General features: G+C 39.7%; 16 protein-coding genes across 38 annotated transcripts; 5 read left to right on the top strand and 11 right to left on the bottom strand.

Moving 5' to 3' along the window:
* Positions 1-4,281: 4,281 nt before the first annotated feature.
* slc16a6b (solute carrier family 16 member 6b) lies at positions 4,282-10,416 on the top strand. 3 transcript variants are annotated; one of them, XM_057014647.1, is made up of 7 exons: positions 4,283-4,566; positions 4,789-4,914; positions 5,521-5,771; positions 5,901-6,044; positions 6,808-6,936; positions 7,095-8,003; positions 8,226-10,416. In XM_057014647.1, the coding sequence occupies exons 3-7, from the start codon at positions 5,540-5,542 to the stop codon at positions 8,480-8,482; spliced, it is 1,671 nt and encodes a 556-aa protein (XP_056870627.1). In that variant the 5' UTR covers positions 4,283-4,566; positions 4,789-4,914; positions 5,521-5,539; the 3' UTR covers positions 8,483-10,416. The 3 variants fall into 3 exon arrangements, with proteins under 3 accessions (XP_056870626.1, XP_056870628.1, XP_056870627.1); XM_057014646.1 differs by having other exon boundaries at positions 4,282-4,914; XM_057014648.1 differs by lacking the exon at positions 4,789-4,914 and having other exon boundaries at positions 4,282-4,566.
* Positions 10,417-11,675: 1,259 nt separating this feature from the next.
* On the bottom strand, positions 11,676-23,379 carry gna13b (guanine nucleotide binding protein (G protein), alpha 13b). Its single transcript, XM_057014655.1, has 5 exons — positions 23,063-23,379; positions 19,029-19,258; positions 17,634-17,684; positions 16,437-16,637; positions 11,676-15,760 (listed from the first exon to the last, which is right to left on the bottom strand). The coding sequence occupies exons 1-5, from the start codon at positions 23,343-23,345 to the stop codon at positions 15,389-15,391; spliced, it is 1,137 nt and encodes a 378-aa protein (XP_056870635.1). The 5' UTR covers positions 23,346-23,379; the 3' UTR covers positions 11,676-15,388.
* A 455-nt stretch (positions 23,380-23,834) lies between these two features.
* On the top strand, positions 23,835-35,972 carry rgs9a (regulator of G protein signaling 9a). The gene is made up of 17 exons (XM_057014654.1): positions 23,835-24,640; positions 25,266-25,362; positions 27,862-27,912; positions 28,003-28,109; positions 28,670-28,721; positions 28,951-29,009; positions 30,556-30,632; positions 31,519-31,600; positions 31,683-31,745; positions 33,361-33,390; positions 33,503-33,564; positions 33,645-33,758; positions 33,950-34,065; positions 34,414-34,501; positions 34,798-34,936; positions 35,023-35,105; positions 35,320-35,972. Exons 1-17 carry the CDS (start codon positions 24,572-24,574, stop codon positions 35,474-35,476), a joined length of 1,446 nt encoding a protein of 481 aa, XP_056870634.1. The 5' UTR covers positions 23,835-24,571; the 3' UTR covers positions 35,477-35,972.
* Positions 35,973-36,200: 228 nt separating this feature from the next.
* Positions 36,201-47,040, bottom strand: cog1 (component of oligomeric golgi complex 1). Of its 3 annotated transcripts, none has more exons than XM_057014644.1 (16): positions 46,638-47,040; positions 45,858-46,105; positions 45,297-45,478; positions 45,030-45,206; positions 43,856-44,012; positions 43,190-43,400; positions 42,251-42,614; positions 41,146-41,594; positions 40,567-40,713; positions 40,331-40,492; positions 39,815-39,939; positions 39,287-39,395; positions 37,703-37,812; positions 37,386-37,461; positions 37,236-37,263; positions 36,201-36,422 (listed from the first exon to the last, which is right to left on the bottom strand). In XM_057014644.1, the coding sequence occupies exons 1-15, from the start codon at positions 46,950-46,952 to the stop codon at positions 37,255-37,257; spliced, it is 2,841 nt and encodes a 946-aa protein (XP_056870624.1). In that variant the 5' UTR covers positions 46,953-47,040; the 3' UTR covers positions 36,201-36,422; positions 37,236-37,254. The 3 variants fall into 3 exon arrangements, with proteins under 3 accessions (XP_056870624.1, XP_056870623.1, XP_056870625.1); XM_057014645.1 differs by having other exon boundaries at positions 36,316-36,422; positions 37,240-37,263; XM_057014643.1 differs by lacking the exon at positions 37,236-37,263.
* Positions 47,041-47,327: 287 nt separating this feature from the next.
* Positions 47,328-49,387, top strand: smim22 (small integral membrane protein 22). Its single transcript, XM_057014657.1, has 4 exons — positions 47,328-47,710; positions 48,135-48,272; positions 48,875-48,948; positions 49,207-49,387. Exons 1-4 carry the CDS (start codon positions 47,614-47,616, stop codon positions 49,252-49,254), a joined length of 357 nt encoding a protein of 118 aa, XP_056870637.1. The 5' UTR covers positions 47,328-47,613; the 3' UTR covers positions 49,255-49,387.
* A 563-nt stretch (positions 49,388-49,950) lies between these two features.
* Positions 49,951-55,980, bottom strand: rogdi (rogdi atypical leucine zipper). Its single transcript, XM_057014656.1, has 11 exons — positions 55,447-55,980; positions 54,709-54,780; positions 53,877-53,959; positions 53,598-53,652; positions 53,427-53,507; positions 52,916-53,011; positions 52,737-52,835; positions 52,229-52,342; positions 52,091-52,140; positions 51,850-51,976; positions 49,951-51,712 (listed from the first exon to the last, which is right to left on the bottom strand). The coding sequence occupies exons 1-11, from the start codon at positions 55,519-55,521 to the stop codon at positions 51,671-51,673; spliced, it is 894 nt and encodes a 297-aa protein (XP_056870636.1). The 5' UTR covers positions 55,522-55,980; the 3' UTR covers positions 49,951-51,670.
* Positions 55,981-56,350: 370 nt separating this feature from the next.
* Positions 56,351-66,044, bottom strand: glyr1 (glyoxylate reductase 1 homolog (Arabidopsis)). Of its 4 annotated transcripts, XM_057014649.1 has the most exons (16): positions 65,925-66,044; positions 65,051-65,087; positions 64,882-64,961; positions 64,656-64,794; positions 63,574-63,684; positions 62,710-62,793; positions 61,373-61,426; positions 61,054-61,104; positions 60,682-60,755; positions 60,388-60,487; positions 60,060-60,170; positions 59,875-59,976; positions 59,105-59,267; positions 58,807-58,986; positions 58,589-58,713; positions 56,351-58,158 (listed from the first exon to the last, which is right to left on the bottom strand). In XM_057014649.1, exons 1-16 carry the CDS (start codon positions 65,960-65,962, stop codon positions 58,084-58,086), a joined length of 1,524 nt encoding a protein of 507 aa, XP_056870629.1. In that variant the 5' UTR covers positions 65,963-66,044; the 3' UTR covers positions 56,351-58,083. The 4 variants fall into 4 exon arrangements, with proteins under 4 accessions (XP_056870629.1, XP_056870631.1, XP_056870630.1 ...); XM_057014651.1 differs by lacking the exon at positions 62,710-62,793; XM_057014650.1 differs by lacking the exon at positions 61,373-61,426.
* Positions 66,045-67,003: 959 nt separating this feature from the next.
* ppl (periplakin) lies at positions 67,004-82,166 on the bottom strand. Its single transcript, XM_057014641.1, has 22 exons — positions 81,898-82,166; positions 78,908-79,016; positions 77,422-77,576; positions 76,859-76,979; positions 76,504-76,629; positions 76,272-76,313; positions 75,568-75,729; positions 75,364-75,471; positions 74,419-74,514; positions 74,211-74,333; positions 73,983-74,129; positions 73,227-73,378; positions 73,059-73,159; positions 72,634-72,791; positions 72,368-72,546; positions 72,135-72,273; positions 71,292-71,485; positions 70,998-71,148; positions 70,805-70,888; positions 70,432-70,548; positions 70,173-70,265; positions 67,004-70,086 (listed from the first exon to the last, which is right to left on the bottom strand). The coding sequence occupies exons 1-22, from the start codon at positions 81,936-81,938 to the stop codon at positions 67,417-67,419; spliced, it is 5,268 nt and encodes a 1,755-aa protein (XP_056870621.1). The 5' UTR covers positions 81,939-82,166; the 3' UTR covers positions 67,004-67,416.
* Positions 82,167-93,319: 11,153 nt separating this feature from the next.
* Positions 93,320-144,400, top strand: si:dkeyp-72e1.9 (syntaxin-binding protein 4). Of its 7 annotated transcripts, XM_057014551.1 has the most exons (22): positions 93,332-93,675; positions 94,631-94,712; positions 117,409-117,482; positions 121,361-121,456; positions 124,111-124,180; positions 124,274-124,348; positions 126,572-126,651; positions 127,864-127,987; positions 128,956-129,097; positions 131,707-131,813; positions 131,951-132,092; positions 132,573-132,645; positions 134,800-134,888; positions 137,239-137,335; positions 138,387-138,514; positions 138,632-138,724; positions 139,206-139,271; positions 139,346-139,543; positions 141,412-141,528; positions 142,173-142,222; positions 142,312-142,442; positions 143,655-144,400. In XM_057014551.1, the coding sequence occupies exons 2-22, from the start codon at positions 94,690-94,692 to the stop codon at positions 143,711-143,713; spliced, it is 2,034 nt and encodes a 677-aa protein (XP_056870531.1). In that variant the 5' UTR covers positions 93,332-93,675; positions 94,631-94,689; the 3' UTR covers positions 143,714-144,400. The 7 variants fall into 7 exon arrangements, with proteins under 7 accessions (XP_056870530.1, XP_056870527.1, XP_056870526.1 ...); XM_057014550.1 differs by lacking the exon at positions 94,631-94,712 and having other exon boundaries at positions 93,320-93,675; positions 138,632-138,688; XM_057014547.1 differs by lacking the exon at positions 94,631-94,712 and having other exon boundaries at positions 93,322-93,675; positions 143,658-144,400.
* A 1-nt stretch (position 144,401) lies between these two features.
* rrn3 (RRN3 homolog, RNA polymerase I transcription factor) lies at positions 144,402-153,087 on the bottom strand. Its single transcript, XM_057014553.1, has 17 exons — positions 152,733-153,087; positions 152,564-152,620; positions 152,382-152,471; positions 151,948-152,077; positions 151,750-151,815; positions 151,564-151,627; positions 151,360-151,429; positions 151,116-151,214; positions 150,934-151,029; positions 150,649-150,769; positions 148,947-149,077; positions 148,620-148,750; positions 148,329-148,516; positions 146,920-147,028; positions 146,508-146,660; positions 146,191-146,275; positions 144,402-145,583 (listed from the first exon to the last, which is right to left on the bottom strand). Exons 1-17 carry the CDS (start codon positions 152,826-152,828, stop codon positions 145,434-145,436), a joined length of 1,836 nt encoding a protein of 611 aa, XP_056870533.1. The 5' UTR covers positions 152,829-153,087; the 3' UTR covers positions 144,402-145,433.
* A 2,982-nt stretch (positions 153,088-156,069) lies between these two features.
* On the bottom strand, positions 156,070-157,434 carry si:dkeyp-72e1.6 (transmembrane protein 238-like). Its single transcript, XM_057014532.1, has 2 exons — positions 156,808-157,434; positions 156,070-156,336 (listed from the first exon to the last, which is right to left on the bottom strand). Exon 1 carries the CDS (start codon positions 157,304-157,306, stop codon positions 156,809-156,811), a length of 498 nt encoding a protein of 165 aa, XP_056870512.1. The 5' UTR covers positions 157,307-157,434; the 3' UTR covers positions 156,070-156,336; position 156,808.
* A 1,609-nt stretch (positions 157,435-159,043) lies between these two features.
* On the bottom strand, positions 159,044-170,486 carry gspt1l (G1 to S phase transition 1, like). 3 transcript variants are annotated; one of them, XM_057014527.1, is made up of 14 exons: positions 170,052-170,484; positions 169,129-169,173; positions 166,234-166,479; positions 165,942-165,975; positions 165,757-165,834; positions 165,474-165,654; positions 164,793-164,947; positions 164,384-164,524; positions 164,195-164,288; positions 163,707-163,787; positions 163,422-163,595; positions 161,670-161,759; positions 161,392-161,560; positions 159,044-159,713 (listed from the first exon to the last, which is right to left on the bottom strand). In XM_057014527.1, exons 1-14 carry the CDS (start codon positions 170,239-170,241, stop codon positions 159,661-159,663), a joined length of 1,731 nt encoding a protein of 576 aa, XP_056870507.1. In that variant the 5' UTR covers positions 170,242-170,484; the 3' UTR covers positions 159,044-159,660. The 3 variants fall into 3 exon arrangements, with proteins under 3 accessions (XP_056870507.1, XP_056870508.1, XP_056870511.1); XM_057014528.1 differs by lacking the exon at positions 169,129-169,173 and having other exon boundaries at positions 170,052-170,486; XM_057014531.1 differs by lacking the exon at positions 170,052-170,484 and having other exon boundaries at positions 169,013-169,159.
* A 2,481-nt stretch (positions 170,487-172,967) lies between these two features.
* Positions 172,968-187,135, bottom strand: pdxdc1 (pyridoxal-dependent decarboxylase domain containing 1). 6 transcript variants are annotated; one of them, XM_057014557.1, is made up of 25 exons: positions 186,942-187,135; positions 185,026-185,118; positions 184,668-184,733; positions 184,448-184,534; positions 184,046-184,192; positions 183,420-183,609; positions 183,258-183,326; positions 183,102-183,180; positions 182,901-182,985; positions 182,564-182,612; positions 182,034-182,135; positions 181,765-181,890; positions 181,576-181,626; positions 180,711-180,785; positions 180,510-180,539; positions 178,608-178,668; positions 177,710-177,780; positions 177,128-177,233; positions 176,758-176,932; positions 175,864-175,982; positions 175,664-175,788; positions 175,187-175,279; positions 174,943-175,039; positions 174,684-174,782; positions 172,968-173,997 (listed from the first exon to the last, which is right to left on the bottom strand). In XM_057014557.1, the coding sequence occupies exons 2-25, from the start codon at positions 185,100-185,102 to the stop codon at positions 173,741-173,743; spliced, it is 2,436 nt and encodes an 811-aa protein (XP_056870537.1). In that variant the 5' UTR covers positions 185,103-185,118; positions 186,942-187,135; the 3' UTR covers positions 172,968-173,740. The 6 variants fall into 6 exon arrangements, with proteins under 6 accessions (XP_056870537.1, XP_056870535.1, XP_056870538.1 ...); XM_057014555.1 differs by having other exon boundaries at positions 184,046-184,195; XM_057014558.1 differs by lacking the exon at positions 180,711-180,785 and adding an exon at positions 181,140-181,184 and having other exon boundaries at positions 184,046-184,195.
* Positions 187,136-188,419: 1,284 nt separating this feature from the next.
* On the bottom strand, positions 188,420-199,385 carry LOC130514870 (mitochondrial adenyl nucleotide antiporter SLC25A23-like). Of its 3 annotated transcripts, XM_057014708.1 has the most exons (12): positions 199,165-199,384; positions 198,678-198,871; positions 195,360-195,385; positions 195,013-195,136; positions 194,838-194,925; positions 194,271-194,382; positions 193,980-194,138; positions 193,105-193,257; positions 192,913-193,026; positions 191,115-191,282; positions 190,585-190,735; positions 188,420-190,498 (listed from the first exon to the last, which is right to left on the bottom strand). In XM_057014708.1, exons 4-12 carry the CDS (start codon positions 195,041-195,043, stop codon positions 190,317-190,319), a joined length of 1,158 nt encoding a protein of 385 aa, XP_056870688.1. In that variant the 5' UTR covers positions 195,044-195,136; positions 195,360-195,385; positions 198,678-198,871; positions 199,165-199,384; the 3' UTR covers positions 188,420-190,316. The 3 variants fall into 3 exon arrangements, with proteins under 3 accessions (XP_056870688.1, XP_056870687.1, XP_056870686.1); XM_057014707.1 differs by lacking the exon at positions 195,360-195,385; XM_057014706.1 differs by lacking the exon at positions 195,360-195,385 and having other exon boundaries at positions 198,678-199,385.
* A 5,130-nt stretch (positions 199,386-204,515) lies between these two features.
* gps1 (G protein pathway suppressor 1) lies at positions 204,516-215,077 on the top strand. The gene is made up of 14 exons (XM_057014630.1): positions 204,516-204,683; positions 206,316-206,408; positions 206,762-206,943; positions 208,424-208,588; positions 209,865-210,000; positions 210,122-210,199; positions 210,292-210,352; positions 210,440-210,525; positions 213,100-213,194; positions 213,271-213,376; positions 213,486-213,566; positions 213,957-214,094; positions 214,170-214,304; positions 214,501-215,077. The coding sequence occupies exons 1-14, from the start codon at positions 204,651-204,653 to the stop codon at positions 214,573-214,575; spliced, it is 1,464 nt and encodes a 487-aa protein (XP_056870610.1). The 5' UTR covers positions 204,516-204,650; the 3' UTR covers positions 214,576-215,077.
* A 16,024-nt stretch (positions 215,078-231,101) lies between these two features.
* Positions 231,102-237,690, bottom strand: LOC130514851 (monocarboxylate transporter 7-like). Its single transcript, XM_057014667.1, has 6 exons — positions 237,356-237,690; positions 235,942-236,192; positions 235,669-235,812; positions 234,774-234,902; positions 233,707-234,615; positions 231,102-233,481 (listed from the first exon to the last, which is right to left on the bottom strand). Exons 2-6 carry the CDS (start codon positions 236,171-236,173, stop codon positions 233,225-233,227), a joined length of 1,671 nt encoding a protein of 556 aa, XP_056870647.1. The 5' UTR covers positions 236,174-236,192; positions 237,356-237,690; the 3' UTR covers positions 231,102-233,224.
* Between the last annotated feature and the right edge of the window lie 11,126 nt (positions 237,691-248,816).

Consider the following 248,816-nt stretch of genomic DNA (forward strand, 5'->3'; position numbering starts at 1 on the left):
TCCAATTTTGCTGTATCAAACACAGGCACATGCACGTACATCCCCAAATCTACGGTGAACTATACCAAAAGACCTGAGACAAAAACTACATTTTAATTTTAGAAGGATGAAAGAATTGATAGAGTGTATGAGCAACATACAGTACATAGCTGCAGAAACCATCACCAGTAAACAACATAAAATGTTCCATCACAGTAGCAGCACAGTCAAATTAGCTTCTTTTTCCCTGCGAGAGGAAGGAGTTTTGAGTTTTTATCACATATAATGGAATGACCTTAAATACATGAAGCTATGACATCACCAAAGTTAGACTGTCAGTTCAGATGAGGCATTTTACTGCTCAGTTCACTTCAAAGCTGCTCTAGAGGAACAAAGACCTTTCATAGGTAGTAACAGGTAGATTCTGAAATAGTTTAAAGATAACAGGCAAGTTTAGAAACATCTGATTGAGCCTGTTGCTGCATATGAGCTTTTTACGCAGATCTAATCTGATTGTGGGGCTAAAGGGCTGAGGGAGCCTGGCCTGTTTCATAAGGATAAGGATAAGGATAAAAGACTTTATTGATCCCACATCGGGGAAAGTACTAAAAGAAAAAAGAAAAATAAAAGACTCTTATGTTATGTACAGTACATTGCTATGTACATTGTACAGTATATACAGAAATTATAAAAAATTATGTACAGGAGGAGTGTCAGACAGTGTGAAGACAAAAAAATAAGGTGCAAATAAGATGTGCAAATAAGACATACCAGAGGTAGGATGATTAATTAGTGCAAACATGCCAACCCTGGGTTATTGGTGCTACATTAAGTGTTGTGCATGTTGAACAGTCTGACGGCAGTTGGGATGAATGACCTGCGGTAAGGTTCCCTTTTACACCGTGGGTGTAACAGTCTGCTGCTAAAGGAGCTGCTTAAGGCCCCCACAGTCTTGTGTAGGGGGTGAGAGGGGGTGTCCATAATTGATGTCAGCTTGGCCAACATCCTCCTCTCGCCCACCTCATCAATGGAGTCCAGAGAACAGTCCAGGACTGAGCCAGCCCGTCTGACCAGCTTGTTGAGTCTCTTCCTGTCCCTCTCTGAGCTTCCACAGCTCCAGCAGACCACAGCGTAGATCACCGATGCCACCACAGAGTTATAAAAAGTCCTAAGCAGTGACCTGCACACTCCAAAGGACCTCAGTCTCCTCAACTGATGAAGACGACTTTGGCCCTTCTTGTACAGGGCGTCTGTGTTATGAGTCCAGTCCAGTTTATTGTTGAGGTGAACACCCAGGTATTTGTACTCCTCTACGATCTCAATGTCCAAACCCTGGATGTTCACGGGTGCAGTGTGAGAAGCCTTCCTACTGAAGTCGATCACCACCTCCTTTGTCTTGCTGGCGTTGATGCGCAGATGGTTCAGTTCACATCAGGCGCCAAAGTTGGTGATGACCTCCCTGTACTCCAGTTCGTTCCCCTCAGACACACGTCCAACGATGGCTGTATCGTTGGAGAACTTCTGGAGGTGGCAGCTGTCTGAGTTGTGGCTGAAGTCTGATGTGTAGAGAGTGAAGAGGAAGGGAGAGAGAACTGTACCCTGCGGTGCCCCCGTGCTGCAGACAACCACGTCGGACTCACAGTCCGGAGCCTCACGTACTGTAGTCTGTTGGTGAGGTAGTCGGTGGTCCAGGCAGCCAGGTGACAGTCGACTCCGGCTCCCTCCAGCTTCCCTCTCAGCAATGATGGCTGAATTGTGTTGAAGGCACTGGAGAAGTCAAAGAACATGACTCTCACAGTGCTCCCGGTGCTCTCTAGGTGTGAGAGTGACCGGTGCAGCAGGTAGATGACCACGTCATCCACACCAATGCCCGGTCGATATGCAAACTGTAGAGGGTCCATCTTGCTGTCCACCAGCTGTCGGAGGTGGGTGAGAACGATCCTCTCCATGGTCTTCATCAGATGAGAGGTTAAAGCCACTGGCCTGAAGTGGTTGGGCTCCCTGGCGTGCGCAGTCTTAGGAACCGGAACCACACATGATGTTTTCCACAGTAGTGGAACTCTCTCCAGACTGAGGCTCAGGTTAAAGATGTGCAGGAGTACTCCACAGAGCTGATCTGCACAGTCCTTGAGTAGTCTGGAGTTGATGCCATCAGGGCCAGTAGCTTTCCTTGTCTTGGTCCTCCTCAGCTCCTTCCTCACCTGATCAGCTGTAATGGAGAGGTGTGACTCCTGGTGGGTGAGGACGGGGGTCACTCCTCGCCTCTCCATTACAGCTGTTCAGGTCAACAGTGATGAAAAACACGTTCTGAACTGTCACCCTCTTTTGACGTCAACACTCATATTTTACAGCTGCATCATCATTTAGCAATAATATTCATCTTGTAACACCTGGGCTCACTTGTAGAATTTCCTGTTGAGAATTTAGAGTCAAATATTACCCCACCTAACCCAAAGTGTCCAGAGTCAAGAGTTCAGCCTCAATCAACGGTGGAAAAACCATTAATTACCCCTCCATGATAGCAGATAGTGGAAATCTTTTTTAAAAAAGGTTTTTTGTCAACACAAAATACGTTTTCTTCTTTTTATGTAACCTTCCTGTAACCTGGATTCGTGCATGTCCTACACAGCACATGCACGACTACTTGAACGGTGTTATTGTGATTACAGCTGAACTTTGATGAGCAACTTTGAATGACATGTTTGATTAATGAGCTCTTTAAAAAAAGAAATCAATATTCACTCAAGCTGCCAGTTTTTTTCTCTTACTGGGACAAGACAGCTGCCAAAGTTCAAGTCTAAGTGTACAATTTATCAATGCAATGACAGTAGATATGTTTTAAGATGCATGATAAGTGCTTTGAGCAGCTGTCTTCTGTGCTCCGCTATGGAGCAGATAAAATAGAGCCACGGTGTCTAAAAATGGTCCAATTCAAGTTCTTATTCTACAGGACAACCATGAGGAGGGGAAATGTGCACATAGTTTTCATGCAGGAATCTGCTCTTTTGTTGATTGGTAATATTGTGACTAGTGCTTTACTCACAATAACCATAAATTCTATAGTGTATTTCTGGACATCACAGAAATCGTGTTCATGAAAGAATCACAATTGTATTATTAGAAGAAAAAATAATGCAAAATTTGCTGCTACTTAACGAGGCTTTGGATGAATAGTAATGCAGGACTTAGAGAATATTCAGGCAACTAGCTTGGTTTTATATTCCTCACTAGAATTTTCCATGTTACTTTCAAAATAACTGACTGGAGATTTTCAATATCCGTTTGTAGTGACAGGTGTGTGTAGTGTGTGTACTCCACAAAGGTTTGGCAATCTTAGGAGTGTGTTCCTCAGGGGCTCCAGCACAGGAATCTGATCAGGAATAAGTGGTAGGAAGCAAATGGATTAACTGAGACAGTGCTAAAAATAAAAAATAAAAAATCTAAGTCTAAATCTACTTAGTCTCTAAGTCTCCAAAAAATTCTAAAATTCTGTTTTCACATTTTCATTCAGAGGTAGTAACAGCAGAAGAGTATGTGGATTTATTTTATTTAAATAAAGCTAAAATAAACTGGAAAAGTGAACAAACAACATTCCCGCTACAATATTAGCAGTCAATTTGGCTACAAAGTGCTCCATTCTCCTTCAGCCCTAAGAGATCAAATCTGGGGGTGATTTTGTGTCTTCTTTCCTGCACTGTGGAAATGCACTGATGTGAAGGGGCAGCATCGATCTCACCTGTACCTGCCCTGGCCAGCCCTTGGCCACGCCCCTACATTAAAATAACGCGCATTCCTTTAACATCCACCACAACCCAAAAGAGCTGCTGAAAATCAGGTAAGGTTATTTATAAAGCTTAGTATAACGTAAAACTACTTTCAATCCATGTTTAAGGTTGCTCGATGTGGTGCCACATTTAATAGACCTGAGAGATGAGCAGGTTGATGCGGAGATGATCAAAGGAACCATAAAAACCACCCAAACAAACATAAACCCCAGACTTTCGGTTCATTTTAGGGCGAAAGACGTGATTTGTGTTGACTCAGAGAGGTTTCTATTGATGGTGAATTATAGTTTTCACCTTTTTCAGTATAATTGCACTTGTCTGAACACATGAGTGTTGAACACTTCAATGGCAGAAGCCAGTATTTTATGTTTGAAGTGTTTCCTCTTGTCTTCGCGCGCGCACAAACACGCGCGCGCGCTCACACACACACACACACACACACACACACACACACACACACACACACACACACACACGCACACAACGCTCGTTGGGCGCGTTCATGGAGCAGTGTTGCGGGCACGCGCTTGGATACCGGCTCGAGCCGGTAAAGAGCAGCCAACGCGGACAGGAACTAACCCAGAGAAAAGATGCGGATGGTTGAGACGGAACAGAAACAAAAGACTGTTTTTACGGCTTAACAGGGGCGATTATATCAAAGTGTCCTGCGTAAATCGCAGCAAATCGCACTCTTTTGGGTGGACATTGTATTATCACTTGGAAAAAAGTCATGGTGCGGTGACAAAGACCTTTTTCCCCACCAGAATTCCAGCTTGTCTGGCCTGTTGTACCAACCGAGCCGGTAAGTGAACGTCGGGAGCCCATATGGCCCCGGCTGGAGGATGCTAATCTCGGGTTAGGGGCAGGGCTGGTTTTATAGGTCAAGTTTGCTGTTTTCTCTCGACCCTAGAGATGCGCTTAAAAACAGTGTGTTGTTGACACGTTGTTGGATTCATTGTCACGCACGGCAGACAAAAACACGTTTAATGTTCGCTTCGCCCGCCTGTCTGCCTCCCTCCGTTAGGGAAGCCCTGCGGCAGGCTGACATCACCCATCTGCACTGCGGCTATCCCTGTCTGCAACACAGGATCCCCTGGAAATCCAGCTCAAATTCGACATTTGTTGCGCTGATATTCCGAAATATACGCAGGTATTGTCCACTGATGTAATCGTTCCAGATAGCTGTTTATTTCACCAAGAAGTAATCTATTACACGCAGTTCCGTGAAACCTGTAATTGCCAGCCACATGCTCCGGGGGGCAGTGTTGTACCGGTTCTGTTTTATATTGGGTACTTAAATCCAAATCATAATAAATAGAAACAAACGTGTTGTGTTTTGAATTGTTTTTTTTACTAAAAAGGGGGCAAAATTCCACCACAATGCTGCCATTTTTGCCAAATGCTTAATTGAAGGTATGCAACATTTTTTCTGTGCCTTGACTTTTGATTGAAGATTACAGAATTAGTGAAGCTGACTTCAGTTTATCTATTACCTCATTCACAACTACTATGTGTTATGCTTATACTGTATTCATTTATTTGTTTTGTGCTTTTACTGTGAATTTCTTTATATATTATTTATTACTGTTGTAAGGTGACTTTCCCCTCTGGGGAATTAAAAAAAGATCTAGGACATAGCAAATGTATGATGTGTAGTGTTTTTGCTCTTTCTGAATCTAAATATTCACAATTTCTTGCTTATTAATGATGTTATCAGTTGATATTCTGATGGTGATGTGTCTGCTTCTCCCCACAGGGGACCAACCCCTGTAGCCATGAGGTCGCCCAGTTTCCAAAAGTGTTTGGGTCCAAATGTTTACCCAGAGGTGCCTGAAGGCGGCTGGGGTTGGACGGTGGCTGCAGCCTTCTTTGTGGTCGAGATCTGCACCTATGGGATTCTCAAGAGCCTGGGGGTCTTTCTCCAGGATCTCATGGAAGAGTTTGGGGAGAGCAACAATCGAGTGTCCTGGGTCATCTCCATATGTGCCTTCATCTTTACCGTCACAGGTAATTGAAAGACGTTAACAGTGGCTAACATGGCAATAAAAATTAAACATACTTAAAATAAGAGTACAATTACTTGCTCAACCTTCGTAAAGCATAAGTATGGTGTAATGCTTCATTGAACCCTTCCAGCTCCATTGTCCACGTTCTTGAGCAACCGTTTTGGCCATCGTCCAGTGGTGATGATGGGAGGCTTCCTGATCAGCCTCGGAACCATCACCTCCGCATTCAGCAACTCCATCAATGAGATGTACATCACCATCGGTCTTGTTTCAGGTACATGTCAAAGTCTCACAGTGGCATTTACGAGTTCATCCATTAAACAACTATCATTCATTTGAAAGTATGAGGGTTCTTTCCAAGGCTTCTCTGGTAGTCTGGCTTCATCATAAATTAGAATTTAATCCGTTTTTTTGTATATGCCACGTGAAAGTGAACAAGCAGCTTCCAGGTTCCACGCTGCTATCACTCATCTGAATTTAACATTGGCTGCAGCTTCCCACAGCTGTTTGATTGATATTAGATGAAATAACTGCTTGTTATGTTTGACAGCCTAACAGAAGTAAGGGACATCAAGATGTTCGACAACACAGTCAGGGCAACATCACTGTTCAATTCTCTAGTAATGAATGCTAGCACACAGCAGATGAACATGTTCCATAAAACATTAAATTCCTTTTCAGATGGGTTTAATGAAACTGGTGGCCAGGGAACAATGCAGAACAATTAACATCGAAGTTGGTGATTGCAGATTTGTACCAGAAATTGAATTGCTTTTTTCTAGCTTTCCCATCGTGATACACATTTCTGCATCTGAAACAGACCGGGGCTAACTTTATAATTCCTTCTCCCCTCTCTCCTTGTCTCTCTTTTTTGTCTTTACATGCTTTTTGTCTTTCAGCAGCTGTAGCAAAACTGAATCATACCACCTATGACAAAGGAGTCACCTGACACCTTGATCTTGAACCATCCCCCTAGTCACGCAGTGTTCCAACCTGCCGGCCAGTGGCTGTCATGTCCCCTTTTACCTCTTTTACAGGCCTTGGCTACTGCCTCTCCTTCCTCCCCACCGTCACACTCCTCGCTCAGTATTTCTCCAAACGGCGCGCTCTCGTCACCTCCATCGCTTCGTCGGGGGAATCCTTCGCCCTATTTGCTTTTGCACCTGGTGAGTGATGAGTTCAACAGGACGAAAATGTGTTCTTGAACAATAATAGTAGCCTTTCCTGAATATTGCAGGTTCACCGTAGGCTTCAGACTGTTTAGAAATGAAAATTCTTCAATACCCAGTCCCATTTTAGTGATCCTGCCTGTCTTTTCTCACAGCCCTCACTGCGCTGAAGGAACACATTGGCTGGCGCTATTGTCTCGTCCTCCTTGGCATCTTTCAGGCTTCGGTGATTGGTTGTGGACTTCTCCTTCGTCCAATTATTATAAAAGCAGATTCTGAAAAAGAAGCCAGCGAAACAGACAAAGAGCACGTTTCCCTGAAGCAGCTTGAGGCTGTTTACGAGCTGGAAAATGAACAAACCATAACCTCGGTCAGTTCAGGAGCATCAAAGGACTCAGAGGACTCAGGCATTACATCCCTTTATGCTTCCGATGTAGACCTGAGGGCTGCTGAAGAAGGAGCGATGATAAAGTTAGCTGTTGAGGACAAAGAAGGACAGGAGCCCTCCTTGTCCACAGTCTCAACTCCAGTCAAGGAGGGTGAACTTTTAGAGCTACAGGCAGGTTCTCTACAGCCCTCCGGGCCCAAACTCCTGGACTTCTCTGTGCTTAAAGATGGTGCCTTCATCTGGTATTCCTGTTTTGGCCTGTTTGCCACACTTGGCTTCTTTGCTCCACAGCTTTACATCATTGAACTCAGCAAAAGCCGGGGGATTGAGCCAAGCATGGCCTCCTACATGCTCTCTGTGATGGCGGTGGCTGAGATCTTCGGTCGCCTCTCTATCGGAGTGGTGCTGAACAAAGTGAGCTGCAGGAAAACCCTGGTGCTGCTGGCCTGCGTGGTTCTGCTGTCGCTAGTGCTGGTGGCCTTCACTATCGTGTGGGAGTTCTGGGGTCTAGTGGTCTGCTGCATCCTGTATGGCTACTTCCTGGGCACCGTGGCATCCACTCACATCCCCATGCTGGCTGAGGAGGATGTGGTGGGCGTCCAGAAGATGGCGTCGTGTGTGGGAGTGTATGTTTTCATCCAGAGCTTTGCTGGACTGGCAGGACCTCCCCTGGGAGGTAAAGCTATCTCCAATTTGATTATTAAATCTAAAAATAGTCTACTACTAATTCCTGTATTCAGATTTAAATGTTTGAAAGCTGTTGAAGTAAAAACAAAACTTGGTTGATGATAATTAATAGTGGGACAGATGAGGAGTCTGCAGTTTGGGCCAGTTAGTGGTGTTGTAAGTGCTTCTGAAGCTCCCTGGATCCCAACATCTGCCTAATCCTTCCTTCCAGGTGTGTTGGTGGATGTCACTCACAATTATGGAGCTGCCTTCTACTCCTGTGCAGCCGGAATGGGAGTCGGTGCCATCTGCCTGGCTATGGTTGGCCCAGCCAAGTCAGGCACGTGCCAAAGGCAAAGCAAAGAGAGGGAGGAAGAAGCAAAAATGTCTGAGGACAATGAGCAGTTGGACTTTCTGGAGGTGGACTTTACCCAGGGGAACAGTCCAGCCGGACAGATTGTGGATCCAGAAAAAGCCTCTGTAATATAAACCCAGCCTGTCTCATTCAAACACAGCGCCAGCATGTGAGGCTGCTGGACGGCCCCCCCAGCTGCTGCTGCTGCTGCTGCTGCTTCCACAACCTCAGGTTTCTTTCTCGCAAGCTTGAAATTCACTCCTTCACAGGGAGGAAGTGGTCTCTCTCCTGAAACCTAAGACACATTCACACCTATTGAAAGCACCAGTGCTGTCAGGGGTGAATTGGTGACGCATCTATCACGGACTTGAAAAATGTAAAATTTCAATCACTCTTCTATGTCTTATTTCAGTAAACTTCTGTGAAATGTCAGTTAATCACACCAGTACAACCCTACATGGATAAATCCCAAGAAAGGGACACAAACATCCAAAAGGTGATTAACATAAATAAATAGATCAATCAATCAGTCAATCTTTATTTATATAGCGTCTGTTACAATAAGAATTGTTTCAAGGCGCTTTCCAGAATCCCAGGGCCTGACCCCAGACAAGCAACAGTGGCAAGGAAAAACTCCCCTTTAACAGGAAGAAACCTTGAGCAGGACCAGGCTCATGTAGGGGGACCCTCCTGCTGATGGCCGGCTGGGTAGAGAGAGGAGAAGGGGGAGGACAGGTAGAGGATAGAATAGGTAGAGATCAGGCCAGCATACAGCTATGAAGGCGGCTAGACCTGTTGATGGATACGGGGAAAGAGGAGAGGAAGCCATGACCCAGTGGGGGGGTGACAGAGGCCTGTCAGGTGATCATGTTTCTGGACCCCGGCAGCCTTGGCCTATAGCAGCATAACTAAGATGTGACCTAATGATTAGACGACCCCCTAAGTATGATAATTTGTCCGTATGATAGTAGCTGGAACTACAGAATTAACAACAATAAGCTTTTTCAAAGAGGTAGGTTTTAAGCCTAATCTTAAAAGTAGCGATGAAGTCAGCCTCCAGTACCTGGACAGGGAGCTGGTTCCATAGCAGGGGGGCCTGGTAGCTAAATGCACGGCCCCCCATTCTACCCCTAGAGACTCTGGGAACCACAAGTAGACCAGCATTCTGAGAGCGGAGCGGTCTATTGGGCTGGTAAGGTGTCACTAGCTCCTCCAGGTAGGATGGAGCTAGGCCTCTGAGGACCTTGTAGGTCAAAAGAAGGGTTTTAAAAATTATTCTAAATTTAACAGGCAGCCAATGAAGCGACGCCAGTTCAGGAGTCATGTGATCTCTTTTGTCAATACCTGTCAGAACTCTGGCTGCAGCATTTTGGATCAGCTGGAGGCTTCTTAAAGAGTTGTTTGGACACCCTGATAATAAAGAATTACAATAGTCCAGCCTGGAAGTAACATGCTGGACAAACTCTCAGATCACAGAGGTTTCGTTATGTAGTGATGAAATAACTAAGTACTACCACTATAATTCCTACAGAGGGCCGTCACTGCCTGTTCAAAACACCACGGACCTTTGTGAGCGATTATGCACAGGAGTCTCTTCACTAATTTATGCCACCTGATTATGTGACACAACAAATATCAACCAATGTTTCCTGCAAAATCACCACCTAGAACCACAGAAGAAAATATTTTGAATTTCCCATATCACAATGTTTCTATTTGTTGTTTCTTAATTTTATATCTATTTTTAATTGCCCAATGGGAGATTAAAAAAAACTACCAAAAAGAGCAATAGAGATGATGATGAACTGATAAATCTGTATTTGGAGCCTTCCATCACCACCGTGATTTGTAATCTGCAATGTTTCATCCACTCCTGTTCCACACCAGCACCAATTCACCAGAATCTAACAGAATACACAGTTGACATGGCAACATGGGGGCTGAATGTCTGCATGCATGTTTAAATGCATGGCAAAGGATTGCAGCAACAAAACAGTGTTTGTCCCCGACCTCATATGCACATATAAGTAAAAACTCTGTAAAGCAATACAAGTGCAGTGCTCACTGACACCCGGCCGGCTCTGTGTACGTTTTTATTACTGGGGTTTTGCATGAGCCTCAGAAAAATGACATTAGAAACCATCTCAGTGGTTTTACAAGAAGTGGAACTGTTGAGTTGCCACAAGTGTCGGTTAGTTCATCGAATCCTGTATGCAAAATCCTGTATAAAACTGCAGAATGGATTTTTTTTTGTAAGACAACTTTTTCATTTTTTTATTTCGCTAGTTGTGTTACAGACTGGTCTGTGCTTGTATTTTGTCTTGCTTTAGGATTTTAAGAAATTAAAATCTAAAAATAAAAATAAAAAGCACAAGTACTTTTAATTACTGCTCATAAGATAGAAAGAGGTTCTACATAAAGTAAAGGACAACGCAATTTGTGACCCTCAATTTTGTGTGGGACAAGCATGAGTTGAAATTCATCGATACACAACACCTTGACCAACAACACCGTTCTTCTATTGTGGGCAAGCATGTGCTCAGGGCCGCTCGCTTCCATGCGGGTGGTGTCGTCTGCCTCCAGTGAAAATATCAAGAACGTTTTCACATCCATTTTTCCAGAGCGTGCCTGTATAAACATGAATGCAAATAATCTGACCTGTAATTTATGACCTAAAGAGATGGTTTCTGAACCATACTTGCTCTGGGATTACAAGTTCTATTCAGACCTGGAACAGATGCTATACCCTTTTGTCTGCAGAAATTTGATTTCAGCGTAAGAACTCAGTATTTCTATTGTCCTCACTGACGCAACAAGCACGAGTGTGTAGAAACTGACCCCTTTAAGACACAGATGTGATTGTGTTGGAGCAGAGAATGCACACAAACTGGGATGAAGTGATTACATGCCACAGTACTCTGGTTTATATCAAGGCCTTGCAGCCCAGAAACCAGAGCCTCAATGCAGATTGAGACACTAATCCACACATAAACACACGGGGTTCAGAGCAGACCGACGAGACAACTTGCTACCTGCGAAGTTCCATCTGCTACAGAACATGAAACCAAAATATTACAGCCAAATAAACCCCCTGGAAGACTTACAATCTTAATCTACAAACAAAAACAAATGCAGCTATTTTTATTCTGTAAAAATCTACAAATGAGTTTCATGATCAATTTTACAATCATTTGTGATGACAGCCTGTGAAAACCACATTTTACTTGAATGTTTGAGGTCTGTCTTTAAATTCAGTTTTCAGATCGTTTCATTCTTTACTACACCTCTAAATCTGCATCAAAATAAAACAGTGCGATTCATCAAAAGGAGACTTTTTGAACTGTAAGATTTATTTAGGACAGTAGAAAGTAGAAAGACAGCATAAGTTAAACTGTACATTGAAAGCTTCTCTATGTAAAATGCAAATTAAAAAAAAGGGGAAATGTTTGATTGTGACATTACGAAATTAGGTGGGATATTCCCACGTAAAAACACAGTAGAAAATCTTGGTTAACTTGTCGGGGTAAATGAGGTGGTGGAAGGAAGAGGCACTAAACGTTTGTGTATTTGGCAGAGCAGTTTGCTGACATTTCAAAAAGACACACTTGTGTTTAGACACTGACATTTAAGACACTCAGCAGTGTATCTCATGGTTTAACACAAAATAATGCAGTTATTGCAGCGTCATCATGGCCGTGCAGGAGTACTGTTGCATAGTCTGACTATGTAAGCATGAGCCTGACCTATAAAAGAAGAATACTGGTGTAATACATTATCTCATGTTATAGGATATCATTTTTCTTACTGAATGTTTCTTACATTTAGGATCATTTAGAAATTAAGACAAAACGACATGTCTAACATTTATCTTGATATAAAACCTCATTTGGGGATTTGTAGGCTTTGCAAATTAGCAATGTTCATTCCACCCTTAATATAAAGACAAAATGAAATAGTGATTAGGCTCAAAATCAAGGTAACACTTTTCCTCTCACAGGTACACAAATGCATTACTGAGTCACAAAAACAACAACTTCACAGGCAGGTTTCTTCCTCTTCACTTTTATACAGTAAAAAGCTCGACTTGAGTTTTAACACACACAGACCCCACACACAGTGAAAAGGGGGAAATGCCGATCAAGTGGCTTATTCAATACACCTAGAGTTTAAAATCCTAACAGAATTCAAAAAGACTGGTTTAAGTCTCCGTCTGCCCAACATTTTGATGAAATCCAAAATGGGAGAAAAGTGTTAACAAGTCTTTTTCAGTGGATAAAGCTGTTTTGGGGTCCAGACTAACAATGTTTTCTTGGCATAAGAAACTTGCACCACCCCCTGAAGCAATGGTGGGAAATTCCTATTTACATTCAACGGTCCAGATTGATGACAACCAGAATTCCAGGTCAGGTTTGTCCACACCATGCCCGAATGAGGGTGCATCTACCTACGTCTGAGTGTTGGCATGATTAAAAGCATGAAATACAATTGTGTGTTCTGAAACAGTGTCTGAGGTCCAGGGTACTTTTAGTGCACACCAAAGGGACAGAGTCCTACTGCCATTAAAAATGCTGAACTGTAGCATCAAAGACTCCACTGGAGTTGGGATTGTCCGACAGCATCAGGGTGCTGGGCAGACAAAGAAAGAGACTGTGTGGCCACTCACAAAGGCACAGTCATGCTAACTGGTGAAGTTTCAAGAACTAACACAGCCAATATTAGAACTTCCTTTTTAAGGTTTAAGCAGAACGATCTGTTGGAAATCAGTCTCAGTGGCTGAGACGTGTTGAGCTGAGGAGATTTTTGGGTTTGACCATCCCACACTTGCATTGTGAAATTAGTTTTAGAAAAAATCAAATCAAATCAATCAAAAATCCTTGATTCAATTTACGTGTTCCAGTGATTCGATTGGATCAAAAGTTTAACAATTTATTAGGAAATCAAAAAGCTACAAAATGGTGCAAATAATCTGTCAAATACTGACAAGCTTGTAAAAAAAAAAAGCTGTTGCACTAAGATCACGCAACATATCTTGTACATCTGTTCAGGAAATTTCCAAAGATTCAGCTGGGATGGATGAAATGGGATTAGAGGAAGGACCTGACACGTAAGTGGTTGAGCGAGGACCAGACTGCATCTGGGATGTCACTAAACACCTCCGTGAGCACCGTTAGCAGGAATCAGCAGAGCCGCCACCACAGGCTAAGAACCATGCATGCAGGCGGCTTTGGGAGGAACACCGGGAGGTTTCCCCCTTAAAAGCATGTTGTAATTGATTAGAGGTTGAGCATTAACAGGTACCTTTTATCAAAAAACATATCTTGCTGCTTATACAGAGGAACTGTTGTCTCATTGGAGGAGGCCAGTAATTCAGCCATGAAAGCACTGGCCGTGAACAGCAGCACAGCAGACGTTAGACTATCACTCTGAAAGGTTAAGGGTTCGATACTGAGCTGAGCACAGGACTGAAAACACAACAAACTGCAATGTGGCTTTAAAATCCTGGAGTTACAGATTTTAAGGATGTTTTTTGTTTTAGATTTATCTTGCTGCTACAAATAAAGTAAATCACTGTACTAGCTAACTACTATTTACCTGCCTGTTTTTGTTTTTATTCTGTCTTGCTGCATCAACAATGTAACTTTAGTGTTGTGTGAGGACAAAGTACGGAATTTAGAAGGTGGTGCGCAGGCATGCATTAAATTAAGCAGTGAAGCTGAACCTGCTGAAGCCAAACTCTGAATTCCTAACGACTGTATAAACCGCAGTTTACGACTGGCCAATAACTCGGTGATGAGCTGTGACCACAGCACCTTGCAGCAGGCAGGAATCCCAGCACCTGCTAAGCTAGCGACTGCCTTTTGTTGCCCATCAGAAGCAAAGCAACCAAATTCGTCTTATTAACACGTGATCTGTACTTGTGCGTGTTAACATCCAAAAAAAGTCAGTCCTTTTTGTGGAGCTTAAGATGCTTTAAATCCTGTAAAGTGATGGAATTTAACTGTTTCAGATGTGAGATCATAGGCAACATGTGGAAATGTTTCTTTCTAGATGCTATAATATGATCCTGTTTGCAGATGGGAAGAGAAGACTGGGGTTTTCAGTTACCACAAAGGTAAGACACTTCAAAACTGGTCATTTGACTTATGAAAGTCACAAGAAAGTGGTTTAAAATATGCCCTGAGAAAGAGTAAAATCATTCTTTTCACTATGTCTGCTCAAAGTAGCTGTGGAGCAGTGAGTTGTTATTGTCCACCCCCAATGTCCCATCCACTGAATTTTAATGTAACAGCAGTCACTGCGTAAAACCCCTTAAAATATAAGTTAATGAAAAATGTATAGGTGCATACTTTATATCCTTGTATTAGCAAAGGACTCAAAATGATTCGAAAATTAGAAGTCAGCCATAAGATGAATTCCTTTTGGTGCATCTTGGCCCTGTCCTTGCTGGTTCCACTGCTCTAAGAACACATTCCAGCCCTGCCCAGTGATGTCATCACCAAGCAACAGATTAGGGGAAAAAGACCACACAAAAGACGTTCTGAAAAGAAGCACCACCAACGAATGATGTTGCCAGTGCTCGTGAGCAGCTGTTTGGGCATCATGGTAACAAGTCTCCTCCCTGTCATAGCAAAAGTGGTCAGAGCTGCATGGGGAAATGAGTCTGAGTGTGAACTGCAACATGTAGTAAACAACTACTGTATCATACAATCAAACCTATTGGGGAGGGCGGGGGGAGCTAGAGACATTTACAGTGGTTTAACTGCTGCTTTGAGCCACACGCGACTATCGTAAGTCACAGGCTCAGTAAGGCAGAGAAGCGTGAGGGAAATGGTGGTAGTAGTGGTGGCTTTAATACACAGTTCAAATGTTCAAATGTAAGGAGGGACCAAATTCAATGAAGGATGCATGGGTGGAGGATGAAACAATCACTGTAGGGAATACAAAAAAAATGGTGTTGGGAAAGAGCTACGGAAAAAGGCACCTTGACACCAACTGCTTCCACCCATCAGTCCATCCTTCATCCCGCCTCCTCCTCCTCCTCACTGCAACATGAGCTGTTTGAGGTTATCGTGCAGAATGGTGTCCTTGACATCCCGGAACACCAACCGGATGTTCTCAGTGTTGATGGCTGTGGTGAAGTGGTGGTACAGTGGCTTGTGCTGCTGCTCGCGGCGCTTTTTGCGGAAGCACTCCACCAGGAAGCGTTGGACATCTGCCAGGCTGTTGGGGTCACCTGAAAACTCTGAGAAATAGTCTTTAATGGACACCTGCTTTACTTTCTCCTCAAGCAGGTCTGTTTTGTTCAGAAACAAAATAATGGAGACGTTGCTGAACACCCGGTTGTTGACGATGGTTTCAAAGATGTTGAGGGATTCACTGAGCCGGTTGGTTTGCCGGTCCTCCATCAGCACCTGAGACACCAGGACAAAAGGATGTGTCCATAATAAGTTGTTTCCAGCACAGTGTCTAAATAAAACACACTAATCATTTAGAGGAAGCAAGTGCGATGCGATGCGATACCAGCCTTCTGCTGAAAAACTTATTGCAGATTTATTCATTAGAATCTTGCTGTCTCTGCAAATGCTAACTAAGTTTTTATTGTATTTTACAGCTTTACATTTCTACTTTTTCTTTAAACCTCTGTTTATCCTGACTTTTTAGAGTTGAATGTTCATCTGATGATGCTAATGACCTGGCTACCCCCTGGATTTAGAATTTAACTTTAATGCCTCAATCATTTAAAAGTACACTAACACCAAACACTGACACAATACTGCAAATAGGTAAGATGGCAATACGTCTGGACTACAGCCTTATTTCAACTTTCTTGCTTGTAGAATTTCTTGAAACTAAACAGAAACAGTCAAATGAGGCCAAAATCTTCAAGCTATGAACAATGTCATGGTGGTGACATTTGTAGTATAGTTTTTATAGTCTTTGATAATCCAGAAATCTCTTGGCAGTGACATCTATTAGATGCCTTCATCTTTGTATTAAAATAATCAGTCTGTGAATCAAGTACAGACACGTAACAGAACGTAGCACCTGCATCACCCCGAAACAAAAAGTTGACCACAGGAGACCCACCTGGTCGTACTCGGAGGATGAGACGAGAAACAGAATAGATGTGACAGAGTCGAAGCATTCAAACCAGCGTCGCCTCTCAGAGCGCTGACCTCCCACATCCACCATCTTGAAAGGCACGTTCTTGATCTCAAAGTCATACTCATGGATCCCCTTAGTGGGCTTTCTGGCCAGGAGGATGTCCTGTTGGCTCGGGAGGTAGCCCTGTAAGTAAAGAGATCTTCCATGAATAGGCATGATTTTACAAAGTGGATCACTAAGGGTGTAGTCTGCCCTTCTTGTCTCATTCTCAACACTTTTTTCTTCTATGATATGGTCATACTATTGGGATTAATGGACCGTGAATAGCTATGATAGGGCAACTTGTCAGTGCAGAAAGGTTTGCACTCAAACTGCCCTGACTGTTATGACGAGTGCACTCATAGAACCCTAACAAAGAACAACACAGAAATAAAGGTTACGCATCAAAGAATAGAATTGATCCTAGTGTATGGTAACTATTTATTTAGTTCACACTGACAAATTTAATCCAGTGTTATCACAATCATCATTGCAACTGAAAAAAACAATAACATCTGCAGTGGCTGGTCAAGGTAAATGCACAATTTATTGGAAAACAACTAGAGCGAAGGTTAATAAGATAAAATAAATCAACAGTGAGTCAATGACTACCCAGCCCCCCCATCAGCAGGAGGGTCCCCCTACATGAGCCTGGTCCTGCTCAAGGTTTCTTCCTGTTAAAGGGGAGTTTTTCCTTGCCACTGTTGCTTGTCTGGGGTCAGGCCCTGGGATTCTGGAAAGCGCCTTGAAACAATTTTGATTGTAAAAGACGCTATATAAATAAAGATTGAGATTGAATGAAATTTTAATAACTCACTTTATAGGTCAGGGATTTAAGGCTGCAGTGGATGTGCAGTCGAAGGGAGATTTATATGAAAAGTTCACTGGAATTTTGATAATTTCGAAGCAACACAGTAAAGACTAGCATTTGACAGCAGTCACTATTACTTTATCACCATCCTCTCTGATGATAGTATGAGCAGGGAAACTAGCTTGTTTTTTTCCTGTTGAGAATGGGGAGACCAGTCTGAGGACAGGAACTCAGTAGTTTCACTTCTCTATATGTATCCACCAAAACTTTATCTACCAGTCAGTTGAGGGGGCGTCTACTGACTGAGGTTCTAAGTGGGAAGGACTTACCGGCTGCCCAAGTTTTTCCAAATTATCCAGGAAATACTTGACTGACTCCCCCTGAGAAAATGAAAGCAAAAGAGATGATATATCAATAGTTTGCACTCATTTTAAATTGGATTTGTTACAACCCAAACTCACAGCATGGAAGTGAGTTGTGGACCATGTGACACCAGCGCCCTCATGGTTATCCTGTTCAGTATGGCTGCTCTAAATATCACAAGAACTACTACGCTTGTGGCGGAAACTTCATATCTGGATAAGTATAACACGTGTGTCAGTGTCAAAAATAACTGGATCAGAAGCCATGCAGACTAGATGATGAGAGGCAACTTTTTATTTTTATTTTTTTACCAGCGACATGATTGATCGCTAAAATGAATTAAAGCAAATTAAATCTCTGATATCAATTTGATTGGATTTCATTCACTTGGCTCTACTTAACTGTTCACTATTTGGGATGTAACTGATGTAACTACATAACCTGAAACAGCTATTACACGTACACACACTGGATGACTGTATCAAAACCTAGACAGTATACTAATGGGCGGGGGTTTTTTTTTTTACACTTGGTACGTGGCTGCTTGTTTCTGTGGTAAGATGTGGTTTAACTGAAAGCATTGTGACAACATGCGTTCAGAGGATGAGTCACAATTGCAAGCATGTCCAATTAGAAACCCAATTTAAATTCCATTGCAGGTGGTAATAATGACTCAAACAGATGGACAGTAACATCACAGACTTTATCCATTCAGAGATGTAGGTTACCTACCAAAAACCATGTAAGTAACAATGTTACATAGATAGATTATATGTAAAAATCCATCTTGCCAATAACTTATTTGAGGCTACTTATGTGTTTGTTCTGACTTGGGTAACATAATTGGCTTTCTGCCAATCTGACCGGCAGTTTTTCATTACAGTAAATTAAGTCATTGCAAGTAATGTTTCTGTCTTAAGTTATTTTAGTTGGTCTTGATTGAACCCACATCTGGAGAGTTCTGAATTCTTATATTGTGATTTTTCTTTTGTTTACTTATTATTCCATCTTAACATTTTCATTTGTGACGGAACCTTCAATGGAGAATACTTTAAGAATACTTTATGATACTCAGAGAAACAGTACAGAGGTGTAAACAGGCACCCACAACCCAAGAAACAGACAGCAGAAAAACTATATGAAAATCTGACCGAGTGGCATCACATTATGTACCCCAGTGAGGGGAGATGAAGGGTGTGGAGACAGAGGGGAGCAGATGGTGGATAGAAAGCCAGCTTTCATTAGCTTTTCTGCATCTCTTTGTATGTTTCGCAGCACTGTGAGACAGAGCTTTATACGTTACCGTCAGTGCTCTTCTGTATACTCAGAGAATGCCAACGTTAGCTAATAATCTGACTCACCAGCTGGAACTCTCGACGTCTGTCATAGGCTGTCTGAATGCCCTCATCAGCCCACAAGGCACGAATGGATGGCAGATAGTGCTGGAAAACTTTATATTCCACCATGCCATGACCTTGGGCCATAGTTGACCTAGTGTCAAACGCCATCATGGTGTCTCCATGCTGCTGGTTGGATGGTTTACCCCATGGAATGTGCAGCTTTTCTCGAGCATCCACCAACACTCGAATACCTAAAGAGAAAAATAAGATAAGATAAAAATAAACTTACTTTACACTAACAATTTACAGACAAGATTAAAAGCAAATAATCACATTTATGCCTTAATATTAGTAAAATATCCACATCTGAGCACTTATTGCACATAGAATGTTGTAACACGTGAAAATTAGATGTGAGAATTAAAATGTGATTAAATAGCTCTTAACCAAACAATATTTTAATTCTGATTTAGGGTATTCTACTACGGTAATTCATTTTGTGAACAGAATGATGTTCTCTTATCTCTTTAATGAATGGTCATCACAGATTTCAGATTTGCTCTGGCAGATCCATTTTTTAATGAGAAAAATAATGTTCCTTCCATTATTGTGAAAGATTATTTATTGAAGAGTAGTCAGGGAGTTCATCTCTTAGTGGGGATGGAATTAAGACTTTTCAATATGGGGATGAGAGTTAAAACTGTCTATGATCTGTGATTGGTTCAATTGTGAGCCAAGGTTCACATCAGTTTCCTGCCACGCAAAACAAGATAAGAGGCTTAGGAAGTACATTGATAATAGATGTGCTCCTGCCATGTATCAGTTACATCTCCACAGTAAATGGTTTTTTAGATAAAAAAAAACTGCTCACGATTCACATATAGTTCACAATCTTGTTTTCTAAAATGCAAATATTCTTTTACTGGCATTTCACGAGCTTTATCACAAACAAATTCTCCTGTTTTCCTTTAAGTCGCCTCCTCTCCCCACCTGTGATAATGCTTCCTAAAATCACCTGCTAGGGTTAAGTGTTAGCAAGCGAAGCCTCAGCTGAGGTAACCAGTGTCAATTGGATGGTGGTGAACACCCAAGTGGCAGGTGCACGCCTGAACCCCCCAAAATCCCTTTGCATTAAGCCACACAGTGACGGGTGACAGTGACAGGTGAAGACGGCTGCTTCTCCAGTTATAAGCTCTTTTTAAACTCTTCGAACTTTCTTTACTCTTCGTGTGAAGACATTGTGTGTTTTTTTCTATCCTATGGATAGAATTCAGATCTAGATATACACTTACCTGGAGAGGGTTTATTGCAGCCTCATATAAAGCTAATCAATGTCTTCACTAGAGACCGTTGCAATAGGATACAGAATCAGGTACTAATGCCAATGTATTTAATTCCAGATCACAATTTTCCATTTCTAGATTTCAATTGTAGATCCCAACTCTAGAACACAATTCTAGATCTCAACTGTGGAATACAATCCTCAATCTCACCTCTGTCATACAATTCTAGATTTCCATTCTTGATAACAACTTTCCAATACAATCCAAGATCTCACCTCTGTCATACAATTCTAGATTTCAACTCTAGAACACACCTCTAGAATTAAATTCTAGGTTTCAACTCTTGAATTCAATTCTAGAAAGATCTGGTATTCATATCTGGAGTAGATACATGTATATACAGACATGCAGAGACACACCCGTACACACACCCGCACATTTGCGTGAAGGAAGAAGTTTGCTGCAGCAACAGTAATGATATTCATTCTAAAAGCAAACAGTTACCAAATTCAGGTACTGTGAAAAGGATGGATCTCTACTCTTTATTTGAGTAATGGGCCATTGACTTCACTTAAATCAGTATCACATCATAACAGGTACATTATATTCAGACGTCAGTACCTTATATATTTTTTTAACCCTACTGCTAATGAATCCACCGATTTCCTTGACGCTCTAAATTAATCTGTTTCAAATTCTACCTAGACAACTATTCATATTTTTCTTTTGAACGTTTTGTGGGTGTATTTTCCAGAATCGCGCAGCCCTAGTATCAGTTCCCAAAAATGTCCATTTATGTAGACCAATTACCCAGTAAAATGTTAAGAAATAAACACTTATCCAGTGTAGATGCCCAATGGTCTGACACTCACATGGATGAGATGAAGCACTTCCCACTGTGTCTAGGTCGTTACGGCAATGTCATTCATATATTTTTGTGTTGGTGTGGTAGCACACTTCCAGGGTGTGTCTTACCTTCTGATGAAGATCAAAAACTCATCACCTATTCATGCAATATGTATAGCAGATGTAGTTCTAGTGGCACTTGTCTCTGATGTCCATTTTACAAAACCTGAGTGAAGCATAGTCCTAGATCAAACAGATCCACACATTTGTGTTTCAGTCATTTTAATAAAACACTACCCACTTATTGAGCACCTTAATTCCAATCCTTAAAAAAAATTACAAGCCATAGTGAGAAACTACTGTGTGCTAATCTATGTAAAAAAAAATATGTCAAAGGATGTGGCCAACAGAGTGGAACACAACGCAAAACTGTAAGCGTTGAGGCTCTAGTAGAAGAAAATCTCAGACCAATTCCGTCCAGGCACATTTTTAGGTCTCAATAGGAGGACATTTTAGAGCAAAGTAGGACCCTAAACACTGTCACGATCACTTTAAACCTTCATTCATTTAATTGCAGACAGCTGCAGGACTGATAAATCCGGTTGGATTAGGAGCTGTTCAGTATCAGTGCCTAATAACTTGTTGATAATCCTGTGGCTAATGTTGGGACGAAAATTAACAGTAATTATTATGGGATGCTTTGACGAGAGAATCGCCCTGGCCCTAGAACACTCACAGAGCAAGAGCGTGCAACTGCACATAATAAGTAATCTGGCCTAGTGTCTTCCTGGGGTGAACATTGTCTTGTTCATGCTAATTTACAATTTCAAAGCCACACAAATTTACAACACATTGCAACAAACCATCCACTGACCCCACAGACCACGGCAGAAAAACCGGCGTGACGGCGATTAAAAACTGGCGTGATGGAATATTGGGTCTACATGGCGATATCATTACAAATGTTTTACCTAATGCTCTCATAGCTTTTTCATACTTTAACATTCTCAGCGAGCCATTTTGACTTCAACTGAGAGACATCGAGTTTCCGTCTGAGACGCGTGTCAAGTGTTACTTCCCCATGACCAAAGCTGAGCAAGCCTTTCCAGCCCAGCACATCACGTTGCTTTTTCTGCACTCATTCCGAGAGTTTGGTGTTACTCTCACAAAGAGAGCATGCACAGAGCTCTACTGACATCATTGACTTATAAATAGAAGTTCCTCTGTATCACCGCATGGATGAGAGCAAAACACATGATGCACGCTTCTGATTGTAACTTTAAAATCAGCTTTAAAGACAAAAGGAAAGATTAATAAAAGGCCACTGCTGGTCAACAGGCGGAAGTCAAAGGAACTGATTCATGGAAGTGTTTTACTAACTTGACCATAAAGTTCCCAACAATATGCAACTATGGTTGATGACAAATTGATGTATAGCATTTCCATATGGATGCTGGCTTCATCACAGCGGATCGCAGTCAGTTCTAGCGGTCGGAGCTAGAATATTATGGGAATATTATGCTGGATAATAGACATGTTTGCAGTAAACGGGAACAATTCTTATGCGATTACGGTCCCATGTTTTCCCCCAAACATAACAGCCATACTAGCAGCTGCCATGAGGGGGAAAAACACTTCGACAAAGTCAAGCTACTGTATATCGTATCGGTGATTTCTGAATAAAGAGAAGTGGAACGTATATACATGAAGAGTGAGCACAGACGAGGCACAACTAACAAAACTATCTCCTGCAGCTAACCGCACTAGCACTAGCTTTGTCCAACACATTACAGTGGGTCTCTAGGCAGCCCAGGAGCAACTAGCATGGTACCACATTTCCGACTCAGTACGTAACCATGGCCGCCATTTATAAGTAACGCAAGCTCATTTCAAACTATCATACAAAAATGGTCAGAGCAGTCTTACCTTTAATAACATTACTAAAAATCGTGGCTTTGAATTCTTCTTTGGCCCTCTGATCGAAGTCCTGCCCGTGGATAATGCGCATCTGCTTGAGGAAAGTAGACTTGCCGCTCTCCCCTGCTCCAAGCAATAAAATCTTTACTAGCCTTTTCACGTACGTCTTATCTCGATTAATACACTTATCGATCTCTTTAGACTTCCGCAACTGTTCTACCTCGCCGCTTGTGAGGAGACAGTTGGGGAAACATACAGATAAGAGCGAGCGGGACGGCAGGAAGTCCGCCATCTTTGAAACAGCTTCATCGATGCGGACAGCAAGAACGCGCGAGCTCGCCACAGCCTGCTGGTGCGCTCAGGTGCTGTAGGAATATTTAGTTGCACATTCCCCAAAACCTTTCACGGTGTTTTGCTATGAGCTCAGTTATAATTAATCAAATTATGAATTAAAGGTCAATTTTCAATTTCAAATTTATGATACGTATTTTGGTCTCAGTGTAATATTTGCCGAAGCTCACGTTTTCCAAAAAGTAATAAACGTATTTTTTATATTAAACTGCAATGACGCAATTTTGTACCACTGTAAAATCTCAAGGTTTACCAAAACAATAAGTGTAATTATTTGGCTTTCTTATATCATATATATGTTTAAAAGGAATGCCTTATTTTGAATTGTACAAAATTAAATTAGGGTTTATCGTATTCACTGTAACTCAGCACAAATCATAGGAAGACGCTCGCGGTAGATTCTGTGTGCGCGCTCACGCTTCGATGATTGGGCGGGTCGCGGACTTTCTTGCACAGTATTTACATTTCTGAGCATTATGTCTGTGTATATTCTCAATCATCCAGGTCATAGTTATTTCGCCTTCTAATGCCTCAAGAGAAGAAAAACAGTCCAGCTGACACGGAAAACTTACCGGTACTTTGTATTTCTGAGCATTTTGATTCATTTGGGTTATTTCAAAACCATGAAATCATTTCAAAGATATCTCAAAGTATTTTTAATGGAAATTCAATTAAGACATTAGGGACATTACAAGAACATAGTACTTTAATGTAAGCAGTCCAAGCGAAGTCCAAAATCACTTCAAATATTTGCAAAACCTTGAGACACTTCAGACATGAGCAGTAGTAATATCATCCTTTATAGAGAATAAACATGCTTACACATTGCTAATGTTGACTGATGGTCATTTAAATTAATTATTCTTTTTGTTAAAAACAAAAGAGAAATGCTTAACCCTTTCCGAATAATCCAGAGTTAAATTCAGGATCATCTGAGAATTTCCATTTACTCAAGTTAATTAAAGACCCATCTAGGCAGGATTTTCTCTGTAGGAGGATGAGCAAAAGCCGCCAACAGCTGATTGGTGGATAAACCTTGCCTCACAGTTCCATGTGACAATCCTTAGGACTTGCCCACAGTCGCTTCTCCATCGTCAAGTCACGATAATATAGCTGGAATATTTCAAACAAGGACTTCTACTTTTACTCAAATAAATACTTGCAAATATGACAATTAGAACAGCCCGTCCAGACAGGGTCCAGCAATTTCATTGTCGTATGCATTGCTTGAAAAAGGTAGGTGGATCATTCAGTCTTTTTAGTGTTATTTCTTTCTAATTAATTTATGTTACAGCAGGGATTCTAATTTGGAGCTGTAATGATGTGCCTTCTTTGGCCAGAGAAGAGCAACAAGTTATGCTGGATTTCAGCTTGTTTCTGTGTGTGTGTGTGTGTGTGTGTGTGTGTGTATGTGTGTGTGCGCGTGCGTGTGTGTGTGTGTGTGTGTTAAACAGCCAGGATAGGAAAAATTGAAGTGTTGTTCCTCAACAGGATAACTGCGGTTCAGGTATCAGGTCAGAAAGGTCAACTGAGCTAGCGTCCACAGTGATTTCATCACTATATTCAGTAAGGCAGGGAAAAAAGTCACTATATTTCACATTTACTGGACAATCAGTTTCACCATCAGTACATACAGTGAGCAAAAGGATGGACTCGTAATGAGGTTTCCGTTAGAGTAGCTGGGTCTGCCAGGTGAGCCAGGATAGACTCAGGACACTGATTAGTTTACAGGGTCAAATACCACAATTGACAGCTGAAAAATGTTTGCAATTATGATGAATGGATGAATAGATGGATGGATGGATGGATGGATGGATGATGGATGGATGGATGGATAAATTTTGCTTTCTGCCTGTTCCAGCTGGAGGCCATGATGGTGGAGATGCAAGACACAAAAAGTGGGATCAAGGGTTCAGAACAGAAACTTAACGTCACCACTATTCCACATGTTATCTCTGGTAAGACCAAGATACACCAAACAAGATACACCAAACAGAAACAATACATCCAGACACACTGAAGCACAGTTTATATATATATATATATATATATATATATATACACACATACAGTGTATATATGTGTATATATATATATATATACACATACAGTGTATATATATACACAGTATATATACACACACACACACACACTATATATATATACACATATATATATACACACACAATATACATATACTGTGTATATATATATATATATATATATATATATATACACACACACACACACATACATACACAGCAAACTGGGGGCGGATGTATGAATTTTGCCCAAGGACACTTCAAAAAACACCAATCCAACTTTCTAAACACAATAACTATAATGTACAACACAGCTAGCATTTTTGGGTTGATTGATAAGAAAATGCGAGATTTATAACAGTTTCCAGATTGAACTTTTTATGACATGCAGTGAGGAACATATTAATACAGAATTGGGAATTTCAGATTCACACCATGTTGTTGTCACCAAGCATTACTATATGGTTCGTAAATGCCTTAAAATAGTAAAAACAATTACAAAAAACAACCCAATGAATTTGTTACAAATCTGTTGTTGTTTTTATCAATGCGTGTATTTTGCCAGTTGAACATTTTTACAGTTCATTGGGTTTTAAACTTGCTTTGCTTTCACACTTGAATGCTGTCAATTTTTTTTGCCCTTTCAGCATATAAATGTTGCAATTAAAACAGTTTTCAACTTGTCCTGCAAAAACATTATTGCAATAAAGCATTACCAAGCAAAGCAGGGTAGCATTGTGGTGTCCAAGAGTGACGTTAGAGCATAATGTAATGTAAATGACATTGGTAATGTTCTCATACCTCAAAAAGTTATTCCTGAATATCCATGGATATATTTACAACCTCTCAAAGTCTCAATCTTTGAATTTACAATTTGATTGATCGATTCCAAATTGAAAGCACAAACAGTACTATCAACAGTCACTTCAGATGACTTAGTGTCTGCTCAGCTGTCTAAGCTGCTAACACAGGCTAAATAAGGCACCTCACAATTGGATGAGATCAGGACTATGCTTCAGAGGCTAAAGTGGCTTTTTCCAATCCAGGCCATGGTCAGAGGTCAACCTGCAGGGTTTACCCTGTTCCTTCACCATCTCCACAATTAGATTTAGATTTTATTTTATTTCAAATTAAAGCCTATATATTTGTTAACTGTATATCAAAAAAAGTGTATGGAGGACCAAATATGAGCCGTATAACTAAATAAATGGATCAATAAATACAGGCATAAATATATAAATACATACATTTTGTACAGTAAAAATACATGTACATTGATGTGCTAAAATGTGCTAAATATTACTCTAAAATTAAAAATGACATACTTTGATATATACATATATGTCACTGGGGCTGCCATTTATCCTGAAATTGCTGCAGACTATGCTCTCCTCTATCTGGCACCTCCTGAGGCCTCCTCCATCTGTGCACCAACACTGGTCTGTCAATGGGAAAACCAAACATTTAGGCCCATGATAACAATCAAATAGAGGCTTATTGGTCATGTTGCCCAGTTCATATAGCTCTCACATACATTTTATTGTAGTACAAAGTGCACTCTATATTTAAATGCACCTGCTATAAAGAGTAAACCTCAATCCCTGTAATCCCTCAACAACACATGTGATGCTTTGGCTGCTTTCTGGCTCACATATCTGCAAAGGACTGATTCAATTTAACACAATAAAGTTAGTGTCACTTGAATAATACATTTATTAGAAGGACATAGCTGCTGTGAAGTGAAGAGCTTTCAGGATTTAGATTCAGATTCTACTGAAGTGGTTGAGTGGAAATGGTAGCATGAACAACCTGAGTTTGTGGATTTCTCGGATGTCTGACCTGGTAGCAATCATTAGGACGGGTGATAAAGGTCAGCCGGTGACTTTGTGATGTCTGTTATAGTATGTTATAGCAATTCAAAACCGCCCCTTTGACTGAGTTATGCTGTTAAAAGACAATCTCTGAATTCATCTGCATTTTTCTGACTACCTGAAAATAGAAGACAGATAACAGGAGCCAAATTAAAATTCCATTTTTAGCGCTGCCAGTGCCCATTTAAAATGCACCTATTTAGAGCAGCCTTTGACAATCAAAAGCAGCCACAAAACAGATAGATTTTTACTATCTAAAATATTTAGAACCTATAATAATATATATAAAATATGCCTGTATTTATTTATTGATACTTAAGTATTTATACTTTACTGAGGTGGAATATAATAATATTGCAACTACATTTACTAGCTGTACCTCAATAAAATGAGAATCATTTTTTATTTATTGGCACACTCTATGTTTCATATTTACTGACTAACAGTTTTTAGAATAGAATAGAATAAAATAGAGGAACAGAATGACATAAATGTAGAAAAGTGAACAGCTTCAGTGTTTCTGCTGTTGTTTTTTTTTATCCAGGTAAGGATATCATTGCTTGGATAGCAAATAAACTGAAGATCACCCCAGAAGGTACACTACCTTTATAACAAAAATTTGAAGCTGCTCATGTGCTATTTTATGACATCTTCCAACTGTACACCATCCCTGCCTGCGTTTCAGAGGCCGAGGCTTTTGGCACTATGTTAGTTGCATATGGATACATCTACCCCCTTCAGAACCACAGGAAACTGGTCATGTGCAACGATGCCAGTCTCTATCGTTTCCAGGTATGACCAAATTACTGAACATACTTTTCACTGTATGAACTGTACGTCATTGTGCATTTGAAAGCCACATCAGGTGCAGTCACCAGTGGCTGTTGGATGCTTGCTAGTCTTTTCTTTGCTCAGTAGGTTGAACAGTTTTTGGGATTGGGGATATAAGACCTGAGATTTTTAGCTTTTCTATTCCTCAGTCAGTGGAACATTACATCTCACATATACCAGTATTAGTCTCCTGGATGACCCCTGACCTTCTTATCAATTTTGAAAATGTTGTATAAGATTATACATTTTAGGTGTTATGTGGATCATATATTATATATGATTTCAGCCAGTGATCTGAAACAGGAAAGAGCCGGCTTATTAAAACTCATTACGTGCATAATAGCAGCTAGTTCACATATTATGAGTTGTTTTGTTTTAGAGATGCAAAACTCAAAAGTCTGATGTACTGCCATTTAGCTAAAGTGTAGAATGTTGATGTATGACATATATTGGACTGTTATTGCTGTAGGAGATCTAAAGACAGTAATTATTCCCTTTGCATTTTCATCGTTTTTTCTCAGACCCCGTATTTCTGGCCTACACAGAACTGGGTTGCAGAGGACTCTGACTATGGTGAGTGTAGAATGTCACATAGTCTATGGATTAAACAAGATTGCTTATCTTTGTTGGGCTACAACTTGCAATGGCCTTCTTTCGGGTATAATTCTCCCCAAGACTGAAACATTGCATGTTGTTGTTGTCTACTGAGGTGTGTTTAGACCAGCTATGGTATGGTATGGTCACTTTAGCCAACCTTCTGCTGTTATTTTTATATTATGGGTTTGTTTTGCCTTGTCTGCAGCCATTTACTTGGCAAAGAGGAATATCCGCAAGAAAGGAGTGCTTGAACCTTATGAACAGGTAAGCTCACGTAGTGTGTGTGCTGCTTCCATTTAAGACCAAAATGCTTCTGTAAATAAATATTCCTGCTTCTGTTTACTAGAAATCCCAATAACTCTTAATTCACACTAATTATGATAACACTGACATTAATGCAAGTTTTTCTTTGAACCACATTGTATAAGCTATTAGCTCCTGATTTTGTGTCAACTTTTTGTACAAACAGGGGATCTTAAGTTATTCAAGTATTATGTTATAATACATTTCACTGTAATACAACATTGCAAATTTCCATTAATTTCATATTGTGATACCTGAGATGACATTTTATATGCAGAAATTACACTTACGTGAGCTTGTGTGAGTAAACTGAGTAAATGTTAACTGTAGGCAATTGTAAAAGCACAGCTTAAGCTACATTATCTATAATATTATCTATAATATACAGGGAGCACTCAATAAAATTACTCATTTGTTTCCGCTGACTGATATTTTGAAATAATTTGTCAGAAATATTAATTTGGGCAGAATTTCATTCTTAGGAGGATCTTAAGAGGATCATCTTTTTATAGGTAATCAATCAATCAATCAATCAATCAATCAATCAATCAATCAATCAATCAATCAATCAATCAATTTTTATTTATATAGAATCTTTTACAATCAAAATTGTTTCTAGGCGCTTTCCAGAATCCCAGGGCCTGACCCCAAACAAGCAACAGTGGCAGGAAAAACTCCCCTTTAACAGGAAGAAACCTTGAGCGGGACCAGGCTCATGTAGGGGGACCCTCCTGCTGATGGGAGGCTGGGTAGAGAGAGGAGAGGAGAGGAGAGGAGAGGAGAGGAGAGGAGAGGAGAGGAGAGGAGAGGAGAGGAGAGGAGAGGAGAGGAGAGGAGAGGAGAGAGAGGAGAGGAGAGGAGAATGTAGTGGGCTATAAATACATTATAGCCCATCCTTTGAAGGAGCAGAAGACACTTTCATGCTCCAGCTTGGCATTTACAGGCACTTTTTATTACCTGTGCCAAGGAGGTAACGTGACAGCCAGTGTTTGACTGTTAGCAAAATATCTTTTAATAAGATTTTGATGAAATCTTCAGGAACTTGATAATGGGTCATGGAAGAGCTGATTACGTTTTGGTGATGTTCTGGATTCCGGAGGAACTTTAAAATTTGATCAAGAGGCAAGCTACTATGTAATGTAAGCTTGACTCACTACTACTGTATATACTATACTTTCAGTGCGAATCACAATATGTGGGGAAATAACCTGCTTGGTGGAGGGTCTGTGATCTCCAAGTGCTTTTTTTCTAGTTTAATTTAATTTTTATTTGACTGCAGCATGCAGGTTATATGGTTATTTATTTGTGCCATATTTTAAAAAGAGAAACAGTCAATAGTTTCTAATCATTGCTGGTAGGGATCAGGGACGCCCTATGCAAAGTCCTCTCCATCATCCAAGATAATATGCTAGCTTATAGTTTCTGTTCTTGAATCTGTTCTTGAAATAGATTGGTGTGTACCACGAAAACTACTGCATCATGTTCTGTCTGTTGGTGTTTTAAACAGGCACATTACAACCACCTTCATAAATGGCTGAACCACAAGTGGGACTTTATTGTGATGCAGGCCACTGAGCAGTACAAGTAGGTGAAACCATTCAAACATATCAATCAAGTTCATTAGAACCATTACAAAAGAGACAGTGCATGTACAGCACATGTACAGTAGTTAGTTTGAATAGAAATTCAGATACCAAATACTGTTGTTCAGTTGTTCTGATGCATTTCCTCAACCTTTCAACCAATATTTTAACTTGAATTAGTTTGACATAAGTATTATTTATTGGGACAACACTACAGTCATTGATATTCAAGATTCAAGATGTACTTTATTCATCCCCGTAGGGAAATTGAATTGTAGTAGCAGCCTAAAGTGGATTAATATAACTGTAGTGTAGGTTTTGTATTTACAAAGTATAGAAATAGAATAAATAAATACAAATAAGATTAAACGTTATAAGCATATATTATACAGCATGTATGATAAGCATATACATATACATACGCACACACACACACACACACACACACACACACACACACACACACACACACACAATAAAATAGAAATAAAATTACAACATAAACATTAGACAATTATTGTTATTGACTGTGTTTGGATGAATTATAGAGTCATGAAGCTGCAACGATGAGCTGCAACGATGAGCACCACAATTCTTCATTTTATATTATCACCAACATCTTACTACATAACCATTAATGGTTGAAAGATCAGTGCAGAAAATATGAAAATAACAACAAATCCATTTCAGTTAGTTAAGTGTATGCAAGTGTATTATCTTAGCAACAACATAGACCCCTGACATTTGCATTATCTGAACAATCTTTAGAATATATTCCTAAGCTTGATTTATATTTATGTGGAACTCCTCTCGCTCCTTTTAACACTGATTTTATTACCTATTATCTTTCTGGTCTGTGTGTGTGTGTGCATTTATGTGTGTGCCAGGGCTGGTAAGGAGCGTAAGAAAGCTGATCGTGTGGTGTTTGACTGCCAGGAGAGAGCCTACTGGATAGTGAACAGACCGCCGGTAAGTTTATGTAACTGTTTAAATATGTATAGCCCAATAAATTTGTCTTGACCACATATACACACCATGAACCTCTGTCTAGCGTCGTACTCACAGTGCTATGGACCGTGGTCCGGATCGTCTTATGGATCCTAATGCAGATGAGGTAACAGGTGAGTAGACACACACATGCGCTCACACACACACACACACACACGCACACACACACACACACACACGCACATGCACATTTTTACAATGGTAAGCTGGTATTTAACACACAGCAGCTTTACGTGGAGGGTACTATGGTCATAAGGCTTTATCCTTTGTATCCAATTATCTGTGAAGAAACTAGCTGTGTCTTCCCTGTGGCCACAAGCTGACCTCCCTTTATTATCTGATATTTGCTTTAAGCTGAGAGATTAGAATAATGATTTATAAAGATTTGTGTCTTAATATCCCTCTAGGGTTTCACCATCCACTTCTGAAGTTGTTTATAAAGGTGGTGAATTTGTCCAAGGTGGGAATGAGGTGTGAAACATAATGGTTCCTTTAAACACTGAGGGTTCTGAGCTTGGCTGTGTGCTTGTTGTGTGTGGATGACATATCATAAACTCTCAAAATAACTCAACACGCTAAGAAACTCCACTTTACTATAAATCACTGCTTTACTTTATTATTTTTTACTGTATTTGACCTTGTCTTGTCTTTTACCAGCTGTCTGTGCACCGGAACTAAATAAGTACAACACAAGTCAGAGAGTCATAGTTTGGTGGTCTAGTGTTTGAACTACAGTCGTAGTCATTCATTGTGTATGTGTAGCCTTTAGACAGTCTCTCCAAGAAGTGTTTACTGTCATAAATCATGTTTCTTTTGATTGTCAGGGAATAGCAATTGTATTTTCAATTGAACTGACACTTTTTTAGTCACAACCCACAACTTCAGTATGAACAATTCTGAGCTTTTGCTTCCCTTGTACAAAATGTGCTTTAGAAAAGGGCTAAAGGTGATTAATCATTCTGTATTCTGGAGAGACTGGTTTCTCAATGTTTGTGTTTTACTATAAATAGAATGTGCAGCTTTCTGTACTGTGTGAAGCATCAAAATATGGGACATTTGCTTCATGTTTGGAATGTATTAAAAGCCCAAGACAGTCACTGAATTCTTCAGGATCTGACCTTAAAGCGATGTCTAATAAATTATCCTAGCATTTTTATTGCATTAATATATTTTATGTAGTTTCCGACTGAAACAATTCTACGGTGCAGACTAAATGATGTTGTTTTTACAAACTCACTGCTTGTTTTCTGTCATTGGGTGTGTACCTTTGTGCACAGTAGATGTCTGTGAAGTGAACACACACCTATTCAAGGAAAAGACTGAAAAAATTAAAATAAGCAGGCATAACCATGTTGTGTTTACATGCTGGTAGGTACAGGTGCAGGCATATTATTGAATATTTTAACATTTCTTTGCTTGTGCACACATGCCTGTGTGTAGGAGGTGGACAACTGGGAGGGGAGGGTTGTTTGTGAGAGATTGAGTGGGAGGGTTTTAGCTTCTACCTGCATATTAAAGTTTATCTCTGGACATTGTCATAACATAGTGAGACACTTGAAGGAAGTGCATGAAATACCTCATGAGTCCACATTTGTTGTTCTTTCCACACAATCACTTAAGATTTAAAAGTCCCACCATAGATGAATTCACCTGATAAAACTGTAGAATGTGCTGTCCAAAAATACTTTTCACGTGACTTACACTAATTTTGTTCCTTTCAGAAAATCACCTTTGATATGTACAGACGCATGGTGAGGCATGCCAGAGCTCATCAAATGCACCATGCACTAAATCATTGCACCAAACCAAACCTAATGTTTTGAAACATACAAACATTTTCTTTGCATTTTTCTCTTACAAAAGAACATGTTCTATCAACAAGCTATTATGAGGTCGAAAGTGAAGTCCAGTGTGTCTCTTGGGGCGTAAGTTCCTGTTTTCTGAACTAGTTATTTTGACAGTAATCAGCATTGATTTTGGGCTCATAATAATTGTGTTTCTGCAGTCTGGTCAAGTACACCACAACCTATAAAACCCATGACCCATTCCTAGCCCCCTGTACACCCAGCAACCCCTGGCAGACAGACAATGACACATATTGGACCCTAAATACCAGAAGGTGGGCCCCTGTTGTATATTATATGTGTATGTGTATATATATATGTGTGTGTGTGTGTGTGTGTGTGTGTGTGCGCGTGCGTGTGTGTGTGTGTGTGTGTGTATTCCCTAGATTCTTCATTTAATTCAAATATATGATATCTCAGTGATCAAAGTACTGTATTAAAGCCACAGCAATTTCATTGTGTGCAGCGTTCAAGTTCCAACCAAGATGCGAGTAGAGCGTTGGTCCTTCAGCTTCTTTGAGCTGCTGAATGACCTACGAGGTCGGGATGACTTCAAAATCTTCCTAAAAAAAGAGTTCAGTGGTACGTTCCTCCTACAGCAAATTTCAACATTTAGGCATTTGCTGATCTTAACCTGCGTAAACTTTCATTAATTTTAGAAGAGAAAAATGAGTAAAAGTCAGAGGTGCTTCCACTTCACAGCATTCAGACATCAGTTAAAAGGTTATTCCTATTTCTGAGGTGGATGTATTCAACAATATAGCAAACCCCAAGTATTGGGTATCTGATTTATTCATTTCAATCCCTCTGAACATTTGTTATATGGATGTGAGATCATAAATGAAAGCAAACTTGAAGTACATATGTCATGCTTGTGAAAAGGGTGCTATAAATATATATATATCTTATTTCAATGGCTGTTTTTGCCAGGGGAGAACTTGGCTTTTTGGGAAGCAGCTGAAGAGCTGAAGTGGGGCACTGCAGCCTCCATGTCAGCAAAAGCAGAGATCATCTTTAAGTAAGCCGAATATTTGGCTTGGACTATTTGTTCTGTGTTTCTTCTATTTATTCATTCTAAAAAAATCTTGCTTTTATATCGTCTGAGGTAAAATGTCATAATTGGCTATTGTCTTTTCCTGACACAATTTATATTAGGTGATTATTGAGGACTGCATTTTATCCTCAAAGTCCTGCCTAAATACCTTCCATTTCCCAGTATATTTATGATGATAGCATTATCAACTGCATTGATGCAGAAGTTAAAGCTGAACCCGTTAAGTTTCTCATTCTGAATGGGACGTTCTGTGTGTTTAGGACTTTTCTGGCTCCAGGCGCCCCCCGCTGGATCAACATTGATGGCAGGACGATGGGTTTGACAGTGAAAGGCTTAGAACATCCTCAGCGTTATGTGCTTGAAGCTGCCCAGACACATGTCTTCTTGCTCATGAAGAAGGTTTGTCTGTGTACTCCAATATTACACACACAGAAGTTATTTTATTGGGATTTAAAGCCATTCTCCCATGCTTGTTACTGTTATAGGACACTTTCTTTCGTTACCTCAAGTCACCAGTATACAAAGACATCCAGAAGAAGGCCCTGAACCCTGAGCCTCATAACTTCAGGTTGGTGACACATGTGAAACAACCATGACTGCACTGGACAGCTATCACACAGCAGTATTACACATAGAAAGTTGAGATTAAATGTTGATTGTTAATAAAACTGTATATAAAAAAACCCAAACCACAAAGTGTGTTTGATGTTTGCATTATTTACTCCCTCATACAACACTTGAATGAGATGCACCTTTTAATACATGTGCCCCCTTTCCCATAGCCCTGCCCAGCTGGAGCAAAATGCTCAGAACCGAAGCCCGGGCATCCATCCCATGATCATTTGGCAGCAGGAGGAGGAGGAAAAGGCCAAGGCGGCTGCAGCCTCGGCGCCTGTCGATGTCAAAGCCATGATGAGCAAAATCGACAGGAAAAAGTAGTTTCTGTGCTGCTGCATGTGTGCAGGTTGGTTATGATACCAGCACATTATTATCACATAATGATTGTATATATACTGTAAATAATGATCAGGATTACACCTCAGTGTCATCGGTTTCTATAAATTAAGGAACATATGCTGTTGAAAATACCAGTTAGTATGCTTCTGAATACTCCAGACTTGTTTTATGCAATAGGTCACATTAATGTCATTAAATACAGAACATTAAATGAATTAAATTATAATAAGTCATGTTATATACACAGCATTTTCTTGAAATGCACTATATTTTTAGCCAATTAGTTTGTAATTATTATTATCCTAAACACTAATGGGGAACAGGGTCACCTTGTATATCCAGGTTGAAGGCAACTATTAATTATATGGGCTGCAATCAGGCTATAGCCCACATACAAGTTATATAAGAATATTAGATGTTTGTGCTTTTGTATATTTACAACCCAATTCCCAATAAAGTTTGGACATAACATGAACAACATGAATCTTTTTAAGAACTCAAACAAATTCAAGTGGCTTGAGCATAATTCTGCAAATTAACAGAATTAGCTGATGCATTCACAAAATCATATTTGAAACTCTGTGCTGCAACAGCAGAAGACAACTTTTGGAGTTTGTTGAGTTCTGCTTGTTTGAGCAAGACAATACCAAAAACCATTGTGTGTATTGCAAAGTAAAAGAGATGAAAAACACACAACAGAGACAACTCAAATACAAAATCATCTTTACTGCACAGATCATTTTTACAAGGATTCTATGAAGGCAGCTATACAGTTTTGAGCAGTTAAAGGTTATTTGCTCATACCAGAGAGCCAACTGAGTTTGAATAAAGAAGGAGAGGCCGAGTCTTCATCTTGATCGGCCAGTTGTCTGAATAGGCTGCCTGGCTGGAAGCGGTCTGGATTATCTGCCTTTGTTGATGGAGGCGTCTGCGGGAGGATTGAGAAAACAACGATTATTAACGACCCCGTAAGAGATACAAACATTCACCAATTGCCTGCTGTCTCTGATGCCCTTAAAAAGAGTCAGAGTCTTGGATCCACAGTCACCACCACCACACAGCAATTCCCTATTCAGTCAGTGACATCATCCATCATTAGTATTGTTGGGATTTGCAACATCATGTCACTGCTGCTAGGAGGAATTCATATATAAAAAAGGAGAATATCGATTGGTGTTTTGGACAAATCCTGTCTTGAGCTATAGAGAAACATGCTTCTTCATTTTGATCATTTAAATCCAAATGTCAGTAAAAAAAAAAAAAAAATCTCAAGTTGGGATTTGTCCACTAAAGCACATAAAAATACGCCATGATCAGTGTGGCTGAAAATAATATTTAGTTATGGTCTGATGCTGAGGTTGCTTTGGTGCTTTAAGAATTTTTTGTTTAAAAATGAATTTGTACATTTTGACATAAACATGATCTAAAACATTGCCCCACTTTCATCATGTAAATTTAAATGGTAGAAAAAGAAATTTGTTAGTTTTGACCTTGCTTACTTACTAGGAAATAGGAATGCTTTAGATCATATTTACACAGAAAATTCAGAGGCTTTCATAAACTTTAAGCAACAATCTCCAAGAAGGGTATGAGAGATTAGTGCAAACACATCAGATCAATATTTATTTATTTTAATTTGAACCCGTCTCACTCAACAATCATCTATTACTGTCAAAACACTCACACTTTAAATGTACCAGCAACTCTAACATCACAGCCAAACACACACATGCACACAAACCTGCCTGGTGTTTTCAAGCTCAAAAAAGCTGGGAAGGCAACAGAAAACATTACCCCAAAATGGAACAAACAATGAACAAGTAAAATATGTGGTGGATGTGAGCACATAAATCAATAATAGTGAACACCAGATAGCAAAAGTGACACTCACCAGCTGATGCGAGGACGCTCTGGAGGACGACTTGGATTTGTGCAAGTTGGACATGCTGAGGGGCAAAAGACCAAACCTGCAGAAGACAGAACCATCATTTGAAGAATTGTCTCGGGGATATGGCAAAGGGCCCTTCTGGGTGATGATCACACCTGATGGTGAGCTTAAACCACAAATTACTGACTGACTGTTTGACTTTGCATCAGTAAAACAGGGGCAAAAAAAAGAATGAAGTAGTCACGTAACTGTCACTGAACTGGTTTCCAATGGTTATTTTGATAATTGTGTCTAGTTTTTCTGTTTGCTGTAATTCTGACCTGATCTGACTGCTTGCCAGCGGCAGGATGTTGTAGTTCTCCTGAGAGTGGATGCTGCTGCTGCGTGAGGAAAACTGCTTCTCGGAGCCTGTCAGCAGCCCCAGCAGCACCTGAAACACACATTCATCTCAGCACCATACGTGTTGTTCCGCATTTTATCACTTGACTTGTATCAACTGATGAAAAGCCAAAAATGGAAATTACTAAACACGTTATTAGTACGTCTTCATCTACATCAGAATGAAGAACCACACACGACACACCATCTCTGTTGGAACGCACAAGTCGCACAGAAACACATAAAACACATCTCATAGAAAGTCAACAATCTCCCTCATTTGTAAATTGCAGCAAATGTGAAATGCTTACTGATCATAAAGAACAATAATAATGTGTTATCAACTAACATATAGTTTAGTGTGTTTTGTTTGGATAAAGGTCATAAGCAATAGCAATAACTGCAAAGATATATCAGAGCAGATCAGAAGCATTCGCGGTGAAGCCGTCGTTTTGGTTTTTTGCACACGCACAACCACCAGTGGCTGCAGACCCCTGGTCATATACCCCACAACGATAGTCTTTGGGCTAGCCACTGCTTTGTGGTTTGCTATATCTTTTTTCCAGTGGAAACATGCCTTTTGTTTCAATATTGAAGGCGCTGCAATGAATAATCTCCTTGTTATTGTATTCCCCACCATTGGCTATGTGGATCCATTTTGGGGCTCTGTGAACACTTATACACTAATGGGTGGATGAGCTGAAAATCACTGAAGGTTTCTTCATACTCACAAAGCTTCCAGAGCTAAAGCAAGTGAAGTGGACAATAATGTTTAGGTACCATATGTTGGGTTCCAACTCATGGCTGATCCATTGCCACTGTCTCGTACTAAAGGCAAACAAACAGAAAGCTCTGGCTTTGTCCTGCCATATCCTTGACATATCCCACAGTCAATTGGTCTGTAGCAGAATAACAGGACAATCTTTATCCACTTCCAGAGCTTTGGTTAAGCCTGTCTGCGGAGTGTAATGGAGTTTCAACTGAATCTTCCATCTTTTTGTAGGAATCTCCACTGTGACAATAAGGACATAATTTCTATTGCAGATCTCTTCTGCATTTGCATCTTACAGGTATCCACAACTATTGAGCTCAATGGGTACAGGACACTTGAATATGACAACTCTGTCTTTACCAGAGTCTGAAAGAGTTTTTGCTTTCTTAAGGGACATTTTGCTCGATAGTAGTTGTATATCAACTAGAACAACGTCCGTTCTAATGATGCATTCCGTTTGTCCACTTTTGGCTGGGAGTTTTGCTTTTCTGTTGAATACACAACTTGATCATCTCCAAATCTACAGTCCCAATGCTAGTTACCTGCACTTCTCTTCATGTCCAGGGGTTATAAAGGCCAGCACATATACTGTCATACATCTTCATTGGGTTATATCTCTGCTTAAAGTCTATTATATAGTTTACCATGGAGAGGACACACACCCAGAACCACACCGACTCTCGTGATAGAACATACAAGTCTCACAGGCTCTTGCAATACAACATACACTTCATAGGAAGTTTATAAAACTTACAGAGGTTCTCTGGGAAAGACGATTCAGATTGGCGTTTAGTGGAGGTGTGAACACATCCAAGTCAAATGGGTCAATGAAACTCTCCAGCCATTCACAAACCTCATGGAATCTGGATTACAAAGAAACATATAATAAAATAATCAAAACCAGACTTAATAGTAAAAATAAGTGCCAAGGCAATAACTAGACATGAATATTATGCATGTGTTGTAATAAAGATAAAACAATATGCCAATAATGTAATAAATCACCTTGGACAAGCCACTTGCTAAACCAAGATGCAAAGAAAAACAACCGTTCACACACAAGGTCAGTTTAACTTCCTACGTTATCATAAAGCATGTATTCAGCTGTGGGAGGAATCCAGAGAGGAAGATTTAGAGAAACACGCAAACTCTTGGCTACCTGGTCTTCATTAAAAGTGTTTGGTGCCATTGTTGATTTTTCTGGTGTCTAGATGGTGAGAAATTAACCCTTGGCCAGGACGGTGAATTGGCAAAAGAGGCTACATGTTGTGGCTGAGGTTACCTGGGGTCTTGTTGGGACCTCGTGCTCTTGCCCTCCTCCAATCTGCTGCCCAAAGTGTTATAAAGGAAACGAAGGTCAAACAAGAGCTGCAAGGCTCTGTTCTGAGTCATGGGGAACACAGCATCCTACAGAGAACGCAAGGAGAACCTTTATACCATATTCTTCAATCCAGAATACTTTCAATTTGTGTGAATTTATACAATGTTTTTTTTATAGCAACATGAATAACCTTGATAATATTGGTTAAAATTGAGTCAAAAGGCATTTAAAGAAAGAGCATCTAGTATGAACCAGCAAAACAGACCACAATACACAAGTTTAAAAGTGACACAAAGTCTGTTCCCATTAGACGTGACTGCACAGGAGTCCATGTAAAGGAAATTCTGGGGCCCCTTTATAGATGGCATGTCTTTTTGATGCTTACAGAGCAGTTGGACATTAATGTAGAGCATGTTAATATACAGTATGGAGTTTTTTTGGTTTGTTTTTCTCATAAGGAGAAGCAAAAGGGTTTACCTTGTCTCTGGGCTGTTGTATAAGACTCTGGTACTTCTGGAGGGCCTGGTTTAGACAGGCCTGTAGCAGCTCCTGCAGGGTAGGCCGGGGCAAAGCGTGGGCCCCAACTTTGTTTACCTCCACACACAGCTGGAACAGCAGCGACTGCACAAACCAGGACGGCTGCAAGAAACAGTGGTTTCATTTCAAATTTTTTACTCATTATTGAATCTGAAATCACTTTGAGTGCTGCTGACCTGAACTGGGAGGTGGATTTTGGATGTGACATTGTTCCCTGACTCCGCTTCTTCTTGGATCTCCAGGTCCTCCCAGCTAGTAGCTGTTGTTAAAAACGCACCAGCAGACTCTGTATGCAGTGCTGTGCCAAATTTATCTAGTAGAATCTGTCACATCAACAAAATAATAAATTGTACTTATGTAACAAACATGATAATGTGGAACAATTCTATAGAGGAAAATATAGGGGGAAGGGAAGGTTTACCCACACAATCCTGTGGTTAAACCAGTTTGTATCGATATACCCACTTAGACCAAATTGATGTGCATTGCTAAATTAAGGTTAGCTGAACAAATTCTTCCCTTTTCATCCATATAGTTTAACTTAGGGTTTAAAGCACTCATCTGTGACATATTTCAAGAAATCTTTCCTAGTTACTCAACCTAATCAGCAGACTTGAGTCTCATTTAATTTTGAGATTTGTGGTGTTTTTTCAACTTTTACGTTTACAAGCCCTTTTTTACCAACTGAACCAAAGTAAAATCGTGATAATTCGCAGCAAATGTCACATAAAATACAGTGAACACCAGTTACTGACATTTGAAATGGTGGAGCTCCAGATACGGTATGCCTCCAAGCTGCAGCTAAGAAGGTTCTCTTTCAGGCCAATCCACTTAGCCTCAGCAGGGCTGACTTCTGTGACAGCACGACTTTTCCCCAGTTTCTTGCTCTGTCTTGGGGTGCCTTGCAACATGGCTTCAGATCCCCTTTGTTTTCCCAAGATGCAATGCTTTAAGTTAGGGCAGAGTTCACTCATGAACTGGCAGAGTCTGGCCATGAAGAGTACTGAATTTAATTGTTCAGAACTGGGGTTTGGTGATGCATTAACCAGCTCAGATCGAATGGATGACAGGATGTGGTGAATGCAGGTCAGGCAGCCTTCACGTAAAGCCTCCTCCACTGCTGGTGAGTCTGTAAAGCGGTTAAATGATGTTCCTAAGGAGCATTCAGCAGGACCAGAGGAGGTGGCAGAAGTTGAGATGGAGTCTGTAGAGTAACATACCATCATTACAAAATATAGTATGTCCTCTTATTTTCCTAATACAGTGCATTTTCTGCAAATAATTAATCAAAAAGTAAAAGTGAATGTATGTAGTATAGAATATACTCTGTGACTAAAAATGTTGAGAATGACGAGTATTGGTTTTGACAAAGTCAGCTGCTTTAGTGTTTTGGTTTATTTATTTATTTTAATTTTTTGTCAGATGCTAATATGGTGTACTGAAGTACTGTAATTACAAACAAGGAGTCAACATTTGGTGTCACATAAACCTTCTGACAAACATAATGTCAACTGGTCCTTTTTCTGGTTGGAATTTTGTGCAATTAATCTAATGTATCAATCTTTATTAAAGTCTGGAGTCTATGCAAACCGACAAACATTTGTGCCATTCTCAAAACTTTAGGCCAAGGCTAAAGAGACATGGTAAAAAAAATAAAATTACACATTAATTACACTTCAGTCTGTATACAGTACAGCACAAGGTCTGACACCAATTCATAGTGTCTTTATCATTTTTGCTTCACCATGTCACAAAGAGATTGAAAAATGTTGAAAAAGATCTTATTGGATAAATGATAGTCAGGATACAAAGATTTGCAATGTGACCACCAAATGAAGAGTGTTAAGTGTGTGTCTTTACCTGTGTCTTGGGAAGGAAGGTAGTACTGAAGGTCTTCCAGCCTTATGTGTAACTTGGCATCCATGGCAGAGCAGAAGTTTTGAATGCAGGGGGTCAGAGCCTGAGTTTTCATGGCTAGATTGCTCCTCTGCCGCTGCTGGCCCCTTTGGCTTACACTGACCCACCCAGCATCACTCGACAGGTCCCCCGGAGACTCTGACCACAGGTATGATCCCACATCTGTCTCATACTGGGCTACACAACTGGGACCTGAGTTGGTACCTAAGGATTGAAGGCTGGTCTGGCTCTCCAGATCTCGTATAGCTGACTTGAGGAGCTGAACAGAGCTCATTGAGATAGCTTCAGTTTCTTCTTTGGTGATGGCCTAAAAAAATAAATACTATTATAGGTATCACATTGCAGCTGGCCTGTCATAAATGTGACATTAACTATGACATGCTTGGAAACCCAAATCGGTAGGTGTGTTTCCATTGCAGATGTTCATGGTAAATACTGGGGGCAGGAAATTTACAGGAAACATTCCTCTCTCTTGGCCCCCATCGATGAGCACGTCTGGGTAGAACCGATCGAAAAAGAGGTTTGAGCACCGCGTAAACAAGACAAACGTAAACAGTGGCCACAGTCCTGGTTTATGTGTTCCTGTACATGGTGGTGAAAGCTATGAAAGAGAGGAGAGGCAGCTTCTGCTAATCTGTGCTCCTTTTCTTCTGGGTTCTGCATAACATCATGCTCTAGCTTTAGCCTTAAGAAGAGGGGTGATTACGAGAAGCCTTCTCAGTGTAGAGGAATGCCTTTAAAGGTTTTAGTGTTACTTGAACATTGCAGAAATTTCATTTTTAATAAACCTATACAAACTTGTTATTTTGAAAAATTACAGACAGTATATACAGCGGAAGAATGCTATAGCTCAATTAAATTTTAAAATAAATAAATCCTAACCTGCAAGCGCTGAAGAAAGAGTTGTTGTAAGAAGTCATCCCAAACAGCTAGGGGGCGCTCTAGCAATCGCTGGCACACTGTGTTCCAGTGCTGACTTATTGAGTCTGTGGACAGCAGGTCCCACACAGCATCTCTAATGGCTGCAAGACCCTTCAGGCTCTTCACATAGACAAGGAGGCTGCCAACTCCATGACAGATGTCCTCCTTACAGCTGAGAGCAAGCAACATACAGTATACTATATTAGCTATAGGTGGAAGAGTAATGATTAAAGACAGTAATTCAATAATTTCCTTCGCTTGCTGTCCTCAGTCCTCGAGGTTCCAATTAGAAAAGCAAGAATTCCATGTGCATCCCTAAATCATAGTATTAGTTGAACCTCTACCACTGGCAGGACATGAAGGTCTACAAGATGTTTACTAAAGTAAACATTTCTGTAGCTGACTTACTACCATGTTAGCATTAGTGGACATAAGTTATGTGTACATACCATCCACATCAACTGAGTAAAGTATAACCTCAGACCATTTTAAGATCAATTTTCTATATATTTTTTAGAAGATTATTCTAACTATTGTAAAATATGGATAATTATGTCACTATTGAAACGGGAAAAGAAAATGGTGAGTTATTCAAGAGGTAAAGTGTCTCGGACAGCCAGAACTTACGTATGGATCCACTGCTGAAGGGTGTCCCTTAGTTGTTCACTCTGGATGGGTTGAGCCAGTGTTCGAAGGGTAGGCTGGAACTCAGTGATGGAAGGAGGCACGTATTTGAACCATCCACCTGTACTTGTCTCTTCCTGCAACAACCTCCGGCCTTTAACTAAAGAGATAATAGTTGAATTTGTTTTTAATGAATACCGTAATTTCCGGACTATAAGCCGCTACTTTTTTTTCTACACTTTAAACACTGCGGCTTATTCTACGGTGCGGCTTATTTATGTTTTTTTTCATGGCGCACTATCACAACTATTGTGAATCAGTCATTTTTACTAACCCTCATCAACGTGGAAAATACTAGAAGAAAAGCATATGATGTGACATTTAAGTTAAAAGCGATCACTCTGGCGGTTGAAGAAGGAAATCGAGTTGGCGTGCGTAATCTTGGCATACATTACGGTAACCAATGGCGAGAAGGTAGAGACGCCTGCCTGAAGAACTGATCGAAAGCAAAAAGACGACAAAAGCTTTTAGACGTAAACATCGCAGGTGGCCCAAGCTTGAAAACGTTCTGGAAGACTGGGTCAACACACAGAGAGCAGGCGGCCGCGGTGTTTCCGCTGTACAAATCAGACTGAAGGCAAAAGCAATCGCCACCGCAATGAAAATAGAAGATTTTAGAGGTGAACCATCAGGGAGTTTTAGATTGTTCATTGTTTGAGTAAAAAAGCATAAACAACGTAATTTGTGTGGAGCTGATACAAACGTATATTTCAAGGTAGCTGCATTACAGACACCGCATTTACCGGTACAATATATTTATGTTGCTAAGCGGATTAAATTAAAAGAAAAGTTAAAAAATCCTGACGTGATAAAAATTGGATTTAAGGTCTCTGTATAAGCATAAGAGTGAAAAGAGTGGCTGTTGTCACTCGTCAGTGACTCGTCTCTTACGGTAATAAAAACATCGGTACTGAATGTTTTAAAATTACTACGTGGGATACCTGCGGCTTGTATAAGTACAAAATTGATTTTCTTTCTAAAATTAGATTATATGGCTTTTAATCAGGTGCGCTCTGTAGTCCAGAAATTACGGTAAGTGTGTATTAAGAAAGGAAATAATATTATTCTTGTCGATGGTTATAGTAAGGAAATCATTGAAGTCCCCCTGGCTTTTTACCTGCAGGTGTAGTAAAGGTGACATTCTCCAGGGTAGAAAAGAGCAACCCATAGCTTAAGCCACCTTCACCTGACCTGGGGCCTCCTTCCCGGGCCGAGTAGAAAACAGCATAGGCCTGGAAAAGAGTGGTGACCAGCAGCTCCACCACACTGCAAACCTGAGCCTTGATTCCAGCACCTGAACCACATACACAGGTTGAGGATCTAGTAGATAGTTACTGTGATGTCATAGCTTGCAGTACTTGGTTATCACATTTTGGCAAAATACCATGTTGTGGCTGATTAAGAAGTTGATGGATAGAAGCTTTCCGCGCCAATAGAAAGTCAGCCAGAGCTTGGCGTGGGGAACTGTCCTCCAACAACATGGTGGACACCAGGGCTTCAGCAATGGCCTGGTCTGACACTGCCCGGCCCCGCAAGAGAGATTTGCTATCCAAAAGAATGGTGGACCTGCAAGAACACAAGTAAGTAACATTTTCCACTGACTGGATCCTAAATGTCCAAGTCATTAAGACATTTAATGCCTATTGTGGGCTAAATCAGAGTAAAGTAAATCCTACCTGTCAAAAAGCATCTTAAAACTAGTTCATGAAAAAATAAATCCAAATTGCAAGTAAGTAGATTTAAGGCAATGTGAAGTCCGTCATAATTTATACTAGCATAGTGAAATCATTGATAATTACATTTTTAAATGCCTTACAGCATATATTCAAGTCAAGATTTTAGCTTATCTTCAGAAAATATATAATATGGGAATGATTTGAGGAAACATTTGGTGGTTAATAATATTTTGTGATATCAGATTTAACTTTTAGTATCTGTCACTAACCTGAAGTGTCCAGTTGTGGCAACCTGTCGAACTAGGATTGGAAAGCGGAGCAGAACAGGGCTGTAATGGCCACTGGTGGTGGTCTCCAGCTGAAGAAGATTGTGCAAGTGACAGCATAGAAGGTAAAGCTGAGTGGCTTCAAGGTACCGCGATGCCTCCATTGCACTCCAGATGCGTTCTGGGATATCCAAAAGGAGTTTGATCTGGGATGCCATGGTGTAGAACTTCTCCTGCAATTGCTGCTGATTCTGCACAGAATATGATGAGCAGAAAATTAATCTGTGGACCAGACTTTGCTTACTTTTTATACAAGGAAAAACAACTTGTTAACTTTCTTAGGTAAAAGTTAGTCCACAACACAATATTTGCCTGTAACTATTGTAATGCAGGCAAAAAGTAACAAAAAGTTGCAATTTTTTATAAAGTAATTGTGCAAATGTGCAACAGCACTCATTGCTTATCTGAAATAGGTTAATATAATTGAACAGTATTTATAGGAAAGCTCTACAAGTTGAGGTCCAACTAGTCGGAACACGTCTATTTGGTCCTTGTTCTTTAAAGAACCAGGTATAATCATGGTCCAGATGTTGCTGGATAAGATTCGTTTTATCTTAATACAACTGAACACACAAGCGACCAACAACATTTAGCCTTGATATAACATTAATATATTGCCACACTCGGGCTTTAATGTTGGTATTACGTTCATCCTCTGTTATTAAGCAAGGCATCTCTCTGTCCAAGTAATAAGATCACTCGGCAGCTATTTAGACCACTGACCTCCAGGCTGCTGCTGCTGCTGCTGCTGGGCAACCTTCTGCCTTGTTTCAGTGTTTGGCAGTACTGCTGCATATCCTGGACCGACTCGACCACACTCTCCGAACACTGCCTCATCTCCCGGATGGTGTCGGCGGCGTCGATCAGGTCCCGGTAGCGCTCTCCGACCATTTGTCGCAGCTCCTCCTTCTTCTGCTCGATTTCCCCGCGGACTTTGCGTTCAATTCTGCGAATCTGCTCGGTGTTGTAGCGCTCAAATAGAACAGCCGGATCCTTGATCTCCGACAGACGGAGGGGGAAAGCATTACCATCAGCCATTGCACTCCCACAACAAGCCCGAAACACAACCCGGATTCCGGGGGACGCGCACTTCCTACATCCACGTCAGCGAGCCCCTGACGCGGATGTAGGCAGCTTCAGTTATTGGTCACTTCCGCTGTCTGTCAAAAGGCATTTCCGTGTTTGTCGTGTTCCGCCTCCTCAAATGAATGCTGCGAGTCACACAAATGTAAAGGGTTTTTGTAATATAGAGTCTATAATGTGTAATACAATATAGTAAAATCTAATTCGCAGATTAGTGGTCATAAAATATATAATTCTTTACCAGGCATCCTACTGTCCTTGGTGGAAGCCTTTTCTCTCTGGTAGGACAGAAATCCCGGACAGATTCCAGTCCGCGGGGACTGGGTCCGGACAGGTTTAGACTTCCGTTACTATTACAACAATGATCACCATAAATCAAATTTACTATACTTTACACTTATTAAGTGGCTGTATATAAAAATGTTCTTTGAAGAATGACTTCAAAATTTTAAAGAAAATATAGAAATATTACTTTTACTGTTTTACGAAAATCTACATGGATGACTTTTTAAATCAAAGACCACTTTTAAAACAAACCTATAAGGCACTGAGTCTGACATTAGATTGAAAAGAGAATGACTTGTACATTAAAATAACTGACAGTCATAAAAGCTGCATGTGGAACAATCCACCTACTGCTCAGTGTCGCAACAGGTGCGACAGGGAGATCTTTGTACCCGGAAATAAAGCAACCACAACAAGCGACTCCGCAGGTAAGCAGTCTGCGTACAATGTTAAAATAGTTGAATTTAAACAAAGCGGTCATTAAACAAACTTTTATTGAATAGCAGGATGTTTTGTCAAATGTTTTGAAAGTTTTCAAATTTAAACGCAGAAAGTGTGGTTCCATCCATCCGCCAATGCCTTGAAATAAAAACTAAGCCTAATGCTGTTTTAATTTTCTGTTAAGTTTTAAATGACACAAGTGGCCCTTGTTAGAAAAATGGCTTTCTAAAAGCAGTTTACTGGGAATAACGACGGTTTAAAAGTGCATTTACATGGAATATATCTACATAAACAAATAATCTCGTTACTGTCTTTTCAGTTGATATTGAAACGTTTCAAACTTCACGACACCTTCAGTCAGGGTTGACTCTACTGTCCTGACAACATTTAACTGTTATTGTGTTTCTATAGAGACAGTTATGGACAACAGGGATTTGGCAGAAGATTTTCAGAACCAGTTCAACGATGTTGTGTCCAGATTTCAGTCGAAGGAGTTCTTCCAGTCTGATTGGGACATTGTCTCATTGTCTGTCTTGTTCATCTTCATCGGTGAGCAGATGACATTCACCCCCACCTCGACACAGAAATGACCTACTGAACTGCAGAACTGTCTCTTAGATGATCATCAGTCTCTATCTTTCATGTGGAGGTCAGGTTTTGCGTCCACACCTCAGTGCTCCATCTTTCTGCTTTGGCTGAAAATATGTAAATTTACTTTTTTAGCGCCAAAGTTTATGTATTCATACATAGATTTCAGATGTTGCACCTGGCACAAGTTTATATTTCTGCATCTGTAAAAGACAAGGTAAAAGGCAGTGCACCATAATCGGTGAATGCCTTTGTCAAAAATCCATTATGTTTCTGGCAGCCAAAATTCTATATACATACATTTTTGTGATTTCAAAATTAGTTCCCACTGCTGCTGTCACATGTGTAAATTACCCATGAAGCCACGTGCACTTCGGATTTTTCTTTCTTTTTTTTATTAACGAGTGTTCGAATCAAAATTTTGCTCATCAAACCAATGAACCAATTACTCATCCATTCTTAATTAAAGCTCATTACAACCAGATGCAGTTGTTTGACACCTGCCAGCCAATGCTAATCTATTAACTCTGTAGCATGTAATGATTTGCGGCGTGTGTTGTCAGGGGTGATTCTGATGCTATTCATCCTGGTTCTCATCCGATGTTGCTGTTCCTGCTGCTGCTCTGATGATGAGAAGGTAATCACACATGAATGGTGTCTGAGTTTACCTTGTGTTTGCTTGCTTAACAAACGCAAAAGTCTGTTCCATATATATCTGGCTCAAAGTCGAAATGAGGTCAAAAAAACAAACATTTTTATATTCATTTCAAATGATACTTGCAAAATAAAAAGGTGATGTTATTTATAATTTTTTTTAAATTTAAATAAGTTAGGATCTGTTTAAGGATGATCTAGTCTAAATGTACTAATGGTGTCTTTTATGATTCCCCAACAGCCTCAGAGGCGGAAGATTGGCATCGTCAACATGGGTCTGCAGCCATGACAACGTCACTGAACCAAGCACAATCAAGCAGCAATAACCTGTCTGCACATATAATCTTTGTTCATGAGCATCTCTAAAAATGGTGATTAATTTCACTTTTATTGCTTAATAAATGATTTTACACTTACATAGACATGAATTGCACTTTCATATTTCAGATTGATTTTTTTACTCAGCACTTTAATAAAGTTTTTTTTTTGTAAAAATAAAAGGCTCAATGTTGCTGTGTATCTGTTTATGTATATTTAACTGACTTATATAATGCTCATAGTACTACTAATAAATGGTGCTCTGCAGGATACTCAGGTCTGCTGTTGGGTAAGTTTGGGATTCTGAAAAAAATTCCTATCCACTCAAGATGAGGTAACAAGCCACACTCTTGGTCCATGACTGCCTAGTGGATAGCTTGGCAATATATTTTCTTTAGAATTAAAATGAATTCACTGCAGAAGGGAAGAATAGTGAAAAAATACATTTTGCAATTCACTGGTTTACAGCCTACATAGCATCCATTATTTACTAGCTTTTTATAGATTTGGAATTTGACCTGATACTCCTTCCTTTGGTTTGAGTGAATTATAACATGATCAAGGGGGCTTATTTTCCCTTTGGCTTGGGAGAAGATGTTTCTATAAATAGATCCAGTAAAACTGAAGAGTGGAACTTGTGCGAGGTAGTGATCGAGAAAGATCATCAGACAGTTCACATTTTTTATTGCACAAATTATTTTCACATCATCAATAGGCTGTTTTTCAAAAAAAAGATTACACTTACTGGAATGAAGTTATTTGTTCTTGAAAGGATTAGTGTTTGTTTCACAGGGAATAAGCACTGAACATGCAAAACAAAAAAACCTACACAGAGCAGACATACTTTGAAATCAAAGGTCACGTCAAGGTCTGTGATACGTAGCTTATTATGTGTACATACTGTATATTTTCAGTAACAGGGACTGACTTTTTTTTTAACAAATGGAACATTTAAAAAAATATGAATTGAAAACAAAGAACTGGCTCAAACCCATCTGCGTTAGGCCACATTCCAACTGGAGAACCTTCATTCTTACACTAGTAATTCTGCAGTCAAACATGCATTTGTTTATCCGTATCGCTATCCTATGATGTGACCATTGTGTAAGACATTAAATGAGTGAACAACATTGTATTCCTGTGGTAATTCAAATGATTACTTCCAAAAACACACAAATGAGTGTATGCGGCCTCCGGCCACATCGAGACAATCTGCAGTACTGATAAGGTTGAAGGCGTAGACAATCTCACTGGCCAGCTCTAATCGAGGTACAAGACTGTTACTCTGTTGCTATTGGAACATATATATTTTTAAGTTCTTCCTCTCAAGTAAGAACTCTTTCTCTTCTTATACCTGCAGTCAACTTATTTGAGTTTGATGCGACTGAACAATACATTTTTAATGATCACCCAGTAGAGCCTATGTAGGCGTGTCGTCATCAGGAGCCCATAAGGTAACTCTGATTAGGACGAGGATGTGGTATTTGTTCATATTGCTTGCACAAACGTGGGGATAAAATGTCCACATCATCACTCCTTCCATTCAGTGCGAATGTCATTTGGACTTTGTGGAGTTTGAATGTGGAACACTGTCTTAAAATGTTTCACCCCATTTTATGAGATCAAAGGAATAGACAACTGTAATAATAAATATGTGCAGTTGAATAATGCTAAAAATAGCTTTCTAGTCTATTTAAAGGGAAAGTAATAATCCCTCACTTAATTCATTTGTTGCATGAATGCTTCATTTCAAATTAAAGAGGAACTTTGTTGTAGTGATTGGAATAAAAATAATATAAACATTAAACTATGAACAATAGTGTGTAGTAAAGGATAAAATTTAAATACACTTATTACAAAACCATGCGCAGACATGCACTTCAATAGATTGATGCCTCTGAAGTAAAAGTAGTATTGTGTTTCTTGCTTTTGTTTCTCACTTAAAGTTAGAAAAGAGGAAAGTAAAATGAGGTTCTAATTAAAAGTGTTTCAAATTTCAAATGCCATAACTCAATGTTTGGTGCAGTTCCATCCATGCACAAAAATGTAGTGTGGAGTGCTGCTGAGTGTTCCGTCCCTCAGTGTGACCATCTGTGTTCCAACAGATGGGGCATTTCAACAGACTTTGGGATGAGAATGTAACAAGTTAATCATTCTAACTGTAAATCAGTAACAATCACATTCATTGACAAGTTCAAGACAGAGGGACACATACAGAAAAAAATGAAGTGTCTGTCACGTTTGCCTTATTTAGCTACTAAAATAACACTGTGGGATGGCAAAACATAAAAGTGACTAATGAAAAAGAATTCCCAGGATGTCCATTACACTGTTGTGGTGAGTTTGGTTGCCAGTGCTCTCTGAAGGATAAATAAACTGAAGGTGGACTAGAAAGGTCTGTAGCTCCAGAAACTAGAGAAGACTGAAATCTGCAGGAAGACAACATTAAATCAGCAGCCATTCTAATGGAGTGATGGAGAGTGAAGGCACTCCAGTTGACTTTTGATTATCCACCAAGGTGAAAGCACAGCTAGAAAATAGACATCTGAAGTACTTAAATACCAACCTTGTCCTTAAGCTGCTGACAGAGCTGCAGAGAGATGGTGAGGAATACCAGCGTATCATTGAGCCACGGCACGACACACTCGACCTTGTGAACATGGCTGACCTCAAATCGGTTGTTGTTGAGCTCACTGGAACAGGACATGTTCAGGAGATTCAGAAGATATTGTTGTTATTTATTCTCCTTCTGGAATCCGTGAACATTAACATGCTTTACCCCACATGTGAAATGCAGCAACACTTACAACATGGCTCCAGGATTGTGCAACACTGAGCTTCCGGCATGCTTGAAATTCTTGAGATACAAAATAACCCTTTCATCATTTGATGTACAGTGTATACATGCTCTACTTAAAGCATTGTACCCAATAACAAGTATAGACCTTAGTGGTGTTGGGAGGCAGCACATGAAGCTGGTACACCATCAGACACAGTTTGCTCAAGTTGATGTAAAAGTTGACCATCACATCTCCAGGCATGGGAGGAGAGAACATCTTCTGTTGGAGGAAAGGACATTTCAGTTGGATTCAATTAAACTATATTCATATAGTGCCTGTTACAAGCAGAATTGTCTATAGACACTTCACAGAAATGCAGAGCATGTATTAGATTTTTCCTTCACTTTTAAGTGTTTCAAATGTAACTTTTGTTGATAGAACTTTTTACCTCAGCATCTGCTTTAATATTGATGCTCAGTTTAAGACCTTCTCAACATTTTAAAAATCCATAGATGGATATTAAACAGTTTTATTTTAAAGCTTCACAAGTAAAAAGAGGTTGAAAACTGTTTTCAGTTGGAAACTGTACATCATCACTGTGTGGAGATGTTCACACAGAGCTGGAGTTGTCCAAGTAGTGTTTATGTTGTTTCTACTGGGTTATGTCCAGTACCATCAAACCACTGGTGGCCAGCTCAGGTAGAGTCAGGGAGGCAGGTGTGGTGAGACGATTTCGTGCTCGTGTCAGCTGGAGCATTACTGCATCCATGAGCTGAACCATTGAGAGAAACAACACCGAAGATCAGTTATATGGTAACAGAGTTAATCTATACAACTAGGCAAAACACTGACCTTATTAACCTCAGTACCCGTCTTGAAATGGTAGCTTTCATCATGGCTACTTAGAAGCTGGAGGGCCTGATTCACATGGTTCCTGGCATCCTGTATCTGATTGATTTAGACCAGAGAGATGTGAAGGCATGCTACAAATGTTTACAATGTTACTTCTCACACAGCACAGTTCTTGTTCTGGATATGGTGCTAGTTATACTTGTGTATGGCTTTAATAAAGGCAACTTGGTCAGTTTATTCATTAGTTGTATAGATGTCTAACTTGTTTCCAATTTGGGTATACAACAAATGTAGCAGTATCTGCATCTTCTGTCCTCTTCTCAGGAAAGGCTTTTCCACAAGTGACAGTGGTCATAGCAAAATGTGATAAAAGCAATGAACCAATGTAGATAGTAAATCCCCTTGAAACACAAGTATCTTCCACGTGACAGCAGACATAACTAACGTATTTAAACCACATATTGCGTAACGCTATCAAACATAATTAATTTCAGTTGCTAACAGATTGTACCTGCTGCAGTTTCCACTGTTTATCCTCCCTGAACTGAAAGTGCATCGTTTGGCTGCTCTTTGCAACCTTCAGGTTTATGTCCTGACAAGATGAGCAAAAAATTAACATGAGAGTCACTCAATAAGAATCAATCAATCATTCATTTTTGCATAAGCAGAACAAGACACTCACAGCCTGAGTCAGAGCCTCTCCTTGCAGAGTCAGCACCCCCTTCACTTGATCCATTCTGTAAATTCAACACAGCACTTTTCTATTTTTACTGTCACTGCAGCAGCAGCAGAAAAGAGGAAAGATAGTGTACACAAAGATTTCAACATGCCATCTATCACTGAACATATGACAACCACTTCCTCCAGAGCTCTCAACACAAACAAGGGCCCCTCCTATTCTACAAAAAACTACACTGGCTGTGTAAGACAACTATGCTATTTCAATAAAATAAGAGCTTACGATGAACTGCCAAGGATGAAATTCTCTTGCTTAAGTTGACTCTCCAGGCCTGGGGATGGTATAGAGAAACGTCTGGATGCCTCCTTTTAATGGTAGCAGAAGCAACAGTATAATTATTAAACCCATCATTGGTAGATTATCACATGTACAAACAATCATTTCCTATCCACATAACGTGTACCAAACATATATTAAGCAAGGCAAAATATACTTATTGACATTAAGGATAATGAAATTGCACTGTGTGTTCTTATCTTGAGCTACAATATCTCAAACATTCATTACAACTATGAAGAAACCTGAGACTTGACTGTTTACTTTGCTGACAGGGACCTTTCACCTCAATTTTTTCTCTAGCAAGTTATTCATTCTATTTTTCTCACTTTAGACGAATAGAAAAAAGAACATATCCAAACTAGATATCTAACCAAAAGTAAAATGAGTTGATATGAAATACTATAGCAGTTGTATGTACATTTCTACTATAACTGATTGTGTGTGACATAGCCCCTAATAACAGGCTAAGCATATGTTCTATTAGCTATCCCAAATAAAACAGCTGAGAGAATATGAAACTGGAATGTTTGACAAGAGCATTTCAAAGCAAAAATCAAGTCTTTCTTTTCAAACTCGATATTCAAATTTGACAAACATTCCACATCAGCAAATTAAACTAGCTAAACTAAATTCAAATGAGTGAAACACCCAAATAATTTTCTAAGGATCCCCCAGTGTGTGACAGAAGATGATCATAAACATACTAAATCTATCATGATTGATAACAGATATATATTTAAAAGCCTACTGATGTTGCCACCTCTATCAGGTTTACCTTGAGGACGTCCTGGAGCTGCTTTAACACGGCGTGGACCTCTTCTCTCAGCAACCAGTTGAATTCCTCTTCCTACCAAGAGGGAGAAATTATTATTTAAAAATTGATTCCAAAGAACAACAGGGGCAGCTGACCTATTCTAAGACATCTATGTTGTCCTCTCTAGACGAAAGTTAATAATTCTTTAGAAAGACACATTTGGTTTAATAAAGAAATACAGTACGCAAATTAAAAATATATTTTTAAAAAGTTATGTCAACACTTTTAGAAAAATATCTTTTTTTTGGCTCAATTTGACATATATTCACGCCATGTTTGATAATTTAAAAAAAAATACAGTATGTATGTTTGGTGAAATTTTGGCTCGGGTGTGGGACATGTCCTGTTCTCGCTTTTGTTACATATTTCAACATCGTGTAACGCATATTTGTGATCTGTCGTTGTGACCATAGTGTGAAATGCTCGTTTACACGGTGGCGGGTCGCCACAGTCAGGCCCGCTGATGTCATCGTCACGCTGTCCGAGCTGCACGAGCTCGGGCGACCGCGCCAGCTTTGTCGCGCGAGGTGCTCCTCTTCTAACAACACCATCTGTTTAGTTACTCTTATCTATGTCCACCCACTAGTATCTCTATTCTTTTACACTGCATGCGTCAAAGTATCCCGTATTAACCAGTGGCTGTCAGTAAATAGCTAACCCAGCAGCCATATAGTATTTCAAAACCTAAAGAGAACTTACCAACACTGCTCTCTCCACCTGACTTGCAGCTGACATCTTGGGAAGCTCAGACAGAGACCTCTGCGAGTTCAGCATTTTGATCAACAAACAGAAGACGACGATGGAAAACTCTGTCCTCTGGTCGTAATCACCGTGTCTTCTTGCCTCCTAGCTTAGCTGCAGATCTGTTGCCTTCCAGGACTGTCGGAAATAAAGAATCTCGGACTCGAACGACTCAATTCTGCGACGAATACAAATAAAATAAGATGTTGCATTTCGTAAGACTTGACCTTTAAACCAATAACATAAAAAAAACAGTTCTCACAACTGAATGCGGCATTTAAGGGGAAATGGTCATAAATGTCAAATGACGCATCCAGTTCCTCCCTTAGTCCAGGTTATTTTGAAATAAAAATGACGACCCTGCAAAAAATCCCCCGTACAACACATCAAAAACAATGCACATGTGTAAATGGTGCGGTTTATTAGTATTTATTGCCAAAATACAAAGATAATTTGACTGTTTTTAACCCTTACGAGTATCACATAAACGGAGCATCTGACAAGCCGCACGATCGCTATTACCTAAGCCCCACCCACCGGACCTTATTTGGGAACACGATTTCCGTCTAGCTCAGTACTGGACCACTGTATACTGCAGACCACGGTGCTTGAAAAGCATGTAAATGTATGTCATCTATAGTATGGCCATATGTACTATATATATATGTATCTATAGTATGTATCTACAATATTATCAAAATGTATATGGGTCAAAAATTGCCATAGTCAACCACAAATAGTGCAAGGGTTTAAATTTAATTTTGGTATATTTCCCAAATAGCATTTATTTGTGTTATAGTTTTTAATGTGTCAATTGTAGCTTCCACAGTCTTGATTTTAGTGAAAAATACAGGAAAACATGTAGACCAGTAATCAGGAGAGGATTTATTAAACAGCACAATGTCTGCACAAAATCATAAACATCCCACAAACTAAATAACACCCTCTTCCATTGATGGGATCCATCTGTCATTTTAAAGAGAAGCCAGATTATATAAGCCATATTAATAAAACTTTTATACTTGGAACAGCTGAAAGTACAGTATACTTCCAGTATAGACACAGATGTTAACAGTTGCGCTGTAGAATCAGAACATGTTTTCAATTAATCCCACTTATTGCATATATAAAAGGACCCCTAATTCAACCTTATGTGCTATTTACATGGGTCTTGTAAAAATGCTTTTTACAGTGTGAGGGGAACCAATTCAAACTCTTAACATAAATGAGTTTGGCAAAGGAAAAAAGGTGTCAGATGATGCCTTTTTTTGAAAAAAATAAGCTGAGCCTTAAATACAAGACCCTGGTCTTCTGCCTGAAGGTATCTGCAGTTTCTGCTTTATCATAAGTCTATCAGCTCTGACGGAAGGTGACAGCAGTGCTAGTTTATGAGTTGTTTTCCTATCTTGTCATTAAGTCAGGAAGATATAAAATTAGTCTTGAAAAAACATTCCGTCGTTTCCCGTGACTCCACTAGGGACTCAACATTAGTTGTCCGAAAGCTTAATGGAGCTATAAAAATGAGATAAGCAATATTTGAATAATATGTGTTACTTTAAACATCACATTTTCATTCATGCTCTAAGTCATCAATGAGATAAATTCTGTGGTGAACTATCTACTGATCAAAGTTTGTTAGCCAATTTATTGGTCAGGTTGCAGATCAAGTGATGAGACTGCCGGTTGTTTTCAACCTTGCTCAAACAATAAATATAAATAAATAAAAGAATGTTAATCTCTGCTCACTTTAGGCTAAAACTGAAAGTTTATGACTTTTCAAATACTACGATGATATATTTAATCATTGACAAATAAAATCAATTAATAGATTTGGGTTTTTATAAATCCTTTTGAACAAAGACGTAACTGACTTATGGGTTGATCAAGACCTGTAGGTTAAAATACAACTCAAAACCTAGCCAAGATTCAATTATTTTAAAACAGGATACATGAGAACTCTTGCAAACATAAGGAAAAAGAACAGAAACAGTTACTCAGGGGCAAAAAAATTACTGCATTTTTTTTTCATGACCACCAAAAAAGTTAATCCACATGAATCATCTAATGAAAATAATAATTAAAAAAAAAAACATGGTCAAACTGCACTCATAAAAAAGAAAATAAATATATCTATCACTGACTTAGGAGTTTACAGCTTAACATTAAGGCAATGCAGTGGCACCTTCAACGGCTTTCTCTTTCATGGAATTCTGGACACTTAAAGGGGATAATTGTCACTGAATTAAATAACCTTGTACAAACAAAATATATCTTAAAGTTTTCAAATACACCTTCTTTAACATCAGACTCCATATCCTTGTCACACAACCTACCCTCACAGCAAACGGCAGAAAGCTGTAGAACTACCTCATTTCTGCTCCGATTCCTCCAATACAGAGAGTGCAATGCTCAAGGCTGATTCTTTACCAAAAAAAAAATAAAAACCCTCCTGAGTTGTGGGCAGGTAAAAGAGGTGGTGCTGGGCCGAAATAAAACAAAGGAACAGAATTTCAAATAAAACATGGTAACTTTAGAGGAAGAAAAAAAAAAAAAAGGTTTCGCAACTGTGGTCCAGAGAAGAGGGCTCCTATCACTCTAGTGAATATAGGCTCTGTACACTGCAGAAATGTCGTTGTCCGATTGATCCAGTGCCTTAGCCCTCTTGTACACCTGCACAAACACAACCAGATTATCAGTTTTGTCAGGAGTTTGAGTTGGAGAATTTGACAAAAAAAAAAACAGCGAGTCTTAAGGAAATGGAGAGGCAAAAACTAGAAAATGTCAATGTTGCTTCTGCAGAGATTGGGGCTTCCATTTCTTCCTGTCAAGACCTATTTTATATGCCGTAACTGACAGTTATGTCACATATGCAGATTAAAAAAATATGTCTGAAATCGGAGCCCGGTGGATAGCAGAATCAAGACACACAAACCTGTTTCTGTTAGTCAGATTGGTATATTTGCAGTGCAGGATATGCAGAATAAGGTGAGGTAGGCTTTTACAAGTGATAACTATGCCATGTTATTGGACTACTTTCTTTGCTTCAGTAGGGGTAACACGCACCTGAAAAGGTACTAGTGGCAAAAAAACAATACTATACCTCATTGGCAGCTGCAGCCATTGGGGTTGGATGATTGGCCATGTCACCCATGGAAATAGCTAGCCTCAAATCCTTCTGAATATGCTTCAAATAATAATCTGGTTTAAAGTTGCCCTGTAGGATATCTGTAAAAAGCCAAAAAGATAATGTAAACTGAAAGACAAATAAGGACCCACCAAGAAAGAGAAGATCATGGAATCAGTACAATCAGGACTAACTTTGACATTTCTGGTCCACAAAGGTGCTTGCCATCTGGCCCTGGCACAGGATGTCTAGGAAGGTCTGCTGAGACTGACCAGTGGCTTGAGCCAGGGTTAGCCCTTCTGCAACAGTGGCCATAAAGCTGCCTTGCACCATGTTGAGAATCAACATCATCCTAGCTGCATTCCCTGGTTCACCTGAAAGTATAGAGACACAAGACTTAATATGTCAAACAAAAGTGAAAAATATTTCATGTTGTGCCAAATGGTGTAAAGTGTAACTAAGCAGACACAGTATCCAGGTTATGGTTTATACCCAAGAAGAAGGAAGTCTTGCCCATGGCCTGGAAGCAGCTGCTGCAGTCCTCATACACAGTTCTGTCACCAGCTGCCAGGATGACCAACATCCCATCATTGGAGAGTTGCTGGCTTCCGGCAACTGGAGCCTCCAGGAAACGACCACCCCGTGATGTAACCAGCTGACAACCCGCCACAGAAGAACAGTTGCATCAAGCAGATGGATACATTCCTGGGTATAAATTCATTGATTTTTTTCTTGACTGCTACTTTTCCCTTACTGTGCTGGAGTCTACACCAGCTGCATAAGGTCAAAAACAGGTCCCACCAACATCAACTTTTTCTCTAACAGGATTGCAATTTCTGGGCAGCGTGATAAAGTCGTATAAAAATAAGGACATCCTATTAAATATTCAGTTCTTCCCGTATAACTTTCTAACCTATTTTTTAATTTATTGCTGGAATAGAGAGTGACTTAAATGTAGATAAAGACCTTACCTTTGTTTACCTCTTAAACAAAAACTATAAAGCTATCCAATTCCAACTGTTGGACATGCAATCCCTTAATAGCGATGTCGTGGCTGGAATTCCAAGACACTCCCTTTCTTAGTTTTCAGCCAGTCTTTAATGTTACTACCAAAATCCCAATTTATGACATTATTGTCAGTACCGTTATTGATATCAAACATCCATACAATGTTTAAAAAGGATTTCATAGGTGTCCTCATTTTTCTAGGACTATCCTATTCACTGACATTTTTAAAAGTTCCTGGTGGTGCTGCTGTGTACCTGTGAGAGTTCTGCGATTGTCTCTGGGTCAACAGTAGACATTTCTACGTAGCATTTTCCTGGTCTAATTCCTTGCAGCACACCACTGGGTCCCAGCACCAACTAAAAAAACAAACAAACCCAGGACATTTCACCACAAAACTCAAGTAACTGGCGTTTCTACAGTTACTTGTGCTCTTACTTACATCCCTGGCTGCTTTTGGGTCTGACACACATGAAAAAGTGATATCACACATGGACACCACCTCAGCTGGAGTACGACCTAACCTAGCACCCTCCTGGATGAACAGGTCACACTGGGACACAATAGCAGATGAAATCATGTCAATCAAATTTAAATAACTTGTTTCTTATTATCAACTCAGACTAAATGCTAACATCTATATTTATTTATTTCTGTATCAAGTTTTGAAATGTACAGTAAGCAGTTATTTATTGGAAGTGAGCTGAAAAATTCTCAGTGGATGATGTAATTACATATTTCAGTCTTTGTTCAAGTGGTATTAAGGCTACCTTTTCTGCTGTGCGATTCCACACTGTGACAACATGGCCCATTTTTAGTAGGTTGGAAACTATGCCACTCCCCATTAGCCCCAGACCCAGGAACCCTATCCTGCAGGCAAAGCACACAAAGGACAAACAATTCAAATCGTGAGGGAAAAGAAGGAAAATAAATTAAAAATGGCACACATCACTTAGATTGATAATGAGATCACTGACAGAAATCTTGATATTAGTTATGGGATTTTTTTCCCAGATGTCACTTCAGTGTTGTTTTTAAAGGCTGCAGTGAAGATGTGTGATTACCTTTTATCTGTCGGTGTGATGCTGCCATTGATGGCTGTGCTGTCAGCAGCTTGGATAGAAGTTGATCCTGAGTCCTGCACAAACACACAATGTCAGTTTTACAGTGAAGACAAAATTGTCAATTACTAAGCTTTGTTTTATAATTTAAGAGACAAGTGAGGGGAAAATATTGTAAAAAATAAATGAATCCACAGAAATTATGGAAACATTATATAATTAGTATGTAGTTTAACTTGGGCCTCCATTATTGTCCTAAAGATCAAATTCAAATTGGGCTTCAAAAGACTGAAGACTTTTTCTTCTTAGACAAACACGCAAATGAAAAAGAGCAAAGACGTTAAACAGTACATGATTTGGAGTTTTTAACATTACCTCTTCAATTATCTTCAAGCGCTTGCTAATTGGTTCCAGTGATGAAGCTGGCTGCAGGCAGAGAAGTAAATGTTAAATGTTAGAGGGCAGCTAAACCGTGATATACTGAAAACACATTTTACACACCAATACTGACTTCTTTAGAAAAATAAAACCCTGTATACAGAATCATGTCTTAAAAAAAACCCAAAAGAACAATGGGGACTTCTCTATAAAACATTGTGGAGCAATTGTGTGTTGCATTGCTAAATGCAGTCACTTAGAGCTTTATATTTCTTGCAGGTTTCAAAAATACATGCTTTAATGCTCCATTCCCTACCTTTTCAGACTGACTGAGCAGGAAGTGATGGAAATGTGGGTCATCCTTCACAGGCTGCAAAAAGACAACCGTTTGAAGGTAGATAGACAAAGAGAGACTGAGCAACTTGTTTTATCAATACACAAACAAAGTGCAGCTCAGATTTTAAGCAGTTCAAGCTCAAATATTTATTTGATGGTCTGAAGGTTAGTGGGAATTGCAGAATTTAAGCACTACAAATTTTTCTATCAGATGCAGATTGGAAACATGTGCAGTTTGACTCCACCATGCATGTGACTTTGGATTTCACAAGCAGCATTACAGAAGTGAAGCTTCCGAGGCGATTCAAAATGCATATTTTGCTGTGGTTTTTAATGTTTCTTCCATTAATTAGAAGTCCAAGAATCTGTTTCTTTTCCTCTAATTTCAGAATCACAATTTTCACAATCCACAGTTCAACATATATTTAGGAATGTGCACGCTGTCTACACATAAGAATACACAGTCTCACAAGAGGACAGCGGTGAATGTGGTCATCAATCCTGGGCCTGAGAAGGAAGTTGGCTCATGTTACTTCTGAAATGCTCATAGGAAGGGGTTGAATAAAATGAACCAAGCTAGTGAACCTCTACATACAGAGTTGGTGACCATCTCAGCAACACACCAAACAGCTTCAAGAGCCAAAGGTGAAAACCAAACAGGGCAGAAGGGAAAGGTCTGCAGTTGGTGATAAATAAGAAAAAGGCCTGTTACACACCAAGCCTACCGTCGGCTGAACACTTGTAATAATCCAAGTGTCTGAGTTCTGGACAGCAGAAATTTGTTGGCTGGTACTGAGTCAGTTAGTGAAAAAAGCTGCTTAGATAGGCTGTTCAGCTTTAGCGAATCAAACCATGAGAGAAACGCAGATGCACATACACAAGGAAGAAAGCATAGAATTCAAATGGATAAACACACAAGACCATCTATAGAAATAAAAGCAGTCTGTCACATGCCTCTGCTCTGTTGAGAGGCATAACAACGTGGCTGTCCGGTGCGAAGAAGAAAAAAAATATCCAACAGCCCAAAGTCTCAAGTACTGACCATCTTGGTTGCCTTTTCTGATTCACTTTACAAATAGATACTGCCTCTCATGCATCCACAGAATGTGTTTGCTTCTAGATTGCCAGTATCAGTCTTGATAGTTTCTCTAGCCAGTCTAATGTGGACCTTGGTACACGATAACATCCAACATGAAAAGAAGCATTTGTCAATGTTAGCTGATAGATGCCATGTTGGTGTGTAAGAGGCTCAAAATCAGGTGGAAGAACAGCAAGGCAAGGCAGGTTTGGTGGGAAAGGCGGGAAGGGTTCACCTACACTGCTTTCCCATTTGAATGCTGTGCCAGGTCCAGACCCCAGCCTCTCAACAGTAGATGGCTCAGGGTCAGAATCAGTTAAGTCCTTGAGGAGAAGAGAGACACATGTTCACCTAAATCAAAGGTGTATTTATACAGGTCCATTTCTGTTGTAGAGGGAACTTGCATTGCCTTTATCCTAGAAGACTGTTTCAAGAACCAACATAATGGCCAGTGTAGAGGTGAGATGAGGACAGGTAATGTGGTTCGTGCTCCGCAAATCCATAATAAAAGTAATGAACCGATACTGAACCATATGAATGAAAGACATCAGAGACCGTCACAAATGGTTCATTTAAAGAACACGTACAGAGTACCGATTACATCGGATTTCTATAACCGTGTCACTAAGTATCTAAACATACTTGAGCACCTGAAGATATTAAATAAACGTTAAAAAAGACTGATATGACATATTGCATTAATAAAGGGTGCAATGATACACTTGATTGGAAACCATTAATATTACATTAGTCTAATGTATTCTAGTGGGGATTCACTATCAACTGTGATCATAACGATACCTTTCACAGATTTTGTGGTGCAAAAAAATGAAGCTCTATATTCCAACCTAGAGAAGCAAATAAAAATGCATCCAGATTGCAAATTTACTGGAGATAATTTGTTACACGTTAAAACAAGTTGATTTTAAAGGGATAAAAAAAATTTAGAAGACAAAAAGTAAGAATGCATCAAAATCATAGCACTTCAGAGTGTTGACTTCTTCATTCTGTTAGCCTTAATCTGCCATCAACTCAAGGTGACTTTTAATTTAATATGCTTGTTACTATATTTAAGATACTACAATTGTTAATGATATATTGACCTTCTCAGATGGGTCTTTCAGGGCACTTAGATCTTCATCATCCTCTTCCAAAATTTTCAGTGGCTTGAGGGGTCCTTTCTTCACTTTTGAGTCTCCTTTGCAATCAGAGTTCTGTTTAAACGATAAATTACCGTTGGGTAGAATCACCTCACTGGGAAATGTTCCACAGCAGGACAGGACATAAAACAAATGCCTGAGGGTAACGGGCAAATGCCCAAATACTGACTATTCTGGTGGACAGGTGGCCTCTGCAGAGAACTGGGACCTGATGTACAAAGTATGCATGCTTAAAAGCGTTCGGTACACACCTTTCCACGCTCAAGTTCAAACTGAAATTACTCTAGAAATGTGTGGCGTTCCATGCCAAATTTGTGGTTGTGTACGCACGTTTCTAGTGCTTGAGCTGTTGGTGACCTTCAGTGGTGATACTGGGAAACTATTAATAATGTCAAAAAGGGTATTTCTGAGAGTGATGTGTGCAAAGAAAGAAAGATGAACAATTAACACTTTACGTACACTGGCCTCTTAGGTTAGCTGAGGGCAATCCTCATGGAACTGCGTAATTGGGATGTGACATGGCCAGGAACCATGCCATACCTGCAGGTGCTGACTACACTGGGTTTCAGCGAGAGCTGACCGACCAGTCGGGACTGTACTAGTTGACACTGAGACAAGCTATGCCAGCAGTGTGAGATTTAATTATCCAAATATCAGTCAGGAATATCAAATTCACACATACCCAACAGTTAAAGAGACCAACATAAAATGGCAATCAGTAGCAAGAGTCTTTTTCCTAATGTAAATTGAGCTTTCGAATGTACACACAATGCTTTAAAAGGCCGCATGAAATAACAATTTTTTTAAAAAAACAAACATTTTTTTTAAAAAACAGGTCCTCCGCTTCAGACATAAAGTCATCCATTCAACCCTCTTACATCTGAATTACTTGGTGCATATGGATGTTCTGGATTTGAGTGTATGCCAGGTTTTAGTGTGAAATCCACACAAGCGTTTGTACATGAGGTCCCAGGTGTTTACTGTTCCATGTCTTAATTTTCTGTGTTATTGCATATCACAGTTACCTGGTCCTTCCCCTTGGCTTTCTTTAGGTAGTCTTCTACGGAGTCAACTGCCTGTTGGAAGCGCTTTCCTTTGTTTATCTTGATCATCTCCTCTTTGTGGGCATGATAAGGCTTCAGTTGCTCTACTTTAATCCAAGCACTACAGAGACATACAGAAACAAAGTGTAGGTAAATAGTGGTACACTGTGTACTGAAAATGCAAAAAATAAGTAAGGTAGTCACTTACTGGTCTTCGGTTCCAAAGAATTTAACAAAGTGACATTTTTTGCCCCTGGGCTTTTTCAGGTCCTTGGGAGGGCTTACTATCTAAAACAATGATAAACACAAGCAGCCCAATATTAGCATAAGACTGAAAGTGTTGCTTTGAACTAGCTGAAGCTGTTTTCACTGCTTACCTTTCCTGGCCACGGTGGATACCGACCAAGTTTCCCCCTGAAAGAAAACCACAACACTTAAACAGCTGGTACAAGATGATGGAAAACAAAAATCACAAAAAATAGACAGCTTAATCAAAGGTGATAAAGGATAATACAATGACAACAGACTATAATGTAAATCCAATGAGTGATCACATTGAGAAAGGATTTTAAATTAGTAACCCTTAAATTTAACTCAACTTAAATTCAACTGAATAAAGAAACTCTCATCAGACCTAACCCATTTTGCAATAGTTTATAAAATATAGCCAGCAAGCCCAACTCACACTTTGACCCCGATCGTGTAAGCAAACACTCAAATAACTTCAAATTGATGCAAATACATACGAAAACGGGAAACTTTCAAAATACGTACGGAGTACGGATCTAATGTATCGAGATATTGTTGGGGCAGGAAACACGAATGCTCAGAAATCGCTATGAAGCTATCCAGAGTAACATCCGTTTTAGTATCGGGTCGTCATCGCAACATTTATACGAGATTAAGAACTGAAACATAGAAAACTTTATACACCAACACGTGTGATCAACAAGTATGCTTGATCAAACGTTTTTGCCAACAGGAAATTTATGTTTAGTGAACCCATTCGTAGCATTAGCTTGTCCGCTAGCAAACCGCTAACTGAGCGACGACTGCTGCTAGACTCGGCTCACAAACCGATTTGTTTGGGTTGACCATCGAATACGAAGGCAGTTTGTGTATTCCTCTCAGCTCCAAGTTGTAGCCAGTGTGGATAAAAAAATAACGCCAGATCAGCACTCGCAGACGCTCATTCTGTTACACAGCAACATGTGTCAAAAAAGGGCTAATTAGGATTAATAGCTATCTCACCACACTAAGTCCCCGATTCTCAGATGCACCGTCGCCATCTTGCAACTTTAATATAAACGTCGCAGTGAATTACTGAGGAAGACAACACACACCCACGAATCACGTGATAAGGAACAGCTACGTCACATCCGCCAGTGTTTCTCACGCATTTAACTAAAGTTGGAAATGACAAAATATTATACTTGGACGTTTTCTTGATTACGTAATTTGAAAATAAATAAGCTTTCTGCTATCTATAACGCAGGCCACTTTATTGAAGGTGTGCTACAATTGCACTGCTTATGTACTTTCCTTGCCTCTACACATGGTAGGCTTATATACTGTTTGTTAATTTCCTCACAAAATTATATTAGCTTTTATGATACTTTGCAAATAATTATATTCAACATTTTCAATTCAGATTTTGTCTTCTCTGCACTTTCCACAATGTTCTTTTGGGTAAATCTGGGTTTTATGGCACCCGTGGACTTTAACCATGCATACTAAATTAAATTGAATGCAATGTGTAATTGTTTTAACTCAAACTTCCAGACCCTTCCCAAAAATCCTGGTCTTATTTATTTTGATGATTTTATTGGCAAGTACACTGTGCAGGAGAGGAGAAAAGTGATGACCTTTTTTGGGTTTTGGTTAGGTATGACACCTGTATTGTCAAAACCAACCATAAATGTTATAAAAATGCATTTTTATCGATAAAATTAAAATAATGTGAAGATTATTTAAAAAAAATAATAACCCACTACTTGTGATCCAACTTTCACTGACAGAATACTTTATTATCAGTGCATTTAATGAAATTAGCACATTACTATGCAGTAATTTACTGTAAGTAGTAAGAAAACAGGAGTTCTGTATGAGGATGACTGCTACCAATATGCAGACCTTGAAATTAAGATTTAACCTAAACCTTATCATGGATATAATTCATTAAATTATATAGGCATAGTAGCTGGGGAGAGGGAAGTCTGGGCTTCTCTCCTTAGGCTGCTGCCCCCGCGACCCGACCCCGGATAAGCGGTAGAGAATGGATGGATGGATATATAGGCATATTTGGAATGATACAATTTCATATACATACACTCCTTAAAGTCTGATTTTATTAAATCTTTCAGAGAATGCACATCTGACAAGCCCCAGACAGTTCCACAAATAAATGTAAATACTTGTACTCTTCAGAATTCCAACTGCAGAAAAACAATATTTCCCCATTTACCAAGTGTTAGAAATTAAAGCTCTTCTAATCAAACTTCAACTGCATAAAATATTGATTGTTGTAGCTGCAAAATGTGCAGTGTATCCACACATTCCTGCAGTACAGAAAATGCATAAGCAAATAAATACATAGTGCATTTAAAAATCAAGGTAAGGTACAAATAATACCAGATCACCACATTATTGAAGTCAAACCTGATTAATGTTGGACAAAATATGAGAATTTTTAGTCAGCAAAAAAGACAAAAAAAATGTTAATTCAAATATTCCACAAGCAAGTTTACTTATTCCTGCCAGACACCATGACACCAAACTCCTGAATGGAGATTTCTTTGTTTAAGTATTGCTGGAGCTGCTGATTTGTGATATATCCAAGACGCAATGCATCATCGATAGAGAATTTTTTCCCTGATTTCCTGTCATGAAGGATCGATGACTCTCCCTTGGGGCTTTTAACAGTGATCTCTTCCCAGTCACACTCCTGACTCTGTAGGTTGACAAACATCTTCCAGTCGATCAGCCCCAATTTGTAGGCCTCTTCAGGCCGCATTTCTTTTCCTGTCTCTGGGTCAATGACCACAATGGACCTACTGAGATGGCTTTCTCTCTGTTCCTTCTTCATTCTCACAGCATTCAGGTTCTTTTGAAGTCTCTCAATTTCATCATCCTTCTGCATAGTGATGCCTCTGAGGTCTGCCAACTCTCTATGCAAGGAATCAAGCCTGAACTCCAGATTTTTTCCGTCATCTTTCGGCTCTGTCTCAGTGATAATACGAGTCTCATTGCTTGTAATGTCAATCTCAGATCGAAGCCTGCGTATGTCATTTTGGAGCCTATGGTTTTCTTGCTGTATCCGGCTGCTTTCTTCACGGATGTGGTCCAGATCTTTGTTAGACTTCATGCTAGAAAACTCCACATCGGAGAACCTTGAAGTAAGCATGGCCAATTCATGCTCAAGTTCTCGTCTTCTCCTTTTCTCGTCTTCTAGTGTTACCTTGAGGTTGTTAATTTCAACCTCAGCCTCTGGATCTCTTTCAACTTGGACTTTCTCTGTGCGTACAACTCTTTCCTTGACCTCCATTTTCTCCAATGTGAGCTGCTGCTGAATGAGTGCATTCCACTCCTTCTCAAGTAGGCTACGTTTGTGCTTTTCTTCTTCAAGTTGTAGTTTAAGAATGGAGTGCTCTTTCTCCTGTTGAGGATCCTGCTGCAACACTACCTTCTGTTTAACAGTAACTTTTTCACGATTTTCTTTGTCTCGGAGCTCCAGTTCATTAAGCCTGACCTTAAGTCTTTGGATGTCCATTTCTGCTTCACGCCTTGACCTGCGTTCCCGTTCAAGTTCTTCTAGTTGCAGGTCGATGTCATTCTTTTGTTTCTGCAGTTGATACATCTCTGTTTTCAGGTTCTCCTTCTGCTTCTGTTCATTGCTGATGTTACGTGAGAAGGTGTCACACTCAGACCTGAGGAGAGGATCTTCCTCCATCTTGACCACTTCTTGTTGAACAATTCTCTCACGTACCTGAGAAAGATCTATTTTCTTTAGTCTGATTTTCTCTTCTTGCTCTGCCCTTTCCCGCTCGAGGTCTAGGCGTTTCTTCTGTTCATCCCCAAGCTTCTTTTTCAAGGTTTCAATTTCTTCTTTGGTCTTTGGATCTTCTCTGTACTGCAACACTTCATTGACAACCTCTTTTGTCTGAACTTGGGGTTTAGTGTCCTTCCACCTTTGAATTTCATTATTAAGTTGACGTATTTCCATTTCAAATTTCTCAGTCTGGTGGGTTTTATCTACAATTTCATTGCGAAGTCTCTCTAGTTCTCTTTCCGTCTCTGGATCAGATTTGTATTTGATGACTTCTTTGATAATCTCTTTGACCTCCACTTGAGGTCCTCTGTTTTTAAGCATGGTCAATTCATCTACCAGAGATTTCAGATGCAGTTCTGCATCTTTGCAGCGTCTCTGGTGCTCTACCACTTCAAGACGGAGATTTGCAACCTCATTTTCAGCCTTGGGGTCTGGGCGGACAATCTCGCGGACCTTCTCTTGAGTAATGACTTTTGATTTCTCCACCTCGAGACTGCTTATTTTCCTCTGGAGGTCAGCCTTTTCTCGTTGTGATGATCTTCGTTTAGACTTTTCATCTTCATATTGTCTCCTTAGGCTGTCAACCTCTCTTTCAAAGTTAAGATCCTTCTCAACCTTAACAACCTCTTTGATGGAAACTTTCTCTTCTGCTAATGCCTTATCTTTCTCCAATCTTTTGAGCTTATCCAGAAGAAAACTGAGTTCATCTTCCAGCTGCTTTCTGCTCTCTGTTTCTGTCGTCTTTCTGTTAAGGAGCACTTGATACTCTGCCTCAAGCTGGGGATCATTTTGAACTTTTATTACCTCTTCTTCAGTAATTACCTCCTGTTCCTTGTTCTTTTCCTCAGCCAGGAGTGTCACCTGCCTCTGGATCTCAATTATCTCATTATCTTTTATCATCTTCATTCTTCTCAGCTCCTCCAGTTCCTCCTTAAGCTTACGTACCTCCTCTTCTTGGTCGCGGTCTTTTTCAATACGTAGAACCTCCTTTACAATGTATTGCTGTGCTCCTTCTTTAATCTCTGTCTCAAGACCATGCAGCCTCAACTTTAGAACCTCTAAATCATTCTCAAAAACATGAGTGGCACGACGCTCCTCTGACAGTTTCTGCTGGACCTTGTGGATTTCCTCATCTAACTGAGGATCTGGCACCTTTTTGATAAGCTCCCTCTTGACAATTGTGTCCTGGGGCTTTTGTCCCTCCAGGACATAAATGTCAGTCTGTATTAGCTCAAGTTCTTTTTCCAACTGCTCTCTCCTTCTGATCTCATCATCCAGCTTTTTCTTGATTCTCCAAGGCTCATCTCCTGGTGGAGCAGACTGTACTGACTGAACATTTGTTTGCTGAATAGAGATCACAGGTTGCTGTGAAGAGGCAATTCTTCTTGTTATTATCATCTTTTGAAAGTAAGATCAATCATTTATTATTTTAATAACCATAAGATAATTACCTGGTTGAGGACACTCTGGGCATACTCTAAATTCTGGAGCTTTTGCTTGTTCATGGACTTTACTTCAGTAAATTTTGCCCCAATTGCAGCTTCCTGTGAATATTGTCATAGGAAAAAAGGAAGGAAGCTTTAATTTCTCTTAATTTCTATTTAAGAATTAAAATAATCAATATAGACACAGACAGATCAGTGAAAAGTTTGAAAGATATGGCTATACTGAGTTGTCCAAAGTCATAACCTTTTTGGAATTTTGCCCCACCTCTGCCTTAACAGTCATTGCTGGTGACTCCATCCTGCTTCTCTTGTATGTCTGAGTTGGAACTCCATCTTCAAGATCAAGGAAAGCTCTGAACTTCTCAGTTTCATTCTCATAGTCCTACCATGAGTAATAAGCAAAGCATTAAATGGCCATGTTGATACAGGTAAACAGAGTTTTATATTTAACCACTGAATCTTCCCTGCTATTCAAACAGCTAAAGCAAATAAAAATGACCTGATAAATCATTTACAAACATGTGTGGATATAAAAAAGGGCCAACCTTTGTGACCATCCTGAGTTTCAGATATCAGATACATTTTATTTTATATCTTTAAATTACTGTTAGTGGTGATACACATTGAATAATGCTCACTTTGATAGCATGCTGGTAAAGCTGGGAATGTTTTGAGATATTGTTTAAGTCAGCCTCCTTTTTCGAAATATCAGACAGCAAGTTCTGCAGAAAAAAGCAAACTGTAAGCTCCATTATGAAGCAACAAACATAGATACATAGTATTTATGTCTATGCAAGGAATACAGTTTAGATAAGTATGATTCATTCTTACTCTCTGATTCCTCAGTTTGGTTTCCACTTGTCTCGCATCATCAGTTTCACGTGGTTCATAATTTGGGACATGAGACAACCAGTTGTTCAGATTGTCATAGTCATTGTGATAATTCTTATAAGCCATTTTGGCTCTTTGCAAGCTCTGAGACCTGCAAAATAAAGCAAAAAAACAAACAAACCCAAAACAGATCAAGAGTTTTCAGCAGATCTGCACTTCTTTTGTGGTGTGTTGCTCAGTAGGATTACTGATAAATTTTATGAACCTTAACTGTTCAGGTCCCAAATTTCTCACCTGCTGTCTACTTGTTTCTGAACATTGTTGACACGCTTGTTAAGCTTTTGGACATCAGCTTCCTGCCTCTCAATATCAGGGCAGTGCTCTTGGAACTTGGTGGCCATGCTGTCACAGCTGATCTTGGCTGAACGCAGGTTCTGCTCTGTTTCAGCAATAGTTGACCTCTTGGACCTCAGGTCGGATGCCATATCCTGCAAATGGGAAGTAGATATTCACAGTAACTATTTTAGGAAGGCACGAGTGAAATTTTTAAAGGTGTGAAATACTTGCATTGTGTTGCAATAGTCAAATATATTTTGGAACAATTTCGGGGTGATTGTACATGAGAATATGTATTTCCCGCTATCTTACACCTCCACCTCAAGTGGTATACATTTGGAATTTCTATACAATATAATCAGCATTTGTAAACAAGAGTGGAATAGTTTGTTGTAATGTATTTATCGGTCTTCATCATATCCATAAACAGTACTGTAATTTAATGTACAATTTCAATTTTCAATCAGATCAAATTAAAATTATAGTTAGACGGCCATAGCATGGCGGTTGGCCATCAACTCTACCTACAACCTTATTATTGGTTCTGCTTTAGGTTTTTTGGTCATGAGGAGAACACACATTCTCACACATTAAATGTTCCTAGCCCCACATGGAGTTGGTCAAGAGAAGACCACCTTGTGGCATGTTTGTAACTTAAAGGGAAACTACAATCCCCCAGATAATTGAATGAGTCAAGCAAGGATGACACTGACAAGCATTATTTTTACTTTTAGGAAACAAACTACCTGTGCTAATATGAGCTAATATGAGCAATGTTAAAGAATGAAGGCATGTTCTTACTCCAAGCTCCCGCTGTGTTTTCTCCAGGGAGGAGATATCTGCTGGAGCCACCACCTCTCTAGCCAGTCTGTTTTCAAAGCCTGACAGTAAAGTTTTCCCATTTTGAAGAGACGTCTCCAGCTGGTTGGAATTCTTGAGTCTAAATGAAAGTGAAAGTGTGTGCAGTTGATAAAAAAAGTCAACATGTCTTTCATTACAATGAGTCAGAACTTGAAATCTGCTTTTATACATACTTCTCTTGGGAGCCCTGAAGAAGCTGCTCAACTTTGGTGTACTTCTTGTTGGCTTCATCCATCTTGTTGTGGAGTTGAGGAGCACTGGCACAATTTGGGTTTGAGACCAAGAAAGCCTTTGCTTCTTTAACTTTAGTTGCCTTCTCTGGTTCTATTTTACTGACAGCAGTAGCAATGTCCTAAGTGGAAGTCAATACGTTTGGGAATGGTTAGGCCATGTAAAGGGGCATTTAAAACCAACATAGTTGTGAATTAAAAATAATTACCCTCAGATCCTGCAGGCGATCAGCGCTATCCTGAACCGGCCTGGTCTGCTCCAGAGGTGGACGGACCCGAGTATATATAGCTTTTTCCTGCTTATCCAGATCACTGACCACCTTGTCCAAACCAGCCATCATTTGGCGGCACTGCTGCTCCTCCTTGTCTAAAACCAGAAATTCAGGCAAAATATCATGAGCTCATATTTAAATTAAATGACATTTTAATGGTAAATACCACTCATTTCACTCATTTTGAGTTGTTTAAGCTCAGTGCAGCAATAAAATATTCAAATCTACCTCAGTGGACATTTTGCCTTTGACATTGCAGAAACAAATGAACTATAAACACTTCTTGCTAATGGTCAAATCAATGAAAAAAGGCTTCTGTCTGATTTCACACGGATTGAAGGTACTTTTGATCTCAACTCTACCTGTTCCCATCCCACTCTTTTTCAGCTCATCGAAACGTTTCAGCAGAACATTCCTGCTGCTCCCCATCTTCTTTTTGATGCCAGTTTGCTGGCTGGCCAAGCTGCAAGTGCACAATATAATTAATGTTCAGTGCTGCATTTGAATAGTTGCTGGCATACCATACTCACTTATCAGTAATTGCCACCGCCTCAGGGTCAGTAGGAGGAATCATGAAGCAGACGGCTGGGGCAGTCAGCTTACGCCCTGCTGCATCCTTCACGTCCCATTTGGTACCATTATTTTGGAGTAAAGTGTACCTTTCCCCACGCACGATCTGCCCCTGTAAATATGCACAGTGTATGGTCTCATATACAATATAATATCTGAAGGAGTTCTCTGAGAACAAAATGAAGGTCCTTTTGAAAATTGAGTTATAAAAAGCTCCATCATTTGAATTAAATCTGGACATTTAATTAGTAATTGCTAAATGCGGTTTTGACTTGTCTCAAATATCCATTACTGAAGCAAAGGGAAAATCAGTGACAAAACATAGAATACATACATAGAATAAAGTTAAATAAAAAATACATAAAGCCCATAAAATCAAAAAAGGAAAACAAAAATAAAAAGCATAAAATACATCAACAAAATCCCAAAAATTCGATTACCTCGCAGTAACCCCGTAACCTTAAACGTCCTGCCCAGTTGTGAATAAAACATAAAAACCCATCAGTATTTAATGCATTCTGCCCCATCCAAGATCCTGCTAATCAGCCAAAATCAGATCACTTTCTCCAAGGACTCTAACAAGAATCATAGTCCATAATCTTCAGTTTAGTCTTACTCTCAATAGTTTTATTGGGTTTTCTCATTTTAAATAAGCAACACACCGCAGAAACAACAGTTGTTTGGGAATTCTTAACATTTAACAATACAAGATATACCTCATCTGTGTCATATTCACACAGAGCCTCCACAGGCAGCAGCCTTGGTGGGGTTTCTCGGCGGTAATGCAGAGGTAAAACCTGCAGACTCCGCTTCTGAAGAGCCTTGATGCGTTCGTCAATGTGCTCCATGGCCTTGGCTTGGTCCTAAACATACAAATAAGCCATTGGATTCAGTAAACCTGAATAGATTAATTGATGTATACTTTTAGATCTAGTAATACTCACATCTATCTCCATGATCAAACCCTCCATCTGATACATGTCTTTGAACTCTGGGTTGTACTTCTGGTCAAGCTCTTTTTCTAGACGCTTCAGCAAGTCCTGAGTGTCTCGTGCTTCTTTGTGAAACTGAGCAGACATTCACACATGAAGAGCTTTACCAAACTGCAGGTATTGTGTGTTTTTGTCAGTGTATTACAAGCCTTTTTCTCACCTTATGATACTCCTCCATGTGTTTCAGGTGGTTTTCCTCACAGATGAGGAGGTTCAGGTATTCCTTCCAGTCAGCGTGGACAGCCTCCATGTGAGCCTGTCAAATGAAAACAACAAACACAAACAAACATATTTACTTTTTTCTAAACATACTTTTGGGGAATTTACTTTAAACCCACTTGAAATCAAAAAACCTTCAAAACTTTATACTCAAAACTACACTGGGAAGCACCCAATTATGATACGGATACTTAAAACTGAATTATGTTGTTATCAATCCCACTCATAAAGCAGGACTAGGGTTACCCTTTTGACAAACAGAAATAATGTCTCGATGGATCTACTACTGAATTCTATAAAAACATTTTTAAAATGAACACCGGTTATTCTGAAAATGTTTAATTTGTTTGTTTAATTTGATTCATTATATACTGGGACCTTGACACAGACTCTAAATGAGGCATTCAGAACACTCACCGGTATACCGAAGCTGGGGAAGGACAGAACAGGACAAAGTATGGATCATATGGACCCATCTCATTTTTAAATAGTCATATTAATATTCTAGCTAAAGCATTTGTCTGGTATTTAGAATCTTTTGCAGAAGAGGCGATCTCCCCTGATCAAATAGGTTTTATGACTGGCAGTCACTTCTCTAGGGGAGATACAAAATAAGAAAAATAGCTTTTTTGTCAGAATAAACATTTGCAATTTTAAAATTTGCAATAAAAAGATAGATGAAAACAAAAGTTATATATTTTAACAGAGCTTTTTTTCAAGCTTAGTGATGTCAAAGGTAAATATGTTTAACATTAAAAAGGATGGTTACAGATACAGCTAAATATGTTTGTTAGCATTAGGTTTAGTCAATATATTTGCTAGAAGAACATCTTTGCATCATGTTCTTCCTCCGTTGCCCCACTAGAAAATGTGGCCAAAGGTTTACCTCAATAACATTTTTCCCTGGGTGCTCAGCAGCAATCAGCTTCTCTCCATCATCATTCAGTTTCGTGACGGTTGCCTCCTTAGGCTCGAGACATTTGCTAATAAAGTTCTGTCAGAGAGACACAGGGAGCAGCAGATCAGGTAAACTGTGATAGACTGATGCTGATTTGAGTTTTGCTTTTTGTGTATCCATCTTTTAAGCTACCTCATACTGCTTCTGGCGGGCAGAATAGTCCAGGTTGGTGTCGCTCCAATCATAGTTGATTCTCTCCTCTGCCTGTTGGTCCATCCAGTACAGCTCATTGGTGCAGTTCTGCATATAGTCCCGCAGGGTCATGAGGTTTTGCTGACGTGCGGTGGAATTGGCCTAACCCAGAAAGACACCGAAAATGTAAAAAGTTCTGATGTAAATAAAAAATACCTTTCCTCCACATTTAGAGGGCAATATATATAGATATGGACCTGGATAATGTACACTAGCATTTTAAGTAATACATTACTGCAGGAAATTATCTGCATCTGCCCTCACATTTCCTGCCACTTTATATTCACAGGTTACAGCCAAAATTAAAAGTGAACATTTGATTTCTGATTATACAGTCTAATTAAATGATGAAAAACCTGAATATCGTGGCCTGCAACACTTACACAGCACCAAAGGAATAGTATAGAGTTATTTTATTTTGAATAAGTAATATAAATGTGTGGCCTTCAGCTCAACGAGAGGCATATGTATACAACTGTATACAACTATCAAAAGAAACAAAAATGACCAAAATGATAAAAAACAAGGTTAATCATGAGAAAAGACCCTTCATGATGTTTGTTTGAATGGCACAAATAAGAACACATAGCAAAACACAGGCACACAATTACACAGTGGAGGTTTAAACATGTTTGGGTTTTTACCAGTAGTTTGTTGTACGTCATCTGGAGACCACTGTCGGTTCCCTGAAACAAGCATAGAAAAATAAAATCATGTTCCATATTGCACTGTTAAAATGACCATTTTTAAAATATATTTTAATAGCAGCATTTCAGAAATAGTTTCTGTGTTTTGAGCATTATTGGTTCGCAATGCTCACCTTCATGCTCAAAAGAATTAAGGGATTTTTGTTCAGGTCTTAGTGTTTTAATGTACCTTGTCTCCACTGGAAGAGACATGAGGAGCTAGAGCCTCCACCTCACTGTGGAAGATGTTGTGCTCCTCCACCTCATTTTCCACACTGGGTAAGTCCTGACCAAATCCTTTGTTGTTCAGGTTGTCCTGGGAAACAATAAAAAACAGTTCATTTATAAATAAATGCTTCTAGGCCTGCTGTGTTAGATACAGCTAGCAAGAGTTTTGGAGTGAAGGCAACATTGCTCATCTGTAAAATATACCAAGATTGTTTTCTGTAATTCAAACCAGACATGACTCATAACTATTTTATTTACAATAATCAGTACCGATGGCAGATTCACACAGGTACCAAAAATGCTTCAGACTTTCATACCAGTTTTTCATCTATCATGCTGCCCCAGTTGAAGCTGGGTTTTCCTTCAGTGCGAGTCAGGTTGTAGATCTGGTCATATTCCTCCCTCAGCTTCATCACTCGTTCACGCAGCTGTTTCATGCTAACCAAGCACAAAACACATACAAAAAGAGACAGCATATGAATGCTGGAATGCTGGATAACAGTGGCATAAAGTGGTAGATGATGATAGATCGATTATGCTGTATTGACATGAAAGAACTGAGCATTCCTGGATACTAGATCAATGCAATAGTAATAATGTTGATCATTTGCACGTCTTTATCTTTACTTCCAGTAAAATTGCATGGGAAGTGATTTTAATAGTGGCATGATGTAGAAACTGTGAAATACTTGTATAATATTGCATTCATTATTCATTCATTAGTCAGTAGTGCTCTAAAAACATGTACATTATTTTCGAATGAATTATGCTTTGTTCATGGCATCTTAGTATACTGCAATGGATTAAAAGATCATGTATGTATAAGGACATGATAGTGATGATACTCAGTCGTTATACATACATGCAATATGCTACTCACTCTTGTTGGATCATCTCAGCCTGTGGATGCTCGAGGCGCTTGGCATCAATGGCATCTTGGTCAAGGCCGTTGAGCAGTTCCAGTGAGTTGATGATTCTCTTATTGGTGTCGTCCTGATACAGTGGCTGCTTCCCCTCATTGATCTTACTCACATCCTAAACAGACGCACAAAGACCAGTACAAAATCAATAAAAGCGCAGTTCCCTCCTCTCCGAGTAGATCATTGATGATATTGTTTCTTTATAGTTTCTCAGTCCCCCCCCCTATATCCATCACCAGGTCTAGCCGCCTTTGTAGCTGTATGCTGGACTGCAGACCTCCGACCCTGCTGACCCACTCTACTCTTATACCAGCAGCTTCTTCTATTAATGTATTTCCCTGATCTCTGCCTATTTTCTCCTCTACCTGTCCTCCCCCTTCCCTCTCTCTCTACCCAGCCGGCCATCAGCAGGAGGGTCCCCCTACATGAGCCTGGTCCTGCTCAAGGTTTCTTCCTGTTAAAGGGGAGTTTTTCCTTGCCACTTGTCTGGGGTCATCAATCTACCCCTCAGTCTTTGTTCCTGCCCTCACCGATGGTCATGAGCAATGGGTCATTGATACAAGTGGCTGAAACAGGTTTTCTCCGCAGGGTGGCTGTGATATCCCGGCTTAGAGCTAGGAGACAAGCTCAGTCATTCAGGGGAGACTCAGAACAAAATAAGGCAGTTGTGGTGGCTTAGGCGCCTCCTTAGGGTAAATTTATTTATTATATTAGGAAAACCATCAGACCTGGTGTAGAACAAGTCTTATAATGAACAACTCCACCACATTATATTTAGAGTTGTAACATAGAGAAAGGGATTTTACGGCAGTGTCCTGGGGCTGCATATGATAAGTGTGACACCATGATTGATTAATTGATTGATAATATAATCTTGAGACAAAGAGGCACCAACAATTAAACAGTGTATAACCAGACATTTATGAATCTTACAGTAAGCAATCAGCAAGCTGTTACTCTCGTTCAGATAAAATTCCTACATGCTGCTTTGTAATGTCTGGTGTTGTATTCTTTAAACAAAGCTTAGATCATACATTATGTACAGGTTAATTACATCAAAATAAACCTTTTCATAGCACACATTTGCTTGCTGAGAAAATGTCTGGTGTCTAGTTGACTTTTGTGACAGTTGCAGAAAACCATAGAGAGTACTTGAGGCAGAAATGAAAACTTAATCAAAAGTGCTATATTTAAAACAGGCAGGCAACTATGAATACTGAATGTAACAGATTAGGACCATGAGTCTAAATAGATGGTGTCTGTTCTGTGATTGACTACAGGTCTTGTATGGACAGAATTTGTAGCACATCTAGACTATTTTATTCATCTCACAATCCTAAACTTCTAAAAACTTTAGGCCATGAGATATTTTTTTTTTAAGTCATAGATATTTTGTATAGAGGGAGATCACAGTTTTTAGAAAGAGTCTGTCTTGTTATACTGTACCTTGTTGAGGTTCTGTTCAATGTCATAGATGTTCTTCTGGACTTTGTCAGCATTCTTCTGCAACTTGTCAATCAGTAAACTTAGTTCCGAGGACGGGCCTACAGAAGAACTAAAACAAAGGCAACATAGAATGTGTTAATTCCACTTTTCGCTTCATTTGGCTGTTGATTTAATCTCCTTGTCAAAACATCACCTTCATAGCATTAAATATTAATACAGATTCACTCTTTTTTCCAATACTTTTGCAGTTTGAGTGATTTACTGCAGCTTCTGTGTAATAAAGCCAGTGAGTTTTTGTCCTGGCATGCAATACAGGGTTGTTATAATATTGTTGTTTATAAAATCACTGCACCCTATCTTACAGTGGTGTTATAATCGAACTATTTTATCCATAGCTATTACTATAATGCATTATATTGTATAATTAACATGTCTGGAAAGACAGGAAGTTATTTACCTGTGCCAGACTGCATAGGCTCAACATGAAACAACATAATGTACATAAAAGTAGCTTGGAATTTAGCGAGTAGAACTCGGTTAACTGGTTTATGCTTACTATCAAGATGGAGACACCCCTATTCTAATCAGCGAGGTTGTAAAGACGCTGTAATGTGTGCCAAAGGGCTAGCAGAAATGACTGTTATATATCACTCACAGTGTGTCTGCTGTGCAAAGTGTGAATGCATTCCAGTGTTGTTGTATTCCGCAAAAGTTATTCAGCATCACAGCCCCCAGAGGGAGCTAGTGAGGTACAATTTCCTGATTTAAATTTGGCAGAATGTACAAAGCGTTGTGTAGGCTAAGAAATCATAAACCTTAAACATATGTTTAAGGCTCTTGAACACTAGAAACTGCTTCCAAATTCACCCATAGATAATGAACTAATTGGACCGAATGACTTTCAGACATTCATTTTTATAATTGCATAATCCAATTTGCATATCTGTTTGTGTGTACACTGAGCGCAGATGTCAAAAAAGGCTGTCCTCCATTTCCTCACACACACACACAAGCCTATCTACACCTACTCTCCATATCAACACAAGTTATATAACACTCGATGATCACACAGTGGACACCTGCATTCAATTTAGATGCAGCACTGGTTTAAAATGAAAAATTGTCAGATCAAGTTCATACTAGCCCTTTACTGCAGAGCCTGACTTGCCCCAGAGGTGTTTCTGTGGTTTCAAAATTCACGAATAAAACAAACACACTACTTTTTTCCCAGAAATATTTGAAGACAACTGGTTCTTGTGTAAGCAGCCTACAAAACATGCATGTATTTGTTTTGCTGCTACAAAGACTAAAAGAACAGCGGTCAAAAAGCAGAAACCAAAAACATGTGTTTGTCAATAGAATTGGCCTCATCTTACATAGTTTGAAACTTCTAACTCCACATTAACTATAAGATCTAAGCATGTGAACATACCGTACACTTGTTTGGCTCTAGCGTGTATGCTGTACTCTGCAAGTGCTGTCAAAGTGGCCTGCAGTTTCTGCTGCAACGTTTTAGGTGGGGTTTTGTTGCTAGTTTATAAAATAGATTTCAGATTACTCCAAAGGGAGAAGGTCAAATTAGACCCAGAATTCATGAGCACTAAGTCATGTAGGGTGTGCTCTCCAAACATATGCTTCTGATACTTTTGAACAATATGAGACCATGGCTGAAGGAGAAGCTGCTTCATGCAGTTCTGACAGCTGCACCTTCTGACATTTGATGTTTTCGGTACTAAAGTATATTTGTGCATATATCTACAGTATGTTCTCTTTAATTTTTGTAACAATTTAACTCAAAACAACAGATATGTCAGACTATTTATTGACTAATCACAGTATTGATTGATTGATTGATTGACTGACTGACTTTTCTGAGAGGATTTTCTTTCATCTTCCACCCAAAATACTTTTTTCGACTATTCAGTTGACTATTCAGTGTGAAATATCATACAGTTAAAGTGCAATTCAGGAGTGGTTTATGGTGGATTGGATGTGAAAGAGAATTCTATTGGCCTGCAATAGTGACCCTACCTGATGTGTCAGACAGTTTTTGTAAATGTACCATCTAATTAGTATATTTACACAAAATAATATGTCTTAAAGCAGAGTACAAGCAGCACAATGAACGATGAGGGTGTAGCTGCATTTTTAAGATTCCATCTGTTGGCTGGTATCTTTCCCTGACATCCAGGCTGTCTATCTCTCAATGTGTAATCAACAGGCTTCAAAATCAGTCATTTATATTAAAAACTGGGGTGAATGGCTGTTTCATTGCTATGGTTAAGATACTCATCCTGCTGTTTGAAGGTAGATCATTTGCTTGAATGAAATTGAGCAAAGTTAGGATAATGCTTTCATAAGCCACTTTCTAATCTCGCTTTAACATGTCCACTTTGGAAAAGCACTGATGTCAGTCCTTGCTTAAAAAAACATGTGGAAACACCGAGAGGGATAAGGAAAGGGCTCCGTGCAATGCACAAACACAATGGGTGAGGCTGAACGCAATTCCTCAAACATTGTCCATGAAAGTCGGCGAGGCGACGTTTTAAAACCAGTTAGTGCAATTTTTCCTCAGCACCAGCCACACCCACGGTTAAAGCACGCATTGTGTCAGATTAATAACATTTTTCTGTAGTTTCTTTTTTTATTTATACCACAAATTCCTTGAAGCTTTGTCTCGTGCAAGTAAAAGTACTGTTTTGTCGTCATTTTTGCACAATATATTATTTTTAATGCGCTCTACTCTTTTTATGTCAAATTATGGTTAATAGTGGTTTTGCATGCAAGCAAGGAGAGTCATGATCACAAAATAACTGGTGCTGTGCATATTTTGCATATCTCTTCTGCGTTCACAAATGCCAGAATAAAGACATTTGGAAATGAAGTAATGGGATGACACAATCCAAAAGATATTTAAATTGCGTGCTTTTTCAACAGTGAAACTAGTGTTTTGACATTATAGATAAGGTAGCTTTGAGAAGTTGACTCACCTGGTGTTGGGCGTCGTGATAGACTTCTTTTTCCTAAACATGGTGACAGGTCACCTGTCAGTGCTTCCGACCAGCTAAAGTATTCCAGACACGGCTGTTGCTCTCCGGCTGTGTGAGCGCGTCCTCTGCTCGCACGCGTGTAATATGTGTGTGTATGTGTGTCTGTGGGAGATCTGTCAAAGACACTGCTCTCATAGCCGAGAACAGTCTGTATTAAGTTTACACACCCGTCTGCGTACCTGTCGACCAGCGGGGCGGATGACGTAATAGGCGTAGGTCACGTGATCAAATTCGCCTTCAGAGTCTTCCGGGGCGTTTGCTGCAAGCGTTGCTCGAAGGTTTTCCGTTTATAGTAATAGTAAATGAACTACAAGGCAATATTCATTCAAAATGTGAACAGTTCCAAAGAAAGTTTTCATTTGATCATTTCTGTTTTTCTGTACCTATTCCACATAAAGTAAATGCTGAATATATGCAGTCGCTGTTATCATCTGGATAAAAAGATGTTGCGAACGAATATGACTATGGTACAGTTAATAATATGATTGATTTTATATGATTTTTTTCTTTTTTCAGATGCAGATTTTGCCCGTGTGTGTGTGTGTGTGCGCGCGCGCGTCCGTTGGTTGGTTAGTTAAAGATGATATCTGGGGTGTGGCAGTAAGCAGACGGGATAAACCAGTCAGGCTCGTCAGCGTCCTACTACCGTCTTTTTCTGTCTCTCTCTGTCTCTGTCTTCCTCCACCCCAACAGGTAAAGTAGTTCAAAAGCCATACAGGTGGTGGGGGCGTGGATTAAAAACTGAGGAGAAAAGTGAAGATCCAAAATGTAAAATTAAATGTGTCCTTTTCATAATTATGCAACTCTCAGTACTCTGCTGAGGTTCATTAAGTGTTCCTGTATATATTATGATAGACAGGTCTGTTCATAAAAATACATACATAGGCTACACCACATCTTAACTTTAATTTTGTCAGTAACTATCTTGTCATCTCTAGGCACGCCAGTAAGAGTTTTGCATATTTTTTAAAGGGTCTGATGTCCAGAAACAGCTAAAATAAAAACAGTTAGTCCCATACCAACAAGTATCCCTTTCACATTCTGTAACACTTTTGATATTAAAAGTACCGTAGATTCATTTTAAAATAATCTCCAGCGGTGATGCTTTTTTAAAATATCGTAAAATATAAAAAGTCATGTCTCAGAAAAATGATGACTATTTTATACACAATCCTCCCCGACTGACAATAACAGCATGCTGCCGTTTTACTTGGCAATAAATTGAGCTTGAAAACACTCGTCCTTTTCTTTATATGAAGGCCTTTTTTTTTTGCTGAGCTTCAGTGGAAAAACCACGTGACTAGTCATTTCCTAAACTGGACAAGGACATGGAAACACACAGAGCATTGTCTGGGACCACACTTTTGGCTCGTTGTTCAGTTCTTTTTTCCAAGTGATAACAACCTTTCCTTTCATTCCTCAGAGGTCATGTTGAATGACACCGCTTCATTTCAGCAGAGGGAAGGGAAAAAAATGACTCAATGTCCTTCGTAAGCTTCGGAACAGAGAAATTCCTGATGTTCTGACAGTCCTGAAGGGAATTACTGAATTGAAAATGATTAGAAAAAGAAAACTGAATGAACCACTGGTCTGAGAAACCCAAGTGGGGTTGGGAGGAGGCCTTGCATGCTCATTTGCAGGTTGTGATGGTGATCCAGTGTGTTCTTGGAAAGCCCACATGCTAGTATAGTTTGGGCATTAGAGACTAGTGATCTGTGTGGTTGAAATCCCCATGTTTTTTGTACTAATATTGTTTTAAGTATTACTTATTAATTCTAATTATACCTTTAAGTAAATTGAAATATCCTAGTCCAAATACCTAACCTAACCCAAAAGCTTAGATGCTTTTTTCCTGTTGTTGGGTAGTACCGGTATATAATCACATCATTTCAGCTTCTATATTATTCTATTCATATATATTATCATTCTCATTTTATACTGATAAAATATTATATACATATTATACTGATATGTGATCTAAATAATTTTTACACTATAATTTTAATGACAAATTAATGATACTTATTTATCTTTGTTTGGCTTATTTTTTTTTAAGTAATACAAAGACCAGACAGGTTAAACTGGGCCTTTATACTCCGTGAGGATAAATGCACACACACACCTGCAACAGAGACAACGCATTATCTCTTATACATTCTAAGTTGTAAAATGCATTTGAAAGCATTTTAGCATGTATTCATGCGAAACATGAACATCTTTTATGTCATAATATTCTTACAGTTGTTTGTTGATTCTCTCCATACAGCCAACACCATGTAACTCTTTTCAACTAACGGACTCTTACAAGCATGTTAAACAGAAAGTGATTACAGGATCTGACACACAACTCTATCTCCACATTAAAGCTGAAATGCAGCTCTTTAGGTAGTGTTTATGTGACTGAAGTGGTCTGTGATAAAAGAGAAAGCAGCAGGAGGGTGTAGTCTACAGACTGCCCCGGCTACGCAGTTGAGCTGGTACAGCAGCATTCTCAGGTGAGTGTGAACATGAATCACCCAAAAGAAGTAACGTAGGATGTTAATAAGGGAGTAGAAAATTACAGGACAAGTTCAAAGACTATGTTGTACTGTACTGTATCCAAATTTCATTCTATAAAATACAACTTTATTGTCACACTACATTTCAGGCGATTGGACACAAATAATGTTCTAATAATGCCTCACCTAGGCAAAGTTTGCATTTTCTCTGGGCCTCTTTTTACTACACCATTCATATTTGGTAACGGGTAACAGGGAGTAAAAGAAACCAAAGAAGAAAACAGTGTTGATGAAAAAACTATGATTTTCCCCCCTCCTATTTTATATGGTCTACTTGAAATTCTAGTGAATACCTTTCCTTTGGTGGCTGTATTGCTTTGGGCATAACCTCTTTCCAATTACTACTACAGTGTTACACATACTACAATAATCTCGCTCTGACTGAAGGTTATTCAAGTGGTTATAGGTGACTGATCCTAAAGTGTCTACAGTTGGCTGATACTGTCTTGTTTTCTTTACTCCACAAGTCAACAATATTGACACTAGTGTTGTGTTATGCTGTATGTGTGCTGTTAACCTCTCTTTTTTATCAATTCACTTTTCTCTCCTGTGATGTGTTGCCAGACTGAACTGAAGATTTCAGTTTTCATACTTCCTAAATGAATGCTGATTCAACAGTGAGCTAAACAAAAACAAACAAACAACCATTACACACAAACACAGACAATTAACTGTGATGGAAGACTTCACACATCTTTCGAATTCTTCCAGATGGTTCTATTAGCTCCATCTCTTCCAACTTCTAAACCTACAGGTAGATTTTAAGGTTGTATATTAATCTGCCCTGCAACAAACAAGACAATGACATTTTTATATGTTTAAAGTCTTAAAGTTATTGATTGACCAGATTTTTTTCCTCACATTCATATGTTAGTTTGTAAGTTGTCTTCATTAACCACAGGAGGGTGAAAACTCCCACATTAACAGGTTGTAGCGAAAAAGTTGTAGTGAAACTACATAGATGAATGTGAGGTATGCTGTGGAGGAAACAGAGCAACGCATTCATGCGCATGCAAAGACCATAGTCCACATTCCCCATGGAGGTGTAACCTTGATAGACTTAAGGTGTGTCTTGCTGTCACCACAGCACTATTACCTGAGAAAGATGAGTGCTCTACAGGTATGGCAGGTATGACACAAGCAGCCTTAGTTGCATTGTTGCTTAGGGTGTTGCCTAATAGTGGCTAGGTCTGAGGTGACAAAATGTGTGAGAGAATTTATAGTGAGTAGATCTCAAAAAAGGTGGAAAATTTAATACAGTGCAAAAATAATGTAATTATTTGTCTAAGCTTTTTGAACTGACCTGCTTTCTTTTTTCTGATGAGTGCAGCAAGCAGGTGGTAAGAGCATGATGGTATGGAAGGGGTATCCTGCTAAGAGGGACAAATGATTATTAATGATTTTAAATTGCGTTCAGTGTTTTCTATTAATTTCTAGGAGAATGTGTGATGGTGAAGGAATACACGCATCCGGTTCTTGTAAAAGGATGAAATGCCCATGTAGTCCCAATGTACACAAGGACAAAAACAGGAAAATTAAAACAGCAAAAAAGACTCCCTTGGATGTGACTACATATGCTCATCGGAGGGCCCTATGTGAGCATTTGGGGGTTCAGTACCTTGCTCAAGGGTGCCATGGCAGTGCGCTGAACGCGTTCTGGCAACTAACTATAGAAAGTTTCTTCTAAATAAACTTTCTTGTAATTTACTTTACTGGTGCCAATTTAGGAACATTGTAGGAAAGTGTGTGAAATGTCGATAGTAGGCAGTTTTTCTGACTGCAAAATTGTTTCAGCAGTTGTGCAGCAGATAAAGGGTGTGTGTTTGAGCGTCTGAATGACAGGAGTGTCCTATACTTTAAAATAAACATGGTAATCCCAGAGGATACACCTCTTCTATTCACAACCAGAGCTGCAACCACTCACAACAAAATGATAACATGCACATTATTACCTAGTATGAAGGAATGGCCAAATGAGGTTTGAATTCAAATTTTAAAAATGTATAAAATGACATAATATTAAATCTATTGGAAGGCTTGTGTGAATAAAGTTTAAGGCTTCATTTAAGCGAATTGAGTGCGAGAGCAGTCAGGCATTCAGGAAGTTTGTTCACTTTACTGCTTCCCCTTTTTAGTTTGTGACTCTGGGAGCCATGACCAACCCTCAGCTGAGGGGTGTGGATGTTTCATAGTTAATATTAATGTATTTAGGCCCGAGATCTTTCATTGCTTTATGGACAAATAGTGAGATTTTGAAGTCTATTCTTTGACACACAGGTAGCCATTGCAGTGATTTAAGCAAAGGTGTAATAAGTTCCACCCTTTTTGTGTTGCTGGCTGTGGCATTCTGGATGAGCTGCACCCGTCTTTTTTTTATTAAGACCTGCTAACACACTTACAATAATCCAGCCTGCTGACAACAAATGCAACAACCCTAACCCTAACCCTAACCCTAACCCTAACCATAACCCTAACCCTAACCATAACCATAACCATAACCATAACCATAACCATAACCATAACCATAACCATAACCATAACCATAACCCCTAGCCCTAACCCTAACCCTAACCATAACCATAACCATAACCATAACCATAACCCCTAGCCCTAAGCCAGGTGATTTTCATATGCTCAGATTCTTAATTGCGAATTGACACACAGTGGCCCCATGTTATGCAAGTAAGATTTCAACCAGTTTAATGTACTGCCAGAAATTCCCATCAATTTTTCAAGTCCAGCAGTATGTTAGAATCACCTGTATCAAATGCAGACAGAAGAGCCACTAACACCAAGACTGAATCTCTAAATGAGTCACATAAATATCATTCTCTGCTATAATAAGTCCAGCCTTGGCGCTGTGGTTTGACCTAAATCCAGACTGAAAAACATTAAAGTGATTTTTTTTTGTCCCATAAAGTTGAATAAAAATTGCCTTTTCAATTATCTTACTTAAAAAAGGTAGGTTTGATATGGATCTATAATCACTATAGTCGTGCTCTTTTGAAAAGGTTTATATGGTGCTATATGGTTAAACAGAGTTTTAAAAAGGTTGTGAGTATTGTGACAAGGTTGCAGGTAGTAGGCCTAATATATCGGAATATGTCTTTTTGAGTTGTAGAATCTAGAAGTAGAAAGTGTACAAGTTAGCCAATTTTTTTTGTGTGTGTGGAGGCACCGGAGTTATTGTCCTGTTGTCTGATTTTTATTTTTCTGGGTTAAATAGAATGCAAAATCATTGCACTAGTCAGCCTGACCACGACAGCAAACACAATGTGTGCATGTCGCTGTGTTTGATGATAATCTCAAAGTAAAATTGTGCCTTTTTAGTTTGAATTTATAGACATTGTGTTTCTCTCTATAGATGTCATAATGAACATGGATTTTAGTTTTTCCCCTCTTGCCTTGGGACTGTCTGCAGTCTCATACTGAACCACTGAACCAAAGTAACATTCCTCTTTTTCTCCTACCACAGACAACTTTGTCACTGACGGGCTGTGGCATCAATGATGTTTATTGCTTTAGAGCTGAAATGATCTAAAAGGTCATTCACAGAAGCTGAAGTTATAGCTGGTGCGTGGATGAATGAGTGAAGGGTGTGCAAATGTTTTCATCAGTATGACATTTTCTGTCTTTTAGCATTCAGCTGAGGTGCAGACATTAAATGAAACACAGTCAGAATTGGAAAGAGCAACATCACACACCATAAGCTCAGAAGTCTGTTGACCTTGCAGTCTAAAATGTGTCCCTTATTATGTGTGGAGGGCTGTTGATCATTACTAATATTGCACAACAGGAAAAGTTCACTTAAAGGTCACATGTTTAAAAGAGTTGAAGTTCCTATATGACAACTGTCTGCATTGGTATACTGAGTGGCTTTACTGTTGCAATATGGTTGTCAGTTTACCAAGTTTCTGTTGAAAACATAAAATCTAATTTTTCTCAATGAATTTTAAGTGATTATCCCAAGAGACCTAACATTTAGAGAGGCGAGGATGAACATTGTTGAGTCACACTGTGGCTGATGCACAACCAAAGTCAGATTAGCTAGAGTGTCTGTACATTTATTCTAACTGATATTCATTTTATCATACCATGCTGCAATTTTCCCACTTCCTACACACACTTACTTTTGTGAGTAACAAACTACTTTTAACCAGTATTTTATAGACTTCTAGTAGAATTTTTGAGCTGTTGTTTCATTAAAAGTAAAATGGCGCTGTCCCAGGCAACAGCCAGCAGTAGCAGCTCCCTACACCTAATTGTTCTTTTTAAAATTTTCTCAGTGTTCGCTATACTTGTTTACATACTTTACTTTTTTCTTTCCTTTTACCTTTTCTATATATATATTTTTAATAAATGGGTGTTAAGAGAGTTTCCTTTATCCTCCTAGACTAGGGTTGTCGAGTTCCTATTGCTTTCTACTGCTTTAAGGTTATCCAAAAGAGGGCGCTGCACATCCATATATCACCAACCTGTATTATTCTTTTTCAGCTCGCTGGTGTGGCTCTTAAGAAAAGCTGGCAACTTATTTAGTTTGACATCTAGATTGTTAATTTCAGTAAAAACAAAAGCAGTTCGAGGTTAGATTTTCTACCAGTGGACAAAAATCTCAGTTTAGCTTCGGTCTCATTTAAAACATGTCTAGGTTCAATGAGCCAACATTTCACAAGATTAAAAGCAGTCCGTAATTTGACAAAGGTGGAGTCATTGAAATGAATCAACTCCAGAGAACATACCGTCAGAACACATTCCACTGTGATTTTAAGATCTGCTTGCTGTAGACTATAGGGTTGGCAAAATGGTTGACTGGTTAGCAGTCACATGCTGTGTGAGTGAGTTTAAGAAAAAGAAATAAAGTAAAATCCAAGCTTTTATTGCAGTGTGATCAGGATTTACTATACTATACTATACTATACTATACTACTATACTATACTATACTATACTATACTATACTATACTATACTATACTATACTGGTACTAAAATATATGAGGCAAAAAACACTCCTTTGCTTTACTGAAGAAAAACTTTCAGGAGAATTATTTTTTAAATGTATGTAAAGAATAACGAATTATTTTCAGTGTTTTACTGCAGTACTAAATCTCAAAAAGCTTCAGCCATCCACAGAAATGTCCATTACAGCAACAGTTCACTGACAATAAAAGATGATGAACGTTACAATTCTAATGTTGTCTATTTAACCTCCTCGTGCATTAAGAATTTGAAAAGATATTATATTTTTCAAGAAGGGGATATATTGGTTTGTGGACCACACAGGCCACTATAGAATGGCAGAGAAGATGGCTAAGCGGTACCACTTGCAATACAACTAAGAAACAAGGAAAATACACTTTGAGTCTTGTGATTGTTCCTCTTTAAATTACATAATGTAGATGTGCTGGGATGCATCATCACCAAGAGATCCTGCCATCAGATGTTTTTGGCCTCTTGAGCATCACTGCGAGCAGGTCTGGTCTGCTCAGGGCTGAGCTTGTATCCCTCTAGTATGTTGACCATGGAGCTTCCTTCTGTATCCAGAACCACCTGGTGACTCTCTCTGTAGCATTTTTTATGAGTTCCTTCTCCTTAGACTGGGCCAGTTTTGTCGAAACTTAAAGTGACCTTCCTGTAATTGACTGCTTCCATGTGGAACGTGGATAGTGGGTGTTTCCCACCTCTGCACTGCTCTGACAGCTCCTGGTACCTATTGTGCTTGTGCTCTTCTGCCTTGTCAGCTACGCTCTACTTTGATGACCTGCTTGATGTAATTAGAAAAGATGACCATGTCAAGACCAAGCAGTTGTGGTTATGATGTGCTCAGGAACTTACAGCCAAGGTCATCTCTCAGAGGGTGTATATCGGGTGTTGACTTGAATGTGTCACGTTTAGTGTGTAGTGTTTAGTGTTTTCTTGCGGTTATGGCTGAGGCTGCTGTTTCCATGACGATTGACCATTGATTTGATCCATGGTACCCGCCCATTGTGAGGGATTTTGGGCAGTGGTTAAGGCTGCCTTTGAGAGAGAACATAAAATAGTATTTTGTGCAATCATGTAATTGGAATTGTGATATTACCAATAAATCAGGCTATTTTAATGGAACAAACTGGGCAGAGCTATAAAGCAGGGGTGTCTAACCACCTGCAAGTCTAATACGCTTCATACTAAAGCTGATTAAAAGTAATCCTGTTCAATATGTATGATGACCGAGGTTCACCGAGTTTATGAAGTGGAAAACACTCTTTGGTTCCACATATAGATACTTTTTAAAGCTTTACATTAAAAAAAAGATTCTTTAAAAAATAGAATTGATGGTGAGCTAAAGCATATTAAAGTTACCAATCAAATTAAAATGTAACTATTGTTCAAAGCTATTTCTACCAAGTTGTGCTAAATATTTTTTTAATGCTTCCTCTCTGTAACAATTAAAATTAAAACGAGTATTATTATTTTATTTCACATGTAACTTTTTTTTTAATTAAATGTTCTGTTCTACTCCCAATTTTAGGTAATTTAGAAAGATGAAGAAGAACACTTGGCCTTCAAAAGCACATTATAAAATCATTTCTATTCACCCAAAGGTTTCCCATGTAGCATTATTGTGTGTTAATGATATTCGTTAATTATGTCAAAACACTTTATAAAGGATACGTCACATACCAGTCCTCCCAGATAATGAGCCTGACCTTATTTCATGCTGTGCAAGTGTCCCGTCATGGCTTTCATACTCATCTATAGTAATTACAGCCATTTACAGTGGAGGTGAGGTTTGACGGATTGACGTCTTTGACATGACTGGATTAGCAGTCTGTCCCTAATCTTATCTGCTGCAATCTTAAATCCTAGCATAAGAACTGGCTCGTTAACCTCAGGTCTCCACTGTGGGATTAATCTGAAAGGAGAGTGCCGTGTAGACAGAATGAAGAGATGCATATGTTTTGTTAAATCCAGACTGTCTGTCTGTGAGGGTTGCCAAAAATAAAACAAGAACAAAATCCAATAAGATAGAGTGAAGTAAGAGAAACTTTATTGAATAAGGTGTTGACATAATAAAGATTACCTGTAAATTCTCAACTATTGATGGTAGGATAAATGGCTGGAGGAATCTCCTGAAAGTTTTGGGTTAACCAACTTAACCAGTCTGTCTCGACCACAAATAGTAACTGAGAACTTCTTTACTTAAAAACAAATGAAAGAAAAAACCCAACAGGGAAACATTTTTTTTCTACACATACAGCAAGTGCACATTAAATTCAGTTCAATTTTATTTTTAAAGAAACAGTATCTGTTACAATCAAGATTGTCCACACCTGCAACCCTCCAAAAAATGCAAATGAAAATAGAGTTACATTGTAAATATATGAATTTCATATTATGGTGTATATATGACATTGTTAAAATTCATCATATTCATATCCACACAAAAACCTACTTTGAAAAGACTGCTTAAAAAAGAATTAAAAGACAAATGCTGGGCTTTGTACTGGACAATAGACACCCTCCCCTGGCGGCTCTCTGAGCTGGGCCAGGTTGATTTCCTGATGGTGTCCTCAAAGGACACCAGCAGCTGCCCTACAGGGTTTCAGCTTGGTTACACAACAGGACAAAGCTGTGTCGGGTAAAAATCACAGCCATCTCCTCTGTCTGCTTCCGTGAACTGGGTCAGCCATCGTGAACAAAGTTGCATGACAGGACCTCACATTATGTTGCAATTGTGTACGTATAAGTATGTGTTGGTTAATAGAAAGAAGGGAGGAAAAGTGTAATTCTTAATTTAGCCACACATACCAATGTGAGGCTGCAGCATTATAAAGCACTATAGTTTTAAGTTCTTCAGCCACACCTGTGGAGTGCTCTGGCCTCAGAGTTCAGACTCTTTCCTCACTAATCCTCTCCACACCAATCCTCCACTTGCCTGATTTGTTGCTGTGCTAAACTGAATGGCATAAAATATCAACTTTCACAAAAGCCCAGCAATTGTAACAAAAATGTTGAATTGAGTTGTCTTCCACCTGGATGATGGGGGGACATGACTTGATAGCCTTCTTCTCTACTTTATATAGGTCTTAATATATACACTGGTCAGTAAAAACAATCAGGTGATCATATGCAGTGGTGATTCTGGAATCCACTGGGGCCTGTCAGGGATATGACCCAGCCAGAAAGTTTCTAAAACTAAAATTGGTTTTGATCAGTTTGGTAAGACTATCTGCAATACCATCATCAAATGTATGTAAGGGTACAGAACTAAATGATGCATGCTTTTTACACTGGTATGTGTTATGACATGGAATGGGTGGAGCTACATACATTGCGGATTGATTTGCAAAGGATTAGTACATGTTAGGACCTAAGGTATTATCTTCCTCTCTTGGTTGCATTGTGTAGATTAAGGCCAAAGGAGATGATAGCCTAGTCTGATATGTATGATAAAAGAAATGGAAATACATGCATAAACCACACTTACACTTAACCACACAAAACTGTACTTCTTTGTGGAAATGCAGACTTATTAGTCAGGAACACTTATAGAAGAGTAGCATTATTATTTGCTTTTCCTTGTTGCTAAATCTCCGATAATTTTTAAGAACTAATGGTTATTTCACTGAAATCACTTGTCATTTGTAATAAAACTGTGCAGTTCGTCCAAACACCGATTCCGACGTTTTATTAACTAGGTCTTGAACGCAGCAGATTCAACTAAATCAATAAGGTGGTTGCTGTTTTTTTTTTTTTTTTTAAATCAATCTGAGCCAAGGTAGCTGACAGAAGCTCTTTCGGTGAACCATAGAGAAATTTGTCAAACAGATGCTCCGAGGTCAGTCAGAACGAAAACAAACCCACGTGTCTGAGATTAGAAGCGGATCTCCGCATCTCAGGTCTCCGAGCAGCGCTGCTGTCTCTGAACTGAACGTGCAGAGAAACAGGACGGACACCGTGCGTTTAGTCTCAGCAGCACTTTAACATCCCTGATGTTTAACATCCTTGATGTTAAAGTGATGCGTTGTTGGGAGGGTGCCACATTGCTCCTGCTCTAAAACTTCACGCTGCAGAGAGCTGCAGGGGGACAACATCACCGACCACCTCTGGATAATATGTCGCTGCTGAAACAGCGCGGGAGAGAGCTGGAGCGCTTCGACGGCCTGTCGCTCATTTACTGGTACGTTAAAGTTGCCCTTTACTCGTGTTAGTGCCATCATACTAAACCAAATCGCTCTCTCTCTCTATCACACACACACACACACACACACACACACACACACACACACACACTAGTGGCATTATTTATGTTTAGCTCCCAGGATAATTAAAAAAAATAAGAAAACGTAATGGTCATAATTAGTAACACACTTGTGAGATAGGTATTTCAAGATTATTTCCTTTTCGATTTCAACATGACATGATTAGTCTGGTAGGAAAAGGAGCATAACTCACACGCTGGATTGGCAAAATGATATTAAAATTGTCAAAACATTTCCTCAGTCGTCTTGGATTTTCTGTAGTCTGTCTGTCTGTCTGTCTGTCTGTCTGTCTGTCTGTCTGTCTGTCTATCTATCTATCTATCTATCTATCTATCTATCTATCTATCTATCTATCTATCTATCTATCTATCTATCCCTGTCTGTCTGTCTGTCTGTCTGTCTGTCTGTCTGTCTGTCTGTCTGTCTGTCTGTCTGTCTGTCTGTCTAAACACACACGCAAACAAACATAGGTATATGTATATACAGGTATATGTATATACAAAAAACGCAGTGGCAATGAAACATTAAAAAAAAAATCAAGCATCACATTGACTTATATTTAGCAAGAACTAAACCAGATCAGTATTATACTGCGTCGGTGACTCTTATCCAAGCAAAACTTTAAAATACATCTGTATGTAGTGTTGAATTCCATGGAGACATTTTGTGGAGAGAGGAGGGGTCCATCAGGTGGTGCCTGACATGACTGCAGGGGTTTGCGCAGGCAGATGACACTTAAAGGCAGCTTGAAGGGATGTGTTACGATACCATTGTGTGCTCCCTCTCTGGATGTCAACCCCAAAGATTCCTTCATGATTCTCTCCCACAATAAGTTACCAGAACTCTGGGACTACTTTCTCATTTATGTCTCAGGAGCCTTAGAGTTTAATCCAGACAGCCGTGTCATCGACCTAGGACTGTTCCCTCTGAGGATGAACCCCACCATTAAGACCAGGTAGGTGAGATATAGTCAGCCAATAAAGTTACATGTTGCATTTTCTAGATTACATCACATTTCTTCATTAACTTTCTGCCTGTGGAGATTTTTATTTTGCAGAAATTCCTAGAAATCCTTCAGCAAAATTGTGTCAGTATGTAGTTCATGGACATAATTTAATATAGACAGATAACAACAACTAAATGCAGTACGCTAAATATTTTTATGGCAAAGTCACTACTTAGGGCTGCGTTAAAACATGTAATATATGCAACTGTGTATATAGCTCAGAACAATTCTACTTATGCATTTAAGAAAACCCTCTGTTTACTTTCCATAGATTTGAAACATACAGTATTATCTCTATTGGGTTTTTGCATGAGTAAATTATTTAACATTTAACATATGCTTATAGTTGTAGTGGTTGTAGTGAACATTGTTGTAGTGTATACAGTGTGGTGGGAGTTGCCACAATGATGAATTAGATAATCAGGAACAGCTCTTTTCAATATACACACCATCTCCAAATATTAACACATGTTGTTGTTATATAGCCACATGATTTGTCTCTGGATGTTTGACACATGTGAATATGCAGTACACAGTATTTCATACTTTAAGAAAGCTGTTGCAGCCTTTAAATATGTTGTGTTATATATGTTATGTTATGAAACATTTCCTTTGTAGTGTGCAGCCATAATACATCTCAATAGGTATCGGTGTGACATAATGATAATGACATTTCTGCTCTGCAGCTTCCAGTCTTTAATTTAAGTAAAGTTGAATGGTTGTGATGTTTAACGGTTGCAGCGCTCACATGCTATTGAAGGTCTGCTTGTATGTGTATGAAGTGTGAAGCTTTATTTTGTATCAATTGTTCTCTGCATGTGGTTCTTGCTCTTTAGTGACCACTCTAGTGGGCACCTTAAATCACACCCTTACTCTGGGATGTCATGTTTTCAGAACTGTATTTGTTAGCAGGATTATGGAAAAATGTAATATGAATGGACAGTGAGCTCGAGAAAGGATGAAGAAAAATGAAATAAATGTTTGGATGAGGGTAAGGGGCTAGATGAATAACTTTTTATCACCTATTCTACTTCTGGAAAAGGAAAGTGTATGCACTGTAGGTTTATTGTCTTTACAGCTGGGTTTGTAGAAGGGTTATGTAGAAGCAGTGGATGACTTTGCATCTATTAAGAGGTGGGATTTGTTCCAAATTTTATATTAATTAAATTATTCAGAATTAATTGTGACATACTTTCTTTGTACATGGCCAGAGATAACACATGCTTGAGCAAACATTTCACCTTTAGTGATGTGCTAAAAATAATTTGCTCTTCAAATTAGACATGACCTATAATACATACTTCACAAATGACAAATTTAAACTTTAGCAGTGTCAGAATAAAGTCCTTATAGGCTGATCATTTGTATGATTTATGGGTCATAAACTCCTGAACCCATAGAAAAGAGATCAGCCATGTATGAATTGTCTTCTTCTCCTGCCAAAACATTTGTAACAGGATGTGGAGACAGCAAGACAGATGGTGCAGTGCAAAAACATTGTTCTTTTTTAATCTCCTCTCATTTTTGACTCAAGATACTAAATTTAGACTGAAGCCTCACGTTGACCTTTTTTCAGTTTTAAATATTAGGCTGTTGGGATTTTGCAGTTCTACAGTGACAGTTAGGTAGCTGCAGTAAATGTGTTGGATTGTCCAATCAGAAGTCCCAATAATGTCATTGTGTGACTTGTGAGATTGTGTGTGCTGTCATGAAATTTCCCTGTGACAGCAAATTTAGGCAGAGTATGCTGGAAGACTCCTAGTGATGGCTGACATGAAGCGCTGACAAGGACTATAAGAGCGGCTTTATTCAGGTCAGCACTGGCACTGCTTTGATTTGGATTCATGATATTGAAGTGAAAAGATTCACATAATTTTAAGGAAAATTGTACTTTTTCATTGAAAGTGTTCACATTGCATTCACACTGAAAAATAACCAGCTAAACATGACCTTACCGAAGATGTAACTTCGGGATATTCAGCATATTTTGGGTTCTTCACTTTCTTAAAACCATTGCGGATGTAGACTGTTGTGAGAGCCGCGGACCCTCCAAACATATTAAATTCATCAGCTGAAGTTGTTCCGAGATGAGAAGCTACTAAATTAATCACTGTTGATGAAATCATACACTCATCGCGATGACGTCATACCACTAATGCTCACAAAACATTTCATGTTTGGCAAAACTGATCTCGCAAGAAACTGATATGAAACACAGTAAAAATTTTATTGCATTTTATTTTATTGCCAACTAAAGGAGAGATAGGATTCCAGTGTTATTAACTATAGGAAAGCAACAGCTATATGTCTGTGTTCCCCTTTTGTTCAGTATGCTAGTGTTGTAAGAGGTGTGAGTTGTGAGGACTATTTATACGAAGACTACATTTTTTTAAATTAAGTTACATTGTAGTGGGAACTGGGTTGCAAAGTGGAGGGTTCCAGGTTCAAGCCCCAGTCTGGATAAAACATGGAGGGTGTTCTGGCAGTAGGGGGAAGGTGCCAGAACACCTTCAGAGCATTACCGAAGTACCCTTGAGCAAAATACCGAACCTACAAATGCTCACATGCGACCTGAACCCCCATCCAGGGGTGGACCCTGCCTTCGTCCCTACACACACCCTCCCCGTGACCCTAAAAGAAATAAAATGGTCAAGAAGATAAAGTTACATGATTTAAATTGACAGCGTGTCTGTCAAATACTGTTGAAAACCTCATAGGCAGTTTATGTGGCATGCTGTCCTTGATTGTATTTGCTGTGAAAGTGACCACAGGCTGTGACAGGTGTGACTGGATGCAACCAGACAGGTTGTATACTGCATTCTTTTTTGAGGAAGTCAGGCCTCTGGTGGATACAAACATAGCTTTGTTTCTGCTCTGACTCTCGTCACAGTCAGAAGGACTCAACATCTTTCCTCTTTATATTTCTGTGTCCTTTGTACCTTTGACTTTCAAAGGTAAAAATAGTGGTTGTGACATAAAATTTTCCCTTCAGCTGACACATTTTTAAGGATAATAAATTCCTAAAAATGGAAATAAATTCCCAACAGGTAAACCCACATGCCACACAGACAACATGCATATAATGTAATTCACAAATTTAAATGTGTGTCCCCTAAGTGTGCTGAACATGCATGTATAATGTGTGTGCAGATGTGAGTATGTAAGGAATGCATGCCTGTGCGTGACAAGAATGATAGTCTGCTAGACATGCTACATCTCTCTCTGATGAAGGGTCTGCCACCCACTATACACAAGCTTGAGCACCTGGAGTCTCTGCCCCTGCTGAAAAAGCAAGGACCCACCCTAAAAGCCCAAATAGCATTTGATTTACTCTTTAAAAAATATGCATGGGGGACGTACAAGACACAGGTGTCAAGTTCTGTTTGTCATGTCAATTCATATCATCCTTGTTTCGGTCAAATTGGATTAGGATTATTAGAACTTTGTTTCACATTCTCATTCGAGGTCCATGCAAGATCTTTGGTAAAGGCTATAGAACCTTTCAGAATCCTGTCCTAAAGCAGCCCACCTGCTGTGGGACATAATGCTGAAATGTTACACTTCTTGTCAGACAATTTTGAAGGCTATTTGCCCCAGATTTAGTTTTGGATAGTTAGTTCATTTGGATTTAATTTTATTTAGAAGCCTTATTAGTGTCAGACACCAGATGAGAACCCAAACGACACACGAGATTGGCTGAACACCGCTTTATTGTCGGAAACAGACAACACCAGGGAGCGAGCAGAACAGAATAGTCGGGGACAGGCAAGGTCGAGATCGGGCAAAAGGCAGACAGAGTTTACAGGGGAACAGGCAAGGTCGGAACCGGGTAGGCAGGCAAACAGGAATACGCTGGAAAGTCATCGGGAACGAATAACGATCTGGCCTCCGGGGTTTAAGAAGAGAGCTCATTAGAGTCCTGATGCACAACAGGTGTGCGGGGCGAGGCGGCTCACGGGCATGATTGCCCGCAGCTGTGACATATTAGTCTGTATCATGATTGGACACTTTACATTTATGAAATCACTTCATTTGAAAAAACAGACAAACATTTGAATTTCCTCATTTCCTTTTATTTTTCTTCTTCTCTCAGTCATATACAGGATATAAGAACGTCCACAGTTAAATTATTTTAGAAACTGAACAGTTTTAGTTGTCATCATCAGAATCTCCGAATGGGTTGTATAATGGTGCAATGAGGAGCAGAGTCACCTCAGTCTGCCAGTCTCTGCATGCTGTTACTGTTGTTTTTCCCATGCCTGTATGTTTTAAGCTGTGCCTGCACAGTTTTGGTGCAAGAGTCCTGGACCATGTCCATTTGTTATTTTTACATTATAGAAAGTGAGTGAGTGAGCCAGCCTGTCAGTTTGTGACTTATTCAAGGTGTATTTTGACCTGCTGGGATAGGCTCTTGTTAGGACACCACTGTGCATAAAATAAGGGCTAAACAGCAAACTGAAAATCAACGGCTAAATAAAACACAGATAACTCAACCATTTAATAAATAGGAGGTATTGTAAAGTTTAGGCAGTTTCCATGATAACTTAAGTTAAATTAACTCATTTTCTCTTCTCATTTACAGTGTTAAGAAGCTGTTTTCTTTCCTATTTTTTACATTCTGTTCATACCACATACATAGACCAGTAATGCTGCATGGTTTTCTTGTTTGCAAATTAATGTAGCGCTATCTCTAGTCTGTTGTAAGCCTTAACTGTTAGTCCACAGAGGGCCAGTTCTTGCTACACTTTTGTCTCAGTGCATTTTAGTTTGGCTTGGTTCATCAAGACATCATAAATCATAAATCATAAATATTTCTTCAGAGATTAGGATAGTCTCTTTTGCCTTATGATTGAGCTTGTCTTGACATGCACCCTTGTTTAAAATTTGGAAGGCTTGGTCCTGACTGTTTCTGCAGCTCAACCAGCCAAATATAACACATCCTTTTGTTGCTGCTCTCTGTGAATTTATTTCTTGCATTTCTGAGCTTGTTAGTCTCATAATGGTGATTTAAAATAGCCAAAGGGCCCAGGAGCAGTAGAACACCCAGGTCTGCTGTAACACTAGTTTGGAATGTCAATTCATCACGGGAGAGTGTCTTCAGCAAATCATCTCACCCTAAGACTCAACCCGTTGCATTTAAATGGCTTGATGATAAATACAACAGTTTTAATAAATGGGACAATTTGCAGTGTTTAATACCTACTACTAGGGAGAAAACCCTATTTTACGTGTTATTTTCTTTTAGGAGCAGATTAAAATATGTGGTAGCACACAGCAATTCTTATCATTTTCAGTAAATATGGCATTGCACAGTGGCATTAAATACACTGTTGTATTGCCTTCAAGCTGTGCAAACGTGCAGTTTTAAAAAGTTTAATGTCGGAAATATTTTCACTGCACAATGACTGAAGTGGAATTTCTGCCATCTGTCCTTTGTCTCCATCTATGCTTTGTTGCTTTTTGTTGTTATTAAGTCAATAATTGGGCAAGCGTTATTCAGAATTCACATATATGTGATGCCTTTCTTGAAGGATAATCACACATTTGTGTTCTAAACATTTACAGTAAACTGACCAAATTCTGTTCAAATGCAGGAATATTGACAAGACATGGATGGGAACCTTCTGCATCGCTCCGCTCTTCCGCATGCTGTATCTATTTCTGTAGGGTTTTCTTACACTTTGCAGACTTTAAACAGACAGAATTAGCTTAATCCTGCATTGTCAGGTATAATGTGGAGTAATGGAATTCTAATTTGCCTCTTATCCACTACTCTTATCCTCATTCCCTCTGGTGCTGATCAGTTTGCAGGGGGGGGTGTTGTGATTCTCTCACCACTGAAAATGTGAATCCTGAAGCAGATTGCTGACTGGAATTGCCTCATGGGAAGATTGATTGTTGCTAATTTGTCTTCCCCTCATTCTCCTCTCACCCAAATATTGACTTCTCTGTACAAAGTGTGATCTTTAGTGTCTATTTAGAATCACCCGAGGTGTCAGACAATCGTTTCTGTGATTAGCTGAAATGAACTCTATGCCTTTGATTCAGCTGAAGTCTAATTAAGAAATTAAGTGTCTTGTCTTTACCTTTCATTATTTTCTGTAGCCAGTTGGCTCTTTTAGCTCAATGTGTTGAGTCTTTTTTGGGAAAAAAAAGATAATTCCAAATCTTTGAATTAATCAAAATGAAGTCCTCTTCCAACAGCTCATTGCATCTAACACTTTAATAAATTGTAATAAATGTAGTAAACCACAGAGCACCGCAGCTAATCAAACCATTTACTCTCTAAATCTGGCAATAACCGCTGAACAAGTCTGACCCTCCCAAATCCATGTTTGCATATTCTTTGATATTTTGTATTTGTCATAAATGTCTGGATAGCTCAGTGGTTCATGATGCTTCCTTTGGTGCAAAAGGTTACTGGTTTGAATCCAGGTGGGCTCTTAGGCAAGTCTATATGCTATATTCCTATACCTCAGAATGAGCAGAACCATAAATGATAGAAGCAACAATTCACCTGATGTCAAATTGGCAACTGGAACAAGGCAATCGTGGGCAGATCACCCCCAAATATTTTACCCAATGTTAACAACCAAAGTACCAATTTTTGCCTTCCTCCAGAAGGAGAAGGCAAAAATTGTGATCCCTAAGGTAGATCATCACAGAGGCTCTGAGTTTCTGGAGTGGAACAACCATCAGCCTCTCCGTTACATGGATGACATCAAGCTGCATGCCAAGATCTACAGCAAAGACATCGGGACGGCAGTTATCTAGAAGAGGGGTTGAACTACCTGAGCAAACCATCACAAAAGTGCAGGACAGTTACAAATACCTGGAAAAGGCCAGACTGAAAGACAGCACAGAGGCACAAGAACAGGTCAGCCACAGCCAGAGACCTACAGATCCTGAAAAGTGAGCTGAATGGTAAGAATAAGAAATCCAGTGTCCTGACGCTGTACACGAAGCAAAAGGAAGGGAACTACTGTCCTGGAGGAAACAACAAGCCTCCGATGCTGAGTGAAGGCCTCAGGCAACAAAAGCCCAGCCAGGAGGAGGAGGAGCCTTCATGGTATGAATTGAGGAAGTGGCTGATATCGAGAAAACCTACTAGTGGCTGCACAAGAACAGGCCCTGAACACCAGAGCAATAGAGGCCAGGGTCTACCATAGTAGACAAGACCACAGATGTAGGCTGTGTGGAGATGCCCCTGAGACAGTCCAGCACATCACAGCAGGGTGCAAGATGTTGGCAGGCGAGGCATACATGGAGCAGCATAACCAGGTGGCTGGTATAGTGTACAGGAACATCTGTACTAAGTATGGACTGGAGGTCCCAGGGTCCAGGTGGGAGACACCCCCAAAGTGCTGGAGAACAAGCAGGCCCAGATCTTGCAGGACTTCCAGATCCAGACTGACAAGATGGTGGTGGCCAATGAGCCTGACATTGTGGTGGTAGATAAACACGAGGAGACAGTGGTGGTGATAGATGTAGCAATCCCGAATGATAGCAACATCAGGAAGAAGGAACACGAGAAGCTGGAGAAATACCAAGGGCTGAAAGAGGAGATGGAGAGAATGTGGGGGATGAAGGCAACAGTGGTCCCAGTAGTGATTGGGACACTAGGGGCAGTGACCCCCAACCTGAGTAGATGGCTCCAACAGATACCAGGAACCACATCAGAAATCTCTGTCCAGAAGAGTGCAGTCCTAGGAACAGCTAAGATCCTGCGCAGAACCCTCAGACTCCCAGGCCTCTGGTAGAGGACCTGAGTCTGAAGGAAGGAGGCACCACCCAGGAGGGGCGAGGAAGAGAGTTAATTTAGTTTATTCATGTGTCCTCTGAGTTTTATGCTTGCCCATGTAGCATTTAGCCTTTTGGCTTTGTGCTGTGGTTCCTCTGTATGATCTTCCTCCTGCTAGAAGCTTGAGCAATATCAGATTTGTTGTGTAGTTGCCAGCCATAGACATCTGGCCTGTGTCAGTTTTAAATGTTGATTTTATTTATCAAATGTGACTAAATGGCGCAAATACTTCTCTTTAAGGTAGAATTTTGTGTTGTGTTGCTTAAAATAGTAATCTTTTTCTCTACATGAACACCTTAAGTATACTGACTCCTAAATATGGAATGTTGATGACTCATTTGTAAGTTGAATACAAATAACTTTGGGGAGAACAGAAACAGATTGTTTGAAACTTCAAGATCCATCTTAAATCATCGGGAAAAATCTCAGTTTCTAAATATATCTTATGTGGAAATTCTCCTGTTGTTTTGCTATTGTGCAAACAGATAGAGATGGTCAAATTCATGATCTGTGAATGAGACTGTTCAGAGTAGACTCATCTAATCAGCTATGTTACAGGTGTTGAAGTGAACATATTGTATGGATCAAATATCACACACCACATCACAAATGTATATTTAAGTTGAATTTTATATTTATATATTATATAAAACAATTAATTGGTGATGTGTCAGTCTGTGGTAAAATCAACTCACACAAAATATAAAGGTAGTTTTTCATAGCTGTCTACTAAAAAACCCCAAACAAACCAAGAAGTATGACCCTCATGCCCCCAGAGGCATTACAGAGCAGTTTCTTATTATCATGTAAAATTGCCAAACAGTATTTCAATCAAAATAGCAGATATCACAGGTGAAGTCTTCTGAATCACCAAATCAGTGATGACAGGTAGTCAAGCAACATGTCTCTCACTCTCTCTCTCTCTCTCTCTCAATTTGGTATTTTTTAAGGGGATCAACATCATCTTTTCTGCCTTCTCCTTTTTAATATTTTACTATTTTATAGACAAAATGCTTTTTTCAGCTTCATTGCACATATTTGCATTTTTTTCAGTTAATTTCTGTCTTTTGAAATATGCAAAGGTCGTTAGAGTTTTTGCAATGATTTTAATTATGCTTAGTGAGCAGGGTGAGGCCTTTGATATACTTTTCCCACATCATTATATACTGTACAAGGCTTAGAAGCCATCCAATCAATTATTTTTGTTTCTCAAGATCACAGAATAATTTTGGATGTTTTCCTCCTCCTTATTTACCAACTGCTACAGCAATCAACAGCATCGAACATCCTATAATACTTGCTGACCTTGAGTGTATCTGGTATTAGTCTTCACAATGTGGTATAATGAAGCTTATTGCTGGGGCTCAATGTTAGGCTTGAATATAAGTAAATGGATTTCCCCTGTGATCAAATCACAAATGTTCACATCTATGTCGCTCATCAATAAAGTCTGTCGAAAGAATCCCACAATAATTAAAAATATTTTTACTCTGGTTAATTCATGTTTCTTCACACATTCAATTAATCTCTTCAATCACTGTACAAGGAAGTAAAGAAAAAAACGTGAATCATGTTGCTGTTGAATTGTTTCGAGTTAGATTGTACTTTACCTATGAGCATTACCATAGGTATAATAACAAAGATAAATGTGTGACTTATAACAACAACAAAAACAATAATAATATTAATAATAATAATAATAATATAGTCACTTTCCGCACTTTTCTAACATTTAAAAGTGGTCATTTACAAATAGATTTATCTGCCCTCAAATCCCCAAATCCATCCATCAATCACATGTGCATTCTGTCCACAGGGGGCAGTATTGTAATTTTAGGTGAGTGTTGTTATTCACATTACACACACGTGCACAAACACACACGGTGTGCAGTCGTAGTCGTAGTCACAGTCACACAAACGTTATCTGTGTCAGCATTTATCTCTCTGTCACCAGGCCCATGCCTGTTTGATTTCTCCATGTGGATTGAGTAATCCCATAATCTGATAATGACCCACTGTGCAGATTTAGTGATTAAAGTTCTGAGGCAAATGGTTGTTGCCATGGCTGCAATTTTAAAGACAGAGAAAATCAAAACAGGAAGACAATGTAAAAATCCCACAAAGGTTATTGTACAAAGCTGTGTGTGTGTGTACGTGCACGTGTGTATTGTAATTGACATGTGAAGGAGAAATGCCTATGCTTCCTATTTATCAGTGTTGCTGTAATGCATGCTCTCTGTACCATTCCTAAGAGTCATTTCCAGAGTGAAGACAATTTCCTTTCAGTAGGATCATTGTTCGTTATGAGTAATATTAATTTGTTGGGGGGAAAAAAGCACAAACTACAAAGTTTTAAGTAGCGGGCCAGTAACAGGCTATGTCTGTAGTAGATATAGAAAAATAGTGTATGATCCTATGAAAAGGACATACAATATCATGATAGCAAATGTTATGGAGGCATTTTATCAATGTTACACACACACACACACACAACACACACACACACACACACACACACACACACACACACACACACATATATAAATATAAGCCTTGGCGGCACTGGGACCACTGTTGCCTTCACACCCCACATTGTCCTCTTTCAGCCTCCTCCTCACATCTCCTCTTTCAGCCCTTGGTATTTCTCCAGCTTCTTGTGTTCCTTCTTCCTAAAGTTGCTATCACTTGGGGTTGCTACATCTATCACCACCACTGTCCACTGTCTCCTTGTGTTTGTCTACCACCACATTGGCCACTACCAGCTTGTCAGTCTGGATCTGGAAGTCCCGCAGTATCTGGGCCTGCTTGTTCTCCAGCACTTTCGGGGGTGTCTCCCACTTGGACCCTGGGACCTCCAGTCCATACTTAGTACAGATGTTCCTGTACACTATACCAGCCACCTGGTTTTGCAGCTCCATGTATGACAAGGCAAGGGCATGTCAACATCTTGCACCCTGCTGTGATATGCTGGACTGTCTCAGGGGCATCTCCACACAGTCTGCACCTTGGGTCTTGTCTGGTATGGTCGACCCTGGCCTCTATTGATCTGGTGTTCAGGGCCTGTTCTTGTGCGGCCATGAGTAGTGCCTCTGTGCTGTCTTTCAGTCCGGCCTTTTCCAGCCACTGGTAGGTTTTCTCAATATCAGCCACTTCCTCAGTTTGTCGGTGGTCCATACCATGCAGGGGCTTATCCTTCCATGATAGCCCCTCGGGCTCCTCCTCCTTGGTGGGCTTTTGTTGCCTGAGGCATTCACTCTGCAGTCGGTCAGTGCCATCGTCTTGGAGGCTTGTTGTTTCCTCTTAGACAGTAGTTTGGACACTTACTAGTCCTCAGCCCCCTTCCTTTTGCTTCGTGTACAGCCACAGGATGCTGGACTGAGGGTGAAACCTCCTTGCATGGTGAGGAGCCTCTTTGTCTTGATGTCAGTGGCTTGTATCTCTTCCAGTGGCAGGGTGTAGGTGTTTATAGCCTGGATTCTTACCATTCAGCTGACTTTTCAGAACCTGCTTTAACCTCTGTAGGTATTTGGCTGTGGCTGACATCCTAGCTGCCTCCTCATGGTTACCATTTGCCTGCAGGATCCCCAGGTATTTGTAACTGTCCTGCACATCTGTAATGTTCCCTTCGGGTAGTTCAAACCCAACAGTTGCGATCGCCTTTCCTCTTCTATATATCATCTACCCACATTTATCTAGTCCATCCATCCATCCACTACCGCTTATCCGGGGTCGGGTTGCGGGGGCAGCAGCCTTAGGAGAGAAGCCCAGACTTCCCTCTCCCCAGCTACCTCCTCCAGCTCATCCGGAGGGATCCCCAGGCGTTCCCAGGCCAGTCGAGAGACATAGTCTCTCCAACGTGTCCTGGGTCTCCCCGGGGGTCTCCTACCGGAGGGACATGCCCTGAACACCTCACCAGGGAGGCGTCCAGGGGGCATCCTGACTAGATGCCCAAGCCACCCCATCTGGCTCCTCTCAACGCGGAGGAGCAGCGGCTCTACTCTGAGCTCCTCCCGGATGGCAGAGCTTCTCACCCTATCTCTAAGGGAGAGCCCAGCCACCCTACGGAGGAAGCTCATTTCAGCCGCTTGTACCCGTGATCTTGTTCTTTCGGTCATTACCCAAAGCTCATGACCATAGGTGAGGGTAGGAACGAAGATCGACCGGTAAATCGAGAGCTTCGCCTTTCGGCTCAGCTCTCTCTTCACCACAACGGACCGGTGCAGAGTCCGCATTACTGCGGATCCGCCTGTCGATCTCCCGCTCCATTCTTCCCTCACTCGTGAACAAGACCCCGAGGTACTTAAACTCCTCCACTTGGGGCAGGATCTCCTCCTTGACCCGGAGAAGGCACTCCACCTTTTTCCGGTCGAGAACCATGGCCTCGGATTTGGAGGTGCTGATTTTCATCCCAGCTGCTTCACATGCGGCGGCGAACCGATCCAGTGATAGTTGGAGGTCACGGGCCGATGACGCCAACAGGACCACATCATCTGCAAAAAGCAGAGACCCGATCCTGAGGTCACCAAACCGGATCCCCTCAACACCATGACTGCACCTAGAAATTCTGTCCATAAAAATTATGAACAGAATCGGTGACAAAGGGCAGCCCTGGCGGAGACCAACCCTCACCGGAAACGAGTTCGACTTACTGCCAGCAATTCGGACCAAACTCTGGCACCGATCGTACAGGGAGCGGACGGCCCGTGTCAGCGGGCCCGACACCCCATACTCTCGGAGGACCCCCCACAGGACCCCCCGAGGGACACGGTCGAATGCCTTCTCCAAGTCCACAAAACACATGTGGACTGGTTGGGCAAACTCCCATGCACCCTCGAAGACCCTGCTGAGGGTGTAGAGCTGGTCCATTTATCTAGTCCGAATCCTAACCCTAGCCATCCCAATGTCTTTGCTGTATAGTGAGGTGAATCAGGGAGTCAATGTCATGCATTGTCATCTGATGCTCACCCGTGCAATTGGCTTTGAGTTGGCATACAGAGTCGTGTTCCACAGCTTCATGGAGTTCTTGATGGACTCTCTTAGTGTCCTGTTGATGTTATACAGCTTTAGGCACTCCAGTATCCATCTGTGCGGCATTGACTCAATCAATTGGATTGTAATTAATCCAGGCAGTGCACAGGTTGGTGTGCTGTGTCCTACAGTCCTGATCAATTGCCCCGTCGACCTGCTTGGCACCTCTGGTGTTGTTGCCTATGCCTTTCTGTGCTCTGCTCAGGTATTGATCCATATCCCTACTGATCTTAGCCGCTATGATCTTTGATGGAAGCATCCATGTGGTGATGAGGCAGGTTATGGGCCAGTAGCTGGATGGTATTGTGCCCTTGTGGGGTTCCTTCATTATGAGTACTGTCCGGCCCTGGGTTAGCCACTCTGGGTGTTTCCCCGATGTTAGCAGCTGGTTCATCTGTGCTGCCAGGCGTTCACGGAGTGTAGTCAGCTTCTTAAGCCAATAGGCTTGAATCCTATCGGGCCCTGGTGCTGGCCAGCTCTTCATTTTGGACACTTCATTTTGTTTGGATTTCTGCTAAGGTGATAAGTACTGGGTCCTATTCTGGAAGTTGGCTGTGCTGTGCCTGTAGGTCTAGCAGCCATTGGGCATTAGTGTTGTGTATTGCCTCTTTCTCCCAGACACTCTTCCAGTATTGCTCAGTCTCAGCCCTGTGTGTGTGTGTGTGGGGGGGGGGGGGGGGGGGGGGGGGGGGGGAGGGGGGGGGGGGGGATCTGTTATCTTGTTGCCCTGACACTGAGAGTGTACTTTTGGCTGGAGAACACCTTGTTCAGGGCTGTGAGCCTTTGCTTAGCAGTCTCCAATGCCCCAGTTGTGGACAGTTTGTTATATTTCTTGGGCAGCTCTGTCCTTAGATCCATGCCTCTACTCAGGTCTGTTAGAAGGCTGACTTCTCTCCGTGCCACCATGATTATTGCCTCTAGCCTTCTTCTCCGTGAGGCAGTTTGCTCCTTCTGGCTCTTCATGTTGTTCTTCTTGTAGCCAAGCATCTGCAGGATTACTGTTGCCACTGCATACAGTGTCAGTGATGGTAGTGATGGTTGACAGTGTCACGTTCAAGTCCTCCAATAGAGACAGGTCTGGTACTTTGTTTTTTATATATATATATTTTAGAAAAGCAGCTTTTTATGCTTTTTTAAAATCCACTGGCTGATCAAAGTAAATGCAAGATACCCAAATCAAAAACTTTTTGAAATATTCACCCACCTTAAACAAATTTTACGGGCTTCCATTTTAAAAAGCACACGCACACCTGAGCACTGATGTATGGACTGAGGGTGAAACCTCCTTGCATGGTGAGGAGCCTCTTTGTCTTGATGTCAGTGGCTTGTATCTCTTCCAGTGGCAGGGTGTAGGTGTTTATAGCCTGGATTCTTACCATTCAGCTGACTTTCAGAACCTGCTTAACCTCTGTAGGTATTTGGCTGTGGCTGACATCCTAGCTGCCTCCTCATGGTTACCATTTGCCTGCAGGATCCCCAGGTATTGTAACTGTCCTGCACATCTGTAATGTTCCCTTCGGGTAGTTCAAACCCAACAGTTGCGATCGCCTTTCCTCTTCTATATATCTACCCACATTTATCTAGTCCATCCATCCATCCACTACCGCTTATCCGGGGTCGGGTTGCGGGGCAGCAGCCTTAGGAGAGAAGCCCAGACTTCCCTCTCCCAGCTACCTCCTCCAGCTCATCCGGAGGGATCCCCAGGCGTTCCCAGGCCAGTCGAGAGACATAGTCTCTCCAACGTGTCCTGGGTCTCCCCGGGGGTCTCCTACCGGAGGGACATGCCCTGAACACCTCACCAGGGAGGCGTCCAGGGGGCATCCTGACTAGATGCCCAAGCCACCCCATCTGGCTCCTCTCAATGCGGAGGAGCAGCGGCTCTACTCTGAGCTCCTCCCGGATGGCAGAGCTTCTCACCCTATCTCTAAGGGAGAGCCCAGCCACCCTACGGAGGAAGCTCATTCAGCCGCTTTGTACCCGTGATCTTGTTCTTTCGGTCATTACCCAAAGCTCATGACCATAGGTGAGGGTAGGAACGAAGATCGACCGGTAAATCGAGAGCTTCGCTTTCGCTCAGCCTCTCTCTTCACCACAACGGACCGTGTGCAGAGTCCGCATTACTGCGGATCCGCCTGTCGATCTCCCGCTCCATTCTTCCCTCACTCGTGAACAAGACCCCGAGGTACTTAAACTCCTCCACTTGGGGCAGGATCTCCTCCTTGACCCGGAGAAGGCACTCCACCTTTTTCCGGTCGAGAACCATGGCCTCGGATTTGGAGGTGCTGATTTTCATCCCAGCTGCTTCATATGCGGCGGCGAACCGATCCAGTGATAGTTGGAGGTCACGGGCCGATGACGCCAACAGGACCACATCATCTGCAAAAAGCAGAGACCCGATCCTGAGGTCACCAAACCGGATCCCCTCAACACCATGACTGCACCTAGAAATTCTGTCCATAAAAATTATGAACAGAATCGGTGACAAAGGCAGCCCTGGCGGAGACCAACCCTCACCGGAAACGAGTTCGACTTACTGCCAGCAATTCGGACCAAACTCTGGCACCGATCGTACAGGAGCGGACGGCCCGTGTCAGCGGGCCCGACACCCCATACTCTCGGAGGACCCCCACAGGACCCCCCGAGGGACACGGTCGAATGCCTTCTCCAAGTCCACAAAACACATGTGGACTGGTTGGGCAAACTCCCATGCACCCTCGAAGACCCTGCTGAGGGTGTAGAGCTGGTCCATTTATCTAGTCCGAATCCTAACCCTAGCCATCCCAATGTCTTTGCTGTATAGTGAGGTGAATCAGGGAGTCAATGTCATGCATTGTCATCTGATGCTCACCCGTGCAATTGGCTTTGAGTTGGCATACAGAGTCGTGTTCCACAGCTTCATGGAGTTCTTGATGGACTCTCTTAGTGTCCTGTTGATGTTATACAGCTTTAGGCACTCCAGTATCCATCTGTGCGGCATTGACTCAATCAATTGGATTGTAATTAATCCAGGCAGTGCACAGGTTGGTGTGCTGTGTCCTACAGTCCTGATCAATTGCCCCGTCGACCTGCTTGGCACCTCTGGTGTTGTTGCCTATGCCTTTCTGTGCTCTGCTCAGGTATTGATCCATATCCCTACTGATCTTAGCCGCTATGATCTTTGATGGAAGCGTCCATGTGGTGATGAGGCAGGTTATGGGCCAGTAGTTGGATGGTATTGTGCCCTTGTGGGGTTCCTTCATTATGAGTACTGTCCTGGCCCTGGGTTAGCCACTCTGGGTGTTTCCCCGATGTTAGCAGCTGGTTCATCTGTGCTGCCAGGCGTTCACGGAGTGTAGTCAGCTTCTTAAGCCAATAGGCTTGAATCCTATCGGGCCCTGGTGCTGGCCAGCTCTTCATTTTGGACACTTCATTTTGTTTGGATTTCTGCTAAGGTGATAAGTACTGGGTCCTATTCTGGAAGTTGGCTGTGCTGTGCCTGTAGGTCTAGCAGCCATTGGGCATTAGTGTTGTGTGTTGCCTCTTTCTCCCAGACACTCTTCCAGTATTGCTCAGTCTCAGCCTGTGTGTGTGTGTGTGCGTGTGCGTGTGTGTGTGTGTGTGTGTGTGTGTGTGTGGAGGGGGGGGGGGGGATCTGTTATCTTGTTGCCCTGACACTGAGAGTGTACTTTTGGCTGGAGAACACCTTGTTCAGGGCTGTGAGCCTTTGCTTAGCAGTCTCCACTGCCCCAGTTGTGGACAGTTTGTTATATTTCTTGGGCAGCTCTGTCCTTAGATCCATGCCTCTACTCAGGTCTGTTAGAAGGCTGACTTCTCTCCATGCCACCATGATTATTGCCTCTAGCCTTCTTCTCTGTGAGGCAGTTTGCTCCTTCTGGCTCTTCATGTTGTTCTTCTTGTAGCCAAGCATCTGCAGGATTACTGTTGCCACTGCATACAGTGTCAGTGATGGTAGTGATGGTTGACAGTGTCACGTTCAAGTCCTCCAATAGAGACAGGTCTGGTACTTTGTTTTTTATATATATATATTTTAGAAAAGCAGCTTTTTATGCTTTTTTTAAATCCACTGGCTGATCAAAGTAAATGCAAGATACCCAAATCAAAAGCTTTTTGAAATATTCACCCACCTTAAACAAATTTTACGGGCTTCCATTTTAAAAAGCACACGCACACCTGAGCACTGATGTATGGATAGAGGAGTAAAGAAGGTGCTTGTGAATGGAAGGCTTAATATCCTTTGTGAGACAGTTGTGTCTTTGCACGTATGACCTTTTGTTCCACTGTGAAAACAAAACAGTGTCTACATTATATTGAATACTGTATGCAACAATTTATTTTTTGTGTGACAGGAATTATAATATGTCAAATTTTTCCTAAGAAAATCTGCAGAAAATGGTTGTCTTTTTATAAGCTTAAGAACTATATGTTTTTTAGTACTGAGAGAGAGAAAGCACTTATTACATCAAGCACAATGGTGATTTTGTTGTGTGTGAATGCTGATACAGGTGGCTAAATCTCTTGCCAAAGATTTAATCAAATTTAATAAAAAGGTTCCAATTTATTTCTGTTTGAACAACTATGGATAAATCATATAATAGCAATGATAAGATGTTGGTTGCCACAGCACTCAAGTATTTCTCTGAAATTGATTGTGGAGACTCCTGGATTAGGAAAGAGCCTGGACAGCTTTCAACTTCTTCTAATCTGAAACCCTAAGGAAACTTCTGAACACTTGGCTAGGTTAAAAGGCCTGCCTTCAGAAATGCTGCTTCTGAAGTTAGAAATCATGCTTTATTTCTTTTCATCAGGAAATTGAGGGAAAGTTATCTGAAATAGTTGATAAAACTAATGAAGATAATTAAAAAAAAACCCAATACAAAATATCCCCATAAAATTGTGGATACTGAAACTTACTGCAAACGCTTGATTAGAGTTGTCGATAGTAAGGGTGGCAAGTCTTATGGTTTAGTGGGCAATTACTTTTCCTCAAAAGGTGATAAAGTAGGTTTTTAGTTATCCGTCACCTGCAGTGATTGAAAAATATTCAATTTTCAAATCCGGAATTTTACGTTTATTTTTGAAGAAATGTTTTATAATATGAAATGTCTAAGGTTGACAAATGGGAAAACCAAAACCAATTCTTGATCTCCTGACACCTGAATGTTTAGCATTTATGCATACACCCTCAAATGAGGACACACACAGGGCCTCTATAGGGTCTAAGAGGGAGAATACTTTTCCAAAAACCATGTGGACTTTGCATGTTCTCTGTCCACCTCTGGGTTTCATCCAGTTTCCTCACACAGTTCAGGAACATTCACATTAAGTTGTTGGGAGAGGCTTAACGGCTCTTCCGTGTGCCTGTGTCTGCGTGAGTAAAATGATTTGTGTCTTGAGATGGACTCGTATCCTGTCCTGCCTCTCTCCTGGTGTATGCTGTGATAACATCTATCAGCCTGTTGAGACATCGTTGTTTCTCAATTCATAATTTGTAGGACTGCTCATTTGACCTGCAGTAGTTCATACTTGGATGTTGATACTTTGAGGCACACACTTTTTTTTGCCCTTGCTACTGCTCCTGCTGACAAATATGAAATGCATTGTGGGATATCCAGCTGTCCCAAGTCCAGACCAGTCATGTCTGATGGATGCTTGATGAAAAGGGTAAAGCAAGTTGCTTTGAGGGAAATTTGGAGCATGCTTGGCAGATTGCAAACTTTGAACTGGAACTACAATTAAGAAACCATTGATGCTGTTTGGTAAGAGCAACAGAATACAAGGCTGGAGAAGTTTGCATACTGAGAAACGGCCATTAAGAAGTAACCAATAAAAGAAAATGGACAGGTGAATAGAGAAAGAATGTATATCCTTTCCTGTAATCCTTCACCAGGGATGCTCCAAATTCAGTCAGGGTTCTCCACAAGTTAATGGTCAGTTGTTCTAAATGTATAAATACAGAATCCATGGTATAAGTATGAGTGCATCTGTGGTAAGCCTTTGAGTAGCCCTCTTAGTAAAGTCTATATTTAGCACATTGTACAATATGGATTTGCATGTATTATCCTTTTGTTATAATCTTATCATCCCATCATCAATTGGCACTCTTCAATAAGTCTGCCATCAACTTGGCAGCCACTGTTCACCACGGAGAGCCAAAGGTAACAACATGAATCCAATATCAAGGTGTTTACCAAAACTAGAAACATGTTCCAGAGGTTGAAGGTGCCTTTTGGGTTTGCCAGGTATGTTTCCAGCACTTTAAAATTGTTTTTCCCATATTGTCCTGGAATTGTGAGGCCATGTGTGTTAAGATGATGTGATTAGGTTGGCAGTCTTCTTTACCTTGTGTTCCTGTAATGTTTAAAACTGAAGTCAAAACTGGAGCCATGTCACTTCTCCCAAAAATTGACAGTTTATTTGAATGTTTGAATGTTACATGTTTTAAAAACATTACGTTTTACTTTTACCTGATCCTAGGCTTTGGATTTAAATAAATCAATCAAGTTGGGTTCTTTCAATCAACATGGCTGTTTAAATTAGATTATACTTGTGCTCTTACAGCAACTTCACACTTAGGTTTGAATTCAGCAACCACAATTTAGCTGGGATTTAAAATTGAGGGTTTCTTATATACAGCCTTGTGTCAGAGCAATATTCCCTTTATGGGCATCATGGAATCTTGGAGACCCATTGCGGACTGAGATTACTGTGCATTACGAGGAGAGTTTCAAGAACGAGACCAACTCGGGAATAAAGGACAGATTCATCTAATATCAAAGGTCTTGCGCTGCATGAGCTGTGAGGTATTTGTGCATTACTTTGTCAATCCTGATGTCTCATCTGACTTAGTGAGCTTTCAGAACCAAAAGAGTTGTTTTCAATATTATCTATGAGTGTTTAAAGTTTCAAACAAAAAAAATAGAGCAAATGTATCTTAAAAAATAAAAATCAAGGATGTTTTAAAATATTCAGTAACTGCAGCGCTGGTTAGAACATAATAAGATAGGTATGGTCGGAAAGAGTAACGTAAAACCAGAAAAAAGACCTTTAACTGACGTTAAACGAGAATCAAACATTCACAAACCATTTATCAACCGGTGGTTTCAGTGTCATCCTTTTCCCCCCTAAAATTTTTATGTAAGAGATTAAGTGTGCGAGTGAAGGTGGAGATGCATGGAGCCGACTGTCTGCTAGGTTTACTGGAATTAGAGCCCGAGTGTCTGCCGACGCACCAGCATGTGGCTGCTGGCCGACGGCTGAAGCTCCCGCCGTTTAACCATCCGTCCCTGCAGAGAAGCGGCTCAATGTCAACATGCCAACCTTTTCAGTCATGTACAAAGGAGCTGTCATCATTAGCAGGTAAAAATAAAATAAAATTGTCAATTAAATGGTGTTCATCTAGCCGAAGAGCGGGGGGTGACGGAATGCACTTTATGTAGTGTGGGACTGTCGTTCTGCCGCTGGACCGAGATATATAGCATAAATATTTACTATGCATAGGCTATCTAGTCATGTTTGTTTCAGAGCAAGTGGAATCCAGACAAATGTCCGCGGAACAACAGTGCCGTGGTTCATTGAGCTACGGTTGACGCGCGCTGCTCCGATTAACTGTCACGAAGGCGAATGTGGAATTGGACTTAAATGTTCAGCATTGTCTCTCAGCTGGCTGTTAGGGGAACACAAACTGTTGACGCGTTTGGAACATCTCGTACTGAGATCAACACATGTGTCTCCTGTCGGCCGCGCAAAATGCGCAGGGGGTGTTTGATGTAGGCATTTTGGCAATTCAAATATGGACTGTTGAGATTCGCGTTCTCTTTCTAAAACGAAAGTCAAACAATGTAAGATTAATCAAATACGATTAGACCTGTCATAAAAAGTTATCTATCTTGCCATTATAGATATCTTAGTAATTATTAAAAGCTGTAATAACAAGTGAAGTCAACCCAAACTAACGAGATAAGTTGCCATGCATCGTCCATCACTCCATGTTCCAAAGATATTTATCTGAACCAAACCAGTGGAATAGTAAAAATAAGTCGACACCATCTGGTTCAGTGCAGTTACAACACATGGAGCTGCAAAGATGTGGGAGTCGGTTGATGTATTGTCTGTCTTGTCAAAGCATTAGTGACAGTTACAGTATTCAGTTATACATGTGATGTCAAGTAAAATACTATTTCCAAATTTCCTAAGCTTTCCTGATCAATGCTATCTGTGTTACAGTGTTTTAAAGAATTTTCTTGTAGTCAATTTTTATGAAGTCTCATTTTTCTACAACTGAATCAAAAAAATGTAATGAAATGAAAAAAAGATTAGGTTCAGAATGTGTGATTGGAGTGAGATATTTACGAAGATCAGTGACGGAAACCAGCAGTGTTTAAAGTTTGCATATCTCTGTAAATCTCTGCATCTCTCTCTCTCTCTTTGTAACACACAAACACACACACACACACACACACAATCTCTTTGTTGTGAAGCCAGTTTAAGAATAGTTTAAAGAACTGGTGCTTGTACACATTTTGTTTAGCCTGAAAGTTCGAAGCAATGAAAGATCTTTTAAACTTTCAGCAACGGCAATGCAGTACATCTCAAAATCAGTAAAATAAAGAATAACACTGTTAATAAAATGACAGAAACCTTGTAAATTAACTATGTACCCTTTCTGCCATCTTAGTTTATGAACAGCGATTTCTCTTTCTGGCTCTGGTGTCATTTGAAGTTCCATGTCCATAATTAGCCTGTTGTCTCACCGACAGCAGTGGGAGTGTCAATCCGTTTTCTGAAGAATCCCCTCCTGCTTAAATATTGATAATCCTGCCTGTCTCTCTGGCTGCAACCAGAGAGGAAACTGTTGCTAAGCAGACAATGTACCATATTTCCAAAATAGGACCACAGCAAACCACACAAGTAGTAAGTGTGCACCAATTTATGATATGTATATATATATATATATCTTTTAATGATGGTCCATGTTTTAAGTTGCCAGTGGAGCCACTTGAATGGACTAATAAGCAAGAGAAACGAGACATTTTACTGGACTCTTTTTTAATTCTAAACAAATTTCTGCATGACTTTTATCTATGACTTTTAGCCATCATAGAAGGTTTCTGGATTGACTATAAAATAACAAAAAGCATATGTTCCTGTTGTGTTTTCAAGACATTACTGTATTACTCAGGATTTACCTGGTTAAAATTTGTTGAACCATTCAAACACTTCAGCAGAATTGTAAAGTAAAGGCATTTTTATGAAAATATTAATACTTAAAAAGCACTTTCAAACACAAAAATAATAAACCAACTTCAGACATGAAATCATTTTTTGTAGTATAAATATAATTAAGGCTAATAAACTGCATCATGCAGCGGTAATATTCTGTTGTTTGGACATCTTAATTGCTCAGAATTAACTACACTGCTATGGAATTCATGATGACGTCCTCTGCTTTCTTACCCTCACACCAAAGTATGGGCTGTTTCCAAATTTAAACCAATTCTATGAAAAGATAAAACAATAGGACAGGAGCCTGCAGTATCTATGCTGTTATTCCACAGCATGAGACTAAATAATGGGATTATTAGCACTCCCATCATATGTCAGTAAAATATACTTTTTCTCTAGATTAAGTTTGGTAATCATAATAAGGAGGTGTAAATCCTCAGAAAAAGAAGACTGTGTCCCTTCTTTTTGAATTGATTGAAAATGTTTATGCCCAGGATGCAGCCTTTTTAACTCTGCAGTGATATTCATGCAACTGGTTGTTTGAGATCTTAATGCTTTTGTTGCATCTTCTGTCACTGTCTCCATCTTTAACAGGACACTAATGGGTCCATACGGAGTCGACCGAGCTGTTCATTCCCTGGAGTTCACGGACTGTGAGAATGGCCTGGGTAAGTCTTCCCTTACCTTTTCAGTATAGAAGACAGAGATCCTCCCGATAAAAAAGGCCCACTGCTCTTGTGCACCCAAAAACACTGAGCCCAACACTTTTTCTAGACTTGAAATCTGTAATAAAAGAAAATGAAATGAGATAACAAGATACCAACCTGTGATAGTATAACTAAATATAGCATTTATTCTTTCACTGTGGAGGATTATTTCAGGAAGTTATTTGCAAATACGATTGTTTAAGGTTAAATTGAAGTCAGAAAGCGAGAGACAGAGAGAAAAAGAGACATGCACATCTCCTCATGGATCAGCAGCAAAACAAATCCAAGTGAGTCCAATTAAAGCTCTTCTTGAGCAACAATTTTTGTCCACTTCCTGCTGAAGCTGCTCTGCTCTTACTACTGACTCGTGCTTCATCTAACAGAGTTTTGTACTGAAGTGTTACGTGTTCCTATTCATATTCCTATTATTTGTTACTACTTGCATACCTGTTTGTGCTCGTATCCACTTGCTATCCTGAATTGCTACCTGTGTTACTGTCCTCGCCCTATATGCATTTCAACTTAAAATGTTTAAGTCAGTGCTTTCTTAGCAATGTCCACCTCTTTAAATAAAGGTTTGATAATGGTGGTGATGATGATAATGACTATTTTAAGAGAGACAAAACACACCAATAGTGAAAATAGTGTCAGCTTGATATACGCTTCAATAATAAATGAAATAGTCTAATTACGCACTCTCTAGTTTTACATTTCAGATTCTTTAAAACTTAAATCTATTGTCTGAAATAGACCCTATGTATATGATATATGAAGACATGATACATATGGCCAGTTTTGTCTAGTGTACATTTTTGTGGATTATGAAACTATAGAGGTTTCATTTTAAAACACTTCCGCATTGCTCATCTGCAGAATGAAAGTGTTGAGAACGATATCTGTATGCAGTCCAGGTTTCATGTTCAGCTCAAGCAACAGCATCGTGTTTTTTGGCCTGCCCATCCTCTGCTTTGTCACTCACCGGAATAATTTAAATCCTCTTTTTTTTGTTTTTTTGTTTTAACTGCACACTAGGTATACTGGTGCTTGCCTGGGAGGGGAAGTAGGTCATGGAGCAAAGCCCTAACCCACTTAACTCGGCTTGATTAAGAATGCAGCGAGCTTCTGTTGTTTTTATTTACGTGCTTGACTTCAGTGTCACAACTTTGTCCACACTAGTAAAAAAAAGATACACTATACTTATCAAAAAACTGTGTATTTTTGGTTTTGGAATTAACATTGATTGCATTCAGTCATTTTAAATCACCTCAGAAAGCTTCCGGCATTAAGACCAGCGTCTTGCACGATACTGTAGCTCTTTGAAATCAGGGACTGAATATGAAACACACTCTAAAGCGCTTTGGGTAAGAGAGCCTAAGAAATGCAGTCTATTTACCATGAGAAGAGAAAGATGTCAGCATGAATCTGCTATAGCTGAAAGGTTTGGACTGGATTTAAACATTTCATTTTCAGCTTTTCCCTCCAGCTCTGAAACTAAAGCTGAGGCAGAATGTGCAAGAAATCGCTAAATTACAGTAGCCATAAATGTGGATGCAGTAATTTTGCACAGTCCATAGATTTGGCAGCCTCAATGTAATTATTTTTATATTTACATGCAATTAACAGGAGTTGTAGACATGCTATGGTTTTTCAGACCAGTTGGAAGCAGTTGGGGAGACTGAATGTATTAAAATATTGTTCTAAAAGCAATCAGGGAGCTTCTGCCACTCATATCCTGTGTTGAAGACGATTGAGGATATATGATGGCAATATGTGAGCTTTTTGCAAGCTTTTTATTTTTTAAACAAAGTTTACAGGTAGGGGTTGGTTAAGATTGGGGCCGTTTTAAATTCAAATGGAAAATCAGTGTCTAAATTAAGTATCTTTTGAAGTTTCGAGCCTACACAGCATGCTACAAAGCTATAACCTTTTAAGCTAAAACACCTCAATATTCCAAGATTAACTGTATCATAATTTAGTGGAATCTAATTTGTGTTGAAGTACATTACTGATACATTTTCATGTATTTAAATAGATTTGTGTGTCATCCAGCTGATAAAAAAACCCCACACGACGGTGAAAAATTAATCAATTAATGTATTAAATGTAGTAAAGTTATTAAAGGTATTGTGTGAGGAGAGGTGCAGAAAAGGTGTGTGTATGTGTGCGTGCATGTATGTGTGTGCACCGTACATACATCCACAGTCCTAAATACAGAACACAGGTGAGAAGCAAAGCAGCTTATAGTCATCCAACTTGAGCACGTGCACATGTTCATACTAGACCGATATATAAAGCCTAAAGACCACTTTGCTGTGCATCTGAGCTGCTGCAGCAGATACAGTGTGTGTTGTGTCGCACTATAATAAACGCTCAATCTGTCCCACGCTGAGGACAGCCCCTGCTAATCTGCGTAACAGCTGAGAGCTGCACCTCCTCTGCTGTAGTCAACATCTCAGTCACACTCAATATTGCCTGAGTGGGCTTTAAAGTTGTGTATTTTTTGCTTCTCTGATGTCCAGAAACGACACTGACATGTTCAGCCATTGTGTTCTTTATGAGGTCCTTGTATCATACACCACCTTTACAAGGGAGTGTGTCTTGTCATCACATGCATTTTATGATCTTTGTCAGGTCTTAAAAGTATTTTAAAATTTAATCCTTTGGAAACAAACATGCCTTCAAGGCTTCGTGTGCCGGAATAATGATTTGGGAAAACAAAAAGCTGAGCAGGGGGAGTACGACTTTATAGTTGCTCCAGCTGCATTAGAATGATGTTTTTCTTATCTGATGATGGGCTGGGGGAGGAGAGGGCTTTGAGGCTGAACAACAGAAGAAGAGTGTTTTCCTCTGCAGAAGCTTCAAATAGGAGGGAGCACTGAGCTTCTCTAACAAGCCATAATTAACACGCGGCTCTTTACTCCCAACTTACTTAGTGCTACGTTCAGGCTGCGTTTTGTTTTGCGTCAGAGCTCATTGCAATGCCTGAAAAAGCCTGACCAATAATGGGCATTTCTACAGATGTAGGTACAATTTATCTTTTATCTATTTCAAATGAGCTAGTTATTAAAAATGGTAATATTTGCTTTTGAATTTATTTCTTTGTAGATGACTGAAACATTCAAGACATCTCAGTTGTCCTGTCTTAATCGCTCTGAAACCACAAAATAATTGCTTGAATACATTACAGTCAGGGCAGTGTGAAGACCACTTCTCCAGTGGCCCTCTTGTCTGTAGTTTCTTTGGAGCACCTTGGAGTGCAGTCCAGTGACACACATAATGTCACAGAAATGCAGCTGGGAATTTGGCTAAAATGTAACTCTTAAATGTAACAGCATTTTTAATTTAAATAAGCAATCCTTGGATGTTTTTAAACAGATATTGTACTCTCCGAATCTACTTGTCTCCCTGGTGACGGGACCTTTTTGTAACATTAAACACAAACAAAAAGGGTATAATCACTAAAGCACTTTTTTCATTGGGAACCACTATTGCATTTCTGACAGCAGTGGTCGGTGTTGTTAGATGACCTTCCTCATATTCTTGTGAGGTCACATGCTGTAAAATCCCATCTGGACCAAGTTATTATTATTCATTTATGTATATTAATTAGCATTTGTCCCTCTTGAACCTTTCCATATTTTTTGCAGCAGAAGCTGAGTTGAATGATCTAAAACGTTTGTAGCGATCGAGTCCTTGTTAAATCATAGCTTGAGCTCTCCTCTGTTGGCTTTAGGAAACTCTATCAGAATGTTGTGGTCTTCTATTAAATTCACATTCTGTCTGTATATTCTGTTGTTTTTTATTAATGAAGAAATACATTTTTAAAATCCACTCAACAGGTATCAAAGTAATTGGAGGTGTAAAGGAGCTCACTGGAGAAGAGTTTGGTGTCTATGTGAAACGGATTTTACCGGGTGGCCTTGCTTCAAGTGATGGTGAGTACTCTAGTGCAACTACAGTTTTAGTTTTGAGAAGATAAAAACTTGAGTCCTTTGAGTCACTACAAAACATGTTGAAAAGTGAAATCAAAGTCAAATCTTTACCACATCTCAAATGTATGCTCCACCCCTCCCACCAAATGTCTCAAGATCTTTTTTTCCCCTTTTTCTGAAACATGAAGAAAATTTCTTAATGTGCCCTGAACAGGAAAGTTGGCATAAACCTTCCCAGGCTATCACGCCATGTTTTCAGATAAAAAGTGTTTGCTGTAATGGATCTTTCTTTTGTATGCTCCTGATTTCTTTGCTCAAAGATACTAGTCGACTTTCTTTTGCAAGTCAGGAAGGAAGAAAAACCAAAAAGCTAAATTTGGCTTCAGATTTCACACTGTTTACATTAATTTAGGTAATTCTAGAATAACTTCAGAAATTTGTCAACTATTATAAGATTGCAATGAGCACATGTTTTGGTTATTTACTGTTTTTGTCTGCTGTCCCCGAAGTCTGAAGTTCCTACATTATATCCTTTATAGGGGCAAAGTTCAGATCCCTAAACAGTAACAGAAATAGTCAGTACCCACTGTATGGTGTTACTATTATATATTATGTGACTGGCTAAAAAAAAATGGACTGCCAAGCGTACAAAAGTTAGTAAACTGCATGAGATTTATTTTTGCACGTCTTATAACCCAGCATTATTCATCTTTAACTTGGGTATTTGAATTCTTGGATAAATCCTGCTACCTAATCTCAAATGCAAATGTAGGGGCTGCAGTCAGTAGATATCAGATTTATAGAATTCTCTTTTTTATCCCCATTGTTTGATACAGCTGGTAAAATGAACATACACCAGGGAAAAGGATGGTTGGAGATTGTGTTGTATCAGTTCAGGGAATTGGATTCAGTTTCAGGAGATAGTAGAGATATGAAGAAGAATGTGCATGAGCAGGGTGATGGATGCAGTGGAAGATGGAGCTGAGGGTCTGAAGGGTACATACTGCATCATGTTTCAGTCTTACTGCTGAGTTTGAAAAAGAATATCTATCAATCCATCCATTTTCTGGTAACCACCAATCAGCACCCACAGAAAACCTACACAGACACTCCATGTGGAAATGCACCAAGCTCAAACTGGAATCCAGAACCTTCTAGCTGGGAGGCACTGCACTGCTGAATATACTGTGCATATGTATAGTTTTTGCAGGAAGATTAATGCAGTTTATATTACCGCTAGGACTTTTTAAATTCAGTCTTTGTGGCTTGTGGATAGTTCCTCTGCAACAGGACCACAGGAGAGGAGCAGCATCAGCAAGATTACACTAAAAATCATACAGTATGTTGTGTAGCAGTAACCTTGAGTCGACACGGACAGGTCAGCACATTTTTAAAAAAAACCTTATCCTCTACTTCAAAAGCACATGCAAACCCTCTTTGTGTTTGATCAGACCTCCTATGTTGGTAATTTCATTAGATTTTTATTAGATCATATCAGACTGACACAAGCGGAAACTGCATCTTGTTTCCCTGCAGACTATTTTAATCTTTCATTATGAAAGAACTGAGATGATACTGACTCACTATCTAATATGTAAAATTTACCACTACTAGAATTTGTCTTTCAAGCTGTTTGTTCTTCTACGGGCTACTGCATATGTGTCAGTATTTATGAAAACATGTTACCCCAAACCCCTCCTAACACGTAACTTATCAATCTGAAAATGAAAAGTTCATTAATTATTATTTAAAGGTGTACTAAACCATAAAAAGAATGTGCATATCTATTTTACAGAGTGATGTGTAGGTTTGTGGAACTGCTATGTTCTGCTTTTCGCTCTCCTATTGCAGTGGTTTACGTCTTACATAGACTGTTGCCATGGTTACTTCTGCTGCACACCCAACCTGCATGGCATGTAGGTTATGATTAAAATAGAAGAAAAATGATGCATGAACATCCAACTTTAAGTTTGTTTACAGAGCTGTCATATAAACTTAATTTGTGTCAAATGATTTTAAAAACCAGCATCAGTAGAGACAGCTTTGACTTTGATGTTTCTAATAGTTTGATAAGAAACTTCAAAAGCTGGTGTAAGATTGACCAGCAGAGGTTCATCTAAAGAAATCCCTTTTATTTAGAGTAGTAAATCTATATTGAGTCTTTTTTTGGTACACTTGTTTACAGATGCAGCACTTTGCCTGGTTTTGCCTGGTTGATAGATTTCATCAATAGTTTCTGTACATTATACTTTACGCCTTTTGTTAAGGTCTGGGCATACTACAGCACTTCTGATATATATATATATAGATATATATATATATCTATATCTATATATAGATATAGATAGATATAGATAGATAGATCTATCTATATCTATCTATATCTATATCTATATATATAGATATATATATATATATATATATATATATATCTATATATATAGATATATATATATATATATATATATAACATGGGATAGGATTTTTATGTAGATGAAATATGTTTTAATAGTTCTTATGTCATTCTTTCAATCTTTACCATAAACATCCATGTTATATGGATGATACTACATGGTAATCTATTCCTTGTCTTCATCTTTGGTGTTTATAGGAGTTATTTTTTTGCAGCTAAATTAAGTTCATCCCTGTCATTTCAGGAAACCTTATGCCAGGAGACCAGATTTTAGAGGTGAATGGGGACAGTCTCATCGGAGTCACAAGTGAAAGGTACTGTAATTACTAATGCTAAACATTGCTTTTTAAACCCATTATAAGCCTTGTCAATTGTAATGTATTTGTTTTAATGTATTTTATTCGCAGGGCTGTTGATGTTTTAAGAGCAGCGTCGGCGACTAATCACATGCGTCTTCTCATAGCGAGAGACGAGGAGGCAAAGTAGGTTTAATAGCTTCTTATTCTTTATTCTTCCTAGTCTTCAAATAGTACATTTTTAACCAGGAGTCCAATTTGATTCCTGCTCACCAGAAAATCATTGGTTTTTAAAGAACAACAATGCATCACAGAAAAAGAGAGGGAAAGGTTGAGGGCTCATGGTTGTCTAGATATATAAACATATTTAGATGTGGATACCGCAGACGTCGATATAATTACAGTTGTGTCACTCAGAGCAGTAGTTGTTGGCATTAGTCTTTAACCAGCTTTATAATCTGCCCACATCCATTGGGTGAACACAAGGTCAGTGCCAGCTGTCAGCAGTGCAGTCCTCATCTTCTCCTTAAATCCACTTCAGATGTCATCCTTAATTGTAAGTTGACAGAAACCTAATGGTGGATTTGCATTTTTAAATGAGCAATGTTGTTGCATCAAGACATGACAGAACTGATATCCCCCAAATATTTGTGCTCTTCCTGCCAGAAATCCTCTGTGAGAACAGACGGAGTTCACACCTCAGCACTTATTCCTTCTAAAATATGTGCTGAAAATTAGAATTTATTGGCAGTAATAGCTCTCAGAGTCCTGACTTATTGTCAAATCCTATGTTTAAAAAGCTGTATGACTAAGGGGTAAACATTAAACATATATCGGGTGTAGTGCAGTGTGGAGGTGATAAATGCTTCTTTGTAATGGCAACTTCTCACAGAATGCTGTAAGCGCTGAGGAATACTTGTCTTTGTGCTGCCCTGCATGCAGAGGAACGACAGAGCTTAACCTAGGGCAGCGCTCCTGACGAGATGAGCCTTGTGTGTTAATCTGTGCCCCGAGCTCTAACTATGCCATGCAGAGCCTGAGGGGAGGAGAGGAGGACCGCAGGAAGGAGCAGAGATTATGCCCGTCTGTGCACCCACCCCCACAACATCCCTGATTCCCTTTACTTCTGTCAAATCAAATCAAAACTAGCTTAGCACTAGCTGTATGCTCACCAGCTGTGAGAGCCTTGATTAAAGAAAAACCAAATCATGTTTTTACAAACCAAAGCTTGCCAAATTTCCACAATTCCATCCTTATTCATATAATAATAAGTACAACTATGCAAACTACAAAATATAAAAAAGAAGTCTTTTCAATCTGAAGCATCATAGCATAAATAAAGAAAGTTGAGGTAAAAGCCATGAAATATATTGCAGAATATTCAAAAATCCAATATTAGTCGCATTGCACAGTGAGAAAGAAGCAAGTAGTAAATATCTGCCTCCTTTTTCTAAAGTTTATGGTGGATGCCAGAAAATGCATCCTGCCCTGACTGGATCAACAATTCTTTATTAAATAAAAGCCTTTTTTTCAGTCCAGGCTTTAATTTTAAAGCAATGTGGATATGTTAGTAGAATTTTAAATTGTGTTGTTTTTATTAACACAAAAGTAAGAGAGATTCTTTTATTGTATCTGAATTAATATTATGCCTGACCTATAGTATCTGACCTATAATGTCTAATTCCCACTCATTTTCCCACCTAAAGTTGAACAAATCTCAGTTGTCAATAACAAGATTTGCTCCTTCTGTATATATTGTTTTTTATCAATCAAAAAATTACTAGTCAAGCTTTCACAATATCAGCAGAAGAACTAGTTGTAGTTGGTTTTAGACCAATAATAATTCATTATTATGACATTTATCACACATACCACTTATTGTTGAGAGAAATTTAAATGTAAACCAATAAAGAAGCACTGAAATAAAATACAATGAGTTTTCTTATAAGTAGGCAGTGAAGCGTTCTGCCACCAGCAGTGGCGTCAGTGCCAGCAGAAGAATGATCTTGTTTTTTTGTGTGAATCAGTTGTATCTGTTATCACTGAGACAATCATCTGATGCTGCTGTTATGAAAGCACTGCAGCCTAAAATCGGATATCTCCCTGATCAAGAATAATTCATGTCCTCATTTACCTCCAAAGCAATCTTAATCAGCTTTGAATCACATCAAGTGGAAGATATTTTATTGAAAATCTTTAATATAGCTCAACTTAGTCAACAAGATTTGTCTTTGGATGAAAAGCAAATGTTGCTACGTTGTAGTTTACCTTAACACCAACATGACTGTCTCCATGCAGCCAGTAGAAACGATAAAGGTTCCACTTTCAGTCAGACGGCTTCAGGTTGAGAAATTTTCGCAGACAATAAAAGTACTGACCTGGTGTTTATTCCAATTTTCTCATGAACAGAAAAGAATTTGCTGAGTTGCTGGAGAAGTATGGATCCAATGGTAGCACAGGATCAACACGCAACTCGCCCATCCAGCAAGGTAGGCCAACTGGGTCGGAATTAGAAAATTATTGTAAAGGAAATGATTGCATTAAAAGTGTGATGTGTGTTCAATTTGGATTCATTATAGTAGCTATTTGTTCTTATAGTGTGTTTATATCAGATATGAAGGACATAAATCACTTAAATTTGGAATATATTGTGCTTGCTCAACTCACGTGTACTCCTAAGTTTCCACAGATATGTACAATATGCAAGCGTGGGGACATCTAGTGCAACCACCGCATCTTTTAAAAAAAGGGTCTTTTAAAAAACATAACAAACTTACACTTAAAGCTTTATTTTACGTTGTCATATTGCAAGAACAGACTTATGACTTATAAAAACCAGTCATGTGTTCCCATATGCAATTCCTGCGTGTTCCTGTGTATTTCTATGTATCCCCTAAACATGCACGTTCTGGGTCCTGTCTGGAGAGACATCACTGTTTTTAATAGAGCATCATCAGTTTAGAGGGTAGATGGAGGAAGTCCGACTTTGCTTGTGGCAAGTGCATTTGTCCATTTCCCAATTGCCCACATCTGTTACAGTGGGGAGGAATGCAGCCAGCTGGCACAGCTTTGGTATATGTGCATGACATCCTGTGCTCTTTGCACATCTGTGCTGTAAGCTGTGTTGGGATGGTGTGGATATATGATGAATAGCAGCTTCAGAACGACAGCACACAGACTTCTGAACATCCGGCCGACACAGGCAGTAAAGGTGCAGCTCATGCACATGAGCAGGATCAACCATTTCTTTATGGTTGCTTCAAAGTTCTTGCCAAAGATTTGTAGAAATTGTATGCATTACTTCAGGGCTGTTGTCCCATACTCTATCTAATGTAGATATTTAAAACTGTGGACAGAAAAGAAGCAGATGTTCACTCCAGGGAGTGGATAAAAATGAACAGAATGGAGTTTGGTCGATATTCAGTCAAATCTTCAGCTGCGTAGCAGCTATTTTTCAGTGTTTCGAATCAATCGGGCTTAAAAAATGTTTAGCAGAACGATACAGGTTCAGTGGAGACTCTCCAGCCATCTGTGGCAATAGGCAATGGCTGAAGGCTTTTATTTAATAAAGAACGTCTGAACTCCCCAAACATTTGCTGTCTTTCTGAGCAGTCTAGTAAAAGGAACATTATACAGGTAAATGGATTAGACCACTGTTTTGTTTCATGTGTTTTATTTTCCTCTCTGTAATCTTTTCAAAGGAGGACGCTACTTGGACAGCACATCATCCGGGTCCTCGTCTCGCTCCCAGAGTCCTTTGCTGCTGAGTCCAGCAGGATCTCAGAACACGTACAACAGCAGTGGGCCCATGCTGCGCTCCCTCAGGTCCGCTTTGTTTTTATAAGGCACATTAACCCCAACAAACCCCCAACGCATTGTTGACCTGAGACGTTGACCTGAGTCTTAGCCTCATCATTTCTACTTATCTCCGCGGGACCATTGATGATTTGCATTGACCCTGATGTGGGGGGGGGGGGCAGACCTAGCCTGTATGCTTTTTTGAAAACTACCGGTAGTTGTATTTATCTCTGTACATTTAGCTCAGACAAAAATACAGACACATTTTCTTTTAAGTAGTTTCAGTCATTTTAAAATGTTATCACTTTACATGTTTTGATGTCTTGAGATACTTTTTATTACTATTTAACACTTATTTATGATGAAGAATTGGAAAACAGGTTTTGAATCCATAACACTACGACCCACATCAACATTAAGTTGGTCATATTAAAAAGATTCTCTATGTATTATCTATTTATATTGACTTTTCCTTAGTCTATCAGCCTGGTGACCAGGCATAATGCCACAACTGCAGAACATATACATTTCTCTCAAATGATTTATATTGTGACAAAACTCTGGCCCCCTAACTGTTTGTTCTGGAGAATTAAGAGTCTAACAATGTTGCAAACAGATGTTTTTTGAAAAATGTAATTTAACATTTCTTCCTTTTGAGCCACAATAATACCACCTGGGAAGAGACATTTCTGGTGGTTTATTCCACACTGACTATATACATTAAGAAATAACATGCATGAACTGCAATATAAGATATGAGAATTTTAATGAATTTCATGAGTTTGGTTGTTCTAATCCTAACTAATGATCCTTGATGACTTGGCCTTTTCATGTATTCATTATTCACGTTCTTAAACATAGAAAATCCACATTAGAGGCAGGTCGTTACTTCATCTTTGTGTTGACCTTATGGTGGCACCAGTATTCATTATGAATTATAAATGGCAACAGCTGTAGTTTCAACATAAACACAACTTAAATTCTCCTGATCTCAGCCATCCAGGTGAAGGAGTGATTCAGCTCATTACAGTTGCCCGGTCCAGCAGTTTGGGCATCACCATCGGAGGTGGGTCGAACAGACCTGACGGCCCTGCGGTCTTCATCCAGGAAGTGCTCTCAGGGGGAGACTGCCACCGGGTAAGAGACCAGAAGCAATACAATAAACTTAAAAGAACTATGTATATTTAAAATAAAGAAAACTTAAATGTAGGAACATGGTCCTCTGCTCATCGTGGAAGGACAATTAAGGGTTCATTCATTTGTAAAAAAAATCAAAATCAAATCAAAACAAAACCTGCTCTGTTTGTGTCCGAGGGCAAAGAGAGAGGACTTTTTGAGCAGCCCTATTTATGAAAAATAGGCAAAAACATGATGATATTTATGTTCTAACATATTATCAGCTCCATCAGCCAACTTTTATGTATATTAGCCTATTTAGAAGAAAATACGTACCTTATCTTGTGTAAGGATTTTTTTTAAAGGAGATAATACCGTTTTATTGAGCAATATCTTGGTTAATTATTATTACATAAATTCCCTAATCTGAAACTGTATTCGGATATCAGCTGATGTTGTGCACATCTTTGACCTCCTCTGTTCTACCCAAAAAGGATTTTGTAACTAATGTTTCAATCTCAACAATCCTCGTACTGGAATAGAAATCCATCTGACATGATAGGAATCTGTACGTGCGAGAGCCATTGCAGGTTTGTGATTTCATGAATCAAGAGCAGTAACACATTTTTAGAAAAATAATTCCATATGCTTTTTAGAGACAGTAACAACAGAATGAATCATCATGTGTGATGAGGAATCTGAGACATTCTCTGAGCTCCCTGCTTCCGTGAGGATGGGACAGACACGTATAAGTTCAAAGGTATCATAAGATGGAGGAAAGATCAATGGGATAAAGAGTGGAAGAAAAGGGCGATGTGCTGAGAAATGACACAGCTTACTGACCCTGTTTGTGGTGCTGGCTGTTTGAAATGGGCAACAACTGTCCTTCACCCACTAAGGGTTCATAAATATCTGATCTGCCAGCACCAGGATCAGTTTCAATGGTGCTGCTGCCTGAAACCACAATATACAAACTACAACTGTAAATATTTGTGACATGACAATAAAACCATGACAAATATTTAGAGAACGATCCTTGTTTTGTCTTCCAATATTATATTGTATCAAAATCAGCAGTTGTGTTTGTGTGATTTTGTGTCCCACATTACTGGATGGTAAACATTGTAACATTAACATGCACATGAAATTTGTTGTGCTGACACTGAGTTCCAGAAAAACCTGCCTGGAAATGTGTTTCTTTGCCCAAAATTGAGCTTTCCATTTTCAGTAAATGGACTTGTGGTGCATGACGGCTGCATCATGACAGCCCAATTGACTTCAGTCATTCTGTAACTGTAGATACATCATCATGTGTATCTTTAATATTTGTGCCATTCAAACAGGATGTGAGGAAATTGAGATATAATTGAACCGTAACTTCTAGTGTTGCAAGTGTGTCTCTGAAATGACCCACATTTGAAATTACTATACGCAAACCGTGGCAAGGTGACAGAAATGTCTATCTGAAGCTAATATCTTAACTACTCATTACACTCTATTCCTAACCTCAAATCAAGACTGGTTTGTTGCTCTTTCATTATTCAAGCAACTCTGCATTATAATTTTAATCAGTGGTGTAAGACTATAAATCTTGTGTTTTTATGATGGAAGCTGTTTCTGGGCCAATATTTCGTGTTACATGTTTTCTGTAAGCTTTTATAGTCTGACTGAAAACAGCAGAGAGGGCCTGAGGGGCAAGAGAGAAATACAACAAATCCAATAATCCCTATGGAAAGTTGTTGATACAGTGGCTTGTGACTGTTAATATGAGGTGTACAAAAGGCGTATGGTTGACCCTTGTCAAGTTCTGATTTTACCAAATTAGACAATGTATATTTTTCCAGTGCGTCCCTAGATTTCAGGCTCATTTATATAGTGGTGGAACGGAAATGTAATCATGGTAGCTTCTGCTTGACTGGAGACCCTGTCATGGCACAACTGTATATTTCAGTAAAGTAAGAATGTTTTCACCTCCCAATATTAATATCAACAAATACTTTTGAAGGTAAATCTAAAATAAAATAACCATTCTATCAGATTAGATTTCTTACCTTGCATATATGATGAAAATGTACACTTCATAAGCATATCTTTATGCAGACAACACTTTAATCCTGCTGAAAGGAATATAGCTGCAGTCATGAGATTTCTTTTGCTCCATTTGTTTTTTGCTGACCTACAGACTCAAAATCCCTGATAACAGATGGTGGTACATGGTGCAGTGTAGTAAAATCACATGCAACCGTGTTAGACAGAGGAGATGGTAAAGCAAAGCTTAACCCCTACAGCTATCCTAATGACTGACTGGCTTTAAAAGAGAGAGAAAAAAACACGCTGACTCTTTCTGCTCATTATTCTCTTTATTTAAGTAGGGTTGCATTTTTCAAAATCCTGCATGTTAATCCACTGTACCATATAGAGAACAAGCTGAATCACCTGGTCTTATGAATCCTTGAACGTGATATTACATGAATGTATCTAGCTAAAAATGTATCAGAACTGAGTTGTTGTTTGTTAAAATTGTGTTTTAGTCTCAAATCTAGATTAGATCTGCTCTGCCATTAATCAAGCAGAATTCTTAAAACCTTAGGTATTGCCAACAGTTGGTCTGTTTTTTTTATGTTGTGCAGGACGGGCGCCTGAGGCCTGGTGATCAGCTCATTGCCATGAACAAGGAGTCCTTGATAGGCATGACCCATGAGGAGGCCAAAAGCATGCTGAATAAGGTCAAAATTGGGTGAGCGATGTTAATTCAGTCACGACACAAACAGCCAGTATATATGCAGAGACCATGATCTCAGCAGGGATTACTCAGGTATACACAGTCTCTTTACACGCTCGTGTTTTTGTGTTGTGACACATTTTTTTCTCCAGGCCAGACACCACAGTGGAAATCGCGTTCATCCCAGGGAAAGGACTTTTTCCAAGCAGCGTATCTTTGCACAATGGAATTCAGAGACCTGCAGGCAACAACTATCACTCTGGACGCTTAAAAGTACACATCAGATCGCCTGAGGTCAGCCTGATACACTGTTTCAGGCACAATTATACATCATTAACACAGAATAAACTGAATGACTGAATGAATGGAGGCATAGATTACATAATCTGTCTGTTAAATAAAATATAAATCCATTATCCTTCTGTGGTAAAAAATAGAATGAAGTAGTGATGGAGACTAACATATAACTATAATTTTATATCAGACTTGATTTTGGGTTTGGAGCGGGTATATCCCAGCACTGACTCTAAACAGGTCACCAGGCCATCACATGGCACACTCACAGTGAAGGACTGTTGAAAATCTTAAAATCCCTGATTTAAGGAGCAATTCCACAAGAAAGGGGGGGGAAGTTCCAAATCTTAAATACGGTTGATACATTGATGAAACCCAGAACCTGGAGCATGGCTGTGTTTGCAAAGTTGAAACCAACCTATGCTGCTGCATTCATTGCACAGACATTAGTTTATGTGTGTTTGTGTGTTTTCTTTTCAGATCTGTACAGAGGAGCCATCTCCAGTTCCGTCCTCTTCTCCTGACATCTGCCCTCCAGATATCCACATTTCAGGTAAACCACCATGCACACCCTTTTGTTTTTGTTATAAATATAGTGAAGCTCAGTTTAGCTCATTTACACCTTTTCTGAGACCATTGTTGAAAGTGGGGATTTTATAGAGTTGCCATAAATAAAACCCTAAGATGATTTAAAAGAGCTGACTTGTTCCCGACTAGATTAGATAACCACAATGCTTGCTTACAAAGCTTTCACACAATGGCAGAAATCTCTGATGGTGGATATAGATCTTTCTTCTGTCTCAGCTTTTATATCATGATCTCATTCTCACTCATCTCCACTCCCCTATTGCACAGATCATTAAAAATTCAACTGCAGTTTTAAGCAACTTCTATGAATTATTCAACTAGTCTGAGAAGAGCACGTCATTTTAATTGTGACCATTTATCTTTGGATCTTTGTGAGTGATGCTGAAATCTACGAGAGAAAGGAAGAAAACCTGGCTGATCTAAAACCAGCCTGACCAACTGAAAAGTGCCAACGAGTCAAATGAAGGATAGAAATCTTATGGTGAAAATGGTAGTCAATCAGCTTTTCTTCTAAATTTGAGTTTTTATGGTGATGGGGACACATTTGAAATATAGTCTGAGCTCAGAATTCTGTCAAACTTACTTATTTTAAAGTTTGATTTTTAGTAATGGAGACAAATTTTAACCCAAAACAGGAATCGATAAGTTAGAATCCATTGCATTGAGGCAGATTTCTAAATTCTACTCTAATTTGAATGCAATGGTGACTTACAGTAAACCCATCAACATCATTCAGGTGCCTTATCACACTAGCTATGCTGTTGTGAGTTAATGTCAGGGACGACCAGGGGGGGAAAATCTCTGTGGAGAGAACAAATGATGAATCACTAGATTAATTTTTGTGCTTCTTTGCAGTCAAGCTAGTGCAGCTCAGTACAGCAGGGGTGAAAGACCCAAAGAGATTACAAAGAAATCATACTTTTTTCATTCCACTTATATCATGAATCACACATTTGTATGGGGTCATCAGTAACAGTTTTAGTTAGAAAAATATCCTAAACATTTAGTTGCCTTGTTTTGTGCTATTTTACCACTTTAGGCTTTTATTCAGCTTATTATTTTTAACACAGAGGTGAAGGTTTGTTTGTTTTTTAGTTTTTTTTTGCTTTGCACAGTACAGATTCTGCAGTTTACAGAAAAAATCCCTTTCATGAAAATATTCTAGTTTATGTAAAAGCCTAAATCCTTATTCACCACCTTATTATCATTGATTTGATGGGAAACATGTTCACTTTTTAAAGCAAAGAACGTGACAAGAGACAACTCGATATAAAGTTAAGCATCACCCATGTGTAAAGCCAGCAGACAGCCTAACCAATCCTATTGGCCTGGATTAACCTTGCAAGGGTATTTCCTTGGTGCAATGACCTCCAGGTCCTGTTTCCTATTGGTTAAAGTGCTCGCTGCTACAGCTGTACAGTGTTTCCATGCAGGAATAACCTCATGATTGGACTCTATCTGCGCTGTTAATGTAAAATCAGCTCTGTCAGACTGTTCAGGTAGTAGAAGGGATGTGCAGAGGGACAGGAAAGACAGGTTTCTATTGCCACAGCAGGCACACTCACAAATCTGGGACAGACAAACTCATCAAATTAACATTTGACAGTGGCTGTGCATCCTGCCCTCTCTCACTGTTTCACCCTCACTCTCATCTCTATAATCACCTACCTTTCCACCGCTCCTCTCTTTTTAATCATCTGCTTTTCATCCTTCCACTCTGACACGCCATGTACACACACATGTGCCGCGCACACACACCCCACCAGACACACACCCCACCAGCACAACTCATTTTCATCCTTCCACTCTGACACGCCATGTACACACACACACTTGCAGACACACACATGCACGTGCAAACACACACACACATGCGCATACACCCCCCACCAACACAACTCATGTCACCCAAATCCACACAATATCTGTCTATTCCATCTGGAATCTTGTTTTTATTATACGTCGATATGCTATTGCCTCATATTTATGTTTTCCAAATGTCACCGTAGCAAAACTGGCATATATATTTCTTCTACACTGCATTGTTTTACACCACTTGTAAATATTTTATTCATGCTTTCTCTGCTCACATCAGTTCTGTTGCTTTGTCTTTCTTCAGGTTCAACCAATCAGAGGTCACCAGTTGGGGTCAAACCCAAGATAACACTGGATCCCTACACACGCCTCAAATCAGACAAGTTAGACTTGGTGAGTCCTCTGGTTAGATATAAGCAGATACATGTGTCCTGCTCTTTGCTGGAGTAGACTTCCCAAGGGAGGAAGAAGAGCGTGATCCACTAATAGTTGGAACACACCTTCTGGATCCCTTTTTGAAATAGAAGAACCACCGCAGTCTGCCAATCCAGAGATGCTGTCCCTGACTGGCAGCCCTACAATATTCAGAGACTTGACCTATTCAAGGTGGATTTCATCTACCCCCTGGGGTTTTTTACTGTTGAGCTTCTTAATTAGTGATGTATGACCCATCTTCTGGGTCCCTCAGCCTCTCTATGAAAGTTGTGTCAGTGGTATAGAGGAGATCCTCGAAGTATCTGCCATCAGCCTCCCCCAGGATTTAGTCAAAAGCTGGTGGTGGGAGTTGTTGACAGAGAGCTCCACCAGATGTTCCCAACAGAACCTCGCAATATATGTGGGTCTGCCAGGTCTTTCCAGCTTCCTCCCCAGCCATTGGATTGAAGCGATCAAATGATTACCACCTAGGTGTTAAGTTGACAGCTCAGCCCCTCTTTTGACCAAAGTGTCCACGACGTATGTCCAAAGTTGAAATGACACGACCCTCCGGCCTAGGGTGTTCTGATCCTACCCGCACTAATGGGCACCCTTGTGCTTAAACATGGTGTTTGTTTTGGACAAACTTTGACTGTTACAGAAGTCCAACAACAAAATAATACTTGAGTTCAGGTCAGTGGGGGCATTCCTCCCACTCACACCCCCTCCAAATAACACTTTCACTGCCCATGTGAAGTCCCCTGTTGGAGCACCTTCTAGTACCAAGTACAAGAATGTTGGTTTCTCTTTACTCCTGTACAGCTATTATGCCAAAACAACATTGAGAGACCTATTCCCAATTCGAAGGCCCAGGGAGGTGACTCCCTCGTTCACTTGGGAGAACTCCAACATTTGGTGGCTCAGTTGGGGAGCTGTAGCAAGCCCACACCAGCTTGCCTCATCTCACCATGGGCAATTCCAGAGTAGGAGAGTCCAGCCTCTTTCAAGAAGTTGGGTTCTACAGCCCAGACTGTGCATGTTGATGAGCTTGACTATCACTAGCCGGTACCGCTCAACCTCCCACATTAGCTTTATTGTCCCCCAGTAAGGTGACATTCCATGTCCCCATGGCCAAAGTCACTGACCAGGGGTTGGGTCGTCAGGACCACATCACTCGTTCTGGCTGCGCCAACCTGCCACCAGGCGCTCACCTGTGAGACCTGATCCCAGGCCTGGCTGCAGGATGGGGCCGGGGTGATGCCAGTCACTGCAATATGAATGGCCTTTGTGTACTTTTTGCCATCTGGGGCTTCAGTTTTGCCCTTAGTCTGACTTGTCACCCAGGCGCCACCGAGGGTCAACAACATTACTCCCAGGAGACTTAAAGTACTCAAACCACTTTACCACAGTGAGGTGGCACTACATGGAGACAGATCTAGAATGCTACTCCTATTTTTGCATGGTTATATATGTTTACCCATACATGGATGCATATATAGAGCTTGAATATACCCACGGGTGTGGGTATATTGTTGCTTCATTGATATCTTTGCAGTTTCATACGCACAGATTGAAATTTATCTTTGTGGCTCCCCAATTAGTATTTTGTACGAAATGCTGCAAAAATGGCTTCATATCAATGTTTACTCTCTAAATAATATACCTTTTAAAACAACAGTCATATATTTGAACCTTATAGTGTGGGAAGTTAATCTTCTGCACCATATTTCTCCAGAATCCTTACATTTTAGTCATTTAGTCAGGATAATTGTCATTAATACAATATAAATAAAGTTGGATGAGTGATGCAATGGTCACATAATTTGCATGAAGAGCTTGATGCACATTGGTTTCTGACTAAGAATGTCTTCATAGAAAAATCAACATGATGAATACTTTAAAGTCAGTAACACAATTTAAAGGAATAGCTTTATTTGATGTTCAGACCTGGATATTGATATTTATGGCGTCATTGTTACAGCTGCATTCAGCAAATGTAGACATAATATTGGATTGTAATAGTGGCACATCCCTGTTTGTAGTATACATACACATAGTATATGAATACACAACAAATCTGGACAGTGCTGAACAAGGTCTTCCTTATAATGCTTGTTGTGCTCTGCAAAAACTGCTGTTGGCTTAGTCTGAGGATCAATAGACAAAGGTTTGTGTTGGCAGAACTTGAATTGAAATTTAAAAGCTACTCAGGTAATTTTGCCTCGAACTTTCTTCCCTATCCTTCCATTAAGCCATCTGGAGTGATGCTCCAATGGCACCCTACTAGCTGGGTTTATATTTTGGTTTGTTCTGTCTTTGTGTCTCTCAGGCTTTGTCCTTTCTGGGGTTGGACATTACAGAAGAGAAGAGGAAGAAGCTGAGGCAGAGTCTTACTACTGACCCACAAGGCACTGTGGCCTACGGAGGTAAAGACACACACACACACACACGGATGTACGCGGTTCCAGTTGTGTCAGCAGCCAGGTGAAATATCTGTGTTGAAACCCTGTCAGATGCCTCTGCTTTGTGACAGCGTCACGTCAGTCTGCTTGTGTCACTTTGTTTTTGTGGTGTCACGTTGTGTAACCAAGAGACGACAGTGGAACTGAGGAGACACTCTAGGAGCTGCACTCTTATGGCACAGCTCTATTTAAGTCTTTCTAAACAGTCTCATTACCATGTGGCATTGTCCTTAAAATGTTGATACATGCCTAACATGATCCATCATCAAAAAGGCAACTTCAGTCTTGTTTGGATGTTGAGACTTCCTGTTAAAAGAGTATTTTGTACGGGGGTTGATGATATAATTAGAGAATTAAACATCAAAGGCATTACACCAAAGTAGCAAGAATGTGGGGGAAAAAAGTATAAGCATTTTCTTTTTTTCTTGAGCGCTGTATCTCTTTCGGGGTCATGGGGAGGGTGCTGGAGCTGATTCCCGTGCACATGGGTGAAGGGAGGGTACAACTCTACATGAATCATCAGCTCAGCAGGGCCCTATATGAGCATTCAGGGATTCATTACCAACAAGGGTATGTGTCATTATGGTAATAACTGTAGGAGTATATACTTTTACTGGTGTATAATTAATTTTTGATTGGTTTGGTCTGGTTGTCATGGTGATGCGCAGGGTTTGGGTCACATGAGCACTTGGAATAGTGGGTGTAGGCTATATAAAGGCTGAAGCACTTGCACTTTGAGAGGAGAGGGGGAAGTTAGGTAGACCTAATTTTTGTCTTAGTTTATATGATCGTTCGGATTGCACAACTCGCGTATAAGTGCACATTACAGCTGATTTACACATGTAAGCCTAAAGCCAATGAAGTCGCTGTTTTGTTCATAAATATCTCGAAACTTAACTGGACTCTGTGCGTCTCTATCGGCACATCATACCATGTGCTGGACATAACATCTAACTCCCTAGCTGCTTTGGAAATGATGGAAAGCACCAATAATAACAATGTTTTGGTCCTTCAGACTTTGTAGAGGCTACCAGGAGCATCTTCCAGGAGAACTTGGAGGCGCAGGGTTTAGGCACAGGTCCCTTCATGTTTTCCTACCACGAAGCAGCCAGTTTGATGGACACGTCAGCCTTCCACTCGCCTGTGAGGAACATTACATATCTTAGATCTTGTCACTTATACTCACATCACAGAACATTTATTACTTAAAATATCACTCTGTGTGTGTGTGTGTGTGCCTGCCTGTCCATCTGTTCACAGACCTATGAATCAGAATCCAGCTACAGCAGTGAAGAAATGGAACAGTTTCAGACAGAGGTGAAGCATTTGCAGACACAGATGAAGCAGCTTAAGGTCAGCAAACACACTCTTATTTTAGTTCTGTGTCTCTGCGAAATGCAACCAACATGCAACTATTTGGGACAAGCGCTATAGAAATACAGGGGTGCTTATTTGGTAATCCTGACAAAGAGAAAACTTTAAGATTGGATGATATTTGTCCGATATCTACTGCAGGGCTCGATGTCCTTATAAATACTAACACTCTTCCATCAATTAGACTTTAAACATCTGTTTATAAAGTATTTTCAAATAAATTGAAAAATCTTAAAACTTCATATGGCATAGAGCCTTATTATATAGGTACCTGTAGCTGTGAGATGGCCACTACACTGGAAATGTTGTGCAGAAATAATGTTTTTTGAGATATTTATATTTGGACACTACTGTCTGACTCTATACAATGCTTTTCTTTAATAATATTAATGCTTTTTTGGACCAATCAGTGGCAACTGTATGGAGATCATTTGGGTGTATTTTCTCCTGCCTGTGTCAGGTGGTGCTGACGGACATGGAGAACAGCAAGAAAACTCTGGAGGAGGAGCTGCAGAAGACGTCTGAAGTAAGGGTTTCTGTGACCATGTGTTGTGGAGGAACATGGATATTAACACCTGAACGTACTGCTTCTCTTCCCAGAAAGCCTGTGTGACTGTGGAGGAGAACATCCGGCTCAAGAGTCGTCTGCAGGCTGCTGAGGCCGATGTGGGACATCGGCAGACCAGCACTGCAGAGCAAGACTATGAGGAGGTGATCCAGCTGCTGGAAGCTGAGATCAGAGACCTGAAAAACCAGCTGGCTGGCAAGAGACAAGCCCGAGGAGTGGACACCAGTAAGGCAAGTGTCACCATTTCTGCTTCGTCACATGCTGCCACATCCCTTCTGATCCCTGCCTTGAATTTGGTGCTTTATATGCTTTATATTTAAGGAATACATCACGAAATTCTGTGGTATATGCGTGGTATAATGAGCCTATATCACAGCCTGAAGTGATGTATTGCTTTTATGAATAGTGAATTAGTAGTTATTCGAAATAAAAGAATTGCACTCTGAAGTCACCCCAAAAACACAGACACCAAAAAAAGCGGGACGACATTGTTGTTGCAAGAACTTTGGCTATTCGTCAATGTCTATTTTCTCGACATTAGTGTTGACTTCAGTGGATCGTTGGTCCAAACAACTGTCACTTTTTCTGAGGAGACACCAGGTGTAGCTGGAATGGAGACCGATGAAGAGGCTCCATATGGCCAAGTTTGCCACAATACTTAAGCCAGGGGTTTGTTGTCGTTGCTCAGTTGTGGCGTAATATCGGGCACAACTGTGAGCTAAGAACCAGACAAATGCATGAATTTAACTTTTCATTTTATATTTGCAAGTTGCAAATATGTTGGTAAAGTCAGTTTGTAACCTGAATGCATTTCAGTATAATCTATCCAGATGCACTGTAGTTAATTATTGTAAAGTTATATATAGCTGTTGATATTTTTTTACATTTTTCTATACACTTTTTATGGTACATAATTTCCAAGCACACTTTATTCATTTGATCTACTGAATAACAACAAAATTTTAATAATAAAACAATTGTAAATGCAATTGTAGTTTGGGCGCGACGTCAACATCATGAGTCCATCACCTGATCTCAGAGACCTGACAGCAGACTTTTCTGCAGTGGTATTAACTGGATTTAGATCACCTGATCCAATTGGCCACGACAGATGCACGTAATCTTACACTGTTACTACTTACCTGTTAACCAATTAATTTGACCTTCTGAACAAATCTTTTGTTCTTAACCATCCATGTCATCGTAGTTTATATAGATTTGTTTTCTACATTGATCCACTCATGGACTTCATGACACCTGGATGTGTCGCCTGCTGTGGCTGCTGATCTTTGATGTATTTGGTATTTGGGCTGGACCCTTGTGGTCACATATTGAACAGCAAGCAAAGAAGCCCAGAATAGAAGCCTCTGGGGACTGCACAGGCAGTTGAATGACTGTCTTTTTCATCCCTATAGACCAGGAATGCTTCTTCGCCTGCTTTTAAACTTTTTAAATGTTCTCCTGACAGGTAGACGAACAGTGCTGATCTCACAGTTATCACCACAGGCATAAACTGTAAACGTCTGGTGTTTCTCTGTTGGATGGTATTACTGATAGAACAGCAATTGAATAGAACAACACGTCAACAAATAGGCCTTTAGAGTAATTCTTGAATTGGTGGTGATCTTACATGTCAGTAATTATTTTCAACACCAACACTATAGCATAGGCTCACTTGTGACACATACGATTATGTTTATGTCTCCTATAAAAATGTCTCCTATACAATCATTGCTATTTTTGGATAGGATCTGCAGGAGTTGTTGAGCAGCTTGTACACAAAGTTACTGCTGATATCTTCCAGACCTTGATGCTCACAACACTTTTACAGTAGCAGCCAAGGTGACCAAGGTCTGTCTTCCCGGTAACTACCAGCCCAAGGCCTGAGTAGATGGACAGCTTTTTAAAAATCAGAAAAAGAATCTTTAATTCTGCTATACTTTCTAATCTGTTTCTAAACTGCCTCATGACTCATTTGTGACCGCTTCAAACTATACTTTTATTTATGCATGAATGTCATCTAAAAGTGCTGTGTAAAGCCTTTTCGGCGCATGATTCCTGTTTTCACGATGATGCAGACAGCTGACATCTGTTTCAGGATGATGTGCCGGATTTGAACAGGAGGCTGATGTCTATTGAATGTCAGCTCAAGAAGTCAGAGCTGAGCAGGAAGCATCTGGAGGTCACCAACAAGAAGCTGCTGGTCTTTGCTCAGGTATGAATTCTCATATTGCAGCACATAATTGATATGGAATCCTGAGAGTTTAATTTTGGTTTTGTTTGTTGATTATTGTTAACGCTGAGAAACATTATACAAATTGTTCAGCTTTAACGTGCTTGATAAGGAGACGTCAGGATATACGGTACATGTATTGTATGGAGTCCGTGCGCCATCTAGTGGTCATTATTCGTATGACCATTAGATGGCTCCAAATCAAACGTTTTAAACACATTTGATTGTAGTGCAAATTAGCCACTAGATGACAGACAGGCTCTTTTTCATGTGCAGTTATATTTATCACTATGTAGTACTTTACCTCATTTCTTTTTAATGTACTTTACTGGGGTTTTTTATTGTGTCAGGGAAATGTTTTAAGTTTTTGAGATTTTTTTAACATTCAAATAATTAGAATATCAGGTAGGTTTATCGTTTCTTAAAAACACTCATAGTGACATTTAACATTTTCAATTTTGTCTTTTATGTTTACCATGAATGCAATTTTTACAAATACAATGTCATTTTATAGGTTTGTGTTATGTTCTTGAGATCATTTCCTTGTTAATTGTATCTAATAAACAATTGACACTTTATTTGGTTCACTTTTATAAAGAGAATATGTTCTTTTATTTTGTCTTCAGAATGTCCACAAAGTGCTGACGACACCTACCCTGTGTGGAGGAGACAGCAGGTAAAACACAACATTGTTCACATGAATTCTCTCAACTCTGCAGTAGTTGTGCCATAACCACTGGCTGTGTGCGGTGTGTGTTTGTGCAGCAACAGTGGGTCGTCTCCAGCCAACGACAGTCCTAACCCCCCCTCCCCACTCATCGATCCTGCCCTCCAGCTGGCTGAGGAAGCTAAAGAGTTGGTGGAGGGTGTCAGCACTGTGGCGTCTGATGAAAAAGGTAAACACTGGCACAAACTGACAATAATACTACAGCAGGAAGAAATGTACACCACCCATGCATGTTTGTCAGTGCCAAAAAAATGAAAGTTTATCTGTCATCGATTGAAAAAAAACACACATGCTTCCTCTTACACTGTTTGAATGACAGAAAAAATCAAACTGCTCATAAATGTGTCAGTAAGATTAAGATTAAGATTAAGATGGACTTTATTCATCCCCGTGGGGAAATTGAATTATAGTAGCAGCGAATGCAGAGTAAAGAGACAGAAAAAAATAAATACAGATAGATTAGAATGTTATAAGCATATATACAGCATATATTATAAGCATATATATAATATATACATAATATAATATATACATATTATAAGCATTATAAGCATATATACATAAATATAGAATAAATTAGAAATAAAATTACAACATAAACATTACACAATTATTGTTGAGTTGGTTTGAGTGAATTGTACAGTTTAATGGCGGACGGCAGGAATGACTTCCTGTACCGTTCCTTAGAGCAGCGAGGCTGCAGGAGTCTGTTGCTGAAGCTGCTCCTCAGTTTGTCCACTGTGTTATGGAGGGGGTGGGAGGGACTGTCCATGATTGTCCGCAGTTTCAACACCATCCTGTCCCTCACCACCTCGTCCAAGTTATCAAGTCTACAGCCAACAACAGACCCTGCCTTTTTGATGAGTTTGTTGAGTCTGTTGGCATCCTTTGCTTTAATGCCTGTACCCCAGCACACTGCAGCAAAGAAGATGGTGCTAGCCATAACAGACTGGTAGAACATGTGGAGCATCCTGCTGCAAACACTGAAGGACCTGAGTCTCCTGAGGAAATAGAGTCTGCTCATGGCCTTCTTGTAGACAGCATCGGTGTTTGTGGACCACTCCAGTTTATTGTCCAGCTGAACACCCAGGAACCTGTAAGATGGGACTATTTCCACGTCCTTCCCACTGATGCAGACTGGGGAGGGTGGGGACTTGCTTTTTCTGAAATCCACCACCATCTCCTTCGTCTTGGTCACGTTGAGCTGCAGAAGTACAATATCAAAGTCGGTATAGGGGGCATTTCAGGTCAAAGACAATGGACATGGCTGCAGATATTTTGTGCTAAATGCTTGATTTCAATTTTGGTTAACCCATTTTGTGTGTGGGCTTTCAATTTGGTGTCCAACTTGAACCCTTTTTTTATTCCTTTGGATGGACAGCAGCACCAGAGAGCGTGTTGGAGGCCACATCAGTCCCAGATGTCAGTCCTCACATGTGAAGACAGGGAGGGAGAAGGAAGCACGAGGAAGCCGATCCACCATCGCCGACAATAACAGCACAACTTCAAATGATTTAAATATTCTGCTTACTCTGATTGGACGACCAAAGATTTAATGCCAAAGTCTTTATTAACGGTCTCACAGGATCTCCATGAGAAGTGATCTGCCAAATAAAGAATCTTAAGAGTTTCTCCTGACAGCAGCTGCATGACGAGAACACTCGCTCTCACACACACAAGTACACACACACAATGCTGTGAACCTTGTTAATACTCTTCCATCAGCTCTTTTCTACCCCTCTGCTTTCCATGGACTGCATGAGACTCCTCTTCCTTTGCATCATCAAAACCTGCCAACGCATCTTGACAACTACAGATGAACCGATGTCCATCCTTACTTGTTAAAGGATGGAGGTTTGGGACCTGTTGGACTTCATATCTCTGCATGGTTCATGTTGCTGTCTCCTGTTTGCTGGCGACATCTGTAGCTCCTGTTGTGTAAACTAGTGTTTGTAGTCATGTTTAGCAAACATCAGTTATCAGCTACATAAGAAACTGTTTTTTATTTAAAGACTAGATTTGGTTTTTTAATTTAAACTCACATCCTGTGTTTTCATCCAGATGCAATTTGGTGTGGCCTCATACATTTCTGTTACTGTTTTATATTAAAGGAATTACTGATGACGAGTTGGATTTTGCATTTATTGTCATTTCCAGCAATGGTAGAAAATGTTACAACAGTCAATGGAGAAACGCTACTAACCAGTCTCATTATGGAGGACTGAACCTGCTAAAACTAAAATACAGGTTTGGTTATTCTGTTGAAGCACTGTACAACTTTAATTTTGCATGTTTTTTAAACATACTAGAAGATTATGATCAAAGTCAATTCATTTTCAATAATTCCCCAACTTAAATTGAAGCTAAAAAGACAAGACAAGTGTAAGGGATACCTGTAGTGAGTGGTGCATAGGAACAAAACCACAAATATTTATTTGTTCAAATACAAATATTGGGAAAACCTAACATATAAGTTGTCATATAGAGCAGAAGGACTTCGTGAAGGAAATAATTCAATCTGTGAAAACACCTGCCAACACGGTTGAGGAGTTTCTGTGCTTCATCGAAGAAAGAAATCAAAAGTCAAACTACTGAGGTTTCACCGGCAGTTAAACCAACCGGGGATTCAACAGCCTACAGACATGATCAACTCTTAGAGCGACATCAACCAGAGCAAGAGTCACACTTCACCAGTTTTCTCCCAAAAGCTAAAGTGCTGGAGTTATAATCCTTTCTATCAGCTGACTGATTGAAAAGTTTAACCTAAATATTCAGTCATCTATAACATCTTTAAATACTCTGTCTAACTCTTGACAGGCTACTAGTTATTCCTCATGTTTATGATGCTATAAAACAAAATGATAGCTCAGCAAATGTCTCTTCTGATGCAGTATGACAGTAGCACAGAAGAAATTAACTTGTGAGGGAGAGCTTTGAAAAATGGTAAAATCAAACTGATCAGGAATCAAAAGCTTCACAACTTCCTGTTGATTAAAAAGTCTGTTTGTGTGACATCTCTTTAACTATAATAAATAGAAAAAAGTCAATTAATTCCCACAATTCCCTTAAAGAAAGTAAGACCTGCCTCTCTCATCTGCATTATGTGGCTAAGAGAGGCCGTAGAGCTTTCATGGGTGCCTACAGCAGCGTCTTCTCTGGGTTAGAACGGCTTCTGGAAAGTGATGGGGGGCGAACCAATGCTGTTTGGGCTGCAAAGGTTTGAATCAAAAGAATTGGGAGTCATTCCAACTATAGCATCGGCCTTGGGCGTGTCTCCGTAGAGGAAGTCATCATCATCCTCCCTGGGGCCCTAAAGCACATTGGTGTGTTAGTGAGAACTGCACATGAGGGAACTGGAAATAAAACAACAAGAACACAGCTTCTCTAAATGTGCTTGACTTCTCTGTGATCAACTGAACTGAACTATTAAAACACATCAAATCATCTGCAGCAGAGGAATCTCTGAAACGCTCCGAGGATCAGAAGCAGCATGTTGGATTGGGCTTTTGAAGTCAACGCAACTCTGGAAATGTGATGTTAGAGCCTGGCAGAATACAATACAGCAGGAATGTCGAACCCCAGGTCTCAAAAGCTGCAATCCAAACAAGTTTTGTGACCTACTGAGTAGCCTGGATTCCCACCTGCAGCCAGTGACAGCTGTTTCCTACCTGGGGGAGAGGAACCCCAGCTGGATTGTGGCCCTCAAGGCCTGGGATTCGACACCCTTGTACTGCATAATATTGACAGAGTCAAAATACCAGAAGAAAATCACTTTCAAATTAGCACAGATGAAGCAGAGAAGCTTTATCCATATAGAAGATATGTCACACACTTCCTGCATGAAAAAGAACAATTGCTGAAATGTATTAATCCCAAAACCAATGGGCAGCTACTTTTTGGAGACTTTATTCTTTTACCTGTTTACTTGTTCGAGGGGAAAGTAGCTCTGTGTCTTCAAATTCCTCCCAGACCTGATAGAGGGGCTCAATGGCCTGACCAGACCTGTGACGACACACATTTACAAGACAATTTCTGAACTACTTTTAGTTTATGGTAATTGATCATTTTACTGTAGGTGTTAACCAATTGGCCAGTCTATAATAAAAGAATAGATATTTAATTTTGCTAGGTGATAGTCATCTATAAAACAGCATCTTTACTGCAGAGGATTTAGAAATGAAAAAATGCAGCAGTAGGAAACAAAAGGACCAAGAGAGGTCATGAGTGAGTTCACCTCTTGAGAAGGTAGGGGTCAAAAGGGAAAAAGCTGTCTAGTGGATTGGTCTTGGTGGTCACACAGTCCCCCCCTGTGGAACTCCGGACCACTGGCAGCAGCTGACGGTTGTTCCTCTCGATCACATTGTAACAGAACACTATTTGATACTTCCTGCAAGGAAAGAGACCAGCTGTGACGTACCGAGGACCCACGAGGAAAAGCCCGCAATGCAACATTTCTACACAAAAGGTGGTGACGGCACTTTATTGCGTGTGTCTACACAGTAAACAAGTGAACAAGACTCCAAAGACACCATTAGTGATGGTGTGAAGCTCCACCGGTTCAAATATCATTGGAACGTTCATCAATAAATGATAAAGCAAAACCTCAGCTCAGCAATGTTATTCCACGTTTGATGAGAAGTCTGTACCTGGTGATGGCAGCAAACATGCTAGTGACTGTTGGCAGGCACAGTTTGAGAGGGTTCAGCTGGCACATGACGACCCGCTCCAGGTTCAGGCTCTGCAGATACTCCAGACCTTCCACACAAACACACACAATACTAGAAATATAAACAGCGAATGCTGCAAACATTGCAGTCGGCATGTTTTCAGATCCTTTTGCTCTTTTCACATTAGGTTTTACATTCAAACACCAACTTGCTGGTGCATCTCCATAAATAGTATACAAGGTGGGCGGCTACTTGTTGGGAAGAGTGTTCCTCCCAGTCACAAATCATATATATACTTGAAGCCTTTGTTTGAATTTTAAAGAGTATGGCTTACAAGCTAAAGAAAACCCAAAAGTTACCTGAAAAAAGAGAAATAAATGTGAGTGCAGAAATGTTGACCTTCTTAAAAGTGAGGACACTCCTTTTGCATGAATTACAAGATTGTATTGTGGTGAGTAGTGTGTTCCTGGGGTGTTATAGAAACTGAGGTTGCTTTAATAGAAGCCTTGAGCGCTTCTGCATTGGGTCAGGTGTCTCGCATCTTCCTCTTCACAACAGTGTTACGTTTTCTGGCCAATCACTCACAGGGATACCACACTGCTTAAACCTGGCTTTAGTCATTTTGGCAGTATGGACAGGTGCCATGGAAAATTAATTCAGCATTTCAATGAAGCTGGTCAGCAGAAGGCGGCATCAAGTGTGTGAATATCTTCTAGTACAGAGCTGTGCTGACCTTAGGCCTGATAAAAAGATGAAATGGCTCCCCACTGCCCTTCATGCATCTGCATTATTTCTGCTGACATCAGGACTGTGATTTCCAAATTAAACGATGGGTTGGTAGCAGCCTTTGTCCTCCATATGGCCATTCCATCTAAATTTACTAACGATTCTATTTCATTTTACAATCTTCATAATGCTGTGGTTATTTTTTAAAGATAATTACACAATGAGTTGACAACACTGAACTTTTTCATAATATTCTAAGTTTCTAAGACACTTAATTTTTGGTTTTCTTAAGCTGTCAGGCATAATCATTAAAGGAATAAATCAGAGTATATACGTTTATATACGTTTATTTTTTTTGATTAAGCAACTGAAATAAATCAACTTTTTGATGATATTCTAATTAGAGGCAATAGTATGTTGTCATTCAAATGTAAAATTTGGATATTTTGCTTACCAGATCATTTATACAGTATTAAGCACATTAAAATGCCTAATTCTGTCCAAGTTAAATTAACTAACAACTAGCAAGACGATTCCAGTTAGACTGTAATTTCTGGTATGTTCCAAAATTGTTATAGGATTAATAAACCAGGACAAGGACACAAGTGTAAACGACACCATTTACCATTATGATGCTGTCGGGACAGTAAAGTGATGATTACCTTTCTTCATATGGCCCTCCAGCAGCGCTCTGTGTCTGAAAATCAGTACATAGAAGACGGCCTGGCAGGTGCTATAAAAGGGTCCATGGAGATTGATGTCACAACAAGCCTGTTTGCCACTGCTGTTCTGGCTGTCAATGTAGCCATGTATCCATGAAATCAACAGGTCCAGGCAGGCCCGGACAGTGCTGCAAGAGAGGGCAACCACAGATTGGAGCAAAAGCAGAATCAAACGGGTTCTCACAACTAGCTGCAATGTACAAAGTGGTCTTTGCAGGAAAATAAACTCACAGCACTGGGATGAACTTGGCCCGGGCTAGGAAACTGCCCAGATACCCGGCAGCAGCTTGGCGGAGGATGGCAGGCTGAGATGGGTTCTGCAGGATCTTCCACAGGTGATCCAGGAAGGCCTCAGTCAAAGCCTTAACATAGAGAAATACTTTTACCATAATGTGTTCCTGTTTTTGGCTGTAATTTTGGCTTCTGTCAAAAAAAACCTCAAAGTCTGACTGGTTACCACAGGGAAAAAATTAGTGTCTGTAATTTAATTTAACAGAGCACGAACAATTGATGTTTCTTTTCTTTAAATGAATTAGTATCAGTGTGTGGCAAACTGACCAGTCTGAAGCTGCAAAGATAAAACAGTATATACTGGACGTGACAGGAAGCATGTGTTGGTAGAATAAGTTTGTCAAAGACACTCAAAAGATCTCTGTACAGTTCTTTAGTCCGTTCCACATGTAGAGAACCTGGGAAATCAAGCAAGAAAAGGACACATAAAAAACAACATTAACCCCTTAAAAATGTTTCTGTTAAAATATGTTTTATATTTGTTTTATAAACATGCTGTGTCAGAAATCACTTTCTATTCTATAAATAGTGCTTTCCCATTTTATAGGGCTGTACAAATGTTAGTTGAGGATCGCTGTACCCTTACCCTCAATGAATGCCATAATTTATAATGAAAAGCCACGTACAACCTAGCCAAACAATGTATACCATCATACGCTGCTGTCACATCCAAAAAGTTAATGATGATTATTAAGTAAAAATGAACACTAGCAGAAGAAAACCTTATTAATTCCAGAAAAAAAATCAGTTTTTGTGTTTTACCCTGAACTGTACATAGAACACATATGCAATCATTGAGTGAGAGATGCCAGAACAAGCTGCCATCCCCAAATCAGGGGGGTACCTTGCTCAAGGGCTCTTTGGCAGCGCTCTGGAAATCTCCTGGGGCCTCACGTAAAGGGTGCGTACACAGAAAAACATTGAGTTTTCCATGTTAAAATGTATCAAAAGTGAACTGACGATGAAAATGTGCAGTGCCCCATGCCAACATCGTGAGTGACTTATGCACATTTCTAGTGCTTTGAAGCCATTGGCAACCCTAAGTGGTGATGCCAGGGAACTGTTAATAATCTCAAAAGGGCATTCCTGAGAGTCATAGTAACATTAGATATAAAGAGACGAACAATTAACACACCCAGATGTTTATGAGCTGATATAAAAGTGTGTGAAATGGTGCAGAAAGCACCACTAAAACCATGGCAGCATGGGCGCTGTTTGAAGATATTGCCAATCTAGCAGTGTGTAGAGGAGGACTGGCTCAACAGCTACATTAGGTTCCCAGGGACAGTCCTCATGGAAATGTGTGCTGAACTGCAGCCACACTTGCAGTGTGACACAGCCAACAGCCCATACAGGTGCTGACCACACTGGGCTTCCCAAACACGGGATCATTTCAGAGAGAACTGGCCAACCGTTCGGGACTGAACAGGTCAACATGGTTGGCAACAGGCTACAAGCTGGCACCGTGCGGGATCGGTGGCTTCTTGTGAAATAAAAAATTGATTTGTACTAAAATGAATCCACTCCTGACAGGTCCCGAGCATATGGGCCCCTGAATATGATTCTGGGTTCAGCATCATTACTCATTAGTGGTTAAGTTTAGTGCTGTTTTTTGCTGCTACACTACAGATGCCACAACAAGACCCTTATTGACACTATGTTTAAAGTATTTACCGTATGTCATTAATCAAGTGTACAAGGTGTTAAAGTGACTTGCTTTTCCTCAGAACACAACTGTAGTGCCTGATCCATGTTAGTGGGGGAAAGTGATTGTATTAAGTAGAGAATATAACTTGTCTTCTATTTATCATTGATGCCAGAGAGCAGCACTGTCCATGCAAGTCTTTGTACATGAGGCCCATGGTCTCCTACTACCAGCCCACTTCCCATTGTTTTCGGTCTGCAACTGGGACTCAAACGGAGCCCCACCAGCCCAGTTCCCCACAGACTGAACTGACTCTTCACTTACCATTTACATGACAGATGTCCTTTACATAAGCCATCAACACAGCCATAAGAGTGTCCAGCCTCTCAGCCACTGAGTGAGATGTCACAGCCATCGTGGATGGGTTGGCTGGCATGTCTTCATCCTGACAACAGCAAAAAAACAAAAACAAAATGTAATGCTTATATGAATCCTGTATAACTGTTGGGTTGAATTAGCCTTGAATTTATTGTCACGCTAGAAAACGTGAAAAAGCTATACTGAACTAAAAAAACATCTAATGGATCGGAAAATGTGTGCAGTTGATACCATGTCAAACAGTCCCTCCTCCTTCAGGGGGTGTCCCTGCAGATTCTGCATAGCTATTTCCTCTGCTTCCTCAATATCTGATCTAGAAGCACTCACCTGAAACACAACACACACCAAGATTTTGGGGTGTATTAACCAGTATAACTTGTAATTTACATTATATCACTTGCTGGACTACCTACATCCAATTGGAGCATCTTTCCAATGATCAGCTCTAGTATGTCTCTCCTGATTGATGGTATATAGACTGAAACTCTCAGAAGATTGTGGACATAACACTCCTGTAGAAGACAACACAGAGTCAATCAATGAGACAGATCAAGTTTCATTATGCTTTGTAAAAATTGTTTTTCTTTGCTGTTATTTGCACCTAACCCAACCAAACTTCAGAACAGATTTCACTGATACTGTTTGGGAGTATCTTACTAATGTTCTTGAAGATTTCTGGATGAATGGAAAATTTTCTTGAAAGACAGGCATCAGAAAGTGACTTGTGCTGCAATAAATTGGACAAAAATATTAACTGTATTCCAAAAAATTAAGCATTATGTTGAAAACGATCCCAACATAAGTACAAGTCATTTGAACCAAGTGGAAATTGCTGAAATAAAACGAGAATTTATGGCTTACGATGGAACATATTTGGCGATGAGCTGGAGAGCCTTGTGACACTGATCAAAGTTTCTAGAAAGATCTAAAGAAAAAAAGAAGCTGTTTTTTTAAAGGAGCTGATCAGCAGGGCAGATAATGAAAGTGACTAAATGTCCTACAACAGGTGATTCATATTTCAATTGAAACGTGGAAAATAACACTTACTTTCATACTCATCCTCATCCTCCGAGTCTGAAATATTAACTCCCTCTACACAGATTCTAACTCGCACTGGAAAAATATAAAAAATAAACACAGGAATTTGAAGAAAGACAAAAACAGACACGGTAAGATAACAAGTCTTTTCAGTAATTAAACATCATGAGGTTTGAAGTCTCTGAGCAGCTACTAATAAACACATACTGGGAGTGAAGTAGGTAACCACCATCTTGAGGCAGGCACACAGGTAAACAGTCTGTGCTGAGACCAGGTTGCCAAGAAATGTCATGTACTCTTCCACAACAGCCTGTCTACGGCCAATCCATGGAAGTTTCTAAAAAAAACACAAAAACAATAAGTCAAGAGAACAGAATAAGCAACTGTTGTCCAAAGTGTAACACTGGAAGAAACGACTTAAATTCAGATACAGTATATCAACTGCTACCAAGCAACTTTTAAAAAAAAGCACATTTGAGCATTAAATATTTCAAGTAAAGCTTTACAATCATAATTTAAATTTAAATAAAATATAATTTAAAAATAAAACCAGCTTGTTATTTATTGCCTTCAAGAATATATTACAGAAAATATTAGAAGCCTTTTCTAGCCACCTTAGAGACAAATAAACAGTTTCTTACCAGCACAGTGTAGATTAGCTGTTCATGGTCTTTATTCAGCTGAGACACGCAACTCCGTATTTCTTGCAGCCAACTGATAATCTGAGCATCCTTTAATACAACACCATGTTTGTTATTGAAGAAAGCTTTAAAAAAAAGTGTAATTACTAAATTTCTATTGTAATATACACGATTTACTGCACCTTTATGCAAGGATCAGCCAACTGGTGCTTTAACAGGTCATAGTCAGAAGAGTCTCCCTGAGTTAAAACACAAGTAGTACTTTAATTACTTCCTTCCTTTAATTACGCATCCTTGCGTGCGTGTGTGTGTAAACAAGGTAAAACAGCTGAACATAGTTTTAATACTCACCTGTTTGTGTTTAGCTAAAATTTCGGAAACGCTCCCCCCAAATCGAACACTTTTAACTGGCGAAGCAATGGAAAACTCTCTACTGTCAATCTCCATATTTCACTGTGCCACAAAGAAACAGAAAGCTGTTCTGACGCTAGTACCTGCTCTTATGATAGCAGATTCAGCCGAAGGCGAGAAAACATTTTTACATTTTTACTGGAAGAGTCCACTATCCATATTTAGTGTGTTAATATTTTTCAACGTCTAAAAACAAATGCCCATATAAGAGAAAATTTGCCAAAGCCATGTGTGCGGTGTGTTTTCGCAAGAGGAAGAAAACCTGCATGTACGGAAGTGTTTACTGAGATCGGTGCCGCAGTCAAAGTCTTCCTGCAAGGCGCGCATGTAGGAAAATTGTTCCGGATGGTGTCAATGGACACGAAAGGATGCAAATCGATGTCTTCTTAAAATAACCGCCTATGTCATTTACCCCCGATTTTTCAGCAAATACCAAAAAAAACTGAACTGTTTTTGGATATATGATATTTACAAACAATTTTAATCACAACAGTAATAACAACAGATGCCTATTGACATACAAACAAGGTCAGTCAGTCAAACATGTAACATGGTAGAATTAAATGTCTTCGGCAAATTTGCAAACATGCCTTTTCGACTTGGGCAATTTTAAACCTTCTAATCTAACAGTAATAGAGTATAACTAACAAACTAAATAAACAAAATGCTGAGGAGGAATATGCGTTTCTTCACTCCTCCTTCGAGCTCTTCTGGGTTGTTGACTGATGCCTATTAGTGTGGCAAATTGTCAAAGGAGTGATGACACTTGACAGGCATGATGGGTTTCATTGACTGGAGGTCCTGGAACTTTCTCTCCTTGATTGGAAGAGCACATGGAAACAATCTTATCCATGCCATTGGCCTATTTGGCAACTGTACCATTTGTGACAGTTCGTCCCACACAGACGCTTTTGAGAATTGACAATATGAAATGGACCTTGCCTTCACTGCCAAAACTGAAGAAGCTGGGGTCTCCAGCCTTTTTTGCCTGGTCTGATGCTAAAGAAGTAAGATCCATTCAGTTTCATGAACTCATTCTGCTTGAGCCCTTTCACATGTTAAGCTGAAGGCCTGATTCTTGCAGTCTGGAGTATAATGACATAGTCTCTTGGGTTGAAGATAGAAAATTGGGTTGAAGTGCATGCTGACACACTCCATTTGTGTGTGGCCTGCAACAAGGTATTTCTGTGTTATTAGTACTCCATATTTCCTTGCACTCTCAGAGTATGCATCCGCCACACATGCAGTGTGATTCTGATAACTGCAACCGTCACTCCACATTATGAACTCCTTGAGTTCTGGATGGCCTTTGATCACACCTTAAAAATTACAATACTGAAGATGTGCAAATACAATCACAGTCCACCTTCTGATTTGTCTCAAATGTAGCAGTAGCCTTCTTTTAAACTCAAGCTGAAAAAAGTAAAGTTATGGACCTGCAGTTATGTTCTCTAATACAGGTTGCTGGCTTGAGTTTTGGACACAGTAGCACAGGTGCAAGTCCATTGTCCAAACATACTTCTCTTCATTAGCAGAATAATGACAGAATGACATGATTTGTTTAACTGAGGATTTAGGCAATTTTACCAGAGGTGGCCAGCATCAAGAGGAGAGGATTTAGGCAAAAATCTTTTTTGCAATTATTTTAGGAGGGTGACAAAAAAATAAATATTATTTACTTCAGTGACGATAAAACACAGGTCTATAATAGCCTCTAAAATTCAAAGAAAAATGCATATATAATGTGTTTTTGAAGTGCAATCTATTAGAGCAATACTCAGTTTTTAAAAAAAACAAACAACTATTGTAGGTCAATTTGGTGTTAAATGGAATTTTCACAAAATAACTACAGTATTGTGGTGTTGTTTTTTTTGTTTTTTTACATCAAATGTCAAGTGTTCCCACTTTACAATACAATTACAATGAATTGCAGTGAATACTCCTTATTTTTCCTTCATTTTTAACATTAGAAATCATTGAAATAACTGAAGTACACACATGGAAGTAGCAAAAAGTAAGAGGAAACAGTTTTTCAATGAAGTAGACTGGTTCCAAAGGTTGAACTGTTATCAGCATGGGTGGGAACAAGGAAGCCTTTTTCACCTGCTTGCTTTTGCAATTCATTTTACCAACTCAAATTTAGTCTCCAGCTCACATTTATCAAGAGGCTGTCTTATGGTGTTTATTGTTGTAGTGTTCTGCTTACCATTTAATTAATAGAAACACTCATTAACAGCAACTGCCTTTACCAGAACCTCGGCAGCTGAAAAATTTTGGTTCAGTTTTATAGTCTACAGCGAGGAAGTGTCCGCTAGATCACTATTTTAAGAATTATGGGATATAACTTATATCCCATAATTCTTAAGATAGTGTAAAGAACATGGTCTCGATTTTTGTCGATTTTGGTGTCCATTCTGCTTTGGGTGCACAAGCACTCCTGGGTCAGCAGAAGCCAGATCTGATATTAGAGCTGTAACTCATGAGCCTTTCACCTTTCCATTAATAATTTACTCTATTTATAACCTTTCATGTCACTGAAAATGAAAGACATAGTTAACATTGAAACAGATAAACATAGTGTTTCTTTAGATTTAGCAGGAGCACAGATTCTAATTAATCCTAATACCGGTATATAAACAGTAACAACAATATTATACTATATACACATATTTTTTCATATATAAAATGAAACTTTAACTTATGATTAGCGTTCTCATTAAATTACAAAATCATCAAACAACAGAAACCTTATGTCTCAGAAACAGTATTTAAAAAGTCGTTTCAGAAATCTTCATTTTCCTGTTCCAAGTGCAAAAGACAGAATTGGCACGTGCCATGTTTTATGCATAATAAGGAAAAGAATAAAATTGAAAACATCCATTATTTATCACAATATTATGCCTCTAACTGAACAGCTTATGTCATTTCCTTGTCACTGCTTTTTCTATGTATTCTAGTATTTGGCTGTCGATGTGCTCTGTTTCAGCTCAGAAGATATTCCTCAAAATTAAAAGAATTTTTTGTTCTCCTCAAAATGTATCATTGTTTTTCAACGCCTAGGATTCTTTATATCTGCTCAATAGTCCCCTGACTGGAAAATTTAATGTAAGAGGATTTTATTGGGATAACAATGGACACCCCAAGTCTATCTCATTACATTAACTAGCTGTATAACTTTATTCAAAAAGAAAGTTTGTTTGTTAATAATTCAAAATTATTGTTTCACCCTCAGTCAGTCAATACTTTTACACAATAATCCTTAATAATTATTCTTGCATAGCTATAAAATCATAACCTTTATTATTGAATTCCATCAACTGTTTACAGAATGAACAAATATATAATGCCACTATTTTAAAATTGAACATTTATTAGGAAAATACATTTTTAGAAAACACTTGATAAAGACCCAATAACTGCTAAATACAATAATGATTAATCAATTTTAATGAATATATAAATGAATTGGTAGCAGAAAAAACAGAAGAAAAGTTGAACTTGACTCAAATGAAGCCACTGCATGCTCTATCTCCATCTCTGTAGGCTAGAAAAAAAAGAAACATCACTGTTAATTAAGAAAGAGTACAGCATGGGTCTAGGACTACCTAAATATTCAAAATCTAAACTTCATTCAACACGGTGCAGATAATACTGTGAAGAGAAAGGGCTTGTCCTGTGGTTAATAATTGAACCAAACAACAGACTTTTCACTGCGGAAATGGAATTGTGACCTGCGGCTCGACCACATTTCCATTTCCTTATTTGAAACATTATAGGGAAGGGATTTAACTAAGATTAAATATTCATAAATAAAACAAGACTAGGATAATCTCGATGATAGATAGATAGATAGATAGATAGATAGATAGATAGATAGATAGATAGATAGATAGATAGATAGATAGATAGATAGACAAGCTATCGTAGTTATATGAAGTCTCCTGTTTTTTGTTCATCAATATATCGCGGCAATATAAGAGTAAAAAGAAAAAGCTTTTCAATGTGAAAGTCTTACGTTATGTAGGTGACGTTTCGGTTGTGGTAGGTGGCATCTCTATTTCAGTGTCCCCCGATGCCTGAGGAGCCATCACTGCCATAGCAACCACCACCTGCTCCGCCTGTGGAGGCAACCCCCCAGCTGACCTGTGCGGGTGACCAGCATGGCCGGACACCTTTTCTCTGCTTCGGAACGAGTTCCTGATGCCGCTGGACAGGCGAGTGGAGAAGCGCCTCACCGCCCCCCCGATGCCCGCCAGACCGCGCTGGTTCTTTTTCAGTAAGCCTACATCATCTTCCAGCTCCGCCACAGGCACCTCGATGTTTCCGGAGTACCAGAAGACCCACCAAATGAGGCTGAGGAAGATGATAATGGCACCCGCGTAGATGAGTAAGTCGTAGAAAAAGACGGTGACAAAGACCCCGATAAGAAGGACCGACAGGCCCACCGTGTCAAAGGCCACCGCGGCCCAGAAACAGCAGGTGCAGCGACCCAGGCCCCGGAAGTCCTGCTCCATGTCAGGAGCGACGTGTGGGACGCCAATTTGAGTTCTCTGGCAGTAACCGCCGCTCTCCCCGAGCCTCAGCCCTGCAGCATCGAGTTTCAGGTCGCCTGTAAGGTGAACCAGGTGAGCTGCAGCTGCTCGAGCACGAGCAGAACGGGGCGTGGTTCAATGCAGAGGGGTGGCTCCAACTCCTACCTGTTCCCGGACATTTCTTTGAAGAAATACTGGAAATATTATTACAAAATCGTCACAAATTTTATTTTGGTAGGGCATCAAACATGTTTACATCATATCGTTTCTCTGTGTTGTTCACAAGGTAGTCAGGTTCACTCTGCTTCCCCAAGCTGAAGGCTTCTTTTTCCACATATACTCAAAAATCACAAAATCATGTAACAGGAATCAGGGAGTTATTTTACACATAGTGTATGAAAAATGACAAAATATATTATTCATCAACAAGGTACTTAAAATAGATTTAACTCAGAACCACTGAGCGTATGTGTTGTGGGTGTAAAAACAGAGGTACAGGAGTATCATACCAGCAGGATGTAGTATCATTCTCTGAAACTGGAAGTCAAAATAGGCCAGCCCATTTACTGAATGGTAGGAGGAAACGACCAAAATAGCCATTTAGGACCAGTTTTGTTTTGATTTTTACATCAGGTGAGAGGATATATAAAAAATATGATCTCATTATGTAAATCTCAGTTAAAATGGTGTTGAGCATTAGTGCATTTCACATTGAAAAATCAATCCTTTTGATTATGACTAGGGTCAGATAACAAAACCATATGGCGGTGACTGTGGGAGTCAGAGATGCTGAACTGCTGATGCTGATCTTGTCCATGCAGGTATATACTGCAGTTATTTCTGTTTTTGTTTTAGAGCATCCTTGTCTTTTCTAGTAAGTGTTGTTTCTCTCTCTGTGGTTTCGGTTGTTACTGTTCAAGTTAATCGTTTGATGGTCCTGTTGAGCTCAGAATAGAACAGAATAGAAATAAATGAAACAATTTGAAAATAATTTGAAACCAGCTCAAATACCAGGTCATTTCCAGCTGCTCAACTATTTAAAACAGCAATATATTAATCATTCATATGGTTATGCTACAGTCACCAGTATGGTCTGTTGGATCAGGTGGTAGTGAGGCTGTAGGCCCATTCCTTGGAATCATTGATAGCATAATTAACTTTAAAAAACAAACAAAAAAACATTTTAGAGAGGTTTTCTGATAGCAGGGAGACTACCAAGGTAACCTGGAGCAATGTTCCAAACCACCAAATGCTCACATGGGGCTGGGGTGCCTTCGCCCATATGCAGATGGGATAGGCTCCAGCACACTCCTGGTGACCCTCAAAGAGATAAAGCCGTAAATAAAATTATTAAAATTGCTTTCCTTTTTTCATCCAGTGACTTCAAATATTATCCAGTTCAACTACCAAAATTCCTGTCTAAAACATGGTGGCGCTAAAGCGGTATAAAAAACTGTTCCCAAAAGGAATTATTATGAGATCTTTTGACATGTACATACAGACAAAATACATACCAAGTCACTAATAACTGCAGGTCCACAAAGGCATCAGTATTAACCATCCATGGTGACATTACCAATGACATTTCTGTTGAACATCCTTATATGACATTAGTCACTGACTTCTAATGGGTTGCTATGGCAACACAACCAGTAGCAAATGTTTCTGAAAGAAATCTAAAGTGTTCAGAGTTACATAACCTCAGAATATAGACCACACTTTGGTTTCCCAATTTATTTTATTGTCATAGTTGTTTGCTTTCATAACATTTGAACACGCTCAAGCACACTGCCAGAACGCCACAAGAAACCAAAAATAATTGGGTAAAAGCAAAATGAGACATGTACACCCAAGATAACATCTTGGTTTAAGTTGTAACTGGTTTAAGTTCATCCAAACAATTTCTGTTCCAATTTACTTCTGAAAAATCTTTTTTTTTTTTAATTTTGAGACCAAAACCCCAATCCACATCTGCTTACATACATAACTTCTGCCATTTGTAATTGATTTAAAAAAAATCTGAAGAAAGTAATGATGTAGAGGTGAGGTTAAACCGGAGTAGAGGGGAGAGGTACAGGTGGAGGGAAGGCTAATGCAGAAATGGCATAGCTGAGCTCTCAATATGAGAAAGCTGACTCGTGTGGACTTCATCTTGGTTTGTCATTTGCTTTAAAAAAGGGTTCTCACATGAGTTTTAATTTTTTTCTGAAGCTGATCTTCGGCACGCAGAAGTGGGGCGTGGCAAGGAGGCGCCGTCACCTCCTGCAACAGTGTGGGTGGGTAATGACCAAGCTCTGCCCCACTCTTCAACAGGACCTTTGAAAACTCTTCTAAGTTCAGTCCCGCTCATCAACCAGCTTCAGCACCTTACCGATGGCGATGGTCTTACCTGAAACACACAGTATTTCAGCTTTCAGTTAAAAGCCAACACACCATGTTGCTGTTCTTGCTGCAGGTATTCAACTGTTCGGTAGTCTATCCCACCCAGAGCAGAGCGGTATATTACTCCAGGCTGGAACTGCACATATGGCAGTGTACAAGACAATAGCTTGATGCCATCTGGAAGTTGTTTCGCATGAACAGTAAAAATCACACCTGTGTAATATTGTTTCAGGTGTGAACTCTACACTATGAATGCAGGACAAATTCTATATACCGTATTTCCACTACTATAAGGCGCACCTAAAACACTGAGATTTTCTCAAAAATCGACGGTGCGCCTTATAACATGGTGCGCCTTGTGTGTGGACTGAGTTCCCAAATCTGCTGTGCGCCTTTGGTGGGTGCACGATGGTAAACGCTGCGCCAATCGATGAGCGGCACACCTACGCTTAAGGATCCCCTAAAATGGCGCCGGTCAAGCGAGACGTGCATGAATGAGGCTTACTTTAAACTGCAGGCCATCGAATATGCGGCTGAAAATGGCAATCGAGCAATCTTAGTGTTTTCGCTTTATGAGGCGGCGGCATATCTCCATACGCGCGAGGACAACTGTTGCGCAGCGGCTGCCCGCGGATTACCAGGAGAGGGTGGCCATCTTCCCTAACCCTAACCCTAACCAGGAGAGGGTGGCCATCTTCCCTAACCCTAACCAGGAGAGGGTGGCCATCTTCCCTAACCCTAACCCTAACCAGGAGAGGGCGGCCATCTTCCCTAACCCTAACCAGGAGAGGGTGGCCATCTTCCCTAACCCTAACCAGGAGAGGGCGGCCATCTTCCCTAACCCTAACCCTAACCAGGAGAGGGCGGCCATCTTCCCTAACCCTAACCAGGAGAGGGCGGCCATCTTCCGCACCTACTGCCGCGACAAGATAACCGCGCCCAGCCACACTATGACTTTTACCTTCCCTTTGACCCACAAAATGGAGAAAAAGGGACCGGCACGGTGGCGATACGTGCAACGGGGCATGAGAAGTCGTCGTTCACTGTGGTTCTCGGCTGCCATGGAAACGGACAGAGCGCTGGATGACGGAAGGCGAACACTCCTTCACAAAGACTATGAGGCAGCGGCGGGCAAGTTATGCCACCATATGCGGGTGGATTGTAGACGCATGGGCTATGATACCGTCTTCATGTATTGGAAGAGCTTTCACAAAATCAACGCTGAACCGGAACCGGTCGGTGAGTCCGATTCAGATAGAGGAATTCGGGATGTTGGACATTGAAATAGTGCAGCTGTTTAATTCAGACACAGAAGACGAAAACATTGATGGTTTTGTGGCGGAAGAATGAATATTTTGTTCAATAAATGTGTCGAAACTCACTGTTTTACTTCCGTTGTCATTTTTTACTGTATGTTTCAGCATGCGCCTAATAATACGGTGCGCATTATGTATGTTCTAAACACAGATATAGCACCAGTAACTGAGACTGCGCCTTTTAATACAGTGCACCTTATGGTCGTGAAAATACGGTATTTTCCAGCCATAATAGGTTTTGACTTTTGTTGAAATAAATGGATAAATAATTTAAAGTAAACCAACATTTCATTTAGAAATAAAACATTCTGAGAAGCATTTTCAGAGAATGTAATGGCAAGAGACACTTTAGCACCTCTTAATTCTTACCCTCATCTCGCAAAGTAAATCGTCCCATCTGAGGAAATTCTTTAAAGGTCTCAAGGCAAATGGTTCCCGCGGTGCGCAGACGGGCAATGCAGACCTGGTCCTGTTTCACAAATCGGGGTCTCTTCGGACTCTTTGCTCCCGTCTTTTTGTCTACCAGACAGATTAAGGCCTGCAGATAGAATCAAAGGCCAAAAAATGAACACGTAGAACTCAATGTCATCCCACTCCATATGCCATGAACAGCATTAATCTTTAAGGACCTACAGTATGTGTCTCACCTTAATTTGCACTTCTTCAATGCAGGTGTGAATGTGAAGGACTGCATTGTAACCTGGACAGATGATGGATTTGTGTTCAATGATGACTATCTGTGGAGAGATACAAAGACAATGCTGATTATTTAGAAAATCATTATGAAACACATTTATGCTGTATTACAACCAGAGGGTTTTTTTGAGGTTGTTTAGCTCTGACAGTTATGATCATTTCTAGCTTGCAATAGAAAATGTGACATTATTAAACATTATGACAGTTTGCATGGAATGCCTTAATTATCTCAAATATACTGACAGTTTCTATTTTGGGAACTATATTATTCATATACAGCAAAAAAAACGCCAATATTATATTATTGAAGAAGCCATTGTCCTTTCTTGATGATCTTTTACAAACCTTTGACAAACATTCTCTATGGAGTTTAAACTTAAAGGCCCCACAATTAAAGAATAGCCGCAGTGAAGTTTGCAGATCAACAGTCAACCAGTCCTAGCATAATAAATAAATAATGTTTCTGGTAAACCATGTTTGAGAAACAAATATAGCATCTCTGATGAGTAAAAATATACATCCTACAAGTACAAAAATGTTTATCTCACAGTAAAAAAAAAAAAAGAAAAAAAGGACCTTACAAGTAAAAAAAGATCCATGTTAATGATTTTTGCAGAAATTCCAGGAGTCCCACATAACCTCAGAATTTCATCATTCATAACAGCAGGCAGCCTTGTAAGTCACTCTAAACCACTGATGTTTTATCTCCGTGAGACTGGGAGGTCCAATCCAAATGGTAATGCATAAGCTAGCTTGCTTATCAGGAATGAAGGCCATTTGAGCCAGATATTATGAATCCTATTTCCAACGTCTCCTTGACAAAGCCCTTAAAGATTTGTTTCTGACAACTCCCCCTTCCCCAGAAATACTTAAAACACTAAATCCGCCTGCCTATGAGAAGATATTTTATTAGATTTGTCAAAAGTAATAAGTTCTGAAAGATTGGCCTGAAAATCAATGTTAAAATATCTGCATGCAGAAATTAATATACAAGTCAGCCAGAACAAAGAAAAAGGGGTAAGGGAAGAGAAGAGGAGAGCAGTGTGAGAAAGAGTGACGAGGACAAGGACAAATTCTGCTCTTCTGGCTGCCTGCCTTCCCAACTTATCTCGCTGTCTGACTTACCACTATGTCAACAAAAATCATTTAATGGCACAGTTAAGGAGCGCTTGTATGTCACCCATCTCCCAGCACTTAAACACACGAGTGAATAAGCGCATTCCTTGGCATAGTGGCAGTGATGATGTCACCTTGTGATTCTGCAGAGCAGCAACTCAGCTGAACTTGCAGAGATTACAGAACGCTAAGCCACTCAGGGCCCACAGGGAGGCGGGACGGAACGTGAAGAGGCGGAGTTGTGGCGTCGCCATGTAGGATTCGCAATATCATGGCAGACTGTTGCTCGAGCCTTTCAGTTTGTGTAGCTCAGAGCAGATAAAACAGGGGTCTGCAGCATGGTGTAGCGTTCACAGTGCCACCTGCTGTTGTGAAATTGGTTCTGCATTTGCAAACCTGACTTATTCTCTTAATTTCCCCCAAATTACAGCAAGTCATATATGGTAACAGACCTTTAATGCATGGTTATGATGTTGCTGATTAACAACACAGGATAAAACATGTCAACAATTGCAACCAGGCTGCTAATGGGTGAATTCCACAGATGTTAAACTTTGTTTAATCCACATCTGCAATGCAACACTTACCTGGGCATCAAAGATGCGCCCTGAGTGGCAGAGGTTCTCAGCATTACACAGGATAAAACCAGGTAGGATTTCCTCCTCCTCAATGCCCTTCAAACGAAGTTTCAGGTTCTCCCCAGGTCCGGCGTTGTCTGTCTCCACGTCATCTGACAGAAGACTTAACACCTCCACAACATGCTACACAAGGACATACAAGAAGTTTAATTAGGACAATCTTACCAGGTTCTATATATTAATATAGATGGTAACAGCAGCCATGTTATTGAATCAGGATGTAGGATTTCTTACTCTGTTTGGCATCATGACCAGCTGCTGGGCTTTACTGATGGAGCCTGATTCTAATTTGCCCAGAATCACTATTCCCATGTCCTGATGAAACAGAGTCCAAGATGCTAATTCAGTTACAATGAAATGACCTGTGATTTGTGTCATATTCTGATATTTTTTAGTTGGTTAATCCATTAAATTGAATTGCAAACATGAACATAAACCTACAGAAATTACACATGAACCTTTTTAATGATTTCATTGCAAGTGGTCAGATTATAATACCAATTACCACATACTCATGTCTTGGGCAAAATATGAGGTAATTTTCAGAAAGAAATAGCAATATTTTGTGGAATCTGCAGTTTTATCTTGAGCATGTGGTTAGAATAGTTTATAGGTTTCTGAAGTGTCAGCACTGACATCCAACATTACTAGTAACTCATTATATTCTTTTTTTTTTAAAAGCCTGAACCACATGTTTTTGTTTCAAGTTGCAACATTCTCACCTTGTATTTATCTACGATGGGCAATCTGACAGGGCCGTCACTTGATCTGTTTAAATTTGGCAAACTGTCCAAATACGGAATGAAGGGTAACCCTCTGAAAACAACAATATGGACATTAGTAAAAAGAGAATAATGACAGTGATCATTCCATACTATATAGAGCTGGTCAGAAGAGAGAGGAGGACTTACGAATACCAGGAGCAAATGTCAGTGGGGTCCTTCAGGTTGGCTCCAGTCATTCCAGAGCATGGCATAAAATGAATATCCTTCTTTGGGTTAAAACCCACTTTCTTCAAAAATGGCACTAGTTTCTCCTTACACTCTTCATATCTGTGAGTTTGACAACAGGATAAACATTAAAGAACTTCAAAGACAGATGAAACACCGCAGATGTTGAAAATGTGTATTAACACTACACATTTTCCTGAAACATGACTCCAGCGACAATGGATAAAGACAGGCCTTCCTCCAGAACTATAGCCTTACCAGGCAACAGGGCAAAACAATTGCTCAAAGAAAAGCAGTTTTTTTTTTGTTTTTTTTTAAACACAGCGAGGGCAATCATGATGTTTTAGTTACCTATTATACTTGTACCCACCTATCCAGGCTCCAGTTGACTGTAGAATCATCCATTTTATTCACCAGAACAACCAGGTGCTTGACGCCAGCTGTTTTGGCCAACATGGCATGTTCCTGTGTCTGTCCGCCCTTTTCAAAGCCAGTCTCAAATTCACCTTTCCGTGCTGAGATGACCTAAAGATTGGCAATAGCATTAAAATTCCTGGCTGCTTCAACAGAGGGCAAGAATTGCTAAGATGTAGGGAGCAAAAAATGGATGTATTTTTATTCTCAGATCGGACTGACAAATGTCTACAACCCTTAACAGAATATTTGTGCCTCTTGCTTTCCTTTCACATCAACAAGGTAGGGCCGGGCCGATACGTCAACACCTCACATGATCATCCCTTTTACTTTTTGTCCCAACATTAGCTTTAGGATAAGCCACACGCAAAATACGTTTTTGTTACAATGTCATGATCGACACAGAGATGTGGCATGTTGTTATGAAGTATATATTTTTAAAAAAGCAGTCAATACATTAAAAATAATTATTAGCTGCAGCCTTATAGCAAGGTAGAGAAAAGTACAAGGTAAAAAATTGAGTACTTGTTTAGGCATTTTCAGAGTATTTTGCATTAGAATTCAAATAAAATGCGTCTACAAACTAACCCGACATGAGACTAACATGAGACTCATAATGTTCTTATTTAGAACTCACCAGAACAGCCAAATCAGCTTGTGATGCACCTCCGATCATATTGGGCACAAAACTTTTGTGGCCTGGGGCGTCTAGGATGGTAAAGTGCTTTTTCTCTGTCTCAAAGTAGGCCCGGCCTACCTCCACGGTCTTCCCTTTGTCTCTTTCCTCTTGGTTGGTGTCTAAGGCCCAAGACAAATACCTGAGAGACAAGAAGAGAAAGTTATTCTAACACTGTAACGCTAATCAGAAATCCAAAACTGTGTCTGAAGTTAGATTAAATAAAGATGGTGTCTGCACCTACCAGGTTTCCCGATTTTTTTCCTTGGCTTCTCTTTCATATTTCTCTAAAGTTCTCTTGTCTACCATGCCTGTTAGATACCTGACATTGATGGGAAAAACAAAACAGCCGATATGTTCAGGAGTCGCTGCCGTCGGTGTAATTTCTTGTATTTCCCATGAAAGCAGTGATCTGAGAAAGACACTCACATGATCTGTCCCCCGATAGTGGATTTGCCTGCATCTGGAAGAGACAAACAATTTAAATTTAGATTCAACTACTTTTTTATTGGAATCGTTGGTAACTTGCCTAATACAATTTCCTGATCAGGGCTGAAATAATGACAATGTTTACCTTAGACATTTATGAAAACATTCTAGCACGTATCTTGACCTGTTTAGCGTTTCTAATGTCATCCTCAATAATATATTGCTCCTAAATAAACAAGGGTATAAATGTGGACATCACTACTGACGCAGGTGAACAGATGTTTGAACTGACCTACGTGGCCGATAAACACAACATTGATGTGTTCCTTTCTTGGGGCGTCTGGTTGGGTAGGTGGAACCTTGGGCACTGGCGATTCTTCCTCCTCCTCCATCATCTCAGGAGCAAGCTCCTCTGATGCTGCTTGCACCTCTGGCCCCCTGTCACCACCTCCAGGCTCCTCCTCATCTGGCTCAGCCTCTTTCTGGTCCCATGGCTCCTCTGTGCTCATCTCCGTGTCCCCGTTCTCTAGAGCACACTCTGCACAAACAGGAAAAAAAAGAATTTACATCGGGCCTTAACTTAAATAGTTGGGGCATATTTAGATGGACACAGGTACTGTATTATCTTTACTTTATGGTAAAAGAAGCACGTTCTGAGCAGTCATTCTCACAAGAGACACTTTATAGGGATGCTGATTCCCCAGACTTTTCCATCAGCATTTTAAGCTCTGCCAACCAGACCTTCTATAAGTCTAAAAAACATCAAAATTATTCTATAATCTGAAATAGTCTCAAACAACACAAAAGAATTGTGTGACAGATGATTTTGTCAGTGTGTGGTTAGGGGAAAATGAAGAGGCTGCTGTACAGTATAAGGACCAGTGAGTTCAAAGACTGGCCCTGGTGGTGAACACTGTACAAAACAGGCTCTAGTGATTACTCTCCCTCTCAGAGAAATTTACCATGTTTTAGAGCATGTACTTAGCTTCCAACGACTTTTCAAAGAGAATGTGGGCAGACAATGGTGGGATATTCAACAGTAGTTCAGATGCTCTTACGGTGAAATGCAAGAAACTGTTAAAGGTAAAAGTAAATTTCAAGATTGGTCAAAGTTTTTTTTATCATCCTCAGTGTCAACACAGTAATTAGGCTCTAAGTTCTGACTCATTCTTGGCTGAAAGCTCTCGACACCAGATAAACTCAATATAAAAAAAGATATTCACTGTTTGAACTGAGTGTGTGTAAATTTTAATCAGAGATTTCAGCTCTTTGCACCGAGAAAGCAGCAACATGCCTGAACGCCAATGAGATGAACAAGTTGGTACAAAGTGGGGTAATTAAAAGCCCACCTCAACCATTCATAAATGTGGAAAGTGTGACAGTGCAGACAACATCTTTAAACTATGACTTGTCGGAGAAAACTAAGCCGAGATAGTTGCAGAGCGAATCACCTTCCAGATGAGCAGAGGCCAAACTCACCCCAACCATGACAGCAATGGTCAACGACCTATTGTCACACTTTCCTATTTCTTTTATTCCAACGGGATGCTGTTTATGGCATCTTTATGCCAGTTTTGAGCAGCTTAACATCACTAGCGATCTTACAAAATAGTGGTTGTCCTGTCTGAACTGATTACACCAAAAGAGTGCAGCCAACATGATAAAGTAAGTTCCAGAGAGCCCGAACTATTGAGAACAGGAGATAAAGCCGAGACCTTCAGTTAGGCTGTGGTGAGAAGTGGCTCCCGATAGTGGTCGCTTCAAACTTCTGTTTCCAGTCAGTGACTTATCTTTGAAACCAATCTCTCATCTTTGCACAACAGACTTGGAAAGAAATTAAAGAAAAAACAAATTCTGGAACCTGAAATCTCTTTAAAACCTCCACCTTGAGCAGTCTAAAGCGATTTGATTTTTAAAGCAAAAGTCTAACCAATTATGAGCATTAGCGACACATCATTTTTATAATGCAGTGAATGCATCCGTCCCTTTTAGAGGAATGAATTTTTTTAAAATGCACATTAATTCTAATAGTAAAAGCATTTCAGTCCAAAGATTTTGTACCTGATACTGAAATAAGCAACAATCAAATCCTCAACCCATCGCTACTAAGCTTTCCAGCTGTGGAACTTTATCCAACATTTCAGGCTGATTATGTGATACGTCCACATTGAGGCGATATGAATTAAGACATAAAATTAAAAAGGAGGGTGATTATTATCCAGCCGTCTAACTTGTGTCTAAAATGTGGGTTGTTGCTGTTCAAATTGTGACATCCCTCTATAATGCCGAAGGGAAAGAGTTAAATTTTAAACAAACATTCGTTGTATTAGAATACCACAAACTCCAATTCAGTTTCATGATGGTACAAATTAGGCTGGCGTATGTTTCCACTGAACAGTGATCAGCCCAGATGCTGAGTCAGCTACACATGTTGAGACACGGTTGCACAATAACGTCACTTTTCAGGACGTATCTGCTGGCCACAACACTGCTTCTTCTGGGTTGTCCAGTTGGCCTTGGTTTATCTTTTCTATGCACAGACAAAGTGTGTGATTTGTAATTTTGGCATTTACATGGAGATATCTTGGAACAAAAAGCAAAATCTGTTTACATTTATTCAATGCAAGTGAATATGTTGTAGTATTCAAGGAAAATTCACTACTCTAGTACACATTCTCTATATTACACTTTATTGTTTCATTTTAAGCAACATTTCATGTGTTAATGTCCGTATCTAGTTAGGGCAGACTTCCTTCAGTGGTAAAATAGCCAGATGTGACTTTTCCTTTCCAAAATTTACAGTGTTTTTGTGAATGGAGCTGGACTCCCCAGTGGATACACACCTTCAGGTAAGATAGGTAGCTTCACTGGACTGCACATTGCTGTAGAATACTTTGAATGACAGTATGTATAGAGACACACACATATGCACATTACTAATAGCCTGGAAAGGACCTGTTAGACACACAGACGTGTGAAGTCACACATTCATACACAACCACAAATATGTAACATTCTTAAAGATTCATTAAACCATCGGTTGACCCTATAATAACCTTAAAACTGGTCACCTGGCTGATCTTAAAGATGTTTTGAGTGTACAGTCCGTGCAGAGGTTGGACACATCAATAGTCGCCCTGCAATAGGGGAGAAACGTCTAAATCTTTCACACCAACTCAATACATACCGACATTTTCTGATGCCTCTGTGGAGGATATCTTTTCAACCGCAACTGTAAAAAGATTTAAAAAAAAAAAATCAAGGGTACTGTAATACACTGTACATGTGGGTTAGAGAGGTCAAAGCTTGATTAGGGATGTTTAAAACAATATAATCACTATTTTTGGTCAGAGACTTTTACTGTTTCGTGTCCGGGAACTGTACATGGGGACAACAGTAGATCGCTTTAAAAATCACTAAATCTCAGGTAAAAACGTTCAATTGGATTTCATTTAGGCGGTGACGGCACATGCTCTTATATAAAATGTCCTATTGTACTAATTTTTCCTCCGAATGGCTCCAATCATGTGGTTTTAACTTAAACGTATTTCGCTAATTTTGATCAACAGTGCGTCAGGAAATACACGTCACACTTGGCAATACTGTTCCCGTCAATATGTTCCGAACAAGCTATACCTGTCACCTGATGAATTTTGGCTTGTTTGGAACGATGGCATAAATTCTGCTTTAACGCCACCACTTAAATTAGGATATAGTTCATGTCGGTATTTAAGCGAAAGTGCGACTGAAAGCCATCGCCCGAACACAACTAATCAGCTCTGAAACCATCCAAGCTAGCAAGCTAGCGCCGGTTAGTTGTACCAAGATGAAAATGGTTGGACGACTTTAAAGACAGTCCAATAACCCAGAGTTCAACCCTATATTCACACGAACTTACGCTAACACAGTAGACGAACTGTAGTTTGAGTTGGATCACTTTGGGTGGAAATCAAAATGAATGATTACCTGTTCAAAAAGCGTGGTTTGCTAGTTTACTGTGCTCTGTGGGACGCGTGTCTGTACAGTAGTTAGCAAGCTAGCAACAACCCAGCCCAAGCTCCTCTTAGCAACTAGCTAACAGCTAGCTCCTCAACGTGACTGTCAACTTACCAGCAGAATCTAGATTTTCGTGTGCTTTCGTGGCAAATGCCGGAACAAATTCAGCGGCGTTCACGTTGGGCACAAACGGTTTCGCGTTCACATTTAAGGTTGTGAATGCTGATTCAAGCTGTCCGTCGAGTGTGGCCTCCGAATCGTCCTCTTGTTCCCATGAATCAGGGGCAGTGTCTCTCGGGTCCATCGTGGGTCTCGGATTTTCACCACTGTAAGATTTGAGATACGCAGCTCTGACTCTAAATTAGTGTCCACGCAAACCCTGGTGCAAAGGTCTCCCCTTGGATGACTCGTTAGCGTCCCAACTCGAAGCAGGATGATATAACTCCGAAATTTAGCAGCCGGTTTTCTGTTGCTGAGACACTAAAGAGGATATTCGACTCAGCACTCCCAGAGACTGTCCGCGTGAGCTAATGGGTCCCGTTAGTCGACGACCTAAGCGTGTGGACTTCTGGGAAGTGAAGTTGAATTTGCACATGCAGAAAAACGCCAACGACAGTAAAAGACTACATTTCCCAAAAAGGAAAAGATGCTGAACCACCTCGAGAAGTTTCTGACCTTTACAGAAGTCGCAGATTCGCCACAGATTTTTAAAGAATAATATAGACGCAAAATGAAGAGATGTCGAGAGCTCAGCTTCAGAAGGCTCATTAAGCTTCAAGGTTTTTAAATTCTTCTGTAACATAACCTGGAAAACTGCAAGAAACACTCACCCCGTTGTAGTTTTCAAATTTAAATTAAAAACTCTTACAAATTACACATCTATACCACTGCATACTTTACAAAACAATTATATTATAATCATATGATTTGCATATTTCTTAAAAGTTAACCCATCAATGTACCTCAGCCACCTTTGGGCACAAGGGTGTATGATATAACTGAGAATTAGGAAAAAATAAATATGTAAACTTAATAAAAACTTAATAAAAGTTCATCAACAGTGGAATCACCAGTGAACTGAAAATAGGATAATTACATTGTCCGGCTCTCAATAAACATTTTCTATAAATCTTCACCTTATGAAGTTTTTTAAATTGTAAAATCAAGCACAGATGTTGAAGTAGCCCAACAATAGGGTACAAGCTTCACATGGACTGTGTCTAAATTGTACCTCATAATTGTGCAAAAGAGAAAGATGTTATAAAAATGGAAATCTCTAAGTTTGGACCTCATTCGAGAAATGGCCACATATATAGTTCTCCAGTATTATTTTTTCTGACCGTTCATTAAAGTGTTTGTGTAACAGCTGTGTGGAATTATCCAGCTGCTACTAGGTAGTCTAGTTCTCAAACTGGACAAATGAGATAGTAGATTGCAGACATTTGCATTGACACATTAGACTTAAAGTCGATTCCACAGTGTCATTCCACTGCCTAATTTACCACACTGCTATTTATTTTGCACATAAATGTGCAAGCCAATCAACGGGTCACCCATTACTTCAAACTGAATGACTAACTACCGACAAATCATCAAAATATAAATCTAACTCTTTTAGCACGTGACTCAACCCAATAATTTTGTCTAAACATTTTAACTGTATTTTATTCTTTTATTAAATACAATCATTCAGACAGTGACAGTGGCAGATTAACCTGGTACATTTCATTATATGAAATTAAGATAGTCAATAGTCATAAATCTGATTAAGCATTGTAGGCACAAAAATAATCAGTATAAAAATTATTTTTTAATTTACCCCATGAAATTTAATAACAATTCAATTAGCCTAAGAAAATTAAATACATCCCATTGGCTAATTGATAAGTGCAATAAACAATATAAGACTATCTTCAAATCTTCACTCTGGCTCATGGTTTTAATGAAAATTGAAAAATGAATTTATAATTAATTAAAGAATTAAAGAAAAAATATGATCAAACTCAAGTGGCTGCATAAACTTTTCAATCTAATTTTTCAAAACTATTCAAGTAGGAGCATTCGTTTGTTGTAATCATACTTGAATCCATGTTCAAATGTTGGGACTTTTAAGGTCTAATGATTTATTAAATGCTGTAAAATCAGGCAAAATATCTGCTGTGTTATAACACACAGCCAATGAAAAGAAGTTGAATGCTCCAGCTCCTCAGTTGTGCCAAACAAGGGAGATTGTAGTGAGTGGTGTGCAAGTAAGTGTGCTGACATTGATAGATTCACATAATGCCAAACTAAGAAATGTTTTCACAAAACAAAGCACAAGCAGGTGGAATGTGTGTGCAGTGTGTAATTTCTAATAGCATGAACTGAACAAAATATCAACACAATTCACACAAACTAACACAATGTTATTCACACAATGAATAACAAAAAAATGATATTTGGATAATGTTTCAAAGCAAGAAACACAAGTCTTGTCAGAATGCTTAGACAAAATAAAAAAAAAATCTGTTAGGTCACTTTTTTCACACTGGCATTGCAAAATGAGTCTGCAACTTTAAAAGAAAATAGGCAATGAAACTGATGATTTGTATAATATCTCGTAGTTCCACAGTATGCGGTCAGTGTTTCACAGCCTGGCCGTACAATTTAAGCTCTTCTCAAAGTGAGTTTGCATCTCTGTTGCTACACCAAAATGACCATTTGTGCCATTACAGCTTATATCCAATTTAATGCTTGCCTTTCTATTAGTATTTTACCAAGAATACATGTATATGTATACACATATATATACACAATATATGTGTGTGTGTGTGTATATATATATATATATATATAATATATATATATATATATATATGCACACAGTCACACACACACATTTTGTTCACATAACATACAGTATGTATGTGTGTATTAAAATTGGATATTACAATTATATTATCTTGTAAATTTCCTCATGTGGGACAAATAAAGGAAATATGAATCTGAATATTAACATATAGAACAATTATATTGAAAAACAGAGTCATATTTCTTTATAGGATATTAGTATCCTAGTTTCATTTTATTTTATATACCATTTGGTTCTCTTATACAGGAACAAGAGACAGATTAACAAAACAACACCACACACTAAAATTTTGATGAATAAACAACACTACAGGTAAGGTGGGGAATTATGAATTTTAGGTAGGCATTACATTAAATGGAATTATCTTCAAAAATAAATACATTTCATGTGCAGGTTTGCTACTGATCTGTCCACCTGTTAAACAGAATCTTAAAGAAAACACAACTGAATCAGGTCGTTTTAACTGTGCTGATTATAAAAAAAAATATCCTTAAAAGTAACTGTTCAGAGTTTTATTCTAAACATTTCTTTGAGCATATGGCCAAATAGAAGTGGCAGATTGAAAGATGGCTGTGGCCACATCATGAACTTATTAGCAAGTGAAGGCAACAGAAAAATACAATGTACAGTTACAGTTATAATAATAATAATAAAGGAGCAACAGTCCTTTGAATGGAAGCTACTCTGTCCTTCTGGGTTTTGGAGTGATTACATAGTATTAGAAAACGTGTTTTTCATTGCTGCTGTAGTATCAGTAGGATAAATATTATGTACAATAAGTCGACTCTTACTAATCTGAGTATCCTGAGGTGTGTTTTATTTTTTGTCACGCCTTCGCTGAGACAAGATCCTTTTCACTTTACCTCTTAAAGATTTAACCTTACAAAGAACACCCTTCATTTTTGTTATTAGGTTGTTTTGTTTTAGAAGGCTGAAAACAAAGATTGCTAACCTATCTCTCGCTGTGGTCTAATTCTTGGTCTTCCGGTTGCTTCTCCTCTGAGGAAACATGAACCTCTATCTGTGAGTCCACCTGTGGCGTGGCATCAGCTGCGATGTCATCCCTAGGTGCCGACAGAGAGATGGGTGGGTGGACACTGCTGCTCTGACTGGCACACCCATCTCTGGATGGCTCCTCTACTTGTGCAATAGAACTGGTTTCACTAAAGGAGTCGGTGCCTGCACTTACACGCTGAAATAACCTCTGACCTGTTGGGAAAGAAAATAAAGGTTTAACATTTTGGCTGGGGGGGGAAACTCCAATATGATTTGGAACTAAACTGTTAAATTAAAGTGGGCCAAGGAAACATTTGAAATTTAGTGACATGTGATCTGGTGGTGGGGGCGTGGTAAAGAATAATGGGCGTAAAATGTTGAATGACAGTATGGCAACAAAGGCGGAGATAGTCCCTTAATCCTAAATGTAAACCATATACACATCTGTCGGTACTGGCATTTCTGAAGTCCTCACCCAAATTTGAAGGCAACGCAGCACACAGTTACAGCCTCTTCAATACTAAGGTTAATGTTTCTGAAAGAATCATATGAAGTTCCACTAAAACAAATTCTTACCTGCACAACAGCGCTTGTAGGTTAGTCTGGAGCAGAGCAACGCCAATACCAACAATTTGGATGATAAACTGTACATTTCGCCAGAATATTTTGAGCAAATGTTTGTTTTTTACTTTATTTTATTATTATTATATATTAGCTGCTACTAGTCGTTTTTAAATGGCATATTACAACATGTGTCAGGTTATTTATCCAGTCAATTCTGTGCTGTTACCAACATTACTTTGATCTTATACTGTATTATCCCTCAGAGGCATTTAGACAGACACCAACTGACCTTTGGGGGATCAACAATACTGTATGAACTTGCCAGACAAGCCTACCTGACAGCCTCTTTGTTGAAGATGTTGGCATTTCTTGTGGGAGTGGCCGGCCTGCCTGAGCCTTGGTGCTGTATGTTAACTCTGTGGAGTCTAGGGAACCTACCATTCAGGCACAGATATACCAGTAGATGTATTATGCATCATAAACAACCGCTGCAATACAAATATATAGATATTTACAGGTTTACAAGCAGAATGACAAAGCAGTCACACAATAGAATTTTGGTAAAAAAAGAAAATATGTCCCACTAAATCTTACCTGCAACCAGATTGAAGGTCCTGCCCTTTATGGAGCTTTGAACTGGTGAGAACCAGTTTAAAACTGAACCAAACAGAGGAAGCTGTCTTATTACCCCCTACAACAAACACAGCAAGGAGATAAGACATCTGAAGGCAAAAGTCATATTTACAGTTAAATAATCTAATTTTCATGCATTATGTTAAGAATTGGGGTTCTTCATTTTAAAAAGGTATAAAATTATTTAGCAAATACACATGTTCACCTCTTCCATCAGCTTCTCCTCACTGGCCTTTTGCAGCTGCACTTCTGCCTCCAGGATGCCTTTCCTTATCACATCTGTCATGTTCTCTAAAAGCTGCATAAGAAAGAATCCTTCCGATTTACTAAAAGTTGCAATCCACATAGGCATGTCATTAATATATGGGGGGGGGGGGATCACAATTTAGCCCTTTTACTCATTTCACACTGAAATTAACATGTCGAAATGGGACTTTCTAACACAAGTCAATCCGCCTTTGCTTGGCATTTGGGCATTTTCACATTGCCAACAGTAGCGGGTCTGACCTCCCAATGAGAGGGAATTTTTTGTGCCCTTAGATCTTATAGATCTAGTTATGGCAATCTTTTCTTGTTTTTGGTAACTGGCAGAGAGTATTATACATTTCAGGTCCACTTTTCTTTGCAGAATTGAGACTTTGGAGGTTTTTTTAAGATTCTACAAGATGAACAAACTAGTTACCCTTCCGCTTTCCTCGATGTCTCTCCCAATGGCACCTATCATATTAACCAGCTCGATAATGTCAACATCCTCCGTGACCATGCCAACAAAGATGCAGTCATCGGTTTCTGTTGAAAACTCAGGGCCTGGGCAGAAGATCGCGGTGATAAAGGCAAATTAATGTACTGAAACATTGCTTTTCAGGAAATATTGGTACCTACCTGTAGAGAATGTGATTTCAGTGTCAAACTCTTGTAACTTCTTTAGCAGCTCAGAATTGATTTTCTTTACTCCCTCTTTTCTCCTGCTCTCATCTATTCCATCAATCTGAGGCTCGTACCTGGATACAAAAAAATAAAAGCTTTTCCCAGAGTGCAGAGCAAATTATAAGGAAAAAGAAGTTGATAACTAGAAAGAACAAATATAACAGGTGGGACTTTTGCTGTATTTACATCTAGCTTAGAGACTTAGATCTATGCAATGAAGCAACAAATGTAAAAAGAAATGTAAAACAATTGAAACAATATTAAAGAATGTAGCAATAGGGATTTGTCCGTTTGCATTAGCTTTTCCTTAACCAATTTTTCTGAAACCATTATATATTACAGCTGGATGCAAGATGTGCTCTTCAGCCATCAGGCCATTGACACAATTTATGCCTCATAAACACAAGTCATGCTGTGGTAATTCATGCAGAATACTGATAGAATTTATCGTGCTGAAATGACTGGAAAATTCTGTGAAAAACACCTGTACTCAGCAGCATATTTCGCTGCAAATTATGGATCGTTTGTCTCTACATAAATATGGAACATGCAACGCAATACAAAATTTAGTTAATCATGTAATGCAGTCATTTTGTCCAACAAAAGAGCATCTCACTTCATTTTAATCCACGTTATACGAGGTCAGCATGGTTCAGTAGTGAATTTCTTATGTGCCTACTACAGCTCGCATTGAGTTTGTCAATCAAGAAATAACTTGTTTTCTAAGAGGCATGATTGTTCTTTTGTATCAATATTTAAAAAAAGGTGAGCAGCTTTTATTTTATGAACTGTGTCCTGGGGAAATCCTGTGATATTGTTATCATAAATTTTGTCACTGAACATCCTTACCGGACAGCACCAAGTCCGGGCCAGCTAAGCTCCTCCACATATATGAGTGATGGAGAATGTCTGTGGACTTCCTCTCTGAAGTCCTGCCTGAGGCTCAGCGTGGAGCTCATCACAGACACCAGCTCAGACAGCTTCTCAACAAGGCTATCGATGTCCTCCTGTTCTGTCCCTAAAACTGGACAGGACATCCAAACCACTTCAATACACTTTCTTTGTATATCACATTTCCAAAAGCATAAAAGTTTAACAAAAGTGCTGCAGAATTTTTATATCACATTTGAAACTAAATTTAATTCATGTTTTAATGTTTAATGTGAAAATCCAATATAGATTTGTAATTTTACAAGACCAAAGTATTGTTTGTGCTTACCTGCAGCAGTCAAGAGAGGACTAAATCGTACACATGTACCCTCGTCTTCAAGTTCTACCACATCTACACCACTGGTGGGAACAAGCTGGATCAGCCTTTCACCAAGCTGCATCCAGGGAAGATTTTCATTTTAAAAAAAAATACTAAATTCCTCAGGGGAAAATAGCTGATAGTATACATAAAACATGTCAACACATGCCTATATCTATGTCTATATAGAACTTTAACTTAAGTTTACTAACAGTACCCTGGATACATGTCCATATCTCTATAATAAGGAGTTTGAGATTGCAAATGGGTCCCATAAAATGCAGCAGTAGGAGCCTCTAACACTCTTATTTAATCTATACTGAGCTGATAGTCAAAACCTTCCAAAGCAGCCTGCATTGTCAAGCAGAAAGAGGCAGCATTGAAGACAGAGGAAACCTTTTGTGACAAATATTATAAAAGAAATATGTAAGTGGCACTGAAATGTTTTACTGTAAAACTGTGCACACTTGTAAATACTATATACAATGACAAAAATAACTACCGCTGTCACACCTGCACATAGTACTGAAGAACTTAAGAGAAGTGCCTCACCCATTTGTTAAAGGTATCAAGCACATCCTTTTCCCCAGCACAATAACCTTCCACTGACCCTCCATTGGATTCTAAAAAATGAAAAAGCAATAAAATATATGTTAGTGACGTCAATATGTTGAATAATATATGGCATGCTTTTTACTTTTTAACACTTGCTTAAACTGATATGGCTCTTCTACTAATTTCTCTTTATCTTAATCGGGACATTTTCTTGCAGTATAAGCAACCAAAAATAGTATTGTTTAGAAAGTTTCTGTTAGGTATGTTACCTTAATGTGCCATTACTTTAAAAAGCTTTTTCCATGGTAACTATCCATGGTTTCCATGGATTCTATTTATATAGATTTGCATTCAGGACAGTAGTTCTGCTCTTGTTGCAATACTAAAATAAATATTGGAATCATTTATGTCTGCAACTTTGAGGAAGGCTAGGGGTGAAACTATTGTTTAAAATTATAGGTATTTTCGTATTAGTAATTTCCTAAAAATTCTTTTTTAGATAGATTTTTTATTACTCTTGCTCTCTCTCATCATACACACCCTACATGAACACACTTGCAAGTATATGTCCCTATCCACATATACATTTTGTATGAAAATCCATATAAATATAATATGTATACCTACCCTATATACAACTCTATAGCAGATACGAATCAAATGGCAATTTTAACGATTTGTTTATATCTCCATTACACACATGGTTAATACACTTGCTCTTCCATATATTTTTATATATACTCAGTTGTATTTTTTTCTAAAAAGATTTATGTTTTTCCTTTGTTTTAATGCTATATCCAAAATGTTCATTACGTACATCTGCATTTTCTGTAACAATAAAATACAAAAAGAAAAAAACTTATATAGATTGAAAAAGGGTGAGCGTGACCCTTACCAGCACTCAGCTCCGGACCAAACCTGAACAGAACAACAGGGGAGCTCAGTTCATCTTCTACCTGTTGGACACAAAAAGATGCAGATCAATCATTTCACAGAAAACAAGTGTGTTATCGGCTGCATGATATGAAAAAACGAGTTTGTTTAAAATAGTTATAGTTAATAGATTTCTTTCTACACTATCTTCAATCCACACATTTTCAGTTGAATACAGTGAAATGTAAAGAAATGGATGAAACTTGGTGCCACCAACACATTGTAAAGTTAGGACAGTCTACAGACATTGGTCAGACTTTTGTCATTCAGACCAGCAGTGCAAATCAATACAAAATTCTGTCCATTTCGACTCAGCAGCAGGGACATTAAAGAATAAAAACAGAGTACACTGTTGTTACCCATACTTTTCTTTTTCCAACACCATGAATATTTGGCCCCTGATGGCACAAGAGGTAGATTTTTTTGAAATCCTTAAATGCATATAGTATAGATCGCAGAAACAATAGCAATTTTACACAATTTTTTAAAACAACTTTTAGCAGGGAAAGATTTAATCACCGATCTACTTGCTTGAGTGTGTAGCTCAGACAGAGGAGAACACAACAATAAGTATCTCCATGTTTAAAGAGTGAAACAGACTCATTTCTAGTCTGACCAAAGCTCTAGCTCATTAGCAAAAGTTGCAAATTGATACCTAATCATAGATAGGTAAATCTTTGAAACCCAATTATAATAAATTATTACCAGTTAATTACACAATCAGCATTCTGTCAGTATGTTCTTTCATTACACCTGTCCTGACATGACTGAAATGTGTTGCTGCCACCATGCTCATGCTACACAAATATTTTAAAAAACCAACACTGTAGTGAGAGATAACATTAAATATGGGGTATTCCCACTGTTTTTAACTGATTAAATATAACAATGGATTAGGACCTGGACTCAATCTCTTAATTGTTTTTCAATGGCACCATTTCATATGGAATTTGACTTATACAGCATTTTGGAAGTGGTGTAATGAGATTCAATGTAATCTCTTTTTACCAATGCATGACTGAACAATTACCTTTTCCAGTAATAACAACATGAAACATGCAGCACAGGTAATGACACAGACAGCACCTGAACATCTCATTTATTTCTCACTGTGATGGTAGGAATCTGTCAGTTAACTAGAAATATGTTTAAAAATAAAAATTATATATTTCTTAGCTGACCTAAGCAAAGTCAAAATAAGTCAGAATTTATTTCAATTCCATGTTGCACAGAGTGTTTGAAGAGAATGTAGTCAATCAGTGATGGTGTTCAGATGAGTAGCAAAGGCAAGCATCATGCTCGGGTAGTGCTGAGATGACAGCTAGAGAGTTTGGAGTGCCGTTGATGTGAGGGTCATGAATAATTTACAAGGTTAATTTATTTACCCATAAAGACAAACATGTTAACACCCCATATGCTTCATCTTATTATCTGAAATTGCAAATCCAGTTGCCATTTCACCTAATTCTGCCTTTACTTACACATACAGTATTGTACATGCATCAGCAAAGTAGATTTACTTTGAACTAAACAAGATTTCTTTCCAAAAAGAATGGAAAACAATGCATCACTGAACACAATATCTCTTTATAAGGAAAGATTACTGTAAACAAAAACTCATTAATATGAAACTAGACCAAAACCAGCCCCAAAATGATTGAAAGTAGTTTAAAACTGCAAATATTTTAATCATCTCTCACCTCTAGATTAACTGCTCTACATCTCAAAAGTCATGTTTAGACAAAAACAAAACAATCAATGCAAGGAATTCAGATACATAATGACACATAATTATTCATGACCCTTGTATTTCCACCACAGGTGACTCAATATGATGAATGTGTAGAGGCATTCCCTGAAGTACCTCAAATAACATGCCTGAGTGGTCCACATCCTAAAGAATTAGGAAGAAGTGAACAGTCCATCAGCCAATGAAGACCTAAATAACCGCTGTGCTGATGTGAGTGAGGAGGAATGGTGGGAAAGAGTGACAGGAAGAGGAAAAGAGGTGAGGAAAAGGAGAGATGAAGCTGGTGGAGACAGATAGAGGCTTGGTCCCACCTACAATAGAGAGCATGAGAGAGCCCAGAATGTCCCGAAGTGTTGCCCCAGAAATGGGCGGAATCGGCCGCACCTTGCCCTGGAACCAAGGTAACCCACATGGACTATAACCACAGCCACAAATACACAGAAAACACTCACACAGCTCATTTTCATCTGTATCCAGCTGGTACAGTGGTGCTTAATACTAAAGAATTTTCAGAGGAGGTTAAATGGAATCTTGCATGAATCTTTATGCAGCTGTGAGTACCACTGTTTGAGGATCACCATATTGATTGTTCACTAAATCCAGACACAAGAGTGTTAGTCAGGAATGGTACTCAGCCCACTTTCCACATTTTAGCTTAATGGCTTTAGTAGGTGCCAGTGAAGAAGCGTTCAAACTTCAAGGCTGGACCCTCAGTAAGTGTATTAGTATCAACCCTGGTTTTACCATAATCAAAGCTTCACTTAGAGAGATCTCTGTCTCAAGCACATCCTAAAAACAAGAAAAGATTTTATTTTCAACAGCTTCATGTGCTCACTTTTGATATGCCATCTTCTGTACTCTAAAAAAAATTGCATCTCTTCTGTGGAAATAAATACAAGCAAATCTAATGCTTTACTACTCATTCACACCAGTGACACGTGAAAGACAAAATGGAGTCTTCTTAGAGCTTAGTTTTGAAGGCTCAAAATTATATCTTCTATTTAATTACTAAAATAAACCTCATTAACATGATTATTTTTATGTGTCCTATTTTATTTTTACTATAAAATCAAATTAAAACAAATCAAACAGCCTTAATTTCTACCAATGTATGGTATTGGAACTAATTGTCAATAATTGATTTCTACATTGCTCCAAAGGATAATTAAGGTATACCTACCGATGTTCTTATGAAGGCAAGTGTTTTTAGCTTCTGCAGGAGCTGATGACTCTAGAGGAAAGATATATAAAAGGTGAAAATAACAACTTCATATCTGATAAGAAAATTATCTAATTAGTTTCAAAACACAAATGTGAAACAATACATAGCAATACTGTAGTAGTGTAGGGGAATTTAGGAGATGCACACCAGACTGGTAGCGTGTTTGATCTTTTGCACAATCCCATTGTGACCGAGGTACTGCAGGGAGAGCCAGAGAGGCAATGCTCGCAGTTTCGCTACCGGCTGGCTGGATGTCAAACCGGCTGCCAGTGACTGAGAGGAAAAAAAGGGGAAACGACACAAAAAAATATAATGCAGAAATAAAAAGATTCTCACTCAAAATAATAAAATATTGGTTAGATTGAAGTTGCCTGTGAGTATGACTCAGTAACAGTGAACTACTCATATGTCCCTACTAGTGCTGGGTCTTCATGTCTGTAGAGAGTCACAGCTGTTACAGCTGGCAGTCCAAGCCACTGACCAGGCGTCAGAGTCATACTGTCGCATCTGGTGGCTGCCTGGATGAAAATTATTCAGAAATGTAAATTACAACTGCACTACACATGACAAACATTACATAAAACAGCCAATAAAAGCAGGAGCACAAATACTTTCTTGCATGTTGAACACCCATAAGCTGTCATTGCTCACACTGAAAACTCATGATATCAATTACAACTGGTAAAATTTTACAATGGAGTTTTCATTTTCAACTATAATGACTAGATTCAAACCCACTATTACTGCAATTTAAGTGATCTAGAAATACTTATACTGTAGCTTCGTAAAACCAGTCATAAATAAATATTATTCACTATAACATAATTCTTTTTTCATGATGTTGATTTTGTCAGATACTAGAAAAGTCAAGATTGTTCTAAAAACGAAAATTTCATGCTGCATAAGTGCAACAGCCTTTATGCAGTGTATATTAGCCCTTCATTACCATAATTGTAGAGTTGATCTCAGCCAACACCAGGGTGGCCAGATTGACCCTAAAGAGGAAAAGCACAGACAATTTAGGGACACAGCTTTGACAGAAATGAATCCAGTTAGCAATTAGTCTGGCAAACCAATAATTAAAAATCAACTTAAACAGTAATGTTATTTTTTGTCCTCAATTTCTTTATTAAATGGAAGACAATCATTTTCACGTGTTTTTTAAAGTTTTACCTGCAAATTTGGGGATATAAGGTTAAGTAGTTGAAATGATACCTGCAAGTGTCGTCTATACTACTGTATATCATAAGTATAATAACGTTATAATAAACATGTTGACCCACCCCTCCACATGGAGCCACATGTTGTACTGTTCACACAGGTCCTTGAGACGGCCCAACTTGTCTGTATGTCCTGCCCCAGGGGTACCTGGAAAAAAATATACAAAAGACTTGCTTTAGCTCAATAACAAGGATATTATGATCCAATCAATCGAGAACATTACAGATGACAGCAGTAATCAAATATCTGGAGCAAAACTTTACCTGCATTGGCGATCAACAATAAAGGAAGCTTCCCAGCTTCAATGTCCTCTTTGATAAGTTTGTCCAACAAGGCAACATCCTGACAATAACAACCTTAAATGAGTTGAAATTGTTCTGACACATCTGAATGTCTACTTTAAAAAGCTAATTTCCTACCATTTGGTGCTGGGATCCAAAGATGGTATTACAGGGGACTGTGCACAAACTGGACAGAGGCAGGCCAAGCTAAGAGCACAGAAAACAAAGTTATAATCATTGTCTTTTCTGGTCTGAAAATCATATTGAACTTAAATCTTTACATTTTCATTCTCTACCTACCTGACTGCACAGATGTTGTCCCAGACCTGATCTGCCAGAAGCACTATGGTAGATGACCGGTTGTTTAGAGGTGAGTGAGGCATAACCTTCAGAGGCGTATTCTTCATACCGAGAATTGATCACCAGTCGGCACACTTTGACAAGACCATCCCTGTCGTCCTCATGAAAGGCGGCAGAGCTGTTTTCATATCTAACAGACAGTTTAGATCTCAGTCTAAAGACCTTGATGGGATGAACTGGATTCATTTCTGTCAAGCATCCTATTATTTTAATACATCTATATTACAATTTCAATATCTAAATCAGCAGTACTCAAATCATTTTAAATAGCAAACAAAAGAAGATACATTTCTGCCCTTTTATGTATATATCAGAAATTTATGGAATCTTTTAATTTAATGAAATGTATAAAATATTCCTAACTTGCATATCAGTAGCACAACAGAAACTGAAAAAAATGTAGCCAGGTAAATTAATAATGTTCTACAAAGACCAAACATCAATTTAAATCTTCACTTTCTTTAGCAAGTTGTTTTCATTGACACTTCCAAATGTACATATAACTTTGTTTCTACAACGGGGGCCACTAAAATCCCTTTGCTCGGGGCCCTTTTACGGGGTTGTACCTGAACAGCCTGCAAAGCCACAGTGTGGTGTCAGACTGGATACGAGTAGTCAGCTTCCGCAGTCGCTCTCGGTCCAACACAGAGATGTAGGCTGCCAAGCTGTGACCCAGCAGGGCCATGTGAGCCTGCTCACCCACATTTTGCATCCTGCTGGAAATATCAAGTAGTATTTCTGTCATACCACACACTGTCCAATCTTGTATTTTAACAATAGAAGTTTAAATGATACAAAGTTCAATCAGGTATTTTGTTGAAATAATTCCTCCATAATTCCTCATTCTGTTTTAAAATTAAGGGTAAATGAAATGTCTGCAGCACTACATCATGGCTTCTTATGTGAAGCCACATCATAATTCAAATCACTAAATGTGATTGTAAATAGTACTATTTATTTTAAACTACCATTGGCTGGTTTGGTCCTTTTCCTCGTCCTCCTTTTCATGGATCAGGTTGTGTACAAGATGCAGTATAGTAGCAACATCCTGACCGCTGCAATCGAGACAAAGAGTCAAATACGTAGTGCCCATTCGCTTGGCACATTTCTGCCAACTCAAAAGTCCTAAAACCATTGATAAATCTGTTAATTAACACCAAAACAACCAACACAGTGCATGTATCTTACTCTCCCTGCAGGGGTCCAGGGATGCTTCTGCTAAAGCTCCGCTTCTCTGTTTCATCTTCCAGGGCTCTATAAACAAAATGTATAAACACGCTTTCAATTAATATATAGTGACATCATGTCTTATGTGCATGCCTGTTGTCTCAGATCTAGATAGATTTTCAGCATTTTCTCACAATAGGGTTCATCAGTAATTGGTTTGATTTATTTTTCACATATCTATTATGAGTCCGAGCTACACAAAATGCAAATTGTCAGGAGACATTAAACTTCTGCACTTCTGAAAACAGTGTCTTCTGCACTTTGTCAAAGCGCTGCATAAATAATCATTTTCTGAATTGAAAGAATAAACACAATTTACCTGTCTCCATTTCCCAATATTCTCATGGCTTCGCTCAGATTCTTCCCAACTTGCACCAACGTAGAGTCCACCATCATTTATGCCGTGTGTGTGCTGAGGGGCATTTTACACACACACACACACACCCACACCACACACACACACACACCACACCCACACCCACACACCCACACACACACACACACACCCACACACACCCACACACACACACACACACACACTTACTTGAATGTATGGGTACCAAATATTTAACCAAAATCAGAGCAGCCAAATAAATACATTTTAAAACAAAAATTCTCTTCTGAACTGTATGTATATCTTTAGTACATCTTTGTTGACATTGAATTATGTTGACCAGGTTAATATTCAACATCACAAAGATTACCTCATTCTTCTATCATTATAGGTAATTTCACTCTATTCATAATTAATTTCACTCTGTGCAATCTATTCAGTGACACTGTAAAATTCTTATTAGTGTTTAACAGAGCCAAACCAGTTTGACTGCACTGACTTGAGACAAGTTGCATTTAGTAGCACACATAAAAACAGCCTCCAGCTAGAAGTAACAATACGGAGCAGACTGAATTACAGACTAAATCCTCCAGAATCAGTATATTCTATTATTGTGACCATATCGCTGTTGTGAAGAGTGGGTGCTGCTGCAAATTGCTGGGTTCGGGACAGGCTTAAAGTTTACCTGAACAGATGTGAGACTTAGAAAGAACAAAGCTAATGTTTGCAGACTGTCCCTGTAACATTTGTTGACTCCTAATGTTTTTTTTTTACCTTGCATACATGGGTGAGTACATCCTGGTAGCAAAATTAACAAATACTTTCACATATAAAGTAAGTACCGAAAATATAACAAAAATAAATAGAAATAACAAACATTGTTGGACCTTGACATCAATATACACTTGCTGGCAAACTTATAAGGCACATCTGATTAGTAAAAGGTTGGACCCCTTTTTGACTTCAGAACCACCTTAATTCCTTCTGGCATACTTCAAACAAAAGGTGTTGGTCCATATTGACAGTGACACACTGCATTTGCTGCAGATTTGTCAGCTGCACATCCCTGATGTGAATGTCCTGTTCTACCACATCCTAAAAAGCTCTATTGGATGGAGATCTGCTAAATGTGGAGACTGTTGGTGTGCAATGAATTCATTGTCATGTTCCAGAAACCTATTTGACATGTTAAAAGCTTTGTGACATGGTGACTTATCCTGCTGGAAGTAGCCATCAGAAGAACGGTGTTCATAAAGGGATGGACATGGTCTTCTGCTGGTGTAGCCCACATTTGTCAAGGTTTGACATGTGCATTCAGAGAGATCATGGACATAACTTGGTTTTAACTTCAAGTTGTCTTAACAACATCTACATGCCTAAATGCAATGACTTGCGGCCAGGTGATTGGCTGATTAGCTATTTGTTAACAAGCAATTGAACGGGTGGCCGGTAACTGGATATATTGTAGGCTGTGTGTGTGGAGCGTTTCCTACTGTCCCCTCAACGTGGAAGATGGGGAATCATCAAAGGGATCATAAGTTGCGGATCAGGATGTAGCTAGGGCGGATCCAGGACTTATTGGTCCTTAGTGAGGGAATGCGGAGGTGTGCCGACTGCCCTTTATGTCAGCAGAAATTGCAGAATCGGCTTCAGAAAACATCGCATGACACACGCGTGACAGGTGCACCGCTGACGGAGAAAAAGCGAAATCTGTCCGCTTCACCGGTTGTTCGCAGCGCTGCAATGTCACCACTTAGCGCAATGTCATACTTTTAAAACAATATTGGTTTCCTCATAGGTCCCACAGTCCGTGAGAAATCCCAAACCCATGCGATGTGCCTTCCTGTCACAGCGGCTAGCTTAACAAACTGACACACGGCGAGAGACCGAGCTCGTCTTACCTTCACAGCACACCGCCGTCAGCTCGACCTGCTCTTGAAAGGGACGCAGCAGCACCGCCGTCCGTTCCGCTGACGTCCACTCTTAGCAAAACGCACTGACACTTTGAATTTGACACGTATTTAAAACACCGACTTCCTCTGACTGTACTAACGAAACCGGACAGTTTACTTCCTGGATTGGCGACGCGTGTTCCACGTTGGCAGCACCTACGTCACACCCACGAACTGACCAATCAAGCAGCAGTATAATTCATAATTAACCTAAATGACTGTTTTTAGGAAATATAATCGATACTTCGTGACATTGTCTATGCATTTTTGTTGTAAGAATGATGTATATATTACGCAAAAAAATTGTTGACTTGTTTCAGACACTTAAGACACTGAAACTTAATCGGTTAATCAATGTATGAAAGCCTATGAAAAACTATAACACGGCTTATTACAATTCTAAACAGCATTCCAAAGGATAAATCTCAACATTTGTTCCTCCCTGTAAACCGCCGTCTCCAAACAGACATTCCATACACATCTAGTATATTTCTATATAATTGTGTGGCAAAGTGCAGATACTTGAAATCCCTAAAATGCAAGTATTCTGCACTAAATTGTTAAAAGAAATAAGATCATATCCCCAACGATCATTTTTGCAGCTCTGGTCAGCTGATTCTGTGGGGGTGTTTTAAGAGACTTACAAAAACCCAGTTTTGTTCTTTAACCCTGGCAATGAGTGCAATTTTTTAGTGTGTATGCTTTCAATGTTTTCATATTTATTGTTTTTGTAACTTGTGTATATATATATATAACTATATCTAATGCTAAATCTCACCTACTGTCAACAGATGCAACAAAGGATAGAACATGATAGAAGAGTTACATTTAATAACATAAAAAACAACAAAACTTTAATTTGGAGCACATTAAATATTATCCCCAGTTTAAATTAACAACAACAAAGTTCTACTAAATTAAAAGCCATTTTCATCTTTAACATGATGGTGATTCTGATACATACACATACCATATAAACAACATATAAGGGATTAAAGAAAGCCACACAATGTGTTTATAACATATTCATTTAAATTATAGTTCACATCATTGACCTTAGACCTAGACCTAAAAGCAAAACTGCTTGCATTTATGACGCTTACCATCACTGCTTAGCAGCATTATTCGAACGCAAAACCCTCTCAAATGAGGCCTCAACAATAACTACCGGTACATATGCATTTATTTAAAATTTCACATAAATCATCTTATAAGATATACAAGATACACCTGATGGCTGCATTACTTTGTGCTTGGGTCTAGTGAGCACAGGTTGGATTTATACGTTTGAGTACATATGTTCAGTCTGACCTGTTGCCATGGCAAAGTGTACCTTACAGCAGCAGTTGAATTTTGGTTGTACGGCATTTCATTTTATTTGAGGATGGTGCAAAATGGACCTATATGTGACACTCACACGCAACAAGTAAGAGTCTGCTTGTATTTTATTGTCACATCAACGATTTATTTCTATCTCCGAGGCAGGTAAAGTGCGTTACACATTCAACACATAAAGCTTAAGTTTCAAAATTTGTGGCATTTGCTACCACTACAACAGTTGTATTTTTATGGAGAGAAAAAGGCTTCACTGTCCTCTTGCCTTAGATATGTTTACAAAAAGCTTAGAAACATGCACTCATGCTGTATAAATATAATATTTCATTACCTCTGTAGGGCCATTGTAGAAACATTCACAGTTTAAAATTCACTTGCATGGGAGGAAGAAAATAAACCTTAATTAGGCATTCTTAAGCAGAATAGTGTGAGTGATATATGCAAACAATGAAAATAAACATATTCCATGTGTGTCAATCCTCCCTTAATATTCACATTATGCAACTCAGCAAGCAAACACATATTTCACTCATTCTATCCCATATCCTTTTAAACTTTTAAATATAAATGGGAAAAAGCCTATACACATACATCATAAAGTTTTCCTAAACATGCAAATGTTCTACATTCTGACATTTGCCGCAATATTTTTTTTTTTGGTTAGAACTCCAGCCCAGTAAATGTAAACAACATGCTTACAGATTGGAAAAGAAGTTACAAGTCATAATCTGATTATTCAGCCTGCCTCAAGTTTTAATGGCAGGTGGACGCAGCAGTAGCCATGGATACCTCATACTGGCTTTTCATTCACCTGCATTTCCTCCAGGTCATTTCTCCATTTTGATAAAATCTTTAACTATTACAGAAGCTGTGTTAGGGAGACAAATTTCCTTCTTAATGTTGTGCAATTTGGTTTTGTTTCACTTGGTTGACATATGAATAATAAATGTTTGTTCAAGCAGATATTAAAATTCAAATTTTGGTCACAAATCTTAATCTGGAATTTTTTTAGTTTTGGTGCAATGACAAATTGCTTAGCAAGGTCTAGTTTTGAAGCATGATTTTAGAGATTGTAGAAGTAGTAATATGTCCCTGCTGGCACTGTGAGGTAACTGGCCACCATTGCAACTACTAAATCAAAACAAAATCAAGCCAACATGTTACAACTAAGATAAAAATTGCCCTGACTTTCATAGTTTGCACAGTACTAGGCTCTCGCTCTGCCAAACATACCTAATATGGGTGAAATTTTGTATAGTGTTCTACCAGATTCCCTCAATTAATATAAGAGATTTCAGTTTATGAATGTGTGAAATAAAAGGAAATACATTTTAATTTATCAAAAATTGGCAAAGCTAATTCTATTTTACTCAGTAGAATAATAAACAACACTTTTATAACAACAGAGTAAACTATATATGCTGTTAGAGTCTAATTTTAGGATTTTTTTTTTTTTAGGTCAAACAAAGAATGAATGTGTGAAACAATCAGATGTTTCAGTTAGTCAGCCACCGGCAACAAGACAAAAGGATAAAAATGAACAAATTATATGATCACACATCAAATGAGGATATATTATTTGTACAGTATACATTGTATTTCTGTAACTTCCATACAATAGTAATGGACTGTAGACAGCAAGTTCAAACTGATTCTGCATTTGTTTTGTTCAGGCATTTAATTTTTCTGGAGGTTCTCATTTCTGGTGATACAGTGATGATGCCAACATGAACTAAATTCTTGACTTTTAACTAACTGCAGTTATATAGTGACAGGGTGTTGGAGTTGATCAGAGATAAAAGATATTGGTACATAATAAGTCAACTACATTTGCAGTTAACCTTTTCTCATTCTCTTCAAATCAAAAATGTGATCTAGCTCTTAATGTAATCTTGTTAAAAGAAAGTGCACTGTTGTCTGAGGAGATACTCTCCAACTCAGCATAATAAAGTCTTTGCCTTCTAGGTACTTTGTGTTTTATATCTCAGCTTAGTATCCAACCCCGAGGATTTTCTTCATATGCTCATACACCACGTAGGAGATGCTGACAGCTGGGATGACTTTTAAAAAGTTGGGGGTAATGCCACGGTAAAGGCCTGGCAGACCTTCTTGAGATATGATGTATTTGAACTGGCCCATCATGCTCAGCTTGGGTTTCCCTTCTGTGGTAGCTACAAGAAAAGGGAGGGTAAATATCACTGAAGCTCCAGATGTGTTGAGTTTTTATGATTTTTGGAATCTGTAGACTAAACCCAACCTTGTGCCTGCATGCGTGTTCTTATTAGAGCGAGTGGATAGGATGCCAGCTGGCCGCAGGTACTGGAGACGGTGCCACAGCCCAGCAGGACCAAAACACCTGGGTCCGCAGAATCTACACAGTATGTCTGGAGCCAGGCATTCTTCAGAGTCTTAAAACATGTTCACAACCACATCGACACACAGGAGAATATCAATTACACTTTAAAAACACCATCAAAACCCACCATCTAGGTAAGGGTTTTAAACAAATTACTGACTTCCTTTTTATCTGCAATCTGTACGTTTGACTAATAATCTCTTATTTAAATACAATTTATCCCAACTGGTGAATTTGAGTTAGGTGTATGTGACTCTGATCCCTGAGGTGCAAGGTGTATTTATAAGTCACTTGTATTTAACCTTTCAACCTTGTTATTCAGTTGTTATTGAGGTGTGGTCTGATGTACATTAACTATCTAAAGGCTTTCATGGTACCCATGCATAATATTGAGAGCAACAGATTGTAAAGACACTCATACATAGACACACCTCATACACAGCTAGGTCAATGCCAGCGTAGGGAATAATTCCCAGTGTATTTGGCAGGTAGCCCCTGTAGAAAGCTCGAACTCCTTCCGTCTTCAGGATCTGTTTGGCACAATCTGCCATACCTGAGTATTGTCCAGTCTTCCTTAAGGTCAGTCTGGTCTTCAGCACCTGTACAAAACAGGGGGGAGAATATAGTGGAATTAAAAGTTTAGAATGAAAGAAATGGAGGGGTTCTGACCAGTGATTGCTCATTGTAATCTGTCCCAGGACTGGCACCACCATAGCACTACATATATTTTAGTTTATTTTGTTTCTTGCAGGTAACTCCTCCATTGAAAGAGCTGTTCTATTGGTGCCTTCAAGGAATGGAAAAAGGCATTTAGGTTTATCTGTTGCAAACTCAGCAAAAAATAAATAAAGAATCCCACTATGTTAAGAGAGAAAGTCCACTCTATAAAATTTTATACCTAGTGAAAATGTATTTATTGTGTGTCCTGGTTGTACACTATAACAGAAACAGGGCACCATCACAGGTAACGTAACTTGACAATGAGAAATACAAATGATCAGCTATAGAGAAAATTAATATATATATCAACATAGTTCAACTTAACCCAGAAATAAACTAAGATATAATGTAGTGATTCATTTAACTCATGAAAGCTTTTGTATCTTGACAATTATAATTTTAAAAAAAAAAACAAAACCCAAAATAGTTTATAGAAAAAAGATCAAAACAGAGTTTATCACTACAGAGAAAAGCTCACAGCCTTGTTGAAGTGTTGCTATAATCAATGAGATGATTGTTTCTGTCTGTAGAGCTCTGCTTTTCTCTTTATCTGACTGCACAAAGTGACTGCTGATGGCAGGTGCCCAACTTTAACCAGCAGCAATACATCCCTACATGGACATGAACTAGGATGTGTCTACTGGAGGGTATTATGTGTAGTCATAGAAACCCATATTTGATTTTGTGCACCCATTTTCAATCAGACTAAACCAAAATAATTAACAGAGGCTGTCGGTGTTAATGCAATGACATTATTTTAACTTGCTTTAAGACATCTCATGGCTGAAAACCTGACACTTTGCATGTCTTAAATTGGAAAAACATATCTACTTTCTCAACAGATACCTTGTTGGATAAGCATATCTTTTTAGAATTTCATGCTCTTTAAATCTAAGGTTTGTGAATGAAATGTATACTGCAAAGGGCATTTAAAAAAAACATACCACTTGTTTATATCGGGTCATGGTTAGACCATGACCCGATATATATCAGTCTGACACTAGCCTCATTATTAATTATTTACCAGTGAGCATTTTATTTATGGACCAGTGCAACCACTTAAAGAAATTAAGGTAAAATTGTAAGACAAAATAGGACTAAGCTGACAGACCATTTCAAAAAAGCAAATGTGTAGTAACAGAAACTTAGATAAAATATGAGCAATGGCAGACATTCATGCATTCACATCATTTTATGATCATGTTGTTTTATCTGTAAATGTGGTTCCTCAGTGAGTTGTTCCCTGTTGATAGGTTTAAATCAGTTTAAACCTACATATTCTTATTGTTAAAATGCGATTAGTGACCTTTATCAAAATGTCCTAATCGTCATAACTGCTAGCATATTATCTTTTTTTAATTAATGCAACTTTTGGTCCAGCTTATCTTTTAAAAGTCAATTGGAATAAACTTAAACAGCCTTAAGTGTTCTGAACCCACATGTCCAACACTGTCTGGAGAAAGCTGGGCGCTATTTGATGTATATATATATATAGGAGCAGCCACTGACCTCCATTGGGTAGATAATGGTCTGGGCAGTAGCTCCAGCCAGAGAGCCAGCAATGAACCTCTCTTGTACTCTTAATGAGCCCCCTTCTCTACTGCCTCGAATCAGCCACTTGATCTGGATTTACATATTAAAAAACGTAATGTTAAAAACTGTTATTTATTTACTTGTTATTAATGATTAGCATTTTCTGACCTGTTCATAGGCCATAAATTTAATGGCAGATTCAGGGGCAATTTTAAGAACGTTGATACCGTTTCCCCTCCACAGTGAGGTGAGTCCTCCCTCTCGAACCATCCCTCTCAATCCAGACCACAGATTAATTCCACGAGCTGTAGAACCGTGTACCTGAAAACACGATTAGTTGCATATCATTATAACTTTTGCAATATTTTTGAAATGTTACCTAAACACTAGTGTGCATGACCAAGTGATACTTCTTATGTTACTAAGTTTGGGTATTAATGGTGACTGTTGGATTCTTGTCACAAAAGCTGAGCAAAAATAACACTCCAATACTGCCATTTTATGCTTTTTACACAGTAAAAGTCAGTCTTCCTTTAGCTATGATTGCTGCAACCATCCACCTGAAACTAACCTCCATGCGCCTATTTCAATGTGTAAGGAAACATCAGTATGGCCTTTCCACACTACAAAATGCAGAAAAATCAGAAAATTGCATAATTATACTTGCACTGATACTTGTGTAAATTTTTGGGGATGAATTCAGATATTCAAGCGGATTAATTTTACTTTTACAGTTATGGTCATTTTACAACTCTGGAATTCTAAATGTTAATCTTAACAAATCATTTACATTGGTACAGATGTCTTTCAGAACTTTCAGAAAAAAATCATTTAAAGTTTTATTGCCATTTTTACACAATGGTAGACAATGATGTGATCTGGTGCTAGTAATATTTTTAAGATTATTCTATATATTTGATACAGGACATCGTTCTGGAGAATAAAGCCTTTTTTAAATTAGGGACTTACAATATCTACTATAACGTATAGTTTACAAGGATATTTGCCTCCTTCATCAGTCATGCATCAGTATTCTGACCCACTTGTAGAAAGACTTTCAATCTGTCCAGAGGAGCAGTTCCTGTCCGGGATACAGCTCCAGCCATTGCACCAGCAACCAGTTGCCTCCACACCAGACCAGACCGCCGCTCCTGCTCTGAGAACTCATCTGGTACTGTCAAATGTTCCCCGATATCAAACATCTGTAATAACACAACAACTAAAACCCATCACCAAATTCACAATTGATTTTATGTATAGAAACAATAGCAATTATCCCTTTTTTGTATTTACTTTGGTTATCTGCCCATTCCCAATGTAGAAAAGTGACTCACATGAGAGTGTTTCCAGTACAGAACAATCTCCTCCATGTTGCGGAAAGTGTTTAACAGGAAATGATCACGCCATTCAGTCCAGCTGATGGTCATGGTGCCATCCCTGTCCATACTGGGAATGAGAGTTAAAGCATGAAAAAGCATGTTTACAGAATAGACGCTTTCTGCCCAATTTATTTTAGAAATGCAGACATAGGAACTGTCTATAGTCTATAGAATTAAGAGGGACATTACTCGACAAGCTGAAATTTGTCTTTCTGGTTTCTATTAGCATCTACCCAGTGTTATGAAAAGTGCAAATACATGTTTCCTATTCAGCTCAGTGCATTCCTTGTAAGCTATTACATTTACATAGTATTACTTGGACTTCAGCATTTATTTCCAACTAACATCTGGAAATCCCTGTTCCATCTATTTAGACATTTTTTTCACCAAAGTGCCCAGACATATACAGTATATAGCCAACCGTACATAATGACATTTGCACCAGTTTAGACTGTGGGACACATACAAACTCCATAGTGGAACCCTCAAATGAAGAGGGATCTGCTTCTACACACATTGTACCTTTTCAGAATTCTGGAGGCCTGCTCCAGGGTGACTGCCACTCCGAGTTTGTGAAATAAGTGTTGGATCTCTCCAACATCAATTCGGCCTACAATATAGAGTTTGTGTTAAAAGTAGTGACAGCACGTAGCTTTCATTTACTCTGTTTATATGTTGGTGCCTCGAGTGCCCACACCATCTTTGTTGCGGTCCACACTGTGGAACATGAACCACAGCCTCTTCTCATGTGCCTGCAGGTACTGTGAGAACTCCTGGAAGTCCAGTAAACCATCTTGATTGATGTCACTCTCCAAGACTATCTATTGGGGCAGAAGAGGATTGTTAATTCCATAGAGAGTGTGACAGTGTGGACAATGGCAATGGATGTGTTAGAGATGGACATGGAGACACAGACAAAGGTGTGTTTGATACAGAGGAGGCAGTGCAGGGGTGTGCCGATGGTGCAACAAACACAGAAGTGAAGAGGACAGAATGTAAGGCACTGTGCTCCCTGGAAACATCAAGAAGTGAACTAGATCTTACCTGGCTGTAAATACAATCTCTCCTCTCTTCATGAAGACAGAGAGATAAAGAGAGAGAAAGAATACAAGACTAGTCTCTGAGCACAAACACTGGGATACTGTAAAACTACAGTAATGCACTAACACACAAAATTTTTAAATCTGCTGTAAACTTCTGGCCCTTATTGGCTCTTATTTTGTAGCGGTCTTTTTAATTAAACCATATAAGTGGACAAAATGAAAACTGAAGTGAAATGTGATGAACTGAAAAACACGAAAAGCCAAAACTGTATTTAATTTAAAAAAGGTCTATAATAAATCATTATAATTGAGAAATGCCATTTTAAATCGACATTTGTTAAATTCCTAGTTGAATGTAAAAATAGAGACAGTAAAAGACAAAAAGAAAAACAAACAGAAATAAATATAGTTGGTAAAGTATAGAGACAAAAAATATCCCCTCAAAACCAAGGGAACAGGTTATTAACAATAATTTAACTAATGTGATTAGTTAAATTAAATAAACATTAATTTTAATCAATGATACTATCATGCATAACTGCTAAGTGATCATTACCCCCCCACTCCCTACTCTAATGGAATGCAAGTAGATTTACCAGTAAAAGTCCTTTGGAGGAAAAAGTGTTTTTAAAATCTATTCCAGCCGATGTGTCACTTAATGAACTTGGAGATAACTACTTTACAGTGTTAACAATGTAACATAACAGTGCATTTTTAACAAGGACACTAATGAAATGCTTATTTTAACAACTCTGCTCATTACTACTTTAATTTAATGAGTGAATGTTGTAAATCTTAGTTCAAAGCTGTATGAAAAGGTCCTGCTTGACTTTATTCAAGTACTTAGATGGTTTTGTGGGAACGCTTACTTGTTAGGCAAAAGCACCTCTGAATCCATCAAATGTCAGTCTCAAGTGTGTTTTCTCACAATTGAAGATTTTTAGATTTTTAGACTTTGGAGACTCTCAGAATAGATTTATTCTTTTTGTCCATGAGAATTTGTGGCATATGTCAACACAGGCCTGAGATTTCTGGGGAACTCTCTACAGTACCTTTTAGAATATTTGTCTAAAATTGAAAGACATTCTGCATCTAAAAACGCATGGAATCAGAACATTATTGAAGTTGCTGGCACGAGATAAGTGTCTTACTGTTGGTATTAAAAACATGATTGTCATAATTAGTGTTGTCATAATTAGCATTATAGCTGAGGGGCAGGAGAGCATGGAGGGGGCATGTTGATGTAAAAAAGCCAAAAAAAAAGGAAGACAAGAACAAGGGGGTCCTTTCTTTGAGGATGGATTCTTTGTTTCACTGAAACAACAAGTCTGTCCTAGTATATGTATGATATATTGATCTACTTTTTGTCATTTATCTTTCTATTTCCTCATTTAGGAATGGAGGGAATTTGAATTTATCGGCCAGATCGTTAATTTGTGATTTACAAGGATTTAGCCCAGAATATGTTTGTTTTTTAATCATTTGGCAACATTCAAAATATAATTTCTTGTTTAAATGAAATACAAATAGGCTATAGCTATCCACTCTTTTTAGACAAGACTGTTATCTGCTCTGTGTGATGAACGACTAATTTAAAAGCTTTTGTCCCAATGGGGTAAATCCCACTGTCTGTGGCCGCTTACAATTTTAATGGCCCGAGAAACTGGACATGTTTACAGCAGCTTCAGTTTCATTGCACTTAGCAAATTAGATTTAAAAACTAGTTAGATAGAAAGACTACCGCACAGCCTGATGAAAGCAGAAGCTGAGAAATCCATATTGATATCTTTAAATCTAAATCTATGTAGGAGTCATGTATGATCACACGGTTACTATTACTTAGATATACCATCAAGAGCTATGTAATAATACATACCGTACTGTAGATCAAAGCAAAGTTGGAGCCAGACTTACAAACACGTCATTATTCAATTTGTTAAGACCAACAACATAGTTAGACTGCAGACATAGACAACTGGTATGTTTTATTGTAGTGGGTCTATTTATCCTGTGTGGTGTAGTAATGATCAGAGTCACACCTCTGCAATGGTGAAACACCAGAAAAGTCTAGTACACCATATGACTGACATTTGGAAGACGATTTTCAAAAGTATAATCGCCACTGAATCCTTATAGAGTCAAATATCTTTGGGAAAAGTATGGAAAACAGCTTTTAAAAGCAGTATTTTGCAGGTTAAAATCAATCTATATAATTATCCTTAAGTTGTCTAGAAAATGTGCATACATTTATAACTGCAAAAAAAAAACACAACAAAACAACAACAACAAAAACTCCCCACAAATGTACGATTAAACAGTAATGATAGTTGACTCTCAGAAAACGTTCATGAAGACGTACAGATAATTGTTTCTGACAAAAAAAATGCTATTAATTATAAATAATACTATGGTTTTTGGGCCAACTTTTACAATCTTACCATCCCAAGACTATCAATGGTAGTTAAATAGTTCATGTCTTAAAAACTACCTGCAATAAATAATCAACAGTACCCTCATTTGTAGACTGGATATTCAAACCAGATGACATTTCACTGCATCATGCACGCTGTAAACATCTAATTTTGCTGATTTGTCTGGTCCAAAAAATGTAAATTTTTGAATTTCTGCAATTCTGTAAGTTGTTAATATAAAGCATCATACATCTCTATGTGGCTGTGCATTGAGTTATTTCATAGACCCCTTCCCTCTCATAGTACTTTTTACTCGTAAGCATTTTGGACTTTATATTATTAGAGGGACTATCCAAACAACTGTGAATGGAAAAGACCAGCCTCGGGTTAGATCTATTTGCTTAAATCAGTTTGAAATTCTATCTAATGATAAAGAATACAGGATTTTAAGACATCCTACATCTTACACAATATTATACAGATAAAAATAATTTCCTAGTTTGGTCTTTGACTGTCATCTTCAGCAGCACTATCTATTAACAAAGTCATCACGAGACCTCACAAGTCAATATCCAAACAGAAAGTGTGACTGGCATAAGTGGGAGCAGGTTAGTTTTGAATCTCTCTGAATCATTCTAAATTTATTGGATTCCCAGAAAAAGATTTACTCAAAAGCACACCTGCCCACGGGCGTAGAGAATGTGCCCCTTGACTATGGGCCAACGCCATAGTGCAAGGGTTCGAATTTGCTGCATTATCATGTTTCCTGTTAAATCAAATAGAGGCAAAAATCCCAATTCCTAATTAAGATTTAAAACTTAAAAAATATATACTCTTCAGCCTAAAGACCAGCTTGTGGAAGTTTTGGTTTGGCTGTTAATATGTGCACTTGCATTACTCTGCCTCACCTCCTCTGCCCCTCCTTGGTGTAAACCGCGAGCTGCCAGGGCGGTTCTCAGTTCACTGATGTCGACCTTCCCATCTTTATTTAGGTCCAGCTGCCTGAATAGCTCCGCATACCTCTTCTCATGGTCCGTGTCGGCAATCGCAACGGTGTCGTCTGAACCTCCGCAGGGAGTTGGGGCGGAAAACCGCACCTTGTCTTCTCCCATGTGAAAGTGAAACCAGTTTGTTTGTCGTTAATGTCACATTTGAACATAACACGATCAGAGATGCTCTCCTCTTCAAGATCTGCACGTTTATACGTGCAGAACGTGACTGCGCTATTAGAACGCTCCTTCTCCCGAAGGAGGGATCTATGTGGCTTAACGCACCGTGCGCGGATTATTCCCGTGTCAGATACGCTCTAGCCTAATATACACGCACACCCGCGAATTCATTCAGATAAATTGAAGGTAACGTCTTGAGAAGCTCGTGAGCGCTGCCAGTTTTTACCGCAGTCTCTCAGGTCGCTGCGTAGACGTTGGTGCGAAGCTCCGACAGACCGTCGCCGGCGTCCATCTCCGTTTTAGGTTTAAATAAAAGAAAATGCTGCTCCGACCACCCCTTCAAGACAATCTATTCATATTAATCCACGCACGTTCTGCGGGACGACGCGCGACTCTGCCGCATCATAACGCGTCACGGACAGGATATTTTCTCACCCCCCCCCCCCCCTTTTTTTTTTTTTACGTGCGCGTACTCAAAGCAGCACGCTGGTTCTGCTCCCGCGGAGGGGCGGTGAAGAGACAGGACGACCCACAGGTCTAACCGGGCACCACTCAAATCCCACATGAATTTACTTACAATTTATTTAAGTACAGTACGTAAAATGTTTATTGCTAATGTAGTCACTCTGTAGCTTTAGTCATTTCTGTATTATGGAGCATCAGGGTTTAAGTTTACTCCAATAATACCTGCCAATGTATTAAACAAATCACATTTTTGCAAAGTGTAACTATTTTATTCATACATTTGGCAACCAAATATTATGATTTAATCCACATCAGATATGATTTAGGTTTGCGGTAATAGAAAAATATTCCGTGAGGAAAATTAACACTGGATATCTGGGATATCTATTAATAGTAATATATAATGGGGATTGGGATCCGCGAGATGCAGAGGATAGTAAAGCGCCTGCTCAGCATTTCACGGATAGGACACGGAGAGCAAGTCGAGGGGAGAGGAGAGACAGAGACAGAGACAGTCTCACAGTTTTACGCGGGGCTTTGTGAAACTGTAGAAAAAAGTGTCTCCATATTTACAGGTAAAATTGACATACATGATCCATTGGCAACATAAAAAACGATCTCCCATTGACAAGGCATGCTTAGTGCATGTCACCAACACACTGATTGAGATTTTTCCTTCATAAAAGTTTTCGAATTTATTCATTTGCCCCTTGCTGTGTCCAGTTCTGGACTTGGAGGTTAGGGGATGGAACTGGCATCAGGAGAATTTACTGTAGATTTATCTGTTGTGGGCAGATTTTCTATCTAAACACAAAGGGTGATGGAAGGTTTTTAAATAAGATGGATTTTTTTGTTTCAACTAATAATCACTTTAATCTTGACCATATTTCAAAGAATATTTTGCACCACCTATTATTATTATTGTTGTTGTTATTATTATTATTATTATTATTATTATTATTACCTTCACAAATGGGGTTATGTGACAGCTGGCATTTGTTTGTTTATCTTACGGTTAGCAAAATATCTCAAGTCTTATGAACACATTTTAATGAAATTTTCAGGAAATGTGTGAACTTGGACATAGAGCTTGGCACTGCACGTGGGGGAAATAAAGTTTTTTTATCTGGTTGATGCTGAAATCCTTGGTAAAGTTGTTTCTCTGAAACCCCCAACCTGCATTTTAGATCTCATTCCCACCTCCATTTGAAAGCAGCTTATGGCTCTGCAAAACGATTTATTGACAAATTCAGTTACCTTCAGGTGGGTGTTTTCCCCACTGCTTTTAAAGCTATGCTGGTTAAGTCCCTTTCTAAAGAGGAATGGTTTAGATAATTGGTATCAAAATTTGGCCCACTGGCCAAATTTGGGGTTAGGATTAAGTTAGGGTTAGGGGTTAGGTTTAGGGTTTGGGTTAGAGTTATGGGATAGTGTTAGGGTAGAGATAGGATTGAGGGTTAGGATTAGGTCAGGGTTAAAGTTGAGTTAGGGTTAAGATTAGGGGGTCAAGGTTAGGGTTAGGTTAGTGTTAGGGAGTGGTAAGGTTAGGGTTTAGGCTTAGGATTAGGCCAGGGTTGTTTGAAGGTTAGGGTTTAGGCTTAGGATTAGGCCAGGGTTGTTTGAAGGTTAGGGCTAGTTTTGAGTTAGGTTTAGGTTTAGGGTTTAAGGTTAGGGTTAGGGCTAGATTAGGGTGAGGGTTAGGGTTAGGTTAATCCTAACCCTTACTTTACCCCTAACCCTAACCGGAACCCTATTGTTAGGGATAGGGATAGGGATAGGGATAGGGATAGGGATAGGGATAGGGATAAGGATAGGGTTAGGGTTAGGGTTAGGGTTAGGGTTAGGTTAGGGTTAGGGTCCCACCAACTCACTCTTTAACAACCATTCCAGAAACTATTGAGGCAAATCATCCACCAAAACCAAAAAATACCAACGGTTCCCACATCTCACTCCACTTAAGCCCACGCACATCACTCACTGAAGAAATATAAGTATAAAGTATATATATATAAATCAATCTTCCACAACACCCTGTCCATACAGCTAAAAAAACCAAAACAACACTGACCACCTGGATAATAAGAAAAGGACCCATAAATCCATTGCCCCCCCCCGACTAACAACCCTGCAATCCACGATCCACAAACCAAGACCCCTCCCAACCAGCCGACACCGCCCTCAGAGCACTCCCATAACAACCCCTCAAACCCATTGACTTCAACTCCAATAACCAAGCAAGTCACCTGGGGACCTCTTCCACCCAAAGAAGGCCTTGAAAGTAACAACTGCTTCATTAAGTGCCAAAGGAAGAGAGCAGAAAGGATATGGATTGCCAAACTAGGAACAACAATAACAACTGGCCTCAATAATCACTGCTTGGCCTCAATGATCACTGCTAGAACTACCCTCCCTTAGGTGGACATCGCTGATAATTTAAAATTTCTTAAAAATCTTAATTTGTCCACACACACACACACACCACACACACACACACACACACACACACACACACACACACACACACACACACACACACACACATAAAATCTCTTCCTCGCCCCTTCTGGGCGGTGCCTCCTTCCCTCGGACTCGGGTCCTCTATCAGAGGCCTGGGAGTCTGGGGGTTCTGCGCAGGATCCTAGCTGTTCCTAGTACTGCACCCTTCTAGACAGAGATCTCTGATGTGGTCCCCAGTATCTGTTGTATCTACTCAGCTTGGGGGTCACTGCCCCTAGTGTCCCAATCACTACTGGGACCACTGTTGCCTTCATGCCCCACATTCTCTCACATTCTACTCTTTCAGCCCTTGGTACTTCTCCAGCTTTTCATGTTCCTTCTTCCTGATGTTGCTATCACTTAGGATTGCTACATCTATCACCACCACTGTCTTCTGGTGTTTATCCACCACCACTATGTCAGGCTGATTGGCCATCAGCATCTTGACAGTCTGGATCTGGAGGTCCCACAGGATCTTGGCCTGCTTGTTCTCCACCACTTTCGGAGGTGTCTCCCACCTGGTCCCTGGGACCTCCAGTCCATACTCAGTGCAGATGTTCCTGTATACTATGCCAGCCACCTGGTTATGCCGCTCCATGTATGCCTTGCCTGCCAACATCTTGCACCCTGCTGTGATGTGCTGGACTGTCTCAGGGGCATCTCCACACAGCCTACATCTGTGGTCTTGTCTACTATGGTAGACCCTGGCCTCTATTGCTCTGGTGTTCAGGGCCTGTTCTTGTGCGGCCATGAGTAGTGCCTCTGTGCTGTCTTTCAGTCCGGCCTTTTCCAGCCACTGGTAGGTTTTCTCGATATCAGCCACTTCCTTAATTTTTTCGGTGGTACATACCACCATATTGCCTGAGGCATTCACTCAGCAGTTGGTCAGTGGTGGCCATCTTCTTGATGTACTCTCGGAGGCTTGTTGTTTCCTCCTGGACAGTAGTTTGGACACTTACTAGTCCTCGGCCCCCTTCCTTTTGCTTCTTTAAAAAAATATAGTAAGTATAGGGTCTCTAACTGATAAATTTTTTTTTAAATAAGATTTTAAAAAAAAAAATTTCTGTGTACCCCGCAGGAAACCCCCATCTGGCCAGGTGACCAATGCCTGAAGTCACACTGTTTTTGGGACAATTGGAGAACAACAACCTACCAAGAGGGAGAGAAAAAAGCAAATATGGGAGAACATGCAAACTCATGCAAAGAAAGGCTTGAGGTGAGGTATTAACCCTTTTTTGCTGGGAGAGAACAATGTTTGGCAAGAAAAAATAAGTTGGCGGTTTTCAAGAGTGCAAAATATTCCCTGGTTTATGCTAGAGAGGAGAGTATTATCATTATATTCTCTAAAAGAGTCTATGGCATGGCAGCTCGATGTGATTGGTCAGTGTGGCAGTGAGGAACGATAGGGAGTGATCACTGTCCAGTATGGTGCAAGATAAATATTGCCTCTGCAAACAGAGAAAATTTCAGCGTATTGGAGGCAAATGGATCATTAATAAAGCAAATTGTGAGACATTTATGGAGGACAGTGATAGGCAGTTAAGTCAAATCCGTGAAGAACTGAATGTAGAGATGCTTGAATATAAAATAAAACAAGGCTGCACCAAGAGCTAAAGACCAAAGGTAATGGGAGAAATCGGTAATGCCATGGTGGGATGAGAAGTGCAAGGAGGCATTTAGACATGTTAAAGAACGCACAATTTCCAACATTTGATTCAGTTCAAGAAGGCCGAGGCAGCACTGAGAAGACACGCAAAAAGTAACTTCTGGAGATAATACTGTGACTTGATAGGGGAGGTATGGGGGATGATCAAAAAGATGGCTGGAGATAGGAGAGGAAGGAGCTATCCTGATTTAGTGGAGGGTGGAATCACAGCAGTGACAGACAAAGAAAAAGCAGAGTTTATGGCAAATATGTGAGTTAAAGTTCATCGTTCTGACAATTTATCAGAGGAGGGAAAGAGGTGCAGAGACATAACTAAAGTAGAATATAGAGAAGTGTAGGGAATTTAATTTAGGTGGGGGATGAAAATGCCCCTTTTACTATACAGCAGATGAGCTTCAGATAGCATTTGATAAGACCAGGAAAACTGCACCAGCGAAAGACGAAATCAGTTCATTAATCAAAACTTTATGCGAAAGAGGTCTTGTTAAGCTGATAAGTTTATATGTGTTGAAGGAAGGTAAAATGCCAAGGAGAAGCCTCTTTTTTCAATACAAAGAAGGGTCAACTTACCGAGGAGAAGGAGAAATAACAGGAAAGCGCAGGTTATAATAAAAAGGTTAAGTAAACAGTATGCTATACATGGTGGGAAAATATCCATGTGAGCAATGTCATGAACTGGAGACAACAGGACATGTGCTTTTAATATGCAGGCAGTGAGGAAATTAAGCTGATGAAGGATGGACTGAGGAAACTGGGAATGGTGGATGGGGATGAGAAGGACATTTTGAGCCGTGTAGAGAGTTCAGGCGGGAGGAAAGATGCTTTTAAATTTCTGACCTGTCCTGGACAAGTAAAAAGGATATAATGATGGATAAGTGATATAGAGGACCAGAAGGTGGCAGTAATGTAACAATATGGATGCCAACTGACCTTAAAACCAAAAGAAGAAGAAGAAAACAGCCGAAGAAGAAGACAAACAGCGACGGTCCTATCCGTAGAGTTGAGAGCTCGGCTGCTGGCCGGCACATCGTACATGAAATATCCAATGATAATTTTCTCTATCGACACTGGTGTGGATTCTTAAGATGCCTTTGCCAGTACAGGTGTTTAACTTCCAGGTGAGTGTTAACTAGGGCAGTTGTGTAATTTGCCAACAAAAGTTAACTGGAATGCTACTATTGAGCATCATTGATGTAACCTTAACGTTAGCTAACTGCAGCTATCTTAGCTTAGCAAGTATTTCATCACCAAAACAGCGCAATACCACAACATTTGCACTTTATGTGAGGATGTATTTGGCGAAAGAACGTTTTAGCAAGCATTTTAGGCAAGTTTTAAAGTAAAGCTTAGGTTTGAACAATATTTCCTTAAGCAGGTCGTTTGTTTTGTTATTTTAGGATAACGTTACAGCGTTTCACATTATAAAGTAGATCTTTTTGACAGTGCTAAACGAAAGAATGCGGTAAAATGGTAATTTTATTGCCAAGTAAAAGTAATAATTCCTCCGTAGATTGATTAAAGGACATCCACGAGCAAAAAGAACGTATAGTTTGAAATTGTGTGAATATGTAGTTGTTATGAATTTGTAAACCCAAAGCTAGCAGCTGACTCGAGGCCTCTTTTGGCTAACAACACTAACTTCGCAGCCATACACTGGTGGTAACGCAACATGCGATAGGCTACTTGATTTCATTCTGTCTCTGTTTTGTGTGAGTTAACTGAGTCACCTAATATTAAATATAAGCTCTTTTCTCCCATAAAAGCGAAAGTCAATTTTGCTCCGCTAAAAGTTGGTATTGCTAATGCAATTTCCTATGATTAGCATTTATCACATCGACTCTTCATAGTAGAGTGCTCTCATGTCTAAAAAAGGACTTTGGAATGCAAAAACATGCTACCGGCTTACAAAATTTGAATTAAAAGCCCTCCTGAGTCACCATTTGTATTTAATGAAAGCTATGGAAAAACGATCCTTGCCTAGCATTGTAGTGCAGCGTTTGCAGTACCCGACTCCATGCACGACTTTTGGGTCTGTTGTACCAATAAGCATTATGATTTATCGTCAAGCATTCGGGTTTCTTTGTCTATTGAAACTCTATAGTGCTAAAGTTATATTACAGCATTTCCACAAACAATATAAACTGTTGGACTGCTCCTAATTAATAGTAAACTGTTATGTCCAAAGGTGTAACTTAGATCTTCTGCTCAAAGCTTTCATTTTCAAACAAAGATAATTATATTTAATAATCTAATAATTATCACATGTCCTTGATAACCAATATGTTGAAAAAGTTCTCCATAAACACAGGTTAAGCTGTATTATTGATCAGGTTTTTGGCCTAGTATAGTTTTACAAATAGGTAATTACTGTCTAAAGCAAGTGAGCCTTTGGCTTTTTTGCCTCAGCGTGTTCTCTGCCTTGGTCGTCATTATTCATCAAATTCTCTAGTGGGCTACACGCATGTATAGATGCATGTATGTTATGGGGATATGGAAGCCATTACTATAGCTATACTGTACTACCCTTGGGGCTTCCGGTCATGGATTGCATTTATAAATGAACATTTCCACATAGCTAGAATTAGTTTTCAATTACATCGATTACTTTTTTCTGGCTGTGACATGTGTACAACACTCAATACAATTGTTCCTCATTATGAAACTCCTGTAATTTACAGTATTTTTTTTAAAAAGTACTGTGTCTCTGGTATGGTTCATGATTTAGACTAACGCATCTTTGTTTCGCTCAGGGGTCCGTGGAGCCTATGCAGATTGACGCAGACCCACAGGAGGACCAACAGAATGCTTCAGAATCCAATTACATTGTGGAGAATCCAACACTGGTATTGACAGGACAGATTTTAATGAATGCAAAGTTAATCATTTACTGCGCAGGAAGGTAGACGACTCATCCCAAGGATGAAGTCAAAGAATCTTAGACACAGTTAATATTTAAATCCTCATATGAGTAGTAATGATTGATCAACAGAAATGTCTAAAGACCCAATGCCAAAATAAATGTTGCCCTGACACGTTATATAATGCTGTATAGTGTATTTATTATTCAATGAAATTCTTGCAGAAACAAAACGGCTGCAAATTGCATTTGCAATACATTAATGTTAATAATTCTATTGCTATTAATATAATCAAAATATTTATATTATCCAAAATCGACTTCATTTGATCTGTGCAGGACTTGGAACAATATGCAACCAGTTATAGCGGATTAATGCGAATCGAGAGGCTTCAGTTCATTGCTGAGCATTGCCCTCAGCTCCGGGTGGAAGCTCTAAAGATGGCCCTCACCTTTGTCCAGAGAACATTCAATGTGGACACTTATGAGGAAATCCACCGTAAACTCACTGAGGCTACACGGTGAGTAGATGATCTGCTCTTTGTCTTCATTGTATGAATGAAAAATCAAGGTGAAGATTTTGATGTCTGTTAAGCAGGTGAGTATTAAATTGTTAAATTGTGCTATATGCCTATACCTCGGAATGAGGTAAATGATAGTCATACTGGCCCGGACGTCGCCCGGGACAAACCAGGGCTCCCAGATGTCAAATTGGCTACTGGAACAAGGCATTTGTGGAGCAGGGCAGCGAACCTGGTACTGATGGAGTGTTACTTTGGGAGTAACCATAAAGGAGAAAGTATTCAGAGGATGTGGAAGAAATGGGTGCTTCGAAACCCCAGATCCTCACTGACTAAGAAGCAGCTCTTAGCTCATTGTTCAAATATCTGCAATAAGAACAGTGTTGTGCCTCACCCACGGTACAAATATGCCACGGCAAGGAGGAGCCTGGACGCCAGGTCAGTGTGGGGGTGGTTTCATCATCACCCCCAAATATCGAGATTGGGTACAAAGTTCCAATGACAGACGCACTCAACACAAGGGAGGCTGACCTGAGAGAGCATGAGCACAAGAACAGGCCCTGAGCAATAGAGGCCAGAGTCTACCATACCAGACAAGACCCCAGGTGTAGGCTGTGTGGAGACGCGAGATGTTAGCAGGCAAGGCATACATGGAGCGGCATAACCAGGTGGCTGGTATAGTGTACAGGAACATCTGCACTGAGTATGGGCTGGAGGTCCCAGGGTCCAGGTGGGAGACACCCCCAAAAGTGCTGGAGAACGAGCAGGCCAAGATCCTGTGGGACCTCCAGATCCAGACTGAGAAGATGGTGGTGGCCAACCAGCCTGACATTGTGGTGGTAGATAAACACCAGAAGACAGTGGTGGTGATAGATGTAGCAATCCCGAATGATAGCAACATCAGGAAGAAGGAACACAAGAAGCTGGAGAAGTACCAAGGGCTGAAGGAGGAGATGGAGAGAATGTGGGGGATGAAGGCAATAGTGGTCCCAGTAGTGATCGGGACACTAGGGTCAGTAACACCCAACCTGAGTAGATGCTCCAACAGATACCAGGAACCACACCAGAGATCTCTGTCCAGAAGAGCGCAGTCCTAGGAACAGCTAAGATCCTGCGCAGAACCCTCAGACTCCCAGGCCTCTGGTAGAAGATCCGAGTCTAAAGGAAGGAGGCACCGCCCAGGAGGGGCGAGGAAGAGATTTTATTTGTGTGTGTGTGTGTTTTCTGCCCTTTGTATTCTGCTTTTTTACTACATGCTAGTTTAAAATTATGGCGTGGTTGTTTTCGCTCCCCCTATGGGATTTGCATGGTATTCTTTGTACTTTAGACTGTGATCAAAACACTGACAGCCATATACAAGAAAATCTCTTCTATTTCTTGCCACTTGGGTGATTTAATGAAGTCTCTCACACACACAGCCACACAGAGACAAACAAATTTGAGATGATCATTTGAACTTTCCCGTTTTATTTTATTCCAGGGAGGTGCAAGGTGTTCCAGACACAGTGCCTGAAGGTGGGGTTGCCCCGCCTCCTTTGGACTCGGCCTGGGCTGAGTCCACCAGGAAAAAGGCTCTCCTCAAATTAGAGAAACTGGATACTGACCTCAAGAACTACAAGGGTAACTCCATTAAGGAGAGCATCAGGTATTATATCATCAGGATTGTTTTTTTGTTTAGCAACACTGATCTCACTCACATCTGCAAAAATTCCTCACGTTTGTTTGGATTTCGGGATCTTAACGCCGGGTTGACACTGGACGTGGAATTACCACAAACAGCTGTGAAGGCATTTTTGTTTCGGTGCCCATGTTGCAACATTCACACCAGATGCAAAGTGACGCAAATGGCTGCGATTGGCACGCACCTTGTGGCGATCGTTTCGGCATCTGGTCTATTTTGTGTGCAGCTGCGAGCGATTGCCTCGCCAGGCAGGAAGTCAAACAAAGAAAAACTGAAGGAATTCAGGCAATTTTCATCTTAAAACAATTTTCAAAATCAAAACTGCGATCGACACCCCGGTTATATTATTTGCGTGCATTTATATAGTTGCCAGTATCCACACACACACACACACACACCCACACACACAAATGAGAGACTGCACTGGGAAACTGGAAGATGAATTAAATAAATAATGAAAGTATAGTTTAGCTCCACATTTATTTAACATTTCAGTATTTCAGCTCTATATGTACAGACCACAACTTCAACTACACAACACTGATGTGAGTAGACAACAGCTGAGGAGCAGATCACTCTTGACCGGTGCAGAAAAATACATGTCTGGTGTGAGTGAGACGATTTGCATTGTGTTTTGCTTCCCGGTGCTTCAGTGTCCAGTGTGAACCCGGTGTTAGAGGGCTCTACACTGAGACCAGTGACCTTGATCATTAGGAAATATTGTTAAAAAAAGCATCACACTGCTTAGGGAGTAATTGAAACTTCCATAATTATTTTATTATAAAAAAAACATATTTTTAATGAAGAAACATGTCCGCTCTTGACCACTCAGTGCAATCACCTCCAAATACAGCAATGATGCAAAGCACGCAGAATGAATGTTGGTTTGCTTCAAAACAGCAGAACACACAGCTTATTATTTGCTCACTAATATTATGGCTAAAGGTGATACAAGTTCCTTTTCTGTGTGTTGCATATGAAGGCGCTGGTAAACATTCTTGCACCACGTGTAATTTTGTGGAACATAAATGAAGGTCTTCACATGAACATCATGATTACTGCTAAACATGTGAAAGACAGAATAAAGGGACTACAAAGACTACAAATGAAAACGAAATCTTATTTTTGAACCCTCAGTAGTATTATTTTTTTTCCACTCTTAATGTGTTGTCTGAAAGGGCTATTTTGGTTTGAGAAATGACATCAGCCTTTGACTACTTTGTCTCTATTCTTTCTTTAGAAGAGGCCATGATGATTTAGGAGACCATTACCTTGACTGTGGTGACCTCAGTAATGCCCTAAAGTGTTATTCCAGAGCCAGAGACTACTGCACCAGTGCAAAGCATGTTATTAACATGTGTCTGAATGTCATCAAGGTAAAGCAGCATGGAAACAAACATATGTTGCAGCTGTATTTTAGTTATATGGCTTTAACATCAGAAGGTAGGACACTGCAGTTGAATTTGCCTTCATTGGTATATATCTCTCCTCCTAAAGGTCAGTGTTTACCTCCAGAATTGGTCTCATGTCTTGAGCTATGTCAACAAAGCAGAATCCACACCAGAGATCGCAGAGGTAAGGAGGAATAGCTGCTGCTGTCACATCAATTGTTAGATTTCTATTGAAATAAACACCTTCAGTTGACATAGCTTTTAATTTTTGTTTAGCAAAGAGGAGAACGAGACAGCCAGAATCAAGCAGTCCTTACTAAGTTAAAGTGTGCCGCAGGTGAGATGCTATATCTGTGATCTATTGATGCAGTGTGTAGTACCATAATAACTACTACCATAGTACACCTAACCTTGTTGGTTTCAGGTCTGGCAGAATTGGCCTCTCGGAAATATAAACCAGCTGCTAAGTGCTTTCTGCAGGCTTCTTTTGACCACTGTGATTGTCCAGAGGTATGTGGCATCAAAATAAATGTTAAAATGAATACAAAATGAAATGCAATGCGCTATGATATGGCCAGAATTGTTGTCTTGGTGCATGTTTAGCAGAGCTAATTCTTTCAAAACAACAGAAAAATAATCTTGAATTTGTCTCCAGTCACCTGCAGAACATAAACTGAAACCAGTAAAACCTGATATGCATTATTTTCTTGTATTACAACAAATGAAGATTTTTGACTAGATAACACAGTGGCCATGAGGGGGGGGGGGGGGGGGGGGGATTTGCACAATATAACACATTAAGAGAAGAAGGCCTGCAATTTCCACAACACAGTGGGCGTGTTTCCAGGGGATGCTTGATGGTGATGCACGTGTGCCTGCAGGTGATGCTGGTGGTGATATGTCTGTACACACTATGAGGTTTGAGGCAGACTCCATGGCTGTTTCCGAAACCACCCCCTATACCCTACATAGTGCACTCAATAGTGTGAACGCCATTTTGAAATAGTGTCCGAATTGTTAGTAAGCATCGCTGTACCCTATCTAGTGCACTCAATGTATCCCACAATGCACTGCGAAATGTAGTGTACAAGCGAGCACCCTAACTCCCATCAGCACCGTAAAGGCTGATGGGATACATTTTTTAACGTAATTTCTACTGTGCGGTTTGATATATGAAATTTTTGGAAATGAGAATTTTTTTTCAGTAGGGGTCCAATATGATCATCTTAAAATATTACAACATAAATGGGTAAAAAAAAAAAATCAATCACTCTTCACTGATCCCCCCCCCCCCACTTAAAATTGTTCTTCAGAATCGTCTGTTCCTCACCAGGCGACAGAATCTCAGTAAAAGAATATTTACAAAGATGAAAAGTAGCTTTGATCCATTTTATGATGAAAAATTGCTTTATTAAATGTTTTCACTACAGCGGAATATGACTTGAGAATGTACCATCACGTCTTGGCTTGAAAATGTCAAGGGACACTAATTATTTTAGGTAATAAGTAATTATTATTGTATTATTATTGACATTAATATTTCATTTTATTATATAAAGTTAATTATAGGGTAAAATGTTGCATTTTCATAAAATGACCGCTGAATGTATTTCTGATGGGTTAAAATAATTAAATGGACCTGGCCACTTTCCCCGGCGACCGGTTCGTAATTATTATGCGACACCATGACGTCACTTTACGTGTGCCGTAAATGACACCGTTGTCCGAATACTAACTTTAAATTGAGTGCACTACGTAGTTCACTAAATCCATGTCCCCCATGTAGTGAGTAGTGAACAGGGAACGAGGGTGTGGTTTCGGAAACAGCCCATGACTGCTGCCGCCTATTTTACCTAGAGGGCGGCCATTTGAGCATTGTACATTGTCTCTATCGAGGAATGATGCGTCTACACAATTAAAGCTTTGATAAATCTCATCCGTCAAGCTATTTTCACAGAGTTTGTTTGTTACAAATGTTAGGCATGATAGGTAGACAGACAGACATACTGTAAATAGAATGAAAGGAATCCAGAAAAGGATCAAGTATTCAGGTCTATGTGAATGATAGCCTGAAGGGTAAACATTGAGTATAATTATTACAATATAAGGATAAGGATAAAAAACTTTATTTATCCCACATCGCGGAAATCACACGTTACAGCGGTAGCCCGTGGTGTACAATACAGAATAGTACTAAAATAAAAAAATAAAAAGACTCTTATATTATGTACATTATACAGTATATACAGAAATTAAATTAGAATTATTATTGTTACTTTTATTATATTAATATTTATTAATGTGTTACATTATTATGATCCCATCTGCCTCTACCCTGTTTGACCAGCAGACGAACAGCTAGCAGGAACTTAAAAGATCCATCACATGCCCTGTTTCATTATTTTGAGTTGCTTTTTTGAGGACAGACTTTGTCGCAGGCTGCAAGACACAGAGGAGGACGTTGTTCTCTGTGGCTGTCCAGGTCCTAAACGCTCACCATCCCCTAGGCGGCACCATCGTCTTTATGAATAAAGTGATTTTACTGATTCTGAATATTCAAATTAACAGGTTCTTTGAATTACCAGAGGGTTAATTTGCAGGACTTTGAAATGTTGAAGGAATACACAAGAATGTGAACAATTCTGATTGCAAGTTAATGCTGAGGCAAGGCCACGGGCAGGCTTTCTTCTGCAGTCTTTGAAGCTTTTGTCGTTCTTTATGGTGCTTTGTGGCTCAAATGTAAGAAACATAATGGAACATTTCAACAAAAATGGCATCCAAATGTGGACTGCACTTTAACATGCACAAAGAAGTCTGTTTTGCATTTTCTTTTCAGTTTTCTGCTTACCAGCTTGTCTGCTTATAACATTAATTTATGTTTGGGTAGTAAAACCAGCATTTTTAAAAATATGTAAAAATGTGTGTGCATCACTTTCAAGTGCCGCCTGGACACACTTCTCTTGTGTTGTGGAATTTACAACGCCCTGACCTCTAAGATAAAAGATACTCTCAAGATAAAAATACAAGGATTACAAAAGGAATTAAGTTTGCTCTGTGCTCCTTCTCATTAAGTTTTCTGTGCAGCTCTTATCCCCAAGTAACGCAGCTGTGTATGGAGGCTTGTGTGCTTTAGCCACCTTCGACAGACAGGAGCTCCAGCGTAACGTCATCTCCAGCAGGTCTGGTATTTATTGATTTTAACATTACTAAACAGCTAAGAGGGCCGTAATTGTAATATTACTTATTTGTCCTTAGCTCTTTTAAGTTATTCCTAGAGTTGGAACCTCAAATCCGTGACATCATTTTCAAGTTCTACGAGTCCAAGTATGCATCTTGTCTCAAACTGCTGGATGAAATAAAGGTCAGAACCTACAGTTAACAGTCACTGAGTATTATGAGGCTAATTTGTGATGACCGTATGCCCTCATCTTAACACGTGCGCAGATGATTGAGTGCTGTATTTCCTGTAGGATAACCTTCTGTTGGACATGTACCTGGCACCACATGTTAGAACACTATACAGCCAGATCAGGAACAGAGCTCTGATTCAGGTGATATACCAACAGTGTTGGTTCCATTCACATACTAACTGTGTAGATGTTTACCAGATGTTCCATTTTCATTTGTCTCCTTTTCCTTTTGGACAATCTTGAAAAATCTTGTTCAAGTGTTGACTGTTGTTTGGAGTTAAAGCACAGATTCAATTTTAATGGTGTGAAGCTTCAGAAAGATTCCCAAAATATCAGCATCTGGTATGAAAATGAAGATGCAGCTTTAATATCTATAGAAGCATCTCTATTACTATAGGACACACATTTCAATCCTTGACAGGCATTTGTGTCAAGGATTGAAATGTGTGAGTTAATCTGTTCTCTAGATCTACTGCAAAGTCAATTAAAATGAGTGATGTACATATTCTCTATGTGTCCATCTGTGTTCAGTATTTCAGCCCTTACGTGTCAGCAGATATGAATAAGATGGCTCAGGCCTTCAACACCACGGTAGCAGCTCTGGAAGACGAGCTCACTCAGCTCATACTCGAGGGGCTTATCAACGCGCGCATCGACTCCCACAGCAAGGTGATGCACACTTCATTCACAAGGCCTGTGTTTCAGTTCTTACGGAAATCACCACAAGTGCTGATATGCCGTCAGATTCTGTACGCGAGAGACGTGGACCAGAGGAGCACCACATTTGAGAAGTCGCTCCACATGGGCAAAGAGTTCCAGAGACGAGCCAAAGCCATGATCCTCCGGGCAGCTGTGCTGCGCAATCAGATCCACGTTAAGGTGAAACAAAATAATCCGCCAGTTCATCTGCCTTCTCTTTGGGTTTGAAAGAAGTGCTGTAGGCAACATCTCCGTTTTCCAGTCTCAGATGTTTGAGGAGTTTCCATATAGAGACATATGTAGATATAGGGACAATTTTACTGATGGCATACCTAAAGAGAACCCCTACAACATTGATGTTGTTTCCACTTTCCAGTCTCCCCCGAGAGAAGGCAGCCAGGGTGAACTTGCACCTGCCAACAGCCAAACTCGGATGAGCACCAACATGTGAGGAAGATGCCGTCACCAGAGTCTGCATGCTGACCCTGCTGACAGCATCACCAGCCCGGAGGGTTGCCTCCAACACTCAACCCTTATCCTCCCACCTTTTGTCTCTCTGCAGCAGACGGAAGGGACAAAACTTCAATGACTTTACTGTCCTGACACGATCCCTGCTGCCCCGCTACATGATCAGGGCGGGGACAAATGTTTTGTTTTGTCTGATCTGGAGAATTGAAAATGTGTTTTGATGAACTCAGCACTTCAGTTGTATGTTTAGTGGTAGGAGATGCACTTTGCTCTGCTTACACTTGTTAACTGCAACAAGGTTTTAAAATAAAAAAAATTACAAACATGTATGTTTTCACTGTTTTTCACTGTGGGAGATGAAGCCTGTCACCTAAAACTATTATTTTATTCTGTTTTTTTTTTTTTTTGCAAGTGATCAAGGTAAAGGTGTATTTGTATGGTTTAAACATAATTTCTACAGCCGAAATAAACTGCTTAACATATTTCATGTGGTTTAGCAGCCAGTGATTGAACCTCTAATGCCACATTTCCACTGACAGTTTACATCCTTCCAATGACTTCTCTATTCTACTCAAAATTAACCTCAAAATGTCTCTACATACTTTAAATTCTAAATCATATGGTTTAAACAAGTTGGAGATACTGACACTAATTCAACTGAACAACACGCAACACAGACTTCATATGAGTACCAATGTTTTAACTTCACTAAAATATTAGTGTGTTCTTTAGGTTATAGAACCTTCTTTCATCTAGATATGGTTGCAGGGGATTAAGCACATTCAGTAAGAGCAGTCTGTCAAATCAGTTTTGTCTGAGTTTCACACAGAGGAAATGTGTCTGCCATTTTCTTGAATACTTTTGACTTAAAATAACTTTAGCAGTTAGAAGAGAGTTTAAAGATACATTGCACACACTGATAAACTGTTTTGTCAAACACACTTGGAACATATGCAGACAAATGTACTGCAGGTCGTTCTTGCTGGATCACTGAGTGCAGCAGGCACATGGTGTCATGCTTCACCTAAGGATGTTGCATATTTAGCAAAGCGACAAGCCCAGTCAATGAATGGAGGGAAGTAGAGAAGTAGAAATGAACAGAGTACAGACAATCAAGCAGAAAGACAATATGATGAAGAATAACAGAATAAAATGAATCATTGCAGCAGTTTGGTTTCAAGCATGGAACAAAAAACATGTCCAGTAACTGGTCCGAGGTGTAAAACATGCTGCAAAGAAATTCATTATGATAGCATGTGTGGGTCACAGAGTCAGCAGCACCAGATTATGGTCCATACAGGGGAGCAAGATGAGGAAAAAAATAACATGTTTATTGAGTCAACACATGAGAATGATGGAGTTTACCCAACAGGGACAGAGGAAGATGCAAGACTGAAAATAAACCGGAGGCTTGCGACTTTTAAACTGGAAACAGGCTGCAGTACAGTGTGAAAATATTTAATGTGCTGGATGTCAGAGGAAAGCTGAGTGGGTTTGGGATAGCGCCACTATGTAAGAGAACAGTCATGTGTTAATGGGCTAAAAAGTGCATCGATGAGTTTAAAATCACACAAGATGATGTTCCAGATGTGCTGGAAGGAGCCACGTGTGTGAAACATGGTTGCATGACATTGAAAAGGATAATAATGTTTTTAGGAGATTTGTTTTAATTGACTAGAGTTTAAGTAGTCAGGATTACATGCAGAGTGACCAGACTCTAACCACCAAAACCGTCATGCGCCGGTCTCAGAAGGATCTCCGTGAAGAAAGCGTAAAAGAGGAGCTACAGCAACATGAAAAACCAGTGTGGTGACATCGGTCTCACCCTAAAAAATCTGTATGGATCCAAAGGACTTGAACCCAACATTTAAATAGAAGAATTATTACGCACTATGGAGGATGTTGTTTTTCATATATTCTTGGTGGGGAAAGCTCAAAGCTTTGCCTTAACACCTCCAGTGGAAGATGTAGATTCTTACATTTACTGTTTGAGATCTCATCAGCACCAGAGGTGTTGCTGATCGCACAGATGAGTGAAGGACTAGATGGTGGCTCAACAATGTTGTTGCAGACAAAACTTCCCCAAAAAACACTGAATGATCAATCTCAAACAATCATATCAAACCAGTTTTGGGAGACAAGGTACAGACAGAGGGAATAGACACACAAGTTTATTATACTTGTAATAGTCTTGGAGATGTTGAGGTGCTTATCTTAACAGAAGCTTCGATAAAATGAATTCTCTCATACCTGCTACACTGCATTTAATCTTGAAGTTTCTGTCGTTCAATCCCATAGTTTCTGATAATATTTTTTGCAATTTATTTAGTGTGCTCGATGCAATTTAGAATAATTGCAGATGCATAGTTTTACCACTTGGTGACAGTGTTAAAGAAGTTTCCGCAGGATTGAGCTCTGGGACGCAAAATCAAGAGCTGCTTGTCTGCTCCTGTGTTGGTATAACACTTGAGATGGATACAGTATATATTTAATCTGTATTGTCACTTCATTAAAAAAAACCAAAACATTTCATTTCATCTTCTAAAACAATGTGGAAAAAACCATTCAAACCATTCTAACCCCTAAAAAAAAGATCTTCAAGATTGACTCAATGTAAACATTGAGTCAATTGATATTTGTGTTTTTATAACTAACTATAAAAGTCAAGATGATTCTGATTCTTAATCTCTTGTTTTATTGCTTCTATGCAGATCCACTATGAATCCCAGATGTTTGCTCTCAGCAGGCCTGTTTTCCACTTATGGAACAAAAAATTGTCTCGACTAAATAAAACTAAACAACTAAAACGTGACTTCAAACTGAAGGTCAATTCTTAGTGGAGACCAACAATCTTATCATCGATAGCAATGACAACAGGGGTGGACTACACACAATGTGTACACACACTGTTCTCACAAAATAATATAAAATGTATTAAAGTGCATCAATAGCATAAATACAAAGAAAATATGCCTTGCTGTCAATATGCTATAGTGCAATGGGGAATTGTAGTTTGTTATTTGTTGCAGAGTCTTACAAGGGAGACTCTTGCACTGCAAACTGTCAACAGAATCAAATCAGGAGCCTTGTGATGCGTTCACATTTTGAGAGTTTGTCTGATATGGCATGCAGGTTGTGTACTGTGGTCTTCACACACACACACACACACACACAGAGGTTGATTTTTGTGAGTGTTAGGGGTTGGAAATAAACTGGTATAGTTTGAATAGTGAAATATTTACCAATTTGATGTAGTATTTTATGTTGTTTGGTTTGAAAATGGCAGCGTCTACGTGGCAGCATGTGTTGCTTCATAAGCAAGATTCAACAACAGTTTACTTTTGATGTCATTGCTGGTCATGCTGGTCCATTGTGAGCTGGATGGTTCTCAAAATTATGAGCAAACTGGTCACAGCTCAATAACTTGACCTCTGTTGCACGTGTGTGCATGTGCATCTGCAGTGGCCGCGTGGTTTTGTACATTTTTAATTTCCATTCCTTTATTTCCAGGATACAGTATATCCTGATAAGGAAGCAGTTCCCCCGACGGTATATTAGAGGAGAAGATACTGAAGGTATTTTTTCGCCAGACGAAATAGATTTACGTTTATGGCAATTCTGTTTTCAGGGAAGGAGGAAGATTAGGAGGAGTGGAGGGAAATGGTTCCCTCCACTCCTCCTACAAGTCTCTCATATTTGCAAAAGCTATTTCAGATGGTCTATCTTGCTAATAGGTGGGTTGAACACAAATGCTTTCATCTTAGAAGTGCCAAGCATGAAGGTTTTATAGGTAAGGTTTAGCTTATGCCCAAAAGATGTGATGTACATATTAATTCAATTTAAATAAATTTAATTTAACTCAGTTTAAATTAGGTTCAGGGTTAAAGAAATATTTTATTGGATGACTTGACGAAGGCAGATTACCACAAACACTCATAGTACATAATCACAGTCTTGGTCGTAGTGTTAACATCTACCCCACCTACTTAATGTGAAATCCAATTACAGATGAGGATGCCATGAGAGAATAATAGCACTTGGAAGATCAAAATTATAGGGGTGCACCTCTGTCTGATTTGATTTTACATCAAATATTGTAGCCATAGCAACATTCAATAGATAGAAAATATCAAACAAAGCTGAGAGTCAGTGACACGTATGAAATCTGTGAAACAGCTGCCTAATAGTTAAAATGAAGTCAGAGTAGAGATTTTATTTAATCAGGTGTTACTTTTGTTTGAAAATGTAACAAATTATTTAATATCATATAGTGCTTTGTTAAAATATATAAAAAGTATATCTTCATGCGCATCAGATCAGTTATTGTTGGATTGTGAACTGCCTTCATGTGTATGGGACTATCATATGGCTTATACGTGGATATGATGAAAGTCATCAAAAAGCTGGGGTAGATTAGCCAGTCCCTGCGTGCTTCTAATCCAAATCCATATATGTACAGATATACCTTTGTAGAAATAAACCTATGCCCAGTTACATTATGCACCTGGAGGAAGAGTGGTTGGAAGTCCGACCATATTGCTGAATGTATTTGCTGCATATTTAAGTGTTCCGGTGATCCGGGCTGGGCTGAGTGATAAAATGACTGAATTAGTTTCCTTATCAAGCTGCCAGCCACACACACACACACACACACACACACACACACCACACACACACACACACACACACACACACACACACACACACACACTGCTATCTTTGTCAGGACATGTATTGGTATGATACACTACCCCAGCAGCTTACCTAACCCCCTAACCCTAACAATATAACCAAATCTTTGTCAGGACACACCAAAAAATGTCCTTACTTTGCCAGGAAAATGCATATATTAGTACTTGTAGCAATACACCCACCCACTGACAAACACACACATCCACCCACACACAGACCGGCACACACCCTTATCATTGTCCTCCACCCAGAGAGAAAACAACCAGAAGGCTCCCTGCCTGTGCTTCCTCTTGTGCTAATTTGCTCCTCCCTGCAGAAGCATAGCAGAAGTATTGTTTCCCTTCTCTCCTCGCTTCTTTCCTCCCCTTCATCATCCACATTTTCTACCTCCATTCCAGGCTGTTTTTCTTTCTTTCTTGGCGCATTTGCTAACAGTTCACCATTTCTGCCCATATTTATTGTTATCGGACTGTAAGCTATACTACCTTGAAATAGTAGTAGATAATGGATGAATACTATTACTGCTATACTACTAGTACTACTACTACTGTTAATAATAATAATGACCTATACCAAAACATATGAATCACAGAGTTATTAAAAAATGTTATTTGCTTACATTGATTGGATGTGTAGTACATTCATTTACTAACAAGGTATAATCACATAATCACATATTCAATGCAGTAACTATATAGTTATATATATATATATATATATATATATATATATTGTGAATGTATTATTCTGGAATCATACAACACAGACAATATATATGATACAATGAATTGCAACTTGTCTTAATCTATTGGAAACTTTGGGAGTTAAATGTGAACAAAATACACATTTGTATGTGTGGATAGAAGTGGGGGATGATCTGAGGGAGGAAATGTGAACCCTATACGCTGGAATCTGCAAATGAAGATGTACATGTCGTGTGTGAAGGGTTCGGGTTTTAGTTCTGGACTGAAATGAAGGACCAACACCATCTGTAAAGGTGTCCAAATCAAGCATAAGGAGACTTCACATTATGAAAGATGCAAGAAAAAAAGGTTAAAAAAAAACTCAATTAAAGGGGAGCAATGTTGATGTGTTTTGTAGGGCAGTAATAGCATTAAAGTCTAGCAGCAGTATGTAAGACGGTAACTGTACATTAATGTGCTTAATTAGACCAGTGTGTGCAGCAGTTCCTCACTTAGAGGATCATCAGACCATAGTTCAGATTAGATACGGCTCAAATCAGCCCCCTCACTGTGTGGAGATCCTCTAGATTGCGTCACTATCAATAATTCACCGTCTGGATAAGGGATTGTTTCTCTAATCACTGATGCACATCTGATGACCTCAATGTAATTCTTAGCCTATAGCCTCTTTTTCTAATGACTAATCCTGAATGGATGCAGATTATAGAATGTTCCACAAAGTCCGACTCCTGTAAAAAAATAAACGGCATTGCTAAATGCTTCCAATCTGCTGTCTCTGAACAATGAATTCTGGCTGCTCCATCAGTTGTATCCACCTCATCGACACCCAGCAGGTCAGGTCAAGTAGATGCTTTGTAAGATCAAAGACAAGAAAAAGCCCTGCTTCAGTCTGAGGGCTGCAGATAAGGGAGGAAGGGAGAGATGAAAACTCCAGAGGAAATTGCCTGAAGTGCCAGAGACTTCATATTATGCTGTCACAGTACAGCCACACACACACACACACACGCACACACGCAGGGATGCATGAGCACGGGTGCACGGGTGCACAAATAAATATATTTTAAGATGTGTTCGCACCAGTACTGGCACAAACACAGAGGGAGATGGATAGCAGCAAGATGAGGCAATGAGGAGGCTTTATGGGCCATGGAGGAAAGCCTTATCAAAGTCACACACACACACACACACACACACACACACACACACACACACACACACACACACACACACACACACGCACGCACACACATACACCTTGAGGTCTGCTCCCTGTGTACTCATCCTTGAAGGGCAGCTTCTTTAGCTCTCTTTCTATCCATCTTTGACCGCACTCGGCGGTGTTTCTCTGCAGGATGTTCCGTGTCATCTTTTGAAAGTTTGCACTCACTCACACCTGTAAAACTTTACAGAAAAGAGAGAACAAAGCGTTATCTGTCCTTCCTCAGGTAGCAGTGTGTTTATGCACACATGAGGGCAGATGTTTCCACCCATATGTGGAGAAGAGGCAAATGTATGAAAGTTTTGCTTAATGAATCTAGCATCAACACAAAACCTCGATGTTATGATGTGATCTTTTTTTCACTAAACATGTTTCTATGTAATGATTCAAAAGAGGAATCAAATGGACACAAATTTAAACTGAGACTGTGAAAGGATCTTAACAGAATCAGCATCTGGCTAAATGAAACAAAATAAAATATCCTGTTAGGATTCCTGCAAACCTGTGAGAAGCATGTCGAATTAAAGCTCTCATGTATCATATTTTTAAAGCACTGCTGCTGAAGCAAACTAGGGAAACAACCTAAACTATAACCTGTCCTGAATTTTTGCACTAATTTGAATACGTGCATATTACGTAATTTCCCGCGGCCTTGTTTTGATGCACACAATCAGCTACCCACCCACCACAATGGATTTGGATTTTTTTCCCTCTTGAAAAATGCTAAAAGCCCCTCCCAAGAGCCAGCAGTGCCTGCACCCTTAAAGATTGCCTCTTTCTCCTTTCCCTCACATTAATGTCTCTGCTCTTTACCCGGCTAAGCTTTAGGCAGCCTCAGAATGGCTTTGGCTGTTGATATTTGGCCATGCTTGTGTCGTTATGAGCAGTAGTCTGTGCTTGTGTGTGTGTGTGTGTGTGTGTGTGTGTGTGTGTGTGTGTGTGTGTGTGTGCACGCCCCACAGAGAAGCAAAATAGGTTGGAAAAGGAGAGCAAACATGAAATACGGAGATTGGTCTGAGCTCACTAGCTGGCGTTTGTGTGCTCATCTTCAAACTGCAGGCACCCACCGTTTGTTATACATGTTTTCCTTTTTTAGGAAAGTAACAGTTGACAACAGGCTGGTTTAGAGGGCACTATGATTGAAAACACTTTAAATTAAATTATTGTGTAGTTTGTACAAGAATATCCCACTAATTTTGCAGTGTAAATTGGACCAACCTGTTATATACTTTAGAAGCATCACTCTACAGATGATCTGGTGTACATTTTAATTGAATTAAAAACATGCATTTGACCTTCTCTGTGAAGAACATCATACACTGCGTAAAAAGCCTCGCTGTCCTGACCATATCTGCACTACTCTGATTCTCAGATTCCTTCTTGTATAGGTCTTTTTTCCAATTACACTCTCATTGCTTTTGTCTGCAGTAATACATTATGGCACTCTTTGGTCTCCTCTCTTCTCTACTAGAATCTTATCTTTTGTTTTTCACAGCCTGGAGGCTGTTTCTTGACTTGATTTAATTATAAGTCAACATTTTTTTCTGTTAAGTGGAATTATAATATTTCCAACACTTTCCAGCAGACGCTGACACACTTCATTTGTGTTCAACATATTCAGACATTTTGACCCACTTATTCGGCATTTTAGCGTGACTGATGTGCGAGGATGAAAAAGTTTCCTTATCTTGTTCTTGCTTTTTAACTTTTCTGGAATCATTTTAGTAATTTAAAAAGCTCCTCCCCTTCCTCTTACAGCATCCTGCTCAGATTCCATTTCACTTGTCCCTTAATCCTGCCATCTTCTGCACTGCCTCTATCATTCTTTTCATACACTTTCTCTTTGACCTCACTCTCCGCTGCCTTTATCAATCACTTTCTATCTTTACATCACTCACAGACAAAACCCAACATGCCTGTGTGCCTAAATGCACCCCAGAAACCAGAGTCAGAAATTGATCACAGACACAGTTTTCCATTTATATATTTATTTGTAACATATTTTCATGTTTGAATGTTTATTTATTCTTATTATATACTGAGCTGCCAGGAAGTAGTTTGGTTGACTCATTATACAGGTGTCTGCTGTTGTAATTATGCCCACTGATCAAAAGCAAATTAAATGGTGCCTTGCTGTGCAGATGCTGAATTTGAGAGACTAAAATTCATGAATATTTTCACTGATACAATGCAGGGGCCAGATTGGAAATTGGTTGGAAATAAGGTCACAGACTTGCTTGGAGCTCAAATCAAACAAACTGGTGGTGCAGGTTTAGTATAATCCCATCACAGAAAGAAGGTTCTGGGTTTAGTTCTGGCTTGCTTTTTCCTATAGTTTGAAAAAAATGCACAAAAGGGTCAAAGCGCTAGAAAGGTGCACATGACCTGTATTCTAGTTCTACTTCTCACCACCAGCTCTATTGACCATTTGGTTTTAGATCTTGCCCTTCTCTTTTTTTTGGCTGGCTGTCAACTGTACGGTCCCCTCATATGTGTTATTGGGGGGTCAGGCTCTGGGTTTCTGTAAAGCGCCTATTCTTAGCAGATGCTATAAAGCTAAATGTTAAAAGCAATGCTTATAAATGTACACAGTTATTTTTAAACTGTGACAAAAGTCTACTTTACACATAAAACACTTTCAAAACTTTACTTAAACGTCAAACTTGGATACTGATCTTCTCTTTCTATCCAGGCCAAGGAGCTGCCTGTATTTGTAAGAAGACGCCTGCATGTGCAGACTTCAGGGTTTGCTTCAGAGTGTTTGATGTAACAGCCAGACAAAAGACATGAGCCCATCAGCTTGCTGCTATTTTTAGCTAATCTTTCCCTTGTAGATATTTGTCCGGGACCATAAGGTAAGGATTCTGATATTTTCAGATACTGTAAAAGGAGAAATAGAAAAATAATGGGAGTGCATTCTGGTCATATCCAGGAGATAAATATGACTTGCTATTTTCAGTCATTCTGCCTTTCATTTCAAGATTAAGATAAATGATGTCTTGGAAGCACTGAGAGCACGTGGACAGGAGAGCTGGAGGGGACTTCAGGACTTATTTTGAACTAGCTTGTTGATCTAACGGCTTCATATGGTGACTAATTCCCCAGGGGTTAGGCCTGTCCTGACAACACCCTGAATCAATATCATGGATCATAAACATGAAAGAAACCAGAGCGACATCAGTGACATCGCTGAAGGCATATTAACAGTTGTAACACTCCTCAGTGTTAACACTCCTCAATAAGAGAGCAAAAACTGCAACATTTTTACATAACAGTTGAAACAAACCAATTTAATTCTTTTTGTGATTAAAATAGGAATTGTGATGAAAGTAGCTTTCATCGCAAAGTAGGATGTCACATGAGCAATATCTTTAGTTTCAGAGTCAGGCCAGTTTAACAGGAATAACTTTCTGCTCTTGAAATGAAAATATACATGACTCCACCGAAAATAGTCTCAACACTATTATTATTAATAAGAAATTATAGGAATTGATAATAACATTGTCCTATTTTATGACCAAAGAGAGGCCTTTCAAATGCAGCCTCTCTTTCTCCTTGCAAATCTTCCACCATCCAACAGAACTTCAGGCGTCACAGATTGAACAACGGAGCTGAAGATGTTATATGTCTCTAAGCATATGATCAACATGTCTCCTTAGCAACACCCTGGAGAAGTCCTTCATGATACAAGCATTTGATGATACGTTGAAGATATTACATCTCAGATCTTCTATCTGCCTTGGAAATGGAAAAGATGGCCTGGGATAACTTGCTGAGATAGCAAAAGACATATCATACCGCAATAGTTATAGCTCAAAAATTGTATTGTGACAACCATGTGAAAGTGTGCAGAAGCTTATGCTGCACATCCTTTAAAATGTAGGAAGGGCAGGAGAAGGAAAGAATGAAACATGTCACTAAAAAAGAGACGAGACAGACGTGATGTTAAAATTTGTGTAAATTAAACCTTTTGTAAAGAGTTACACCATTTTTAAAGCTAATAATCTTGTTGGTTGTGTGGCAGCTCTTTGAGTAACTGGTACTGATGAGATGTGAATTGCTGTAGCGCTATCTGTTAGCAGGTTGCGTCCTACCTGCTAGTACTGGATGAATGAACTGTGAGAGCCCTTACTATCTGCCTTAATTATCTCCACTAAGACTGTGAGGGGCCTCGCATTTGCCAGGGAATTTTGTGAGACTTTGGAGCTGTAACGAATCCACTATCAATCTCTTTGACCGATGAGAGTAAAGACAGCATTTAGACACCTTAATTACAGCACTTCAAATCTGTGTTCAGATCGGCAGTGGGGAGGGGGTTTATCTATCTTATGGCCAGCTTTTTGTTGGAGTGGGTCCTTCAGATTACTCCTTTTGTGAAAATATCCAAACCCATGTTACACATGCTAATATTTACATAACAAGGTACAGTATGTACCATGTTGTGTTTCTGTTTTACAGTGTAGTATATCCCCTGACTCCTATAGTTTTCTCATGTAGTGAATTGTAGCTTTAAATTTATATAAGAGGGTGAAGATTGGGAGTGAAGTCTGAAGACAGCATACATTAGTTTATATAGGGAGAATTTGGGGCTGATGTCTGGGCATCAGAGATCAGCCAGACATCTGTTCTAGTGATCCCCCATCCTCATTTCCTGATTGCGTGATCAGCACACTGAAACTGGTGGGGGGCACCTGACATCCTGCAGCCAATCACCAATCACATCACTTTAAAAGCCTAATTTGTAAATCAGAATGTGCTAAATTGGATGTGACATCTGTCATGTGCACGCTCATGCTTCCTTAGCTCATAGCATGACTGGGTTTCCATGTCCAAGAACCAGTTTTAACCCAAGTATCCTAAAGACATGTTCAACTCCAGATTCCATGGTGAACTCTCCTGTTGTACCCTGCCGTTTGTTGGGGCAACAGGAAGATTTACTGTACTTAAAGTCAGTATATCCTCTACCTGCTATGGCAGTAATGATTTTTTCCTCCTAATTTATTCAGATAAACATGCAAAATAAGGATAGGTCACAGACCCCACAGAGGCCCTTGTAGAATTTTACAGCATTTTCAGCTTTTTTCTTTTATTTGGAGACCAAAAAGGGAGGGAGGGATTGATCAGAAGATGTGCAAACTGGAACACTTGTACACGTCTCTATTAAAGCCTTACATTTACTCTGCGATAACTGCAAATTAATGGAAAGTAATTTCCTCAATTGCGGGTTGTTTGACACTTTATGCATTCAATACAGCAGAGCAGCACAGAAAGACTACTTTGTGAGAATAAATACTCTGTCAGGGTCCTGGGTGTTGTTTTGGTGTTCTTTGCTGGTTGATTTCCCTGTTCCTGCTCTGTTTCTTCTCCAGGGCGTGTGGTGGAGTCACTTTCCTGCAGCTGTGGCTGGTGACAGTCACACCGGCTGCTTATTGCTAATCAACTGGCTATTTAGGCCGGGGCTCCTGTTCACCAGTGTCTGATTGTTTCGTCAGTGTTGTGGTTAACGTGGACTCTGTTACTTGCCCTTTTGTTTGAGATTGAGGAGTTGTAATAGTTTTTCTCTGCTCAAGGTCACCACACCTCCCTCCTTTGGAGAAGGAACGAGCAGGATTTTTTGCCCGTGCTGAGCATGTTTTTCTCCACTGCGTTCAAGGCTTCTTTTGGTTTCAATAAACCCTTTTGTGAGCCCTAGTTGGCTGTTTCCTGTCTGCATTTGGGTCCTGATCAACTAAACTGAACCGTAACATACTCACTGCTTTATAGCATCGGGCTCTGTTTAAAACCACTACTGAACTGTTAAAGCTGACAATCTAAGCAGAAAGTGTGGTCATTTTTCATCAAATGACATCTGAGAAAAGGTTGTTTTAATACCAGATTATAAATGTGAAGATTATTTTCATGACTTAATTATCCTATGATAATCAAGACAACAGTTTTGCAGTCTTTGCTGCTGCAGTGTAGTGTAGTGTAGTGTGTTTCACACAAAAGCATGAAAATAAAATCACAGACTACCTTTTCCAGTTCAAAAAAGTTGAAGGTGTGAATCTAATTGTTGCAGTTGAATCTGGGTGACTGGACTGTTTGAGTTTCTTGAAGATGTTTCAGTTGTAACTGCCTGTGGGGGAGTTTCAGATACTCATACTCTTCAGGAGCAATTAACACATTTGGCGCTTCAATCACCTGGTTGTTGTTGCTCCACCCCTTCTGCAGGTCGTTGAAACTTCCCTTGGCACAATGGGGTGTGTTAGTAGCCATTTGTGAATGGCTTCTTCTCCATTTGGGGATGTTTTCCAGTACTGTATTGTAAACAGGTGACAGGTGTTGTCTCAGACCCCCACCTCTGTTTATTGATGGTCGTTTCAGTTTGACATAGATGGCTTCTTTCACTCGTCTCTCGAACCATCTCTCGTCCCTGGCCAAAACCTGTACGTTATTGTCCTTAAACGAGTGTCCTCTGTCCTTCAGACACAGGTGGTCTGCTGAGTCCTGGCTTGAGGAGTTGGCTCTTCTATGTTGGGCCATGCACTTGTGAAATGGTTGTTTTGTCTCCCCAATGTACAGGTCTGGGCATTCCTCGCATACATTACATTGTGTCTTGGTGTTTTGTCCTTTGGGTGGACGAGCTTTTGCTTCAGGGGCTTGAAATTTAAGGGTGTCGTGCTTGTTGAAAATCCTCCTGAGTGTCTCAGAAATCCCTGCAACATATGACAATGTTGTTTGTTCTGTTTTAGGACAATTCTTCTTTGCCTCCTCTGGGTTTTTTAAAGGATTTGATGAAGGACCAGCCAGGGTAGCCACAAGTTTTAAGTGCTGTCAAGATGTGCCGCTGTTCTTCCTCCTTTCCCTCTGTTCTGGTGGGCATGTTCTGGGCCCGGTGGTGTCAGGTTCTGGCGACACCTAGCTTGTGCTCCAGTGGGTGGTGGCAAAGTTGAAAAGTAGATATCGGTCTGAGTAGGAGGGTTTTTTGTAAATATTGATGTTCAAGCTCCCGTCTCCTGCACGGCACAGTCCAAGAAGGCCAGACTTGCTCCTCTGACGTCCTCCCGGGTCGACGTTTTCATCTACTGTGTTGATGTGTTCCGTGAAAGGTTCTACTCCCAGTGTTCTGATCTTGACCCATGTGTTGTCCACATATCTACCTGTATATCAGTGGTTGGGAGCGGTTCCTGTGCAGGAGGTCAAGGCTCTGCTCTCCACTTCCTCAATGTGTAGATTGGCTCCTGTAGACGACACCGGTGAGCAAATCGTACAGCCATGTTTCTGTCTGTAGAAACCTCCCTGAAACTGGAAATAAACGGTCATCAGGTCCGGAATGAGGTTCGTCCTGTCAGCTAGTGTGTGAAGTCCTATGAGTTTTGGATGTGGTGTGTGGTTTTTCCTACCAGAGGAGCTAAAATGGTGGCTCAATGTTTGGTAATTTTATATGTGAGCGAGTTAATGCTGCTGCTGATGGGTCTAAATGGAGCTCCTTCCTTGTGTATTTTGAGTCCGTAAATGCAAAGCATGGCTTCACCTGAGTACAAACAGTAATAGAGTGCACGGTCAATTATTTGGTCCTTCTATAATTGTCGCATTTATCTTCCCTGCATTGGTGTTAGTGAGCGATGAGATGCTTTCTGTGAGATGGAAAAATGGCCTGGAGTCAGAGCACGCTGGTTTATGGCATAACAAATATGTGTGTGCTTTATAAAAAAAATGAAAGGAAGAAAGGAAGGAAGGACTGGGTGGGGGTGGGAATTCATGGGCCACATCATAATAAACTCTGCAGGATGGGTATTATCCAATTAACTCAGAAAGCGTGTTTATACGAGAAGAAATCAGCAGTCTTGAAAATAAAAAAGGGTTGTCACACTTAAATTTCACATTTTCCAATAAAACTGTAACATAACAAAGTCTGTGGTCTTCCTAGTTTCTTGTGGTAACTTGTTTATAGATTCTGTTGTTTCTGATGAAGTCAAAAGGATTTGGGCAAAAAGAGAAGCATATTACATCGGTCATAATTAAAATAAATGGCCATAAACCAGTTCATTCAAGGCAATATGAATATATATTGTGGTATGCTGCTTCTCTACGGTTGCTTTAAAGATTATTGCAACCTTAAAGTGGGCAGAGGTGTAACAAATATGAGCCTCCCACAGTGAGCAGAGCAGTGGGTCATGATTTGCAGGGGAGGGAAACAACAGGTGGACCAGACTGTCCATACCTCTCCCAGCAGGAGCCACTGACACATGTACATGCACTGCCTGCACAGGTGAGACGTTACAAGAACAAGGTCAGTAGTGACAGCCAAAACCACTTCTATAAGCAGCACTTTTGTAGTAACAGAACCGTGACGAGTGGAAGCTTTTTGTAGCCTTTTTGGGGCTGAAGAAAGATGAGGCCGCGGATAAACGGCATTTGTTTTGTTGTGCAACATAAAGTTCAATGGAATGAAAAGTGGATTTCAACAGATGATAATTTCCCTCCTGTTTGGGTACTGTGTTTATTGTGCAGGTTTAGAGAACACAATCCAGTAGACTTTACCCTGGAGTAAACTCAAGAAGTACTGACAATTTATCTTTCTATTCTACTGATGCCCCTTCAGTCACCAACTGCAGTATCCAACACCTTTCAAAAAGCCCTCATCACTCAAAATAAAAAGTGTTCTCCCCAAAGAGATTTAATAAATTTGAAGTAACTTTTTAGTTTTAAATTGAATATTCTAACCAAACAAGATAACAGGATGTTGTCAGGGTGATAAACATCTCACCACAGCCAGTCCCCTGTTGTTATCTTGTTTAGTTTTTGTTTGAACCTTTTGATTTGCTTTTTTATCTGCAGGGTAGCAAATATGTGTTCTGTTCAGGATGTTTCCTGTCTCAGCTGGGATGCTGGACAAACTATATATTCAGTTAAAAGTAGATAAAACCAATAGGACTTAATTAATCTATATTTAATTAAATGACAATAGTTCATGTAAAATTGAGAATTACAGAGCGAATGCAAATTAGGTTAGATTTGGTTTTCCTTTACAGGCATAATGGATGTAATTAATTGTACTTATACAAGACTCAGTTTCTAACTAAACTTTCTATACAGGCCCAAGATAAATTTTGAATTAATTCAGAGAATTCCAGCTTTGGAACATTTCTAAGTAAGGAAAATGTCAGTATGGTCCTGTTTTCCTCTCCAACAGTTCCTGTCTTACAGTTGATTATCATTAATATCTTTAATAGTACTCATCTATTGCAGTGCTAAAAAACAGAAAATCTTTTTCCTCATTGTGCTGAGTAAAAACTCCCACTTTAAACGAGCTCCTTCTTGAAACCTATTTCTTGATGCTTATTATCATTATGGGGCAGGGGTCCGAGAGGTGTATTTCTATTTTGGTTGATTCTTTTCAGTTAGACTCAATTCTTTGTAATTTTGGCTTTAAGCTCACAATGAGGATATATGTGTTGATGAAATCTTCTGGATTTTAATTTTTGAATGATCCTTAGTTTTCAATAAACTTTCTGATCTTTGAATAAATGGTCATTTGGAACTTGAGGAAGCGGGGGCCTTCTTTGTGTGGCTCCTGGAGCTCCTAGACCGCGCTTAATAGCACATTCTATACCAATTCTTCTGCATCCAAATTTACAAGCCTGTAAAAATACTCACAACATAAATTAGATTTTCATGGTAACAATTTTAATTTTCAATTGGTGGAACACTAATTAAGTGCTAGTCAAGGGGGCCTGGTGCAGATGCACATCCACATTTGCGTGCGGGCACACACTGCATGTCAATGTACCGGTAGTTGAATTCTGTTTTTAAACACGATTTTTATTTTTAAAATATTAGAACATATATTTCTCTTTTAGTGATTTCAAGAATTTTCTTTGACACCCAGTAATCAAACAACGAACACACACATGAATTTTTAAAGTCATTTTAAATTAGGAAATACTTAAACCAATACAGTGCTTAACAGAGAACTGCCTGCCACCCACATAATTTAGATAAAAAAAAATACTATTTAATTAATAGAAACAAAGATTCAAGCCGTGAGATGTGTTTGTATACATGTGTGGCTATTTAACACACACACACACACACACACACACACACACACACACACACACACAGATTTGGCCACATGGTCCTATTGTGACATCACCGTTTTTCACTTAATCGTTCTCTTTACCCAGAGAACTACACTGACGTTTATTGGGCTTGTGCAAAATTAATGTACCAACGTCCAGAAGGAGGGTAATAGAAAACATGTACACAAAGCAGGTTTGAAATCAGTGAACAATGCCCTTGTATAGTTTAAGAGAATTAGTACTTATATCTGTGCATGACATTAGAGACTAACTATGATCTGTGATTGCTCAGACACTGTGGCTTTGGTGTCTCAGTGATGTCCACCAGGGACAACTCATAACAATAGATGATTTGAAGTAAAAGTACTGTTAGCAACTGATAGCAAGATCCAAAAAGGAAAGTCATAACAATTCTGGAATGATCTCACTGATGTAATCAAGCAGCAGATAACAGCTTTTGTGTTGGCAAAGTTCAAATCTGTTGCTATTTGGATCTAGTGGAGGGAGCACTGAAAAGAAAGTTACAGGAAACAGCACAGTAGGCTGTGGTGTGGGAGGATGAAAACATCTTGGATTATTTCTGCTTTTTGACTTGCAGTGATTTGTGTGGTGAAAAATTAATCCTGTATGTTCAGTGTCTTTCAGAAATGCATTTAGAATAAACACTCTATAAAAAGTTGATTGAATGATAGAATTCACTCCTCAATCTGACCCAATCTGACCTCTGCACAGACTCAACTGTCCACACAGTAAATCATGTGACTTTGAAGAACAAAAAAAGGAATTTGGAGTCGACATGGAAAGCAAAAAGTACAGACTGCACAAGTAGAGACGGAGATGGAGCTGATAGAGCTGCAGTGTCCTGGGACACTAAGGCAAAGTCCCACTCTGCAGGGCCCATTCTGTTGATGCTCTCCATTCCCGAAGCAACGCCCCAGCTTCGTCGCCATGTGGCTCCCACCTTGTGTATGTAGTACAGCACATATCCGTGAGAAGCTTTTCTCAGTGACAAAGATCAACAAAACAGCACAGAGGAGTCTTCTCACTGACGGACACCTGCAGTCCATCCTGAGAACCCCCACAGCACAAAACCTGACACCAAACTTAAACCAACATCTCAAGAGAAGAAGCCAAATATCCATCTTAAACAAAATGGCATAAGAGTAAAGAAAACTGAGTACATTGGTTTGTTTTTGCTGGTGATAATATTGGAGTTAAAGCAAATATTTTTAAATTTAATTTGCTAAATTGGAATAAAAGCAAAGAACATCGAATGTTTTGATTTATTTTAAAGCACTTTTTATTTTTTATGTTTTTTCGGTCTGTGACCTCAAGTGTGCTTTGAGTTTTGGCCCTATGTGCAATGAAGTAAATTTACTGAGTACATGAACAGAAAAAATGAGGTAATAAACTGAGGAATCAGAAAGCTATGTGTGTTTGCTTGAACTGACCATCCAACATGCTACTGGTTTTCAGTTTAGTTGATTATTTGGTCTATGATATAATCATCCAACAGTAAGAAAACCCACCTCCAACAAACAGAAATTGGGCGATATCAGCGTCAGAGACATAATTTAGCCAGGTCTGTACAGAAACTGTGGTCGTGAATTTTTAACAATGGAACTTTTCTGAGCTTGATTAAATACAGAGGATTCTGATGGATCCAAGGTAGTTTTCTCTGTCAACTGGACTGGGTTTCTTCTCTTGAAGAGAGACCTGGATGACTGAGAATTTACACAGACATTCTGATGGATCAACGTACACCTGTTGAATAGGTGTGAATGTGTCTTAGGTTTCAGGAGAGAGACCACTTCCTCCCTGTGAAGGAGTGAATTTCAAGCTTGCGAGAAAGAAACCTGAGGTTGTGGAAGCAGCAGCAGCAGCAGCAGCAGCTGGGGGGGCCGTCCAGCAGCCTCACATGCTGGCGCTGTGTTTGAATGAGACAGGCTGGGTTTATATTACAGAGGCTTCTTCTGGATCCACAATCTGTCCGGCTGGACTGTTCCCCTGGGTAAAGTCCACCTCCAGAAAGTCCAACTGCTCATTGTCCTCAGACATTTTTGCTTCTTCCTCCCTCTCTTTGCTTTGCCTTTGGCACGTGCCTGACTTGGCTGGGCCAACCATAGCCAGGCAGATGGCACCGACTCCCATTCCGGCTGCACAGGAGTAGAAGGCAGCTCCATAATTGTGAGTGACATCCACCAACACACCTGGAAGGAAGGATTAGGCAGATGTTGGGATCCAGGGAGCTTCAGAAGCACTTACAACACCACTAACTGGCCCAAACTGGTGCAGACTCCTCATCTGTCCCACTATTAATTATCATCAACCAAGTTTAGTTTTTACTTCAACAGCTTTTAAACATTTAAATCTGAATACAGGAATTAGTAGTAGACTATTTTTAGATTTAATAATCAAATTGGAGATAGCTTTACCTCCCAGGGGAGGTCCTGCCAGTCCAGCAAAGCTCTGGATGAAAACATACACTCCCACACACGACGCCATCTTCTGGACGCCCACCACATCCTCCTCAGCCAGCATGGGGATGTGAGTGGATGCCACGGTGCCCAGGAAGTAGCCATACAGGATGCAGCAGACCACTAGACCCCAGAACTCCCACACGATAGTGAAGGCCACCAGCACTAGCGACAGCAGAACCACGCAGGCCAGCAGCACCAGGGTTTTCCTGCAGCTCACTTTGTTCAGCACCACTCCGATAGAGAGGCGACCGAAGATCTCAGCCACCGCCATCACAGAGAGCATGTAGGAGGCCATGCTTGGCTCAATCCCCCGGCTTTTGCTGAGTTCAATGATGTAAAGCTGTGGAGCAAAGAAGCCAAGTGTGGCAAACAGGCCAAAACAGGAATACCAGATGAAGGCACCATCTTTAAGCACAGAGAAGTCCAGGAGTTTGGGCCTGGAGGGCTGTAGAGAACCTGCCTGTAGCTCTAAAAGTTCACCCTCCTTGACTGGAGTTGAGACTGTGGACAAGGAGGGCTCCTGTCCTTCTTTGTCCTCAACAGCTAACTTTATCATCGCTCCTTCTTCAGCAGCCCTCAGGTCTACATCGGAAGCATAAAGGGATGTAATGCCTGAGTCCTCTGAGTCCTTTGATGCTCCTGAACTGACCGAGGTTATGGTTTGTTCATTTTCCAGCTCGTAAACAGCCTCAAGCTGCTTCAGGGAAACGTGCTCTTTGTCTGTTTCACTGGCTTCTTTTTCAGAATCTGCTTCTGTAATAATTGGACGAAGGAGAAGTCCACAACCAATCACCGAAGCCTGAAAGATGCCAAGGAGGACGAGACAATAGCGCCAGCCAATGTGTTCCTTCAGCGCAGTGAGGGCTGTGAGAAAAGACAGGCAGGATCACTAAAATGGGACTGGGTATTGAAGAATTTTCATTTCTAAACAGTCTGAAGCCTACGGTGAACCTGCAATATTCAAGAAAGGCTACTATTATTGTTCAAGAACACATTTTCGTCCTATTGAACTCATCACTCACCAGGTGCAAAAGCAAATAGGGCGAAGGATTCCCCCGACGAAGCGATGGAGGTGACGAGAGCGCGCCGTTTGGAGAAATACTGAGCGAGGAGTGTGACGGTGGGGAGGAAGGAGAGGCAGTAGCCAAGGCCTGTAAAAGAGGTAAAAGGGGACATGACAGCCACTGGCCGGCAGGTTGGAACACTGCGTGACTAGGGGGATGGTTCAAGATCAAGGTGTCAGGTGACTCCTTTGTCATAGGTGGTATGATTCAGTTTTGCTACAGCTGCTGAAAGACAAAAAGCATGTAAAGACAAAAAAGAGAGACAAGGAGAGAGGGGAGAAGGAATTATAAAGTTAGCCCCGGTCTGTTTCAGATGCAGAAATGTGTATCACGATGGGAAAGCTAGAAAAAAGCAATTCGATTTCTGGTACAAATCTGCAATCACCAACTTCGATGTTAATTGTTCTGCATTGTTCCCTGGCCACCAGTTTCATTAAACCCATCTGAAAAGGAATTTAATGTTTTATGGAACATGTTCATCTGCTGTGTGCTAGCATTCATTACTAGAGAATTGAACAGTGATGTTGCCCTGACTGTGTTGTCGAACATCTTGATGTCCCTTACTTCTAATGTTAGGCTGTCAAACATAACAAGCAGTTATTTCATCTAATATCAATCAAACAGCTGTGGGAAGCTGCAGCCAATGTTAAATTCAGATGAGTGATAGCAGCGTGGAACCTGGAAGCTGCTTGTTCACTTTCACGTGGCATATACAAAAAAACGGATTAAATTCTAATTTATGATGAAGCCAGACTACCAGAGAAGCCTTGGAAAGAACCCTCATACTTTCAAATGAATGATAGTTGTTTAATGGATGAACTCGTAAATGCCACTGTGAGACTTTGACATGTACCTGAAACAAGACCGATGGTGATGTACATCTCATTGATGGAGGTGCTGAATGCGGAGGTGATGGTTCCGAGGCTGATCAGGAAGCCTCCCATCATCACCACTGGACGATGGCCAAAACGGTTGCTCAAGAACGTGGACAATGGAGCTGGAAGGGTTCAATGAAGCATTACACCATACTTATGCTTTACGAAGGTTGAGCAAGTAATTGTACTCTTATTTTAAGTATGTTTAATTTTTATTGCCATGTTAGCCACTGTTAACGTCTTTCAATTACCTGTGACGGTAAAGATGAAGGCACATATGGAGATGACCCAGGACACTCGATTGTTGCTCTCCCCAAACTCTTCCATGAGATCCTGGAGAAAGACCCCCAGGCTCTTGAGAATCCCATAGGTGCAGATCTCGACCACAAAGAAGGCTGCAGCCACCGTCCAACCCCAGCCGCCTTCAGGCACCTCTGGGTAAACATTTGGACCCAAACACTTTTGGAAACTGGGCGACCTCATGGCTACAGGGGTTGGTCCACTAGATAGAAAAAGGGGTATAGGTTTAGCATTTGTGCACATCATTAACATTACTATAATTGTTTGAGTATGCCTTGACCAAAGATTGATGGTTGAGGCAGCAGACATGGACTATGATTCTGGTTAAAGGTGGTGTTTGGAGAGAGAGGTTCTGGACTTTTACAATAATAATACAACTGTTTAGATTTGATACAAAAAATCATCAGTCTTTGAATACGGAACAATGCCGATGAGCAAATGTTGCACAAAAAGGACGTGGCATCTGCATGCAGCACATAAGCCACAGAACCACAGCTGGCACTTGTAGCTTCTCAGTTATGACATGAGGACCTCTTTAATTTAAGTTTTTGAGCTATGTTGTGATGGTGCTGATAAAAATAAGCAGTAACTGCATTTCTGGCTTGGTGCAACAGGTTCAGTTATATCTCATAGCTGGCAGCAAATATGGCAGCTGACATATATTGGCTGACTTTGGAATGAACATTAAAATCATTCAAAAATAAAGAGGTCTTGCTTAAGCAAAAGCAATAAAAAGGAAATACACTGTAGAATGTAAACTGATGGTGAGATGTAATGTATGGGTGTAGATGTAATTGATTAGGATACAGGAAGTAACATAAAATGGATGTATTTATTTATGAATATGATGTTTATCACTTTGGGGGTCATTACTGCAATTGCTTTTGTTATTCACACAGCTAAGATAGGTATTTGATCCCAATAACGCCCCTGTTTTTCCACTGTCATGCCACGACAACAAAGGTAGCAGAATCATTTTAATTCCATCCAAAAGGCGGGGAAAACTGCAGCGCAGGAATGTGGCAATGTAGGAGAGTTTTTTTTTTTTACAAACAAAGGGAGGCGACGAAACAACAAATACAATGATAAAATATTTCTCAGATATATTCAGAATGAGTCAGGGGCATTTAGGCTCACCTGCAAATGCTCTTCAGAGACATACGATCGGTAAATTACAGGATATTTATGTTTAAAACGTTTTTCAGACTGAGAATTGTTAAGCTGTTTAATGTATCTAAAGCAGAGTCTTATTAAAAGCAAAACAATATATGCCCGCACATTCTGAGAGCAAAAGCAGAGACATTTTGAGCGCGACCGTTGCTCCAGTGAGCTCAGCATCCGGCCGCTGGAGTAACTTTTACTTACCGGCTCTATACTGTAGCTCGAAAAAAGACAAAACAACAAACAACAGCCTTTTGTCGAGACAAAGGTAGGGTTTTCGGTCGTCTTGTCACCGTACCATGATTTTGAATTTATTATGATATAGCTAACTTCCAAAATAAAAGGTCCAAAAATACAGTATACGCAGGGTGTTAAAAATGATAGGTGTACAAAAAGATAGGAGACCCAAGTTTAACCTAGCTTGTGTTGTTTCTATTCTCGCCTCGCCTGTTGTCTTTGGTAAAATACTGTAGTTCCTGTCTGGTTTAGCTACAGACAGCTCTTTACCGGCTCAAGCCGGTATCCCAACGCGTGCGCGCAAAACTGGTCCATGAACGCGCTGAGCGAGCCATGAGATGAAAGACACCCCGACACGTGCTTGGATATCGCGTGTTTGCTGTAAGGATGCCTTTCAGTGCCTGCGGGATTTGGAGATATAGGCGGTTACTAAAGAGGGTTTTTATATAGTCTAGAGTTCTTTTGGGCGTACAATTATCCTGCACCACCACTGCGTTAAAAGCTGTAATGCTAGCCGTAACTACGACCCTATTTGAATGCTGCTGTCCGGAGTAATTTACTACAGTACAGGATGAGAGTGAACGCATCAGGGCGCGCGCACTACGAAGCACATGCAAATGTGAGCGCGGCTGACATGAACAGGTTTATTCCAGTCAAGAGGCGACATCCTATTACAGTATACTATCTCTCCCTCTCCCTCCCTGTGTTTGTGCCTGTTTACAAAGACAAAAATGTAACAAGGTCATTTACCCACATATTGTTACACCAAAAACTAATCTTTGAATTACTTGGAATGCCTCCAATGACTGTATTGCTCATCTTGTATTCGAGGGTTAGCCTTGGTGAAAGGATTACTGATTGAGGTTGCATAGACTATGATTAGAGAATCATGGTGCCTGGAGAGAAATGTCTTCTTTAAATGGACATTGATCAACTATAGATTGCTTTATGATCAAAGTCTTTTGTCTTAATCTTTTAGAAGATCAAAGGTCCCTCCCAAATCTAGAAATAAATTTAAATTCTAAATTTAACGAGCTCCTCCTTTGAACATTATTAACATTTCCAGAAAAGTTTTAAGTTTTAGGGATTTTGACAACACAAATAAACGGTGGCTGTTACATAATTTCTTTGAAGGATGTAAGCAGCATCCTCACATATTGTTACATTCCTCTAAAACTAAGATTCCAATTAATTGTATATACCTTCAATGACTTTGCTATCATTGCGCGTCTTGTATTTGAGGGTCAGCCTTGATGTTGATTGAGGTAGCGAGTACAACCCAGTATCATGTATCTGGTCCACCATGATAGTGTTACGCTTTGCCTCTCAGGGTGAAAACAAACAGAAAGTCAAACGCAAAAACACTGCCTGTCACATCACCTCCTTGCCAGAGGTAAACTTCCTTGGCCTAGGCAACTAAAAAAAAAAAAAAAGCAGTGACCTCTGGCAAGTAGGACATTTCCGCACTGTGACTTACATGACCTTTTGCCTCTCAGCTTTGACAAGAACACCAGTTGTTTGGAGTAAATTTTTGAATCATTTTCCTTACAAACAAAAATCAAACACAAGATGCCACATAACATCCTTGGCAGTAAACCTCCTCTGCAGAGGTCAATATACCGAGTTAAGACTAAAGGTAACAATGTAACACTTAAGATGCATAATCCTTTCCACTATATGCATCTTCTTTCTCATAATACAAGAGAATAATCATAGCTATAGCTGTAATTGTAAATGTGTCAAATATATTGCCTCTATGGAGAAAACAGCAAAATTTCCTGACTTTGGACAAATCATATTTGCACCACATGGGCTACAAGGTTGGGATGACCATGGGAACTGCCTCATAAAACTATAGTATCTTAAACTCTATAAATAACACAGATGCCAACATTATTTATTTATTTATCTATTACAGGATTAACAGTAAATAAAAAATGTTATATCTTTTAACTCCCCAATCTGGCCAGCGATGAAATGTTTAGTCGCATGTCGTTGCTTTGTCGCTGGCTGTCACGGTGGTGTCCCGAAAACCAGGTGTCCTTTGTAGACAATGAGAGCCGTTTTTGGGGAAAACCTGGTCTGATTAGGAGAGACGGTGTCCATCCCACACGGGATGGTGCCTTTCTCATTTCTAGTAACTTGGCCAATTTTATTAGACCCAAAGTGACCTGACAAACCAGGGTCCAGACCAGGATGCAGAGTTGTAGTCTTACCCACCTATCTGCTGCTTCCATAGAACCCTCATCCACTAACAATAAGATATTTAACACTATAGAGGTAGTCTGTGTTCCACGGTTAAAAGTTCACCAAGCACAGAGCAAGGGAGTCGTCAATCACCATAAACTTATTAAAATTAACACCAAAGCACAAATAGAAGACACTAACAGCACAATTAAATGTGGACTATTAAATATTAGATCTATTTTGTGCAAATCCCTGTTAGTGCACGACCTGATAGTGGATCATCACATTGGTTTATTCTGTCTTACTGAGACCTGGCTTCAAGAGGAGGAGTATGTTAGCTTAAACGAATCTACTCCTCCACTTATCATATTCCTCATGGTACTGGTTGAGGAGGGGGAGTGGTGTAATCTATCACTCCAAGTTATTAATTAATCCTAGACCAAATAATGGTTCTAGTTCATTTGAAAGCCTGACTCTTGGCATCACCCATCTGAACCGGAGGACAGAAAAGCCACTTTTGTTTGTAGTTGTATATTGGCCCCCTGCTGGGGCACATTCAGAGTTCCTGTCTGAGTTCTCTGATTTCTTATCTTACTTGGTCCTTAGAACGGACAGTCATTATCATTGGAGACTTTAATATCCATGTAGACGTTGTAAATGACAGCTTTAGAAATGGCTTCATTTCATTACTTGAGTCAGTTTGTCAGTGTTCCTTCAGAACCCACTCCTGTCAGATCATTCATTGATCACTTTTACATTTATGATTAAGGATTCTTCTATCCTCAGAACACAGTCTTACGATAGCAGATGTTTTTCAGATAATGCTGTAGCTAAGTTTAAGGAAGCGATCCCTGTGCGAATCCCAGGACCACCGTGTGTTTCCCCAGGGATCAATCATTATAATCTTAGTCCTGCTGAGGTTGATTCTGTTACTGAAGATGCAGCAACCTCACTGAGAATCATGCTTGATTCTGTTGCCCCCCTGAAAAAGAAAATAGTAAATCAGAGGAGGTGCGCCCCCTGGTATAATTCACATATCATTAGGTCATGGTGTTTGGTCCTGAACCTCTCAGGGATAGATTAGATCACATGATCACTCTAGATGGTATCTCATTAACATCTAGTCTCTCTGGGAGGAATCTAGGAGTAACTTTTGATCAAAATCTCTCCTTCAACATTAAATTAATCTCTAGAAGTGCCTTTTTTCACTTGAGAAACATCACAAAGATCAGGAAACTACTGACGCAGCATGATGCTGAAAAGGTAATCCATGCTTTTGTTACTTCCAGGCTGGACTATTGTAATTCTTTATTATCAGGGTGTCCAAACAACTCTTTAAGAAGCCTCCAGGTGATCCAAAATGCTGCAGCCAGAGTTCTGACAGGTATTGACAAAAGAGATCACATGACTCCTGTACTGGCGTCTCTTCATTGGCTGCCCATTAAATTTAGAATTTTTTTTAAAATTCTTCTTCTGACCTACAAGGTCCTCAGAGGCCTAGCTCCATCCTACCTCAAGGAGCTAGTGACACCCTATCAGCCCAATAGACCACTCCACTCTCAGAATGCTGGTCTACTTGTGGTCCCCCAGAGCTGTAGCTAAGTTTAAGGAAGCGATCCCTGTGCTAATCCCAGGACCACAGTGTGTATCCCCAGGGATCAATCATTATAATCTTAGCCTGCTGAGGTTGCTGAAGGTGCAACCTCACTGAGAATCATGCTTGATTCTGTTGCCCCCCTGAAAAAGAAAATAGTAAATCAGTAAATCTGGTATAATTCACATATCAGGACCCTCAAGCAGAAAGTGCAAAGACTAGAAAGGAAGTGGCATTCTTGTAAAATAGATAGCTATCATGTAGCCTGGAAAGACTGTCTATTAGTTTACAAAACGGCCCCCCGTAAGGCTAGAACAGCTTATTTTTCTTCTTTAATTGAGGATAATAAGAACAACCCCAGGTTTCTTTTCAGCACCGTTGCCAAATTAACCAAGAGTCACGGTGTTTTAGATCCACGTATCCCTTCTTCCCTTAGTGGTGAAGACTTCATGAGCTTCTTCACTGATAAAGTTCTAGCTATCAGAGAAAAAGCTAACCAAGCCATCCCAACAACTGGACCATCACCAGATGTGTTGACTGTGGGAACATACAGGTTCTCCAACGAGCCCTTAAACTCCTTCAGCCCTATATATTTTTCTGAGGCGTCATTGCTAATTCAGAAATCCAAGTCCACCACGTATCTTTTAGATCCCATCCCAACACACCTGTTGAAGGATGTTTTACCATTGATAGGCAGCTCTATCCTGGACCAGATCAATTGTTCCCCGGTCCTACAAGGTGGCAGTGATTAAGCCGTTGCTTAAAAAACCATCACTGGATCCTGAAGTATTAGCAAATTATAGGCCGATATCCAACCTTCCTTTTATCTCTAAAATTCTTGAGAAGGTTGTGTTGACTCAGTTACTGGAGCACCTGCAGAGGAACAGCCTATTTGAGAATGTTTGTTTTGCTGGTGGAAGGAGTGGAGGACTGCATTGTATGTGGGGGATAGGAAGTGCCTCAGGCCACCACCTCTGTTTAAGGATGGTTTTCCCAATTTGACATGGATAGCTTCCTTGACCCCCCTTTCAAACCAGCGGTCTTCTCTGGCCAGTATCCTTACTTGGCTGTCCTCGAAGGAGTGCCCACTCTCCTTTAGGTGTAAGTGGACTGCTGAGTCTTGACCCGAAGAGGTGGCGTCTGTGTTGTGCCATTCTTTTGTGGAGAAGTTGTTTGGTTTGGTAGGGGAAACCAAACAACCTCTCCACAAACCTCTCCGCAAAACAAACATTCACACCATTCCAGGAGACCCAGTGACTCACCACCATGTGATCCAGCAGACAAAGGGGAGACACCTCAACAGAAACTAGGTGAATGACCCGACCAACGACCCTGCTAATGACTCTCAGGTGACCACCCAGATCATTAGCATGCAAATGGTCCACAGGGGCTATATATTTTCAAGCTCTCTCCCCAGCGATTTCAGAACTGAAGAAGCCTTCTGGATAGAAGGCGAAACGTTTTCAAGAGAAGAAACCCAGTCCAGTTGACAGAGAAAACTACCTTGGATATAACCACTGTGTTACTAAGTCTCATGATTGCTGCATTTGAATTTGAATTATTTATTTAGCACACATGCATATAAAATCACCAAAAGAATAGAATAAAATGACAAACAAGTTAAATATGTTTACATGATCATACAAAACAATAAAAAAAAAGAGGTGCAGAGTTGAGGCAAGAGACCCGTAAGGGCCTGTTCGAGGCCTCTACTCACAAAAACTAACAGACAGACAGACAAACAGACAGACAAACGCCGGCAAAAACAACCTCCTTGGCGGAGGTAATAAAGACAATAATAATAACAATAATTGCTGCATTTCTACACCTAATGCGATGGTTGGAACTGCTTCTCTTTGGAGAGGCATCTAATGTCAGCTGGCAGTGATGATGATTCTACTCGAAGCTGATTTTCCAAGTTTGGGTCAGTCAGTCTTGAGCGGAAGCAGTTTTGAAAAGAACTGTTCACAGCGGTACGTTGTCCCAAACAGAGATGCAAACTTCAGGGCATGTCTCCTCAAGATGGGAAAATCCTCAGCACTAACGTACAGTTTGTAAAAGTCCAGTAGAGAGAGGTTGTTGTACTTAGCTTTGAGTTCGTTGTTGTTTTGCAGCTCAATTATTTCCATTTGGAATTTGTCTGGCACATCAAATGGTTCCACATTAAACGGCATAGCAAACATGTCTAGTTCCCTTTGTATGTTTTTCACATCATGAAACCTCTCATCAAATGCCTGAACGAGTTTTGCACATTCACCAGCATATTCAGTCATAACATCAGGCTTTTGTTCTTGCAGGGTGGGAAAGTGCACAGTGTTTCCCCTTTCCAGTTGTCCTTGCCACAGCCTTAACTTCACTTCAAATATTTTCACATTTGAAAGCAGAGAGCTGATGAACTGGTTGGGACCTTGCAGCTTGATGTTTAGCTCTGACAGGTGCTTGGTGATGTCCACCATGAAGGCCAGATCACTGAGGAACTTGCCATCATTGAGCTCCATGACAGGTTTCCCCTTCATCTCCATGAAGTGTTTGACCTCTTCCCGCAGTGTATAAAACCGTGCGAGCATATTTGCACGACTCAGCCATCGCACTTCACAGTGATAAACCAGATCACCGTACTCTGACTCAAGCTCGCTGAGTAGCTCCTTGAACTGGCGGTTGTTCAGCCCTCTGCTTTTGATGAAGTTTATGGTGGACACAACGGTTTTCATCACATTGTTAAGCTTCAGGGAATGTGCACACAGACTCTCTTGATGTATGATACAGTGGCACACAACTATATCACTTGGATCCAGACCCAGACGGCTCATTTCTTTTTTGACTAATGCAGTCAATCCTTTTTGCGTGCCAACCATTGTGGGTGCTCCATCAGTGGCGATTCCGCTCAACTTCTCAAATGGCAGTTCAAAATTGTTCATGGCCACAACAACTTGACTGAACAAATCCTCACCTTTACTAGTGCCATGCATGGCTTGCAAAGACAACAACTCCTCCTTTATTTCAAACTTGGCAGTAATCCCACGCACAAAAATGGCAAGCTGCGCTGTGTTTGTGATGTCAGTTGTCTCATCACAGGCCAGAGAAAAATACTCAAAGTCTCTTGCAGTGTCCTTCAGTGTTTTTTCAATATTTTGTGCCATGTCAGTAATCCTGTCTGCAACGGTTCTTCGAGACAAACTAACGCTTTGAAAAGGTTTTACTTTGTCCAGCGCGAGAACCTCAGCGGCGGCTACGAGGCACTCCTTCACGAACTCTCCTTCGGCGTGAGGTTTCAGCTTTGTGGCTATTAATTCACTCACCACAAAACTTGCACGTGTAATATTCTCTCTGTAGGTACATGGTCGTATGAAAGCTGCTTGTTGAGCCTCCAAACTCCGACTAAGAGCATTAATTTTATCCACACGCATCTGTCCTTTCAACTCGTCGAGTTTAGCGTGTTTCGAGCTGTAATGGCGCTCGAGATTTGCCTTTTTCATCACTGCCAGCGCCTCGCCACAAACTAGGCACACTGGCTTGCCTTTTATTTCGACAAAGAAAAGATCATTTGTCCATTTCGTAACCGTCTGTTTTATCTCAGAAAACGAATGGCTGCCGATACGTTTTTTCCTGATTTTTAAAAAAAAAATTCATTCATACTACAATCTTATTGCGTTGCGGGCCGGTAGAAATGGTCTCGCGGGCCGTATACGGCGTGGAGGCCTGCTTTAAGCCAAGGTCATTAAACACCTGCTGACATCCAAAAATGCAATAAAAATCAAACACCTGGTCCACTGCCATCCACTTAAAAGATGAAGACTGAGAATAAAAAGCTGTTTCATTGGGTCTATCATATTCAGTGAAAATTAAAGAAAAAAAGGGAAATGGAACCCAATGGGTCCACTTTACCCACTGCATCCTGTCCAAAGACAAAAGTAATGCTGCTATTGATGTTATCTGTTATATTGCTGTTTGATTTTTATTAATTTATTTTTATTTTGGGGGGACTGTGTGACTGACATGAGGAGCGAAAACGGTCCTGTATACTGGATAGTATTGACCGTGTGACTGACACGAGGAGAGAAAACAGTCCAGTACTCTTAGATTATGTTGACTGTGTGACTGAGACGAGAGAGAAAATACCTCTGAATTAGAGTATTGCGTTACAACACCTAGGTAGAAGACTTGCCATGGTCTGCATGTTTCAGGTCCATGAACTCATCCCCTTAGTTGATTGTGTGACAACCAAGGAAGACACGATAATTGGAGCTGTCAGAGAATAGAAAAAGATGTGGAAAGTGGAAAAAGAGCTTTAGGGGTTGGATTTTGTCTATTTGTCTTGTTGTATTGTCTTGTTTGTGAATATTATGTCTATATTGTACATGTATATAAGTCTTTTTTTTTCTCAGATGACATCCCTCATATTTTGAGATGGGTAAAATACTTTTTAAAAAGGGCAGAAGAGCTGCACAAAGGATCAAACTCTGCAATGGTGTAAGTTGCAACCATGACACTAATGACCAAATTTACAGCTGTGCTGCAGCTGATTGGAGAGGACAACCCAGCTGTCCTATGGTGATGGAGAAACTACCCACCTGAGAACCATTTCAGTAATTGCCTCACTGGACAACTATAAAGATGGCCCTCAACTCTACCTTTATGCTCCCCTAAACATTGCAATCCCCTAACCATTAGCTTACAGTACCTGAACAAACTTACTGACCCATTTGGACGATTTAGAATCATTGTGACTGACCCCCAACATGATGAATTAGGCAACAGGACAAAGAAGGATATGACAACTGAATTTTACCATACTCACAATATTGAAAGCATGGTGTTTCCAAAAGAGCCATGGTACCTCCACCCTTCTGATGTATGAGCGACAACTACAGCTGCTAGACACGCAACCAACTGGCAGAAAAATGACTGCAAAGGAGCCAGCTGAATCTAACACCAAGCTTGAGGACAACAACACACACCGTGCCAGGGGAACCACTGCAGCGATGGGCTTGTGAAGATGTTTTGACCTAAAACAATTGGCCGACTTCTAAACAGCTCATCCATTCACACTGTCTAGAAGAAAGTTGCCTGAGGTAATGGTCTTCACAATGGCCAATTGATGTTAGATTGTGAACAGGACAAAGTTTTAGCTATGACTCATATATTCATCCAAAATAGTCAACTATAATCATCACAGCTATGATCCATGGAAGCACATAAATTGCAAGAGAGAGAGCACAAAAATAAGATCCATATCTTGAGCGATAGATGCTGCAAACTACAGGCATATTTCACAATCGTTACAAATTCAGATAAATAAATATGTACCAAAGCACAGTCAAGATAAAGAGATCTATAGATAAAGCTGTGTTGAGATATCGAGATAAATATCATATCAGACATTTGAGGTATTGTAGAATGTAGAAAGATACTGATTTGGGGAGAAAATCTCAATTTCACACATTTGACTCAATCATTTTATAGTTGAAAATATTATGACCATTAGAAGAAGGTGACACACAATTAGAGTAAAATAAAATACATGATAAATGGTGAGTAGGAGAGCAAGAAAGTGGGGGAAAACATTTTGGGGAGTATAATAGGCCTACTGGACTGGGCTTAGAGCATCACCTTCACTGTGCCATGTTCTGTTAGGCCTTGCGGTGTCACACATTTTTAGAGTATCCAGCCGCAAACCATCTGGCTGGGGCTGCTGTAATCAACAGTGGAGAAAACGACAGCAGGAAGTCAACTAAAACAAGACAGAGTAAAGGCTTTCAAAATAAAACAGGAATTTGAAAAAATAACAAACATGACTAAAATAATTGACTGAAGAACTCTACTTTTTGTTTTTGTTGTAGCATGTTGCTTTTTAATAAATTGAAAATAATGGCTGATGTTGTATTTACTTCACTTATTGATTTCCTTCCAGGATATAAATCTTTTCTGAAATTATTCATATGATTTCAACAATCAATGTCATTTAAGGGAGAAATTGAAAAAAACAGGCAAGTACATTATAACCTATGTATTTTTAAAAATTACTATGAGAGGTTAATACTTTTTGTATGAAAAAAGCCAAGTAAACACTCTTAGGCAGCATTTTTTTATGCTGGCTTAAGTTTGGCGCAGTGTAGTATATCAAATTAAATCAAATAAATCTTTATTTATATAGCGTCTTTTACAATCAAAATTGTTTCAAAGCGCTTTCCAGAATCCCAGGCAGGCCAGCATACAGCTATAAAGGTGGCTAGACCTGTTGATGAACACAGAGAGAGGGGGGCGCAGAGAGAGACTATACAAGAAACAACATCATCAACGATCTACTCGGAGAGGAGAGGAGAGGAGAGGAGAGGAGAGGAGAGGAGAGGAGAGGAGAGGAAGCCATGACCCGGTGGGGTGACAGAGGCCTGTCAGGTGATCATGTTCCTGGACCCCGGCAGCCTTGGCCAATAGCAGCATAACTAAGATGTTAACCTAATGATTAGACGACCCCTTAAGTATGATAATTTGTCTGTCTATGATTCAAAGTGGGACGACAGAATTAGTGACAGTAATCTTTTTCAAAGAGGAAGGTTTTATTTCTAATCTTAAAAGTAGAAATGGAGTTAGCCTCCCGTACCTGGACAGGGAGCTGGTTCCACAGCAGGGGGGCCTGGTAGCTAAATGTTCGGCCCCCCATTTTACCCCTAGAGACTCTGGGGACCACAAGTAGACCAGCATTCTGAGAGTGGAGTGGTCTATTGGGCTGATAGGGTGTCACTAGCTCCTTGAGGTAGGATGGAGCTAGGCCTCTGAGGACCTGGTAGGTCAGAAGAAGAATTTTAAAATTTTTTCTAAATTTAATGGGCAGCCAATGAAGAGACACCAGTACAGGAGTTATGTTATCTCTTTTGTCAGTACCTGTCAGAACTCTAGCTGCAGTATTTTGGATCACCTGGAGGCTTCTTAAAGAGTTGTTTGGACACCCTGATAATAAAGAATTACAATAGTCCAGCCTGGAAGTAACAGATGCATGGACTAACTTTTCAGCATCATGCCACGTCAGTAGTTTCCTGATCTTTGTGATTGTCCTCAGGTGGAAAAAGGCACTTCTAGAGAATATTTTAATATGTGAGTTGAAGGAGAGATATTGATCAAAAGTTACTCCAAGATTCCTCACAGAGACTAGATGCTAAGGAGGTACCATCTAGAGTGAAAATATGATCTAATCTATCCCTGAGAGGTTCAGGACCAAACACCATGACCTCAGTTTTTCCTGAGTTAAGGAGGAGGAAATTTGAAGACATCCAAGACTTTATGTCTTTAAGACAGGTCTGAAGATTCACTAACTTCTCTGTCTCCTTTGGTTTCATGGATAAATATAGCTGAGTGTCATCAGCATAATAATGAAAATTTATCCCATGCTGCTGAATAATGTTTCCTAAGGGAAGCATGTACAAGGTGAAAAGGATTGGTCCAAGTACAGAACCTTGTGCACCTCCATGGCTAACCCTACTGTATGAAGAGCGTGTTGGGGTCCAGGTTTCCGGGTTGTTTGGTTTTTCCTGCAGGGGGCGTAGTGGAGCCATGCTCCTGCCACAGGCTGACGCACCTGCGGTCTATCAGTAATCTAGCCGCCTATTTAAGGACTAAACTCCTGCCTACCAGTGTCGGAATATTTTGTGA

The sequence above is a fragment of the Takifugu flavidus genome, chromosome 18, assembly GCF_003711565.1.
Source record: "Takifugu flavidus isolate HTHZ2018 chromosome 18, ASM371156v2, whole genome shotgun sequence".
NCBI classification, from domain to species: domain Eukaryota; kingdom Metazoa; phylum Chordata; class Actinopteri; order Tetraodontiformes; family Tetraodontidae; genus Takifugu; species Takifugu flavidus.

Bases quoted from the DNA above. Each gene is read 5' to 3' on its own strand.
- slc16a6b (XM_057014646.1), top strand. From the start codon at position 4,751: ATGTTCGCTTCGCCCGCCTGTCTGCCTCCCTCCGTTAGGGAAGCCCTG. The intron at 5,772-5,900 runs GTAATTGAAAGA...GAACCCTTCCAG, and splicing joins CTTCATCTTTACCGTCACAG to CTCCATTGTCCACGTTCTTG. The intron at 8,004-8,225 runs GTAAAGCTATCT...CCTTCCTTCCAG, and splicing joins GGCAGGACCTCCCCTGGGAG to GTGTGTTGGTGGATGTCACT.
- gna13b (XM_057014655.1), bottom strand. From the start codon at position 23,345: ATGGCGGACTTCCTGCCGTCCCGCTCGCTCTTATCTGTATGTTTCCCC. The intron at 17,685-19,028 runs GTGAGTCAGATT...TCATTTTCTCAG, and splicing joins GACGTCGAGAGTTCCAGCTG to GGGGAGTCAGTCAAGTATTT. The intron at 16,638-17,633 runs GTAAGTCCTTCC...CTTTACTTACAG, and splicing joins TGGAAAAACTTGGGCAGCCG to GGCTACCTCCCGAGCCAACA.
- rgs9a (XM_057014654.1), top strand. From the start codon at position 24,572: ATGACAATTAGAACAGCCCGTCCAGACAGGGTCCAGCAATTTCATTGT. The intron at 33,565-33,644 runs GTAAGTTCCTGT...GTGTTTCTGCAG, and splicing joins TCCAGTGTGTCTCTTGGGGC to TCTGGTCAAGTACACCACAA. The intron at 34,066-34,413 runs GTACGTTCCTCC...TGTTTTTGCCAG, and splicing joins CCTAAAAAAAGAGTTCAGTG to GGGAGAACTTGGCTTTTTGG.
- cog1 (XM_057014643.1), bottom strand. From the start codon at position 46,952: ATGGCTGATGGTAATGCTTTCCCCCTCCGTCTGTCGGAGATCAAGGAT. The intron at 40,714-41,145 runs GTCAGTAACTGG...TTGATGTGACAG, and splicing joins GGAGCTCCACCATTTCAAAT to ATTCTACTAGATAAATTTGG. The intron at 39,396-39,814 runs GTAACCTCAGCC...TTTGTAATCCAG, and splicing joins AGGTCCCAACAAGACCCCAG to ATTCCATGAGGTTTGTGAAT.
- smim22 (XM_057014657.1), top strand. From the start codon at position 47,614: ATGTGGAACAATCCACCTACTGCTCAGTGTCGCAACAGGTGCGACAGG. The intron at 48,273-48,874 runs GTGAGCAGATGA...GTGTGTTGTCAG, and splicing joins TGTCTTGTTCATCTTCATCG to GGGTGATTCTGATGCTATTC. The intron at 48,949-49,206 runs GTAATCACACAT...ATTCCCCAACAG, and splicing joins GCTGCTCTGATGATGAGAAG to CCTCAGAGGCGGAAGATTGG.
- rogdi (XM_057014656.1), bottom strand. From the start codon at position 55,521: ATGCTGAACTCGCAGAGGTCTCTGTCTGAGCTTCCCAAGATGTCAGCT. The intron at 54,781-55,446 runs GTAAGTTCTCTT...CCCTCTTGGTAG, and splicing joins AGGTGGAGAGAGCAGTGTTG to GAAGAGGAATTCAACTGGTT. The intron at 53,508-53,597 runs GTGAGTGTCTTG...TCATCTTGTCAG, and splicing joins GAGAGGCTCTGACTCAGGCT to GACATAAACCTGAAGGTTGC.
- glyr1 (XM_057014649.1), bottom strand. From the start codon at position 65,962: ATGGCGACGGTGCATCTGAGAATCGGGGACTTAGTGTG. The intron at 62,794-63,573 runs GTCAATATATCA...CTTCTCCTCAAG, and splicing joins TGAAAGACCCATCTGAGAAG to GACTTAACTGATTCTGACCC. The intron at 61,105-61,372 runs GTAGGGAATGGA...CTCTGCCTGCAG, and splicing joins TGCTCAGTCAGTCTGAAAAG to CCAGCTTCATCACTGGAACC.
- ppl (XM_057014641.1), bottom strand. From the start codon at position 81,938: ATGTTTAGGAAAAAGAAGTCTATCACGACGCCCAACACCAG. The intron at 71,486-72,134 runs GTAAGAACATGC...TCCCATTTGCAG, and splicing joins AAACACAGCGGGAGCTTGGA to GATATGGCATCCGACCTGAG. The intron at 70,266-70,431 runs GTGGGGCAAAAT...CAATATTCACAG, and splicing joins CAATGACTGTTAAGGCAGAG to GAAGCTGCAATTGGGGCAAA.
- si:dkeyp-72e1.9 (XM_057014546.1), top strand. From the start codon at position 93,611: ATGTCGCTGCTGAAACAGCGCGGGAGAGAGCTGGAGCGCTTCGACGGC. The intron at 138,515-138,631 runs GTGAGGAACATT...ATCTGTTCACAG, and splicing joins CGTCAGCCTTCCACTCGCCT to ACCTATGAATCAGAATCCAG. The intron at 141,529-142,172 runs GTATGAATTCTC...TTTTGTCTTCAG, and splicing joins AGCTGCTGGTCTTTGCTCAG to AATGTCCACAAAGTGCTGAC.
- rrn3 (XM_057014553.1), bottom strand. From the start codon at position 152,828: ATGGAGATTGACAGTAGAGAGTTTTCCATTGCTTCGCCAGTTAAAAGT. The intron at 152,472-152,563 runs GTGCAGTAAATC...GTTGTATTAAAG, and splicing joins TGGCTGATCCTTGCATAAAG to GATGCTCAGATTATCAGTTG. The intron at 148,517-148,619 runs GTGAGTTTATTT...CCTCTCTTGCAG, and splicing joins GCCAAGTTCATCCCAGTGCT to CACTGTCCGGGCCTGCCTGG.
- si:dkeyp-72e1.6 (XM_057014532.1), bottom strand. From the start codon at position 157,306: ATGGAGCAGGACTTCCGGGGCCTGGGTCGCTGCACCTGCTGTTTCTGG.
- gspt1l (XM_057014527.1), bottom strand. From the start codon at position 170,241: ATGGACCCGAGAGACACTGCCCCTGATTCATGGGAACAAGAGGACGAT. The intron at 165,976-166,233 runs GTCAGTTCAAAC...TGTCTCTTCCAG, and splicing joins TGTGTTTATCGGCCACGTAG to ATGCAGGCAAATCCACTATC. The intron at 164,525-164,792 runs GTGGGTACAAGT...TCAAACTCACAG, and splicing joins GTCAACTGGAGCCTGGATAG to ATATGAAGAGTGTAAGGAGA.
- pdxdc1 (XM_057014555.1), bottom strand. From the start codon at position 185,102: ATGATGGTGGACTCTACGTTGGTGCAAGTTGGGAAGAATCTGAGCGAA. The intron at 182,136-182,563 runs GTAATGAAGGGC...ATTTTCATCCAG, and splicing joins AGATCAACTCTACAATTATG to GCAGCCACCAGATGCGACAG. The intron at 175,040-175,186 runs GTGAACATGTGT...TGTTTGTTGTAG, and splicing joins AGGAGAAGCTGATGGAAGAG to GGGGTAATAAGACAGCTTCC.
- LOC130514870 (XM_057014706.1), bottom strand. From the start codon at position 198,881: ATGGGAGAAGACAAGGTGCGGTTTTCCGCCCCAACTCCCTGCGGAGGT. The intron at 194,926-195,012 runs GTGTGGGCACTC...TCTATATTGTAG, and splicing joins TGTGGACCGCAACAAAGATG to GCCGAATTGATGTTGGAGAG. The intron at 191,283-192,912 runs GTCAGTGGCTGC...TGTTTTGTACAG, and splicing joins CCATTATCTACCCAATGGAG to GTGCTGAAGACCAGACTGAC.
- gps1 (XM_057014630.1), top strand. From the start codon at position 204,651: ATGCCTTTGCCAGTACAGGTGTTTAACTTCCAG. The intron at 206,409-206,761 runs GTATTGACAGGA...TGATCTGTGCAG, and splicing joins TTGTGGAGAATCCAACACTG to GACTTGGAACAATATGCAAC. The intron at 213,195-213,270 runs GTCTGGTATTTA...ATTTGTCCTTAG, and splicing joins CGTAACGTCATCTCCAGCAG to CTCTTTTAAGTTATTCCTAG.
- LOC130514851 (XM_057014667.1), bottom strand. From the start codon at position 236,173: ATGAGGTCGCCCAGTTTCCAAAAGTGTTTGGGTCCAAATGTTTACCCA. The intron at 234,903-235,668 runs GTACATGTCAAA...CCTCTTTTACAG, and splicing joins CACCATCGGTCTTGTTTCAG to GCCTTGGCTACTGCCTCTCC. The intron at 234,616-234,773 runs GTGAGTGATGAG...CTTTTCTCACAG, and splicing joins CCTATTTGCTTTTGCACCTG to CCCTCACTGCGCTGAAGGAA.